The 288,358-nt window shown below is 40.1% G+C and overlaps 1 protein-coding gene and 1 non-coding gene across 2 annotated transcripts; both read left to right on the plus strand.

Annotated features, from left to right (window-relative positions):
* The first annotated feature begins 37,379 nt into the window (after positions 1-37,379).
* Positions 37,380-173,918, plus strand: EYS (eyes shut homolog). The gene is made up of 13 exons (XM_038745845.1): positions 37,380-38,136; positions 40,058-40,171; positions 84,324-84,517; positions 91,200-91,327; positions 109,527-109,641; positions 116,242-116,385; positions 140,365-140,524; positions 143,942-144,021; positions 145,050-145,177; positions 145,806-145,861; positions 159,853-159,992; positions 165,357-165,548; positions 173,871-173,918. The coding sequence occupies exons 1-13, from the start codon at positions 37,380-37,382 to the stop codon at positions 173,916-173,918; spliced, it is 2,256 nt and encodes a 751-aa protein (XP_038601773.1).
* Positions 140,714-140,851, plus strand: LOC119936908. Its single transcript, XR_005453876.1, has one exon. It is a non-coding gene; the product is annotated as a small nucleolar RNA SNORA7 (small nucleolar RNA).
* Positions 173,919-288,358: the final 114,440 nt, after the last annotated feature.

The following is a 288,358-nucleotide window of genomic DNA, read 5'->3' on the forward strand; positions in this document are numbered from 1 at the left end:
ACTGTGTCTAATTCACATCTGCCAGTCATATGACATAATCTGATATGGGCAATGTGGCAAGGAAGCCTCACATACCTTAGTCTCACAATGCTGTGTCCCTGTACCTTTGGCAGGGGGTGTGAGGGATGTCTTGTATGCCACCATACCGCTACCCTCCATAACCCCTACCCCTGCTTTGATTACTGCCTCAGTCTTTTTGTTGACCTTCCTGCCTCCTGTCTCTCCCCACTCTGGTCCATACTTCATTCTGCTGCCTGGATCATTTTTCCACAAAAATGTTCAGTCCATATTTCCCCACTCCTCAAGAACCTCCAGTGGTTGCTCATCCACCTCCACTTCAAACAGAAGCTCCATACCATCAGCTTTAAAATATTCAATCACCTTGTCTCTTCCTACCCCACTGTGCTGCTTTTCTACTACAACCCAGCCCACACACTTCTCTCCTCTAATGCCAACCAACTCACATTACCTCCATCTTCCTGTGACCTCTCGTCATCCTGCCTCTTGCCTGAAACACACTTCCTCTTCATATCTGACAGACAGTTATCTCCCCCACTTCGAAGCCTTCTGAAGGCACATTTCCTCCAAGAGGACTTCCCCAATTAAGTCCTCATTCCCTCTTCTCCAGCTCCCTTCTGCATCACCCTGAATTGCTCCTTTTACTTATCACTCCACCTTAACCCTACAGTCTTTATGTGCACATCTGCAATTTATTTATATTAATATCTGCTCTCCCTCTAGACTGTAAACTCGATGTGGACAGGGAATGTGTCTACCATCTGTTATATTACACTATCACAAGTACTTAGGAGAGTGCTCTGCACACAGTAGCTGCTTAATAAATATGATTGATTGATGTGATCACTGTCCACAAGGAGTTTACAGTTTTGGGGGAGGAGGGGCATTTGTTATGCAACTCACTACCAGCCCCACAGCTCCACCAGCTTTACAGCACATATACTAATAATAATAATGGCATTTATTAAGCGCTTACTATGTGCAAAGCACTGTTCTAAGCGCTGGGGAGGTTACAAGGTGATCAGGTTGTCCCAGGGGGGCTCACAGTCTTAATCCCCATTTTACAGATGAGGGAACTGAGGCCCAGAGAAGTTAAGTGACTTGCCCAAAGTCACACAGATGACAAGTGGCAGAGCAGGAATTGAACCCATGACCTCTGACTCCAAGGTCCTTGCTCTTTCCATTGAGCCACAGTTACCTCATCTGTAAAATGGGGGTTGACTGTGAGCCCCCCGTGGGACAACCTGATCACCTTGTATCCCCTTACCTGATCACCTTAGAACAGTGCTTTGCACATAGTAAGCACTTAATAAATGCCATCATTATTATTATTATTATTATTATTATTATTATTATTATTATTGGGAAAGGACAATAGAACAGGCACATCCCTTCTAGACTGTGAGCCCGTTGTTGGGTAGGGACCATCGCTATATGTTGCCAACTTGTACTTCCCAAGCGCTTAGTACAGTGCTCTGCACACAGTAAGCGCTCAATAAATACCATTGAATGAATGAGTGAATTCCCTGACCACAACTAATTTACAGTCTTGAGTGAAGGAAGACGAGGAGGAGGTGGAATAATAATGTTGGTACTTGCTGAAGAAGCAGCGTGGCCCAGTGGAAAGAACCCGGGCTTGGGAGTCAGAGGTCATGGGTTCTAATCCCAACTCTGCCACTTGTCAGCTGTGTGACTTTAGGCAAGCCACTTAACTTTTCTGGTCCTCAGTTACCTTATCTGGAAAATGGGGATTAAGACTGTGTGCCCCACGTGGGACAACCTGATTACCATGTATCTACCCCTGCACTTAGAACAGTGCTTGGCACATAGTAAGCGCTTAACAAATGCCATCATCATTATTATTATTAAGCACTTCCTATGTGCCAAGCACTGTTATAAGCGCTGGGGGGAAGACGAGGAGGGAGGGGGGAAAAGGATGAGGACAAGGAGGAGCACCGGAAGAAGGGCTGGGCCTGGGGAAAAGACCCCAGAGTCCTAGGATCGAGTCCCGGCTCCGCCACGCTGTCCCCGCTGTGTGGCCTTGGGCTGGTCGTTGCACCTCTCTGGGCCACCGCCCGCTCATCCGTGCAACGCTCTGCCCCTCGGAGAGCCAGGCCGGAGCGAGGATGGGGTTCTGGGTCCGACCTGACTTCCTCGTGTCTGATATTTTTCTTCATGTCCATCTCCCCCTCAAAAAAGAAAAAAGATGGCATTTGTTAATTAATCAATCAATCGTATTCATTGAGCGCTTACTGTGTGCAGAGCACTGTACTAAGCACTTGGGAAGTACAAGTTGGCAACATATACAGTCCCTACCTAACAGTGGGCTCAAGCGCTTACTATGTGAGAAGCACTGTTCTAAAGACCGTCACCTCAGCTCCTTCTAGACTGTGAGCCCACTGTGAGCCCATATAGACCGTCTCTATATGTTGCCAAATTCTACTTCCCAAACACTTAGTACAGTGCTCTGCACACAGTAAGCGCTCAATAAATATGATTGAATTAATGAATGAATGAATGAGGGCAGGGAACGTATCCACCAACTCTGTTGTCTTAGAATCGCCCAGGCGCCTTGTACAGTGTTCTGCGCTCAATCAGTACCACCGGTGGATCGCTATCCAACCGATCGTGGCGGGCAGGCCAACGATTCATTCATTCCTTCAATCGTATTTATTGAGCGCTTACTGTGTGCACAACACTGTACTAAGCGCTTGGGAAGTACAAATAGGCAACACATAGAGACGGTCCCTACCCAACAACGGGCTCACAGAGAATCCCCCCACCTTCCACCACGTTTCTTCGCCAGGCAGACCGAGGCCTGGGCCTTCCTGTGGGTGGATCCCTCTCGGGTGGATTCGAACTCGCAGCCGGCGGGGTGGGGGGGGAGGAGAGATCCTTAGCAGACAGTAAGTGCTCAGTAAATACCTGATCGACACCCTCTTCTGATTTATTCAGTAGAAGAGATTTTTCTGCTGTCATGAATTCACCAGATGTTTGCTGTACTTTATTGAGATCTATGAGTTGGAAATTCAGTAGAAGTTGCAAGCTGGTTATTATTAAAGTAATGGGTTGAGTGGCATCTTTGAAAATCCAATTTTTCACCCTGTCTTGCGTAGGAAATGGTCATGAGCCTGCCTCCTTTGAGAAAGGAATTGAAAATGGCAGCTCTGAGATGTTTTCTGTTCAGTAGACCATACATATAAGAGAACATTTGGCTTTCTATCAGCTTTGTCTTCTGGGTTTTGAATAACATCCCCAAAAGCAGAAGTCTTACTGAGTGGGTTTTTCTTGTATTCTTGTGCTACATGCTATCAAGCACAAGATAAATTTCAATTTTAGAGTATTACTTTAAAAATGCACTTCCTAGTAGTTACATAACAGATCCTTTTGCTACTCCAATTTCAAATTATGCATATATATATGTATAATTTTTTAAACAGAATTTTTGAAAGTGATCTTATCTGCAGAGCCCTATCAGTGATTCTGCATTAAATAACAGGCACATAAAAATATCAATTATAAAAAATCATTTTTCTGTTTGGAAAGCTTATATTAATATATGCATTGGTGACCACATTTTCACAGGATCGTTTCTATGCACTACTGAACATTCTTTTTCTATTATTTCTGCTATGCATAGGTAATTACACATTATTTCTGTTTTTCTTTGCTATTCAAGTTGTTGCCTCTCCATTATAGAAACGCAGTAGAAATAACGGCAAAGACAGTCCATTGGCTATATGAAAAATCGCCTGGGAACTTAAAAACAATAAAAGTAATTTTACCTAGTGATACCAGGGGAATATTGCTATACAGTTTACTTAAAGAGACTCAAACCTAAATGAGATAATATAAATAATAGTACAGTATGGACATGTTTAGCCAATGAAAAATTAATTTGTCTCATTTTGGTATGCAGATATCTCTGAGGTAAAGCACAATTGGTAAAATTATCTGATGAAATCGTATTATAGTTGTTTCATATTCAGAATTAACATCACTGATAGTGAAATTCCTCCATGAATGCCTGGGTAGCTGAAGAGCCAAAGCTGGACACACCATCCAAACCACACTTTGTAAAGTTGTTTATATATGAAAGCTGCAGTGCCTTGTACCATTTTCTCTATTGCCTTCTTGTCCCTTGTTCCTTACAAAGCTTTGCTCAAAAAAAAAAACAACACCCATTTTTTTGATAGCAGTTTTCCAAGCTGGTCAAACCTCAGAAATGACTCAGTTTTCAGCTGAGATACAGCATTATCTGGAGGTTTTTGCGATTACCTTAAAATGTTTCCTCTTCCCTCCTTGTCCTGTTTTCCAGGTTCAGTTGTTATTAGGATATCCTGCTGTCATTTATTCTCCTCACGTATCCCACCCATTGTTAAGTTCTGCTATGTTTCATAATTTAATTGTTTGTGGTCTTGTCCTGCCATTTGATTTTGATCAAGGTTTGATATTGCTGTGTGCCACAGTTGCAGAAGTGTAGGTGACCTGTGAGTGACTTTGGCCCCCAGGACCTGGAGTTTTATTGTCTGAGGAGCAGTAGAGACAAATCAGGGAGACACCCTTCCACCTTCTCCCCTGCCCTGGGGCAGAATGTTATTTCCTGGGGTGTCTCTCCTGCCCAGTTCCTTGCCATGCTTTGTTTGTTTTATGGTACTTGTGAAAGGCTTACTATGTGCCAAACACTGTTCTTAGCCAATAGGTAGGTGCAAGGTAATTAGGCCAAACACAGTCCCTGTTCTGCAAGGAGGCTCACAGTAGAATGGAGAGCAGGAATTGAATTCCTACTTTATAGTTGAAGAAACTAAGGCACAGAGAAGTTGCAACTTGCCCAAGGTCACACAGCAAGCAATTGGCGGAGCAATTGACAGAGCTGGAATTAGAACCCAGGTCCTCTGACTCCTCCCATGCTCCCAGTTGGCCACACTACTTATTCCTATATCCTGCTCTCCTTAAAGTGAAGGGGTGGGCAGATAGGGGAGAGACTCTAACTTTTCACCTAATCTCCCCAATTCCCTCTTAATCAAGCACAGTTTTAACCAACTAAATTATTCATTCAGTGAATATTGACCGCTCCCAACCAAAAAATCATTAAGATTTCTCTTGAAGGAACTGAGCTGAAGAACCAGGGTTGTGAAAAACTGGGTGGGGCAGCAATTAGCACCTATTTGTTTTGTAACTAACTGTCCTCCACTTGGGTGGGCTAATTGAGTAGAAGAGAGTGGAGACTGAGGCAATATACAAACTCTTATCTCATGTTGCCCCATTGATTGCCCTTTAAAGGATAGCATCCCTTGTAAGTGTCAGGCACACTGGAATTGGCCACTTTACCCCAACCTCAGTATGTCCCAAGTTTCAGTGAAGTTGGTGAAGACAAGGAGGGAATTGATTTAGGGGGTCAGTTAATAATAATAATAATGGTATTTAAGTACTTACTATGTGCCAAGCACTGTTCTAAGTGCTAGTAATAATCATGGTACTTGTTAAGCAGCGTGGCTCGGTGGCAAGAGCCCGGGATTGGGAGTCAGAGGTCGTGGGTCCTAATCCTGGCTCTGCCACTTGTCTGCTGTGTGACTTTGGACAAGTCATTTCACTTCTCTGTGCCTCAGTTATCTCATTTGTAAAAATGAGGATTAAGACTGTGAGCCCCACGTGGGGACAACCTGATGACCTTGTATCTCCCCCAGCTCTTAGAACAGTGCTTGGCACATAGTAAGTGCTTAATAAATACCATTATTATTATTATTAATGGTATTTATGGTATAATGGTCTGTCCTAATCCTCCTCGACCTCTCAGCTGCCTTTGACACTGTGGACCACCCCCTTCTCCTCAACATGCTATCTGACCTTGGCTTCATAGACTCCGTCCCCTCCTGGTTCTCCTCTTATCTCTCTGGTCGTTCTTTCTCAGTCTCTTTTGCAGGCTCTTCCTCCCCCTCCCATCCTCTTACTGTGTGGGTTCCCCAAGGTTCAGTGCTTGGTCCCCTTCTGTTCTCAATCTACACGCACTCCCTTGGTGACCTCATTCGCTCCCACGGCTTCAACTATCATCTCTACGCTGATGACACCTAGATCTACATCTCTGCCCCTGCTCTCTCCCCCTCTCTCCAGGCTCGCATCTCCTTCTGCCTTCAGGACATCTCCATCTGGATGTCCGCCCGCCACCTAAAGCTCAACATGTCGAAGACTGAACTCCTTGTCTTCCCTCCCAAACCTTGCCCTCTCCCTGACTTTCCCATCTTTGTTGACGGCACTTCCATGCTTCCCGTCTCACAAGCCCGCAACCTTGGTGTCATTCTCGACTCCGCTCTCTCATTCACCCCTCACATCCAAGCCGTCACCAAAACCTGCCGGTTTCAGCTCCGCAACATTGCCAAGATCTGCCCTTTCCTCTCCATCCATACCGCTACCCTGCTCGTTCAAGCTCTCATCCTATCCCGTCTGGACTACTGCATCAGCCTTCTCTCTGATCTCCCATCTTTGTGTCTCTCCCCACTTCAATCCATACTTCATGCTGCTGCCCGGATTGTCTTTGTCCAGAAATGCTCTGGGCATGTTACTCCCCTCCTCAAAAATCTCCAGTGGCTACCAATCAATCTGCACATCAGGCAGAAACTCCTCACCCTGGGCTTCAAAGCTGTCCATCACCTCACCCCCTCCTACCTCACCTCCCTTCTCTCCTTCTACAGCCCAGCCCGCACCCTCCGCTCCTCCGCCGCTAATCTCCTCACCGTACCTCGTTCTCGCCTGTCCCGCCATCAACCCCCGGCCCACGTCCTCCCCCGGGCCTGGAATGCCCTCCCTCTGCCCATCTGCCAAGCTAGCTCTCTTCCTCCCTTCAAGGCCCTACTGAGAGCTCACCTCCTCCAGGAGGCCTTCCCAGACTGAGCCCCTTCTTTCCTCTCCCCCTCATCCCCCTCTCCATCCCCCCCACCTTACCTCCTTCTCTTCCCCACAGCACCTGTATATATGTATATATGTTTGTACATATTTATTACTCTATTTATTTATTTTACTTGTGCATATCTATTCTATTTATTTTATTTTGTTAGTATGTTTGGTTTTGCTCTCTGTCTCGCCCTTTTAGACTGTGAGCCCACTGTTGGGTAGGGACTGTCTCTGTATGTTGCCAATTTGTACTTCCCAAGCGCTTAGTACAGTGCTCTGCACATAGTAAGCGCTCAATAAATACGATTGATGATGATGATGATGATTATTATTATTATTAAGCATTTACTATGTGCCAAACACTGTTCTAAGTGCTGGGGGAAATACAAGATTATCAGGTTGTCCCAGGTGGGGCTCACAGTCTTAATCCCCAATTTACAGATGCAGTAACTGAGGCACAGGGAAGTTAATTGACTTGCCCAAGGTCATACAGCCGACAAATGGCAGAGTCAGGATTAAAACCCACAACCTCTGGCTCTCAAACCCGGGCACTTTCCATTATTCATTCATTCATTCAATCGTATTTATTGAGCGCTTACTGTATGCAGAGCACTGTACTAAGGGCTTGGTAAGTACAAGTTGGCAACATATAGAGACAGTCACTACCCAACAACGGGCTCACAGTCTGCTCTTGTCTGCCAGTGCAAGCCACACTGCTTCAATTACTCCATAAAACCAAGGCCCTGGGATTAAACCGTTTCAGCCCTTGTGTTAATTTCATTCATTCATGTTTATTGAGAGCTTACTATGTGCAGAGCACTGTACTAAGAGCTTGAGAAGTACATTTCAGGTAGAGAGACAATCCCTGCCCACAGTGGGCTCACAGTCTAGAAGGGGGGAGACAGACATCAAAACAAGTAAACAGGCATCAGTAACATCATTATAAATAAAAAGAATTATAGCTGTATACACATCATTAATAAAAATAAGTAGAATTATAAATATGTATGCATATATACAAGTGCTATGGGGCAGGGAAGGGGTAGAGCAAAGGGAGCGAGTTGGGGTGATGGTGAAGGGAGGGGGAGCAGAGGAAAAGGGGGGGCTTAGTCTGGGAAGGCCTCCTGGAGGAGGTGAGCTTTCAGTAGGACTTGAAGGAGGGAAGTGTGCTAATTTGGTGGATTTGAGGAGGGAGGGCATTCCAGGCCAGAGGGAGGACGTGGGACAGGCGAAAAGAAGGCACAGTGAGGTCAGCACCAGATGAGCGGGGTGTGCAGGCTGGACTGTAGTGCTGTGGGGCTCGGGATGGCTTGACTATAAAATGCTGAAAGGTGGTAAGAGGACATCCCAGTGGAGATGTCCTGAAGGCAGGAGGAGATGTGAGCCTGGAGGGAGGGAGAGAGAACAAGGGAGGAGATGTAGATTTGGGTACCATCTGCATATAAATGGTAGTTGGAGCCATGGGAGCAAATTCATCAAGGGAGTGAGTATAGATGGAGAACAAAAGGGGATCAAGAACTGACCTTTGAGGAACCCCTACAGTTAGGGGATAGAAGGGGGAGGAGCCCGCAAAAGAGACTGAGAATGAACAGCCAGAGAGATGAGGAGAACCAGGTTTGGATGGAGTGAGTGAGTGAGATGGAGTGAGTCAGTCATTTGGCTTCAGTCATCACAGTATAGTCATGGCTAGCTTAGAAACAGGCCACCCTGAGGTAGGGAGGAATTTGTTTCCCCTTCATGTTCTAATAATAATAATAATTATTATTATTATGTTATTTGTTTAACGCTTACTATGTGCAAGGCACTGTACTAAGTGCTGAAGAGGGTACAAGCAAATCAGGTTGGACACAGTCCATGTCCCACATGGGGCTCACAGTCTTAATCCCCATTTTACAGAGGAGGTAATTGAGGCACAGGGAAGCTAAGTGACCTGCCCAAGGCCACACTATAGACAAGGGCTGAGGCAGGATTAGAACCCATAACCTTCTGACTCCCAGGCCCTTGCTTTATCAACAACACCATGCTGCTTCCCAATGATAATTGTAATAATAATAATAACAATAATGGTATTAAGCGCTTACTATGTGCCATGACTGTTCTAAGCGCTGGGGTAGATACAAGGTAATCAGGTTGTCCCACATGGGGCTCACAGTCTTAATCCCCATTTTACAGATGAGGGAACTGAGGCCCAGAGAAGTTAAGTGACTTGCCCAAAGTAAGCACTTACTATGTGCCGGGCACAATACTAAGTACTGGGGTGGATACAAGCAAATCATATTGGACATAGTCCCCGCCCCATGTGGGGTTCACAGCTTCAATCCCCATTTTTCAGATGAGGTCACCGAGGTCTAGAGAAGTGAAGTGATTTGTCCAAGGTCACATAATAGATAAGTAGTGGAGCTGGGATTAGAACCCATGACTTTCTGACTCCCAAGCACATGCTCTACACAACGCTGCTTCACCATCTGAGTGCAATGCACTGTAATGAATGCTTAGAAAATAAGACAGAAACAAAATCCAGGTTTCATTCATTCATTCATTCATTCAATCATATTTATTGAGCGCTTACTGTGTGCAGAGCACTGTACTAAGTGCTTGGGAACATATAGAGACAGTCCCTACCCAACAGCGAGCTCACAGTCTAGGAGGGGGGCTCACAGTCTAGAAGGGGGCTTACCAACCCACAAGTACCTTACAGTTTAATGGAACAGTAGAAAAAGGCTTCATCTATACAGGAAACAAGATGTATTATGAAACATGCATCGCAGATTGTGTATAGTATCTGTATACTAAATAATCGATTTTAATTGCTCCGTTTGCAAATATTTTTATTCCTGTCTCCTCTCATCAAATCATAAACTCCTGGTGGGCAAGGTATGTGCTTGCTTGTGTTGTACTTCTCAACTGCTTTTGCATCCCATTTCACCTAATAGATGCTCAAATACTACTACTTCTCATACTACTGGATATTTGTACAGAAAATGTAGATTCATTTCTAGTAAGGGAAGTCATGGAAATCTGATGGCAAATTCATATTAAAATAAGGAAGAAGTAAATGAAAATATCCAGAAATAAATGGAAAAATGAATACAAAGGAAACTGTAGAAAAGAAATGGACGAAGTTTAAAATTTTAGCCTATGCAATACAGAGTGTCATAATATTGTACTTTGCTGGCTGATGAGTTTCAGCTTCTGTAGTACTGTGAAGTCTTTAGATGCATAGCATGATGAAACAAGTGACAGTTGTGATAATGCACTGCTTCTTGAACCAATGCTTCAGGGACTTAAACGGTAATACTTCAGGTTTTGATCTAATCTTCAAGAGAAGCTAAATCAGAAGAAGAAGAATTAGATTTAATTAAATCACTAGACCACTGCAAACTACTATGAATACTCCTAATGTACAAAAATATGGGTTTCACAGCAATTTTCTGTGAAAAAGATGTATTTTGATTTCAGAACAGTCAAGGTTTACAAGGAACATAATGGTCCCCAAATGAAAAAAAAATGATAAAGACTGTATTTACCACAGATTTACAACACAATTGGCTCCTAATAAATTATGAAGTGCAAAATGCAAGTCAGAACTAATATAAGAATAATGCCATGAATGGAGGATTGGTTTTTGAACCAAGATCAGATAACTCATTTTTTCAATAAAAATTACACAGGATTGTGTACTTAATCATAGATGAGTGATACTTTATAAAGTATTTATACATAAAACAGGTTCAAGACAGGATTACTGACTTTTATTTCAGTGGAAATCAATCCATCCATCAATGAATGGTATTTATTGAGCACTTATTCAATCGTATTTATTGAGCATTTACTGTGTGCAGAGCACTGTACTAAGGGCTTGGAAAGTACAAGTTGACAACATATAGAGACGGTCCCTACGCAACAGTGGGCTCACAGTATAGAAGAGGGAGACAGACAACAAAACAAAACATATTAACAAAACAAAATAAATAGAATAAATATGTACAAGAAAAATAAATAAATAAATAGGTTAATAAATATGTACAAACATATATACATATATACAGGTGCTATGGGGAGGGGAAGGAGGTAAGGTGGGAGGGTGGAGGGGGAGGAAGGGCAGAGGAAGGAGGGGGCTCAGTCTGGGAAGGCCTCCTGGAGGAGGTGAGCTCTCAGCAGGGCCTTGAAGGGAGGAAGAGAGCTAGCTTGGCGGATGTGGGGAGGGAGGGCATTCCAGGCCCGGGGGATGACGTGGGCCGGGGGTCGATGGCAGGAAAGGCGAGAACGAGGTACAGTGAGGAGATTAGTGGCGGAGGAGCAGAGGGTGTGGGCTGGGCTGGAGAAGGAGAGAGGGAGGTGAGGTAGGAGGGGGCGAGGTGATGGAGAGCCTTGAAGCCTAAAGTGAGGAGTTTTTGCCTGATGCGTAGGTTGATTGGTAGCCACTGGAGATTTTTGAGGAGGGGAGTAACATGCCCAGAGTGTTTCTGCACCAAGACGATCCGGGCAGCAGCATGAAGTATAGATTGAAATGGGGAGAGACAGGGGGATGGGAGACGAGAGAGGAGGCTGATGCAGTAGTACAAAACACTGTGCCATGCACTTGAGAGAGTGCAGTACAATAGAGTTGGTAAACACAATCCCTGTCCCAGTGGAGTTTGTGCAGTCTCCCTGATGACTCCATCTGGTGATCAGGTAAACCTCCCTGCTTTCCTGCCATCTTTGTTTCCTTGCTTATTCTTCTGCTCACTACTGTGGCTTTCTTCTGACTTCCTTATCCCTGGTTTCTACATCCTAAGTCCATTTGCCTCCCTCTCTAATGCCACCTTTCTTTTTTAACTTGTTTCCTTGTCAGGTCAGCAGCAGGTCCTCTCTGGGTCCAACAAATCTGGCACAGGATGCGGGGGGAGGCATATCCCTGGGAGAAGTCCTGTCCCATAATTGTGGTAGTTCCACACTGCCAGAAGGGAAGAGGTAAAGGGCAATATGATCCCTCCCAGACTTCCACTTCTGCCTAGAAAAATCTGGGCTCCATGGATGTTGTGATTCTCAATAGAAAGACTGTACCTGGGGACCCAATCATGGGAAAAAAGTTCGTAGTATAGTGGAAGAAGACCTCACTGATGGGAGATGGATTTGATGGTGAATAAGGGCCATGGGAGCCTCAAGGAAATGGTAAAGCAGTGTGGGAAGAAGAAGGGTGAGTTTTTAGAGAGATGTGTGTGGGAGAGGGGGAGGTGGGGATGAAGAGACAGAAAGGCTTAGGATCTAACCAGAAAAGCATTCAGTACCAGCAAGCATTCAGAGGTGTGGGAATGGTATGGGGTAATTTGACCGCAAGATGGAAAAACCGCAGAGGGAGTCAAAAAACCCCAATTAAATTCTTTAAGTACCATAGTGCTAGTGCCATGAAGGAAACTTCTAGACTGTGAGCCCACTGTTGGGTAGGGACCATCTCTATATGTTGCCTGCTTGTACTTCCCAAGCGCTGAGTACAGTGCTCTGCACACAGTAAGTGTTCAATAAATACAATTGAATGAATGAATGGTGTACTAAAATAGAACTAAAACTAAGTCAATTAATGGTATTTATTGAACATTTACTGTGTGCAGAGCACACAGTGTGCTGTAAGCACTTAATGTATTGTGAGTGCTTTACTGTATGTAGAAGCAGTATGGCCTAGTGGAAAGAGGAAGGGCCTGTGAGTCAGAGAACAAGGTTCCTAATCCCAGTTCTGGGTCCTAAACTTGGCTCTGCCTCTTGTCTATTATGTGACTTTAGGAAAGTCATTTAATTTATCTGTACCTCAGTTACATCTGTAAAAGGGGGATTAAGACTATGAGCCCCATGGTGGGGACAGGGACTGTGTCCCTCCTGATTCAATCAATCAATCAATCGTATTTATTGAGCGCTTACTGTGTGCAGAGCACTGTACTAAGCGCTTGGGAAGTACAAGTTGGCAACATATAGAGACGGTCCCTACCCAACAGTGGGCTCACAGTCTAGAAGGGGGAGACAGAGAACAAAACCAAACATATTAACAAAATAAAATAAATAGAATTGATATGTACAAGTAAAATAAATAGAGTAAGAAATATGTACAGACATATATACATATATACAGGTGCTGTGGGGAAGGGAAGGAGGTAAGGCAGGGGGGATGGAGAGGGGGAGTAGTATCTTGTATCTATCCCAAAACTTGGTACAGTGCCTAGCCCATAGTAAGCACTTAACAAATAGCATTTTTTTAGAAAGAGCACTCTACTAAGCACTTGGGAGTACACAAACACAATAAGGGTTTCTTGCCCATAAGGTGTTTAAATTGATTCATTCAATAGTATTTATTGAGCATTTACTGTGTGTAGAGCACTGTACTAAGTGCTTGGAAAATACAATTCGGCAACAGATAGGGACAGTCCCTACCAAACAACAGGTTCACAGCTTAGAAGGAGGAAGACAGACAACAAAACAAAACAAGTAGCCAGGTATCAATAGCATCAAAATAAATGGAATTATAGGTATATATATACATTATTAATAAAATAAATAGAATAATAAATATGTACATATATACATAAGTTGCTGTGGGGCAGGGAAGGGGATAGAGCAGGGGGAGGGGGAGCAGAAGAAAAGGGGGCTCAGTCTGGGAAGGCCTCCTGGAGGAGGTAAGCTTTCAGTAAGGCTTTGAAGGGGGAAGTGAGTTAGTTTGGCAGATGTGAGGAGGGAGGGCATTCCAGGCCAGAGGTAGCACTTATGTGCATATGTTATTCTTTCTCATTCTCCTACCAGTAATTTATTTTAATGATGTCTCTGTCTCTCAACTTTGAGCTCCTTGTGGGCACGGGGCGTATCTAATAACTCAGTCATTCGTATTTATTGAGCACTTACTGTGTTCAAAGCACTTTATTAAGTGCTTGGGAGAGTACAAGCAGCATGGCTCATTGGAAAGAGGCTTTGGAGTCAGAGGTCATGGGTTCAAATCCCGGCTCCCCCAATTGTCAGCTGTGTGACTTTGGGCAAGTCACAACTTCTCTGGGCCTCAGTTACCTCATCTGTAAAATGGGGCTCAGGTGAGCCCCCCGTGGGACAACCTGATCACCTGTAACCTCTCCAGTGCTTAGAACAGTGTTTTGCACATAATAAGCACTTAATAAGTGCCCTTATTATTATTATTATTATTATTATTATTACAATATAACAGACTAATTCCCTACCCAGCTCTAACTGTATTGTTCTCTACCAAGTGTCTTGTATACTGCTCAGTGCACAATAGAGCCCTCATTAAATATCTTGATTGATTGAACTGAGATTTTTTTCTTTAAATAAATGAAATAAATGCTGTTAATTTTTCCCCCTTGCTAAACTTGATAGTCTTTGCTTCATAAGCTTGAAATTGGGGCCATTTAACTATATTACAGCAGAGCAATTGAAGGAAATTACAGGATTAGAAACTTCAGTCAAGATCCAGTGGTTAGCTCTATGAAAACTCAAGCATGATAACCAGACTCTCAACAGAATAATGGCCAAAATCAAGATTTAATCAGTAGTACAAAATGGAAAGAATAGGAACAAAAGATTTTCAAAATGATATTTAGAGCAACCAAGGTTAAGAGCTGTAAATGCCAAGTTTCATGATTACCAGAACCTAATCAATCAAGGAGTGCTATTTATTGAGCACTTACTTTTTGCGGATTCATTCACTCAGTTGTATTTATTGAGCGCTTACTGTGTGCAGGGCACTGTACTAAGCGCTTGGGAAGTACAAGTTGGCAACATATAGAGACGATCCCTGCCCAACAGTGTCACAGTAATAAGCATTTAGAAAAGTGCAATACAACAGATTTGATAGACACGATCCCTGCTCTTATCATGTGTTCAGGTTCTTGGTTGCAGGAAGAGGGTGGAAAAAAGTTTTAACCAATCAAAGGAATTTAATGAGTGCTCCCTTTGTGCAGAGCACTCTGTGCATGGGAGAGGTAGAGTTGTAAACATGTTCCCTGCCTTTAACGAGCTTACAGTCTAGTGAGTGATGTAGACATTAATATAAATAAATTATTTCTAGATATGTACATAAGTGGTATGGGACTGAGGGTGGAGTGAATGCCAACTTCCTTAAGGGTACAGTGCCAAGTTTTAGACAAAAAGAATGTCAAGTTAGCTCATTTTAGCTTTCTTTTATCACAGCAATATCTTAAACATTAAGAAATATATTAGTATATGGAACTCTATTTTTGGGATAGTCCCAATTAGGAGCAGATCAGAAGCAGCACAGTACAACAGAGAAGACTAACTCAGACTTTTCCAGGATCCTTCTAAGGAAAATCTTCTTCTTCCACGTGGAGTTAGATTTCTTCCACTATTGACAGAGAAGCCAAATTCCTCCCCCCCCCCCCCCCGCCGCCCCCCGCCAGAATGTCCCAGTAACTTCTTGGAAGTGTAGAAAATATCAGTCCTTTTATGCTAAAGTTGGAATTTAATCAGTTGTAGTGTTTCCTTACCTACAATTCTCCTGTCAGGGTTGATTGGTAGTATTTTAAAGCACATCACTTCAGCTGTGATCTCTCCATCTAGCCACACCTATATGGAAACTAGCTAGCCTAATCCTTACCCAAGTATTGGGTTTCTTTTTGTTCATTTATTTTTACTTCTAAGAATTCAGGGGAAAAAAAATCCCAACTATGTTCACTAAACAAATTATGTTAATTATGTGATGGCCATCATTTGCTGAGCTAAAATGATAAACAAAATACACACAGTTAAAGTTTGTAGGATAGTGTTTATTGGAAAATGATGGCAGGTGACATTATCTTCTAAAGAGTTTCATGGGCAGGGAATATGTCTATTGTATTGTGTTCTTCCAAGCGCTTACTATAGTGCACTATATAAGTGCTCAATAAATCTGACAATGAATTCAATTAAAAAAAAGATGATATATAAGCAGAATCAAAATCCAAATGACAGTGCTTTTACAGTGATATGGAGGGCAATGTTATTTTTTTATCCTAAATTAACTGGAAAACTTTCTATGAAAGGAAACAGAGGAATTTCTTTGTGAGATTTGTACAGACTATTGATTAAACTCAATCAGCATTCATTCAAATCTCCATTTGCTTTTTACTATGTAGCCAAATTTTAAACAGACCTTAATAGTTGCAGTGAAAAAAATGTCAGTGAGAATAAAGGCTTTTCTAAAATTTGTTCATCACTTGTAAAAATAGTTTAAGAAAAATAAAAAATATAAAATAGGAAAATATACTGAAAGACTCGTGTAACACTTTTTATTGCTGTAGTGAAATCTCTCAAAATATAAAGCGTGGCAAAATGTTTTTTAAGGATTTGTATGATTTTCTGCACAGGGAAAAGCATGTACAAAAGATAACTTTGTAATTGAAAAATCCTAATATGAGCAGAAGCTGTCTAGCAAAATCACCATTTTTGCAGGGCAACATCAGTTTCAGATCAATATAGAACTATCCATTCTACAGGGGTTTTTAAAGTTCTCTTTAAGAAGGAGCTTCCTGCTCTACTTTGTAGGTAATTATTCATTTTTATTTTTCTTATAAATAGGTAAAATACTATAGGAAAGGAAAAAAAATACTATTTTCTTGAATATGTATTCCTTGATAGATAGGCATGTTCTGCACCATTAAAGAAAAGTTTATAACATGTCCTGATCAATTGTTTTCATTATTTAAATTGTCACCCGATCTCCTGACCAGGGTTGGTGGAGGGGAAGAGAGAGACAGGACTTTCCATGAAGCTTGGGAGGAAGGGAGCCAGGCCAATCATGCATACAAGGATTGGGTGAAGTGGATTGTCCACTGGGAACGCATGCACAGTTTCCTCCGCTGGAGGAGAGGTTGGTCACACACACCAAAATGACTCTGTTCTGGCTCTTCCACATTTCCCTCCATATCCCCAGTCCTCAAGGGGATAGATAGGAGACAACAAGGCTGTGTGGATGAAGTGGGATAGGGAGGTATGTTGTTCTTTTTTTTTTCCTGCAGGACTAAGGTGCAAGCACATCTGGAAGTAACTCTGTTCCAATTCATTAGGAGGGATAATAATAATAATAGTGTTGGTATTTGTTAAGCGCTTACTATTTGCAAAGCACTGTTCTAAGTGCTGGGGGGGATACAAGGTGATCAGGTTGTCCCACCTGGGGCTCACAGTCTTAATCCCCATTTTCCAGAAGAGGGAACTGAGGCCCAGAGAAGTGAAGTGACTTGCCCAAAGTCACACAGCTGACAATTGGTGGAGCTGGGATTCGAACCCACGACCTCTGACTCCAAAGCCCGTACTCTTTCCACTGAGCCATCCTGCTTCCCCTAGCGATGATGATGGAGAGATGATGGAGGGATGATGCTGGGGCAGGAGCAACCTCGTGCCTGGGAGCAATGTGACCACTGGCTGTCCTTGACTGCCCCCACTTCCAACCAGGGTTTACCCCATTGAGCGCTGCTTTGGGGGCCAGCAGCACTGGTACCCACGGAGATTCATTCATTCATTTAATCATATGCATTGAGGACTTACTGTGTGCAGAGCACTGTACTTAGTGTTTGGGAGAGTACAATATAAAAATAAGCAGACACATTCCCCACCCAAAATGAGCTAAAAGTCTAGAGGGGCAGACAGACATTAATCTAAATAAATACACTGCAGATATGTACATAATCAATCAATCAATCGTATTATTGAGCACTTACTGTGTGCAGAGCACCGTAGTAAACACTTGGGAAGTACAAGATTGCAACATATAGAGACAGTTCCTACCCAACAGTGGGCTCACAGTCTAAAAGGGGGAGACAGAGAACAAAACCAAACATACTAACAAAATAAAATAAATAGAATAGATATGTACAAGTAAAATAAATAGAGTAATAAATATGTACAGACATATATACACATATACAGGTGCTGTGGGGAAGGGAAGGAGGTAATATGGGGGGATGGAGAGGGGAATAAGGGGGAGAGGAAGGAAGGGGCTCAGTCTGGGAAGGCCTCCTGGAGGAGGTGAGCTCTCAGTAGGGCCCTGTGTTGTGGGGCTGTTGGCCCAGTGCCCATGACTCACTTGTGGCTGCATAGTTGTGCATGGTCTCCGGGCACCAGGCTGGTGTCTGACTGAATCAATCTCCTGGGAATTGTGAGATTTGTTAGGATGATCAGACACATAATCCAAACAAATGCCTCTTATGAAAATCATACTTGTGTTGCAAATTCCCTATGTGTTCTGGATGGACAATCAAGATATATTGAATAACATTTTAATCACTTTTACGTGAACATTTCCCTTGATGAATGAAAATGATTACAGGTAAAACCTTACTTCAGAAACACATTTTACTGTGTGTAAATATATCCTCTATTTTCACAGTTTTGCTTTTATGACCTCTCTGACTTTTTCCCAATATTTGGGAGAAAAAGAAGTTATACTTAGTGAGATATTTGTAGGAAAAGAATTAGAAGAAATTAAATTAATCATTTTACTAGAAATGAAGTATGCCTTTAGGTAGGCTTAGTATTCTGTGGAGTAAAATATGCCTTCATAATAATAATAATAATAATAATGGCATTTATTAAGCACTTACTATGTGCAAAGCACTGTTCTAAGCGCTGATGAAGCGCTTCATCAAGACTATTAACATATGCATAGGAAAAAAAGTGAGATAGGTAGAGGACAAACAATTAAATGGAGCTTTGAATAGTAACATAGTGGGAGAATAAGATTTTTTTTAATAATCAAAATGTACCAAACATCTGATAGAAGGAATCATAAAAGAAAAAGCCATAAATTTTGTTGAAGTACATTTGAAAAGACATATGGGGCTAATCCAATCCCAGCAACTAATTGACACTGTTAACTTTGGTTATCTTTTGAAAGGAGCAGGCAGACTTTTACAAGAAGTTTGAACTCTGGTGTTTGACATAAATTGTGATGAAAGAATCACGTTAGAAGACAAAAGGTATTATAATTGGAATGCAAAGCCATGTCATTACTCATAATGAAAAAGAGAAGCAGGTTGTAACTGAGACCTGTTAAGCAGATTGATTTGTTATGAAGAAATACAGCACTAATTGAATGATCATGACCATATACTGGAAAAGAGAGGTGGTTTGGGAGGAAAACAAAAATTTTGTTTGGACATTAGAGGGAAGAAAAAAAGGCCATCTTCTCTTTGCACATGTACTCTACAGTTGGACAAGAAATGTAAATTGCAAGTCTTGACAAAACCTTAGCAGATCAGAGCAAATACAATCAAAGCATAGGAGAGATACAGATTTTACTCAGAAAGACTCTTGTCAAACAGAATCCATACCCAGATATTCAATTTCATAGAGAAATCCACAAACCTTGAGTAATAACCTGAACTTGATGTGATGTTTTATCCATTCTATAACTTTTTTTAGCAAAAACTCAGTTGCAAATTTCCCTTGAAGTGTGTTGAAGACAAACCTGAAACTTTGAAGCAACAGGAAACATATAGATGAATTTATTTAAACAAATACAGGTTTTGACTCATGTGGATGTAGTCTACATCAGTAAACATCCTTTGTGACCTTCAGGAGAACACTGGAAAGGAAATAGCTTCTAAATACATTTACATGTTATAGGATCTCAACAAAAATATTCTCCACTTGTGATTAAATATATTTTGTTTTTCCGTAGAGGTAACTCCTGACTACTGGTTTTTAGGTACTCAATTACCTCTCCCTCCTCCTTATCCACCCTCTTCTACTGTATCCCAGTTGGCACACTTTGTTCCTTTCAAGCCAACCTACTGAAAGTGTTTCATTCTCTTCTGTCTCGGCCACTGATTGGAAAATTTGAAGGCAGTTTTGAAGAGGAACAGATAAAAGGATAGGATAATAATACTAATAATAATGATAGCATTTATTAAGTGCTTACTATGTGCAAAGCACTGTTCTAAGCACTGGGGAGGTTACAAGGTGATCAGGTTGTCCCACGGGGGGCTCACAGTCTTAATCCCCATTTTACAGATGAGGTAACTGAGGCCCAGTGAAGTGACTTGCCCAAAGTCACACAGCTGACAATTGGCAGAGCTGGGATTTGAACCCATGACCTCTGACTCCAAAACCTGTGCTCTTTCCACTGAGCCACACTGCTTCTCTTAATTATAGCAGTTTAATCAATCGCTCAATTAATAGTATTTATTGAGCACTTACTGTATGCAGAATACTGGTACTATATTAAGCACAATTGAAGATGCGGATAAGCATTTCAAAAAATGGAAAAGTTTGACGTAAGGATTAGCTTTCAAGAATAAACAAGAGACTAGTATGTGAGAGAAAACTATAAAGGAGTCATGGATGTTGCAACCATGTAATGATGTGCTTCCAGCACTTAAAAAGAGTGCTCCAGTTCTTAGAACACCACTAGACACATAGTAAATATTAACAAATTTCATAGAGAAACAACACTATGGAGAGAAATATGAATCATGGGGCTGCAGCTTGGTGACTTGGTGGTGAAATAGTTGTGAAATCATTGAGAGTAGAGAAGGAAAAAGAGGAACATTAGAGGGTTAGGACTGAGTTGAAGTGTTGGAATAATCCTTAGGGTCTATGCAAGGCAGTTGAAAAGGAAACGTAATATTGAATTATTATTTTTTTAATGAAAAGAAGAATGGTAACACTTAAGGATAAATTTGTAGTCACACAGGTCAGCATAATATTTGGATCACCAGCAGGATTTTTTAACAAAGGAATGAAGGAGCCAAAGAATCAGATTGTAGGGGAGATCCAAGGTTGGGAGTTGGCATAGTAGCTCGTTGTGGGCAGGGAATGTGTCTGCTTTATTGTTACATTGTACTCTCCCAAGAGATTATTATTCATTTGATCGTATTTATTCAATGGCATTTATTAAACACTGTATGCAGAACACTATACGAAGTGCATGGGAGAGTACAATACAACAATAACAGACACATTCCCTGCCCATTGCCGATTTGTACTTCCCAAGTGCTTAGTACAGTGGTCTGCACACAGTAAGCACTCAATAAATACGAGTGAATGAATGAATGAATGAATGAGTTTACAGTAGAGAATACAATGTTCCACACATAGTAAGTGCTCAATAGTTAAGGTTTTTAGACTGACTAGTTCTAGTAGTAGCATTTGTTGAGCACTCAGGTCATATGATGCATTGTGCTAGGCTTTTAGAAACTATGGAATAACAAAATGACATGTTCTATGTCCACAAGAATCTTATTTTCTAATGGGAGACAGAATGACTTGAACAAGATCATACAGCAAAGAATTGGTGGTCAGGATTAGAAACAAGGTTCTCTGACTCTCAGCCCTCTGCTCTTTCCATTAGGTTATGCCACTTCTCAAACCTTCAACTCTTGTTAGGATTAGGTACGGACCGTCTCTATATGTTGCCGACTTGTACTTCCCAAGCGCTTAGTTCAGTGCTCTGCACACAGTAAGTGCTCAATAAATACGATTGAATGAATTAATGAATATATAAAATGCCTAATTTGAGGCTGAGTTTCACTGTATCTTATACTGTTTCGTCTTGCCAGTTGGGTTGGCATCTTCTCTCCACAAATCAAACAGCTACTTATGTGTTCTTACTATTGTCCATGTATAGCAGTGACAGTTCATGATCTACATGTGTCTGATGAGTCCATTTTGTTTCCAAGCTTGTAGGGTGACTTTAGAGGAAAAATTCACTTTGTTCCTGTCATGCCATGTAATATTAAGTGTGGCATGTAAATGACAGCTGTTCAAGAAGCCAGTGGTTAATTTCATGGTAGATCCACGTCTTACAACAACAGAGAAAAATAGATATTGTCTAAACTTTTTAGATCTTTATTTGATTGATGTCACTTTGTGTCACCCCATATGTTTCTCAAGGGTCAGGCAAGTTGTCTTTGGTTTTCTACTTTTTTTCTTAAAAGACCATCACTGGAACACTGGAATAATGTTCTATCTGTCATGATAACATCTTTCAACACAGTATTGCCAGTAAATAGAGTTTGTTTTGCATAGTGTCCCTGAAGAAATGGATTCAAGACTTTTACAGTGGCTTACAAATGAATTTTAATTCAGTAAAGGACAACAAACAATATCCATTTTGGATTTCTTATTCTTGAATACAGTTCACTCATGAAATCACATTATATGTGATATTAGAATGAAATTTGATCATTATTTTCTAGGTGAGCTCTGTATAGTCACTAATCTCTTGGTGATTTGTCACTTTTTAATTTTAATTCCTGAATTATCCTGGGAATTGTGGAAGTGTAGGTTTATAAACATTATTAAATACTGAGTGGCAATTTTTGTTGTGAATTTTCCTAGCTAAAAGAAGACCTTTCAAGTGAATATATTTGAAATGTATGGGAAAACAAGTGCTTTATATGATTGAGAAGAATGGTTTAAAAATAGTGAATTGTATTATATTCACATTTCCTGGTGAACAGGATTATTTAAAGAGACTTCTGAAGGACAAGGATCATGTCTAATTCCCCCTAACTTGTGTATTCTCTCCCACTGGTTAGTAAGGTACATGCTCTGTACAGAGTAAATGCTGAATAAAAAACTACTACTACTATTTAAAGTACTTGAACCCACTGGAGCCAGGCAAATTATATGGATTTAGGAATTTTTACATTGAAATTTCCATAACCTTCTCATTAGTCCTTTCCATGCCCCTTAGTGAAACACTTGCTCCCAATAGCCTGGAGAACAGGTAGAGAGGTCAGAGCAGCAGATGAAAATTTTTCTTTAACCTCTTTCAATTCTTACTTTTTAATACCTTTTATTTCCATGGCTCTTATCTTCTTTCGGTAGTCTATTAGAGATGGTAGGGAGCAGAGTCAGGAGCTCCTAAAATGTGAGTCTGATATTTACTATATATTCCCTCAAGGAAATGTACAATCAGTCAATGGTACTTATGAGCACTTTGTGCAGATGACAGTTTTAAGCACTTTGGAGAGTACAATATAGCAGAATTAGCAGAACCGTTCCCTTGCAATCATAGATTCTTTTTGAAACATGAAATATTTTGTCATAGCAAAATCTCTTGTCTTATGCTGTCATGTCCGGACCATAGCAACTCCATCAGCACATCTCTCCAATAATGCCCCACTCTCCATCCGCAATTGTTCTGGTAGTTTATCCATAGAGTTTTCTTGGTAAAAATATGGTTTACCATTGCCTTCTTCTGTGTAGTAAACCTGAGTCTCTTCCCTCGACTCTCTCCCATGACGCTGCTACCCAGCACAGGTGAATTTTGACTTGTAGAGAGTGCCTTCCACTTGCTAGCCACTGCACAAGCTAGGAATGAAATGTGTATGCCAGTGCTTGACTCACCTTCCCATAGCCAAGACTGGTAGTGTACTCCCCCTTTTAGACTGTGAGCCCACTGTTGGGTAGGGACTGTCTCTATGTGATGCCAATTTGTACTTCCCAAGCGCTTAGTACAGTGCTCTGCACATAGTAAGCGCTCAATAAATACGATTGATTGATTGATTGATTGGAAGCTCTCCAGATACGATCCTGAGAGGGGATCAAAATCTCTACCCCTGATAAAAGTGAAATGGGAACATAGCATGGTTTATAAAGAAACTACTAAATTAAATGGGTATAAGGTTAAATGACCTGGAGTGTCATATAGGCAATATTACTCCAAAGGCACCCCCAATGGCAAAGTTTCCCATGAAATAAATTTTCCAGGAGGAAACCACAATCAAATGGCATATTTGTTCTACAGAAAAAAAATTTGCAGCATCCGATAAAAAGTGTTTATTCAAAAATCCACATTTGATGTGTTACATAAATGTATTCATATGTAGGTTGTCAGGACTGTAAAACTTTTAATTATGATGTTGAAAAATAATGGGATTCTAATGTTCTTTGCTAATTTCTCTTAGTGATTTCTATAAAGGACAAAAATTTCATACTTCATAAATGAACAGTGAAACTACATCTACACTAAGGAAGTAAACAGGAGAATTAAGTCAATTATCAGAATGATTCACAGTAAAAAGTGCTTCTGAGAGAAGCACATTTTTTTTTGTACAGAAAACTACAAATTGGCCTTCTAAATTGATTGGATTCAGCAGTTAATTGCCCAACCATTCACTTCACTTGTTCTGGGAAGACATAACTTCAGTTTCTATCTGATACATAATTTTCAACCAGATTATCAGTCCAGAGGTTGTTTGCACATTCAAAGGGAAGCAGAAAGCTTAAACAGTTATTAAAATAATGCAGAAAAAAGCTATCCAATAAAAGCAATTTATTTTACTCACATTATGCCATTTAGCCATTTACAGGGGTTCAAGTTCATTGGATAATTGCTCATCTTTAAGGTCACTTTGCTGGGGGAATACATGGTTAGTATCAAATAGAAAACCCAAACTAACGATGAAAATATTAATTTGTGGTTACTTCTGAAACTCTTAAGGCAGCCACATGAAGGGAGAATAATGTCATTAAATGCAACTAGAATTTTAATGAAATGAGAATATTCAAGGAAGCTTCAGATTAATCATTTACAATGCAGTCTACTGTGTGTTTTGTGATCCAAACTCTTGAGTGCCAGTCATCAGTTCTTGTTGTCAAATTTTCAAGGCAGTTGTTGCTTCTGAAATATTTCTATGTTAATATTACTACTGTTGCCCAAATGTGATTTAAGTATTCCATTGAGAAGCACACTGTGCAATCAAACAATATCTAGCAATAAACACTAGATTCTCATGTTTCATAGCCTTTCCATGTTGATCTTCTGAAGAGTTATTTGATGTTCTTATGCTTTCAGTTGAATGTTTATGTAATTTGTAAGCAAAAGTCTGTGTTCTGCAAATTTGGTTTTTATTTTAACTTAACCTCCAAGTTTACAATTTTAGACTGAAACCAGGGATTTAAATTGATCAATCAGTCATATTTTTTGAATGCTTGCTTTATACAGAGCAGTATACTAAGAGCTAGGGAGAGTGCAGTATAACAGAAGTAATAGGCATGTTCACTACCACAACAAGCTTACAGTCTAGAGGGAGAGACAGACATTAATATGAATGTGTAAATTATAGATATGTACATAGGTGTTTGGGGACTGAGGCAGGGATGGATAGAGGGTGCAAATGAAGGTGAAAAGACAACGCAAAAAGCAGTGGGAAAAAAGGAAATGAGCACTTAGAGAAGGCCGCTTGGAGAAGATGTGCCTTCAGTTCGGTTTGAAGATGGGGAGAGTGATCATCTGTTGTATATGAAGAAGTAAGGTGTTACCAGTAAGAGGCAGGATATGGACAAGAGGTTGAAAGTGATAAAGGTGAGATGGAGTTACATGAGGATGTTGACATCAGAGGAGTCAAGAATGTGGGCTGTTTCTTAGGAAACAATCTAGTTAAGGTAGGAGGGAGCAAGGTGATTGAATGCTTTCAAGCCAATGGCAAGGAGTTGTTATTCAATGCAGGATTAAATAGACAGTCACTGGAATTTCTTGTGGAGTGGGGGAAAGCATGGACTGAATGGATTTTTAGAAAAATGATCTGAACAGCAGAGTAAAATATGAACTGGGGTGGGGAGTGAAAGATGGCAGGACAGTCAGCAGTGGACTTACTCACTAATCAAGGTGGGCTAGGTTATGTTCTCGGATTAAGGTGGTAGCAGTATGGATGGAGATGAAAGGGCAGATTTTAGATGTTGTGAAGATTGAGCCGACAGAATTTGGAGACTGAATATGTGAGTTGAATGAGAGAAATGAGTTAAGGATAACACCAAGGTTACAGACTTGCGAGGCAGGGAAAATGGTGGTGCTGTCTACAATAATGAAAAAGTCAAGGGTAGAAAGATAAGGAGTTTAGTTTTGGATACTTTATGTTAGAGGTGTTGCTTAGACATCCAAGTAGAGATGTTCTGAAGACAGAAGGAAATGCAAAACTGAAGAGGAGGAGATAGATCAGGGCTCGAGATCTAGATTTGGAAATCATCCACATAGAGATGGTAGTTGAAGCTGTAGGAGAGAATGAATTATTCATGGGAGTAGGTGTAGATGGAGAAATAAAAGGATCCAGAACTGAGCTTTAAGACATTCCCACATTTAGGGGGTGGGAGGCAGAGGAGGAGCCTACACAGAGACTGAGAATGAATGGCCAGAGTGATAGCACTCCAAAGAACCAAGAGAGGAGAGTGTCAGTGAAGCCAATGTTGGATAATGTTTCCAGGAGAAGGGGGTGGTCAACAGTGATGAAGGGAGCTGAGAGGTCAAGGAGGATTAGGATGGAGTAGCTGTTGTTGGATTTGGCAAGAATGATATCATTGGTGACCTTTGAGAGAACAGCTTCTGTCGAGTAAAGGGCATGGACGGCTGCTCCTCATTATATTATTACTACTAATAATAATAATAATGGCATTTTTTAAGTGCTTACTATGTGCAAAGCACTGTTCTAAGCACTGGCGAGGATTTAAAGTGATCAGGTTGTCCCACGTGGGGCTCGCAGTCCTAATCCCCATTTTACAGATGAGATAACTGAGGTACAGAAAAGTTAAGTGATTTTCCCACAGCCACACAGCTGCCAAGCAGCAGAGTCAGGATTTGAACTCATGACCTCTGACTCCAAAGCCTGGGCTCTTTCCACTGAGCCATGCTGCTTCCTGTATCCCATATTATCAGCTGTATGGGAATGTATACCATGCCCAGAAAGAAGAGGTGCTTTTCTATGCAATCTGGGAACTACCCAGTGACTTTTTCTCAATTTGCACTGAGGAAAACAGCGGGTGCCTCAGCATCTATGTGATTCCAAAATCTGGCCAGAGAATTGGAGAGAATGAGATTAATAACTTCATTTCATCCAAAACCATAATTAATTTAAAACTGTAAGGTCCTTGGGGACAGGAGCATTTTCTTTGTGCAGTGCACTATTCAGTATAACCTCTCAAAAAATAAATACTGATTGCTGGACTCAAGACGTGACTTGTTCCCAGGCTCAGGTTTGCAGTTATGGGTGAGTCTGAGGAGGGCTGACATAAAGCCTAGACAATTTCCAGACGGGGTCCTAAGGCCTTGGTGCTGGATATGAAGAGATACACAGGAAGGCTCTTCGATACCACATGCATTTTGAGGCAGTTATCTTAATTATCAGGCAAAAACTCCTCACTCTTGGCTTCAAGTCTCTCCATCACCTCGTCCCTTCCTACCTCACCTCCCTTCTCTCCTTGTACAGCCCAGCCCACATCCTCTGCTCCTCTGCTGCTAATCTCCTCACTGTGCCTCATTCTCGCATGTCCCGCCATCGACCCCCGGCCCACGTCATTCCCCTGGCCTGGAATGCCCTCCCTCCGCACATCTGCCAAGCTAGCTCTCTTCCTCCCTTCAAAGCCCTACTGAGAGCTCACCTCCTCCAGGAGGCCTTCCCAGACTGAGCCCCCTCCTTCCTCTCCCCCCTCCTCCCCCTCCCTATCCCCCCACCTTACCTCCTTGCCCTCCCCACAACACCTGTATATATATATATATATATATATATATATATATATATATATACAGGTGTATATGTATATATGTTTGTACGTATTTATTACTCTATTTTATTTGTACATATTTATTCTATTTATTTTATTTTGTTAATATGTTTTGTTTTGTTCTCTGTCTCCCCCTTCTAGACTATGAGCCCACTGTTGAGTAGGGACCGTCTCTATATGTTGCCAACTTGTACTACCCAAGCACTTAGTACAGTGCTCTGCACATAGTAAGCACTCAATAAATACGATTGAATGAATGAATGAATGAATAATTGTGCCTGACAGGAAAACTGTGGTTCTGTGAATACATATGCCAGAAAAGGAGTCAATAGAAGTGGTGTGAAACCATCAACCTCAATGTAAACGCTAGAAGCCTATGACTACTGCTATTTTTGTCCTTTGATTGGGTAGTGAATCTTATGTCTCCTCTCCCCACCATTCATCCCACTTCCAAGTATACTATTATTTTCCCTGCTGAAGTAGAGGGATGATTCTGAACTCCATAAGGACAGGGATCATTTCTACTAACTTTATTGTAATCCTTAAAATTCTGAGTGCAGTATTCCGTATAGAGAAAACAGCTCTATAAATTCTACTGATTGACTGATATTTGAGGCATAAGCATCCTTACTCTCCTGACACACTGAGAGTAAAATAATTCACGCACACTGATTGAATTATGTTTGTGATATCCTTGCAGAGAAAAAAATAGGATTTGAAAAGGGAAGCAGAAGAGAAGGAAAAGGAATAAACTGGGACTCCAGACATAGAGAGAGTGCAAAAGGGAAAATGATGAGCCACATTGGTATTTAGAGTTTCTGGCTTCCTCTCATCAATCGTCTCTATCCCCATCTCAACCTTTTGTTACTACAGAGGCGAGTCATGTGTGACTGCCTAAAACTGAAAGGAAGTAAAAGGCATGTCTAAGTGCAGATTATCTTTTATCTACCCCACCACTTAGTACAGTGCCTGGTACATAATGAGCACTTTAACAAATACCGGATTCTGTCACTGCTATTTCTTGCTCTGCAATTTTGCCATTCTATCTCAAGAACCTTGGAGAATCTCTATGAGCACCATGACATGCCCAACACAAGCAGTAACCAAGCTATTAAAACTGTCTGATTGGTGAATACATAGACCAATTTCTTAGCTAAGGACCCCATAGACCCCAGCTTTTAGCAAAGCTTGGATACTTATTCATTTGTTCATTCTGGCAACTACATTGTGAAAAAGTCAACAGCTTTATAATGTGACAGTGATCAGTGCCAAGAACTCACAGATGGGTCCATGCAGTGTGGCTCAGTGGAAAAAGCCCAGGCTTGGGAGTCAGAGATCATGGGTTCTAATCCCGGCTCTGTCGTTTGTCAGCTGTGCGACTTTGGGCAAGTCACTTAACTTCTCTGGGCCTCAGTTACCTCATCTGTAAAATGGGGATGAAGACTGTGAGCCACACGTGGGACAACCTGATCACCTTGTATCCACCCCAGCGCTTAGATCAGTGTTTTGCAGATAGTAAGCACTTAACAAATGCCATCGTTATTATTATTATTATGCCAGGAAAGTGTTTTTAAATTATACTACATGATTTTAAGACAATATTTTCCCTCTTGAATATTGTAAGGCGTTTAAGATATGGGAAGGTGGAAATTTGACCCTCTAACCATAGCTATTTTTTAAAAATAGCAAAAGCCCACTTCTACTACATATGATCTTAAGTGTATAAGGAACATCTGGGAGTGTAGGATTGCAATATTAGGTTATTTGGCTTTTGATTAGTCCTTGAAGGGAACAGTCAACAGTAACTCTAAGGTCTATTTCTGAAAAGAGGTTTGATAGCTTAGATCCCTTCATATACTTGTAATTTAGATAGCATGTATTATCTTTCTTTGGCTTGTGTTGAACTTAACTGCTACTTTTTGGCCCATTCAGTGCTCTGCACACAGTAAGTGCTCAATAAATACGATTGAATGAATAAATGAATGAATTTCACCACTTGGAAGAGCTGGAAAGGTGTGACAGTGCAACTATGGATATGGATATGAATATAGCAACCTGTGAAAGTGTTTCAATTCTTAATATGTTTCATATTGTATCTTTGCTGATTATTTTTTAGCATGCACGTTAAGAAGTATGTGTAATTGCTCAACTAAAGACAACCCATGAAATTAAGACCCAAAGGTATAAAGTATGATTTGTAATAAGCCACAAAAGAACCAAACCCCCCAAAAGTACACACTCAACTGTTTCTATAACACCTCTTAACCACAGTGTAATGACAGCATTCCTGTCATCAAGGTTTAAGACAGGAAAATGTCAATGCCTTTGGGAATTCAGGACAAAAATAGAACCTCAGGAGATTTGAAAAAAGAAGCAGGTATCTCCATATTGCCATTCTTACAAATTTAAGAGAATGAGACCTTGAACAGTACTGTAATCCTGAATATGTCTGTTATATTATTATACTATCCTCTCCCAAGTACTTAGTACAGTGCTCTGTACTCCTAAGAATTGGAGTCACCCAGGCTTGGTGTTGTCTGACACTAGTGGCAAGCAGAGGGTTTTCAAACTCCCAGTATCAATGATGTAGTGAATAGGGAATCTCAGAAGCCATCCAAATTATTCTCTTTATCCACTGGTATTGATAGCAAGCCATTACACAAATGTGCACTAAAATAAAGACTAGGAATTTGATATAAAGAGAAATCTTTACGGGAAAGTGTTTTTGTAGTGGGTTGTTGAGAGGCTATAGGAGTGTTTAGGAGGTATTGGTAAGTATGACACATGTAAGTGTTTATTCTTTGAACTATGTTAAGTAAACGAAAATAAAATTTAGAAGATAGTATTTTACTGGGAACCTTAAATTAGGTCTAGAAAAGAAGAATCCTAAGAAATACTGTTAACTGTGTTAACTATATGTATAAAGTGCTGTTTAAGTTGGCTCAGAAAGACTATATATAGCCACATAAAGGGTTGAAGCGATTCTGGTAGTTGATTTCAAATAAAAGACACTAACTAACAAGCCCAAATTTTTATAGCACACTTGGATTTCACAGATGGAAAAGTTTCAGTACTACCATTGTTTGACCTAAAATTGCAGTTTTGACTCATTCAGCCAAATAAAAGTAATTGAGATCTCTTATGGGTATACTTAAACGCCATGGAATAACCCAAGCAAGTACTGTTGTGTATCATAAAAGGCAATCAATGGAATGTATTCAAGAAAGTGGATTCATGGATAAGAATAGTTCTAGGGAAAGCAATTTCACAAAAAATTATTTTAAAATATACTTGACATCTAAATAGAAGCGTAAGCCTTCATCAAGTAAGATATATTGATAGGCTGGGGAAACTAAATGGCTGAGTCTTCCCACAGAAGGCATATCTTTCAAATAGATATTTTACCTAGAATTAGACATTTCTGATTCACATATGCACAGAGCAAATTTAAACCCAAGGTATAGATCAGGGAAGTGAAAGGGACTGGGTTTGCAGCCATGTGCATTTACTTCTGCCTCAGACTATCGAGTAAAATATGACATCAGCATAGCTATCTCTTTGACAAATGGCATTTCAACATTTTCCACCAGTTCCAAGCCTTGTCCTCTTGATCTATTGTCATTTTTAAGTTTTTCCTTCCGCAGTGGACATACCTGCTGCTAATTTTATTAATGACAATTATTGAACTTTATGTGAAGCACCATACTAAGCAGTTAATTTCTAATTTCCCTAATTGCTACTGCAGCACATCTGCAACATCTCGTCATCTATGAATTGACAACCTTCCAAGACACTTATATTTTACATGACCTATTTTTAATCACTTAGCTCCCAAATATGTCCATGTCAAACACTATAATTTATTGAGTGTATACAATAGATGTGTTCCCTGTCCACAAGGAGCTCATATCTAGTGGGTGTTATGCACTTCAAAATGAAATACATATATGCACTTATGTGTTGTGGGGCTGTGGTTGAGGTGAATATCAAGTGCCTAAAAGGTACGATCCAAATAATAATAATGATGGTATTTGTTAAGTGCTTACTGTGTGCAAAGCACTGTTCTAAGCACTGGGGGGATACAAGGTGATCAGGTTATCCCACATGGAGCTCACAGTCTTAATCCCCATTTTACAGATGAGGGAACTGAGGCACAGAGAAGTTGTGACTTGCCCAAAGTCACACAGCTGACAAATGGCGGAGCCGGGATTTGAACCCACGACCTCTGACTCCAGAGCCCATGCTCATTCCATTGAGCCACGCTGTTTCTCTGTTAAGGTGATACAGAAGTACAGGGAATAGGGGAAATGAGGGCTTAGTGGGAGAAGGAATTGAGCAATCCGTGGTATTTATTCAATCAATTAATCAATCATATTTATTTAGCACTTACTGTGTGCAGAGTACTGTACTAAGCACTTGGGAGAATACAATGCAACAATAAATAGACATTCCCTGCCCACATTGAGCTTTCACTCTAGTGGTAGGGAAACAGATATTAGGAGAAATGAATAAATAAATTACAGATATGTACATAAGTAATGGGGGACTGGGAGGACGAAGAACAAAGGGAGCAAGTCAGGGAGACACAGAAGGGAGTGGGAGAAGAGGAAAGGGGGGCTTAGGGAAGGCCTCTTGGAGGAGATATGCCTTCTATAAGGCTTTAAAGGTGGAAAGAGTAATTGTCTTTCATATTTGAGGAGGGTGGGAGTTTCAGGCCAGAGGCAGGATGTGGGCAAGGAGTTGGTGGTAAGATAGACGAGATCAAGGCACGGTGAGAAGGTTAGCATTAGTGGAGCAAAGTGTGTGGGTTATTTTATAGGAGGGTAATGAGGTGAAGTAGGAGGGGGCAAGGAGACTAACTGCTTTAAAGCCAATGGTGAGGAGTTTTTGTTCGATATGGAGGTGAATGGGCAGCCACTTGAGTTTTTTGAGGAATGGAGTGTCATATCCTGAATGTTTTGTATAAAAATGATCCAGGCAGCGAGAGTGAAGTATGGATTGGAGTGGGGAGAGACAGGAGCGTGGGATATCAGCAAGAAGGCTGGCGCAGTAATCCAGGCAGGATAGGATGAGTGATTGCATTAATGTGGTAGCAGTTTGGTTGGACAGGGAAGTGTGGATTTTAGTGAGGTTATGAAGGTGGGACTGAGAATTAGTGGTGGACGGAATATGTGGGTTTGTAGACATATTCCCTGTCCACAACAAGCTTACAATCTATTTAATACATCATTTATTTACTGGATATTTATTTGGTTACATTTAAATAGTGCTGTAGGCCTGAAAGGGTGCACATAGATGAATAGATTATAAATGAGGGAGAGGGATAGCAGTTTTGTCAAGTGATGAGAAATACAGGTAAAGATCAGGATTTGAGTGGGAAGATGAGGAGCTCTGTTTTGAGCACCCTGGGATTTTATAAGAATGGAGCAGTCAGTACTTTTACCAGATGGAGGAGAGAACAGAGTTAAAACATGTTAGGATGAGTTTGAGATGGGGAGAATCAGCCTGGCATTTGGATCAATAAATCATATTTATTGAGTGCTTACTGTGTGCAGAGCACTGCACTAAGTGCTTGGGAGAGTACAATATAACAGAGTTCATAGACATGTCGTCTGCCCACAATGAGCCTACAGTCTGGAGGGAAATACAGACATTAATATAAATAAATTATGGTTATTTACAGAAGTGTTGTGGGGCTGAGAGGAGTGAATAAACGGGTGACTAAAGCATGTTCCAGAAGTGCCTCACAAGTTGTGCACAGTGTGCTGTGAAAATGATACAAGATCTCCTGATGATGATGGTATTTGTTAAGCGCTTACTATGTGCCAAGCACTGTTCTAAACTCTCGGGTAGACACAAGGTAACCAGGTTGTCCCAGGTTGGGCTCACAGTCTTAATCCCCTTTTTACAGATGAGGTAACTGAGGCACAGAGAAGTGAAGTGACTTGCCCAAAGTCACACAGCTGACAAATGGCGGAGCTGGGAATAGAACCCACTACCTCTGACTCCCAAGCCTGTGCTCTTTCCATAAAGCCATGCTGCTTCTCTGATGGACGGGGCAGTGAGGGAGTTGAGTTTAGTTGAGAGGGCAGTGTTAATCAATCATATTTATTGAGCATTTACTGTGGTGCAGAGCACTGTACTAAATTCTTGGGAGAGTACAAAATAATAGTGTTCTAAGAGTATAGCATTGTGGAGCATTGTGTACTAAGCACAGTTCCCTGCCCATAACAAGTTTTCAGGTCTAGTGTGGAGTTGAAGTAGTACTTCAACAAATGCTGAAACACCACCTTCTCCAGGAAGCTTGAGTTTTTCTCCTTCATATGTCATATCCTCCAAACTATGACTTCAGCACATATGTGCTTTAAAGCTATCTTTAGCACCACTGGATTTTATACCAACATGTGTTCTATTGGAGCACATATTCATTCATTCATTCAATCATATTTATTGAGTTCTGTGTGCAGACCACTGTACTAAGCACTTGGGAAGTACAAGTCGGCAACATATAGAGATGGTCCCTACCTAACAACAGGCTCACAGTCTAGAAGGGGGAGACAGACAACAAAACATGTGGACAGGTGTCAAAACCACCAGAATAAACAGAATTATAGCTATATGCACATCATTAATATAATACATAGATTAGTAAATATGTACAAGTAAAATAGAGTAATAAATCTGTACAAGTATATACAAGTGTTGTGGGGAGGAGAAGGAGGTAGGGCGGGGGGATGGGGAGGAGGAGAGGAAAAACGGGGCTCAGACTGGGAGGGCCTCCTGGAGGAGGTGAGCTCTCAGTAGAGCTTTGAAGGGATGAAGAGAGCTAGTTTAGCAGATGTATGGAGGGAGGGCATTCCAGGCCAGGGGAAGGATGTGGATCAGGGATAGGGACAGGGGAGAATGAGGCCAGAGAGGTGGTTAGCGGCAGAGGAGCAGAGGTTGCGGGCTGGGCTGGAGAAGGAGAGAAGGAAGGTGAGGTAAGAGGGGGCAAGGTGATGGACAGCCTTGAAGCCAAGAGTGAGGAGTTTTTCCTTGATTTGAAGGTTGATAGGCAACCACTGGAGATTTTTGAGGAGGGGAGTGACATGCTCAGAGCGTTTCTGTACAAAGATAATCCGGGCAGCAGAGTGAAATATAGACTGAAGTGGGGAGAGACAGGAGGATTGGAGATCATAGAGGAGGCTGATGCAGTAATCCAGTCATGATAAGATGAGAGATTGAACCAGCAAAGTAGCAGTTTGGATGGAGAGGATTGATTCACCTATCCATATTTTAATTCTTTTTTTTCCTCCTATCTGTGAATTATTTTATGTCTGTGTCCCTTTTATGTTGTATGATATTCAGGGAAGGAACCTCCCGGCTCCGCCACTTGTCAGCTGTGTGACTCTGGGCAAGTCACTTCACTTCTCTGGGCCTCAGTTCCCTCATCTGTAAAATGAGGATTAAGACTGTGAGCCCCCTTTGGGACAACCTGATCACCTTGTAACCTCCCCAGTGCTTAGAACAGTGCTTTGCACATAGTAAGCGCTTAATAAATGCTATCATTAATTGTTTTTCCCAAGTGTTTAGAAGAGTGCTCTGCACACAGCACAGTAGGTATTACTGATGGATTTTGGTTTGATCCATACAGTCCTAGAAGAACTGTTACCAGTAACCTAAATGGAAATAATTATTTGCCTATGGATATCTGTTTAAAATCATTCTTAAGGTCCAAAACACAATTTATATTTAATTTTACCCATATGCATTCTCTTCTCTTTCATATAAGTGAATTTCTATATACATAGTTTTCTTCTTTTCCTATTATATATACCCTTATTTTATAAGATTAAAACTTTATGTTCATCACATAACATTAAAAAAAGATTTATTCTGCTTCGTTTTCTTGTCATGAGTAAGCAACATTGCCTAGTGGATTGAGAATGGGCCTGGAGTCAGAAGGACCTGGTTTCTAATCCCAACAATCCCACTTGTCTGCTCTGTGATTTTAGGCAAATTTCTTAACTTTTCTATGCCTCAGTTCCTTCATCTGTAAAATGGGGATGAAGACTGTGAGCCCCATATGGGACAGGTGCTATGTCCAACCTGGTTTGCTTGTATTCACTCCAGTGATTAGCTCAGTGTCTGGCACATAGTAAGCCCTTAACAAACATAATAATAATATTTAGTAATTATTATTCATATTATTATCAATATTTTCATTCATCAGCACTCTCCCAAGAATATTACCATCACATAACTTTTGTAAAAAGATCTTCAATGCACAATAGTTATATCTGAACATTTGATTGATGCAAAATTAGTCATGCCTCAAAGACAGCTCACATCTGCAACCTGTCTCAAAGTGCCAGCCAGGCATATAAAACTCTTTTCTAGGATTCATGTAAATGCCTTTCATCTCCTGACACTTACATATGTTAATGCATCAGCTAAACAGCACTTTATGTATTTATGGTTTATGGATATAATCCTAAAACTTTTAAGTCTGAGGACAATTATGGTATTGCAAACATCTCTATCATATGTCGCCCTCAATTCCCATAGGTTTTCACCTTTCCCTGCAGAACTTCCTAGCAGTTTCTCCTTTAATATATCATGTTGGAATGGGTTTATGTGGAATAGTCCCCTCTTATAGGTAGTACCCGATAGGAGTCACAGATTAGAAAAATGATTCAAAAGCAATAAGTAGTCCCCATTACAAAAATGTCAGGTTGGTTTCTCTCCCAGACAATCAATCTATCAGTGAGATTACTTTACTATAGTCTACCCTTTTGATACAGAAGTAGAATCATTAATGATAACGGTAAGTTCCATTGTCTTATAGACACTTTTAAACCAAAATGAACATATAATTCTTAGAAGAAAAAATGTCCTAACACTACATTTAGGATGTCCTTACACTAATGTCCTAACAAAAATGTCCTAAGACTACACGAGAAGCAGCGTGGCTCAGTGGAAAGAGCACAGGCTTTGGAGTCAGAGGTCAGGGGTTCAAATCCTGGCTCCGCCACTTGTCAGCTGTGTGATTTTGGACAAGTCACTTCACTTATCTGTGACTCAGTTACCTCATCTGTAAAATGGGGATGAAGACTGTGAGGCCCCCTTGGGACAACCTGGTCACCTTGTAACCTTCCCAGGGTTTAGAGCAGTGCTTTGCACATAGTAAGTGCTTAATAAATGCCATTATTATTATTATTACATTTCTCAGTTCACATTAATATTTTATATATTTTTCTGTAGTGATATTTCTCTTAAAATACTTTGTTTTTTCATTATGTTATTTCCAGATATTATCTTTCTCTTAGATTTAGGAGGGTCAATCAAGAATTCAAATTTATAATCAGTGATAATAATAATAATAATTTATGGCATTTAAGCACACACTATGTGCCAGGCACTTGTTTAAATGCTGGGATAAATACAAGGAAATAGAGTTGGACATAGTCCCTGTCCCACAGAGAGCTCACCGTCTTAATTCCCTTTTACCAATAAGGGAACTGAGGACCAAAGTAGCTAAGTGACTTGTTCAAGGTCAAACGGCAGACACGTGGCAGAGCCAGGATTAGAATCCAGGATGTTCCCCCTTCCAGGTCTGGGCTCTATCCATTAGGCCATGCTTGTGTTTCTGAATTTCATTCATTTCACTCAATCGTATTTATTGAACGCTTACTTTGTGTAGAGCACTCTACTAAGCACTTGGGCAGTAAAAGTTGGCAACATATAGAGACAGTCCCTACCCAACATCAGGCTTCAAGTGCAATGCCACAATATGAGTTCAAATATTATGTAAAATAATCATAATTACCATATACATATTTTTATGTAAGGCCATTGCTCATGTTTTGTCTGATATCAATTACTTAATTCTTTATATATTTTGCAGGTGTTTTTTTCCAGTCAAGAAAATGCTTCCTCATCGTTGGAATGAAGACTAATTCTTAAAAGTAACAGGATATATTATTATAGTCTTGTTACAAACTGCAACAAATCTGTATGGAAAAATGAGAATCAAATTAATGATTTTTGTTCTTTGGGAATTTCTTAAAGTCCATGATACCAATGGACAGATGAGATGTAAACAACAAATGATTCTAGAATGGAATCCTGACCCCAAAACAGTAACACTAAAATGGATATTAACAGAAAATATCTGCACATATTTCTACAGAGATTGTTGGTGGATAGAGACCAGTTCTAAAGAGAGTACTTTGGGAAGTGAGGATTTCAGGGTCCCACAGATTTGTCCCTTGCAACTTCAACTGGGTGATTCCCTCTTCATTTCTTCTGAACCATCCTTTCAATCGCATGGAATAAATCTAATGAATGTTTCCAAAGAAGACTTCAGTAACTGTTCTCCAAATAGTAATTCTCACAATCAAATCCTTTTTGGTTGCAGCCTCAGGGGAACACACCAAGTTAACGCCCAGTGGCTTGGGGTTGGAACACATTATTTTGTCACTGTTCAGTCCAGTGGCCCCCCACTATGCAATTTTGGCCTTCGACTGAATGTAACTGTGAAAGCGCAGTCTTGCCAGGAGTCTCCAAATGGACTGTTTTGCTCAGGACATGGCAGATGCCTAAGTTGGCTTTGGGATGAGGATTATGCTTGCCATTGTCTATCACCCTACTCTGGGAAATTCTGCCAGGAATTTGATCCATGCTTTCATAAACCATGTCATAATCATGGTGTCTGCATGAAGAAAAGAGAAGAATTTAACAAGGATTCATATGAATGTAGTTGTCTTCCTCAATTTGCAGGTAAAATGTTTTTCCAAATAATCCCTTGTAACATTTGTAAAACAATTCAATTTTCCATTCTTAAAATCCTATTGAAAAACAACAGAAATATACGTTTCCAATAAGATGAACCAAGATAAAAATGTTTCACATGGAAGTGGCAATTTTAACTTTAATGTGATATATCCTGTGATTATTTTACTTCATGACACTTCATTTTTCCATTTGACTTTCATTGAATAAATGGTTGTTTTGCTTTTAATGTGTTAGCTATATTCCCCTATAAGCCTGGATGGAAACATTTGATATTGCTGAAAAGTAAATTAGTTGGCAAGGTGAGGATCTGAGTCTTCAGCCTTGAGTCCATTAGCTGACTCAGAAGTTAGAATTTATTTTCACCTGAAATTAAACTTTAAGAGACTTTTAAGCAGGAGCTGTGTTATTTAAAAGTAGATTAACCTAGCAAGGGTAAAGCATTTGGCTTTAACAACACCAGAGTGACTAATTGGCACCAATTCCCAATCTCTTCACTGTTTGTAGTTCATAGAATGAATAGCACTTTTTGAAATCATGAACAATTCTTTAGTTTAAGAAGCTGGAAAAAATGCTTAGAATGTACTATCTCTTTTAAGTTAGGAATAGGTCATTTAGTTGGTTTCTGAATGGAATAAAGCAAGTATTCATTTAAAAAAATTACTAAACATGCATTTCAATATAAGTATTTTCAGTCTTTTTAATGAAAAATATGGGCAATTTGTAGAATTTCTTATACAACAGCTGATGGACACTTTCTTCAGGTGAGAGGGTTTTTTTAAGCTATGTGCTGCTTGTTTATGCAAACTGTGACTCTTCAGTATGCAGAATGTGGAATACCACTACTTGATTCATATCGCCATCCAGGGCTGTTCTCCAGTTTTTGAATTTATGGCTCATCTGTGAAATATCTTGGAGATTCTCATTCAGAAGTGATCCAGGAAACTTGGGATCGAGTTACTTTTCCCAACCCTTAGTCCTAAGACCAGGGAAAGACTAAAGAGAGTACTCTGGCATTATACCTGCACTGTGCAGACTCAGCTATAAAAATAACCATGAAAATCAAGCAGAAATTGAGAAGGATGAGGATCAGAAAAATTAAACCTCACTTTGATTTCCCTTATGCACAGAGAACATGGATTTGAATTTATATTCATAGGATATGATGGAGCTGACTTTTTCAGCCTGACCATTCATTTAGGCTTTTTCCATTGATCAGATAGCTCTAAATTCAGTTATTGCAGCAGAGCAGACCCAGGAGAGAAGGGATGGGATAAAGGTCGAATGAATTCATGCAGAGGCTTAGAAACAGTTACTTCCAGGTTTAATACATGGAGGGCAGAATTATGCTAACAACTACTTTAAGTAAAACAAACCATTTTAATCTTTAAATAGTGAGTCTAAGGACCAGGTCAAACTGGAAGAAGCAGCGTAAATGGTAGTGGGAGATGGGAGGTACTATATCTAGGATGTCAGATGGGTGGTCTGAGACAACCAATTCCTAGGAGGAGGAAGTAAAAAGTAAACAAACCTTTAGGGAGAAACAGGATGTTGATTTGTAATAATCTCCTGATAGTTTCTGGTAGTCACCCAACATCCTAACAGCCTAAATAAAGTATATTTTCATTCATTCTGGGTAAGTTGCTAAAATAGATTTTTGAATTGGAAAAAAATGATGTATATATAATTCATGTTCCCTGGAACAGGCCTTTATTCATAACTAAAATGCATCACTAACTCATTTTATGAGGCAACTACCCTGATTTAATAAATTAAGAATGCTTCCCATGACAATTTAAATAAGTTTAGTAATTCAGAATCACATCTTGTTTTTAAAATTGGAAAAATGTAAATTTTTAATAATTATAAGCAAACTGCTTGTAAAATGCTATAATTTTATTTTCCATAGGCAAAGATTGTTCAGAAATAATTGGACAGTGTCAACCACACATCTGTTTCTATGGAAACTGCAGTAATGTTACACCAAATACCTTCATTTGTGAATGCAATGAACATTTTGCAGGTAAAAATGCATTTATTCTCATTGATCTATATTCAGGTGTTTCTTCTTTACCTGAAACTATTTGGGGAATTATTGTTCTATTTTTGTGGAAAAAAATTCACGTGTATATGGGTGAATATAACTGAACACCTGTTTCATTAAAAATGAAATATTTCAAGCCTTTACTTGACAGCTATGTTTTTCCAAGTATTGAAGTATAATTATTTTATGTGACTGAGTTACATGTGAAATATTTTTATCAGTTATAATTACATGGGAATTTTCAATTTAATGTGCTCAATGAATGCCTTTAGCAGATTTATCTTTTTAGGAAAGAATAAAGTAATTTTCATATCTCAAAAAGTGGAAACAAGGCCTTATTCAAAACATGTGCTATTAGAACTCTTACCTAGTAATGGTTGATTTGATCAAAGCAAAGATGCAACAAATCATCAATCAATTCTATTTCTTGAGCACTTACTGTATACAGAGAACAGCACTAAGCACTTGGTAGAATACAGTGTAACAATACTGTTACACAGTTGTAGAGATGTATATACAGTACTAAAAATAATAATTTGATATTTAGGCACTTTTTATAAAACACTGTACCAAACATGTCACAGATGCATTACAAATTGATCTTGTGCAGTCCTTGTCCCACACAGTCTGTGGGGAAGGTTGACTATTAAGGATGACTGAGGCAGAGAGAAGTTAAGTTACTTTTCCGGGGTCACAGAGTAGGAGACTAGTGGAGCTGGAGTTAGAATCCAAGTCTTGTGATGTGACTCCCAGTCCTGATATCATTCTAGTAGCAATCTTAGAAAAATTAGTGTCCTTGGAAATCATTTCTGAGCCCCTGAGTCAAAGGGAAAGATGAGGCCCTTAATGAGAATGATTGGTCAACAAAGTAAGGAGAGGACAGAGGAGAATATAATCTCAGGTAGGGCAAGGTTAGAAGATAATTTCAGAGAGAGCGGTGTCCCAGTATCCAAACCTGCTAAATGGCCAAGAAGCAGTAGAATCGTTGGTGAGAATCATCATTGGTGACCTTGAAGAGAGCTTGGAGAAACTCAGTGGCAAATAAAATTGAGTTCAGATTGTAGTAAAAGAAGAGATTGGCAGAGAAGAGGAATCATGGGTGCAAACCCATTCGAGGAGTTTGGACGGAAATGATAGGAGGGAAATGGAAGATGCCTGGATGTCACAATAGGGTCAAGAGAAAGTACTTAAGTGTAGGAAATACTTGGGGTGTTTGAAAGCACAACAGAAAGTGAATGTTTGAAAAGGGGGGTCATGGAGGGAAAAGTAATCGATGCAAATGTGAAGGGATGGGGTCAGAGGAGCAGGTAATGGTTATGGATTGCCAGCCAGGAATATAATGGATGATAATGTAAGAGAGAATGATTTTATTAATGATGTGTATAACTCTATAATTCTATTTATCTATTTTGATGGTTTTGATGCCTGTCTACTTGTTTTGTTGTTTCGAAGTCTAGGGGGCTTCTAGACTGTGAGCCCATTGTTGAGTAGGAATTGTCTCTATCTGTTGCCAAATTGTAATAATAATATTAATGATGGCATTTGTTAAGTGCTTACTGTGTGCAAAGCACTGTCCTAAGTACTGGGGGGATACAAGGTAACTAGGTTGTCCCATATGGGCCTCGCAGTCTTAATCCCAATTTTACAGATGAGGTAACTGCGGCACAGAGAAGTGAAGTGACTTTCCCAAAGTTACACAGCTGACAAGTGGTGGAGCTGGGATTAGAACCCAAGACCTCCGACTCCGAAGCCCAGGCACTTTCCACCGAGCCACTCTCTTTCTGTGTATTTTCAAATTGTACTTTCCAAGCACTTAGTACAGTGTTCTGCACACAGTAAGCACTAATAAATATAAATGAAAAAAGATCCCCCAAAATTTCTAATTCTTTCCCCTTTCCAGTCCACCTCCAGAGTTGATGAAGGAACAGGCAGATTCAATGAGAGCAGTAACATAATTTCTCAGATTCCTTACTACATTGTTTCTGATTAAACATTGTGTTGATTCTCAGGGATAGGCCCCAGTGGGGACAATATATTAAAACTCCTTCTCTCCAGTTACCTAAGCCTGTAGCTCTTATAACCAGAGAGTTGTCACCAGCAGGGAAAGTTCTGAGATAACTATGGGACTGCCAACTTTTTGAGGGAGGATATGGACCTTGGTAATATTTTTGATTTCTACCATGATCCTGAAGACATTTGCAGGAACACATACTTTTTACTAAAACTTGCAGAATTTTTTTGTACTTATTTTCTAGAATTAATACTGTACTTGCAGTTCACTTTTTCTTCTACTGTGGTTTTAATATACCACAGTGTTTCCTCTTGAGGAGTGTTGAATTGGCTATCAGTCAGTGTCAGATGTTCTATGTATAGCTATAATTCTGTTTAATAAAATGGAAATAATTTTCCCTGTTCTGATTTTTTTTTTGCATTGAGATTCTAAAATCACCTATGGATTGCTTGAGGAAAGGGACATTTTTCATCTTTAATGTATTCCTATTGGCTCTATGTGCATCTCTTGAAGAGTTCTTGAATTTTGTTCAAATCTGCATATTTCAATCCTTTGTCCAAATGAAACAGATGTGAAAATTTAACAGGCTTCATACTGCAGTGGTTTCATAATAATTACATTTTACATTTTCAAAGTCAATTCATACCCACTCTAGGCAGACAATAAATTAGGTGTTATAGTCTAACAAAGGAGTATAGATTGGTACAGTCCTTGCAGTAGAAATATATACTGGTGAATAAATAGGAAAAACATGAATTCAGAAGTATTCAAGTTGCAAAATATAAATCATAAAGACAAAAATACATACAAGTACCAGCAGCAGAAAACATACATATAAATTATAGGGGTACATGTGTTTTAGCACATGAAAGGTCAGAATGAATGGAATCTTATGTTAATTGATTTTATTCAGGATGAAAATGATGTTTTCACATTGTAGTGGGACTCTGGGGACTTCTTCAGACACATTACTTCAAATTTTATTTAGTGTGAACATATTAAAATTAAAAGTCCTTGACTGAATCATTACTCATAATTAGCTTATGGAGTTAGGTTATTAGCATGTTTAAATAGTGTAATTTAGACAGACATTCAAAAGATGGACACACTGAGAAGGTGGCAGTTCCAGAGGGAAAATAATGATATTGAAATTCTTGGAAAGGTGACACATCAGGATGTGAGGAATAATAATCATGATGATGATGATGATAATTATAATAAAATGTGGCACGTGCTAAGCGCTATATGCCAAGCACTGTTCTAAGTGCTTAGGAACAGATATGATAATCAGGTCAGAGTCAGTGTTTGTTTCACATGGGTCTCACAGTCTGAGTTGGAGGGAGAATAGGTACTGAATCCCCATTTTACAAAAGAGGAAACTGAAGTACCAATAAGTTAAATGACTTGTCCAAGATCACATGGCAGGAAAGTTGAACAGCCATGATTAATAAATAATAATAATAATAATGCTGGTATTTGTTAAGTGCTCACTATGTGCAAAGCACGTTTCTAAATGCTGGGGGGATATAAGGTGATCAGGTTGTCCCCCGTGGGCTCACAGTCTTAATCCCCATTTTTCAGATGAGGTAATTGAGGCACGGAGAAGTTAAGTGGCCCAAGGTCACACAGCTGACAAGTGGCCCTGGTTCTCCACCTGGCAGTATCACAAAAGTCTTTGCTATTTGTGAGTTTTCTACCCCATCATCTTCAGGATAAGTGTTCCTTGGACAAGGTGCTTTTAAGCTCATTAGCCTTATAGACTATTTTACACATTACTGCCTCCCTAAAGGTGGATGCTACTTTTACAGACATACCACAGAAAAAAAAAATGAAGTTACAGTGGAGAAAAACAGTTTTCTATTGAAGCATCAATATGGAAAGAACACAGGAATCCTGGATGAATAGGCAGCATGCTTTGTACACACACACACACACACACACACACACACACACTACATATATATATATATATATATATATATATATATATATATATATATATATATATATATATATATATATATATACATGCACCAAATGTGGAGAGAAAGAGAGAGACACAGACAGACAGTAAGTATATCAAAAGGAAAAAAACAATCTGGGATTTTTTTTCTTTTGGTACACACCTGAAACTTCACAGTGTCTTTCACTCAAGTTGTCTGTTGATTCTGTAGACTTCACTATATTTGGGCTACAAATCCCAGCAGTACTAATTCCCAACTGAATTCTTTTTCACAGATAAAGAATATACGCTCTTGCTATATCTGCAGTCACTTTGGGGAATGGCCTAAGGTGGTATCCAGAGGAAGGTCAGCTGAAATTGTAATAAGGCTATTCCTCTGAAAATTACAACAAACGTGAAGCTCTTTAATCCTTGCTGTTCATCCTCTACCAAATTTCCAAATATTCCAACATGATAATTTTACCTGAAGTGATTAGTTTTAGGATCTAGAAAATATCTTTTCCACTTTTTCAATGAAAAAGCTTTCCCAAGAAATAGGAGCACAGATCTCATGTCTGCTATACATAAATTGCCTCTGTATACACGACTTACTTTCCTTTTTTTGTCCCAAGACAATATTGCTTAATGGTGCCAGATGGAAACATGCCTTAGAAATCTATATTTTACCTTAGTGTTATCACACCTGTTCTTTTTATGAGTGCTATAACTGGACCCTGTTATGTTCTTTTTTTAATGATTACAGAAACCATAAAACAGTTTGGCTCACAATTAATCACAAGTGTAAATTGATTTGTGAAATGATTTTAGTGCCATAAATGTGTTCATTTTACTTAAAAAAATGGGTAATGAAAACTAAGATAGGACATATGGTGATTCAATTTCATCCCTAAAATTTTAAAATAAATTAAAAATCTCTTCTAGATTTAGAAGAGACTAAATCTAGGAATCACACATAATCCAAAAAAGCTGTGACTAACATATAGATTTATCCCTTGTTTATAGTCTTCAATTTTAAAAATTATAAAATAGATAAATATTTGGGAAAAAATGTATTTTACAGCATAGCGTATGAGACACTAGAATGTCCCTTAGTACAAGGGCAAGTGGTTAGCTCTGTAAATGGGAATTAAATACTTGTTTTTCCTCCTACTTAGACTGTGAGCCTTGTGTAGAACAGGGACTTGTGTCTATCCCAGTGCTTAGAATAGGCTTGACAAATAGAGATGCTTAAATAACATAAGAAAAAAATGTAGAATGAGAACATTTCCGGGTATAAAGGAAAGATAAGGCATTTGGCATCCCTAGCCAGGGATAGTTCTGGACAGCAAGGTATCCTAGTTGAATACCAAAAATCAAAGCCCACTATGCCTCTCCAGGTGACTTAACATGTTCTGCTAAGTCTGAAGGCTTCAGGAGTAATGAAAGCTTTGAGGAATGAAAGTTCCAATCTTTCCACCAACAATATGTTCCCCGCTGTGTGACCCTAGGCAGGCTTCTTGACTTCTTTGTGCCTTACTTCCTCATCTGTAAAATGGAGACCAAATTTCCATTCTTTCTCCCTTTTTCATTTTGAGCCACATGGGGGTCATGGACTGTGTCTGATTTGATTGTTTTTATCTACCCCAGAGTTTAGTTTAGTGTTTAGTGCTTGGCACTTAGTAAGTGCGTAATAAATACCCTAATTATTAATTATTATTATGAATAATAGTAATATTATCTCCAAACCTCAGCCAGAGATGTAGCTCTTTATGGAATTTAGCATATCATATCTCAAATTTGGCATTATGATGCCCTTCCAGTTTGTTCGTTACACCACCTAGCAAATACCAGCATCATCATCCTTTTGATAGCAAGGCTATCCCTCCTCTAGCTGCATCTCCAGTCTTTGTGGGTGGGAGAATCATTTTTCAGTTGTGGGATAATAGCCTGAACTCTCCTGTGAGGAAGTCGGCTAAATTCCTTTCCACCACAGCACCTCGTGGTTAGACCATTGTGGTGAGCCACAATTTTTGTTTATCCTTTCATGATGGGCGGGAATGAGGGTCAGGAGATCTGAGCCTCTTCCTCTCCATTCCTGATTCCTTAGCCTAAGTATACAGATTACTGAGAGACTGTGCATTTATCTGGAAGGGGAAGAAGAACAAGTAATGTAAGGCAGAACTTGTCTTTTATCACCCATTAAACCAACTGGTTCTGGAGCTCAAACATTGGCTGGAGCATCAAGAAGATCCTAGGACTTGGAGTAGGAAGGAATTTGACTAATGGATCCATGAGTGTGACTCTTGCTGCCTTGGACTCATAAATGCTGAGTTTCTTGATTCGGAGAATGTGTAAAAGCAGTACTTTTATTATATGTTCCCACGTGCTCAGTATAGGGACTTTGCACTTAGTGAGAGCTCAACGAACAATATGGAGATGGTTACCCAAGCAGCCCAGTAAAGTCTGTTCTGCTATAAACACATTATTTGATTACATGTTTTTAATAGAATGCTCTTAGAGACTGAGGGAACATTCTTCCCATAATGTCAGTTATAGGCATAACAAAATCTAAATTGGTGCAACTAGATTTGGCTTAGAAAAAAATAGTTGTGTGTAAATATGAAGTGATACTGATCAGGAATTCAGTATAGTAGCACAGTTTCTGGAACATGGGTTTTTCTAAGAACTCATCTGCAACGTTACAGGAGAACTGCCTGCACAGTGAATTGAAATGGTGCAATGATGAGTAAGGTGGACAGAAATGCTTTAATAATATGAAAACACAATGATGGGCCATAGTTGTAGAGTGCTGAAAGCATTCAGATGCAATAGTCAGCAATTCTGTGACTTTCTAAAGCCCACTCTACCTGGAAATATGAATGGAAAAGGTATGCTCATAAAAGACAATCTGTGCAAGATAAAACATTTTAAAAGTCATCTTTACTTATGCCAAAGTGTGGGTTAGAATGTGAATCAAAGGCAGATACTGCCTAAAGCAAGTTTAGATTTTAGAAAACATTTTCTCTTGCACCAAATCCACAAGAAGGAAATCCAACAGCTTGTACCAAATCCCTCTGGACTGTAAGGTCACTGTGGTCAAAAAATGTGATTGTTTATTGATTGTTGTGTTGTACTCGCCCAAGCACTTAGTACAGTGCTCTGCACACAGTAAACACTGAATAAATACTATTGAATGAATAAATGAACACGAGCAGGTGGAGTTCTCTGCAGATGCAGTGTTTGGAGAACCACTCCTCCAGTCACCCCCAAAACTAGATCCAGAAATCTTCCCTCAGCAGATGGACAGATAACATTTGGTTCTTTTCCAGTCTTTATCCTAATCCCTTCACCTTACTGCCATCCTGGGGAGTCCCAAACAAGTCAGGGGTTAGATAGGTTGGCAGTGGCTTAAGTGCTTATGAGAGCATCAGTGTTCTTGGGAGAAGGGAGGAATGAATATCCAATCCCAAGGTCTCAAATCCGTGATTGCTGGCGTACAGTCAGCAGATATTGACTGATCCAGAAACGCTGTTATAAATAAACTGTTAACTTTTGAGATGACGTCTTAACAGCTAATATGAATGGCCACTTAAAAACAAAGTCAATGAATCTGCATGAATTTTACTGTCAGATGAATCTTAATGCCCCTAACAGTTTTTACTGCCTTAACCAGCTAAAGATAGGAGAATTTGTTAAAGCACATTTTGTCCCATGTAGGATGGGAGGCCTCAGAAGCATCAGCTGCAGCCAGTACAGTCAATGTTTTTTCTTCCTAGTCTACCAATCAGTTGAACATACTGACATTTAGGTATCAAGGTCGGACTGGGGCGCATGCCTAGTAGTCTCAGGCTTTCAAATTTGGGCCTGTTTAGCCCAATCATCATGGATCCTGACTTCGAGGAAGGTCAGGTTTGTTCAAAGCTGACTGGAACCTAAAGTAGTTCTTTTTATATCCATGCTACACCAGAAAAATCTGGTCTGATTTAACAGAAGCTGGACTATCTACAGGAAACGTCCTATCAAAAATATGCCTGTCAGAGCTTTGATTTCTCAACTACCACTGCCTTTATGTGTAAATGTAATCTCTTGTGTCCATAATCCATCTCACCATCTTTTATTATTCAGTACTTACAGAGAAGATGACTGTGAATGTCTTCTCAGCTGAAGAAAAACTATAACTTACAATAAAAACAGCAACATTATGGAATATGTCTCAATATGGACTCAACATGTCCAAGACTGAACTCCTTGTCTTCCCTCCCAAACCCTGCCCTCTCCCTGACTTTCCCATCACTGTTGACAGCACTACCATCCTTCCCGTCTCACAAGCCCGCAATCTTGGTGTCATCCTCAACTCCACTCTCTCGTCCACCCCTCACATCCAATCCGTCACCAAAACCTGCCGGTCTCAGCTCCGCAACATTGCCAAGATCCGCCCTTTCCTCTCCATGCAAACTGCTACCCTGCTCGTTCAAGCTCTCATCCTGTCCTGTCTGGATTACTGCATCAGCCTCCTCTCCGATCTCCCATCCTCCTGTCTCTCCCCAATTCAATCCATACTTCATGCCGCTGCCCAGGTCGTCTTTGTCCAGAAATGCTCTGGGCATGTTACTCCCCTCCTCAAAATTCTCCAGTGGCTACCAATCAACCTACACATCAGACAAAAACTCCTCACCCTCGTCTTCAAGGCTGTCCATCACCTCACCCCCTCCTACCTCACCTCCCTTCACTCCTTCTACAGCCCAGCCCACACCCTCCGCTCCTCTGCCAACTTGTACTTCCCAAGCACTTAGTACAGTGCTCTGCACACAGTAAGCGCTCCATAAATACGATTGAATGAATGAATAATCTCCTCACCGTGCCTCATTCTCGCCTGTCCCACCATCGACCCCGGGCCCACGTCATCCCCCTGGCCTGGAATGCCCTTCTTCTGCACATCCACCAAGCTAGCTTTCTTCCTCCCTTCAAAGCCCTACTGAGAGCTCACCTCCTCCAGGAGGCCTTCCCAGGCTGAGCCCCCTCCTTCCTCTCCCCCTCCTCCCCCTCCCCCTCCCCATCCCCCTCGCCTTACCTCCTTCCCCTCCCCACAGCACCTCTATATATGTATATATGTTTGTACATATTTATTACTCTATTTTATTTGTACATATTTATTCTATTTATTTTATTTTGTTAATATGCTTTGTTTTGTTCTCTGTTTCCCCCTTCTAGACTGTGAGCCCGCTGTTAGGTAGGGATCGTCTCTATATGTTGCCAGCTTGTACTTCCCAAGAGCTTAGTACAGTGCTCTGCACACAGTAAGCACTCAATAAATATGATTGAATGAATGAATGAATGGAATTGCAGTATAAATCTGGCAGGAAGAACTAATTTTTGTGGAGAACATTCTTATTTAGCAATCCATTCCAAGACTAGATGTTCCCAGAAAGAATGGAAAATCCCACATAAACATAGTTATCTAAAATTTAACCTATCACAAGGGATAAAATGTATAGTTAATTACTTCATTAATAGATTGTTTCTTGTAATCTCAAATCAGATATATTTTCATGTAAAATAGCACCTTCGCTCTGATCTTGTTTTTTTAAAAAAATAGAAATGGAAAAGAACAAAATACCAAATAATTACTATCAAATGTGTATCCAATGATTCCTATGATAATAGGTATATGATTATTACCAGATAGCTTTAACGTCTTGACAGACTATATGGAAAACCAGAAGAAATTGTTCTTGGTTCAGATAATCTGGATTTACACTCACGATTGTTCTATTTATTTATTTATTTTTAGGCTTTTAGTTATCCTTGACTTCCAAGTGGTGATGCACATTTATTCAGTGGTGATCACTGAAATATTAAAACCCCCCAAAATTTTTATCTTATGTAGAGGAGGTTTGCACTATCATCCACTACAATACGTGCCTTGTTTCCCTGTCACTGCAATGCATGACACCACATGTAGGCCATTTGCTGTATCAAGGTTCCAATAACATGACCTAGTGGAAAGAACACAGGCCTGGAGTTAAAATACCAGGGTTCTAATCCCAGCTCTGGTATATTCCTGCTGTGTGACCTTGGGCACATGGTTAGAGGTGTGACCTTGGGCACGTTTAACTTTTCTGGGCCTTAGATTCCTCATCTGTAAAGTGGGGATGCAATACCTGTTCTCTCTTCTATTTAGATTTTGAACACTGTGTGGGGCAGGCAGTATGCTAGACACTATCTTCCATCTACCCCAACACTTAGTACACATTGCTTGGTACATAATAAGCACTTGACAAATATCACAGTTATCATTATTAGTGGAAAGAGTGCAAGATTGACAGTCAGAGAATATGGTTTCTAATCTCAATTTTGTCACTTGCCTACTACATGACCTTAGCTTCCTTGTGTCTCAGTGTCCTCATCTGTGTAATGGGGATACAATACCTTTTCTCCCCCTCCTCCTTAGAATATGGAATAGGGACTATCTGACCTGATTATCTTATATCTACCCCAGTGTTTAGTGTAATGACTTAAGTGCTTAACAAATTCTTATCATGATATAATTAATAAGATTATATAGCGTTGTAATTGTTATACTGCTGTTGCCACCATCGCCACATTAGGCAATTGTCACATTAGGTAGGGTGCCCTATTTCACTGGGCACGTACTTTTTATAAGATTATATAGCGTTGTAATTGTTATACTGCTGTTGCCACCATTGCCACATTAGGCATTGTCACATTAGGTAGGGTGCCCTATTTCACTGGGCACGTACTTTTTATAAGAATTCCCAATTGTATGGTGAAATATGGGAAGCAATATGATGTAGTGGATAGAGCATGGGCCTTAGAGTCAGAAGGCCATAGGTTCTAATCCCAGTTCCAATACTTGTTTGTTGTGTGGCCTTGGGCAAGTCATTTCACTTCTCTGTGCTTCAGATACCTCATCTGTGAAATGGAGATTAAGGCCGTGAGCCCTATGTGGGACAAATCCAACCCAATTTGCTTGTATCCACCCCAATGCCTAGTACACTGCCTGGCACATGGTAAGCACTTAAAAATACCATAATTATTATAATTATTATTGCTATTATTATCATTATTATTATTTGACAGAGCCTCTGAAAAGCATGCCAACATATCTAAAGACTGAGTATATAATAAAACATGCTTGCATGCATCTATTCTACAGGGACAAGTCGGGTACCATATTGTCAATGCATATTTTTTTAAATGTGTATTTGGCTACATTAGCAAAATGAATATTAAAAAAAATAGTAATATGACTGGTAATCATTAAATGCCTACTGGGACAATGCACTGCACTAAAAACTTGGGAAAGTGCAACAGAATTAAGAGACACATCCCCCGCCCATAAGGAGCTTACAATTTAATGGTGATTGTCATGTTTAAATGATTTGGATGTTGGAAATAAATCAAGGAAGGCCTGGTTCAGGTGACTACAATTTAAAAGTCTGTTGAATGTGAAAAGACCTGTTGTCCATAGGTCTCTATGTCCAACATGATTGCACTTTGAATAATAATAATAATGATGACATTTGTTAAGCACTTACTATGTGCAAAGCACTGTTCTAAGCGCTGGGGAGGATACAATGTGATCAAGTTGTCCCACGTGGGGCTCACAGTCTTAATCCTCATTTTTACAGATGAGGTAACTGAGGCTCAGAGAAGTTAAGTGACTTGCCCAAGGTCACATAGAGACTTGTGGTGGAGCCGGGATTTGAACCCATGGCCTCTGACTCCAAAGCCCATGCTCTTTCCACTGAGCACAGTGCTTCTAGTTCTCCTGTTACCATTTTCCTACTTGTACAAACATTAAAAACTTCCTAATTGATTTAATGATGATTTCATGGTATAAATAGATATCATTACAAAGATACCATTTTATTTTCCTTAGAGCTAGATTTGAAAGAACAGTGAAGTCCTTGTACTACAATATTCCCTATGTTCCAATGTAAGCCGCATATTTGTGAAGTGGTAGCATAAACAAAATGCTAGGAAATGTTAATTTCCTGTTAGAATAGAGATTAAAAATCTAAACCCTACCGTGCATATAGTAAAAATGAACATGTGAAGTTCAGCTGCTTTAATCTCTGCTACTGCATGAGCCATAATGCATTCTAAACTTAAGATCTGTAAACCTGGGCTAAAGCTGAAGATTTGAAGTCATTTGGAAATTTTCTTACATCATTTCCTCCCCAGATGCTTTGCATAGTAACTAACCATACATATAGATGAGAATGCAAGTGGTTTGAGAGATTGTTCAGACTTGAATTTAACAGTCTTATATCCAGTTTGATTTCCCTTTTTCAGGTCTTTGATTTCCATGGAAAAGTTTTTTCATCTTTTACAAAAAATACATAACCTAGCAGGAGGTTTTTTTTTTAAAAAAAAGAAAAACATGAATTTCCACATTTCCAGGATGCTCACATTGATTCCATAGGGATTTCTTCTCCCTCATTTATCTGGGTGATCTATATGAAAAAGGGAGAATAATTTCCCTACTTCTTCCTGGTTTTTGAGTGCTCCAATGAGGCTCTTTGACCAAGAGTGTAATTGAACTGGCTTAAAAATATAAAATCTCACATTGCTTCAGAACCAGACCAAACTTAGATTTAAAACAACTTCTTAAAAATCAAAGCTTGAGAATTGCAAAAAAATCCATTCCTTCATATTTTCCCTCTTTATGTGTTAATTTTTCAAATCTTTCACTTCTCTCCTTTTGTATAGTTTTTAAACTCACAATTTTTGATTATTTTATAATGAAATAGGAATCAGTTGGAGACATCAAGTGGCAAAACACTGCAGAGAAACAAGCTGATGAGAAAGATTAAGCAAGGTGAGACAAAGAAATGCCCACAGAAATAGAGGCAGAAGCCTATAAACACAGTGAAAAGCAAAAAAAGGTGAGAACATGAATTCATTTTGCCCTGGCATTTTCAGTATTGAATTCACTCTTGAATTACTTATTTTAGCATTAGAAAGAAGAAGTAGAACAAATGGATAAATAGGAAAATAGAGGATTTTTGCAGCAGGGGAGTTTTGGGGTCAGTTATTTAAATTTCTATTTTGACGAAGTTATTGCTGATACCATAAATGTTCATGAAGTCTTGGTTTTGGATCAATATGGTATTTTACCTAATGACCTTAATAATTGGTTTGAAAATACTTCCTTTAAAAGTATCAATCACTTTCTCCCTCTTTGTATATGACCGATCCTCTCCCCCTTCAAAGCCTATCTCCTCTTCAAAGGCTTATCTCCTCCAAGAGTCCTTCCCTGACTAAGCCCTCCTTTTGTCTTCTTCTCTCTTCTGCATCACCCTGACTTGCTCCCTTCATTCAATTCCCACTCCTAGCCCCACAGCATTTAAGTCCACATCTGAAATTTATATTAATGTCTGTCTCCCCCTCTGAACTGTGAGCTAGTTGTGGGCAGGGAATGTCTGTTTATTATTCTATTATACTCTCCCAAGTGCTTACTGCAGTGCTCTAAACACAGTTAATAATAATAATGATAGTAATGGTATTTTTAGATGCTTATGTGCCAAGCACTGGGGTAATCAGGTTGTCCCCATGTGGGGCTCACAGTTAATCCCAATTTTACAGATGAGATAAATGAAGCACAGAGAAGTTACGTGACTTGCCCAGATTCACACAGCTGACAAGTGGCAGAGCTGGGATTAGAACCCATGACCTCTGACTCCCAAGACCATGCTTTTTCCACTAAACCACGCTGCTTCTCAAGTGCTCAATAAAGTTGAGTGCTCAATAAATAAAATTGAATGCATTTTATATTCATATTGTCATGCCTTCCATTCAATACATTAATGCCAAATATGAAAATTAGTATTCTGGATTACATGTCTGGCACTCTTATGACCTATGACTAGTTCTAAATTCCTTAGAGCATCTTATTTATCATACCATTGCTTATATTCTTTGAAATCAGTGGGGTCACTAATTTAATTTTGGCAGATATCACATCGGGGCCATTTTAATCAATTTTCAGCAAATATGTTTGCAACTCAATATAGAGTGTTTCCTGAAGAATCTCTGATAATTACCCAAATATAAAAGTAATTTCTGGAAATGGATTCACTCAAATGACAGTTCTATGACAATTTTATAATTGTAGTTATGGAAGAAGGTGTGGATCTTCATATAAATTTTATGCAGGTACTTCATATAATAATCAATGAGTCCTGTGCATTGTATGTAACTGCCCTTAAGTGAATATGTGTGCATGTATTTCATTTTTTATCATGTAATCATGCCTTTAGCACTTCCTTCATTAACTTCTCTTATTCCTCCTAGAGTCCTTCAAGATTTGGTCTTGGATTTTTTCCTCTTTTCCTTTGGTTTTGTTTATAGAATAAAGTTAACTCTCAAATCCCTCACCTCAAAACTGAGCTCTCTCCCTCCAGTCTGTCCCAAATTTCAATTCAGAACATGTATAACTGCTTGTCCTTCATCCATTTCAAACATGCATCAAAGCCAGAACTTCGACATAGGGTAGGGTAGATATAGGTTGGTAGTAGTCCTTGTCCCACATGGAGGTCACCGTCTAAATAATATATATATTTTTTGCATTGTTCAGGAATTTTCGCTTCTGTGTCACTCAAGGTGGCCATGGGTAATGCCATGCTCCTTTGTGATATCTTTCTGGGCTTTATCTCCATAGACATCCAACTGCAAAATCCAGTCACTTTCTTTCCTCCAATTTATATAATGACCTCTACACTAAAAGGGCTTCATTTTTAGGTACAGAAAATGCAAAATAAGTATTCAAGTATGTTTCTAGATAAAAACAATTTGATAAGACTCCAAATATCTAAATCTGAATGGCTTCAAAAAGTTAAGCCCACTGCCACATGTTTAATATATACCTAGAACAGTTTTTCCAGGATTAACCTTTTTTTGAGTGCCTATAAGTTTTCTGAGTGTGTGAACCTGAATTTTTTGGAGGAAGAAAAATCTCCATTTTATCTTTCTAAATATTTGTTAATTTTGTGATGATGTCCACATTCAGTGGCAGACAAAAGCTATAGTTTTTCTTTCAATTCTATCCTTTACATATTTTGATCAGGAATATTTTCTTAACGGAAATGAACTCTAACATAGGTTTCTTTCACCCTTCAAAATTAGTTTTAAAATTGAAAGCAGTATTTATGTTTAGAGATCCTCTATTGAAGTAGAAGACTTTATTGATCTCTAGAGTACACACCTTAAGATTTACATCTAAGATAATGATTACAATTTTTTACACACAGCATAATGGATTAAGTTCAAAGAAAAGAATGCTATATCCTTAAAAATAAGAAATCAGCATTTCACCATTTCCTTTTATTTTCACTTTATTAATTTGCTTATTATTATCTTACATTATGACTACTGTTGGTATCCTTTTGAATTCAAATTTTCAATATAATGAAAATCCCTTGGGATAAGTGACTGCAGCATATACATAGTGATGTAAACTAAACCAGTAAGAAAAACCTAAAATCTAGTAAAAACAATATATCATCCTCAAAGTACCAGAAACTTTAAATTAATTTATCCATGATGGATCTTTACTGCTATTCAACTAGTGACCCACAGATTGGAAGTCATGTTCATGTTATAAAAATATATTATTTTACTTGTAACTTTCATGTTGGAATTTAATAGCAACATTTCCTGACCCCTGTGCTGGATTGGAAACTCTGTTATGCTTTGATGGAACACAGAAAGGAAGAAACTTGTGTCCTCTAGAAGTTTACCATCTAATAAGTAGCCCATTCACACTCACAGCTTCAGCTACCATTTCTTTGCTAATCTTGAACTCTCTGTAATCTCATGTCCCCTGTTGTCTCCAAGACATCGCCACAAAACATCCCACTGACAGCTCAAATCTGAAGTCATCATCTCACCTCCCAAATCTCACCCTCCACCTTTATCTACCCCAGTCAGTTACCAAATCCCACTGAACTTTTCTCTACAGTATTTTATAAATCCACCTTTTCCTTTCCATCCAAACTGCCACCCTCTTAATCCAGGCAGCTGTCATGTCATGGCTTGAATTTTTATTCGATCTCCTCTTTGACCCCTTTCTTTTAGTTTCTCCCTTCTTCAATTCAAATTCACTCTGACGCTCAAATAATTTTCGAAATCATCATTCTGTGCACATCCTTTCACTCCTTAAAGCTGCCCATTCATCTCTACATCAAGCAGAAAGTCCTGATCATCTGCTTTAAGACAATTAATCAACTCTTTCCCTCACTATTTAGGCTTTCCACACATTATCCCCCAGCTCATCACACTTGACTCCTTTCAAGTAAAATTATTTTCTCATTTATAATATATTTATTCCTTTTACTGAATTATGCTGTAATTTGTTCTATATAAAATTACTACATTTCAATTGAATTTTTTAAAAATGGGCTATAAACTCATTGGCATATTTAAAATGTATGTGATTACTTTCACACTTACAGTAATTTGTAGCATTGTGACACAAAAGATACTAAGGACACTACTATCTTGGCAGTGTGAAAAACAAGATAGGTGTCGAATTTACACTTATCTTCACAGTGAGTGAGGAAATCAAAATTTCTTATTCAGCTTGAGAACTAGAAGGTGTTTGCTGATTTGTTTTCCTACCTTATTAGTATCATTAACATTTTGGGCTGATGTCTAAACTTCTAATAAACATTATGCACATTAATTTTATTATTGTGATATGAGATTAGAGGAGGGATAAGGAATCAAGTGAGATGAGCTCTTTGAGAAAGTGGTGTAGGAGTGTCAGTTTGGTCATCAAGAGAAGAAAGACTGTAAATTCATTGTGGGCAGGGATGATCTGTCTTGCTGCATTGAACTTTCCCAAGTGTTTACTACAGTGCTCAGCACATAGTTTGCACTCGATAAATATGAATTAATGAATGAATGAAGATAGTTGGGATCTGAAGAAAAAATGGTGCATGATTATGTGAGAAAATTAGATGAGATGTAAAGATTGGCAGTGTCTGTGGAGAGAAGGCAGGAGTGTCTGAACTCCGGTAAATCTTCTGTCTAGCTTCCCATTATTACACAGGTTTTGGGGACCCTGATCAGTGCTCCACAGGTTCCTGCAACCTATCCATGACTGAAGCCCAGGTATCTTCCAGAAGATGTGGGAGTAATCAGGGCCTCACCTATACCTACATACAGCCAGCAGGAACTGGCTTCAAGAAGCTTGCTCCTCCCTGATCCCAGAGAGTCCCTGGTCCAGTGTCTTTCTAGTAAACGGAGCTTATTCTCCTGCTTCTACTGCAGGCAGACGCCACAATTTATGAACTAATCATCATTTAATGATTTCTTAACAAGGTAACAATGAAAACAAGTGTAGTTCAGACTGCATTTCACTGGATCTAGTAATTTTCCACCCAAAACCTTTCATTCTTCTGGTACGCATCCTGGGATTCACACCCTTCTGGTCCTTCCTTTTCACATGAGCTGCCCTATGTTGCAGTCTCACCCTTCTGAGTCATTCAGATGCAGGATTCTCTTTCTTTCTCCCAAGGGCAGGAACCTTGGTTCTTCAGAGTCTGAGACACTGGACCCGGTACTTCCAGGGTATCCCAACCCTCATCTTCGATCACCTCCGATTCCTCTTTGGGTCCTGTGTCCCATCCAGAGTCAAGTCATAAATCATTAGTGGTATTTATTAAGTGTTTATGTTTAGAGCATTGTACTAAGTGCTTGGGAAAGGACAATATAACAGAATTAGTAGACATGTTCTGTGCTTACAAAGAACTTAGTCTAGAGCACGAGCTTTCCCTATCTTGCTCTCCAGGCTCAAGATTACTACTGCTCATCTCCAAGATGGCTGAGGATTCTCTTCTCCAGTTTTCTGTCCTCTCTGCTTCTCTCTCTTTGGCTCAGCTACGTATTTACACTTCCCTAGAGAGGGTCACCATGGAGTGACTCTCCTGGCTTCCTCTCCCGCTCAAATGATCACAAACTGATAATAATAATAACTGTAGGATTTAAGAACTTAATGTGCCATACATTCTACTAAGCATTGAGGTAGATACAATACAATCAGATGCAACACACTCCCTGTTTCTCATGGGCTCTCTGTCTAATTTATGTCTATGTCTGGTTATTTTCATTTACCCCTTATAGGGCAAATTCAGTCCTAAAAAAGTCAACTAATATAAATATTACATAAATCTAAGATAGATTATCTCCAAAATTTTCTCCTCTTTGAGTTGATCATCTTCAGTTTCTACCAAAACTCCTATGGATGATTTAAAGGGGCAGCAGTATAGAAGACATGCCTGGGAGTCACAGGACCTCGTCTAATCTTGGCTATATTATTTAGGCAAGTAAATTACCTTCTTTGTGCCTCAGTTACCTCATCGATAAATGTAGGGATTTCATTCTACTCCCTCCTATTTAGAGTTCCATGTGGTTCAAGGACTGTGTCCAAACTAATTATCTTGTATTTACCCCAATGTTAGTGGCACATAGTAAATGCCTAAGATGTACCTTTAAAAAAAGCAGCTAATGTAGATGGCAGGCAATTGACTTCATCAGCTAATCGTTGAGAAAGTAAAAATCATTAGGAAAAAATATGTAAATGAGAAAATACCAGGGAATTTTTTTAAGAATGAAAAAGTTTCTTATTGGAAACACCACCATTAGATTTAAACTAGTGGTAGACAAACAAGTGTTTTGCTTCTGTTGTACTCCCCTGAGTTTTTAATAGTGTCCAACTCATAAGGGACTGATTAATTTAAGAACAAATTCATTTTATGAATATAAAATCTCTTAGATTGACTTAGGCTGCATCGCTGCGATAGCACTTTGGGACAAAACTGGGTATACCTGGGTATGGTCTTTAGGAACCTAAATATGGGACAAAAATTTGAAGTAAAATGTTTTTGGTGCCACAGTGAGAAGAAATTTATAGACATAAGCTTTGTGATGGCCTGTCGGGAAGGCAATATAAATGATGAATAAATCAAGTGCCAGGGTCAACGGAACAGAAGCAAGTGTTCATTTTTAAGACAAAAAAAATCTGACTTTCTAATTCATGGGGTAAAGTGGAAAGATATTAGTCCTCTGACACATTCTCCTGCAAATTTATGTGATAAAGAGGATATATGTAACTTCCTTCAATCAATCTGTTGTATTAAATGAGCACTTATATGCAGAACCCTGTACTAAGTGTTTGGGAGAGCATAATACAATAGGAATTAGCAGATATTTCCCTTGTACATAATGAGCTTAACGTCTAGAGAGGGAGGAAACACTGTGATAATTTTTTCCCACTTCGTAGTGTGGATATAATCAAACTTTTTCTGCTTTTTTATGGTATTTGTTTAGTGCTTAGAATGTGTCAAGCACTGTTCAGATTAGACACAGTCCCTGTTCCACATGGGGCTCACATGATATTAAATATCCATTTTATGTTTGAGGAAAACAGAGAAGTGAAGTTTCTTGTCAAAGGTCATGACAGTTGCTGCTATATGAACTGTTTCTGTCAGTAATTGAGCAAGGTTTCACCTGAGATCTTCCAGGCACTACCACTTCACAAACTAAATGGCCACAGGTTGGGTGCCTAATATTGCTGCTTCTCTTGATGTTCATTTGGTAAGGTTGAAAGTACATGTATTCATCAGTCATTTATTAAGTTCTTAGTACAGACCACTGTACTAAGAACTTGGGAGAATACAGTGGAGCCCATTGTTGGGTAGGGATTGTCTCTGTTGCCGAATTGTACTTTCCAAGCACTTAGTGCAGTGCTCTGCCCACAGTAAGCACTCAATAAAAAGAATTGAATAAATGAATGAATTGGTAGACATGATTCCTTCCCTCAAGAACTCTAGTCTAGTGAGGGAGATAAGCATTAAAATAAGCTACAGCTAGAGTGACTAGACCATGGTATATCATTTCATTTGGGAGAAAGGGACAAGAAAAGTTGCAGCATTAAGTTATATTCTTTCTGTGACCCTCAAACTCACATACTTCACCATCTTCAGAGAACAATCTTTTTGTGTAAGTTATGTAGCTCGTTTTTGTCTGATTCCACTAATTATTGCCTTCATTTTCTCAGTTTTAGCTCACCACAGAGCATCTGTTTGGGTGGCCTACTGTCGTCCTGTCTCCTCACTTGGCCTACTTGTGAGCATGTGGGTTGAGGTGAACCACGTTTCAATGATAAAAGACAGACTTTATTATAGGAAGTCATTACTGGGACCCTGCCATGTCATCTGATGTTGACTATAGCTTGTAAGGTGTGAAGCTCCAAACCACTGACTTTAAGGCACTCAATCAGCACTGTCTTTACCATTTCACAATGCTTTTCTCCCATACACCCCAATTTGCCCTTTTTATTCCCCCCAAACTAACCTACTCATTGAACTGTGTTCTCATCTCTCCTGCTGCTGGCACCTGAGTCTTCATATTCAGAATTTCATGATTAGAATGCCCCTCTTCACATTTAACAGCCTATCCTCAAAGTCGTTCTGAAGTTACATTTTTTCCAGGTACATTTTTTCTGTTCAATTTTTAATCTCCCTTCTTTTTTCATCAACTTCCATGTCAACACTTTCATGACACCTATATTTTTAAATTTTAAAATTCACAACACCCCATTGCTTTTAGGTATATATCTGCTATTCTCCATATCACTTTCCTTGTCTGTAATGTGTTTTTGAGGTTCCCCACTAGTTTGAAAGCTGTTTGATCGTGGAGATCATTTTTATTAATCCTACTGTATTCCTAGGACAGTGCACTGTAAACAGTGTGTACTGTATATTGATTGACTATTGCTAAACAAACTTTTCAAGGATGTGGTATCTGTGGGAGCTCAGGTGTCACAAACATAGAAAAGGATGGACACACTACACCTCTGAGAGCTTTAGTTTAGTCTGGAATCTAATACCGTACTGCCTCCCTACAATGTTTGATTGTCTCCCAGAGGTTATGTTGGCCCTCCCCATTTGATTTTTCTTTCTCTTTATTAACCTTTGGATCGCTGTACAATGCTCTGCCTAATTAACAGAAGTCTATGCAAGTACTCAGGCTCTGTGTTGCCATATAGATTATTGCTTCTTTGAAGGCTGCTCTGGTGTAGGAACTTAAACTTCCTTTTTTCACTTCAGTTTTCTTTAGCTTTTTTGTCAGTATGTAACACATGGCTGATTCTACCAGAGCAATTTACAGAAATTTGAATAGGTCCTTATGGGGACAGAACATCTCTAACCAACCTGTTGTACTCTACCAAGTACTCTGCACAAAGTGAGCACTTCCAAAATACCAATGCTACCTTGATTATGTAGTATATGTCCACCAGGACACAGCCAACTTTATTCAAGTAGTAGTGGTGGTGGTAGTAGTATTGGAATTGTATTATTAGAGAAGCAGCGTTATGGCAAGAGCACAGACTTGGGAGTCAGAGGATGTGGATTCCAACTCTAGCAGCATTTGTCTGCTGTGTGACTTTGGGCATCATTTCACTTTTCTGTGCCTCAGTTATCTCATCTGCAAAATGAGGATTAAGACTGAGAGCCCCATGAGGGATAGGGACTGTGTCCAACCTTACTATCTCATATTTATACCAGCAGTTAGAACAATGCTTGACACTTAGTGCTTAAGAAAATACCATAATTATTATTATGATTATTGGTAGCATATTTTGAGCATCCATTTGATGTTGGTCACTATACTAATTGTTGCAAAAGTATAAAATAAAGTGACACATTCCCTGTCCACGAGGAGCTATGTAACCTCTTTTGATTTTATTTTCTCTTCCTTTACCTTTGCATTTTGAATAGCATACTCCTTGGGGTAGTAGAACTTAATGACTATTCTATGTTCTGTTTTGACTTTGGTTGTGTATAGGTTTCCCAGATGTAGAGTAATGCACTTTCATTTGTATTCTGCAGATTTATTTTACAACCAAAATGCTGTACTAAATCTGCAAATGAATATGTAATTATTTAATCTCTAAGATCACACCATCGCTCTCCCCAATGCTGCTTTGCATCATCTCACCTCCTCTAGCCTTCTCTTTCCCTTCCTTTGAAACCTATATCATCAACCTCTAGCACTCACTCCAATCACTAGTCACAACAATCTACTGCTCCCTGGCCCTCTCCTCCAAGTTTCTGAACTATTTTGATACCTCTCTCACATTCCTTCTCTCTTTCTCCATCCCTACATTGATTCTTGGGGACTTCAATACCCATGTGGATGTTTCCAGTGACCTTTCCACTGTCCATCTCCTCTCACTCCTCAATGCCAATGAACTTCTGCTACACCCCTCCTCATACACTCACCAACTCAGGCACACACTTGACCCCATCATATCTAGTCACTGTTCCCCTTCTAGACTGCAAACTCATTATGGGCAATAAAACTCTGTTTTATTGAACTCTCCCAAGTGTATAGTACAGTTCTCTGCACAAAGTAGGTGGTCAGTAAATATGATCAATTGAATGTACAGTCTCCACCCTCAACACCTCAGAAATTCCTCTCATACCACAACATACCATAAGAGAACCCTTGTAAATCCACCCTGATACCCCCAAAATAACTCTGATCATATGACCCCTTCAAATATTCTAAAGCCATCAAAGCCAATACAATCTCCATACCCAAACTACCTCCTCTTGGCATACAAATCAGTGCTCTCAACACTACCCTCTCCACTGAACTCAACTTCCTCTCTCCCGTGTCACTCCATTGAGGGACATTCTAATCCACAACCACTAATCTGCATCCCTGGATCACCTCCACAGTACACTTCCTCTACTCCTGTAATTTCTGTTTGATGTGGAAGTGGATGGGCAACCATTGGAGGTCCTTGAATAGTGGGGATACATTTAGAAAAATGATCCAGACAGCAGAGTGAAGTATTGACTGCAGTGGGGAGGGGGTAGACATGAACATGTTTGAAAAAGCGGATAAAAAACCTTTGGAAAGTGAACAGTTGAGATGGCAGTCCTCTACCTGCCTCTCTGACTGCATACTTTCTTAAAAAAAATCCTTCCTTGACCTCAGTGTTCCCTCCAGTTATCATCACATCTCCCTCCTACCATTCCTCTCGAAACTTTTTGGAGGAGTGATGTCTTCCTGCTGTCTTCACGTCCTCTCTTTCAATTTTCTCCTTGATTCCCTTCTACCTTCACGACATTGCTAAAATCTGTTCTTTCCTCTTCTTCCTAACTGCTAACATACTTACTACAAACACGTATCCATCCCACGTATCCCATCTACCTTCTTGCTTACCTCCTGACCTCCTTTCTATGCCCATTCCAGACCATACTTCATTCTGATACCAGAATTATTTTTCAACAAGAATATCCAATCCATGTCTCTCCACTCCTCAAGGACCTCCAATCATCCACTTCCACATCAACAGAAACTCCTTACCATTGGCTTTCAAGTACTCATTCAGCTCATCCCATCCTCATCGATCTCCTACTACGGCCCAGCCCACATACTCCACTCTTCTAGTGCCAGCTTACTCACTGTGTTCTGATCTTGTGTATTTCTCTGAAGACCCCATTCCCCCACTCTCTCTCTAGCCTGGAACTCCCTCCCCTTCCATATATGCCAGACCACCACCGTTTCCACCTTCAAAGCATTATTAAAGTCACATCTCCTCCAATCCCTTCTTTCCTTGGCTCAGTCTCCCTTCTGTGTTGTCTATGCAATTGGATCTATGACCTTTGGACGTTTGATATTTGCCCTACCCCCAAACCCACAGCACTTATGTGGGTTTATATATACATATAATTTATATTTAAATTATATATGATAAATGTATCAATGTTTGCAATCCCCTCTAGACTGTAAGCTCGTTATGAGCAGAGGTTGTTTCTGCTAATCCTTTTGTATTGTACTTTCCCAAGCACTTAGTGCATAGCTCTTCACAAATTGCTCAATAAATACCACTGACTGATTGATATAATTTCTGCTCCCTTCACTGGACTTAAAAAACTCTCTTAATAGTAACCATTGACCTTCTTCTCACCAAATCAGACAACCTCTACTTCAACCTATTCTTTTAGACCTAGGGGCTGCCTTTGTCCACAACTTTCTCTTGAAACATTATCCATCCTAGGTATTACTGACACTGAAATCCACTTCTACTATTTATCTGATTGTTCCTTCTTGATCTCTTTCGCAGACTGCTCTTCTGCCTCCCACCCTCTGACAGTGGGTGTCCCTCAAGTCTCAGCTCTGGGGCCCCTTCTATTTTCAATCCGCACCCAATCCCTTAGATAACTCATTCATTCACATGCTTCAACTATCATGTCTATGTGTATGATTCCTATATCTAAATATCCAGTCCTGATTTCTTTCTCTGCCAGTCTCATATTTTCTCCTGCCATCTCTAGCTGGATATCCTTCTGACACATCAAATAAAACAAGCCCAAAGCAAACAAACTAAAAAAACCCCACACAAACCTCTTTATCTTCCTACCCAAACCCTATTCTCCTGCTATCTTTCATTGTAGACAGTACCACTATCTTCCCTATGTCATAGATCCACAGCCTTGATTCTCTGTATCACCAAATCCTGTCAGCTCTACTGTAATCTGACCATTTCCCTCCATTCAAGCTTTTACTATGCTGATCCAGTCACATACCGTGACTACTACATCTGCCTCATTCAGTATTCATTCAGTTATGAATACTGAGAGCTCACTTCCTCCAGGAGGCCTTCCCAGACTGAGCCCCCTTTTCCTCTCCTCCCCATCACCCCCGCCCTACCTCCTTCCCCTCCCCACAGCACCTGTATATATCTTTGTACAGATTTATTACCCTATTTATTTTACTTGTACATATTTACTATTCTATTTACTACTATGTTTTGTTAATGATGTACACCTAGCTTTACTTCTATTTATTCTGATGACTTGACACCTGTCCACATATTTTGTTTTGTTGTCTATCTAGCCCCTTCTAGACTGTGAGTTGGTTGTTGGGTAGGTACCATCTCTATATGTTGCCAACTTGTACTTCCCAAGAGCTTAGTACAGTGCTCTGCACACAGTAAGTGCTCAATAAATATGATTGAATGAATGAATTATATTTGAGTGCTTACTAGAGAAGCAGCATATCTCAGTGGAAAGAGCATGGGCTTGGGACTCAGAGGTCATGGGTTCTAATCCCAGCTCCACCACTTGTCAGTTGTGTGCCTTTGGGCAAGTCACTTAACTTCCCTATGCCTCAGTTACCTCATCTGTAAAATGGGGATGAATACTGTGAGCTCCACGTGGGACAACCTGATCACCTTGTATCACCCCAGTGCTTAGAAAAGTGCTTGGCCACATAGTAAGCACATAAAAATACCATAATAATAATAATAATAATTATTATTATTATTATTATTAATTTACAGAGCACTGTACTAAGCCCTTAGGAAAGTACAAAACAACAATGAACACAATCCTTGCTCACAAGGAGCTTACATTCTAGTTAGTAGGGGGGAGACAGACATGAATACAAATAAATAAAATTACAGATATGTACATAAGCTTCCTGGGGCTGGGAGATGGGAAGATCAAAGGGAACCAGTCAGGGCAGTGCAGAAGGGAGTGGGAGATGAGAAAAGTCTCAGTCTCATTCTCAGTCTCCTTCGTGGGCTCCTCCTCCCCCTCCCATCCCCTTATTGTAGGGGTTCCTCAAGGGTCAGTTCTTGGCCCCCTTCTGATCCCTATACTTACTCCCTTGGTGACCTCATTTGCTCCCATGGCTTCAACTACCATCTCTACGCTGATGACAACCAAATCTACATCTCTTCCCCTGTTCACTCTCCTTCCCCCCAGGCTCATATAATAATAATAATAATAATAATGGTATTTATTAAGCGCTTACTATGTGCAAATCACTGTTCTAAGCGCTGGGGAGGTTACAAGGTGATGAGGTTGTCCCACGGGGGGCTCACAGTCTTAATCCTCATTTTCCAGATGAGGTAACTGAGGCACAGAGAAGTTAAGTGACTTGCCCAAAGTCACACAGCTGACAATTGGTGGAGCTGGGATTTGAACCCATGACCTCTGACTCCCAAGCCCGGGTTCTTTCCACTGTGCCACGCTCATATCTCCTCCTGCCTTCAGGACATCTACATCTGGATGTCTGCCCACCATCTAGAACTCAGTATGTCCAAGACTGAGCTCCTTATCTTCCCTCCCAAATCCTGTCCTCTCCCTGACTTTCCCGTCAGTGTAGATGGCACTACCATCCTTCCCATCTCACAAGCCCACAACCTTGGTGTCATCCTACAAGCAGCATGGCTCAGTGGAAAGAGCACAGGCTTTGGAGTCAGAGATCATGGGTTCAAATGCTGACTCTGCCAACTGTCAGCTTTGTGACTTTGGGCTTTGTGACTTCTCTGTGCCTCAGTTACCTCATCTGTAAAATGGGGATGAAGACCATGAGTCCAGGGACAACCTGATCACCTTTTAACCTCCCCAGAACTTAGAACAGTGCACATAGTCAGTGCTTAATAAATGCCATTATTATTATTATTATTATCATCCTCAACTCTGCTCTCTCATTCACCCCACACATCCAGTCCATCAACAATACCTGCCAGTCTCACCTCCACAACAACGCCAAGATCTGCCCTTTCCTCTCCATCCAAATCCCTACCCTGCTGGTTCAATCTCTCATCCTATCCCAACTGATTACTGTATCAGCCTCCTCTCTGATCTCCCATCCTCCTATCTCTCCGTGCTTCAGTCTATACTTCACTCTGCTGCCTGGATTATCTTTGTACAGGAAACGCTGGGCATGTCACTTCCCTCCTCAAAAATCTCAAGTGGCTGCCTGTCAACCTATGAATCAAACAAAAACTCCTCACTCTCAGCTTCAAGGCTGTCCATCAACTCGCCCCCTCCTACCTCACCTCCCTTCTCTCCTTCTACAGCCCAGCCCACACCCTCCACTCCTCTGCCGCTAACATCCTCACTGTGCCTCGTTCTCGCCTGTCCTGCCGTCGACCCCCGGCCCACATCTTTCCCCTGGCCTGGAATGCCCTCCCTCCACACACCTGCCAAACCAGCTCTCTTCCTCCCTTCAAAGCCCTACTGAGAGCTCACCTCCTCCAGGAGGCCTTCCCAAACTGAGCCCCCTTTTTCTTCTCCTCCTCCTCCCCTCCCCATTGCCCCCCCGTCCTACCCCCTTCTCCTCCCCACAGCACTTGTATATATTTGTACATATTTATTACTTTATTTTACTTGTACGTATTTACTACTCTATTTTATTAGTGATGTGCATATAGCTGTGATTCTATTTATTCTGATGGTTTTGACACCTGTCTACTTGTTTTGTTTTGTTGTCTGGCTCCCACTTCTAGACTGTGAGCCGTTGTTGGGTAGGGACTGTCTCTAAACGTTGCCGACTTGTAGTTCCCACTGTACTTAGTACAGTGCTTTGCACACAGTAGGCTGTCAAATACGAATGAATGAATGAATGAATGAATGAAAGGTGGGGCTTAGTCTGGGAAGTCCTCTTGGAGGAGACGTGCCTTCAATAAGGTGTTGAAGCGGGGAAGAGTAATTGCTTGTCAGATTGAGGAGGGAGAGCATTCCAGGCCAGAGACAGGACTTGGGCTAGGGGGTCGATGATGAGATAGGTGAGGTTGAGGCACTGTGAGAAGATTAGCATTAGAAGAGTGAAGTGTGTGGGCTGGGTTATAGGAGAGAAGTGAGGTGAGGTAGGAGGGGCAAGGTGATGGAGTGCTTTATAACCAATGGTGAGGAGTTTTTGTTTGATGCACAGTTGTATGGGCAACCACTGAAATTTTCTGAACAGAGGGATGACATGTCCTGAACATTTCTGTAGAAAATGATCCCAGCAGGGAGTAATCTCCCTCCGAACATCTGCCAAGCTAGCTCTCTTCCTCCCTTCAAGGCCCTACTTAGAGCTCACCTCCTCCAGGAGGCCTTCCCAGACTGAGCCCCCTCCTTCCTCTCCCCCTCCTCCCCATCCCCATCCCCCCAGCCTTACCTCCTTCCCCTCCCAAAGCACCTGTATATATGTATACATGTTTGTACATATTTATTACTCTATTTTATTTGTACATATTTATTCTATTTAGTTTATTTTAATATGTTTTGTTTTGTTCTCTCTCTCCCCCTTCTAGACTGTGAGCCCACTGTTGGGTAGGGACCGTCTATATTTTGCCAACTTGTACTTCCCAAGCACTTAGTACAGTGCTCTGCACACAATAAGCACTCAATAAATACGATTGAATGAAGTATGGACTGGAGTGGGGAGAGACAGGAGGCCAGGAGGAGGTCAGCAAGGAGGCTGATTCAGTAATCCAGGTGGGATAGGATAGGACTGTATTAACGTGGCAGCAGTTTGGATGGAGAGGAAAGGGCAAATTTTAGTGATGGTTGTAATATAATAATACTGATGGAATTTATTAAGCACTTACTATGTGCAAAGCACTGTTCTAAGTGCAGGGGAGGTTACAAGGTGATCAGATTGTCCCACGGGTGGCTCACAGTCTTAATCCCCATTTTACAGATGAGGTAACTGAGGCACAGAGAAGTGAAGTGACTTGCCCAAAGTCACACAGCTGACAATTGGAACAGCCAGAATTTGAACCCATGACCTCTGACTCCAAAGCCCGTGCTTTTTACACTGAGCCACGCTGCTTCTGCAGAGGGGAGTCGAGGATAATGCCAAAGTTAGGGGCTTATCTGCCTCCTTTCTGACCTTCCTAACTCCCCATTCTAGACCATACTTCATTCTGCTGTCTAGATCATTAAAAAAAAATCTTCAGTCCACATTTCCCCACTCCTCAAGAACCTCCAGTCATTGCCCCTTCCCCTCCACATCAAAAACCCTTACTCTCTGCTTTGAAGCACTCAGTTGGCTTTTTGCCACCAACCTTATCACACTGATCTCCTATTACAGCTCAGCCAACTCACTATGCGCCCCATTCTCATCTAAATCATTGCCAAGACCTTTCCCATGTCCTCCTCTTGCATGGAGTCAGAGGTCATGGGTTCAAATCCCGGCTCCACCAATTGTCAGCTGTGTGACTTTGGGCAAGTCACTTAACTTCTCTGGGCCTCAGTTACCTCATCTGTAAAATGGGGATTAAGACTGTGAGCCCCAAGTGGGACAACCTGATCACCTTGCATCCTCCCCAGCGCTTAGAACAGTGCTTTGCACATAGTAAGCGCTTAACAAATGCTATTATTATTATTATTATTATTATTATTATTATTATTATTATTATGGAATGCTTTCCTCTCTAAATACACCAGACCCCTACTCTCCCCATCTTCAGAGCATTATTAAGGTCACATATTTCCAAAAGGCCTTCCCCAATTAAGTCCTGTTTTCCACAATTCCCTCTCCATTCTGCATTTGTACCCTATAGGCATTTGGCTATCAGGGCACCCCACAGCACTTATATACATAGCTTTAATTTATATTAATGTCTGTCTTTCCCACTAGATTGTAAGCCTATTGTGGGCAGGGACTGTGTCTACCAACTCTGTTGTATTATACTCTCCCAAGCTCGTAATATAGTGCTACGCACACAGTAAACACTTGATTAATACCATTGATTGATAGCCTAATGCATTTCCATTTGATTTATGCAGATCTATTTTAAAATCACAATGCTATGATGAATCTTCAAATAAATTTATAATTATATAATCTCTCAGAGCACCTAGCTGAGTTCTCTGCTGAACTCTGTATAACAGAAAAACAGGATGGCATTATGAAAAGGATCTGAGAATCAGAACCTAGGTTCTAATCCTGGCTCCACCACTTGTCCTCCTGAGTGAACTTGGGCAAACCATTTAATTTCTCTGTGCTTCTGTTACTTTATCTGTAAAAATGAAGATTAAGACTGTATAAGCCCCATGTGGTACATGAACTCTGTCCATGCTGATTAACTAGCTTCTTTCCCAGTGTTTAATACAGTGTCTGGCACATAGTAAACACTTAAATACCATTTTTAAAAAAGTAAAAAGCTGGAAGGAATCAGCAAGGAACATTCCTCAAAAGTAACTCATATGTTCTTATTGAACATTTTGGATATTCAGTAGTCCATAATCGTGCACATTCCTCTGTTTTTAACATATCCTCTATATAGTCCTCTAGACTAATCTCCTTATGGGCAGGGAACATATCTGCTGTTTCTGTTGTACTGTACTCTCCCAAGTACTTGGTACAATGCTTTGCAAATTGCAAGTGTGCAATGATTACCATTGATTAATGTTCAAAACCACTTAACAATATTAAAAATCTTCACATTTTATAACATTTATAAAATGAATTACTATAGCTACATTTTCAAAATCTTTATGCCCCTTTAATGACAACTCTTGTTTCTTATTTTTACTGTAATTGCTTACTCTTCTGCTTTCTTCATTCTTATTATAAGGCTATCAAGACACTTACCACAGTGAACAGTAATTTAAATAACTTTGACGTTTTAGCACGGTTTTAGGAACATATCTAACTATAATGGAAGAGCAGCAGCACATTTATTCCTTACATCCTTTTGTTGGTGTGACACTTTTTCCCTCTGGCTTTTTCAGTTTTCTCCTACGTTAATGGGTTCTCAACTCTTAGATGCTTGATACGTTGTCTTGCCATTAATCACTGTGAAGGTAACAGCCAGCACTCCTTTCAGTACTATCTTGACTTTAACTCTGTCCATCTAGTAATAAAACTCGTGATGTATAGGATAGTGTCTCTCCAAAGCCTATCCCTTTTTTATATTAAATCTTTTATGTACAGAAAATGATTGTTTTCTAATATTTCATTTTAAAATGATGAAAGCTAATTGACATTAATATGAGACTGCAACGTCACAATAAGCTATAAATATTCTGTCAAAATAGGTCTGAAAAAAATGCTGTTGGAAAGGAAGATGCTTTATAGGGACTAGTTGTGCCTTCCTTTCAAGGAATCCATTGGAACTTTCTGAAAGGAGACAGGACATAGTTTCAGATTTCTATTAATGGTATCACTTAACCTGACCCTAACAATTGTGAACCTACCTCAGTTTTAATGTTTCTGTTGTGAACCTTCCCAATTTGTGGTACTGATTAAATGTGACTTTGGTGATTATCTTATTTGTGAATCTGGTTTGGCTGTGGCCATTGCGGTTTTCACAGAACTGTTAGTGGCACCTGCCTTGAGTTTGTAATCTCACATTTTCCTTGGTTTCCCCAAATACAAAATTACTGATTTGGGTCCTAGTTAATAGCCTGAGGCTTGATCTCAGGGTTCAAAATCTTCTAAATCAAAAAGTTTATATTTTGAAAAAAAAACCCACCAAGTTGATTTAGCCTTAGACCACAGTTTTGTTGGCAAACAACTGAGAAAACAAAGGCACATAAACTGGAGTCAGAGAACATCTCTGTAGTATGTGGCAGAAATCGGAAGAGCTAGAAATAACAAACACCACCCACATTGCAGCATAGACTGGTAACCCAGATTGGAGTAACATCAGGGTAGCTTTAAGCTATATCCAAGTGTAACATGACAGCTTGGTGCTGAAATTCCTTAATTGAGTTGGTGTTTTATGTAGAGAAGTGTCTGCCAGTAGGAGCAGAAGTGGCCTAAAGGGTTTCCTGAAGTGTAACATATTATATACTTATACCCATTTTTTTTAATTTAAGTGCTTACTATATGCCAGACACTGCACTAAGTACTGCGGCATATACAAGTCCATGTCCCACATAGGTCTCACAGTCCTCATCCCCATTTTACAGATGACATAACTGAGGCATAGAAAATGGAAATTACTTCATTCATTCATTTATTCATTCAATTGTATTTATTGAGTGTTTACTGTGTGCAGAGCACTGTACTAAGCACTTGGGAAGTACAAGTTGGCAACATATAGAGACGGTCCCAATGGGCTCATAGTCTATAGAGGGGAGACAGACAACAAAACAAAACATATAGACAGGTGACAAAATCGTCAGAACAAATAGAATTAAAGCTATATGCACATTAACAAAATAGAATAGTAAATATGTACAAGTAAAATAAATAGAGTAATAAATCTGTACAAATATATACAAGTGCTGTGGGGAGGGGGAGGAGGAGAGGAAAAAGGGGGCTCAGTCTGGGAAGGCCTCCTGGAGGAGGTGAGCGTTCAGTAGGGCTTTGAAGGGAGGAAGAGAGCTAGCTTGGTGAATGTGTGGAGGGCAGGCATTCCAGGCCAAGGGAAGAACGTGGGCCTGGGTCGACGGTGGGACAGGCAAGAACAAGGTTCATTGAGGATGTTAGTTGCAGAGGAGCAGAGCGTGCCGGCTGAGCTGTAGAAGGAGAGAAAGGAGGTGAGGTAGGAGTGGGCGAGGTGATGGGGAGCCTTGAAGTCGAGAGTTGCACAAGGTCACACTGCAGACAAGTGGTGGAGCTGGGATTATACTTCCAGGCCCATGCTCTAAACAGCAGGCCATGCTGCTTCTCGGCATTAACAAGTATACATTTATTCAATCATTTATTTTGACTGCTCCGTTTGAAAGTATTTCTATGTCTGTCTCCCTTGTTATAATGGAATCTCCTTGTGAGCAGGGAATATGCCACTGACTTGAGTTCAAGCACTTAGTAAAATACATTGCAACAGGTGGGTGCTCAGAAAATGATACTATAACTACTATTACTACTGAGCATGTTAGTTATTTTATATCTATTATCTGAGAGACTATACGCTTAAACTCATATGTGATTATTGCACTGGCAGTAATAATGTACAGTATAAATACAAATTCACACTCATAGTATTATGCCCAGCACTTAATAGAGTATCTAACACACAGTAAGCACTTAATAAATAGCATTAAAAAAAATGTTGGGAGTGTAACCCCTTATGTGGTCTGACATTGTCTTATTCCTGGATTAGTCACAGAAGCTAATCTATCTTCATTATTAATGTTTAGGCAGTCATCGGAAGCCCATAACATATTTTAATAACAGCATATTTCAATCAATCATATCTATTGAGTGTTTACTGTGTGCAGAGAAATGCATTAAGTGCTTTGTAAAGTAATATATAACAGGCACATTCCCTGCCCACAACGAGTTTACAGACTACGTGAAGTGAGAGCTCACCTACTCCAGGAGGCCTTCCCAGACTGAGCCCCCCTTTCCTCTCCACCCCCCCCTTCCCATTGCCCCCCTCCTTCCCTCTACTTTACCTCCTTCCCCTCACCACAAGGGAATATTTGTATGTATATTTGTACATATTTATTACACTGTTTTATTAATGATGTTGTGCATATAGCTATAATTCTATTTATTCTGATCATACTGACACCTGTCTACATGTTTTGTTTTGTTGTTGTACATTTCTATCCTACTTTGTACATTTCTATCCTACTTATTTTATTTTGTTGGTATGTTTGGTTCTGTTCTCTGTCTCCCCCTTTTAGACTGTGAGCCCACTGTTGGGTAGGGACTGTCTCTATGTGATGCCAATTTGTACTTCCCAAGCGCTTAGTACAGTGCTCTGCACATAGTAAGCGCTCAATAAATACGATTGATTGATTGATTGATTGTTTGTCTCCCCTTTCTAGACTCTGAGCCCGTTGTTGGGTAGGGACCGTTGTTACTGATTTGTACTTCCCAAGTGCATGTAGTGAGTGTTCTGCACACAATAAGTGCTCAATAAATGCGACTGACTGAATGAATGAATAAAAAAGAAGGACAGCAAAGTGATAATTGGGGCACCAATATCTCCATATAGTGCTCCATGTCAATTAGGTAGACTGCTGAGGTTTATAAAATGGGGTGGAATTTATGGCATAACTAGTGCTAAGTGTCCCTATAAACAGAACACTGAAGACATTCTTCCTATAAAATTTGTAGTATTACATTTCCATCAAGTTTCTGATCAGAAATGGAAATTCCCAGTTTTAAACACTTCCCATTGATCAGAGATCAGAGAGCTGATCTTGAGACAAAGGTAAATCATAATTTATTTTGATCAACTTCAGAACTTCCCCAAATTTGTAAATACATAGACTTTTTGTCCAAAGACAAAATAGACTATTATATTTTCCATGCATTATATTTATAATTTTCTTGGCTATGCTTTAACTATTGAATTTTAGAAAAAACAAATATTCTTCAACATTGGGATAATTATTAGGTAACTGAATGTCATAAACCTGGCAGGGACCTTGATAAATTTACCACCTAAATGACCAATAGTAGTTTATTTTCTCAAAGGTCTCTAGAAGAGGGTGGAAAATTTCTTTAAATATCTTATCACCTGGTTTAACAATCCTTTTCTTTATATATATCTAACTGAGGTAATTCTTAAGCACATTTCTTCTTTGGTCATTTGAAGAAATAGAAAGCAAATAGTCTGCAATATTCTCCTAAAAATGTATGTATTTAAAGGTCATCACTGAATCAACACTTCGTTTAACTTCTCAATGTTAAACTCCAAAGTTCCCCCAGTAAATGTTACTTTGCTGCTAGTCTCTTACAGGCACACTTAGATCTCAGGAATTTGTTTATAATAACCCATTTCAAGTGATGACATTAATATGCAAATAGAGGGCAGAACAAATTACAACACAATCACAATGGGATTTAATTGAAGATGATGTTCAATTGTTTTATGATGAACCCTTTGGCTTATTTTAACTAGGCCTTAAACATTCAAATGGACTAGATATGATAATCCTTTAAACTGTCCCAGAACTTGTGAAAAATATAATTTGCATTTCAATCTCTCCAGGTAAATTTAACATTCTACATAGAGTACTTTAACAGAAAAATGCAAAGACATTCTTAGATGAGTATAAGAGGATAAAAGTGAATGGCATTCTTAATGTTAAAATTATTGAAATACTGTTTATGGAATTAACATTTAAAAACAAGATTTAATATTTCAGGTTAAAATGCATTTGGAAAAACAGGCTGATTCTCAAGTAGTGATTTTATTGACTTTTTATTTTTATTTTTTCATTTATCTACCAAGTGAACTTCTCTTCAACCTGTAACTTTGGCACAAAGGGGAACATTTCACTAACATGCTGTTATTAAATGACAAGAAAGGGATGGAGGCAGGAGAGAGATATGTACGTGAGATCAGATATATAGCTTTTAATGTGCTGAAATGGAGAGGGGATTGGAGAGATGCAGCATGAACAGATGTAAACAGGAGCATTCAGGGACAAGTCTAGGCAGAGTTTGGGTGACAAAGATAAGAAAATAATTTGTGGATGCAGAAGGTTGCAGTCTTATAGGCAAAGAATTGAATTACTTAAAAATTGGTATAAATTGCTAAAGGGAATAGGAAACAGATTTAAAGTTGAAAGGAATGGGTGAACGAACACAGGTTGGGATATTTAGCTTTAATTCTATTTGTTCTGACAACTTGACACCTGTCCACATGTTTTGTTTTGTTGTCTGTCTCCCCCTTCTAGACTGTGAGCCTGTTGTTGGGTAGGGACCATCTCTATATGTTGCCAACTTGTACTTCCCAAGCACTTAGTACAGTGCTCTGCACACAACGCTCAATAAATACGATTGAATGAATGAATGAACTTAGTCTAAAGTATGCTGAAAAGGAGATAATTAGAAAGAAGGCAAATAGGAAGGAGGAATTAAGGTTGATGATTACTTAATGTCTGGAAAAACAGATTTAGAAATATTTTACATGGTAAAAACATATAACTGTTGACAGTCTGATATCATTAGATAGCTCAAGGAATTCAAAGATATTCGGTGAGAAGTATACAATACAGGAAGGTCATTAAGAATATAAATAAGGCTTATATTTAACTTGAATGGTCGTTTCAATATAAAACTGTTATCTGCACTTAGAACAGTGCTTGGCACATAGTAAGCACTTAAATACCATCGTTATTATTATTATTATTATCATTATTATTATGAACTATCACAATTGACTATTATGTGATATTTAACACCACTGTGGACTTCAGCCAGACCTATTACTCTGGACAGGAACAATTGTCATTGTTGGATATCAACATATTGAAAAAAATACAGTCTAGGACCTTAGCAAAAATGGAGAATAACAAGAAAACTGCCATAAAATATCCTTTCTTATAGAATTGGTATCCTCGACAATTTTCCTACTGCAAGTACACTCATTAACATTGAAAAGCAGCCCCAACCAGTTTCTGAACCCTTTGACTCTTCATCTGCCAGATATTTGATATCGTTTCTCCTACAAACACTAAACACCTTTGTTTTTGTTTATTTTTGTGATAGACTACTCTTCTAGTTTCCATTCTTACCTTTCTAACCAATCCTTCTTACATCATTTGTCAGATCTTCCGATGCTTTCTACCTGCTAACATGGGTACCGCAGACTTTTTCTGGGTTCCTTTATCTTCTCAATCGACCCTGACCTGGAGAATCTTTCTCCTGTTCCCTATTCCAACTCTTTATAGGTGGATGACTCCCAAATCTACCTTGCTAGCCCTGCTCTCTTTCTCTGCATTTTCCTGCCTCCCAGAACACTTCTACATAGAAGTCCCACTGACATTTCAAGACATTTCAAAACTGAACTCCTCATCTTTCCTCCAAAATGTTCTTCACCTCTTAACTTTCCCATTACCATTGACACTACCACCATTCTCCCTGACTCTAAACTTGGCATTGTCTTTCCTCTGTCTCTCTCCATATGCAGTCTGTCACAAAATTGCTATTGGTTCTTTCTCCTCAGTATTTCCAAGATCCATCTTTTTTCCCTATCCAAATGCATTTCCACTAGTCTAGCTCACTTCACATTTCAGTTTGACTACTGAATCAGCCTCTTTCCCTCTCCAGTCCATCCTTTATTCTGCTTCCTGGATATTTTGTGTTGTCTGTCTGCATCTCTCCACTCTGAAAAATCTGTCCCAATTTGGTGTAATTATTCACTGCAGAACACTCATGTCATTTAGATAATCCTCAGATTCCAATCTCTTTAGTTATTCATCTGTGAGTGAAATTATGAATTATTATTGGCTATGCCAAGTTGGGAGATTCCACCCAGCCATTTTCAGGCCAAAATATCATTTGAAGTCAACAAAAGATAAATTATGGAACCCAGGAGCTATTCCTACAGTGTTCTAGACATATGGTGCATTCATAGAACCATTAAATAAGCTACCACCTAATAATAATGGCACCTGCTCAGTGCTTACTATGTGCAATGCAGTGTACTAAGCCCTGGGGTAGATACAAGATGACAATATTGAAGCCATCATCTGGCATAATGGATTGGCACCCAGCCAGGAGTTTCCCATAAACTCCCACTTACTTCTTCACCCCTCTCTTCTAGTGCAGCAGGGACTAATGTTTTGCAGAGCTTATGTTCGGTGAGAAGTTCATTAAGAATATAAATAAGGCTTATATTTAACTTGAATGGTCGTTTCAATATAAAACTGTTATCAGCACTTAGAACAGTGCTTGGCACATAGTAAGCACTTAAATACCATCGTTATTATTATTATTATTATTATGAACTATCACAGTTGACTACTATGTGATATTTCACACCACTGTGGACTTCAGCCAGACCTATTACTCTGGACAGGAACAATTGTCATTGTTGGATATCAACATATTGGAAAAAAATACAATCTAGGACTTTAGCAAAAATGGAGAGTAACAAAAAACTCCCACTTCTTCACCCCTCTCTTCTAGTGCAGCAGAGACTAATGTTTTTCAGAGCTTATGTTCTGGTGCAGTTCTGAACCAGATTTCACTCTGTCACATCAGTTTTCCCGGAAAAATAATTCTGAGCACATCTTCCCACTCAACAACCCCCAAAGTTTGCCTATCCATCTTTGCATTACAGATACTCTCTTTTTAAGTGTTTACTATGTGCCAAGCTCTGTACTAAGCATAGAGTACATATAAGGCAATCAGGTTTACTTGTACTGCATGAGGAAGTTATTTGGAAAGGAATTGTGCAATGGAAACCTCATTCTATGAACTAAATCATATTCGTGCTAAATTGTGTTATAAGACAGATACCATTAAGAAGCAGTGATGTTTGTGGAATCCTGTACCATGATCTCTTCCTCAAGACTTTCTTGAGAGTCTTGATTTGAACACAGTACACAACATGGATTTTCCAACTTGCATCCTTCCCTCCTCACCTCACTGCCTCTGAAATATTCTAGAATTTGGCCAGGCTGGCATTAGGTTCAGGTCATTCATTCAATTGTATTTATTGAGTGCATACTGTGTGCATAGTACTGTACTAAGCACATGGGAAGTACAAGTCAGCAACATATACAGATGGTCCCTACCCAACAACGGGCCCTTAGTCAGTGTTGCTTAAAAACAGGAATTGAGGCAGATCATTACCTTAATGATGCCTTTGTGATACCCTCCTGTAGAACTATGGAATCATTCTTACAAAATAGGGATAAAAATGAACTTATATGCATAAAATCTTTAATTTCTGAAGTGCATTATATTGTTAGCCTCTTCTCACTTCCAGTAGACTACTGACAAGAAGAATTTACTCAATTTGTAATTTCATTTCTTAGAGAATTTCATACCTTCTTAGTATACTGGATTTGGTTTGTCAGAGTTCCTACTGTGATTCCTATTAAAATACAGAATAGCTTCGATTTGCTCCAGAACTTCTAAGGTTGCCTTTTAAATTATGTTCTCTTTTGGTGTTTTTCATTTTAGGTTTTACTGGGTAGACATGTGATATAGCCACATGTATAGCACATTTATATGTGCTTTTGTTGCTGTTTCATCATAGACTCGGTTTGTAACCGTAGGAAAGGTTTATATATCAAATTACCCAGATTAAAATGCCTAAAAGTCATTGACAAAAATGAATGTTCCCATAACAGACAATTTGAAGTCAAATATAAAACTGTATTGTTAACACATCTAGCTTGCCACATCAACAAGAATCCAAAAAATGGAAAGCAAGTCATCTTCCCTTTACCCCAACCCAAGAAATTCCACTCAAAACTTTCTCCATAACAGACAATTTGAAGTCAAATATCAAACTGTATTGTTAACACATCTAGCTTGCCACATCAACAAGAATCCAAAAAATGGAAAGCAAGTCAACTTCCCTTTACCCCAACCCAAGAAATTTCATTCAAAACTTTCTCCATGTAATAATGGAAGTCCTGCAGGAGGGTAGAGTTTGAATATTTGTAGCCCAGAATACCTTAGGGTTTTTGCTTTTTTTTTTTTTTTAAAGCAAGAGCATTCTTTCTGCTGTTGTCATCGACATCACCACCACCACTGGAATCAGGGATACATGCCTACTGAGTATGGAGCGTTGTACTAAGCACTTGAGATTCCTGTAGTAACTGCATTTTGTATGCATTTTTACATGGTAGTATAATCTGTTGACTGTTAATACGACAGAGAACCAACATCCTTGCACTTATTCCTTAAATTTATATGGATATGTTGGCATTTTGAAAATCTGAAGTTCATTCCATACGGTAGCAGGTAGCTGAACGGTCATCTGACAGAAATAGGCATAGACAAATCACCAAGTGCAAAAAGATGTTTTTTTTTTTTTTTTTTACCAGGAAGTGTTTAGAAAGCCCATATGCATTGATTTTCTCTCAAGTGGGAAGTGTTCATGGGCAGGAGGTAGTTGCTTAGCCACCTGAAAGCAACTTCTAGACAGTGAGCCCGGTGTTGGGTAGGGAATGTCTCTATATGTTGCCGACTTGTACTTCCCAAGCACTTAGTACAGTTCTCTGCACACAGTAAGTGCTCAATAAATATGATTGAATGAATGAATGAATGCAAGTAATACATTTCCCTCTTGAGTGGGAAACATTTGTGGGTGAGAGCTAGGTGCTCCATCACATTTGAATAATGCATAAGTGTATGGAAAGAGTGCATGGGGTAGGATGTAGGCACTCCACCAAATGCAAGTAACTAAATAAGTGTATTCCTCCTGCGAGGCAATCCTTCAGTTTGAGTGGATGCAAGAAGTCATAAGGTGCAGGTCGCCAAACTAAAATAACTTCCGAGAGGGAAGTTCAATTCACTGTGTGTGAATAACTAAAAATAAGTGTATTCCTCCCAAAAGGGAAGGTAATTTCACCACATAGAATAAATTTTGCATGGCTCAACTTTTCTGACTCCTGTGCTCACACTTGCTGTATGGATCCTTGAATCCATGCCAGCGTGACAGGTGACACCTTCCCATTTCCTCCCTGGAGCCATGAGAAATGTGGTGAATGAGAAGTATGGGGTTTAAGGCCCCTTGTTATCATCCACACTACTTGTACCAGAATTCCTTGGGACCTTAATTAGGTACTGAGCACCTCCTAGCTAAAAGGTGGAAGTACAAGCATTTGAAATGAGCTGGAGCAGCTAAGACTGGACTGAAGTAATCAGACCACGTTAGCTAGGGCAGTCCTAAATCTAGGGCATTAAAATATTTATCTAAAAGTGCCTAGGGCATCCTAAAAATAATGCAACTATTCTGGTTACATTTAAATTACACAACATGAGAAAATAGCTGCAAGGAAAGTGGAGAAAAGTTGCAAAGAATAAAAATCATTATATGCCTTCCTTCAGAAAATAGCCTCACATTGATCAGTTTGAAGCACACATGTATGTATTCATTTTCCACTGATAATTAATTTTTAAGCTCTCATAGTTTCTTTCTTATTGAAATGAAACAAGAAGTATATGCTGTAGCAAATGACTGTGAAGAATCCAGCCTATTTATGCCTACTTCAACTTATTCTGTTTTCTATCATCAGTAAAATTCCTGGAGCTATTTAAGTTATTTTTACACATTCAGATTTCTTAATTGTTCTTATCTAATAAGGTATAATTTTCCATGTACTACATTGTTTCCTTGAGGTGTTTGAATGATCTATTGTTTCACTGGATGGCTAATTATATATAACACATAAAAAAAGGAAATATAAGGATGTTGTTACATTCTATTCATATTAACTAGCACTAATGTACTAAATAATGGCCTTGTTTTCCAACAGGTCCTTACGCATGATTATATACTTATAGGGTTTTGGTTTCCTAATACCTGACATATCCATGACTTTCACTTGAAATAGTGACTTGCCATATAAAGTAGGTTTCTACAGAAATATAAAAGAACAGGAATGCTACAGATATTCAAAGAACTCAGTATGTTTTCTTTTGTTTTTAAGTTAAGAATTCTACAAAAATATGAAGGTGTTTTATCTTATTTTGCAATTGTTTTTGTTTAATTCTATACAGAAATCTGTAATTTTTTACTGCTCTGTTAAGCCTATTTCTAAATTGCACTTAGTCCTAAGCATTATCTAAAGCTGAAAGCATATGTTATAATCAATCAATCAATCAGTGACATTTATTGAACTTCTGCAGTGTCTTCTGCTAGACACTGGACTAAGTGCTTGGGAGAGTACAACAATAAGAAGCCACTATTTCCCTGCCCATAATCTAATAGATTACAAAAAAAAAATCACAAATTTTAATGGGAAAAAATACCAAAAATAAAAATGGTTAACAGCTTATTAACAATCAATCTATGCAGCATAAAATCTTCAGGAACAATATCTCATTCAGCCGGTATTGACAAAACATTCATGTTGGTCACTGCAGGGATCTACTGTTTAGGAGGATCAGTGCTTAATAAATGCCATTATTATTATTATTATTAAGATACATTTTGTTCCATAATACTTGTCTTGTCTTTTGTTGTTGAGTCATCTCCAACCCATAATGACACCATGGACACATCTCTCCCAGAATGTCCCAACTCTATCTTCAATCATTCTGCTTTGCACATAGTAAGCGCTTAACAAATACTATTATTATTATTTTTATTATTATTATTATCATTATTATTATTATTATTATTATCCTATCCCTAGAGTTTCCTTGGTAAAAATACAGAAGTAGTTTATTATTGCCTCCTTCTGTGCAGTAAACTTGAGTATCCACCCTTGATTCTCGTCTCTGCTGCTGCTGCACAGCATAGGTGGGTTTTGACTTGTAGCAGATTGCCTTCCACTTTTTACATTCATAATAATATAAAAGCGGTGTGGATGAGTGAAAAGAGCCTGGCACTGTCACTTGATCTTAACTTCTCTGTGCCTCAGTTATCTGACCTGTAAATTGAGGATTAAGACTGTGAGTTCTATGTTTGATAGGGACTGTGTCCAACCTGATTATCTTGTGTCTACCCCAGCATTTAGTACATACAGTACATGGCACATAGAGAATATATAAGAAAAAAATAACAGTTTACCACTAGTATCAACATCTCCAAAATCAAAGGACCACTTATTTAAAGTTTGAATTGGCTTTATTCTAATATTCATTCATTCATTCCATCATATTTATTGAGCACTTACTGTGTGCAGAGCATTGTACTAAGCGATTGGGAAGAGAACATATACAGACGGTTCCTACCCAACAGCGGGTCATATCACTAATAATAATATACCACCATTATGTCTTTACCAATTTTAGGGTTTCATGCACATTTTAGTTTTCAGATAAAAACATTAAACATCTTCAAAGCCAATTTTTTGGCTTGCTTTATTTGCTAAGTGAATGCAACTTTTTGTAATTGTAATTCTTATAGCTGCTTTTCTGGGACTAACTGGAGTATTATTCCTCTTGTAAACCTATTCCAGCTTTGTGAATTGTGGATAACTAGGCACTTAAATAGGCTGTTTAATGAATATCACATCAGCAATAATGTAAAATTCCAAATGACCCTGTTGCAGTTCCCTGTCAGTAGTTTTGTAACCTCTTTTCAAGGACAGGGCAATTTTCATGCCACAAAATAAAGTCTGTATTTTGATCCTAAAATGAAGGATATTTTTCTGTGATATTCTCTCACAGTACAGAGCTTCAATCAATCAATCAATCAATCGTATTTATTGAGTGCTTACTGTGTGCAGAGCACTGTACTAAGCGCTTGGGAAGTACAAGTTGGCAACATATAGAGAAGGTCTCTACCCAACAGTGGGCTCACAGTCTAGAAGGGGGAGACAGAGAACAAAACCAAACATATTAACAAAATAAAATAAATAGAATAGATAGATATGTACAAGTAAAATAAAATAAATGAATAGAGTAATAAATATGTACAAACATATATATACATATATACAGGTGCTTTGGGGAAGGGAAGGAGGTAAGGTGGGGGGGATGGAGAGGGGGAGGAGGGGGAGAGAAAGGAGGGGCCTCAGTCTGGGAAGGCCTCCTGGAGGAGGTGAGCTCTCAGTAGGGCCTTGAAGGGAGGAAGAGAGCTAGCTTGGCGGATGGGCAGAGGGAGGGCATTCCAGGCCAGGGGGATGATGAGGGCCGGGGGTCGATGGCAGGACAGGCGAGAACGAGGTACGGTGAGGAGATTAGCGGCGGAGGAGCGGAGGGTGCGGGCTGGGCTGTAGAAGGAGAGAAGGCAGGTGAGGTAGGAGGGGGCGAGGTGATGGACAGCCTTGAAGCCCAGGGTGAGGAGTTTCTGCCTGATGTGTAGGTTGATTGGTAGCCACTGGAGATTTATGAAACTTCTATTTCATAAGTCCTAGGTTACTAGCTTCATACCCCCTTTAGTAAGAGAAAAAATAGAATTCTATCCACCAGTGGTATTTGTTGAATGCTTATTGTGTAGTTAATAGGCGAGGCATACTATTTCCAGTAGCTATGATACTAACTAGTACGGCTGCTTAAAATATATTTTTCCTACTCATTAAGGTGGGGATCACATATTTTGTTTTTGAGTCGTATAGGGCATTAGTTTTAGGAAGGGCTATGGGAAAAAATACAAGATTACAGAACTAGATGTATTCATTCATTTCATAACCAATTACCCTTTAGCATATTTTGTATGATATCAATCAATGATATCGAGTGCTCACTGTGTGTGGAGCACTGTACTAAGAACTTGGGTACTACAGACACAGTGCAAGCTATTTCATCTGTCGTGTCTCTTCCTTCATGAGCACATATATTTGGAAACAAATTCTGCTTTATTATGGGGATGCCTGGAGGGAAGCTCTTTTCTCATGACTTAAACAACAGACATGATCTCTGACCATCACGAGCCTACAGTCTTTTTGAAAAATAATAGTAATGAAAATTGTATTGATAAAAATGCTTATTGTAAATATTTAGTTTATTTTGAATAGTCATTTTGGGAGTTCAGCTGTTTAAATGCTAATATTTTGATATTGCTAGTCTTTTTATTTTAGGTCCTTTTTGTGAGGAATCTGCAGAGCCTTGTATTTCTCAGCCATGCTGGAATGGAGGAACATGCCAGAACAACCATTCAGAATATGTTTGTGAGTGCCCTGCTGGATTTCTTGGTTCAAACTGTGAAATCGATATTAATGAATGTTCTTCCACACCATGTCAGAATGGAGCTGAATGCCTTGATATGTCAAATGTAAGTATGAATTTAGGACAAATATGTGGAGCACCAAAACAAATACTTATTACTTTAAGAGTTAAAATATTTATTCTCAGTATTCCCTAACATTATCACTTCAAAACTGAGGTTAACCTTGTAGGAATACAATTTTAGAACTCAGGAAAACCTTGAAACATAATTCACATGTATTATTTCTGTTTTTTTCTATCCCCTGGTAGAACTTACCTAAAACGCAAACATCATTTAATTTCATTTGTTGGGTTCCCATGTGAATCATTCCTTCTTAAATGTAACTTTGCATATTTTTCTTTATTACTTTATTGATTGCTTCTCTGTGAAATTTTCTTGAGTTTTCTTTTAATTCATATGCAGTCTGATGAGGAAACTGAAATCGACTTATAGAAAGTTGTATTATCTTGCTATCTCATCAATGTTTTCATTTTTACGATATTTCTACTGGACAGACTTTCTCACAAGATATTTCATTACTCACACCTCTCTCCTTCTAACCACCATGAGCATGTACACTTGAAAATGAACCCTGCTTTATAATGAGGATACCTGGAGGGAAACCCTTATCTTATGAGTAAAAGTTGCATTACTGAAGTTTCAGGAAACCCTAAAAGTTAATATCCATGTAGGAGGCTTTCTTTGCTACATCATTTGTTAGTGCCCCAATAGACTTAGTCTGTCTGCCTAAACATTCCATGCAGTTTCTTTTGTATGAAATTTCTAGGCCAAGTAATCTAATACCCTCAAGGTTATCCTCAGAGATCTTATTTTCCAACCTTCTATTCTATATGTCTAAATAGCCTTTCACCTACTATCCCAGGACAAGTAACAGTTGATGCCAGAATATGAAAAAAGTCCAAGTTGCATTCATTTGTTTGTTAGTGTCCTTATAGGGACAATAGAGGCTAATAGAAAAGTGGTATACATTTTGGCATCTATTTAAAAGGCTGCAGTAATCTCGTTTGGTCGCTTAAGGATTTTCAAAGTTATGTATCTCCATTATTAGTAGTGGAATACAGAATTGGAACCTCTAAGAAAGGCTTAATGAGAACTGAGTATAATTTGAGTTTTGCGGAGATTAGTAGAATTAAATGGATCAGTCTTTTTATGTCTTTACATTTTTGTCTACTTTTTATCATTTGTATATATGCTTTTATTCTTGTTCCAACTGTATTTATGTAGCTTAACTCTCCAATGAGAATATACTTCCTTCAGGGCAAGGACTTTGTGTTTCAATTCACTGATATGCTCCCAAGTGCTCTGCAGACAGTTCGTGCTCAATGAATAGAACTGACTGATTCTATCTATTTCAGGCACTCATGAGGGTCTGATTCTGTCTGGATTATAAAGTAATGACATCAGACTACTAGACCCAGTAATATTTATTTAGAACAAATGTGGGATGCTTGCAAGTCTCCAAATAGGACATGTGGGAAGCCTCATTTAAAAAAAAAAATATGCGGTTTAAGTGCTTCCTGTATGTCAGGCACTGTACTAAGCACTGAGTAGATTCAAGATAATTGGATTAGACACAGTCCCTTTACCACAAAAGCCTCAGCCTTAATCCTCATTTTACAGATGGGGATTAATGGAGATCAATTTCAAGCAGTGTACCCCAAGATTATCTCTCATATTTGCCAGACCAACCAATGTATCCATCCTCAAAGTCATATTAATGTCATGGGTCTCCTCCAAGAGACCTTCCCTAGATAAGCCTTCTTTTCCTTGATTCCCTCTTCCCTTCTGTGCCATCTATGCACTTGTATCTATACTCTTTGGATACTTGATATTTACCCAACCTCAGCCCCACAGCATTTATGTATATATCTGAGGCACCCCGAAGGAGGGAGTTCATCCATGGGCACTTAGATCCAGGCACGGAAGAATGAAACAAATGGACTCATTGAATTTTGCATATAATACTATAGCTTTAATGTGCAAAATCTACAAAAAGGCTATAGCTTTAATGGATAAAATCTATAAACCCTATGGCTTTAAAATATGAATATATATACACATATACATACACACATATATATATATGTATATGTATATATGTATATTTATATATGTATAAACCTACGAAAAAGCTATAGATCTAATGCACAAAAAACATACCCAAACCTCAGACCCAAGGTATTACAGCCCCTAGAGACACAATTTCTTACTCCACCATAGAGCGGTTCTATGCATGCACCAACATCTATCCCAGAAGGACAGGTACTTGAAACCCTTTCCCTTTTTAGTACTCAGTGGGTTTCTTGAAGAGCCATGAACCAGGCATCCTCTGGTGAGACAAGCACACTCAAGGCTATCTTAACCTCCTTTCCACGTTGCAAGGAGCAGCAGTGTACTCAGGTGCACTTGGCTTTTACAGAGGGGGTGTGGATGTGGAAGCTGGGCGTCTGTATTCCGCTGACCAACTGGGTGAGCACTGCCATGTTTTGGAAAAGATTATCTGTCTGTAATGGGTAACATCGAGCTTCTACCATATGGAGCGTAATCTGCATATAAACAGTTCATGGAAATGACAGGTTGAGAAGGTTTCAGGGATTTTGGGTGAGATGATGCATCCCTGTTAAGTGCAACCTCGGGCTATGTCTGCAAGCTGTGGCCTCTAACTACAAGTCTTTTGTTACCAGTACATAAATAACTAAGAGCATGTAACAATTCCCGGATAACGGAGGAGATGGTAGGCCATTCCAAAATAGAGTCTGTTTGGCTCTCTCTGGTTGGGTGACTGTGGGTATATCTCAAGCCAGTCTCACAATATCCATAAAGCATTTATTTCTATTAATTCATGTCTCTTCCTCTAGACTGTAAGCTTGTTGTGGACAGGGAATGTATTCTACCAACTCTGGTGTTATTCCAAGTGTGTAGTATAGAACAGTGCTTGGCACATAGTAAGCACTTAACAAATACTATTATTATTATTATTATTACTCTGCACACAGTAAGCCCTCAATAAATACTTTGATTAATTGATTGTGAAGGATGAAGAGAGCTGATGAAGCATATTGAAGCCAATGGCCAAGAATTTCTGTCTGATGCAAAGAAAAGTGGTAATCAATAGATGATTTTGGGGAATGGAAAGACACATATAAAATGATGTTTTAGAAATGATTGTCTTGGAAGGAAAGTGATTCTTGATAAGAAAGGCTGGATGGTGGCAGAGAGACCATTGAGGAGGCAATAAATTAGTTTACCTCAGATATGGTGAGACTGGATCAAAGTAGCAGAAGATTGAATGGAGAAGAAGGGGAAGATCTAGATAATATTATAAAAGAAAAATCAGGAAGATTTAATTACTGAATGTGATAGTGAAGAAAGAGGTGTCAATCAGTGATATTTATTGAATGCTTTCTATATGTAGAACACTCTACTAAGCACTTAGCACTAAGGTTGCAGACTTTTAAGAGAAGCAGCATGGCGTAGTGGATAGAGCACAGGCCTGGGAGTTAGAAAGTCATGGGGTCTAATTCTGGCTTGGCCACTTGTCTGCTGTGTGACCTTGGACAAGTCACTTCGCTTCTCAGGGCCTCAGTTCCCATGTCTGTAAAATGGGGATTGAGACTGGGAACCCCATGTGGGACAGGGACTGTGTCCAACCCAATTTGCTTGTATCAACCCCAGCGCTTAGTACAGTTTCTGGCACATAGTTTAGTGCTTAACAAATACCATTATCATTATTATTATTATTATTAAGGCAGTTGTTAAGTGAGATAGGGAAATAAGGAATTAATGGAGTGGATTTGGGGAGGGAAAATTAGTTTAGCTAAGCTTAATATGCCAGTGGAATGTCAATGAGAAGCCTAGACACAAGGGGAAATGTAAGGTTGCAGAGCCCGTGATAGGTCAGGACTGGTGGGATATATTTGAGAGTCATTGGCTTAAATGTGAAAGCCAGCACCAGGTAAGTAGAAAAGATCCCTAAAAAAGTAATCGTAAAGGGAGAAAAGTAGAGATCCAGAACAGAACTTTGTGGGATAGCTTCACAGGCTGTGAAATGAGGAAGGACATAACATTAGACTCAAAATAAACAACCACATAGGAAGAGAGTCAGGTGGGAACTATGACTAAAGCCAGGAATGAAACAGAATTTCCAGAAGAAAGTGGCAGTATGATGAATTGGGATAGTGTAAAGACATCAGATCTGAAAAAGAGGAAGTCATTGGTGACTTTGAAGTGTGTATTATCAGTACAGGGGTCAATAAATAGGATTGCAATGGTTCAGGAAAGGGGTTGGTACAGAGAAAGTAAGTGCTGCATGTGTTTAACTGCTGGTTTAGGAGTTTAAACAAGAGGAAAAAAACAGAGGTGAGACAGGAGGTCTAAGGTCCATTGGAATCCAGGCATTAGCTCATCTCTACCTTAGTGTTTAGTACAGTGCTTGGCACATAGTAATCACTTAACAAATACTATAAAAAAGTAAGGAATACAAGAAATTGCAGGGGAGGGGAGCTCATGCCTGATTGGTTCTATTTTCTCAACAAATTAGTTCAGAAGATCATTACAAGCAAGGGATAGAAGAGATAGGAACACTGAGGGCGCAGGAGGGAGTTTAACAACTGGAATAATCGGTGATAACAACAGACAGGAAATTGATGAGAGTGGATAAATGCTGCTAATTAGAAGAGAAGGAAGCATGACAAGTGATGAAGAATGTGAGGAGGCAAAAGTCAGTTTGGAGAAGAGAATGTGAGCTAGCAGAATTCAGGTTGGAGTGTAAAGTTTTAGCGAATGTCGAACAATCATTTATTTAGTGCCTACTGTGTTCTGAATACTGTATTAAGTGCTTGAGAGAGTTCAATATAACAAAGTTGGTAAAAATATTATCTGCCAAACAGCCAGAAAACAGGGAAGGCAAACAGTATAATGTACACAATAATAATCCTGTACTTTAGCATTGTTCTAAACTCTGGGGTAGACACAAGTTAATCACGTTGGACCCAATCTCTGTCCCACATGGGGTGCACGCTCTTAATCCCCATTTTACAGATGAGGTAACAGGCCTAGTGAAGTCATTTTCCCATGGTCACACAGCAGGCAAGCAGTGTAGCCTGAATTAGAATCCAGGACCTTCTGACTCCTGGGTCCGTGCTCTGTCCACTAAGCCACATGCTTTGGGGCAGAGGGATGGATGCATCAATCAATCAATCAATCAATCAATCGTATTTATTGAGCGCTTACTGTGTGCAGAGCACTGTACTAAACCTCAACAAGGGTAACACACAAGGTAGTGGGAGAAGAGGAAATGAGAACTTAGGGAAGGCCTTTTGGAAGAGATGTGTCTTCAATAAGGTTTCAAAGGTGGGGAGAGTGATTGTGTGCTACATATGAAGACAAAGAATGTTCCAGGCCAGAGGCAGGGCAAGAGATCAGTGGTGAGATAGACACACTCAAGGTACAGTAAGTTAATTGGCATTAGAGGGGCTAAGTTTGTGAGCTGGGCTGTAGTAGGAAATCAAGGAGTGAGGTAGGAGGGAGCAAGGATTGAGTGCTTTAAAGCCTACAATAAGGAGTTTCTGTTTGATGCAAAGATGGATGGACAACCACTGAATGCTCATGAGGAATGAGGAAACATGGACTGAATAGTTTTGTAGAAAATGATCCAGGTAGCAGAATGAGGAATGGAGTAGAGTGGGGAAAGACAGGAGGCAGGGAGGTCAGCAAAGAGGCTGATGTGGTTATCAAGGGTAGAATAGGATAAGAGTCAGAATTTAAGTGGTAGCAGTTTGGATCGAGGGGAAAGGGCCTATTTTAACGATGTTGTAAAGGTTGAAATTAGAGAATTTGGTGACAGATTTAAAATGTGGGTTGAATGAAGAAGTTGAGTCAAGGATAATGCCAAGGTTACATGCTCATAATAATAATAATAATAAATAATAATGTTGGTATTTGTTAAGCGCTTACTATGTGCCAAGCACTGTTCTAAGTGATGGGGTAGATACAAGGTAATCAGGTTGTCCCCTGTGGAGCTTACAGTCTTCATCCCCATTTTACAGATGAAGTAACTGAGGCACAGAGAGGTGAAATGACTTTCCCAAGGTTACACAGCGGACAGGTGGTGGGGCCGGGATTAGAAACCATGACCTCTGACTCCCAAGCCCGTGCCCTTTCCACTAAGCCACACTGCTTCTCATGAGACAAGGAGGATGGTGGTGCTGTCTACACTGAAGGAAGAGCCAGATGGGGAGGACAGACAGGGTCTGAGTAGGAAGATAAGAAGTTCCATTTTGGATATATTAATAATAATAATAATAATGACATTTATTAAGCACTTACTATGTGCACAGCAATGGTCTAAGCCCTGGGGAGGTTACAAGGTGATCAGGTTGTCCTGCGGGTGGGGGGTGCTCACATTCTTAATTCCCATTTTACAGATGAGGTAACTGAGGCACAGAGAGGTTAAGTGACTTGCCCAAAGTCACACAGCTGACAGTTGGCGGAGCTGTGATTTCAACTGAGATGTTGGCAGTACATCCAAGTAGAGATGACCTGAAGTGAGGAGAAAATGCAAAACTACAGAGAAGGAGAGAAATCAGGGCTGGAGATGTAAATTTGGGAAGTATCTGCATAGGAATGGTAGATGAAGCCATCTAGTGCAAAGTTAGAGAATCAGTAACTTGTGTGCCAAGTAGAGGAAAAGTTATTCTCCTAATAAAAGCATTTTCATCTTTTATAGGATGTCATCTGTGTCTGCTCTGCAGCATTCACAGGCAAGTTTTGTGACAAACTTCTGATGCAGTGTGATTCATCACCCTGCAAAAATCATGCAACTTGTGAAGAACAACAGAGAGATTATTACTGCAGGTATGAACATTTATTTCAATGTCCCATTTTATTAAAAGTTCCCAAGGAGATCTAAAAGTCAGAGAATATAAAGACACTAACTACCACCTTTACTACCTAAAGTTTCACAATTCTTAAATGTAGTTCTTCCTTTGAGACAGTTCTAAGGGAAGATCCAAAGGAAGCAATGAGTTTTAAGCTATTTCATCATGAATTCTGTGAGATAAAAGGTATACCTTGACATGTTGGAGACAAGAAAGACAATGAAATTGCAAAGATGCTGCCCCCTATAAGTTCATATGATCATAATATTAGCTTAAAAGGGATAGAACAAGCATGTTGATACTTAATTCATAGTCCTATGTTGGCAATTTGAGCCCTTAAGCTGAATACTAAACAGCAGTGCTTCATTTAATAGAAAATGCTCAGAATTTCCCATTTACAAATGACAGGAGTGACCCAGATATATGTGCCTATGATTCCAGTCCATTTCCAAAAGTTTTGTAGATATCTTCTCACACTGTTAAGTACAATTTGTACTTTTCACACTTGCTTGATTTTTATCTGGCTCTTTTAAAGTAGGTTGTGTTGGGCATTATTCAAGTGCAGTAAACAACCTCACATTTTAGGTTATTCATAAAAGCAGAAAATTAAAATGTTTGGAATAAATAGAACCCTGAAAATACACTGAAAATAAACGGAGTGAGCATACACATCACAGATATACTGTGTACAGTATTTTCCTCATTTCAAAAAGACTGATGATTGCAAAGTTTGAAATATCATCTGGTATTGGATCTACAACTTTACCACCACAATTTGTATCTAATTTCTGAAGATCTGGTCAATTGAGTTAATATGGACATATGCAGTGTACCACATCAATTACCAACATTTAAACTCATGGTACTTCTTAGAATTTGCCAACTCTTTCATTTTCAGTGCTTGCACAGTAGGCCAGTTTTAGAATCATCTTGAAAGGGTGATTATAGGTTGAAGTAAATGAATGTAATTGTAAATATATACATAGTATTAAAATAAATTAGTCATTCATTCATTGATTTTTTTCAACCCTGTTTCCATTATTTCTTTGTCAGGCACTTTCTGCTATAACTCAGAGAAAAAAAATGCATGAAAGTGTCTAGTCAGATGGAAATACACTTATAAGTAAAATAATTACCTTGAGAAAAACCTGAGAATCAAAATGATCTCTCAATGTTCTTGTTTTTTCTCTGTGACTACAATACAGTAACTGCATCATCCTAGCATTTTTCTCTTAAGCTTGCTAAAGTGTTCTTCAATAAATACTAAGTGGTATTTATTGAGCACTTACTGTATGCAGAGTGCACAGAGGACACAGAAGAAAGGCTTCTTGGATGAGATTTGGATTTAGTAGGGCTTTGAAGATGGGGAGAGGGAAGAGGTGTTCAGTAGGAGGTTAAGTGTGAGAAAGAGGGAAAAAAATGAAAGACTAAATCAAAGTTCAGTGAGTAGGTTGCTGTTAGGTGGAGAAGTTGTGTAGAATAGATTCTATGGGGAGAAAAAGAAGGATAGGCAGATAGGAGAGAGCTTACTGCCTTAAAAAGACTGTGCAGGGAATTTATGCTATGTGGAGCTGGGTGGGCAACCATTGGAGGTTTTTTCTTAGGACTTTTTTATTTTTAAATGATATTTGTTTTGCACTTACTATGAGCCAGGCACTGTTCAAAGTGCTGGGGTAGATACAAGCCAAGGACCATACTTTGCACACAATAAGCACTCAATAAATACCATTGATTGATTGATTTACAAAATTGAAAGACATGCACAAAATGATTTTTACAAAGTTACTATGGGTAGCAGAGTGAAATATGGACTGAGAAGGGGAGAGACTGGAGGCAGGGAGGTCAGTGAGGTGGCTGATGAAGTAGTTAATACCTAATATGTGAAATTTCTGCCATTCTAAATTCATATTTTCTGCAAGAAGCCTTCCCTGACTAATATCTTAATTCCCCACCCTTCTCTCTCCCTTCTGTGACACTTTTACACTTAAGGCAATACCTTTAATCCCTTTGATAACCACACAACCACCACAGCACTTATACGCAAAGCCTTGTACTCTGTTGCATTCTGTACCTGTAATGTATTTTAATGTTCATTTCCCTCACTAGAATATAAGCTCCTTGAAAGCAGTGACTATTTCTTCCTACCTTCTTTAGTCTTTGCTTTGTCAATAACTAGTTGCTCAATTAAAAAAATCAATTGATTAATTGCTCAGCAGTAGCATTCATTCAATTATGTTTATTTAACGCTTACTTTGTGCAGAGCACTGTACTAAGTGCTTGGAAAGTACAGTTCGGCAACAGATAGAGACAATCCCTACCCAACAATGGGCTCACAGCCTAGAAGGGGGAGACAGACCACAAAACTAAACAAGTAGACAGGCATCAAAAGCTTCAAAATAGATAGAATCATAGATATATTACACAGTTTGGAGTAAAATTAAAGGGCTAATTCTAGAGATATTGTGAAGGTAGACCCAACAGAATTTTGTGACAAACTGAACAACTGGGGTGAAGGAGAGAAGTGAATAGAGGATAATGCCAACGTTGTGGGCTTGAAATGGGAAGGATGATGGTATGGTCTCTGGGGATGGGAAAGTCCACAGAAGTACAAGGTTTGGATGAGAAATTGAGTCCTGTTGTAGATGTGTAAATCTGTGATGTTTTGCAATGAGTTCTTATAATAATAATAAATAATAATATATAAATATATAATAATCTTAATAATAATAATCTTAATAATAATATAATAATCTTCTAGACTGTGAGCCCACCTTCTAGAATGTGAGCCCACTGTTGCGTAGGGACCATCTCTATATGTTGCCAACTTGTACTTCCCAAGTGCTTAGTACAGTGCTCTGCACACAGTAAGTGCTCAATAAATATGATTGATTGATTATAATAGTCTTATGGGTTTTTTTAAACAAAAAAGGTGTTTTTTTTTTTCAGAAAATTGAAGTCCCATTTTCATTATAACACTAAATTCATAATACACACAATGATGAGCCCAGATGGTGCTCTTTTACTTCACATAGGGAAGACACATTTCTGAATTTCTTCCCCATATTATGAGCGATTGATCCAGATCTCTTCATGGGGATTCCGAAAATGGGATCAGGCAAGGTTGGATACCCCTTAGGTTAATGCACATTGGGAACAAGCTTTCCAAGGCTTTTCCATTCCCCATGTCAGCTTCCCAACTTGAGAATAACAGGGTGCACAAAGAACAGCTGAATAGTTTAGCTGACAGCATATAGGAGCTCCTCTGCTTTCAACCCACACTGAAGTCTCAAGCACCTGCAATCATAACAATACTAGTGGTATTTGCTAAGTGCTTTCTATGTGTCAATCAATTCTAAGCACTATGGTCGGTACGAGCAGGTCAGAAAGAGTTCCCATCCCACATGGGATACGCAGTCTAAATAGGGGGAGAGAACATGGATCAAATTAACATCTTACAGTTGAGGAAACTGAAAAACAGAGAATTAGTCAAGTTATTGGAAATGTACTGTATGCATAACACTGTACTGAGAGCTTAGGAGAGTACAACATAAGAGAGTTTGGGCATAAGACTAAGGGATGGAGGTGAATTATTCCAATCATTCATTCACCCTGAAGTCCTTTGAGAGCACTTGTCAACCCAGTGTTGTCTTACACAGCAGGGGAATCAGACTAAGTGGAGAACAACAGCCTTATAATGTGGCCCTGAAGTAATAAGGCAAAGTGAATTTAAAATTATCTGCAGTAATTATTGATCCCATTCATCAAATATGTTTGTTCATACTAAATAGAAGACTGTGTACAGAAATAAATACTGTTTATGTCCATTTGGCAGTCTTGCATGAAAGAAAAGTAAGAAGATGCATAATCTGTGGAATATGATTTGGGTTTTTTAAATATATTTGGAGAATATGAAGCAGGTTTTATTTTACATTTCAGAAAATGTATAATAAGTATTCTGTTATATTTTCTGGTTTGGCAATCAAAGCAAATGGATAAACACATATTTGATTCATGAAATTTGTGTGTGTGTGTGTGAGAGGGGTGAAGTAAATACATCTATACACCAATTCTGTTATAGACCATAAGTTTATGGGAAGGGAACATGTCCACTAATTCTGTTTTGTTGTGTTCTTAATCAAGGGTATTTATTGAGCCCTTACTAGAACAATGCAACTGAATTAGTGGATGTGTTCCCTGTTGTAATGAGCTTACAGTCTGGGGGGCCGGCGGGGGGGGGGGTGGGGGGGGGAGGTGCTTAGTACAGTGCAGACCAGAGCACAAGGGAAAGTACAATACCACTGATTGTCACTCATTTAATTGAGTATATATGACCTCAGCTGAGTGTTTACTATGTGCAGAGCACTGTACTAAACTCTAGGAGAGAACATTTTAGTGGAATTGGTAGGCACATTATCTGCCCGCTGGAAGTTATAGTTTAGTGTGGAGACAGATGTTAAAATCAATTGCAGATACATACATAGGTTCTGTGAGCCTGAGGGTTGGGTGAATAAGTAGTACAAATCCAAGTACGAGGGCGAAGCAGAAGAGTGGAGGAGGGGAAGAAATAAGGGTTTAGTTGGGGAAGCACTATGGTAGGTATGAGCAGGTCAGAAAGAATTCCCATCCCACATGGGATACACAGTCTAAATAGGGGGTGAGAACATGCATCAAATTAACATTTTACAGTTGAGGAAACTGAAAAACAGAGAATTAGTCATGTTATTGGAAACTTACTGTATGCATAACACTGTACTGAGAGCTTGGGAAAGTACAACATAAGAGAGTTTGGGCATAAGACTAAGGGATGGAGGTGAATTATTCCAATCATTCATTCACTCTGAAGTATCTCACTTACAGGAGATATGATTTTAATAAGGCTTTGAAGATGGGAAAAGTGATATTCTGTCAGAGACTATTTGAAGGAGAGTTTCCAGACCACAGAGGTTAAGGGATGTGGGACAGCAGTTAGCAGCAATGTAAAAGAGATGGAAGTACAGTGAGTAGGTTGGTATTTGAGAAACAAAGTGTGCAGGCTGGGTTGTAGTAGGATATGGAGAAGCTACATGACCTAGTGGATAGACCTAGACCTAGTGGCCTGGGAGTCAGTAGGATCAGAACCCAGGTCCTTCTTTGACCCTTGTCTGCTTTGTGACCTTGGACAACTCATTTCACTTCTACCTGCCTGAGTTACCTCATCTGTAAAATGGGGATTAAGACTGTGAGCTCTATGTGGGACATGGACGGTTTCCAACCTTAATAGTTTGTATCTTTCTTCATTCATTAATTCATTCGTACTCATTGAGCACTTACTGTGTGCTGAGCATTGCACTGAGCACATGGAAAGTACAATTCGGCAACAAAGACAATCCCTACGCAATGGAATCACAGTCTAGAAGGAGGGAGACAGACAGCAAAATGAAACAAAGTGGATAGGCATTAATAGCATCATAGATTATAGCATAGGCAGGCATTAATAGCATCATATCATTATAGATATATACACATCATTAATAAAATAAATAGAATGTTAAATATGTACATATATACCCAAGTGCTGTGGGGTGGGGAGGGGAGTAGAGCAGAGGGAGGGAGTTGGGGTGAAAGGGAGGGGAGGAGAAGCACAGAAATAGGGGGTCTCAGTCTGGGAAGGCCTCCTGGAGGAGGCAAGCTTTCAGTAGGGCTTTGAAGTGGGGAAGTGTGCTAGTTTGGTGGATGTGGGGAGGGAGGGCTTTCCAGGCCAGAGGGTGAAGGTGGGACATGCGAAAACGAGGCACAGTGAGGAGGTTAGCTTCAGAGGAGTGGAGTGTGCAGGCTGGGCTGTAGAAGGAGAGAAGGGAGGTGAGGTAGGAGGGGACAACGTGATGGAAAGCTCTGAAGCCAGTAGTGAGGCCAATACCCTGTGACTGGTACAATATAAGCACTTAACAGATACCATAAAAAAATTAGTGAGGTAAGATAGGAGGGAGCAAGGTGATTGATGCTTTAAAGCATCATTGGTTAGGAGTTTTTGTTTGATGCAGAGGTGGATGGTGTCTTGAGGACTAGAGAAACATAGACTGAACTTTTTTTTGTTTTTGGAAAAACTGTACCAGAGTGATGTATGGCCTTGAGTATGGTAAAACAGGAAGCAGGAAAGTAAGAAAGGCAGGGTAAGATAAGTGCATGGATTAACATGATAGCAGCTTGGATGGAGAGTTGAAGCCTGATTTTAGCAATGTTTTGAAGGATTTGGTGCAGATTAAAAATGTAGGTTGAATGAGAGAGATGATCAAGAATAACCCAAGGGTATGGGATGTGGGACAGGTAGAATGGTGGTTGTCTGTAGGCATGGAAAATTCATGGGGAGGACAAGGTTTTAGTGGAAAGATGAGTTCAGTTTTGGACATGTTAAATTTGAGGTTTCAGGGAGATATCTAAGTTGATGTGTCCTGAAGGCAGGAGGAAATGTGAGACTACAGAGAAGGAGAGAGGTGAGGGGCTGGAGATGTAGATATGGGAATCATCCACATAGATATGATAGTTGAAGCTATGGGAATTCTACAAGTGACTTGGTATAAATGGAGAATAGAACCTTGAAGGACACTCACGGTCCTTGTGGATGGCAAGGAGGATCCTGTGAAAGATTGAGAATGAGCACCCAGAGAGATAGGAGAACAGGAGAGGACAATGTCAGTGAAGACAAGGTTAGATAATATTTCCAGGAGAAGGGGGTGGTCTACAATGTCAAATGAATATGGAGGTCAAGCAGGGTTAGGATGGAGTTAAGGCCATTGGATTTGGCAAGGAGGTCTTTGGTGATGTTTGGTAGGGCAGTTTTTGTGGAGTAAAGGGGACAAAATCCAAGGGGTCAAGGAGAGATTTGGAGAAGAAAATGAGGTGAAAGCAACAGGTGTAGAGAACTTGCTCATGGAGTTTGGAGAGGAATGATAAGAGGAAGATGGGTTGACAATGGAGGGAGCATGGGGTCAAGGGAGGATTTTTTTGGCTAGGGGACCCATGAGTATGTTTGAAAACAATGGGGAAGAAACTGTTGAAGAGTGAAGAGTTGCAGGTGACTGTCATAGAGGAATGAAGGGAGGGGACAAGTGTTCTGATAAGTGTCAGAAGAGAAGGTGGAGGGGTTAGATTTTAAAAGGAGAATGTAAGCTCTGTCTAGACTGTAAACTCATTATGGGCAGGTAACCCGTGTGCTAATTCTGTTGTATTGTACTCTCCCAAGTATTTAGTACAGTGCTCTGAACTAAGAGCTCAATAAATACCACTGATTAATTGGCTGATTGAGATGGGAGATCTTCGCTTGAGATCATCGGTCCCACAGTCACAACATCGCTACATTCTGCTCTTCCCCCTCCATCCAAACTGCTACCATGTTAGTACAATCACTCATCCTATCCCACCTGGATTACTGAATCAGCCTCCTTGGTGACCTCCAGGCCTCCTATCTCTCCCTATCTGTCCCCACTCCGGTCCATACATCATTCTGTTTCCCGGATCACTTTTCTGCAAAAAATGTTCAGGACATGTTACCCCGCTCCTCAAAAAACTCCTGTGGTCGCCCATCCACCTCCACATGAAACAAAAACTACTCACCATTAGCTTAAAGCACTCCAAAACCTTGCCCCTTTCCCACCTCACCTCGCTACTTGCCTATTATAACCCAGCCTGTACACTTTGTTCTGCTAATGCTAACCTTTTCACTGTGTCTCACTGCCGAACAGTAGCCCACATCTTGCTTCTGGCCTGGAACGCCCTCCCTCCTCAAATCCTCTCCCTCCCTTCAAAGCCTTATTGAAGACACAACTCCTCCGGAAGACTCCCCCTTTTCCGCTTCTCCCACTCCCTTTTGTGTTGCCCTGACTTGCTCCCTTCCCTCCCAGCCCCACAGCACTTAAGTACATATCTGTAATCCCAGACTGAGCCCCCTCCTTCCTCTCCCCCTCATCCCCCTTCCCATCACCCCGCCTTACCTCCTTCCCCTCCCCACAGCAGCTGTATATATGTATATATATTTGTACGTATTTATTACTCTATTTTATTTGTACATATTTATTCTATTTATTTTACTTTGTTAATATGTTTTGTTTTGTTGTCTGTCTCCCCCTTCTAGACTGTGAGCCCTCTGTTGGATAGGGACCGTCTCTATATGTTGCCTACTTGTACTTCCCAAGCTCTTAGTACAGTGCTCTGCACACAGTAAGTGCTCAATAAATATGATTGAATGAATGAATGAATGTAATATATTAATGTTTGTCTCTCCCACTCTAGACTGTAAGCTTGTTTTGGGCAGAGAATGAGTCTGTTTATTGTTGCATTGTACTTTCTCAAGCACTTAGTGCAGTGCTGTGCCCACAGTAACTGCTCAGTAAATATGAATAAATGAATGATATACTGCTGGGTAAGATGGGAGAAACAAATAAGGGGCAGGAGGAGGGAGGGACTAGAGAGGAGCAGGGGAGATGTTAGTGAGATTATGCTAGAAGAACGAGTATACCCTAATGACAAGAATATGGATCTAGGAGCCAGAGAACCGGAGTTCTTAACCCTGCTCCTCCACTTCGCTGTGTGACGTTGAATAAAATACTTAACTTCTCTGTTCCTCAGTTATATCATTTGTAAACTGTTGATTAAGACATGTACTGCATCCAACCTGATTAACTTGTATCTACCCCAGTGCTTAGTATAATGCCTAGTACATCATACATGCTTAACAAATACCATTTTAAAAAGAGAGAGAAATGCTGACGATCTATAATTAACATGTTCTAAATCAACTTGTTTATCAACGCAAAATCAAGTTAGAGTTCTAAATCAATGTATGTCAGTCCTGGAAGTAAAATGTCCAAAAAAAACATATTTTTTTAAAAAAATCCATTTTTTTGAAGTTTAAACACAATTAATAATTGAGGTAGTAGAACACCTTAAATCTTTGTCCAATATTGTCATTTGGAAAATCTTAAGGACTCTCAGGATTATAAAAAAATTCAATCTCTTCTTTCCTCTTATAGTGTGAGAGGTCTTTGAGGAACCCCACTGCCATATTTAATTTTTTAGTTCTTCTTCTTCCAAGAACTGTAATAATTATGGTTGACTCCCTGATGTGTGAATGCAGTATAATACTGTAAAATATTTTTAGCATTTCACTAGGTTCTGTGACAAATAACATCAGATAAGATATAGAGTTTTTGTTTTAAATTGGTGTCATAAGCAAATCTAATTAAGCATGCACACTGACACTAAAATAGAACATTGTTTCCATAGAAACACATTAGCTAATTTACTACTTTTCTACGTGTCAATCAGTGGAACATTTGATGAAATAACTTCCATATTTGTATATGATGGCAGCCTGGCCTAGTAGAAAAAGCACAGTGCTAGGAGACAGGAGTCAGAGGTCATGGGTTCTAATCCTAGCTCCACCATCCCAGCTCCACCACTTGTCTCCTGTGTGCTGTGTCACTTCTCTGTGCCTGTTATCTAATCTGTAAAATGGGGATTAAGACTGTGAGCCCCACATGGGACAATCTGATTACCTTGTATCTACCCCAGAGTTTAGAACAGTGGTTTGCACATAGTAAGCGCTTAACAAATACCATCATCACCATCATCTACTGGGTTTCAATACTGACCTATTAGGTGGTTTCAGACAAGTCACTTAGCCCTCCTGGACATCAATTTCCTCATTTATAAAATGTGGGATTGTGCCTGAGCTCATGGCATAGCTAAGTTTAACGCACAATAAACACTTGACATTATTATTGTCATTATTGTATTTGTTAAGAGCTTACTATGTGTCGAGCACTTATCAAAGTGCTGTCAAGCACTTAACAAAGTGCTGTAAATACCATAATCATCTTATATGTGATGTCAATAACGAAATTCAGACAAACACTTCTGTCCTATTAGTGGCTGTATTCTATCTCCTAAAATCAGTCATTAGCTTCTAAAAAATTTTCAGCCTCTTGGACTTAATAGGCATGGTGTCTTAGAGGGAATTAGTTTTATATATATTTATATATTCTTACACGCAGCCAATAATCACTTAAATTGGGTTACTTTTAGTTCAACATAATGTTATCCATAAAATAGACAATCAGGAGGGGGAAAATAAATGTTATAATAATTTTGCTGTGGCGCATCCATTACTTTTGTTGAGCCCAGGACTCTGATTTCCAGAAACGAGTGACATAAAGAGCAAATGTGTTCCATGATGGGCTGGCATATTTTGTTTTATGAGACGTTATTCCAGTAAAATCTTTCAACTTGATATGACAAGTGGATGCTTTTTAATTGATACTGGTCTATCCGTCTCAGTCTGGAATTCTAGGTCAACTGATACAGTGGGCAGGGGCCAGTGGCAGGGAAGAGGGAAACAGGACTTTCCTTAAAGCTAAGAAGGAAGGAACCAGAATGACTGTAGCGGCTCACATGGTTTCCTCCAAAACCGAAGCGTGTGTGGGTGGCTCTGGATATGCTAATAATAATAATTATGGTATTTCTTAAGGGCTTACCTTGTTCCAGGCACTGTATTAAGCGCTGAGTATATAAAAGCAAATAGGGTTGGACTTCGTCCCCTGTCTCACGTGGACTCAAACCCCATTTTACAGATGAGGGAACTGAGGCCCAGAGATGTGAAGTGGCTTGCCCAAGGTCACAGAGCAGACAAGTGGTAGATGTGGGATTAGAACCCATCACCTTTGATTCCCAGGCCCATGCTCTGTCCAGTACACCAGGCTGACCCCCACAGCAGGGAAGACCCCAGCCTGGGCCACCTTAGCCGAGGTCCCAACTCAGGTTTTTGGAAGGGTTAGTGCTGCCTGAAGTCCGTCTTCCCACTCGTCAGTTGGGAGCCTGAGAGCACTGCAGAAGGGAAGGGACCAAAGCTTATCATCGTCAATCGTATTTATTGAGCGCTTACTGTGTGCAGAGCACCGTACTAAGCGCTTGGGAAGTACAAATTGGCAACACATAGAGACAGTCCCTACCCAACAGTGGGCTCACAGTCTAAAAAGGGGAGACAAAACCAAACGAAATAGAATAGATATGTGCAAGTAAAATAAATAAATAAATAGAGTAATAAATATGTACAACATATATACAGGTGCTGTGGGGAAGGGAAGGAGGTAAGGTGGGGCTCATGGAATGCTGACTATGCTACATTTGCCATTGTCACTCTGTGTGGGAGAAGACAGACATTTGTGCGTAAAGTTTCCACCACTGGACCCGGGAATAGAAAAGCCACTCTGTCAGAGGCATGGGGGATGATCCTCGCCACCTCCCCGCCCTCCCGCCCCCCAAAAAAGCAGGAAATAGCCGAAACTGAAGAGGCTCTGGACTAGCTCCTCCCTAGGATTTGTGTTGCCTGAAGTCCAGCATGAAATCAGGCAGCACTAGTCCTCGTGAAGATTTTGTAAAGATCTGCTCTGGCTCAGCCTGATATCCAGCTTGATCTCAGGCAGAGCAAACTCTTCTGAACAGCTAGTATAGTTTCAGTTTGCCCTGCTTTCCTGCTTTGAGGAGAGAGACAAAGGCTCTCTCCTCCCATTTGTGCATATCTTCATCCACACACCTTCATCCACACAAACTGGGGGCCATAGCAGTATCAACAGCCATCAGCAGGACTTTGTGAGGGGGATGGTCACCTTGTTGGTGCCAGATTGCATATATAATTGGCCAGGAGAGGTGGCTCCATTAGTAGAGCAGGGGAGCAGGCATTAGCCTGGTGTCAGATTGCAGTTTATGATGGGGAGGGGGTTGCATTGCCATGCTGGAGTGTAGTTCACCTCTTTGTCTTGGGATTGGTGTAATTGATAGACCATCCAGATAACTTCATAAAGCCAACTAGATGCCTCTTGTGCAAATCATACTCTGGTTTTAGACTCAGCAAATGCTCTCTTCTACTTTTTTCTCTGCCGCCGCCTTTCCCTGTCTCTTTTCTTTTCTCCATTTCCCTCTCCATCTTCTCCCTCTTATTTCTTCTAATAGTTTTAGCACCCACTTGATTCAATGCACTGTACTTACCATGCGCCTGGAAAGCACGGAATAAGAAATAAAACTTTCCTTGCCCACAGGAAATGTAAAAACACCAAGGTCTAGTGGACAGAGCATGGGCCTGAGATTTACAAGGACCTGGAGGCAGAAACCACCTGTATGCTGTGTATCAGCATGGCAGCAGTGGCTCAGTGGAAAGAGCCTGGGCTTGGGAGTCAAAGGTTTTGGGTTATGGGTTTAGTGACTTGCCCAAGGTCATGCAGAATAATAACATTAATAATACTACTACTAATAATAGTATTTGTTAAGCAGCATGGCTTGGTGGAAAGAGCATGGGATTGGGAGCCAGAGGTTATGGGTTCTAATCCTGGCTCCGCTACTTCTCAGCTGTGTGACTGTGGGCAAGTCACTTAACTTCTCTGTGCCTCAGTTCCTTCTTTTGTAAAGTGGGGATTAAGACTGTGAGCCCCCCATGGGACAAGGACAACCTGATTACCTTGTATCCCCCCAGCACTTAGAGCAGTGCTTAGGACATAGTAAGTGCTTAATAATAATAATGATAGCATTTGTTAAGCACTTACTACGTGCAAAGCACTGATCTAAGCGCTGGGGGGGATACAAGGTGATCAAGTTGTCCCACGTGGGGCTCACAGCCTTAATCCCCATTTTCCAGAAGAGGTAACTGTGGCCCAGAGAAGTTAAGTGTTTTGCCCAAAGTCACACAGCTGACAAGTGGTGGAGCTGGGATTAGAACCCATGACTCTGGTTCCCAAGTCCATGCTCTTTCCACCAAGCCACACTGCTTAACAAATATTATTATTATTATTATTATTATTATTCTGCATGACCTTGGGCAAGTCATTAAATTTCTCTGTGCCTCAGTTACTGCATCAGTAAAATGGGGATTAGGAATGTGAGCCCTATGTGGGACATGGACTATGTCCACCTGGATTAGCTTGTATCTACTCCACAGTTTAGAACAGTGCCTCAGACATAGTTAGCACTTAGCAGCTACCGTTAAAAAAAATGACCGTGACTAAATTAAACTCAATTTAACTCACCTTAGTCTACCGTTGACCACAACCCTTTTCATGTTTCATTCCTTTTGTTTACACTGAACTTTCTCATCTGTCCTATGAAAAGGAGAAAAGGACAATTCACCCTGTCAGGGTCATATTAACTATTTGAATCATTCATTCATTCAGTCGTATTTATTGAGCACTTACTGTGTGCAGAGCACTGTTCTAAGCACTTGGGAAGTACAAGTACAAGTAGAGAAGCAGCGTGGCTCAGTGGAAAGAGCACGGGCTTTGGAGTCAGTAGCCATGGGTTCAAATCCTGGCCCCGCCAACTGTCAGCTGTGTGACCTTGGGCAAGTCACTTAACTTCTCTGGGCCTCAGTTACCTAATCTGTAAAATTGGGGTTGACTGTGAGCTCCCCGTGGGACAATCTGATCACCTTGTATCCCCCCGGTGCTTAGAACAGTGCTTTGCACATAGTAAGCACTTAATAAATGCCATGATTATTATTATTATTAAGTAAGAAACATATAGAAACAGTCCCTACCCAACAACGGGTTCACAGTCGAGAAACATTTAATGCCACAGCTTCAGAACTAGACGCTCCACATCCCCACTACAGGAGTATGTGTCTCTCCCTCTCCTACTCTACCCCTTCTCTGCTTCTGTAAGTCACTTCCTGACTCTCCTGTCTAAAACAACAGAGCAGTCTCAGTCTAGAGATTGTTATAATGATCTAGTGGCTTGCACAGTGCTGTTTTCACTTTTTTGGCCCCTGCCAGTTATTTATCTTACTGGAAGAGAGGGTGCATCCAGCAAGATGGTAGGCAGGAAAGCAGCATATGTGAAGTTGAATTTTACAGGAATTTCATGTATAAGTCCCATTTTATCACCAAAATGGAGGTCTTTGCAGCCCATGTCAGCCAGATGTTTCCATGATCCCTATTGTACCTGTTTATGTAATACTTTAGATACTAGTTCTGTCAGAGATTTTCAACACCAGTGGCACGGCCGCAGAAGATATTCCCCTACTTCTGGATATTTCAGCTCCCCCAACCAAGGTAATATGTGTATCAGACTATAAAATATATAACAAGGAGAAGACCATATACTCTGAGGCAGGGACATGTGTGAATAAAGCAGATAAAGGTGAAAACACTGGAAAGGGTGAGAGTGACCGACATGTCCTGACTTCTGGGAACATTTGAGCTTTATTTGGAGGATAATTCCACCTGGGAAGGGATTCTGCTTTAGATTGCCTCGTGCTTGTGATCCACCCCTTCTCTTGATCCCCTGTGAGGGAGGGATTTAGCCCTGTGCCATTAATTCATTTATTCAGTCACATATATTGAACACTTAGAGCTATGTACTAAGCGCTTGGGCGAGTATAATACAACAATAAACAGATATGAGCTAGCTGTCTAGAGGGAGGAGACAGACATCAGTACAAATAAATAAATTACAGATATATTTGTAAGTGCTTTGGGTCTGGGAATGAGGAAGAGCAAAAGGAGCAAGTCAAGGTGATGCAAAAGGGAGGAGGAGAAGAGGAAAGGTGGGGCTTAGTCTGGGAAGGCCTCTTGGAGGAGATGTGCCTTCAATAAGGCTTTGAAAAGTGGGAGAGTAATTGTCATATTGACGAGGGAGGATGTTCCAGGAAGAGACAGGACGTGGGCTAGGGGTCAGTGGTGAGATAGGCAAGATTGATAGCACTAACAATTAGAAGGTTAGCACTAGCGGAGCCGAGTTTGCCGGCTGGGTTGTAGAAGGAGAAAGTAGCAAGTTGAGGTAAAGGGGGCAAGGTGATTGAATGCTTTAAAGCCAATGGTGAGGTGTTTTTCTTTGATTTGGAAGTGGATGGGCAACCACTGGAATTTTCTGAAGAGCAGGCTGACAAGTCCTGAACACTTTTGTAGAAAGATGGGCAGCAGAGTGAAGTATGGCCTCGAGCAGAGACAAAGGAGGCTAAGAGGTCAGCAAAGAGGCTGATGTAGTAATCCAGGCAGGATAGGATGAGTGATTGTATTATTGTGGTGGCAGTTTGATGGAGTGGAAAGTATGGATTTTAGCTAGTTGTGAAGGTGGAACTGACATGATTTAGTGATGGTCGAACCTGTGGTTTGAATCAAGGATACCACGAAGGTGTCCATGAAATGATACCTAATAAAATCAATCATTGATATTTCTTTAGCACTTACTATGCCCAGAGCCCTGTACTGAGCAATGCAGTATATATGGAAAGTTATCTAGCCCCAGGATTCCAAGATGAGGCAGTGAGAAGTGAAATAATTGCTGCTTTTACCATATAAGCTTAGCAGTATAGATATATCCTCTGATCCTTCAGTTTTCTTTATCCAGAGTTGCCAGTAGGTGGCTATAGGAGTTGGGATAAATATGTTACTGTATTGTGGTAATAATAATTGTACTATTTGCTAAATGCTTACTATGTGCCAAGCACTGTTCTAAGTGCTGGAGTAGATACAAGGTAATCAGGTTGTCCTACGTGAGGTTTAAAGTCTTAATCCCCATTTTGCAGATGAGGTAACTGAGGCACAGAGAAGTTAAGGAGAAGCAGTGTGGCTCAGTAGCAAGAGCCTGGGCTTGGGAGTCAAAGGTCATGGGCTCTAATCCCAGGTGTGCCACTTATCAGCTGTGTGACTTTGGGCAAGTTACTTAACTTCTCTGTGCCTCAGTTACCTCATCTGTAAAAGGGGGATTAAGACTGTGAGCCCCACGTGGGACAACCTGATTCCCTGGTATCTACCCCAGCGTTTAGAACAGTGTTTGGTACATAGTAAGTGCTTAACAAATCCCATAATTAGTATTAATTATTATTATTAGGTGACTTTCCCAAGGCCATACAGCAGACAAGTGGCGGAGCCGGCATTAGAATACATTTCCTCTGATTCCCAGTACCGTAATCTTGCCACGAGGCCATGCTGTTTCCCTACTCACCACCGCATTTTATATAATACCAATCTACTCATTGTCCCTTGCACACACCTCAATAACCCTAACCCTTTGTTCAAACCCACCCCCTTTCAGAAACTCCCTCCCCTTTCGTATCTGAAAGACCATCACTTTCCCCATTGTCCAAGTCCTAGTGAAATAATATCTCCCCCAGGAAATCTATCCAGATTAAGATCTCATCCACCCATCCTTTTTCCCTCCCTAACCGCCTCTCCCATTCCTTTAGTTCCACCCCAAAGCACTTAGGTATTTACCCTCTCATATCCATTCCTACAGCATTCATGTACATGTCCTTATACTCAATTGTTGCCTTACCTGCAATTTATTTTAATATGTATCCCCCATTAGACTGTAAGTTCCTTGAAGATGGGGATCATATTCGCAAACTCTATATACTCTTTTTGATTATTCAGTGACATTCATTGACCACTTACTATGTGCAGAACTCTCTACTAAGCTCTTGGAGAGTACAACACAATAGAGTAGGTAGATGGGTTCCCTGCACATGAGGAGCTGCCAGTTTTGTAATAATAATAATAATAATAATAGCATTTATTAAGCGCTTACTATCTGCAAAGCATTGGAGAGGTTACAAGGTGATCAGGTTGTCCCACCGGGGTCTCACAGTTTTAATCCCCATTTTACAGATGAGGTAACTGAGGCACAGAGAAGTTAAGTGATTTGCCCAAAGTCACACAGCTGACAATTGGCAAAGCCGGCATTTGAACCCATGACCTCTGACTCCAAAACCTGTGCTCTTTCCACTGAGCCACGCTGCTTCTCTACACTGCTAAGTGCTACACTGCTAAGTGCTCAATACATTACTAAAGACAGAGTAAGTTCCCAATAAATACCATTGACTGATTGATGCCAATGAAATCACGGTGCCGAAGCAAGCTGATTAAACTTCCAGCCTGCAGCACCTACACTCCCTCTATAGACAGAGACCATAATAATGGAGTTTCTGGCAATACAGAGTGTTGTTGCCTTGTGTCTAAAGATATGACAGCAGAATTCAAAACCCAAACCCAGTCAATAGTAGCATGAAACTTCCTGTGGCCCGAAGGCAAAGTTGTTCTGGACATTATACCATTTTGGAGTATCAGTGTATTTTATCTTGATTTCCTGCATTTTGGGCTCCAGGGAAATGCAGTGTTCCACTGGGATCCCTATCCTGGGCCAGCACACTTGAATCAAAGGACTCCCCATGTCATGACAATCTCCTTCATTAATAAAGGGCTGTGCTTAGTTTAAAATTATCCTGTTCATTCCCAACTTCCCTCCAGCCCTGCCTTTACCAGAATAGTTGTATTCCTTATTCACTGTACAGCCAATAATATAAAAGTGTGGTTACTGCTGAAATCTATATTCTATTGTCATAACTAAAATGCTAAAAATGTTAGAAATGAGCTTCACACCTGTTTTGTGTTTAGAAACATTTGTGTTCATCCCTTAATAGACTTGTTTACTTGTCATAAGAAAGGGGCTTTAATAAGGCACCAAAAATAAAATAAGCCATTTTAAGTAACTGAAAGAGAATTGGGATAGAGAAGCTAGAGTTAGTGTCCGTGTTCATAGCCTCCATAGTATTTTAGGGCACCATATAGAGTGGAGCTAATGGACTGTCATAGAACAGAATGTTAGGCTTTATCTTGAGAGGAAATTTATAATTAAACCAACCCAATTGCAGTCCTACCATTATCATCAATAGTGGATCCCTATATTGTTTCTTCAAACTCAAGTGTGTCATTATTATCTCCTGCCAGCTAATCATCAGTGTATAATGACTCTACTAACTGTTCTAAAACCCATTTGTCATCATTTTTTCATTTCTCTCTAATAGACTCATCCATTCTAATGGGTTTCCAAAACTATAGTTTACTGTTAAATATCAGTTTAACTCAAGGTTGATTTTAGTCATGGATTCCCAAAAGAAGATAGAAAGCCATCTGGCTGGGGAAAAAAAAAAATATCTGCACCTTGCTGAATCAATAGAGATTTCTTGTGTGCCAAAATGGAAATGTGCAGAGTCAAAGCAACCCACTTTAATAGCTCATATTAGTATAATATTTTATAGATTTTAACTAAGACAAGATTTTATGCTATTGAAGATACATTATTTGCTAGATCTAGGAAGCCCAATTAAGGGCAGTTGCCTTTTAAATGTTGCCTTCTAAAGTTTGTTGCTCTCTTTTTAGTTGCATGCCAGGATTTACTGGAAAAAACTGTGAGGAAACAATTGACTACTGCCGGCTGCTCAGTATCAACTGTCTGAATGAAGGATTGTGTTTCAATATAATTGGAGGATTCCAAGTAAGTAATTTAATACATGGTAAACGAATTCTGCTCCTCAAAGTACAAAAGCTCCAGTCAGCCAGAGCTGCAGAAACATTTATTAATCTAGGAGAAGAGAAGAACATATATTCATGCATATGTTATTTATTTAAATCAATAATGCAAGACACATAAAGTCTAGTAATAGGGTTTTTTGACTGCTTTCCTACAAGATTTATTATTTCTCAATCAAGCAAGTAAATAGATTGTGTTAGTATAAAAAAAGCTAATTATATCCTGATGTTATAAACTCACATAGATAAAAATAGTAGACCTTTTCCCTAGCTTTTTTTTAGAAAAGGATAAGACCTTATAAACAAACAAATCCAGAAAATTACCTTATTATGACAAGATAGAATGGGTCAATTGTTGTTAATATTTCAGAGAAGTGCTGAGGCATTGTGCAATTACATTGAGGAGAGAACAAGAATTAATGGAAGCTGGAGTTATAGGGAAATGTATGCTGTTTTCCCCAAATTAAGGTATTGATTATCATGAATATCAATTACCTACATTATTAATAGTATATACATATATATATATATGTATATATATATATATATATATCCCATCATATACCTCACACTGAGAAGCAGTGTAACCTAGTCGATAAAGCACAGGCCGGAGAGTCAGAAAGATCTGGGTTCTAATTTCGACTCTGCCACTTGTCTGTTGTGTGATCTTGGGCAAGTCACTTCACTTCTCTGTGCCTTAGTTACCTCATCTGTGAAATGGGGATTAAGACTATGAACCCTATGCGGGACAGGACTAAGTCTGACCTGATTACCTTTTATCTGTCCCAATGCTTAGAACAGCATTTGGCACTTAGTAAGAGCTTAATAAATACCACAATTATTATTATTATCCAGTTCTCCTAAAATAGAAGAGTTGCATTCTTGTAAAACCAGGTCTTAAGAAACACTTGCATTGGAGTACTTACCCATTTTAAAGCAATGTGAACCAGTGTAAAAAGCAGAGGACTAGAGGTTAGGAGGGTTTATACAATACAGGTCTGCATTGCCAAAGGAACGTTGGATTGAATTATGACTATCTCTGGGTGTCCATGTTTGCTTATACTCCACCCAATTGCTCATTATGGAGTACTTGGCCTCAAAAAATGGTTGTAGTTTAAAATCATTACTGCTACCATTATGGTATTTGTTAAATACTTATTGTGTATCAAGCATCAACCTTTTGCATCACTCTGATTTACTCCTTTTATTCATCCCTCCCTCAACCCCACAGCACTTATTCATAATTTATTAATTTATATTAATGTCTAACCTTATAGACTGCGAGCTGCTGCGGGCAAGGAATGTGTCTACCGACTCTGTTATATTGTGCTCTCCCAGGCACTTAGTACAGTACTCTGCATGCAGTGTTACGTCCCAGTAGACTAAAGTAGGGATGGGGCGGTGGGGAGAAGTTTGTGACAGTTACAGATGCAACAAACCATGATATTCAGTATCACAGAAAGAAAACATGTATTCATTTACAGAAAAACAAGTGCAACAAATCCTGCTTCTGTTAAATCCTTAATCCAGGGCCAGTGAGAGCTCTGACACTATTTAAACCCTCAACCCAGGGGCACTGAGAACTTCCTCCCGTGGGTCATCAGTCCTGTTCCGTGTTCAGATCCTTAACGGGCCTGACCGGCACTGGCATCCCCCCTCCAAAAGGTCCCACAGCCCGGGCTGTCCCTCTGCCTCCCATCCTCTCCCTGCCCCAGAGCTCTTATGCACATAAAATAATAATAATAATGACATTTATTAAGCACTTACTATGTACAAAGCACCGTTCTAAGCGCTGGGGAGGTAACAAGGTGATCAGGTTGTCCCACTGGGGGCTCACAGTCTTAATCCCCATTTTACAGATGAGGTAACTGAGGCACAAAGAAGTTAAGTGTCTTGCCCGAAGTCACACAGCTGACAATTTGGGGAGCCAGGATTTGAACCCATGACCTCTGACTCCAAAGCCCGGGCTCTTTCCACTGAGCCACGCTGCTTCTCATAGCCATGCTGCTTCTCATCTGTAATTATGTATGTAACTGTAATTTTATTTATTTATATTGATGTCTCTCTCCCCGCCTCGCCTACCCCAGACTGTTGGCGGGGATTGTCAATCTTTATTGCTGTATTGCACTTTCCCAAGCGCTTAGTACACTGCCCTGCACACAGTAAGCACTTAATACTAATTAATATTTAACTGTGTATGTATGTATACATATATAATTTTATTTATGCATATTAATACCTGTTTACTCGTTTCTGTCTCCCCTGTCTCCCCCCTTCTAGACTGTAAGCCCGTTGTGGGCAGGGATTGTCTCTCTACATTGCTGACTTGTACTTTCCAAGCGCTTAGTACAGTGCTCTGCACACAGCACTGAATGAATACGATTGAATGAATGAATAAGTACAGTTGAATGAATGAGGACAGAGAGCAACCAAGGGCTGAGCCCAACGCTAGCATCCCCTCATTCATTCATTCATTCAATCATATTTATTGAGCGCTTACTGTGTGCAGAGGACTGTACTCAGCGCTTTCGGATGGTCCCCTCGGCTCGGGATAACGCATGGCTTAGTGGCAAGAGTATGGGTTTGGGCTTATTTATTTTGTTAATGATGTGCATATAGCTATAATTCTATTTGTTCTGACAATTTTGATACCTCTCTACATGTTTTGTTTTGTTGTCTGTCTCCCCTTTCTAAACTGTAAGCCCATTGTTGGGTAGGGACCATATCTATATGTTGCCGTCTTGTACTTCCCAAGCGCTTAGTACAGTGCTCTGCACACAGTAAGCGCTCAATAAATACGATTGAATGAATGAATGAATGAGTCAGAGGTCATGGGTTCTAATCCCGGCTCCGTCATTTGTTTGCTGTGACCTTGGGCATGCCACTTAACTTCTCTGGGCCTCAGTTACCTCATCTGTAAAATGGGGATGAAGACTGTGAGACCCATGTGGGACAATCTGTTTACCTTGTATCTACCCCAGCACTTAGAACAGTGCTTGGCATATAGTAAGCGCTTAACAGGTACCATCATTATTATTATCATTATAACGCGGTTGTCCTTTTGAATAATAGCAAGCAGCAGCGACAGTCGTTTCTCCCTCAGCCTTTATACCATATTGCCTCTAGTGCTGTACTTAGAAACTCTGCTGATATTTTAGTTTTCAGTCGTGCTAAAGGAAAATTGTCTGGAATTTAGCTCACTATTTCTCTCCTGAAGAACATTTGCAGTGAGAGTAGGGAAAAACCACTAAACTACACTTCCATTTTACTAGGAAACATGAACCTCATCTTTCTTCCGTTATAGGAATATCAGGTAGAAGGGAAGAGGAAAGAAAACTAGCTGTTCAATTGTTTTGATACTCATGGTCTTGTTTTTAGTGTCCCAAGTTGCCAAGAAGTGTTCTAGGATAGATTGGGGTGCCTAGGAAATGTCACTGATCCCATTAATATATTCAGTTTTCTGCTAAGTAGTCAAGCCATCTCATCTCAACACTTGTAGTGGCTGCCACATATTTAAGGGTTTTACATAACGCAAAGATACTCAAGCTCATCCAGCGTTTAGAACAGTGTTTGGCACAGAGTAAGTGCTCAACAAATGCTAACATTTTTAATATAGGCAGGGAATGCAGCTACCTAACCAGGGTAGCCTGTTATATTGTACTCTCCCAAGCGCTTAGTACAGTGCTCTGCACACAGTAAGCACTCCATAAATATGACTGATTGAAGGAGGATCCTGATAGCTGTAACCCGAGGAGTGGAATTCTGGCCACTGAATAGCCAATTTTCCTCTGCTTTCTCCTTGGGGCTATTGGTTTGGGGGAGGAAAAAGTTCCCAGCAGGGGATGGGCAGGCAACACCTTATCAAACTGGTCCACACCCAACTCTTAGAACAGTGTTATTCATACTTGATTGCAAGGATGAATAGTTTTATCATAAGGTTGTGACCTGAACTGTTTGTGTCATTAGATCTGCCACAGCCAGAACTATCTCAGTAGCTTAAAATGTCACTTTCTTGCAGCAAAACCTAATTGTCCTTTCGAATAATACCAAGCAGCAGCGACAGTCGTTTAGTCGTTTCCATTTTACTAGGAAACATGAACCTCATCTTTCTTCTGTTATAGGAATATCAGGTAGAAGGGAAGAGGAAAGAAAACTAGCTATTCAATTGTTTTGATACTCATGGTCTTGTTTTTAGTGCTTGTTAGGTGCCTGTAGATTTAGGAAACCAAAGTAAGTCCATCTTGCTCTGGAGTTTAAAATCAGTTTAAACTAATTCAGAAAAACTAATCTTCAGTTTATTTAGCAAAGCATGACGTTGTTCTGTACCAATCCCCGAGCAATTGAAATATATGGCTTATGCTCATGCAGAACATTTTCAGTCAACCAGTCAATGGTATTGGAGCATTGAGGGTGTCCTGAGCACAGTTCCTTCTTTGTTTCTTATCAAAACCTTCGGATATATATATTTCCTGTGATCATGGAATCTCTGTTAATTGTATTCCACTTCCCTATCTTTGGAGCTGATTATTTTGTTGTCTGCCTCCCCCTTCTAGACTGTGATCCCGTTGTTGGGTAGGGGCCGTCTGTATATGTTGCTGACTTGTACTTCATTCATTCATTCAATCGTATTTATTGAGCGCTTACTGTGTGCAGAGCACTGTATTAAGCGCTTGGGAAGTACAAGTTTGCAACATATAGAGACGGTCCCTACCCAACAGCGGGCTCACAGTCTAGAAGGGGGAGACAGACAACAAAACGTATAAACCAAATAGAATAAATATGTACAAGTAAAATAAATAGAGTAATAAATATGTACAAACATATATACAGGTGCTGTGGGGAGGGGAAGGGGGAGTAGGGGGAGAGGAAGAAGGGGGCTCCGTCTGGGAAGGCCTCCTGGAGGAGGTGAGCTCTCAGTAGGGCTTTGAAGGGAGGAAGAGAGCTAGCTTGGCGGATGTGCGGAGGGAGGATGTGGGAGGGGGTCGACAGCGGAACAGGCAAGAACGAGGCACTCTTCCCAAGCGCTTAGTACAGTGCTCTGCACACAGCGCTCAATAAATACGATTGAATGAATGAACTACTACTATATTTATTTTGTTAATGATGTGCGTATAACTATAATTCTAACTCGCCCCCTCCTACCTCACCTCCCTTCTCTTCTTCTACAGCCCAGCCCGCACCCTCCGCTCCTCCACCGCTGATCTCCTCCCCGTACCTCGCTCTCGCCTGTCCCGCCATCGACCCCCGGCCCACGTCATCCCCCGGGCCTGGAATGCCCTGCTCCCTCTGCCCATCCGCCAAGCTAGCTCTCTTCCTCCCTTCAAGGCCCTGCTGAGAGCTCACCTCCTCCAGGAGGCCTTCCCAGACTGAGCCCCTTCCTTCCTTTCCCCCTCGTCCCCCTCTCCATCCCCCCATCTTACCTGCTTCCCTTCCCCACAGCACCTGTATATATGTATATATGTTTGTACATATTTTTTTTACTTTATTTATTTATTTATTTATTTATTTATTTTATTTGTACATATCTATTCTATTTATTTTATTTTGTTAGTATGTTTGGTTTTGTTCTCTGTCTCCCCCTTTTAGACTGTGAGCCCACTGTTGGGTAGGGACTGTCTCTATATGTTGCCAATTTGTACTTCCCAAGCGCTTAGTACAGTGCTCTGCACATAGTAAGCGCTCAATAAATACGATTGATGATGATGATGATGATGATGATAATTCTATTTATTCTGACGGTCTCCATAGTTTGTTTTGTTGTCTGCCTCCCCCTTCTAGACTGTGAGCCCGTTGTTGGGTGGGGACCGTCTCTATATGTTGCCGACTTGTACTTCCCAAGGGCTTAGTACAGTGCTCTGCACACAGTAAGCGCAATATATACGATTGAATTAATGAATGAATATATTGGTTGCCCGTTACACTGAGCTTCTCCCGCATAATACTGGCCCTTATCTACCAACTAGAGTCCCATTGTCTTCGGCCTGTATATATGTATATATGGTTGTACATATTTCTTACTCTATTTATTTTACTTGTACATATCTATTCTATTTTATTTTGTTAGTATGTTTGGTTTTGTTCTCTGTCTCCCCCTTTTAGACTGTGAGCCCACTGTTGGGTAGGGACTGTATAGGTTGCCAACTTGTACTTCCCAAGCGCTTAATACAGTGCTCTGCATACAGTAAGCGCTCAATAAATACGATTGATTGATTGATTCGGCCCTTAAAAAAGTAAACATCTCACCCACACTCCTGCGGATGTGTCAACATTTAGATCTTCGCTTGGAGCCACTAGGTCTGACTCACCTGTGATCACAGGAAGCGATAGGCCTAAAGGCATTTAATTCAACAAGGTGTTCAGCGAGGTGCAAATTACATGCTTCACTCCACCCGTGCCCATAGGCATACCGATTTCTGAGGATTAGTACCAGTTTGGGGGCTCTGTGGTCACTCATTCATCTCAAGCAGCCCCTGCATAGAGACAGGCAGCGGGAAGTTTAGCAGATTATACAAAACAAGGAAAACAACAGCAGAAACACATATAGGATTAACTGTGATGTGGGTAGCAGTCTGTGCTGCTCGGGAAATCGGAGGTGGTGGAGAAAATGAGCATCGGAAAAACAGACCCAGCAAGGGATGCTGTTCTGCTCCTGCTCGGAAACCGGAGGTGGGGGAGAAAAAGAGCATCGGAAAAATACACCCAGACAAAGGTGGGGATCCTTTCTGGGCGGATTTCCATTTCGCCCATCCAAATTGAATCGGGGTTTTCTCTTGTCATAGGCCATTCTGCCTTCTCGAGTTTGGAAGGAAAAAGGCTGGCCTCTGTGGACCGGTTCCTTGGCTTGGAATTGAGATAACTGCACCAAAAGATGCTCCCCTTTTTCAGTGGGCTCAAAGAGTGTCTCTCTCTTTCAATGGGCTCTTTTCCGAAGATGATCACATAGTGGTCGTCTCACGATGAAAAACCCGGGAACGTGGTTTCCTCCAAAAAAAAAAAAAAAAAAAACCCGAAAATCAAGGGACCGGAATCGACCAGAGTTATTTCAAATTTTGTGGGTCGGACACAGTCTTCTGTTCCCTCAGTAGATCCGGGGGAATCATTTCCCTACCGCCTTCCCTTTTCACCCCGAAGAAGGTAACTACTTGGGCAGGGATCTGAATTTTCTTCGGGGCTACTGTTATCCCTAACAGCCTAAAATAATCACTTTCCTATAACTCATCTCATAGGTCTCTTTTTCTACAGATCTATAGATCTTTGAGGGAAAGGATCAGGCCTGCTACCTCAATTCTCCTAAGCACATTAGTACTATACCATACACAGAGACAGTAAGTACTATTCACTGATTGATTTTAGATTGTGGTGAACTAAACAAGGCACAGCAAGCAGGGTTGTGCCCCAGTATTTAATGTCGTATTCTTGATAATATATCCCAGATGATATGTTTACACTTTTTAATGATGGTGTTTTACTGTTTACTCATTCATTTGATTATCTGTTATCTGCTAGTATTTTTCTGCCTTAGCACAATTCAGACTGGTTTTGAGGGATCAATTTGTCTGTGATGCCTTGAATTTCGTTCCTGAATTCTGAAATGTTAGCAAGTTTTCCCAATTTAGTGTCCCCTGAAAATATAAGCAAATGTGCAGTTCCTTCAGTTAGATATCAACGAAGATGTTGAATGGAGTCCTTCCTTAGTCTGATCCCTACGAGGCATCCCTCAGCACTAGTTTCAAATTGAACTGTGTGACCACCCACCCATAATTTACAAATTTATCAGTAAAGACAACACATAGAATGGAATCAAAACCCTGATTTGAGGCAAAGGGCACTAGGTATCATCTATGGGGCCTGCCCCACTCCTAGAGCAATTGTGGTGGCACTTAGTTAATAATAATGATGGTATTTGTTCATTCAATCGTATTTATTGAGCACTTACTGTGTGCAGAGCAGCGTGGCTCAGTGGAAAGAGCATAGGCTTGGGAGTCAGAGGTCACGGGTTCTAATCCCGCTTCTGCCACTGGTCAGCTGTATGACTTTGAGCAAGTCATTTAACTTCTCTGTGCCTCAGTTACCTCATCTGTAAAATGGGGATTAAGACTGTGAGCCCCACGTGACTTTGAGCTAATCATTTAACTTCTCTGTGCCTCAGTTACCTCATCTGTAAAATGGGGATTAAGACTGTGAGCCCCACGTAGGACAACCTGATTATCTTATCTTTCCCCCAGCACTTAGAACAGTGCTTGGCACATAGTAAGCGCTTAATGAAAGTCATCATTTTCTAGACTGTGAGCCCGTTGTTGGGTAGGGACCGTCTCTATATGTTGCCGACTTGTACTTCCCAAGCGCTTAGTACACTGCTCTGCACACAGTAAGCGCTTAATAAATACGATTGAATGAATGAATGAATCATTATTATTATTATTACAATTCGGCAACAGATAGAGACAATCCCAACGCAACAACGGGCTCACAGTCTAGAAGGGGGAGACAGACAACAACGAAAAAGTAAGTAGACAGGCATCGATAGCATCAAAATAGATAAATAAAATTAGAAATATATACACATAATTAATAAAATAAATAGAATAATACATATGTACAAATATACACAGGTGCTGTGGGGTGGGGAAGGGGGTAGAGCAGAGGGAGGGAGTAGGGGTGGGGAAGGGAGGAGGAGCATCATCATCAATCGTATTTATTGAGCGCTTACTATGTGCAGAGCACTGTACTAAGCGCTTGGGAAGTACAAATTGGCAACATATAGAGACAGTCCCTACCCAACAGTGGGCTCACAGTCTAAAAGGGGGAGACAGAGAACAAAACCAAACATACTAACAAAATAAAATAAATAGAATAGATATGTACAAATAAAATAAATAAATAAAAAAATAGAGTAAAAAAAATATGTACAAACATATATACATATATACAGGTGATATACATATATACAGGTGATATACATACATACAGGAGCAGAAGAAAAGGGCGGCTCAGTCTGGGAAGGCCTCCTGGAGGAGTTGAGCTCTCAGTAGGGCTTTGAAGGGGAGAAGAGAGCTAGTTTGGCGTTTACTGTGTGCCAAGCACTGTTCTAAGTGCTAGGGGAGATATAAGATAATCAGGTTGTCCCACATGAGGCTCACAGTCTTAGTCCCCATTTTACAGATAAGGTAACTGAGGCACAGAGAAGTTAAGTGGCTGGCCCAAAGTCACACAGCTGACAAGCAAGTGGCAGAAGTGGGATTAGAACCTACGACCTCTGACTCCCAAGCCGGTGCTCTTGCCACTAAACCATGCCGTTTCCCAAATGCGAGCGCATTTAGGTGGGAACTCTAGACTATGAGCTGTTTGTGGGCAGGGAACATGTCTACCAAATCTGTTATAATAATAATGATATTCGTTAAGCGCTTACTATGTGTCAGGCACTGTACTAAGCGCTGGAATGATGGTATTTGTCAAGTTCTTACTATGTGCCAAGCACTGTTCTAAGGGCTGGGGTAATATATTTTGCTCTCTCAAGTGCTTAGGATAATGGTCTGTACACAGTAAGGACTATGTAAGTACAACTGGTGAATTGATTGATTGAGTTACAATGTGACTATCCCAGCACAGATTTAAGTCATTTTCATTCCCTCCTCCTAAAAGGACTATTTTGGTTCTAATGGAGGTTTCCTTTTCCCTCAACTCTTTCTTTTTAGAGAAGCAGCGTGGCTCAGTGGAAAGAGCACGGGCTTGGGAGTCAGAGGTTTTGGGTTCAAATCTCAGCTCCGCCACTTGTCAGCTGTGTGATTTTGGGCAAATCACTTCAGTTCTCTGTGCCTCAGTTACCTCATCTGTAAAATGGGGACTAAGACTGTGAGCCCCACCTGGGACAACCTGATTACCTTGTATCCTCCTCAGCGTTGAGAACAGTGCTTTGCTCATAGTAAGCACTTAACAAATATCAAAAATGTTATTATTATTATTCTTTCTCTGTCTTTTTTGTGAGTTCTGCTTGTGTTTTCTTTTCTCCTCAAACTATTCTTCACTTACATTATCGATAGGGTTTCCTGGAAGAAAGGAGGTATATAATAATCTTATTTCTATATCCCTTATTACATCATCAAGCACAGCTATATAGATTGAATCAAATGAGACTGGGTTAATGACAGTTTTACTTAATGGTATTAAGTGCTTATGGGCAGGGCACTGTACTATGTGCTTGAGGGGGGTACAATGTAACAGTTGGTAGACACAAATTCACTGATGATGGGGAAGTGTCAACTCTGACATATCTTTTTGTTTGTTTGAGGGATAATGGGGATGGAGAACAAATTTGCTTTGTAGTCTCCAGAGTTCAGGTTGAATAATGCAAAGTACTCCTTTGCTTTGTAGTCTCCAGAGTTCAGGTTGAATAATGCAAAATACTCCTGTTAGGAGTGAAATTTTCAACTTGTCATGATGCAATAGAGAAGCAGCATGGCTCAGTGGCAGGATCCCGGGCTTGGGAGTCAGAGGTCATGGGTTCCAATCCTGGCTCTGCCACTTGTCAGCTCTGTGGCCTTGGGCAAGTCACTTAACTTCTCTGAGCCTCAGTTACCTCATCTGTAAAATGGGGATTAATAATAATAATAATAATGGCATTTGTTAAGCGCTTACTATGTGCAAAGCACTGTTCTAAGCGCTGGGGGAATACAAGGTGATCAGGTTGTCCCATGGTGGGCTCGCAGTCTTAACCCCCATTTTACAGATGAGGGAACTGAGGCCCAGAGAAACGAAGTGACTTGCCCAAAGTCACCCAGCTGACAAGTGGTGGAGCTGGGATTTGAACCCATGACCTCTGACTCCCAAGCCCGTGCTCTTTCCACTGAGCCACGCTGCTTCTCTTAAGACTGTTAGCCCCAAGGGGGACGCCCTGATCACCTTGTATCCTCCCCAGCACTTAGAACAGTGCTTCGCACATAGTAAGCACTTAAGAAATGCCATTATTATTATTATTATTGTTAGCCTTCTCTTGCCCCTGATATGCAACAAAGATCAATTGCACTCTGATGGACCTTACGGAAGATCCAAGAAAGGCAGGAAGGTAGAGTGGACAGTGTTCTAGTTTACTTCTCTCCCTACCAGTATGGATTCAGCACCAGAGTCCTTTGTATCTTGTATTTCCATTTTCACTGCCAAAGTTCCTTCTGCCTCTGTTCTACCATTGGGTTTGGAACCTAAAAGCAGTGTCTGTGTTCAAAAGAATCTGGGAGGGGAAAAAATGTCTCTGGAACAATTGAGAAGGGTTAGAGTATTTTGGAAGAATACCCAAGGTCCAGGAATATATGGACAGCATTCAGAGACCTCCAAATGGTGACATCACATTACATTAGGTAATGGCATAATAGATGTAAAGTCAGGTGTCTCAGGCTGGATTTCTTTATGAGAAGCAGCGTGGCTTAGTGGAAAGATCACGGGCTTGGGAGTCATTCACTGAGTCATATGAGTCAGAGGTCATGGGTTCTAATCCCTACCCTGCCACTTATCAGCTGTGTGACTTTGGGCAAGTCACTTAACTTCTCTGTGCCTCAGTTCCCTCATCTGTAAAATGGGAATTAAGACTGTAAGCCTCATGTGGGACAATCTGATAACCTTGTAGATACAAGCACTTAGATCAGTGCATGGCACATAGTAAGTGCTTAACAAATACCATTATTTTTTTTATGCCATACTTTGACACCCTACAGAGATGCATCTTGCAACTCTTACCTGGGTGCATTAGTCTGTAAAGGAAATGTTTCTGTAACCAGTATTTTCAAGTGTTCCATAAAAGTTCACAGGACTTTCTTTCAAAAAATATCCTGAAAGGCTTGTGGGTGTAGCTTGTCTCAAAGCTGCTGAAGCTACCATTTGTAATGGTTATCAGTGATGTTCCATGGAGGAGGCAAAGGGTCTAAGACAAGAGAGGTGAGATTTGAGGCACAATGAGTAGTTGGTGTTATAGGAATGAGGTCTGTAGGCTGAATTGTAGTGGGGGAGAAGTTAAGTGTAGGATAGGGAGACCTGACTGAGTGCTTTTAAGTATATAGTAAGGAATTTATTTTAATGTGGAAATGGATGGGCAACCATGGAAGGTTTTTGAGGAGTGAGGGGACATCTACAGAATGATTTTTTTAAATAAACATAATCTGGGTAGCAGAGGGAATTATAGATAGAAGAGGGGAGAGGAGGGAGGCAAGGATGTCATTGAGGAGACTGATGCATTGGTCAAAGTGGGATATGATAAATGCTTGAATCACCATGGTAGCATTCTGGATGGAAAGAAGCAGATTCTAAGGCGCTAAAGTAGAATTGTTAGAATTTGGTGACAGACTAAATATGCAGTTTGAATGAGAAAGATGGGTCTAGGATAATGCCAAGGTTACAGACTTGTGATACAGGAAGAATGGTGGTGTTGTCTACAGGGGTGGGAAAATCAAGGGGATGATAGCTTGGTTTGGAAAATCAGAAGTTCTGTTTTGGACGTATTAACTTTGACGAGTCTGTGGAACATCCAAGCAGAGATGATCCGAAGGAAGGTGGAAATGCAAGACTTTCTCCTGTAAAGTCAAGACTGGAGGGACAGATTTGATAGTCATCCATGTAGAGTTGACACTGTGGGTGAATGAATTATCTAATAGAGTAGGTGTAAATGGAGAATAGAACGGGACCCAGAACTAAGTCTTGAGGGGCCCACATAGCTAGGGAGTCAGAGAAATAACTGGCAAAAGAGACTAAGAAGGAATTTCCAGAAAGAGAGAAAAAAACAGGAGAGTACAGTGTTAGTGAAGCAAGGGCAGATGTTTCCAGGAGAAGGAGGTAGTCCTCAAGGTTGAAAGAAGCCGAGAGGTCTAGGAGGATTAGGATAGAGCAGTGTTCATTAGATTTGGCAAGAAGGTGGTCATCTCAATTTACTCTTTGAGGCAGGACAATAAGCACTAGTAATGGAAGAATGACAGCACAACTAATCCCTAGACCAGAGTATGTTTTTTATCCATCCTTCCAAAATATCTCTTGCATAGAGAAGCAGTGTGGCTCAGTGAAAAGAGCATGGGTTTGAGAGTCAGAGACATGGGTTCTAATCCCAGCTCTGCCACATGTCTGCTGTGTGACCTTGGGCAAGTCACTTAACTTCTCTGAGTCTGTTACCTCATCTGTATAATGGGGAGCCCCCCATGGGACAAGCTGATCACCATGTATACCCCCCAGTGCTTAGAACTGTGCTTTGCACATAGTAAGTGCTTAACAAATGCCATCATTATTGTCTTCTTTCAACCAGACAAATTATTTTGCTTTAGACTTTGCCCAAAGACTATTTTTTGCAAATCTCAATTTAGGCTTCATATTAGATTTTATCTTCAAAAGACAATAATTATTTTGCCCATGTTTTGAGTTAAGTAAATTGCACTGAAGATTTAAACATATTTGGGATTCATCAATAATAATGATTTGGTTTCAGAAGTTTCATTTTATTATCTCCTATGTTACCAGGAAAATGAGCATGTAAAACTTTATCCATCGCTTGCAATTATTTCATTGAAAGAAAAAAATGTATAGCATGCATTAACATGGCAAAAAAGTTTATGTTCCTCAGTGTTTGTTAAAGGCTATATAAAAATCTTAAATCCATCTCTTTTCTGTGTAGTGTTTGTTTCTACTCTAAATTTGAGTAGTCTAATCTTTTATAATATTACAAGTACTTATTCCTCCTGAAGGCATAGGCATAGCTCAAGTAAACTGGTAACATTTAGAATTTTTTCCTGAATATTATCTACCAGTCATCTCTCCATATAGACTGTGTTTACATGAGCAGTATAAGTGGTGTCCATATATTTACATTCTGTACTCTGAATTATTAAGGAACTTGATGAAAATATTCTGCAAATAGGGCCCAGGCTCTCAGTTTCTTCTTGGGTTCAATTTTTTTCTTCATACAATTTTTCTGTGCAAGTACTCTATTGAAAAGCAGACATAAAGGGGATTGAAAACTCTTATCTTCCTCTTGTTTACTTTCAGTATCTTTATTTCAAGCAATAAAGTGGATTTTTTTTAAAAAAGGTGACAGGTTAATTTATTAATAGAAGTAAATATTAATAATCATAATAATATGTCATTATTTTCTAAGTACTGTTCTAAGCTTTGGGGTAGATACAAGGTAATCAGGTTGTCCCACTTGGGGCTTACAGTCTCTATCCTCATTTTACAGATGAGGGAACTGAGGCACATAGATCATCAATCGTATTTATTGAGCGCTTACTGTGTGCAGAGCACTGTACTAAACGCTTGAATGTGAAGATGTGAAGTTCTAGATGTAAAGTGACTTGCCCAAGGTCACACAGCAGACAAGTGGCAGAGCTGGGATTAGAGCTCGTGACCTTCTGACTCCTAAGTTTTTGTACCATCCACTACACCATGCTGCTTTTCATGAGTAAAATTCATGGGGCAGAATTGAAATGTTAGCATTCATTCGTTCATTCATTCTATTATTTAATGAGCGCTTACTGTGCGCAGAGCACTGTACTAAGCGTTTGGGAAGTACAAATCGGCAACATATAGAGATGGTCCCTACCCAACAACGGGCTCACAGTCTAGAAGGGGGAGACAGACGACAAAACAAAACAAGTATACAGGTGTCAATAACATCAGAATACATAGAATTATAGCTATGTACACATCATTAATAAAGTAAATAGAGTAATAAATATGGACAAATATACACAAGTATTGTGGGGAGGGGAAGGGGGTAGGGCAGAGGGAGGGAGTGGGGGCGATGGGGAGAGGAGCAAAAGTAAACTCTGAGTACTGTTCCTTCCCCCAAAACATTCTACTGAACAGTAAGTCAGCTTGAAGGAATGTGAGGTAAATAAATTTTAAGGTAACTGGGGTTGGGGAGGCGGGGGGAAGGAGGCAAGACTTTTTGTCAAGGTCCCAAGATTTTAATGAACAGGTAATAGAAAGGAAGTGGAGAAGGGAGGAAGGCAACTTGATGAGAGGAACACTGTGTATGTCATCCACATGACAAACTCTGCTAAAAGGTTGTTAAAACTGTTCAAGTAGCAACCATAAGCCCACATTGAAAATGTAAAACTTTAATAGTTTTAAATAATGAAATATGAGATATGAGTTTGATATATTTCTTAGGACATCCTGTCTTTGGACTCTTCATAAATATTCCAGGCAACCGACTCTAGACTGTAAATTCATTGCGGGCAGGGAATGTTTCTGTTTATTATGATACCGTACTCTCCTATGCACTTAATACAGTGCTCTGCACAGAGTAAACATTCAGTTAATATGATTGAATGAATGAATAACTCAATCTCCAATTGTTAGCATTCTTTCATTCATTCAATTATATTTATTGAGCGCTTTCTGTGCTCAGAGCACTGTACTAAGTACTTGGGAGAGTACAATAAACTGACACATTTCCTGCCCACAATGAGCTTACAGTCTAGAGAGGGGAGGCAGACATCAATTCATATTACAGATAGGTACATAAGTGCTGTTGGGGTGGGAGGGGGGAGAGAAAAGGGAGAAAATCATGGCGACGCATAAAGGAGTGGGAGATGAGGAAAGGTGGGATTTAGTCTGGGAAGGCCTCTTGAGGAGATGTTCCTTCAATAAGGCTTTGAAGGGGAGGGAGAGTAATTGTCTGTCAGATTCAAGGAGGGAAGGTGTTCCAGGCCAGTTAATAGTAATAATCATGGTACTTCTTAAGAGTTTATTATGTTCCAGGCACTGTTCTAAGCACTGGAGTAGACAAAAAATCACCAGGTTGGACACAGTCCATGTCCCGCGTGGGGCTCACAGCCTTAATCCCTATTTTACAGATGAGGTAACTAAGACAGAGAAGTGAAGTGACTTGCCAAAGGTCACACAGCAGACAAGTAGCAGAGCCGGGATTAGAGCCCATGAATTTCTGACTGCCAGGCCCAGGAGACTGAGAATGAATGGCCAGAGAAATAAAGAGGAGAACCAGGAGAGGACAGAGTCACTAAAGTCAAGGTTAAATAACATTTCCAGGAGAAGGGAGTGGTCCACAGTGTTGAAGGCAGCTGAGAGTTCGAGGAGAGTTAGGATGGAGTAGAGGCTGTTGGATTTGGCAAGAAGGAGATCATTAATGACCTTTGAGAGGTGTTTCTGTGTAGTGAAGGGGACAGAAGCCAGATTGAAGAGGTCAAGGAGAGAATTGGAGGAGAGGAATTTGAGACAGCAGGTGTAGTCAGTTTACTTAAGAAGTTTGGAAAGAAATGGTAGGAGGGAGATTGGGGGTCAAAGAGAGGCTTTTTTTAGTATAGGGGAGACATGGGTTAATTTGAAAGCAGTAGGGAAGAAGCCATTGGAGAGCAAAAGGTTGAAGATCTCTGTTAGGGAAGGAAGAAGAGAGGGGGCTAGAGTTTTGATAAGGTGCAAAGGAATGGGGTCAGATGCACTGGTGGAGATGGTGGCTTTTGAGAGGAGGTAGGAGATGTCCTCAGAGATAAGGCTGGGAAGGATGAGAGAGTTGAAGAGGGGCCAGAAGAGGGAGGGAGTGATGAGGCAGGGGCGATTTTGGGGAGCTCACACCTAATGATGTCAAATTTCTTAATAAAATTTGAAGTGGGACCCGGGGGATTGGTAGATGATAGTTACTAGAATCTGGAGTGGGTGGCAGAGGTGGACATTATGGACTTCAAAGGAAGGGAAAGAAAGCCAGGTTATTTGGAGTTGACTGGGTTCAAGAAAAACACATTCAGGAAAGTTCTATGTTCTTTCATTAAAAACCCAAATTACAATTGCACAGTTTAATTGGAGTATTTGAAAGATTATTTTAGTTTCCAAGTTGTAGTTAACTTTCTTTATGGACCTGATCTTAAAGCAAACTTAAATTGACTGAATGAATGTCCACACCCAGAATTTCATCCGGAATACTACTTCCCAGGAGGTGGTCAAAAAAACAACAACAAAAAACCAAACTCCTTATGCCTCACCCATGAGGCAGTTTGCATTTTCTATCAGATGTGTTATGGTGGTTGCAAATGCTAATGTGTAATATCCATTGTGTAAATATGGCTCTCAAAAGAGTCTTAAATATGATCAGTCTGGTAAATGTCCATTTCTCCCTAGCTAATTCAGATTGAGTGAATTTGAATTATTATTCTAGTCAAAATGTGTTCAGTGCCAAATAAACTCAGTGTGCATTAAATATGTTAGGTTATGTTATAGGGATGAGGATTGAGCAGAGATATTCACATGGTTTGTTGATTCGCAATACTGACAGAAGAGTTGAGATTTCAATATAGAATTGAAGTAACTAGAGACTGTAAGAAAATATAGTATAGAAGCCAAATACATCGTATTTAAATTGTTTTACTACTCATAAACAATGATACTGGCACTTTCCCACTGAAAGGTATTTTCATTTCCAAAGAAAAAAAAAAGAAGTAACTGTGGGCTCTGACATTCTGGAGAACCATTTTTTGAATAATGCAATTTTTCGTCTGCTACAGACACCAAAGGCATGCACACTCGATCTATATGCAAGGTATTTTGAAGGGGTTTTCTTTGTTTCTTGGTATGTGAAATATAGACAGGGAAATTTTATTCAAGCTCTTTTTCTTTGCCATTTGTTTGGCCACATTATAAGAAAAGGCTGTGCTATATCCAAATTAGGATACAAATATGAAAATATGCACTTCAAGAAAGAGAAGATATATATCTTTATCGCAAATGGACAATCAAGTCCATTGTTGTGGAATATTAATTATAGATCCAGCACCATAAAATCCATTTCTGAAATAGAATGAGATTTAGAATTCAAGACCATGTAAAGTGCAAAAGTTGCAATAATGTCCAAATTTTGCAGTATAAGATTTTTTGCTTTTTAAACTAGGAAGCTGAATGTTGATTTCTGCCAAAAAGATAATCAATCAATTCATTTTCATAGTTCTTTGGGTCGAAAGGGAAAGCAAGAAAGACTTTTTTTCCTATCATGGTCAAATGCTGCTCTAAGCTCTGGGGTAGATTAAAGGCAATCATGTTGGACACAGTCTCTGTTCCCCATGTGGTGCCCAGTCTAAGTAGGTAGGAAAGAAAACAGTTATTGAATTGCCATTGTACAGCTGAGGAAACAGAGACAGCAAGAAGACAAGTCACTTGCCAATATCACTCAGCAGGCCTAGGTTCTTGCCACTTAGACCATGCTCCTTTCCTCAGGTCTACCCTCAATGTTCTATTATACTCTCCCAAGTGTTTAGTTTATTTCTTGGCACACAGCATTCAATAAATACCACTAATTGACTGATTCACAATTTTAAGCATTGTCCTTCTTTCTTCCGTGCTGTGATTCAGGTATGGTTCGCAACCATTATAGATTTTTGAGGAGTGGGGAGACAGGGGTTAAACCTTTCTTAGAAAAGTGATGCAGGCAGCAGAATGAAGTATGAACTGGAGTAAGGAGAGACAGGAGACAGGTCATTGAGGAAGCTGCAGCAATAGTCAAAGTGAGATAAGTGCTTGGATTAGTGTGAAAGGGTGGATAATTTAGTGACAGATGGAATCTGTGGGTTGAATAAGAGAGATCAGTTGAGAGTAATGCAAGTTAATGGTCTGGTGAGGCAAGGAGGAGGGTGATGTTGTCTACAGTGGTGGAAAAGTCATGGGGAGGACAGGGTTTGAGTGGGAAGGTGAGAAGTTTTTTTGGACATTTAAGTTTGAGTTATTGGTGGAACATCTAAGTAGAGATTTCTTGAAGTGAGAAGGAAGTGAGAAGGAAATGTGAGCCTGGAGGAGAGGGGTCAGGTCAGAGGGATATTACTTTGGGAATCATCTGTGTAGAGATGGTAGTTGAAGCTGTGGGAGTTAGTAAGGTGTCCAAGGGAGTAGTTATAGATGGGTAATGGAAAGGGATTCAGGACTGTGTCTTTAGGAACACCTACAGTTAGAGGGTGGGAGGCAGAGGACAAGCCTGCAGGTGGACAAGGATTGTAAAGAGGAAGTGAAAAGCCTAAAACAAGCTGAGCAGGCATCAGGTATGAAAGCCAAAAAGGGTGGAGAAATGTTGCCAGGCAGAAAGGATAAAGCAGGCGACAAATAGATTGGCCTGAAATCTGTATTTCTGCAACTTGTGTAGAAGAGTTGGGGAAATGTATTTTGGAGGTGATCAAGGGCTTTGCATTGGTGTACAAGATGAGAGGGAATAGGGGAGTTAGGGAGCTGAGTTCAGTAGGGAAGGTGATTTTGAAGCTTGGATTTCAACATCAAGAGAAGGTAAGGTATGGAGACCAAATGGAGCATGATGACTTTAGAAATTGGAGGGGATCAAAGGATAGGAGATCTCTGTTCAGGACAGAGCAGATTCATAGGGAAAGGATTTATGGAGGAGAACACAGATCAGGAGCCTGTGGTTGAAGAGTGGAATTTCAGATTTGGGAGATTTGAGATAGTAGAGATGTGATCTAATGTATTTTCAAGTTGCTAAGTGGGTGACATGGGACAGAAAGGGAGGTCAGTGGTGTTGAGGAATGAGAGGAAGCAGGCAGTGGAAAGGTCAGTGTGAAAACTGAACCTCCAAGGATCAGAGTAGGGATGGAGAAAGAGAGACTAAAAGTGGGAAAGGGAGCAAAGTGATTCAGACAGTTGGATGTGGGGTCTGGGAGGTGATAGATGACAACAACTAGTAATTAGAGTGGGCTGATGGATGATAAGGACTTCAAAGGAAGGGAAAGAGAAACGCAGGGCAGATGGGAAAGTGCAAAAGCAGGATTGGGGAGTAAGAAGGGAGCAGATTTCTCTCCCTTTCCCAGTGAGTTTTGGGGAGTGGTAAAAGATGAAGCTCCCTTGGGAGACAGCAGCAGGAGAGACAGTTTCATCAGTGATGGCAAAGAGGAACAGGTCAAGAATGCAGGGAAGCCTTCCCATGATGGAGCAGAGGTACCACAGGCCATTTTGAGCTGGAGTTGTGGAGTGGGGAGGAAGGGATAATGCTAGGGATTGGATAGGAGTGACCTGAGGGGGGCTGGGACAGCGGAAAGGGGCGAAAGGGATGAGGTGAAGCACTGGAAAGGAACATCAGGAATGGAGTAATTAGTGGAAAAGGAATGAGAGGACATTGTGAAGCCTGAAAGGTTTAAGAGTTTTAAGAGAGAATATCTTCTACAATCTTAGTTCTTCCATTTGACTGATATGTGGCCTTGGGAAAGACACTCAACTTCTCTATGCCTCAGATTCCTCCAGTGTAAAATGGAGATTCAATTCTGTTCTCCCTCCTACTTAGGCTAAAGCCCCATTTGGGACAGGTACTGTGTCTGACCTAATCAATTTATGTCTATCTCAGCAATAAGATGGTGCTTGACACATTGTAACTGCTTAGTAAATATCATAGCTATAATTTTTATTATGGCAGTTTAATCTGCTAGTTTTAGTGATTCCTAAAAACTGCTGGACTGAATGTGTGTCCCTGGGTCCCTAAGAATAAGTGGGTGAATGTTTAAAAATTAACAGGTGTCTGTGTTGATGTGTAAACAAGCAGCCATTGATATTTATTAAAATGCCAGGGTTTGTCTCTGTAATAATTTTTTTTTTTAATTTCAATTATGCCTTTTTTTAACTGTTTCTTTCCAGACTGTGTCCTAAGATTTTCAGTATTTTCTCATGTGGAAGTTACTCTATCTTACTGAACCTGCTTGTGGTTCTTTATTGAATCATCTTCGGCACTATTACATCTTCATGAATACTGCCCATACTTCATGAACCAATGTTTTGCAATCAGTCAATCAATCAATTGTATTTATTGAGTGCTTACTGTGTGCAGAGCACTGTACTAAGCGCTTGGGAAGTCAGACTACTTTTTTTTTTGTTTGGTTTCTATCTCATTCTTGCCTGATGCCCAGTATAAATTGGCCTTTTCCTCTGATTCTACAAATCACTACAAAATTATTCTGCCTAGATTGTAATAGTTTCTTCAAATTCTTCAAAAAATGGATTCAACTTTTGACAGATTGAATTCCACTTCCTGTAGTTTAGCATCCTGGGGTGACTAGTGAAATCTCAATGGCTAGTCCTTGGGGTCTTTTGGGATGTTCAGACCCCATCTATTTCCATGAGTGGTAGAACAAGGAAGCCTGGGAGAGAAGATGGGGGTAAAAAGTCTATACCGTTTTTTTTTTAATAGTATTTGTTAAGTGTTTACTGCATGCCAGGCACTGTACTAAGTGCTGAGGTAGATACAGGTTAATCAGGTTGGATAAAGGCCCTGTTCCACCTAGGGCTTATACTCTTAATCTGCATTTTACACATGAGGTTTCCGACTACAACTCAACCTGCATACTGTGCTCCTCTAATGCTAACCTACTCACTGTACCTCAACCTCGTCTATTTTGCTGCCGACCTCTCACCTGTGTCCTGGAACCTGGCCTGGAACATCCTGCATCTTCATATCTGACAGAAGATCATTCTCCCCACCGTAAAAGCCTTAATGAAGGCACATCTCTTCTGAGGCCTTCCCCAACTAGGCCCTCATTTCCTCTTCTCCGACTCCCTTCTGCATTACCCTTGCACTTGGATTCTTACCTTTGCACTTGGATTCTCACCCTTGATTTACCCTTCCCTCAGCCCCACAGCATTAATGTACATACCTATAATTTATTCATATTAATGTGTGTATTCCTCGCTAGACTGTAAGCTCACTGTGGGTAGGTAACATGTCTACTAACTCTGTCATATTGTACTCTCCCAAGTGTTTAGTCCCAAGACTGAGCCCCCTTTTTCCTCTCCTCCTCCCCAACCCCCACGCCCTACCTCCTTCCCCTCCCCACAGCACTTGTGTGTATCTATTACTCTATTTTACTTGTACATATTTACTATTCTATTTATTTGGTTAATGATGTGCATATAGCTTTAATTCTATTTGTTCTGACGATTTTGACCCCTGTCTACATGTTTTGTTTTGTTGTCTGTCTCCCCCTTTTAGACTGTGAGCCTGTTGTTGGGTAGGGACCATCTCTATATGTTACCAACTTGTACTTATCTTCCCTCCCAAACCCTGCCCTCTCCCTGCCTTTCCCGTCACTGTAGATGGCACTACCATTCTTCCCATCACACAAGCTCGCAAACTTGGTGTCATCCTCCACTCCACTCTCTCGTTCACCCCTCACATCCAATCCATCACCAAAACCTGCCAGTCTCACCTCCGCAACATCGCTAAGATCCGTTCTTTCCTCTCCATCCAAACTGTTACCTTGCTGGTTCAATCTCTCATCCTATCCTGACTGGACTACTGCATCAGCCTCCTCTCTGATCTCCCATCCTCCTGTCTCGCCCCACTTCAGTCTATAATTCACTCTGCTTCCCGGATCATCTTTGTGCAGAAACATTCTGGGCATGTTACTCCCCTCCTCAAAACTCTCCGGTGGCTGCCAGTTAACCTACGCATCAAGCAAAAACTCATCACTCTCGGCTTCAAGGCTGTCCATCACTTCGCCCCCTCCTACCTCACCTCCCTTCTCTCCTTCTACAGCCCAGCCCACACCCCCCGCTCCTCTGCCTCTAACCTCCTCACTGTACCTTGTTCTCCCCTGTCCCACTGGTTGACCCCTGGCCCACGTCCTCCCCCTGGCCTGGAATGCCCTCCCTCTAAACATCTGCCAAGCTAACTCTCTTCCTCCCTTCAAAGCCCTACTGAGAGCTCACCTCCTCCAGGAGGCCTTCCCAGACTGAGCCCCCTTTTTCTCTCCTCTTCTCCATCCCCCCGTCCTACCTCCTTCTCCTCCCCACAGCACCTGTGTATATGTTTGTACAGATTTATTACTCTATTTTACTTGTACATATTTACTATTCTATTTATTTTGTTAATAATGTGCATCTAGCTTTATTTTTATTTATTCTGATGACCTAACACCTGTCCACATGTTTTGTTTTGTTGTCTGTCTCCCTCTTCTAGACTATGAACCCGTTGTTGTGTAGGGACCATCTCTATATGTTGCCAACTTGTAATAATAATAATAATGATGGCATTTATTAAGCTCTTACTATGTGCAAAGCACTGTTCTAAGTGCTGTGGAGGTTACAAGGTAATCAGGTTGTCCCACAGGGGGCTCACAGTCTTAATCCCCATTTTACAGATGATGTAACAGGCACAGAGAAGCTAAGTGACTTGCCCAGAGTCACACAGCTGACAATTGGCGGAGCTGGGATTTGAACCCATGACCTGTGACTCCAAAGCCCATGCTTTTTCCACTGCACCACACTGCTGCTCTACTTCCCAAGCGCTTAGTACAGTGCTCTGAAAACAGTAAGCACTCAATAAATATGACTGAATGAATGAAAGTAGGGACCGTCTCTATATCAATCAATCAATCAATCGTATTTATTGAGCGCTTACTGTGTGCAGAGCACTGTACTAAGCGCTTGGGAAGTACAAGTTGGCAACGTACAGAGACGGTCCCTACCCACCAGTGGGCTCACAGTCTAAAAGGGGGAGACAGAGAACAAAACCAAACATATTAACAAAATAAAATAAATAGAATAGATATGTACAAGTAAAATAAATAGAGTAATAAATATGTACAAACATATATACATATATACAGGTGCTGTGGGGAAGGGAAGGAGGTAGGACGGGGGAATGGAGAGGGGGATGAAGGGGAGAGGAAGGAGGAGGCTCAGTCTTGGAAGGCCTCCTGGAGGAGGTTGCTGACTATATGTTGCTATATGTTGCTGACTTGTACTTCCCAAGCGCTTAGTACAGTGCTCTGCACACAGTAAGTGCTCAATAAATGCGATTGAATGAATGAATGAATGTTTAATATAGTTCTCTGCACATAATAAATGCTCAATAAAAATGAATGATTGATGAGATAACTAAAGCACAGAGAAGTTAAGTGACTTGGGCAAGGTCATGAGAGAGACAAGTGGTGGAGGTCGGTTTAAGACCCAGGTTCTCCGACACCTTTGTACATAGTCTTTCCACAAGACCATGCTGTTTCTTGTGCTTCTTGTCTTAATTTTGAAATCTTAATTCTATGAAACCTAAACATAACCATGTTCTTGGCATAGTCTTATCTAAATAGAGAAGTCTAACCTTTCTGTTTTAATGGTATTTGTTAAGCACTTACTATGTAAGTGTTCTAAGTACTGGGGTAGATATGAGGTAATCAGGTTGGACATAATCCATGTCCTACATGGAGCTCAGAGTCTTAATCCCTATTTTACAGATGAGGTGACTGAGGCACAGAGAAGTTAAGTGACTTGCCGAAGGTCACTCAGCAGACGTGCTAAAGGTCTGTGCAAAAAAAGTTTAATAAATTTAGTTGGGAAAGCTCCAACCAAATCCAGAACATATGTAGAATTTTGTAAAAATTACTGGAATTGTCTAAAAACATCCAGGATTGTGTTAAGACACAGGATCAATCTGTATAGTGGAACCCTTTGATTGATGTGGGGCAATACCTAGGCAATGACACAAGCAGTTAGTGATATGGCTCCAAATATCTCATATTTTAAGCCAAGTCAGAGTTCAGATAATGGAAATTCCGCTGTCCAATGCTACAGTCCAGATGGAATTGCCCAACACCACTGCCTCAAGGCAATAAGGCTTATCATTCATGTTCCAGTCCAAATAGGAACAGCTGGAGCCAAGCTTTTGCCTTTCTATCTGATTCAGTCAAGTAGACACAGCTCCCCTGTGCCACTGAAACTGAGTCTACTGAAAATGATGTCTACTTATCAGTTGAGACAACACATTTTCTATTGATTGTTCAAGACAAGTTTTCCACAAACAGACTCTGAACGGAGACTGGAAATTGAAAATTGTCATTCATTCCACATCTGTGGGAGTAATAGCACCTTATCAGTGATCACTAAAAATCATCACCGTCTGGGTGCTCCTCTTATAGCAGAGCAGGAGGTGGATGTACTATTAAAATAATAATAGCCTTTAAGGCCCATAAATTCTGTCATAAACATAAAGTGGCTGAGGAGAGGGAACCATTTAAAAGGTTAAAAAAATCATGACAAAAAGGAGTTTAGAAAGTCATGAATTTGGCTTTTGGGGAACTGCTAAATGATCTAGAGTATATGATAATTACATATTTACCTCAGATACCAATTCATCACTTTTCAGATTCCTCAATCCATCATCACTTCACCACTTGATAACTGGCAAGTTTGTAAGTTGATTACGAATGACAAATAGCAGAATTAAAATATGACATGCTGTACAGAAGATACCACTTTAGAAAGGTCCTAGATGATTCCATAAATTTCATCCATGGTCGCTCTGTCCAGTTGTCTAGTTAAACCTGAAATCGTGTGTAACCTATAAAATTGCCGTGTTTTACCTGCTTCGTATCTGGCACTCTCATTTCATTATTCACAATCATCTTGACCAGAAATAATTGCATCTTGGTGAAGATACTTTGCAACCACTAGTTTATTTGACTGTTTTTCTCCTGAGTCTGTCCCTCCATCCAAGCTGGGCTCAAAGTTAACTCTAATTTAATTAGTTCCTAGGCATCTGTTTGTAATTATTTCACATCGCTCCAAAAGTATATTTTGGCAAGGATTCCACAGTAAAGTGACATATTGAAGTTCATTGTCAGGCAACTTCTGCTTTTCCAGATTTTCTAGATTACTGCCAAAATTGTTTTTTGATCACTTTGGTTTGGGTATCCAAAATTCCCAATATTCCCATTCCTTGAAAAAAGGTGCATCATTTTCAGGAACACAAGGAAAATGCCTTACAATTTGGCAAGGATCACCTCCTTTTAAATAAGCTTCCACATTTGATTTTTTTTTCACTCCCCACCCTGAAACCACTTGTGCTGAAATGGCACATGCCTTGCCCTGCATTTCCACTCCAAAGAAAATAGGAAGCATGGTTAGCTTCTACCTTTTGTTCACCTTTTTCAACTTGGTTGCCATTGGTTGCCAATATTTCCTACAAAAGCCCACTGATTATCCATTTATGCATCATATTCACACAATGCCATCTATTCTAAATCTTCCCTACTAACAAATGCACAAAGGAAAAGAGGAGTCAAATAATACAGAAAATATTTGCCTCTATAGAAATATTGCATTTCTGGGCATATTTTCCATTTGTGACTCTTTTCACTGTTATCATGTGCTTTTGTTTCATCTTGTTTATATTAGTTGAATTTCTGTTGCTTGTTTTAGCATATATGCAAATGATGACTCAGCTGTTCTTGAATACACTTTCATTTTAACTGTTTATCAACTTTGAAATTTATAGCCAGGAAATCAACTACACCAAAATATAACAAATACTTTGAGAAACAAGCCAACAAGCTATAAAGAAATTCATTCAATGCCATGATTACAGAAGTGTACATGAGAACAAGGATTACATCTTCTCCATTGAATTTGGTATTGACTAAATTGCATAATCACATATATACAATACAATAATCACATAGATAATACATTAGTTCTATTTACCAGGGAAGCTATGGCATCAGAAAATATTTAGTTTATTGTTATATCAATGGAATTGTTATTTGTTCATTGCAATCACCTTCAGAAAACTAATAAAATTACCTTCATGTTTTCAGTAATTATGTTTTAATATAAAATTTACTAAAGAAAGGGGTAAAAGAATCTTCATTTTCACCACCAATAGTCATTATTAGAACTTCACATAGCATATTTTACCTTGTTCTGGTTATGCTGGGTATATAATAAGAAGAATAATATTAATTCCAGTATTTGTCAGTGCTTACTATGTGCCAAGCACTGTTTTAAGTGCTGGGGTTGATATGTTAGGTCAGATACAGTCCCTGTCCCAAATAAGGCTCACAGTCTTATCCCTATTTTACAGATGAGGTAACTGAGGAACAGAGAAGTTAACTGACTTTCCCAGGATCACACAGCAGACATGTGGTGGAGCTGAAATTAGAGCCCAGCTGCTTCTGACTCCCAAGCCTTTGTCATGCTACTTCTCTGATATAAAATTATCTCTACAAAAATGAGGAAAACCTTAGACTCATTATTTGCATCCTCTTCTTTTCTCAGTGTACACAAGTACAGCATCAGAAGGGCAAAATAGGACTAGCTCTGACAAAAAGTTCCCTCACCCACTCCCTCTGATGCTGCACATGCCTGGTAATAAGAATACTACTATTGATACCTACTACAAATAAAAGTGAGTTTATTAAGCACTTGCTATGTGCCAATCATTGTATTAAGCATTAGCCCATAGAAAAAATAATCAGGTCAGACAATCTCCCTCACTGGGCTCCCAGTTTATGACAGAGGAAGTACATCTTTTAGACTGTGAGCCCACTGTTGGGTAGGGACTGTCTCTATATGTTGCCAATTTGTACTTCCCAAGCGCTTAGTACAGTGCTCTGCACATAGTAAGCGCTCAATAAATACGATTGATGATTTTGAAGAAAATCCCCATTTTGTTTATGAGGAAACAGGGGTACGGAGTTTAGTAACTTGCCCAGAGTGAGCAAGTGGTAGAGCTGGGATTAAAATCCAGGCCCTCTGATCACAGAACCCATGTACTTTACATCAATCAATCAATCAATCGATCATATTTATCGTATCAATCGTATCAATCAGGCCATGCTCCTTCCCCATCTACAAGTACCTGCTCCGCAGGGAAGAAGGGAATGGCAAGAGAAACATAACTCAGTCCTGGAAGAAAGATGGCAGTATGAAGAAGCAGAGAGGGAACCTGTGGGACTGCACACTAGGGTTTGGATTTGGACCCTAGATGCTGGCCTGCTTTCAACACTGTCCTGCTGTGGCATAGCTAACTCATCTTTAGTTTATTTTTTTTAATGGAATTTATAAAATGCTGACAATGTGCCAAGCCCTTAGCTAAGGGCTGAGAATAGACTCACAGGGATGAGTGATGCTGCCCCCTTGAATGGCTTCATGATGGATGGACCAGGGGATAAATATACAAAGGAAAACAGAAGTAAAAGCTGAGCCAAGATAGATATTTTCACTGTCTTTATCTGTATCTTCCCCTGAGCCAGGAGCTCCTTCTGACCAGCCTTGCTTGAGCACGGATTGTGGAAAAGCACTTAAGGAATAGCAACCAATGTGATTTGTGCCCCTCAAGAAGAAACTTTATGTCCCATGGGTTACTGGGGCATGCCCTCTTTCTCCTGAGCCCAGAACTCGGGGTAATATGTTGTAGGGAAAAGGAATAGTACTAAAGATCCTGGAGAGTTCCACTTCATAAGATGGAGGGGGACTGGGGTAGGAGTGGAGGATTTACATTCACTTCTCCCTCTTTCTTGTACATTTTCTTTCTCTGGGGTGTGTGACATTATTTAGCAGGGGAAGGAGCAGAATAACTAGCTCTGGCTCCAATGAGAAACATTGCTCGGCCACGGGGAGGAAGCAGAGAAAGAAGCTCAAGAGAGTAATCATCCGTGAGGGAGACATACATACACAAATGGGGAGCCACTGCTGGGATAAAGCAATATTGATTATTACATTCCAATAGAGTCAATTAGGAATAAGGGGGTTTGTGACAGCTTTACCAATGGAATAAACCATGATATTCAATATCACAGTAAGAAAATATTTATTAGCATACAGAAAAACATTAATAGTAAATAATCCTCCTTCAGTTAAGCTCTTAAATCAGGGGCATGAGATCTCTGACACTATTTAAGCCCTCAGCCCAGGGGCATTGAGAATTTCCTGTCGGGGGTGATCAGTACCATTCAGTGTTCAGGTCCTTAACAGGCTGAACTGGCGCAGGTGTCCCCGGCTAAGAGGTCTCACAACCAGGGCTGCCTTTAGAGGACAGTGAGCAGCCAAGTATGGTTTGGGATGAGCATGGGCATCCCCAAAGAAAGTCCCCAACCCGAGCTGTCTGGGTTGTCCTTTTAGATAACAATGAACAGTAGCGACAGGCATATCCCCCCAGCCTTTATACTATACTTGTTGTCCGTTACATCAAAGTTCTTTGGCGTAATAGTCCTATTCTACCAATTACAGTAATTGACTTAAAACAGAATTTCATATCAAACTATGCTTTATATCTGCTTGATCTTTTTGAACAGTGTTAAATCCTGCATAGACTTTTAAACCTTGTCTAAACTGATGACATACCCTAGAACCTTGGTTGCTCTATTTATTTTATTTTGTTAATGGGTTTGGTTTTGTTCTCTGTCTCCCCCTTCTAGACTGTGAGCCCACTGTTGGGTAGGGACTGTGTCTATATGTTGCCAACTTGTACTTCCCAAGCGCTTAGTACAGTGCTCTGCACACAGTAAGTGCTCAATAAATACGATTGATTGATTGATTGAGAATAGAATCATAAATATACTTGAAAATGACTGCAAAGTTTCAGTAGTTGATTTCCTGCTTCTAGACTGCTCCTTAAAGAAAACGTGCCTTGCTTTATTTGTTTGTTTCAAAGTCCATAATTTTCCTTAAAACAATTCCACCTTGGCCCATCCTCCTACCCGCTCTTCACTAGGAGTACCAAAATTAAGTCTTAGAAGACTTGAGAAAGAGCATAATTGCTTTGTAAAGCCATCCCTAAAATGACCCCTGGAGTTCTCCAAACATGAAGATATTCATCTGTAAATTTAGATTAATTTTATAGAATTGTCAGAAGACACAGGTTCTAATAAAATCTATGGAATTTAGCCATGTGCCAAGTCTGCAAACATACCTGTAAAATGTGGATTAAATACCTGTACTCCTTCATTCATTCAATGGTATTTATTGAGTGCTTACCATATACAGAGCACTGTACTAAGCACTTGAAAAGTAAAATACAACAATAAAGAAAGACAATCCCTGGCCACAATGGGCTTAGAGTACCCAGGAAGACCAATGTGGGAAAGGTTCTGTACCTGACAATCATATTTACCCCAGTGCTTAGCACATACTTGAAACATAGTGAACGTTCAACAAATATCACTACTATTATTATTATTATAAAGAATAATCATAGCACTCAAGCAAGATGTACCCTGTCTCTTCATAAGTCCTAGATTCTAAAATTGTCTCTGTTTCTCTTAGCCAAATTCAGTTTTGTTAGCATTTCCTCATAGGATCTATTAATCAACCATTGAATCATTTTCATTGCTTTCCTTACAACATTATTTAACCTCTTACAATTTGCTTAAACTGAAGTCAGAAAACAGGACACTGTGCCCTACATTGCAATTATCTCTTTGCCATGACCTTGGGAAAGTTTGCTACAAGGTAGGTACAATTTGTACTCCTGGTATCTCACTAAGAATCTTCACAATTGATCAAATCCACAAAACCTTACCATTTTTTTTTCCTGGGTTTGTTGAGTCTGATTATTTTTACTCATCAAAACCTAGAAATTTGCCGGCAAAGAGAGTCCTTAAATAGATGAGCCATTGGTCTAGTCCAGAAACGACATTTGAGATGTTTTTTCATGTTATAATTCACTATATATGTAAACTATTATTTTAAATAAATTATTAAATTGCCTATGATAGGATTGAACAAGAGAGTTGTAGGGGATTGAAGAACACTAATCCACGGAAGTCTTGATAGAATTGGAGAGAGTACAATGCAAAGTGACTTATGAGGGTTTTAAAGCAGTTTTCCTGGGAAGAAGAAATAAGCATAGGAAGGAAGATAACAATTGCAAAATAAGTGGTATTTCATGTTTTGTCATCTCCTTTATGCAAGTGAGAGTTTTAATCATTTTATCCCTTCCTCTTTTTTTTTTTTTCAGTGTCTCTGTGCTCCAGGCTGGACGGGGGATTTCTGTCAGACTGCAGAAAATTCCTGTTTAATTTATCCAGACAAATGCATCAATGGTGGAACTTGCGTTGATGTCAGTAAATTCAAACAAAGTCTGCCATTTGAATGTGTGTGCCCATTGGATTTCACAGGTAATCACAGCTCTCATTGTGCAAGATATATATATATATATATATATATACACACACATATGTTTTCAAGCAGCAGTACATTTTTTCATCATTCATTCATTCAATGAGTTCTACCAACTGTGCTATGTTGTGTCTTGTAAGCACTTGGTACAGTGTTCTACACACAATGAGCACTCAGTAAGTATGATTCCCCTCTCAGGATTGCATCTGGAGCATTTCCAGTACTCTACCAGTCTCAGCTATGGGAGGGAGAGTCAAGCAGAGGCATACCCATTCCATTCCTAGCTTGACCAGTGGCTAGCGAATAGAAGGCAATCTGCTACAAGTCAAAACTCACCTGTGCTGGGCAGAAGCAGCAGGGGAGAGAGTCGAGGGTGGAGACTCAAGTTTACTGTACGGAAGGAGACGATGGTAAATGACTTCCATATTTTTACCAAGAAAACTATGGATATACTACCAGAATGATTGCAGATGGAGAGCAGGATGTTCTGGGAAAGATGTGTCCCTCGTGTTGCTATGGGTAGGAAATGACTTGACAGCATAAGACAAGACAAGAAATATGATTGATTGACAGGAAATATTTTGGCTGTTAAATGGAGCTTTCCTAAACATGAACATGATTGTCAAGGAAGACAGTTTTCCCACTTTTGCTCCAAACAGTAGTTGCCACTGTTGAGAGACAGGATTTGGGTGGGACGATAATGAGTGAAGATAAAATATGGGATTTTCTTCAATTTCACATCAGGTTGTCTTTGATCTCTGTTAGATTATAATGCAACATTTACGTCCACCAGAAATGTGTAAACCACATTTTCTCTGACTTGCTCCCTTTGCTCTTCCCCCGGCTCCCTTCTCAGGCCCACAGCACTTTTGCATTTATCTGTAATTTTATTTATTTGTGTTGATGTCTGTTTCTCCCACTCTATACTGTGAGCTTGTTATAGGCAGGGAATGTCATTGTTTATTGTTGTACTTTCCCAAGCACTTAGTACAGAGAATAATATATACGATTGAATGTATGAAATCCAGTTTTCCAATTGAGAGGAGAAAAGGGGGCACAGTGCCAAGTGTAGCTTGACTGTGTCTCCTTCTCTGATTCCTGTCCCTGAAGTAGGTTTGGGTATGGCCAATTTCTACTTCAAGCAGGGTAAGAAGGAAATGATTCAATCTCCCAAAGAGGTCCCTTTTGCATTGAGGGTGACCTAAGATCTTGGCCAAGGGTTCCAAGGACTCGGTGGTTTAAATATCCTAGTAATGTGTCCCAGAGGACATAATAATAGTAATTATGATGATGATGGCATTTGTTAAGTGCTTACTATGTGCAAAGCACTGTTCTAAGCGCTGGGGAAGGTTACAAGGTGATCAAGTTGTCCCACGGGGGCTCACAGTTTTAATCCCCATTTCACAGATGAGGTAACTGAGGCACAGAGAAGTGAAGTGACTTGCCCAAAGTCACACAGCTGACAGTTGGCAGAGCCAGGATTTGAACCCATGATCTCTGACTCCAAAGCCCGTGCTCTTTCCACTGAGCCACGCTGCTTCTCCGATATAATATATGATATATTATATTCTATGATATAATTATCATATTTATTAAGTGCTTACTATGCGCCAAGAACTGTTCTAAGCACTGGAGTAGATACAAAGTAATCAGATTATCCCACGTGGGGCTCACAGTCTTAATCCCCATTTTACAGAGGAGGTAACTGAGGCACAGAGAAGTGAAAATATTTGCCCAAGGTCAAACAGCAGACAAGTGGTGGAACTGGGATTAGAACCTATGACTTTTGACTGCCAAACCCATGCTCTTTCCAAAAAGCCACAGTGCTTCTCTGACATGAAGGATATGCAGTTGGGATCCTACTTGCACCTGCAAACAAAATTTGCCAACTACCACTGTAAACCCCAACTAAAGCACACACCATAATAAATCTCCAAAGGCTTCTAAATATAGATCTCAACAGCATTCAAATTCAGAGAACAAGGATCAGCACTTCTGAATATCTCAGTACTTCCCCTGAGAGACTGCAGCTCATAATCTTAATCATAATAAACCAAAGTTAGTCCATTAAAATAATTCAAATGCAATTCATTTCCATTTCCATTAAAATTTTGTATGACCTAAATCATTCATCAGAAGCAATGTATAAGGGACCTCTTTGTTTGTGAGTCCCCTGAGGGACAGGAATCACGTCTAATTCCTATCTGCGTATTTTCTCCCTGCTTTTAGTAGTGTTCTTTATACAATGAGCACTTAAATACTATTATTACTCTCTGACTAACGTATGCTTTTAGGGTACTCTCTTTCATAAGACTAATGCTTTGGTTCCTTAGATGGTCTTTGACAGAGTTAATAGATTAATGCACAATAACGTTAAGTGGATGATATTAAGCATAACTGCAATCACTTTTGTCCAACTTAGTTTACTTGAATTCACTTTTCCTGAGACAGTCATGTGTTCACCAGTTCCATAGTATGATTCTATTTTTGATGTTGTTTTTCATGTTTCAGTAAAGTTTGCAATATAATGTAATTATATTGGCCTTCAAGTCTCCATGTTCAAATACAATATCTTCTCTTTCATTTCTTCTTGCTCTTCTATTCTGATGAAGCAGTTACAGAGGATAGAACTTTGTGGGTTTAGGGTTTAGGATATTCAGTAGAACAAAGTCCTTACTAAGAGTTAGATTCTGAAGCATTGGTATTGAAAGTTTCAGTTCAGGACTACTTAGCTATGCAACACCAAACTACGATCAGTTAGTCATTCTGAATGTAGAATTATTCAAAAGAAGATAAACCTCAACCAGGATATAGTTGAGAACTCTGTAAAGGCTGAAGCTGTTGCACTAGAATAATAACCAAAGGAGAGATTTAACCAATACTGCAAATTGGGAAGAATAGGACTAAATGCAAAGTCATATGGTTTACAGAATATTTTAAGAAATTAAAGTTGTCAATGCCTAGGTTGATTTCCTGATTACCAAAAATCAGTCACTCTTTGCCTGCACAACCACCTGAGGCTTTGCTTATGGAAATGGCTAGAAAAGAATTTATGTTAGCAGAGCTCCCTAAAATATCTCACCCAGACTTCCTTTTTCCACAAAGTGTAACAGTGGCACAGTACAAGAAGCTAAAAATGAACATCCTTTCTAAACTCTCTCTGAGGAGAATCTGGTCTTGGGAAGGCTTTCCTACTATTGGCATAGTCTTATATTCCGATAGCTTCTGGAATGTGTAGGCACCTTTGAACTATGCATATTTTAACTTTATGCTTCCACTGCCTTTCCTGCTACTACTGTTTTCTTGTAAGGTTTATTTTCAAAGGATTTTAGAACATACTGCTACAGGAAATACTTGATGTTTAGTATTAAGTGGAGTACATCCTCCTGACTGCAACTGCTTATGTTTTCTTGTAGAACACCTCGGTATCTCTTATTGGACTATGGGGCAATGTGTCAGCCAGAATGCCAGCAGTCCCTCCCCTAGTTGCCTGAAAGTACGGGAGGCCTGAAGTTCAGTTTCAAGCGTGACACAATCGAGTTAATTAAGGCTTCCTGTATAATTTGGCAGCAGGAGGAAGACTGCATTTGAACTGCATTTATTACCACATTGAACCTATCTGCAGACTGTCTTTACTAGCAGCTGACATCTTCATCTTATTATCCATGGTTTGTGTGAGTGTGCTACAGAGGGTGGAGTGATGTTGGTCACTTTCCTTCTCACCCACATGGGAGTTAGAGGAACTGAGTTCTAATACTGACTCTGTCACTTGTCTGCCCTGGAACCTTTGGCAAGTCACTTGACCTCTCTGTGACTGTTACTTCATCAGTAAAAGGAAATGAAGACTGTGAGCCCCATTTGGGGCAGGGATTGTGTCCAACCTGATTAACTTGGGTGTGCCCTAGCACTTAGCATAGTGTTTGGCACTTAGTAAGTGCTTACCAATACCATTTTAAAAAATTGAGACTATAAACCCTATACGAGACAGGGACTGTATCTTACCCCAGTGCTTAGTACTGGGACTGGCACATAATGTATTTAATGAATTCCATGAGCAGCATGGTGTAGTGGGTAGAGCATGGGCCTGGAAATCAGAAGGTTCTAATCCTGGCTCCACAACGTTTCTGCTTTGTGACCTTGAGGCAGTCACTTCAGTTCTCTGTGCCTCAGTTAACTCATCTGTAAAATGGGGATTAAAACTGTGAGCCCCACATGGGACAGGAACTGTGTCCAACCTGATTTGCTTATATCCACCCCAGCACTTAGTACAGTTCTTGACATATAGTAATGCACTTACCAGATACCACAGTTAATATTATTATAACTATTATTACAAATAAATTAATGAGCTCTTTCATCTCCCAAATTACCCTACTTTGTACTGATGTTGATATAACAATTTCTCTATTACCCTAAAGCACATTACATTCATTCCAGGGGCAGAGGGTTGCTGGTGAGTGGAGTACCTTAGGAATGTAAGCGCCCTCATTCTTCAAAATATTGGTGTATGATTGTTATTGTTAGGGCTATAGAATTGTGAAAGGCCAATGTATTGAGTACTCTCTGGATGCTAAGAATTACCAGTCTTCCAAATTTGGATTTTATGGGTTCCAATGTGGACCAGAACAGCCCATCCTGGATCAGTCCTTATCGTGCTGGTCTAGAAGGCCCTGGTCATGTTAAGATCTTGGCAGTTTAGAACAACTCAAATAAAGTTAGATCCCTGGTGGTAGGGGTAAAATGCAATTTCGTACTATAACAATGAATTCATAAAATGTTCCTCTCTGTTGTAAGGCTTTTCAAAAATGATAATGAAATCTACTATGATAGCATGTATTTTATATCAATGCATGATAAACATGAAGTAATTCTAAAAACTTTTCAGTGAAAGAGAATAAGTACTATTTTTAGAGAAAGAGCTTGGCCTAGTGGATAGAGCACAGGCTTGGGAGTCAGAAGGACCTGGGTTCTAATCTCATCTCTTCCACTTGTCTGCTGTGTGTCCTTGGGCAAGTCACTTCATGATTGAATATGATTGAATTTCACTTAACTGTGCCTCATTTACCTCATCTGTAAAATGGGGAATAAGACCGTGAGCCCCATGTGAGACAGGGACTGTGTCCAACCTGACCAACTTGTATCTACACTAATGGCTTATTAATATGTTGCCTGGCACATAGTAAGTGTTTAACAGATACCATTAAAAATAAAATATTTCACATATTCAAATGTTGATTGAGAAAGAGATTGGTTCTTTTTTTTTAATTTCCTTATTATCAGCATGGCAAAGTCAAGAATGCAGTCTATGCTTCCTTTCAAATTTAAAGTTGTGGCTGGTAATAATTAATAAAAATTTCTTCATCAGGTCTTGTTTTGTTTTACTTTGAAGGGTGGGAAGAGACTCAAAGGTTGAAGGCAGCAGTTTGGGAAAAACACTTCAAACTACCATTGTTTTAAATAATGTTTGGACATGATTTATGTAGCTGTTGATTCATTTTACTATCTTCATTGTATTGCTCTTTTATTGATAACTGTTCAAGGGAATTAAAACATCTTCAAAAGATTTCAACATTTACTGTTTAATGAGTCATAGTTAATCGTGGACATTTCTTTGAGTCAGTAATCCTTTGTTAGACCTCCTTTTTAGAAAATTTTATATAAACATCAATATATTTTAGAATGTTGACAAAGATTTCCCCACCAAACTCTGGAAAATATAATTCCAAAAGAAGTTAATAAAAGAGGAATTAAATGAACAGCAACAAAATAATTATGATGTTGGAGAATTTGAGAGAAGATTAGAGGAATTAACTATGCAGAGATAATCTAAAAAAGCAGGGCAAGAACAGGGGTTTTATATATGTGATTTTATTGTGTATAGAAATTACTAGGGATGAGTTATTTAATGAAATAAATAGCATTCATTCTGTTTACTATGAAGTACATTGTATTAAAGGCCATGTAGTACATCCAAACAAAGATACTTGAATCTAGAAAAGCAGCCTGATTCCCTAGATTCCCTAGAATCTAGGGAAGCAGCGTGGCTCAGTGGAAAGAGCCCGGGCTTTGGAGTTAGAGGTCATGGGTTTAAATCACGGCTCTGCCAATTGTCAGCTGTGTGACTTTGGGCAAGTCACTTAACTTCTCTGGGCCTTAGTTACCTCAACTGTAAAATGGGGATTGACTGTGAGCCCCCTGTGGGACAACCTAATCACCTTGTAAGCTCCCCAGCGCTTAGAACAGTGCTTTGCACATAGCAAGCGCTTAATAAATGCCATTATTATTATTATTATTATTAGAAAACCAGAGTGTGCAGCACACATTACCTAGCCACATCAAACTTAATTATTATTATATTTTATTACCTTGGTCAATGTGTGATATTCTGAAATTTAATAGTAAGTATAACTATTTACTAGAGCCTTGAAACTACTAATTTAGCTTGTTTTTGCAAATCTACTATAGCATTCTGTTTAAAACATAAATATTGAAAAGCATATCTACTTTTTATTTTGTTTGTGAGGATGTGGCTTTGCATAGGAGGACTTGGTGTGGGGAAGCCAAAGGGAAAAGGAGAAATAAGACAGGGGTTAAAAGGAGGAAGAGGATGTGGAAGCATCTTATAACCTCAGCTGCTTTTTCATTAGAGCACAGAGACATTGTATTTCTGAAAGATACCACCCACCCCAATCCATTTGGACCTCCTGTCTTGCCTCCTTCTGTAAGGCATTGAGAAGCTCATCTCATCCGCCTGATGCCATGCCACTGACACTGACCCCAGAACTTAATACAGTGCCTGACACATAGTACGTTCTTAACCAATACTACATTAAAAAAAAAAAAAATCAATGCAATCAGTGGTATTGTATTCACAACACTGTACTAAGTGCTTGGGAGAATACATAAAGCAGAATTGGTAGACTCATTCCCTGCCCACAATTAGCTCTCATAGTCTAGAGGGGGAGACAAGCAGTAAAATGAATAATTTATAGATGTATATATGTGCTGTGGGGCTGAGGGAGGGGTGAGGGATCCTAAGTATTAATTCTGCTGTAGTCTTCCAAGCATTCAGACTCCTGCAAATATTAGGTGATCAATATATATTTGATTGAGAAGCTGAAGCAGGGTTGTGATATGCCTTTCCAATTTACAGGACAGTAGCAATACTATGTGACTGTAGAGCCTGGACAACTTAATCTGAACACAGCTGAAAACAGCTCTTGCAGAGTGTGTTGAAACTTTTTTATTGTTTTTGTTTTTGTATAGCCTTCTTTGTCATTTAAATCTTTCTACATGTTACCATCACCAACTTCCTCTTTTTCGTAAAGTTGGAGTATCTGGGGCCTGTGTCTACTTATTTACTCCTAACAGTGCATATGCACATAATAATGATATTAAAAGTAATAATGGTATTTGTTAAGCAATATGTACTTAGTAGAGTGCACTGCACATAATTAGTACTATCAATATTATCATTATTATGGTACTTTTAAGTATTTGCTATGTGTTTATGGGTAGATACGAGATTGATTCATTCAGTTATATTTATTGAGTGCTTACTATGTGCAGAGCACTGATTGTACTAAGCACCTGGAAGAGTACAGTACAATAAACAGATACATTCTCTGCTCACAATGAGCTTACCATCTAGAGGGAGGGGAGACAGGCGGTGATATAAATAAATATATTACAGATGTGTAGATATGTGCTGTGGGGCTGGGAGAGGGTAAAAGTAAAAGAAACAAGTTAGAGTGATGCACAAGGGAGTGGGAGAAGAGGAAAAGGGATCTTAGTTGAGGAAGGCCTCTTGGAGGAGGTGTGCCTTCATTAAGGTTTTGAAGTGGGAGAAAGTAATTGTCAGATTTGAAGAGGGAAGACAGGATGTGGGCGAGGGGTCAGCGATGAGACCGAGGAATTCAAGGCACGGTAAGAAGGTTAGCCTTAGAGGACCAAAGTGTGCAGGCTGGTTTGGAGCAGGAAAGTAGCAAGGTTAGGTAGAAAGGGGCAAGGCGATTGAGTGCTTTGAAGCCAGTGGTGAGGAGTTTTTGTTTGCAGATATGGATGGACAAGTACTAGAGTTTTTTGAGGAGTGGGAAAACGTGTCCTGAATGTTTCTGTAGAAAAATTATCTAGGCAGCAGAGTGACATATGGACTGGAGTGGTGAGAGACAGAAGGCTGGGAAGTCAACCAAGAGGCTGATGCAGTAATCCAGGTGGAATAGGATGAGTGATTGTATTAATGTGGTAGTTTGAATGGAGAGGAAAGGGCAGATTTTAGCAATGTTGTGAAGGTGGGACTGACAGAATTTAGCAGTGTATTGAATATGTAGGTTGAATGAGAGAGGAGTCAAGGATAATGCCAGGGATATGGGCTTGAGAGACATTAAGGGTGGTGGTGCCATCTACAGTGATGGGAAAATCATGGGAGGGACACGGTTTGGTTGGGAAGATGTGGTGTTCTCTTTTGGACATGTTAAGTTTGAAGTGAAGGGAGGACATCAAAATAGAGTCTTGACGGCAGGAGGAAATGTGAGGCTGCAGAGAGGGAGACATATCAGGGCTGGAAATGTAGACTTGGGTATCATCTGCATAGAGGTGGTAGGTGAAACTGTGGGAGTGAATGAGCTCTTCGAGACAGTGGGTCTAGATGGAGAATAGAAAGAGACTAAGAGCCGAACCTTGTGGGAACCCCACAGTTAGGGGGTGGGAGGCAGAGGAGGAGCCCGTGAAGGAGACTGAGAATGAATGGCCAGAGAGATGAGGAGAATCAGAAGAAGACAGTGTCAGTGAAGCCGAGTTTGGATAATGTTCCCAGGAGAAGGGGGTGGTCGACAATTTTGAAGGCAGCTGAACCGTCGAGAAGGATTAGGATTGAATAGATAATCATGTTGGATGTAGCCCATCATGGTCAACAGTGGAGGGAGAACAGATATGAAATCCCCATTTTACAGGTGAGAAAACTGAGGCACAGAAAAGTTAAGTCACTTCTTAAGTGACTTGCTCAAGGTTGCACAGCATACAAATGGCGGAGATGGGATTAGAATCTAGGTCCTCTTGCCTTCCTAGCCTGTGCAAACTCCTCACCCTGGGCTTCAAGGCTGTCCATCACCTCGCCCACTTCTACCTCACCTCCCTTCTCTCCTTCTACAGCCCAGCCCGCACCCTCCGCTCCTCCACCTCTAATCTCCTCACCGTGCCTCGTTCTCGCCCGTCCCGCCATCAACCCCCGGCCCACGTCCTCCCCCTGGCCTGGAATGCCCTCCCTCTGCCCATCCGCCAAGCTAGCTCTCTTCCTCCCTTCAAGCCCCTACTGAGAGCTCACCTCCTCCAGGAGGCCTTCCCAGACTGAGCCCCTTCCTTCCTCTCCCCCTTGTCCCCCTCTCCATCCCCCCATCTTACCTCCTTCCCTTCCCCACAGCACCTGCATATATGTATATATGTTTGTACATATTTATTACTCTATGTATTTATTTATTTTACTTGTACATATCTATTCTATTTATTTTATTTTGTTAGTATGTTTGGTTTTGTTCTCTGTCTCCCCCTTTTAGACTGTGAGCCCACTGTTGGGCAGGGACTGTCTCTATATGTTGCCAATTTGTACTTCCCAAGCGCTTAGTACAGTGCTCTGCACATAGTAAGCGCTCAATAAATACGATTGATGATGATGATGATGATGATACTAGGCCATGATAATAATAGCTGCTCAATAAATACTAAATGCTCAATAAATACCACTGAGTGAATGAAGGAGGGGGAAAGGGAGAAAAGGAGATTGTAAGACTGAGGAAGGGAGAGAGAACTACCATTCTCACCTGCCCTGCTACACTAATTCTTGCATACCCATATACCTACACAAATTTACACCACCACAACAAGGAACATGTTTTTGTGTGCCCTTTGTAGCTAGGATTATGGATCCCACAATGGTCTTTTCAACCACACATGCCTACATATGTGAACTTCACCATCAGTGCTGTCTTCCATTGTGAAGGATAGCTGTATTTTGTGAAAAATAGAGGTTTTTCACAATACATAACACAGACCAGAGTGGAGTACATAAATGGGAAATGGGATGACAAAGTAGGAGGACAGGACTTTAGAGAATTATAATGATGAGGGGAAAATAAAAATGGTGCTGGGAATTGAAGATAGAAAATGCTTCCACATAGCCTGGGCCAATTATTAAGTGAACACAGCATGGACAGGGTTGTAGTTCATCAGTCATTCTCAAGAGACACCTCACAATGCTGTAACCAAATCCAACTGTCAGTTACATCATATATGTACTCCAAAGAACAATTATGAAACTGCATGATGAGATTATATTATATATAACATTTTCTGATGTTTGGTGTCCAGAGTCAAAGCACAGTTGAGAATGGAGGAAATGATTTGAATTAATGAGTTTAAAAAAATATCTTTGGAGTGAAATATTGCAGATTTGCTTCCATCATTTGCTTCTCCAGCTGTAAAGTTGAGTAGAAGAAATGCTTTGATACCTATTCTTCGTGCTGTTATTTAAATGCTAACCTTTAAGTTATGAAATGATTTTCAAAATTGGGAAAATTCAGTCCTAAAAAAAGGAATATGGAAAGCTTTAGAGCTTTTCACTGATAAATTGCTTTCTTTTTCCCTAGTTTTATCTGCTGAGAACTAGATTCCTCGTCTTCTTCCTAATAAAAATATAATTGAAGATGAACTATGAAATCAGGCTGGTGGAGTTTTCATTGGGTGTCATTAATTTTACCAGCTGTAAAATTGTTTTAATTAAGCGATTTTTTGACCAAGTGAAGTGTCTTACATGCCCAATCAATTCCTGCCAATATGATTGCTCTACACAAAAAGAAGGGTGATAATTAATTAGAAGAACCTCCTTCAAGGACAATTGGTTTACTATGCACAACTTGAGAAAGAGCTGACATGCACTGTTTCTTTTCAATGTCATCATCCATGTTCATTATATGTATTATTAGGTTTGAGAAAAGGATTCACTGCCAGAGTGGATAATGGGTGAAATAAAGTGAAATAAAACAATATAAATCATATGATGAAATGAAAAGGAGATGGCATGTTAAGATGTTAGCCAACAACTATCTGCCTCTTTTTCTTATACATATAATTAGTAGTGCTTAACACTATCAGATTGAAGCTTGTTTTCATAGAATAGGAAACTTGTATTAATACGTTATCCAAATTCCATTTTTATTAACTCTTTAGTAAAGGCACATTTTGGTTAACAGATTTTTCTGGTTTCTAGATAAAGCAAGAATTCAAAAGGCAGATTTGACCACCAATTTGTTCTTACCTGAGGTAACCAGTGGAAGGGACAGGAGAGATGATTTAGTTGGAGGAATCCAAACAAAGGTTTCCTTGAAGCCTGTCATTTTCCATGGGAGTGATTGATTAGCAATCCACCAACCTGTTGTGTGTCTTCTCTAGTAGAGTGTTCTGCACATAGTAGATTCTGGAAAAATTGATCGATTAGTGTCAAACTTGCCCTAGTTCTGTGGCCAATTACTAGTTAATGGATTTATTTGATATCTATACAAAAACACATACATTTATCTATGTTACGTTTCTATTTAGGGATAGCTCAGTACAACTGTCCTTTGTTTTTGAAGGTGGCTTTTCTGATGGTGAGATCCTATCTATGCATGTTTGGCACTATACTAGATGTTGGGAAATACTTAAAAATAAGTTAATTGGAGACAGTCCCTACCTGTAAGGAAATTGCAATCTAATGTGGAAGGCAAACACCAAAACTGAAATTAAACTTCAAAACACATCATTTATGTCCCTCTCTTATTCTAGTCCCATACCCCTACTGGTTCTAAATACTTAAAGAGGGTAGAGTGTGGGCATTACAGCACTCCTCTGGATGGAAATGAAGACATGGGGACAGGTAAATATCCAGGAATCAATGAACTGCTTATATTTACCACTCTCTTCTGTAATATTATCGTTTTTAATTCACTTTTTAATCAATCAGTCATATTTATTGAGGACTTACTGTGTGCAGAGCACTCTACTAAGTGCTTGAGTAAAATGAAACACTGTTATTCATATTCTCTGCCCACAATTCGTTTGCCTTCTAATCTTAGACTAACTAAAGCAGTGTGACTTAGTGGATAGAGCATGGATTTGGGAGTCAGAAGGACCTGGATTCCAATCCCGGCTCTGTCACTTGTCTGCAGTTTGACTTCTCTTCTATGGGCCTCAGTTACCTCATTGGTCAAATGGGGATGAAGATTGGGAGCCCCATGTGGAACACTGTCTGTGTCCAACCTGATTAACTTGCATCTAGCCCAGTGTTTGTAACAGTGCTTGGCACACAGTAAGCACTTAAATGCCGTAATAATTATTATTATTAAAGGAAATTCCTTAAATTTTACCTGAAGGCCTTATTAGGGTTCAAAGCCCTACCTAAGTTTAACAATGTACCTTGTGTAGACTGATGTTCAGAATGATGAACAAGTAAGCAGTTCGATAGGATTTAGTGGAAAGGAACTCTGTCATTTTTGACTCTCAGCTATGTATGGTACGTTGATTTTTATTTTAAAACAGATTTGTAAATGTAACTAGAACACTGAACTAAAGAAAGTATGAAATGTTTTTTTTTTAAACGGCGGAAACAACCATTTTAAAAACTAATAGTACACTGTATTTAGTTCAATGTTCTAGTTAATCCTAGTTCAACAAACAATAGTTACTTTTAAAAATCAATTTCACTCTCATTTTAAGCACCTTGAGCACTAGAACTGTATCTCTTTTCACGTAATAGTGTAGTATGTAGTGTTGTCTAATATTCAGACAACAAATATTTCTAAACCTTCTGAAAGGGAAATAGTGTGGCATAGTGGATAGAGCACTAGCCTGGGAATCAATAGGATTTGGGTTCTAATTCTGGCTCCACTACTTGTCTGCTGTGTGACCTTGGGCAAGTAACTTCACTTCTCTGTGCCTTAGTTACCTCATCTGTAAAAATGGGGGTTAAGACTGTGATCCTTCCCAAGCGCTTAGTACAGTGCTCTGCACATAGTAAGCGCTCAATAAATACGATTGATGATGATGATGATGAGCCCCATATGGGACAGGGACTGTCCAATCCGATTACCTTGAATCTACCCCAGAGCTTAGAACAGTGCTTGGCATTCAGTAAGTGTTTAACAAATACCTTAAAAAAGATTGAAAATGTTAATGTTCTCAAAAGCCTCACTGAAAACTTATTTTCAAACCAACATCATGGAAAATCACATAGATTATAGTGGTCTACATTTCTCATATTGAAAATGTTTGTGCGCAAAGCTTTATTTACGAAGGAATCCCCTTGAGCAGAAAGTACCTAAGTACCTAAGTAAGTAAGAGAGGGAAATATGTAAATGTGTCAAACATTAACGATACTAATGTGTTTGTTGTTCTGGTCAGTAGGTCCTTTTTCACTTTTTACTTCTCTGTAGCCTTTGAAATAACTACAGTATAAATAATACTGGCTGCTCGCCTCCAACAAATTATTGTATTTGCCAGCAAGCTTATTTTTTTTAGAAGGGTTTAAATTAAACTGTTTTGGTATCGTTTAAAATTTAGTAGAGTGGCTGCATCATTATCTTGATGGGAAGTATAGTGGCTTGGAACACCATGGTTAGAGCATGGCCAAGGGAGTCAGAGGACCCAGAATCAAATCCCGGCTTCACCACTTTGTTGTGTGACCTTGGGCAAATCATTTAACTTCTCTTAGCCTGTTACCTCATCTGTAAAATGGAGATTAAAACTGTGAGCCCCGTGTGGGACATGTACTTAGTACAGTGCCCTGCAAACAGTAAGTGCTCAATAAATATAACTGATTGGTTGACGTGGACACTGTCCAACTTGATTACCTTACCTCTACTCCAGCATTCATTCATTCAATCGTATTTCTTGAGCACTTATTGTGTGCAGATCACTGTACTAAGTGCTTGGAAAGTACAATTCAACAACAAATAGAGACAATCCCTGCCCAGTATGGACTCACAGTCTAGAATGGGGGAGAAGAACAATTGCCGGCATATATTAAGTCCTTAACAAATACCATAAAATCATTACTACAAGTGAGAGTATCTTTCAGAACCTGCCTTTATGGTCTGAATTTTCTCTAGAGAGGATGTTTATACCATTCTCAACCCTACCCACAAACTAGCTACCCATACGCAACCATTTCTGCGAAGGACAAATTTTCTGACACCAGACTTTGCTATGGGTTCCTGCAGGTCAAGGCCAATAAATTGCCAGAATGAAAGTCTTCATGATAGTGCAGGCAGCCCTGACCAGTGGCTTCTCCCTTCGAAACTCAGTCCAAAATGTGTTTGTGTCTCATAGGGAAAATATAAGGAAGTACTTGAGTGGCAAACAAGTCTCCCTTGCTGCCCTCTCCACAGGACAGAGTGGTGAAGCCTAGGAATCTTCATGACATAGAGTGGGGAAAGGAGAAAATAATGGATAGAAGGAACAGCATGACCTTAAGACTGGCCATAGCATTGTCTTGGTCAAGGTATACACAAGACGGAGTCTGGCCCTTGAGGTGGAGTTATATGCCTGGTTCTACCATATACTGGTATCCAAAATGGACATACATGCAAACATTAATAATCTCTGAATTGGCGTGCAATTAGGTCAGAGTTGTGGTTCTGCAAGTCTCCATTTCCTACTTGTTAAAATTTCTGACCTTTTCCCTGTTCCTTTTCCTATTTCTAATCTTCAGTTGCTCATTTTTCTGTGAATTCTTTCCTGAGGCATTCATACACATCCAAATCTTTCAAGGAACCATCATTTTAGTATGTATATGCCCACTTGTGCTTTTGCTCCATTTTATTTCCCCACTTCCATCCAAGATCTTAGAGCATGCAACTTAGTCTCATCTTCCAATTCTTATTATGAGTTTTCTCATCTAGATTCTTCCTATTCATTCAGAAGAGACTATCTTAAAATGAGGTTTCTGATAGTCTCTTCACTAACAAAGGAAAAAGGCTACTTCACCATATGTCTGCCACCAGTAAACCTGTGATATTTATCTACTAATTATGAAGCACTATGCCAAACATGTAGGAGGCACTATAAAAGCAAGATATGTTTTCCAGATTAAAACTCACAATGTAATCACCTTCGATACCATTTCAATTTCCAGTACAGTACATATCCATAATCATGAATATGCCTAACTCACTGACCAAGATAATATTCAACTTTTCTTGTCGATCTTAAAATCATCTTTATTAATTTTGCTCTGCCTTCAAACATCTACAATTGGATGGCTCATCAGCAACTCATACTGAATATTAACACCATCAGGTCTGAGCTCCCCAAAGTCCCCCCTCCCCCTTCTCCATTAACCCCTCTCTCAACCCTCTCCTCTACTTTCCCATCCTTCCCAGCAGCATCTTCAGATGAGATCTCCCCCCTCAAGTGCCACCCCATCCACTGTGCTTCAGACCCCATTCCTTCTCATCTTATGAAAATTGTTGCCCCCTCCCTCCTCCCCTCTTTAGCGTCCATCTTCAACCACTCACTCTCCACTGGTTCCTTCTCCTCTGCATTCAAACATGCCTGTGTTTTCCCCATCCTAAAAAAACCCTCTCTTGACCTCGGTGCTCCTTCTAGACATCACCCTATCTCCTTCCTTCCCTTCCTTTCCAAACTCCTAGAATGAGTCATCTACAATCGCTGCCTCGAGTTCCTCAACTCCAACTCTCTCTTAGACCCCTTCCAATCTGGCTTCCATCCCCTGCACTCCACTGAAACTGCCCTCTCAAAGGTCACCAGTGACCTACTTCTTGCCAAATCCAATGTCTCCTACTCTATCCAAATCTTCCTCAACCTCTCAGCTGCCTTCGACAATGTGGACCATCACCTTCTCCTCAACATGCTATCCAACCTTGACTTCACAGACTCCATCCTCTCTGGGCCATTCATTCTCAGTCTCCTTCACGGGCTCCTCCTCCCCCTCCCATACCCTTACTGTAGGGGTTCCTCAAGGGTCAATTCTTGATCCCCTTCTGTTCTCCATCTATACTCACTCCCTTGGTGAACTTATTCATTCCTACAACTTCAACTATCATCTCTACGCTGATGACACCCAAATCTACATCTCCATCCCTGTTCTCCCTCCCTCCCTCCAGGCTTGTATCTCTTCCTGCCTTCAAGACATCTCCATCTGGGTGTCTGTGCACCATCTAAAACTAAACATGTCCAAGACTGAGCTCCTTATCTTCCCTCCCAAACTGTGTCCTCTCCTGACTTTCCCATCACTGTGGACATCACTACCATCCTTCCTGTCTCACAAGCCCACAACCTTGGTGTCATCCTTGGTTCCACTTTCTCATTCACCCCACACATCCAACCTGTCACCAAAATCTGCTGGTCTCACCTCAGTTACATCACAAAGATCCCCCCTTTCCTCTCAATCCAAACTGCTATCTTGCCGGTTCAATCTCTCATCCTATCCCAACTGGATTACTGCATCAGCCTCCTTTCTGATCTCCCATCCTCCTGTCTCTCCCCGCTTCTGTCTATACTTCACTCTGCTGCCTGGATTGTCTTTCTGCAGAAGTGCTCTGGGTATGTCACTCCCTTCCTCAAAAATCTCCAGTGGTTGCCTATCAACCTTCAAATCAAGGAAAAACGCCTCACTCTCAGCTTCAAAGCTGTCCATCACCTTGCCCCCTCCTATCTTATCTCCCTTCTCTCCTTTTACACCCCAGCCCGCACACTCCACTCCTCTGCTGCTAAGCTCCTCACTGTGCCTCATTTTCACCTGTGTTGCCGTCAACCCCTGGCCCACATCCTGCCTCTGGCCTGGAATGCCCTCCCTCCACACATCCGCCAACTAGCTCTCTTCCTCCCTCCAAAGCCCTACTGAGAGCTCACCTCTTCCAGGAGGCTATCCCAGACTGAGCCCCTCTTTTCCTCTCCTCCTCCTCCTCTCCCCATCACCCTCCTCCCTTTCTCTGTCCTCCCCCTCCCCCCCACACAGCACTTGTGTATATTTGTACCTATTTGCTACTCTATTTTATTAATGATTATATATATAGCTATAATTCTATTTATTCTGATGTTATTTGTCATCTGTCTCTCCCTTCTAGACTGTGAGCCTGTTGTTGGATAGGGACCATCTCTATATGTTGATGATTTGTACTACCCAAATGCTTAGTACAGTGCTCAGCACACAGTAAGCACTCAATACAATTGAATGAATGAGTGAATGAATATGGTGAGAATGTTCCACCTATAAAGCACTTCACCTCCATCCACCGTAACCTTACAACATGAAAACACACTTGTCTTAAATCTTACCTTAATCCTGAGTATTCCATCAAATTGAGTTAATTACCAATGATTGCTTGATCGGGTAATCCAGGCAAGTATTTTGTTTTCTCTAAAATGTATGTAATTATTTTAGTTCATTTAACTTCGGAAGACCTTGAAGGTTAATATGAGAGCAATTTTCCTTTATCAAATTGTTACTAATCCTGGTTTCATCAAACCTTCAACTGCATGAGTTCACTGTTCCAAAGCATTCTTGTTTCCATACAGAGATATTTGCTGGTAGGAAATTTGGGAAATCAATTAAAACCTGGACTTTTTTTTTTTTAACAACAACAACGAAAAAATGGCACATACTTCCAGAAAAAATAGGAAGAGGATAAATAATTATGCAGAAAATACCTCGTTTCAAATTCAACCTTTGTTATTAGACATATTCCATGTTCAATTACTTTTCATTTGCCCTGTAAAATCACATCTCTACTCTTTCATTTTATGTAAATTAAATCCAACTATCAAACAGTGTCCATTAAGATTAAATCCATTATGGAAATTTTGTCATAACATTTATGTACAAGCATCTCTTCAGGCATGAGGCAAATTATAGCCTGAATCAGTGGTATTTATTGAGCATGCAGAGTTCAGTGCTTGGGAGAGTACAGTAAAACTGAGTTGGCAGATCCATTCCCTACACTCAGCGAGCAGTTAGAGGAAGCATAGTCAATATGTTTACAAGGCAATGGTAAATATAAAGAGTTGTGAGCCCGTTGTTGGGTAGGAATTGTCTCTATCTGCTGCCGAATTGTACTTTCCAAGTGCTTAATATGGTGCTCTGCACACAGTAAGCGCTCAATAAAAATGATTGAATGAATGAAGATAATGAACATGCACAGCTCAATTAAAAAAATCTTATTGATTTATTACTTGTGCTAGAAAAATTATCATGTGATTTGTATAAACAAATGAACAAGTAACGTTCCTACATGTTGTTCTCCACCTCCACACCAAGACAAAATGTTCCCCCAATTTATTGACTAAGTTATTGTATGATAAGTGTGACAAAAAGTCCATAAAAATAGTATGGCAGTTCAGGGGAAAACAGAAAACGGGACAGGATGATTAGGAGTTAAAACAACTTGCAAATGTTGCTAAAGGTAAAAAGAAAAGATTCTCAAATATATCCAGAACCAGAATCCAACTGGGAAACGATGAGGGCTGGTTTTTTAATGACATTTTTAAACTGCTTACTGTACGTCAAACACTGTTCTAAGGGCTGGTGTAGATAAAAGTTAATTAGGTCGGATACAGTTCCTGTCCTGCATGGGATTCATGGAAGGATTATAAATTCATTCAGGATGAAAAGGAGATTGATGAGAGGTTCAATAAATCATGTAGTTAGGTTTGTATTGAAGAGGATATTATACAACCAACTTGTTTATTGTGGCAGGTGGATCTCAGGAAGAGCTCTGAAATATATGGTGGGAAGGTTGTGGCATTTCTAGAGAGAGAAAGCATGATGATTATTGCAAATAGCCACTGTAATGAAAGACTGATAGATCATCAGTAGTATCCCTATTTGTAAAAAGGGTTCCAAAAGTGATCCTGGGAATATTTCAAATGCACATCTCTTTACTATCTTAGGTGAACGCTGTGAGACAGAAATTAATACTTGCAATTCACACCCATGCCAACATGGAGGAACCTGTAAGGATTTGATGGGACAATATAAATGCACTTGCCCTACTGGTAAGTAGAAGTAAACGGATTCCATTCTCTGGAGCAGAGAAAATAGATTCATATCTTTGATTATTATTTCAAGAATGGATTTTATAAAACATAGATCTGTAGTCTGCATTATCTTTATTCAGTTCTGAAAAAGGACTTTGTTAGTGGACTGTTGAAGTGATTGCTTGGTGGGTAGAGGTAAATATTAACTTGATTTTTTAAAATGATTACCTACTATTATTAATATTTGTATATCAGATCACTCTTTTGAATGGCTATTTCTCCTTTTCTCTCTTTTTGCTGGAAGGGTTTGAGGGTGAACAGTGTGAGCTGGACATTGATGCCTGCTTATTTTCTGGTGGTAAATGTACCTCTGGAGCCTTGTGTGTGGACAAACCTAGTGGGTTGGATTACGCTTGTTGGTTACCATGTACAGACAGCATAGAGGTAAACTTGAACAAAAACTCATTACAATGACTCTTACCAAGAATAGCTTTAATTGAAAATTGCATAAAATCAGAGAATGCACATTAAACCTCCTCAACAAAATATCCCTTTACAGAGATCAAAAATAAAATCTTAAAGAATCTCCAGGAATAGGACTTCAATAAAAAAAAGTACTGCAGAATTTAAATTACTGTCAAATAGTTACATATGTCTAGTAAATAAGAATGAAGCCAAGCAGGAGCATATAGAATATTTAGAAGTGTTTTAGTGTCTTCTTAATATTATTATTGAATTATTAGGAAAGGAGAATAAACAGTAAAATTAGATATAGTAAATGCAGTGTTGGTATGTCAGTGGCTATTTACACCAGGTCAAATTGAAGTTTAATATGTTAGTTTATGTTATAAATCAGTTGTATTTATTGAGTGCTTACTGTATTCTGGACACTACTACTACAAAATACATAGCGTGGTTGGACATGCAGACTGTCTTCAAAGAGTTAACAGGTTAAAGGCGTAAACTGACATTAAAATAAGTTACAGATAGATCTATACATATGTGGTATGGGGTTGGGGAGGGGCTAATATCAAAATGTTTAAGGGACACACACCCAAGTGTGTGACACAAAGATCGGATGAAAGGGTAAAGGAGACCTTAGAATAGTTCTTAAAGGATTAGGGGCTATTATTTACTGAGATTTAGTTTTATATATGTTGTTCCTCTTACGAGTTTTCAAGAGCATGTTTCTACTCCAGGGAGGATATTGCACTGAAAACAATTTTATTTGCTTATCAGTTTTGCTTGCTCTAGGAAATTCTACTCTGAGAATTATTTGATAGTTTGGAATGGGGAAAATGGCTTTAATATAAGATTTTTTAATCCTCTCAATCATTTTCTCTTGGTATTTGTAGGTAAGTCCTATGATATTACCGACACAGTGTAGCTAAAATCTGCCCTTTCCTGTCCATCCAGACTGCTACCACATTAATGAAAGCACTTATAATATCCCACCTTGATTAATGTATCAGCTTCCTTGCTTACCTCCCTGTCTCCTGTGTCTCCCCACCCCAGTCCATACTCCGCTCTGCTGCTGGATCATTTTCCTTCAAAAACATACAGATTGTGTTTCTCCACTCCTCAATAAACTCCAGTGGTTGCGCATCCATTTTCACATCACATTGCACATAGAGAAGCAGCGTGGCTCAGTGGGAAGAGCACGGGCTTTGGAGTCAGAGGTCATGGGTTCGAATCCCACCTCCGCCACATGTCTGCTGTGTGATCTTGGGCAAATCACTTCACTTCTCTGAGCCTCAGTTGCCTAATCTGCAAAATGGGGATTAAGACTGTGAACCCCATGTGGGACAAATTGATCACCTTGTATCCCCCACTCCAGTGCTTAGAACAGTGCTCGGCACATAGTAAGCACTTAACAAATGCCATCATTATTATTTTACCATACTTCATGCTGCTGCCCAGATAATCTTTGTTCAGAAACGCTCTGGGCATATTACTCCCCTCCTCAAAAATCTCCAGTGGCTACCAATCAATCTGCGCATCAGGCAGAAACTCCTCACCCTGGGATTCAAGGCTGTCCATCACCTCGCCCCCTCCTACCTCACCTCCCTTCTCTCCTTCTACTGCCCAGCCCGCACCCTCCGCTCCTCCGCCGCTAATCTCCTCACCGTACCTCGTTCTCGCCTGTCCCGCCATCGAACCCCGGCCCATGTCATCCCCCGGGCCTGGAATGCCCTCCCTCTGCCCATCCGCCAAGCTAACTCTCTTCATCCCTTCAAGGCCCTACTGAGAGCTCACCTCCTCCAGGAGGCCTTCCCAGACTGAGCCCCTTCCCTCCTCTCCCCCTTGTCCCCCTCCTCCAAGAAGCCTTCATTGACTGGGCCCTCCTCTCTCTCCCACTCCCTTCTGTGTCGCACAGACTTGCTCCCTTCATTCACTCTCCCTCCCATCCCAGCAGCATATATGTAGATACCGGCAATTTATTTTTTTATGTATATCAATGTTTGTCTGCCCCTCTAAACTATGAGCTCATTGTGGGCAGGGAATGCGTCTGTTGTTGTATTGTACTCTCCCAAGTGCTCAGTACAGTGCTTTGCACACAATAAGCGCTCAATAAATATAATTGAATTAATGGATGAATGAAATACTTTCTATGTAAGCCACATGGACACAAATTATGTTTTTTTAATTATTTTTTAAAGACTCATATACTCCATAAAGTGGGCAGTACAATCTTAAAATAATCAATATTTTACCTTGAAATCAATTCATACACCATTCTGCAATGAATATGAGGTATGCTTTGCAAATACTGCCTCAAATGTTGAAGCTTGTTCAGCATCTGGCAAATTTTATCATTTTTATGATCTGAAATACCATACTGAATGCAAATATACTATACATGGCATAGCACTATAATGATGCAGTAATCATTATGGCTAGTTAAGATGGAAAATGATGATGTGCTAAGGATGTTGATAGCAGCTACTCAAATATTTTATTATAATATTTTCTTAAAAGCCCTCAGACGTATCTAATTTATTCATATAAATGTTATACTGCTATCATAAATGTGTGTGCCTGCTTATAGAATTCCTGAATAGATGTTCCCAAAGGATTTGCAATGTCTTCTTTCCCGAAGTTCTTTAGGGAGAGAGATGATCTGAAATAGCTCAGTCAAAGCTAGCCAAAACCCCAAGAGGATAAGATAGATGGAGGATTCACCTAAAACTTTGATATTCTATTCATAATGTGACATTTTCTTATTCACAACTGTCTGATTTTTTGTTGTCTTCCATCTGTATATTATTCATGTTAATGAAAATGTTGTTTTAGAATTCTCAGTAAATATTACTACTAGAAATTATAATTACTACTAGCTTCATAATACTAAAATCTATACAGAATTCACCACAGCATTGGAAAATATTTAGCGTGATGCCGTGTGATTTTTTTTCTTGTCTGACCTTTCAGTTTGTATCTTCTATAGTATAAATTGTGATGGGATTTCCCTAGTCTGTGTGTGTAGAACACCTGCAGGACAGTTCCATTCAAGACGTTATTCATTATGCATTATGTACAAAGCAAACTATGCCTTTTCAAAGAACACTGATGTACTGTTGTAGTGCCCTTTCAAATATTCTCGTTCATGTAGAAAATAATTTGATTTTTTTTTATTATCACCAGGGCTTGAGTGTGAAATGGCATTAGTGAACATTACTTTTCATTCTTTTTTGTTTAACAGTATCAATTGTTTAAATACATTTTTTAAAACTCTTTAAAATAACCAGAGTACAAATGAATGTAAAAAAAAAAATGCTATCAAAGTCCCATTTGGGTTCTAGTTAACAAAGAACAATCTGCTGGGAATATCTTATTAGCTGTGTTTTCAAACTCTGTCTAGAATTTTCCCAAACCAAATTACCTTCTTTTTTTTTGGTCTTTCTGTTACATTTTGCCTTAATGAATATTTTTGCTGGCCATTAGCTATATCATATTTCTGACAGGAGCAGACTGTACATTGTCTTACTGCCACTATGAGGTAAAGTCATTAAGTACTATGAAACTCTATGAATAAAGCAAAATAATTTTCAGAAATATGAATAGGCCTCTGAATACGTCAGTGTTATTGGTGAAGAACTCTCCCTTCACCAGATAAATTGCTGCTTGGTTGACTATAATTTTAGAGATGTGGCTGATGTTTGCATTAAAGATTCACTCTTTCCACAATTCCCCTCAAAATGTTGAAATTAAGTATTTTAAAATATAGTTTCAAGTCAAAGTTATTAGAAATATGAAGAGTTCCAAATGTGAATAGGTTTTGTTTTGTTAGGATAGCAATAAGGAAGTCTAAAGTATACTTTTAGGTTTTAAATTCATGCTGTTTGCTACTGTTTTAGGGATTCATGCCCATTTTTCAAGGTAATTATTTTAAGGTAATAATAAAAAATAACAGGTAATGCTACAGAAAAGTTAGTTTTCCATTATGAATTTTCATCTATTTGAGTCCATCTAAAACACTGCTTCAGAACCTCCGACTGCCCATTTCTCTCCACATCAAACAAAAACTCCTTAGAATTGACTTGGAAGCTCTCCACTGTATTTATCATACAGATTAGATTTTAATAATCTGTTTACAAGAAATGTCTTTAGTCTCTATGTCAAGTGTTATTGTGAGTTTCTTTGTATTATTAGATTATAATCACTTAAATCCAGCAGTTGTCACAACTGCATTTATATCCTCCCTAGCATTTGTGTATATGGGTGTACTTCCATTATTTATTTTGACAATTCTAGTTAAGGTTGGTCTCCTCTGTTAAAGCCTTATGGACAAGGAAAGGATCAGTTTGTTAAATCCTTTCAAATGCCTAAAATAGTGCACTACACCAAGCAAGTGGCATCCAATAAATGCTGCTATTGCTATTCCTACTACTTACCTGACAAGAGAACTGGTTTTATTTGTGCACTACCCTTCATACCAAATCTAAAATCCGCCTATATGTAAGTCAGTGCTTATTCAATCTGATAAAGAATCAGAACACCACTAAATTCATAAAGATCCCCAGAGGAGACACCTTATCTTCTATGGCAATCCTTCCAGGGTTAAACATACTTTCTGTTTCATGAGAAAGCTTTCACACATATGTCTATGTAAAACATCAGTCATCTCTAGCATTTATGAAGCTATCTAGATCCTTAGCACTTAAACTAATTATCTATTTTAATTACTTCATTTGTAAGCCCTTTTATGTCTCTCCTCCACTTTAGAAGAGGGATTTTCTCTTTTTTCACTTCCCACATGCTTAATAAAATGCCTAGTATTGAGTGGGTGCTCAATATCTGGTAACAATACTACTAACCACTACTACTACACTACAATAACTACAACTTTAAGTAAGTTCCTTATGAGCAGAAATGAGTCTGCCAATTCTGTACTCTTTCAATTGCTTAGTGCAGTGCTCTGCAAACAGTAAGCGTTCAATAAATGATGATTTATGGATAGTTATATTGTATTCTCCCAAGTGCTTAGTAAAGTACTCTACACAAAGTGCTAAGTAAATTATTTATTTAAGTACTTTTGTACAACAATAGGTCATTTTTTCATTCAACTAATGTCAAAATGTCACTACCAGTACTTACTTGTAAACCTAAACCTACTTATTACGGAGCAAATATCCCTGCTATTGTTCCAATACGGATATGGAAATTGAGAATTATTTGGGAGGGTTCACTGTCACAGTTTCTTGAATTGAGGCTTTACTGTATTTGATAGCTAAAATATATACACTGTAGCAAACAAAACACCCATACTCAAAAATGTACTTATCTGTGAAAATCTTACTTTCATAGCCATGTGCAAATGGAGGCAGCTGCTTTTGGGATGAAGAGCACCAAAGCAACAAATGCATTTGTGCTCCTGGATGGACTGGACAATCGTGCTTGGAAAATGTGAATGACTGTGAAGAAAGTGAATGCCAACATGGTGCTACTTGTGAAGATGGAATCAATGGATACAGGTATTATGCTATTGTTCATTCAGTTGTATTTATTGAGTCCTTACTGTGTGCAGAGCACTGTACTAAGTGCTTGGGAAGTACAAGTTGACAACATTTAGAGACAGTCTCTACCCAACAGTGGGCTCAAAGTCTAGAAGACTATTGTTGAAACAAATGAAATACCTTAATTGGATCAAAAAACAAATTGTTGGATCATCTTAACTACTTTAAAAAGGATCTGCTATTGAATACTTACCAACCTATTCATTTTGATTTAGATGCAAATATTTTGAGGTATGACATACTGTCACTATCTGTCTAAGACTATTTGTATTCATTCATTCATTCATTCAATCATATCTATTGAGCCTTACTGTGTGCAAAGCACTGTACTAAGCATTCAGGAGAGTGCAATATAACAATAAACAGACTCATTCCCTGCCCATAACATGCTTACATGTAAACTCCCTCTACTATGTAAGCTCACTGTGGGCAAGGGAATGTATCTACCAACTGTTACATTGTACTCTTCCGAGCACTGAGTACAGTGCTCTGTAACCAATAAGTGCTCAATAGATACAAATGATGATAACCTTAACTATTCCAGTCACTATCATCCAGGCTAGAATACAACTGCTTTTTTGGAATCCTTAGTAGTGTAAGTGGAAAGAGCAAGGTCCTGGGTTCTAATTTTGACTCTGTCACTTGTGTGACCTTGGGCAGGTCATTTAATTTATTGATGCCTTGGTTTTCTCATCTGTTAAATGGGGATTAAATATCTATTCTCCCTCTTAGAAGCAGCATAGCTAAGTGGAAGGAGCTCAGGCTTGGAGTCAGAGAAGATGTCATGGGTTCAAATCCCGACCCCGCCACTTGTCAGCTGTGTGACTTTGAGTAAGTCACTTCACTTCTCTGGGCCTCAGTTCCCTCATCTGTAAAATGGGGATTGAGAATGTGAGCCCCCCATGGGAAAACAGGATCACCTCGTAACCTCCCCAGCGCTTAGAACAGTGTTTCTTTTAGACTGTGAGCCCACCTTTTAGACTGTGAGCCCACTGCTGGGTAGGGACTGTCTCTATATGTTGCCAACTTATACTTCCCAAGCGCTTAGTACAGTGCTCTGCACACAGAAAGCGCTCAATAAATACAATTGATGATGATGATGATTGCGAGCTCCACTTGGGACAGGGACTGTGACCAATATGATTGTAATATATCAACTCCAGCACTTAGTATAGTGCCCGGCTTTTAGTAAGCCCTTATCAAAATACCATCATTATTATGTTAATTATTATTATCTATTATTAGTAGTAGTAAATATTTTTACAGGTAACCAGGGGAAACTATTCTTCAGCCTTAGTAGTGCTTAGTACAGTGCTCTGCATACAGTAAGCACTCAATAAATACAGTTGATTGATTCAGTCTCCCCCTATCATTGTCCCCCATAAGGGTTCTTTTCCTGTGGCTTAAATGAGAGCTTGTCTACTTTTCTCCTTATCACCAGCTTTAAAGCATTCAATCGCCTTTCCCTTCTTGTCTTACCTCCCTGATTTCCTATTACAACCCAGCTCGCACGCTTTGCTCCTCTAAAGCCAACCTACTCACATTACCTTGATCTTGTCTATTTGGCCCCCAACTTCTCATCCATATACTGTCTTTAGCCTGGAATGCCTTCACGCTTCATATCCAACAGCTAATCACTCTTCCCACCTTCAAAACATATTGAAGACACATTTCCTTCAAGAAGTCTCCCCAATTAGGCCTTCATTTCTTCTTCTCCCATTCCCGTCTGCATTGTCTTTGCATTTGGATCTATAACCTTCATTCATCCCTCCCTCAGCCCCATAGCACTTATATGTACGTATCAGTAATTTATTCATTTATATTAATGTCTGTCCCCCACTCTACCCTGTAAGCTCTTTGTGGGAAGGGAACATGCCTACCAGCTCTGTTATGGTGAACTCTCTTGAGAGCTTGGTACAGAGCGCTGCACAAAGTAAGCACTCATAGAATTGATTCTGTCAACAGTTTACCTCTATGATTTTTTTTATTTAACTTTGCCAACACTTGAAAATAAAGAAGCTTCTTGCATTAGATTTTTTCAAAAGCAAATTTACAATTTAAAGCTGAAATGGGAACTGGGAATATTTAGATTTATAATGAATGCTTTAAAATACGATTTATCATATTAAGCTATGATAAGGTGTTCTCTAATGTTTGGCATGCTATAAAGACAAATTAGTAGAAAATCAGAATTATTTTACTCATTAAGAATACACAATGCAATTCTTAATTTCTTCACGAAAGGGAAGCTGTTCCTAAAATGCTGGTTAAATTAGAATTTGAAAATTTAGCTTTTAGCCTTATCTTCTGGCCAAAATAATAGTCTCATGACAGAGATACATTTTTTGATCTCATATTTCTGGGGATTAATAAAAATATGCATGTTCTTATTGAGCCCTTACTGTGTACAGAGCACTGTAGTAAGTACTTAGGAGAGTACAACAATATAACAGATACATTCTTTGCCCACAATGAGTTTATTCTACAGTTATTAAATATTTTCAGTAAGCCAAAATGCATCATGTCATCAATCATTGAATTTATTGCATGTCCACTATGTGAAGAGCACACAGTGCTTGGGAGAGTACCATACAATAGAGTTGGTAAAAGTGATCTCTGCACCTAAAGAGAATTGGTCAACAATCATATAATCAATCAATCAATCGTATTTATTGAGCGCTTACTGTGTGCACAGCACTGTACTAAGCGCTTGGGAAGTACAAGTTGGCAACATATAGAGACAGTCCCTACTCAACAGTGGGCTCACAGTCTAAAAAGGGGAGACAGAGAACAAAACCAAACATACTAACAAAATAAAATAAATAGAATAGATATGTACAAGTAAAATAAATAAATAGAGTAATAAATATGTACAAACATATATACATATATACAGGTGCTGTGGGGAAGGGAAGGAGGTAAGATGGGGGAATGGAGAGGGGGACGAGGGGGAGAGGAAGGAAGGAGCTCAGTCTGGGAAGGCCTCCTGGAGGAGGTGAGCTCTCAGTAGGGCCGTGAAGGGAGGAAGAGAGCTAGCTTGGCGGATGGGCAGAGCGAGGGCATTCCCGGCCCGGGGGATGACGTGGGTCGGGGGTCGATGGCGGGACAGGCGAGAATGAGGTACGGTGAGGAGATTAGCGGCAGAGGAGCGGAGGGTGTGGGGTGGGCTGTAAAAGGAGAGAAGGGAGGTGAGGTAGGAGGGGGCAAGGTGATGGACAGCCTTGAAGCCCAGGGTGAAGAGTTTCTGCCTGATGCATAGATTGATTGGTAGCCATTGGAGATTTTTGAGGAGGGGAGTAACATGCCCAGAGCGTTTCTGGACAAAGACAATCTGGGTAGCAGCATGAAGTATGGATTGAAGTGGGGAGAGACACGAGGATGGGAGATCAGAGAGAAGGCTGATGCAGTAGTCCAGACGGGATAGGATGAGAGCTTGAACGAGCAGGGTAGCGGTATGGATGGAGAGGAAAGGGCGGATCTTGGCAATGTTGCAGAGCTGAGACCGGCAGGTTTTGGTGACGGCTTGGATGTGAGGGGTGAATGAGAGAGCGGAGTCGAGGATGACACCAAGGTTGCGGGCTTGTGAGACGGGAAGGATGGTAGTGCTGTCAACAGAGATGGGAAAGTCAGGGAGAGGGCAGGGTTTGGGAGGGAAGACAAGGAGTTCAGTCTTGGACATGTAACTAAAAGCGTGTGTAGTCTGTTGTATAATTGGAAGACAATTTTAGTGAATTTAGCAGGATTTAGGAGTTTTCTTCAATGATATTTAATTTAATTTAAAAAGTAGTTCTATCATGATCTCTATGGGTCCTTGAGTGATTGCTCTATCAATTCACCAGATGCCTAGGGATTATAGGAAGATAATGAGAACTAGAAAGGTTTAAAATAATTTGCTTAAATTTACTGTCAGTAGCAGAGCAGGAACCTGGATCCCAGAGTTTTGATTCCCGCTATGGTGGTCTGTCATTAGACCATGAGTGTTTATAGATGAAAAGAGATTCAGCTCTGCCTAGTATAGACACAAATATTAAAATTTTCTGTGTTTTGAAATGTCCTTTAGCTTCACAATACCACTGTATTGTACCACTGTGACATGAACTGAGACAGCTCAAGCTGAGCTAAACCACTCCTCATAGGATCTCCAGCTCCATGGAAACAACTGGCTCCCCAAGTTGGGCCCCTCCTGGAGCCAGACTTTACAGCATCACCTCAGAGCCTGAACCTGACTCAGTGTCCTATAGTGGGTAAATAATGCAGGTGCAGATTACTAAACTACATTTGATCGAATTATGGTCAATTCTGGGGCCCATGTTTTCAGGTGGATCATCCTCCACCCCCTAAGAGGGGTTTACTTTTGGCAGTTTTATGAGACACATCCTCCGATTGGTTCCTGCAGATGAAATCTGATTGATTGGAAGTTCTGCCAATCTTCTGAAGCAGTGAAATCATAGTGGGGCAGAAAGATTGTTTGTGAAAAATCTAAATCAATGTCCTTCATTGTCCCCACTGCTCTGCCATACTTATACAATTCTGGCTGGGCACAGAATCAATAAATCAGTCATATTTATTGAATGCTTATTCCGTGCCTACTGTGTGCAGAGCACTGTGCTAAGCACTTGGGAGACTAAAATATAGTGGAGTTGAATAGACGTTCCCCACCCACAGTAAACTTACAGGCTAGAGGAGGAACCTGACATTATTGTAAATAAATGAATTATAGATATGCTCATAAGTGCTGTGGTGGTGAATAAAGGGTGTAAATCCAAGTGCGAGGGCAATAAAGAAGAGAGTGGGAGAAGAGGCAATGAAGGACGATAAAATGAGGGCCTAGTCCAGGAAGGCTTCTTGTAGAAGATGTGCCTTCAGAGAGGCTCTGGAGGAAAGAAGAGTGATTGGCTTCAAAGCTCTCCATCACCTTGCCCCCACCTACATCATCTCCCTTCTCTCCTTCTATAGCCCAACCCACACACTCTGCTCCTCTGCCACTAACCTCCTCACAGTGCCTTGTTCTCACCTGTTCCACTGTCAACCTCTGGCCCACATCCTACCTCTGGCCTGGAAGGCCCTCTCCCTACACATCTGCCAAACTAGCTGTCTTCCTCCCTTCAAAGCCCTACTGAGATCTCACCTCCTCCAGGAGGCCTTCCTAGAGTAAGACCCTCTTTTTCCTCTGCTCCTCCTCCACTCCCCACTGCCCCCACTCTGTCCCTCTACCCTACCCTTTTCCCCTCCCACAGCACTTGTGTATATTTGTTACTCTATTTTATTAATGTTGTGTATATATCTACAATTCTATTTATTCTGATGGTATTGAGACCTGTCTACTTGCTTTGTCATCTGTCTCCCCCATCTAGACTGTGAGCCTGTTGTTGGGTAGGGACTGTTTCTATCTGTTGCCGAATTGCACTTTCCAAGCGCTTAGTAAAGTGCTTTGCACACAAGGGCTCAATAAATATGATTGAATAACTGACTGACTGAATGAATTGCCTGTTGGCTATGAAGAGGGTGGGTTTTCCAGGCCAGATGCAGGATGCGGGCAAAAGGTCATTGGAGGGATAGACAACATAGAGGTGTGTGAGCAGGTTGTCACAGTAGTGGAGTGAAGTGTACAGACTGAATTGTAGTAGGAAAGCAGTGAGGTAAGGTGCTCAAAGGGGCAGGTGATTGAGTGATTTTAAGCAAATGGTAAGGTGTTTGTTTGATACAGAAGCAGATAGGCAACCATTGGAGTTTCTTGAGGAATGGGGAAAACATGGCCTGAACATTTTTTGTAGAAAAATGGGCCAGACAGCAGAGTGAAGTATGAACTGAAGTAAGGATAGATGGGAGACAGGGAGGTTAGCAAATAGGCTGATGCAGTAATCATTATGGGAAAGGATAAGTGCTTGGATTAACATGTTAGAATTTTAGATAGAGAGGAAAGGGTTTATTTTATTGATGTTATAAAGGTTAAACCAAAATGATTTATAGATTGAATATCTGGGTTGAATGAGAAGGGTGAGTTAAAGATAATGCCAAGGTTATGAGCTTGTGATGCAAGGAGGATGGTGGTGCTGTCTCCAGTGGCAAGAAAGTCATGGGGAGGTCAGGGTTTGGGTGTGAAGATAAGGAGTCCTGTTTTTGAAATTTAAAGATTGGTAATGGGACATTCATCCAAGTAGAGAAATCCTGAAGGCAAAAGAAAAAGTGAGAGGAGGAGACAGATCAAGGCAGGAGATATAGATTTGGGAATCATCTTTATAGAGATTGTAGTTGAAGCCTTGGGAATGAGTGATTTCTCCAAAGGAGAATGAAGAATAGAAGAGGACCCAGAACTGAACCTCAAGGGACTCCCGCAGTTAGGGGAAGGGAGGCAGAAGAGGAGCCCATGAAGGAAACACAGAATGAGCAGCCAAAGAGCTAGGAGGAGAACCAGGAGAAGACACTGTCAATGAATCCAATTTGGATAATGTTTCCAGAAGAAGTGGGTGGTGGACAGTGTTGAAGGCAGGGATCAAGGAGGATTAGGATGGTATAGAGGCTGTAGGATTCGGGAAGAAGGAAGTCATTAGTGACCTTTGTTAGGGCAGTTTTTTGTGGAATGAAGGGAGAAAAGCCAAATTGGAAGGAATCAAGGAGAACTGGAGACAGTGGTATCGCAAGCCTCCGGTTGTTCCAACCAGGACCTTCCTGGACCAGAGGAGCCTTGGTGACACATAGTAGAAGTCAAACCACACCTGATCACCATAGTTACTGTGGAAAGTTTTTTAACAAGTTTTACCAACATGCAAGGAAGTGATACATACACACACTCACTCCACTGAGGGTCCAACACCAACTAGTCTGTGATCAAAGGGGCCCGTTCTGCCAATGTTTCTTCTTTCTGCCCCCAAGTGCTGCTACCTTCTGCTACTCCAATGCTTGCTTCTCTGTGCTGCTTTCTTCTTGCTTCTCTGCATGCTTCTGCCCCTTTTCTTCTTCTGTATGCCTCCAGGTGCCCTGCCATAAATCAAAACAAGCACACTTTATCTGCCTTAGGCATCTCAGCTGTTGCTCTATGTAGCCCTCATTGATTGACCCAGGCCTGTTACTGGGTAGAACAGGAAGAGAAAGCCACTCCTCCCTCCATGCTGCACCCCCACAGGCAATCTTCTCTCATCAGTGCCTTCACGAAGTCTCTCCCTTGTTGTTAATAATTATCATAGTTATTAATAATTATCATATTTGTTAAGTGCTTACTATGTGCCAAGAACTATTCTAAGCGCTGGGGAGCGCTCGGGAGGATACAAGGTGATCAGGTTGTCCCACGTGGGGCTCACAGTTTTCATCCCCATTTTACAGATGAGGTAACTGAGGCACAGAGAAGCTTAGTGACTTGCCCAAAGTCACACAGCTGACAAGCGGTGGAGTCGGCATTAGAACCCATGACCTCTGACTCTCAAGCCCGTGCTCTTTCCACTGAGCCAATCTGCTTCCCGCTGCTTGTAATTCATGGGATCACAAACAGTTACTAATAAGACAGCTTGTTGTGGGCTCACCACGTTGGTTTTAAACAATTCACTCAGGTAGTTTGGAGGGGTATGGTAGGAATCAACCAGCCTTGCTCCTTTTATTCATTCCCCCTTCTCAACTCAGCTTCACAGCATTTATGTACATATCTGTAATTTATTTATTTATTTGTATGAATGTTCTTTTCCCCCTCTAGACTGTAAGCTCTTTGTGGCAGGGAATGTGTCTGTTTATTGTTATATTGTACTCTCCTGAGCACTTAGTATAGTGCTTGACACACATTAAGCACTCAATAAATACAATTAAATGGATGAATGAATGAATGAATGGTAGAAACAGGGAGATAACTGGGGGGAGCCATGGGATCAAGGGAGGGTGTTTTTTGGAAATGGCAGACATGAAAACAGAAAGCCACTGTTAATACTATTATTATTATTATTGTGGTGTTTGTTAAGTGCTTACTCTGTGCCAGGCACTGTTCTAAACACTGGGGTAGATACAAGATAGTCAGGTTGGACACAGACTCGGTCCCACAAAAGGTTCACAGTCTTCATCCCCATTTTACAGAATAGGGAACTGAGGCCCAGGTAAGTTAAGTTGATTTGCCCAGGGTCACACAGAACACAAGTGGCTGAGCCAGGATTAGAGCCTATGACCTTCTGACACCCAGGCCCATCCTCTAGCCACTAGGCCATGCGGCTTCTTTAGCCAAGAGAAAGGAGGCTGGGTCCTTGCAGTCCAGGAAGCAGGTGACAGGGGGCTGTGTGAAGTCTCGGTAATTTTCTTACCGAGAAAATTTTCTTCTTATTTTCTTCAGGCTCCTACTGACAAACACGTTAATGTGTTCCAATTACGAAAGGTCTAGGGACTTGAAAAATCCCAAAAGACTAATGCTAAATGCTAAATACAGAAAGCCTTTCCTATAAGGACCAAATCCCACTTGAGGATCTAAAGAATGTACATCTGATAAAGATAGTCTCCATTCTGCCTCATAAGGCCGAATCTCCTGCCAGGCTTATGAGATATGAAATATTCACCACAGTGAAGTCCCCTATCCTGCCTGCCGTTCTTGATGGTAGGCTTAAAGAAACCATTTTCTGCAAGCTCCGCTACTCACAGCAGTTATCTCAATAAATCTCAAACTTGACAGCCACACTGATATTGGAATTACATAACAAAGGTACCAGGTCAGTTTCTGATAGTAGGAAATGGGTGAACAGCTAGAGTAACAACAGGAATTTTTGAGAAAGCGGAATCTGTTACCTTTGAAAGAAAGTTAATACATGAATGCTGAGGTGTATCAATCTGATTTGAAGGGATCCTCCTCTCACCTGGAACTTTTACACTGTGAGCATCTGGTCTAAAGTTTAGGGACAGTGCGCACATGCCTTTTATTCTGTCTGTGCTGAGATGTTTAGGTGAATCGATTGATCCTCTCAAGATGGTTGAACTGAAAAATACCATCTCAGAAAGTTGCAGGTCAGCCTGATCTGTGTGTTAGCTGGACTTAGTCATTATAGGTGACAAACGGCATGGTGTGAGTCCATGGTCAGCTTCCAAGGTTCTGGATTAGCTCGCTGCCGACCTCGGCTCCTGGCCTGGAATGCTCTCCCTCCTCAAATTCAACAGACAGTTGCTCTCCCCCACTTCAAAGTATTATTGAAGACACACCTCCTCCAAGACACTTTCCCAGACTAAGCCCCACTTTTCCCCATATCCCACTCCCTTCTCCGTCGCCCTGACTTGTTCCCTGTTCTCTCCCCCGCAAACCCATCCCCTATACCATCCCAGCCCCACAGCACTTATGTATATAGCTGTATTTTTATTAATTTTTATTGATGTCTGTCCCCCCTGTCACCGCCAGACTGTGAGCTCATTGTGGGCAGGGATTGTCACTGTTTATTGCGTTATACTTTCTCAAGTGCTTAGTACAGCACTCTGCATACAGTATGCACTTAATAAATATGATTGAATGAATTTAATGAATGAAAAGGAATAAGGGATAACTGTTCAGCCACATGGGGTACAGAGTAACAACATTCAAAGCCCAGAAGCCTTGCCTATTCTGCACTCCGAAGTTCAGTGGTCCAGTAACTCTGGGGATACAGAAAGGTTTAATACAGTGAGAGGCATAGAGTGTAAAGAGTTCAGTATCAAAGATGACGTGGCAAGAATGACAAATAAGCACTTTATTGCTTAGGCAAGTACAGTTCAATTTTCTTAAATTTCAGACCCAAATAATTTGATTTTTTTCCCACACTACAAAACAATTTTGATTTGCAATTATGATATATGATTCAATTTTATTCACCTAGTGGGGCTGTCATGGTGATTAATATTCACTATGGAGATACTTTATATGATTTTGATAAAGCAAAATTCAAGAAGAACCAGTAGAAAAAAAAATGAAATGTGAACGAACGACTCGTATCTCATCATTAGGTCAATGAATCTGCATTTTAAACTCTATTTCAAGTCATTAGGTACCTTATGATTTTATATGAGTAAGCAATCTTAAGAATGTATTTTAATGTATTTTAATTGGTTATTAATATGGTCATAACTTTACTCCTCACAGCTTATCTCCTATAGACTGATTTTATAAATGAGAGTGGATAAAAGCACACTGCCAAAGTGCTACCTGTGCATTGAACTGCAGGTCGATAGCTAAACAGACAGGCCAAGAAACATTGAAGTAACACAGTATCAACATTAGGTAGTTGGAGATTTGACAGCAGTAGATAAATTTCACTACTGTCAAGCAATCAGAGATGGTGTGGCTCAGTTTAAAATGGAAGTTGTGGTAAAGAGCCAGGGCAGTGCAAAGTGTCAAGTTCTATAAGCAGTGAATACTTTCCTGGCCTAAAAAAATCGATTTTTCTGTGGAATCTGTGTGGAAAGGGTTATTTGTCAACTGTTGTTTTCTTCAGTCATATCTACATGCAAAGAAAATGAGATTGTAGTTCATCAGCAGCTTCTTGTTTAGAACAAGGAAGAACAAGCATTTCCACAGAGCTAAACAGGATAGAGAAACAGATTGATGCAGCTTTAACCACTGTTAAGAAAAGAAGCAAACATTCTAAGTTTAACCCTATACTATAATTAGGTCAGTATTCGATAATGACAAATGTACAAAGTACAATTGAAGAAGAAATTTTATGACAGAAAAGAGATAAGAAAGGGGAGGGATTGAGTTACCTATTTTTGAGTGTGAACAATTAATAAAACATTTAATTATTAACATTCTGAAATTAAATTCCTTAATAAAAAATGTATCAAATGATTTGTTTATTGGAAGAAAGAAAAAGGGATGGTGATATCATTTTACAAAATCATCAACATGCACCTGTACAAAATGTAAAAGCAGAGTCTTTAGCCGTGTGTTTCAATCGACCTTAGGTGTCCTTTAATAATAATGATGGCATTTATTAAGCACTTACTATGTGCAAAGCACTGTTCTAAGCACTGAGGAGGTTACAAGGTGATCAGGTTGTCCCCCGGGGGGGTCACAGTCTTAATCCCCATTTTACAGATGAGGTAACTGAGGCCCAGAGAAGTTAAGTGATTTGCCCAAAGTCACACAGCTGACAATTGGCGGAGCTGGGATTTGAACCCATGACCACTGACTCCAAAGCCCATGCTCTTTCCACTGAGCCACGCTGCTTCTCCTTCTTTACCATCATATATGCAAATAATATGGATAAAAGCATTCATATTGAAATATATAAATTATCCTGTTAATACTGAAATTCTTTTAATGTGCATATGTGTGCCTGAGGGAATAATTTGGGCATAATATCAATGTAGTGATAGGAGATCACTTTTTCTAACCCTGGACCTTTTGGAGTCAGCACTGTCTCCTTCAGACACTAAGGGACTAGAATAAGGCTATCTATGTTCCATGTGTAGGAAAGGGAAATAAACTGGCCACTGTCAGCAATACCTGAACATAATTTAGTTTTCTGAGGTAGAAATAGATTGTTCAGTGACATCAACCCTCTTACTCCTATCTCCCCTTTAGCTTTCAGTCGCCCAGTTTTGAAATATCTTGTCACAAGAGAGTGTGGTTCAGTTCATTATCCAGAAGATAGCCTTTTAACGGCACATGAATAAAACATTTTGTTTGCTGTTTTCTTCCTGCTGATAGCATGCACAGCCCCTTAATGTTTTGTTCTGATTTTCCACTAGCTTACAAATATGCTTAGAATGAAATGGTAAATGGACTCCACAAAATAATTTTTAATTATCAAAAGTTTATATCCTCCCTACAAGACTGTAAAGCAATGGTCAGGTAAAATGCCTACCCACTCACATTGTATTCTCCTAAGTGCTTAATACAGTGCTCTGCACAAAGTGTTCAATAAACTTGATTGATTCAACTTTCTTCTGTATATAAACTCAGTATACTTTTTATTTTAAACCTGTATTCCTTTCCCTTCAGATTAAACAGGAAATATTTCACATTTTCTTTTCCATTGTTAAAAAAGAGAGTAGTGTTAGAAGAAAGTCCAGTGAATGTTACTAATAGGGCAAACTACTATTAAATAATGTTTTTCCAAGGTTTAAATCAGTGATGTGCAATTGTTGCAATAATTAATTCACCTAATATTTTATTATAGCAATAACTATAGATATAGTTATATGAATCAAGAAATACATTTAAAAATCTAGATAATCTTTCTATATATAGAGAGAGAGAGATAGATAGATATACACACCACACACACAGTCCATCAAGACTAGTAAGATTTCACATCCTTCATAAATGCCACAAGCCAATGGATGTCTAAAATCTCATAAAAACTAAAATTGTGTTATCCTAAGGTGGATGATTTGTTTTTGAACGAAAATGGCCTATTGTCTATTCATTTTAATTTCTGTTTTCTATCATACTGTTGTAAATATTGAACTAGTAACTCACAAAATATAGGACAACTAGAACATTTCTCACAATTTGAACCTTTTACCTTTAGTTATAGTCTTGTTGAATGAGACTAGAAAATGCCACTGCTTCACAATACTTTATAAACAGTTAATAAAACAGTGACCCTAATTTTATTTTTCTTTTCTGATATACTTTAGATGCACATGTCCCCTTGGTTACACTGGCAACTTTTGTGAACTTGACATTGATTACTGCTTGGGACACCAGTGCACAGATCATGGCATTTGCTTAGATCACCTGCACAATTACAGTTGCAGTTGTATGCAAGGATACGAGGGAACTTTCTGTGAAGTAGAGACGGACATATGTGCAACTTCACCCTGCAAAAATGGAGCCACTTGTGTGGTAGCATTAAGTCATCACTTCTCCTGCCTCTGTGGCCCTGGATTCACAGGTAAGTGATAATAATAATAATTATGGTACGTGTTAAGCACTCACTATGTGCCTAGGGGAAGTAGTGTGGCCTAGTGGAGAGACCAGAGTCCTAGAAGACAGACAAACCGGGTTCTAATCCCTGCTCTCTCACCAGCCTGTTGTTTGATGTATATATGTATGTATATATATATATATGTGTGTGTGTGTGTGTATATATATATATATGTATATATGTATATACAAACATGTATATATGTTTGTATATATGTATATATATGTGTATATATATATGTATATATGTATATACAAACATGTATATATGTTTGTACATATTTATTACTCTATTTATTTATTTATTTATTTTACTTGTACATATCTATTCTATTTATTTTATTTTGTTAGTATGTTTGGTTTTTTTTTTTCTCTGTCTCCCCCTTTTAGACTGTGAGCCCACTGTTGGGTAGGGACTGTCTCTATATGTTGCCAATTTGTACTTCCCAAGCGCTTAGTACAGTGCTCTGCACATAGTAAGTGCTCAATAAATATGATTGATTGATTGATTGATTGACCTTGTGCAATCAACTCAAAGGTCCCTGTGACTCAGTTTCCTCATATAGATGTTGATCTATCATCTGTCTATCCATCTATAGATAATGTGCACTTTTATCTGTATACACATATACATATATATTATAATGCAATATAGTATGGTACTACATGAATATTATGTATATATGCTATATATCTGTATCCATATATACATGCATGTATATATAGATATATATATTTATTTATTATAAATATAGCATATCATATTTATAGTATAGCATATTATATTGAATAGTATATAGGTATAGATATATTTATTATAACATATTTATATGCATAGATCTATATTTTGCATCTATACACATATATATATAGATAGGTAATGGGGGTTAAGTACCTGTACTCCTTCAACCTTAGATCATGAGCCTTATGTGGGCTAGGGAATGAGTTTGATCTGATGTGATCCCAAACACACAGCACAGTGCTTCGCACCCAGAAATTCAGAAATATCAAAATTATTATTGTTATCATTAATTCTAGACTGTGAGCCCGCTGTTGGGTAGGGACCATCACTACATGTTGCCAACTTGTACTTCCCAAGCACTTAGAACAGTGCTCTGCACACAGTAAGCGCTCAATAAATACGACAATGAATGAATGAATGAATCACTGTATTATTAAAGTACTGTACTGAGTGCTGAGGTAAATACAATATAAGCAGACCTGTTCTACCAGACCATGACCTGACTCTCTACATTGAGACCACACTGCTCATAAATGCATGCTTTCTCATAGAAATGACAGTTGAATATTTCATGTTTAATCAACTCAAATGAATCCTGTAGCTCTACTGTTCTTTCATTTGTTTACAAAACAAAAGCAAATGAAGAGAACATCATTTGATTGCTTCTCAGATAAGCAATTACAATGCTGATGATCCAGGTACAAATATCTTGTACATATTTACTATTCTTGTACATATTTACTACTCTTTTTTATTTTGTTAATATGTTTTGTTTTGTTATCTGTCTCCTCCTTCTAGGCTGTGAGCCCGCTGTTAGGTAGGGACCATCTCTGTTGCCAACTTGTACTTCCCAAGTGCTTAGTACAATGCTCTGCACACAGTAAGCGCTCAATAAACATGATTGAATGAATGAATGAACAAAACTCTTAAGTATTGAAGACTAGATAGGTAAGAAGATAGTCATAAGCTCTTAAACACCTCTCCCAAGGTGCTTTGGATGTAATTGTATCTTCCTAAGCAAATTTTCTCTAATTGTGTTTCCTTCATTAAAAAAAAAAACCTTGACTTTTGAGTATTTTTGTTTTTTTGTTTTATTTTTCTAGTTCAGTGTGTAGTTCTGCAGCTGACAAACAGGATAGAGACCGGGCTTGGGAGTCAGCAGGTCATGGGTTCTAATCCCAATTTGCCCCACTTGTCTGCTATGTGACCTTAGTCCCTTCTAGACTGCGAGCCTGTTGTGGGCAGGAATTGAGTCTATTTGCCATTGAATTGTACTTCCCAAGCACTTAGTACAGTGCTCTGCACACAGTAAGTGCTCAATAAATATGATTGAATGAATTGAATGAATGAATGAGTGAAGTTCTCTGGGCCTCAGTTACCTTATCTGTAAAATGCAGATTGAGACTGAGCCCCACATGGGACAGGGACTGTGTCCAACCCAATTTGCTTGTATCCACCCCAACACTTTGTACAGTTCCTGGAACATAGTAAGCGCTTAACATTTTTTTTGGAGAAGCAGCTTAGTGAAAAGAGCACAGGTTTGTGAATCAGAGGTCATGGGTTCTAATCCCGGCTCTGCCATTCATCAGCTGTGTGACTTTGGGCAACACGCTTAACTTCTCTGTGCCTCAGTTACCTCATCTGTAAAATGGGGATGAAGACTGAGCACCTCGTGGGACAACCTGGTTACCTTTTTTCTACCCCAGCACTTAGAACAGTGCTTGGCACAAAGTCAGTGCTTAACGAATACTATTATTATTATTACTAATAATAATAATAATAAAATGGACAGTATTGGGCTGTAGGAGTTGCCGACTATATAAATCTGAACTGCTCTTTTTATCTAATTGCTTTTGGTCATAATGTATTAACTCCTAGGGAACTTTATGGGAAGTGCATTTGCTCTTAATTGGAGAGTTTTTAAGAAAGGTGAAAAGAAATACAAATACTAACATTTGAAGAGAAAATGGGGGTAGAATGAATTTATCACCAGGGAAGGAAAAAAAAGAAATGGATATTGAGTCACCTACCCTGCTGCAAACATGGTGGGAATGATTGTACACCCTCTAAGGCAAAAATAAATGAAAATACTATGCTATTGAAAACACTTGTACTTCCACATTAAAGTACGTGCTTGAAGAGAAAAATGTTCCACAAATCTAAAAATAATGGTGAATTACGTCCCAAATGATGCACTGTAGTAGATCATATATTTTGAAATGCGAGAGTTTTTTTTTTTTAAAGGAGAAGAAAGTAGAGATCCAGTGTCCTGATAACTGGAAACATTTATGGATATTTTGCAGAGCTCAAAATGATACGGGGTGTCCATGTGTGAGGGTTAATGGCACGAGCATGGACTACTTAGATTATGACCTCAGTATAAGACAGGAGGTCTGAATCTGGTCTGAATGCTTTGTTCCTACAACAGTCCTGTGTGTAGTGTTTAGCACATAATAAGAACTTTACAAGTACTTCAATTATTATGCACATAGGTGAAGGACAGTGCTTGGATCAGCATGGTAGGAGGTTGGTTGGAAGGAAAGGACATATTTTAAAAATGTTGTAAAGGTAAAACTGACAGAATTTGGTGACAGATTTAATAAGTATGTGAAGTCAGATGAGTCGAGGATAATGCAAAGGTTATGGGGTTTTGAGATAGGGAGGGCAGTAGTATTGTCAACATTTATATAAAAGACAAGGACAGGACAGGGTTTGGTGGAAAAAATAAGGAGTTCCATTTTGGATATGTTTAATTTGAGGTGTCTGTAGGACATCCAGGTAGATATGTCTTGAAGGCAGGAGAACATGTAAGATTGCAGGAAAGGAGATAGACAGTGCTGGAGATATAGGTTTGGATATCATCTGCTTAGAGATGAAAATTGAAGACAAGGGAGTGAATGAGTTCTCCAAGGCAATGGGTGTAGATGGAGAATAGAAAGGGACCTAGAATTATGGTATTTGTTAAGTGCTCATGTGATCCTGTTGTTGGGTAGGGGTCATCTCTATATGTTGCCGACTTGTATTTCCCAAGCGCTTAGTACAGTGCTCTGCACACAGTCGGCGCTCAATAAATACAATTGAATGAATGTGCCGGGCACAGTACTAAGCACTGGGTGGATACAAGCAAATTAGGTTGGAAACATTCCCTGTCCCATGAGGGGCTCACAGTCCTAATCCTGATTTTACAGGTGAGGTAACTGAGGCTCAGAGAAGTGAAGTGACTTGTCCAAGGTCACACAGCAGACACGTGGCTGAGCCTGGATTAGAACCCACAATCTTCTGACTCGCAATATTAACAAATTTGTTTCCTGCTAAAAACCTGAGTGCATTATTTCGAGGAGATGTTTTATGTTTCCAAAATTTTGAAATATTTACCCAAACATTCTCCATTGCAAGAATGCAGATATACTTCCCTCATATAAATTGTACGTGAATGTTAACACTGCTATATATATCTTCCTTCCACAGTATGCATTAGGGTCGATACTTATATATTCAGACACATCTATGCTACATGTGTAGCAAGTGAGTCATGATATGTATGAAACACTTGCTGAATGCAAAGCATTGCATTAAAGACTGGGTTAGTAAGGTGAAATATGTTCATATTTCATAGCAGTGTGTAAATCAGTATGGAAAAAAATATTTTTAACTCTAATACAATTCTATTAGATGTGGTTGACTTGAAACCCACTGAAATGTAAAGAATAATCTAAAATAATTTGCTAAATATTATGTCTGAGGGCAGCTTTTAGAATGGTAGCTTGTGTCTCATGGATTTTTCTTCAGTGGATTGGACAAGGAGCCACTTTGCTGTATGCCCCTAAATAATAAGTAAAATTATCCATCCTGTTTTGCAGGTTATTAAAGGAACACACAGAATTAGAAACTCCACCTAAGTGAACCTTCTGTATAGGCCTGAGCAGCCATAATGGAACAAAAATCCCTCATCAGACAAACTCAAACTGGAGATTTAGTTAGCGATACCCATAGGAGAAGATCACAACAGAAATGCTAAAGAGGAAGTTTTTAAAGTGATATTCACAGTCACTGGTGTTTAAAACTCTCAGGTCCAAGCAGTTAAGCCATGTGCTACCTGAAAGCTTTTACTGGGCAAAAGTTGGAAATCAGGGTTTCCAAAATAACCCTTGGAATAAGCTCTTAACTAGAATAAACCACACTAAATCCTTGATTACACCAGGTGTAGCTTGGACAGAGTGAAAGATACCCACCAAATGCACATTTCCAAGTGGATCTCCAAGGGAAAAGGCAGGTATGCCTCCCAGACACAGTTAGCTCCATGACTCAGAACAACCTGTCTCTTCCCCAAGGACTCAAGCTTTTTACCACTTTTGATCAAGAAATCAATCCCCTCCATATCATCTCAAATAACCAGAAGAAGGAGGGAGGGAGAGAGGAACAGCCCCGAGACCAGCTAAGAACTTATCAGGATGGATTTAGTAGTTTAGCAATATAAAATAGTGAGTGTTGTTGGCTAATGGTTGAATATCTGGGACATTTTCCAAAGGAAACCAGATTTTAAAGGTCATGCATAACTACATATTATATACCAGTGTAAAATACTATATTCAGTCTAGAAAGTTCAAATTTTCATCACAGGATAAGCAACCTCAACCCCTTCTCACATGAGGACTTCTTAAGGATTCAATTTTTATTGCTGAAACTGGATATACTTACAAAGTCACCAAGTCTTTGGAAATGAAAGCACCCTTTAGTCACACCTCCCTCAGCCCCATAGATTTTATTTACATATCCAAAATTGAATTTATTTATATTAATGTCTATCTCCCACTCTAGACTTTATAAGCTTGTCTACCAAATCTGTTATATTGTACTTTCCCAAGTGCTTACTACAGTGCTCTGCACACAGTAGCACTCAGTAACTATGATAGATTGATTAATTATCACATTTTATGGCTAAATAAAGCAGGATTTAGAGGGAAGACACCTAGTTGCTATTCCTGTCTCAGCTATTGACTTTCATCTTCATTAAAGCACTTAGCCTAATAAAGCATGAGAAGCAGCATGGTTCAGTGGAAAGAGCCTGGGCTTTGGAGTCAAAGGTCATGGGTTCAAATCTCGACTCTGCCAATTGTCAGCTGTGTGATTTGGGGCAAGTCACTTAACTTCTCTGTGCCTCAGTTACCTCATCTGCAAAATGGGGATTAAGACTGTGAGGCCCCTGGGGGACAACCTGATCACCTTGTAACCTCCTCAGCACATAGAACAGTGCTTTGCACATAGTAAGTGCTTAATAAATGCCATCATTATTATTACATAGAAATGTTGAGAAAATTAGAATAAAAGATAATATTTGATCTCTCTGAGAATTACAAAGTATTATTGTTGTTGCAATTGAAGACTTAGTCCATTTATTTACTACCTTCTCCTCCTTCTCCTTATTCTTCTACTTCTTTTCCCTCTTCTACCTCTACATTCTTCCTCCTCCTCCTCTTCTTTCTCCTACTTTCTCCTCTTTCTCCCCCCTTACTCCTCCTCCTCCTCCTTCTCCTTCCTTTATTTAAGCACTTACCTGTTAAGCACTTTTCTAAATGCTGTTGTAGATACAATTTAATCAGTTCTGACACATCCATTGGTCAACATTGGGCTCACAGTCTAAATAAGAAAGGATCTTGAATCTTCATTTTACAGATGAGTAAACTGAGGCATAGTGTCTTTCTCATGTTTATATAGCAGGCAAGAGTAGATCCATGAATAGAACTCACATTCTCTGACTCCCATACCTGAGTCCTTTCCATTAGGCCATACTGCTCCCCAGGACTTGCTTCCCAAAACTCAAGCCTCATTCACTAATCCTGAATTCTACAAAAAGTTCCACTATGAATTGGCACATTTTGAGCTGCTACCCATTTATTAAGCAAAATCCTTCTTAGCTATAGAATGGCTACCGATCGATTATCTTTGTAGTTTAAATTACTTGATTGCCTCATCTTCTAACCAAGGAAGCAGCACCAGGGAGGCTTTCCATGAAGCTCCCTAGGAGGAAGGAACTCAGGCCAACCATGGACACGAGAACTGGGGAAGGGCTGTGAGAGCAGAGATCAGATTGTCCTACAGGTACACATATGCACACATTCCTCAAATACTAAAGCATCTCTGTCCCGGCTTTCTCTCTGTATCCCCAGCTCCCAGTGCTTTTATTCCTACTGGAGATGGAGGGGAGGCAGAGGGGATGTGTGGGTAAAGGGGGACAGAAGCACAGTTTCTACTGCTGGACCAGAAGACATAGAGGCCACTCTGGCAGGAGCCGGGAGCACCAACATCCATCTCCTCAGCCTGGGCCCCAGAGTGGAGACTAGAGCAGAGAAGGCCTTTTCCCTTCCCTCAAAGCAAGAAAAGCAGTACAAACCCAAGCAGTTTCTCCAGTTCTTCAGGAGAGTTTGTGCCACCACAATTCCCCCCATGCCAATGAGTCCATCTTCCCACTCATTATCCTGGCATTGGGAGCAGTTGCTGGAGTAGGGAAAGTGGTATAGCATTCATTCATTCAATCGTATTGAGTGAGCGCTTACTGTGTGCAGAGCACTGTACTAAGCACTTGGGAAGTACAAGTTGGCAACATATAGAGACAGTCCCTACCCAACAGCAGGCTAACAGTCTAGAAGGGGGAGACAGACAACATAACAAAACATATTAACAAAATAAAATAAATAGAATAAGTATGAACAAGTAAAATAAATACCTGCAGCTCCTTGCTAGTCATTTCTTGGCCAGTCCCTGGATTCTCTGGCTCTGACGAAACAAGAAGCTTCACATTTGTTTTATCTTTAGTTAAAAAAAATTACAAGAAACAAATCACCCGGGACCCACAGTGGTCTGATTCCCAGACCAGGGAGAGCCGTGACCACTGTCCAGACTATCAGGGCCACACCCATACCTCCATCATGGCTGCCTGCACATGTTCAGGGGACAGCATCGGATTATGTTATATGACTGTCTGGGGGACATGTCACCATATTGGGTCGTAGTTGAATATCTTCTGCTAAGATTCGATAGGGCTCCCTTATACATTTTATAATCAAATCAAATGCCTCATTCAAATCACACCCACATAATGAGCACACTGTGGGGTCACACTGTGGAACCCTCCAATAAAACTGATGGGGCAAAAATCTTCACTGTGAAGACAGTCATCCAAATTACAACTATAATGACATAGAATCACAGTTTAGAAAATATATCTTATATTTGATCTTTCTTTCAAACCATTTGTTTGGTATGAAACAACAGTGTTTCAGCAAAAGTGGGTAGAAAACAAGACAAAAAACAAGGAATTGGCACTGAAGAAAACATCTCCTTGGATTATTGCCTTAGTTCTGGTCACCACATTTTAGAAAGGACATAATAAAGTCAGGTAAGATTCAGAGAAGGCAAGCCAGGATGACCAGTGGAAAGGGAAATTTCCTGATGAAGGTAGACTGAGGGATGTTTCATTGAAACCTGAATATTCTTGGGGACAGGGCTTTCCAAAGCATGTGAATGTCCTCCACCAAATCTCACAACATTCAGATGAGAGGATATACATTGAACCTTGCAGAGTTTCAGTTCAAAACGAACAGATTCATTTCACACAGCATGCAATAAATATATTGAATTCATTACTAAAGGAAGTTGTGCAAGCAGAAAATATCAACAGGGTCAAAAGGGGACTAGATCAATTCATGCATGAGTAATTCATAATTTCTGGATCTAAACCTGGGACGTATAGTAAACGCTTAGCAAATCCCATAATTATGGAACGCCAATGCAGAGTCATTCACCTAACTAGTGGAGATGATGAGCTCAATGATCTCTTAAGGTCCTTCTAGTTATGACAAAGAAGTGGTGCTGAGAGTGGATCAGGGGTCATATATATCCCATATAGTTTTCTTGTAAATCTGAGCCTAACATTAAAATGCAGGATCTTCATGTGACACATATGTCTTAACCCTTCATTTTGCAATCAAGCCAGGATTATGTTCTCAACCCTCATTTCCCCTATCCACCCATCGCTCTGTGAAAACTGTTCACTTAGCTGTGTACCTCTTAAGCACTTTGATGTCATGCTAGCCCTCATACTCGAATTCCCTCACCTCTAATTTATTTTAATGTCTGCTCCTCTGTAAACTCCTCTTGGGCAGAGATTACATCTACCAATTTTACTTCCCCAAGTGTATAGTTTGGTGATCTTTTAACAGTAAACTCTAAATAATGCCATTGATTGATGAATTTCAGGAGAAACATGTGCTGTGAGAGCTGTGAAATGTCTGGACAGACCATGTCAGAATGAAGGATTGTGTGTGGATCTCATCGATGGGTTTGCATGCAGCTGCCCACTTGGTATGTGCCCAATTTATAATATTATTAATGTTGTTAATATCAATATCTTAAAATTACTATTCATATCTTGAAGTGAATTCCTTTTCCCAATTTTTACATCAAAAACATTTCAAGGCATATCTCTGGAAAGAAGAATGTTATTTAGTCGAGTAGGGCTCACTTCTTACTATGCCTGAAATTACAACCTGACACAGTTTTTTGAGAAGAATATTGTGGCAGTCCATAGAAATAATCTCTGAGAGTATGAAAGTTAAGTTTCATGCTAGATAGATCATTAATCTTCAAAGGCAACTAATCTTCAATTTTCCAATATTTCTGGCAGTGAGAGAAAAAGTGATACATGGCCTGATATAGCTGGATATTATTTTTTCCAAATGTATTTTTAGGGTGTGGTTATTCTATCTTGATAATTTTAATTAATTTGGATTATTTCATCCAATATTTTTTCTTTTTTTTTAAAGTTGCTATATAGAGCTAGCATGATAATCAGAACAGATTTGCTCAAAACATCAATCCCTGCAGAAACTAACCAGCTCTATAAATCCAATATAAAACAGATAATCTAATACTGGCGACTACCTAAACTGTACAGAGCACTGTGTGAAGCGTTATAGGAAGTTTCAAAGGAAACAGAACTCTAATGAAGAAGTTTAAAATGAGATCATTTTTCTCAAGTGAAAAATTGCACATAGAACTAAATAAAAGAATTATTCATAAAAGTAGTGAATATCAAAGTGTATATTTAGCTTCAAGTGAAAATATGATCATTTGGCTAATTTTTTCTGTTTCTTTTAATTATAAAACCCATTCCCAAATATGGATGTTCATGTTATGTGGATGCAATATATGTATATTTGTATTGAGGCTTTGGATGTTACATTGATTAGATTTAGAAGTTTTGATGGTGACAGTTGGTTGTTTAAAAATAATATTTACACTAGATATTTTTCTTAAGAAATATCTAGATTATTATTTAATGACATCTCATTCTACCATTTTTTATATGCTGAATCTTCTCTGGGATTCATTCTCAGTGCTCACATCTAAAGCAGTTTCTTTATCCCACCGCTAGAATCTTTATGATGTTGTGTTTTGTTGTCTGTCCCCCACTTCTAGACTCTGAGCCCGTTGTTGGGTAGGGGGCCATCTCTATATGTTGCCTACTTGTATTTCCCAAGCGCTTAGTACAGTGCTCTGCACACAGTAAGTGCTCAATAAACAGTATTGAATGAATGAATGAATGATATTTTTTGACCAAAGCTTGTCACTATTATTTTTCCAGAATGAAACTTATATTGTCTTATTTAATAAGCACTTACCGTATGCAAAACAATGTACTGAGCACTTGGGAGAGTACACTATAACAATAAATGGACACATTCCCTGTCCACAAAGAGCTTACAGTCTAGTGGTGGAGACAGACAATCTGATTAAATAAATAAATAAATGAATGAATGAATAAATAAATAAATAAATTGTAGCTATGTACACAAGTCCTCTGGGACTGGGATGGGGGATTAATAAATGGAGAAAGTCATGGAGACACAGAAGGGAGTGGGAGAAGAGGAAAGGAGGGCTTAGTCAATACATGTGAGTATTGCTCAATACATGTGAGTATTGCTCAATACATGTGAGTATTGTATGCATATACACAATTAGTAGAGAAATGTATTGATGTGAAAAATTTTAACCATACTAATCAAAGTAAAATGTGTGAATTAATTGTCCAAGAGTAACACACTCACATAGTGTTATCCTTTACTTTTTATTTAGTGAAAGAGATTTATTTTGCTACTCTCCTTCTTAACGGAGTCATGTCGAAATTAATTTGTTGTATGACAGATTTCCACACATGCTTTATTCTCTGTGGATGAATTATACAGTATAATAATTCATAGTAATTATGCTTTTTTAAAAAAATATATACCTATTATGGTATTTGTGTGCAAAATTAAAAACATAAATAACAAGAAGCAGGTAGATATGATGTACAAGTGGTGATATGGAAAAAGTGAATTCTTGTTGTGTTTGGTTCTCTTCACTCTGTATTATGCTCCGACCCATAGAGACACGTTGGACACATCTCTCCCAGAACACCCCACCTCCATCTGCAATCGTTCTGGTAGTGTATCCATAGAGTTTCCTTGGCAAAATGCAGAAGTGATTTACCATTACCTCCTTCTGCACAGTAGACTCGAGTTTCCACCTTCGATTCTCTCCTTTGCCACTGCTGCCCAGCATAGGGCAGTTTTGACTTGTAGCAGATTGCCTTCCATTCACTAGCCACTGCCCAAGCTAGGAATGGAATGGGTACAAGTGCCTAAAGGGTTGAGGATCCTGAGGTTTTTCTAGGAGACACACATTCATTAAACAATTCTGGGCTACCTGAAACACATTAGCTGTATTTTCTGAATGGGCCTATACTGTATTAGATCAACAAAACCTTGTCCTTTCTCCTCCTTTGCAAATTAAAACAGGTGCACTAGCCTATCCAAGAGTGATATACATGTATTTCAAATACCAGCTGCTAGCATTCAGGGCTCCATTGAAATTAAGATTTCTTAAGTACAAAATGTTATCAAATGTTCCAAATTCTAATATCCCAAAATTTGTTTCAAAATTCACATTTGGCAGTTTGAAAGAGATATTAATTGTGTCTTAAATCAAACAGCATGCATGCCAAGTTATAAAAAGAAGACATTTTGATTGAAATGAAAAAAAAATACTAGAAGCCATAAAATAACTTAAAATATGCGAAACTCCTTTTTGAAATGGAAACAAATATAGAAGGTAAACATCCTGAGCTGAACAGTCCAGAGAATCATAAACTTCTACAAACAGAAGTCAATGTGAAAAGGGTTATTTACTCCTTAAATTTTATATTACTGTTTTAGTCCTTTACTGTGGCCATATTTCAGACTTTTGTTTGTCACAGAAAAAAACAGCATCCCAGTTAAAAAACTGGTTGACAAAACCTTCCCTATAAGAGACAAGATTTACAGGTTTAGCAAAATATATAGTCAATAAAATCAGAGATAATTTCATAAATACACATTCTTATGAAATAGGACCATTCTGCAGAAGGCCTTATAATAAAAATAACTAGCAGGAAATATTCAAGTAGGCTTCTAAATAAATAATTAGTAAACAAAAGGAAATGCATAATTAAAAAATGTACTAGAATGAATTTCAGTAACTCGGTTTCCAATATTAGTTCATCATCATGCCATAGAAGACAGTATCATGTTTGACCGGTCTACAATTCACTTGTTTTGGAGAAATGGCTTGATAATTTCATGTTGCCCTGGTCAGTAATTTATGATGTCCTTCAAAATTTGTGGAATCAGACATTAATTTAAACAAATAAATTGCAGATATGTACATAAGTGCTGTGGGATAGACAGGGGGAATGAATAAAGGGAACAAGTCAGAGCATCACAGAAGTGAGTGGGAGAAGAGGAAAAGAGGGCTTAATCAGTGAAGACCCCTTGGAGAAGATGGCCCTTCATTATAGCTTTGAAAAGAGGGAAAGTAATTGTTAGACGTAGTGCCATGTCACTTCCTGATCACTTACTGTCACATATAACATCAGCCTTCTCTTACTGCATCAGCCTTCTCTCTGATCTCCCATCCTCGTGTCTCTCCCCACTTCAATCCATACTTCATGCTGCTGCCCGGATTGTCTTTGTCCAGAAAAGCTCTGGGCATGTTACTCCCCTTCTCAAAAATCTCCAGTGACTGCCAGTTAACCTACGCATCAAGCAAAAACTCCTCACTCTCGGCTTCAATCAATCAATCAATTGCATTTATTGAGCGCTTACTGTGTGCAGAGCACTGTACTAAGCGCTTGGGAAGGACAAGTTGGCAACATATAGAGACGGTCCCTACCCAACAGTGGGCTTACAGTCTAGAAGGGGGAGACAGAGAACAAAACCAAACATCTTGACAAAATAAAATAAATACAATAGATAAGTACAAGTAAAATAAATAAATAAATAATCAATCAATCGTATTTATTGAGCACTTACTGGGTGCAGAGGACTGTACTAAGTGCTTGGGAAGGACAGGTTGGCAATGTACTAACAGTGCCAGGCACTGTACTAAGCGCCGGAGGAGATACAAACTAATCAGGTTGGACACTGCCCCTGCCCCACATGGGGCTCGCATTCATTCATTCATTCAATCGTCTTTATTGAGTGCAGAGCACTGGACTATGTGCTTGGGAAGTCCAAGTTGGCAACGTATAGAGACGGTCCCTCCCCAACAGTGGGCTCACAGTCTGAGCTCCACCCGGACCTCGTCCGCTGGGAAAACGGGCCCCGTGATCCGCTCTCCATCACCTCGCCACCTCCTACCTCACCTCCCTTCTCTACTTCTACAGCTCAGCCCACACCCTCTGCTCCTCTGCCGCTAATCTCCTCACCGTGCCTCGTTCTCTCCTGTCCCACCGTCGACCCCCAGCCCACGTCATCCCCCTGGCCTGGAATGCCCTCCCTGTGCCCATCCACCAAGCTAGCTCTCTTCCTGCCTTCAAGGCCCTACTGAGAGCTCACCTCCTCCAGGAGGCCTTCCCAGACTGAACCCCCTCCTTCCTCTCCCCCTCGTTCCCTTCTCCATCCCCCCCATCTTACCTCCTTCCCTTCCCCACAGCACCTGTATATATGTATATATGGTTGTACATATTCATTACTCTATTTTACTTGTACTTCTCTATTGTATTTATTTTATTTTGTTAATATGTTTGGCTTTGTTCTCTGACTCCCCCTTCTAGACTGTGAGCCCACTGTTGGGTAGGGACTGTCTCTATATGTTGCCAACTTGTACTTCCCAAGTGCTTACTACAGTGCTCTGCACACAGTAAGTGCTCAATAAATATGATTGATTGATTGATTGATAGCAGATATCCATCAGACTGTAGTTTAATGAAGTTGCCAACTAATACATAGATTCATCATTGCCCAAGTGCTGATGCTGGAAGATGTACCAAAGAGTTCTCTTTTGCTAAAGAAATAGTTCTTGTAGTGTTGCAGACCTCTTAGGATCTTTCATATTTGGAAATAAATGGGTCATAAGTTTGTTGTTCTTGCCATTTTTAAAGGAAAAGTTTTGGAAAAGGAAATATTGTAGAATAGGATCAAAATCAATCACATTTATATATTTCCAGGGTTTTTTTTATTTGGATTGCCCAACCAGCTTGCCATCCTTTGGAGGTGTGCTTTAAATTAAGGCTTCATAAGTAAAGTCCTTGGGCTTTCTATGCCTTATTACATTTTCCAAGGAATATTATTTATACTTTCGCTCTGAATATCAATGACCACAGTCGTCTGTTGTTGGCTCACACACTATCGTGTCATAAAGGAGCAAGAAGGACTCAATATGGCTGGAAGGTACTTGGGAGAAGTACAGGTGGCAATGGAATGGATAGTGGAGCCAATTAAAGTTTTGTAGCTGAATGAAAATTTTCCAGGGTAGGAAACTGAAAAAAGATTTACAGTAATAGCCTCTTTTTTACATTAGAAAGCATCAGTGATCTTGCTTCCCCAAGGTCACACAGCAGACAAACAGTAGAGTTGGGATTAGAACTCTAGGTCAGAGATAAGAACTATTGGACAAATCTAACCTGCTTGGAAAATGTCATATTTAGATTTTCCCCAGAATATATTGATTTTGTATATCTGACACATGTCCCGGCCTAAACAATACCACTGCAACCCAGCTGACACTTTTCATTCTTCCCAAGACAACTTATTTGCTGTGCTTCATTCTTGTTTTTTGTCTCTTTAGCCTTTGATATCTTGCTCATGTCATTCTTCCAACTGTACTCTCTTCCCTTCACATCTGGCAACCGTTCACCCCAACTTCAAGCCAATCTGAAGTCATATTTCTTCCAAGACTCCTTCCCCAATTAATCTCTCATTTCCCCAACCAATTTCCCACCCTATTCACACTCCAGCAATTCTATATAATCTAAACCCTTGATACTTCATCTCCCCAACTCAGTTAATTAATGGAATTTATTGAGTAGTTAATGTGTGCAAAGGACTTTCCTAAATTCTTGGTAAAGTGCAGTACAGTAGAGTTGGTAGAAATGATTCCTGTCAACAAGAAGTTTCAACCTTAAGGGGGAGACAGGCATTTAAATAAATTATAAATTGGGGAAATAGTAGAGTGTAAAGATATGAGCATAAGTGCTATAGGACTGGAATGAGTATCAAAGTGCTTAAGGGGTACACGGCCAAATGCATAATGATCACATATGTAAGAATGAGTGGTAAAATAAAGGGTTTATTCTGGGAAAACCTTTTTGGAGGAGATGTGATTTTAAGAAGGTTTGGAAGATGGGGAGAGTGATAGCCTATTGGATGCAATGGGTATGGAGTTCCAGGGCCTAGGGAGGGTGAGATTAAGAGATTGGCAGTGGGATAGTTGAGATTAAGATACAGAGAGTAGGCTGGCATTAGATACATGAAGTGTGGGGATTGTGTTGTTTTAGGAAATTAATGAGATAAGGTAGGAGGGGAAGATCTGATTGAGCATTTCTTAAAGCCAAAGGTAAGAAGTTTCTGTTTAGTGCAAAGGAGGCTAGATAACCACTGGAGGTTTTGAAGAGTAGAGAGACATGGACTTAATGATTTATTTGTTTATGTTTTAAGAAAACTGAGGCAGGCAACAGAGTGAAGTATGTATTGGAGTGGGTAGAAACAGGCAGCAGGAAGATCACCAAGTAGATTGATGTTGAGTCTAGGCAGGACATTAATGCTTCTTAAATCATGATGGAAGCAGTTTGGATGGAGGAAAGGGAATATTCTGAGTTGTTTTGAGGTAGAATTGACAGGAATCAGTGGCAAATTGAAAATGTGGGTTGAAGGAAAGGAATGTGTCGAGGATAACACCAAGGTTACAGACTTCTGAAATAGGGAGGGCAGTGGTGTTGTTTACAATGATAGAAATATCAGGGGATGACAGTGTTTGGATGGAAAGATAAAGATTTCTGTTTTGGACATGTTAAATTTGAAGTGTCATCTGGTCATTCAAGTAGAGATGTCTTGAAGGCAGGAGGAAATGCAAGGCTGCAGAAAAGGAGAGAGGTCACAGCTGGAGAGTTTGATTTAAGAATCATCCATATAGAGATTGTATTGAAGCTTTGGAGCAAATGAATTCTCCAAATGAGTGTGTGTAGATGGAGAATAGAAGGGGATCCAGAATTGAGCCTTGTGGCAACCCCACAGTTAGACAGTGGAAGAAAGGGAGAAACCAGCAACAGAAACTGAAAAAGAACAGAGGTATAAGGAAGAAAACTAAGATAGGACAGTGTTAGTGAAGCTATCAGCATTTATGTGCACAATTTTAGACTCCTGTTACTCTTCACTTCCTATAATTTATTTCACATGTATCTTCCCTTGTAAAGTATATGTACTCTGAGGACAGAAATCATCTTATGTGACCTTGGACAAGTTGCCCAACTTCTGTGGGCCTCAGTTTCCTCATCTGTAAAACAGTAATAAGCTATGTTACCCGCCTTGGTAGAATATAAGCCATTTATGGAACAGGGACTGTTTGATCTGATTACCTTTTCCCTATCCTAACACTTAACAAAGGGCTTTGCATATAGAAAACACCTGATAGATACCATTTTTATCGTTACTACCTCAATTGTATCTTTCTAAACACTCTGTACAGAGTAAGCACTAAATAATGAATATTTGATTGAGGTCTGGACACTTGAGTAGGCAAAACAATGAAGTTTCTAGGGAAATATGCTAGTAGGTTAGGTGCCCAGGTTAACCTCCCAAACTTATAGTTGCTGTCCATAATTGATAATAATATTAGAAGAACACATTGCCTTAGCTTTCATTGGTTGGTTTCTTAAAAATGGTGTTGGAACAAGTTGATTCAGATCTACTTACTGTTTATTTTCTTTCAATTTTATATTTGATAAGTAAGATATTCCAAAGCATTCCTAATGACAATTTCAATGGAGCAGCATGGCCTATTGTAAAGTGCATGGGAATTAGAGGACCTGGGTTCTAATTCCAGCTCTGCCACTTGCCTGCTGTGTGAACTTGGGCAAGTCAACCTGCCTGTGTCTCAGTTTCATCCCCTGAAAAATGGGATCAACCTGCCTGTGTCTCAGTTTCGTCCCCTGAAAAATGGGAATCCTATACCTGTTTTCCCTCCTACTTAAACTATGATCCCCATGTTGGACCTGATGATTTTGTATCTACTCTATGGGCTAGTGGAAAGATTAATGGCCTGGAAATCAGATGAAATAGGTGGCTCTGGCTCTGCCAATTGTACATCTCTGTGCCTCAGTGTCCTTACCTGTAAAATTTCTGTGACTTCCCATCCACATCCACTTTTTATCCACTAATGTAGACAAAAAGATGATAGTTGTCTTTTACCAATCATTTCCTAGGGGAAAAAACCCCCAACAAAATACATGCTTCAGTGTCTGTGGGCTTCCCTTGAAGTCTGTTTCATTTCATGTTCTCGCCCTATCTCCCTCCTACCTTTCCTTTCCAAACTCCTAGAACGAGTCGTCTACACTCGCTGCCTCAAATTCCTCAACTCCAACTCTCTACTAGACCCCCTCCAATCTGACTTCTGTCCCTTACACTTAACCGAAACTGCTTTCTCAAAGGTCACCAATGACCTCCTTCCTGCCAAATCCAATGGCTCCTACTATATCCTAATTCTCTTCAGCCTCTCAGCTGCCTTCAACACTGTGGACCACCTCCTTCTCCTCAAAACGCTATCCAACTTTGGCTTCACAGACTCCATCTTCTCTTGGTTCTCCTCTTACCTCTCTAGCCATTCATTCTCAGTCTCCTTCATGGGCTCCTCCTCCCCCTTCCATCCCCTTACTGTAGGAGTTCTTCAAGGGTCAGTTCTTGGACTCCTTCTGTTTTTTATCTATACTTACTCCCTTGGTGAACTCATTCTCTCCCATGGCTTCAACTATCATCTCTACGCTGATGACACCCAAATCTACATCTCCACCCCTGTTCTGTCTCCCTTCCTCCAAGCTTGTATCTCCTCCTGCCTTCAGGACATCTCCATCTGGTTGTCTGCGTGCCATCTAAAACTCAACATGCCCAAGACTGAGCTCCTTATCTTTCCTCTCAAATCCTGTCCTCTTCTGACTTTCCCGTCACTGTGGACACCACTACCATCCTTACCGTCTCACAAGCCCGCAACCTTGGCGTCATCCTTGACTTCGCTCTCTCATTCACCCCACACCTCCAATCTGTCACCAAAACCTGCCAGTCTCACTTCCACAACATCGCCAAGATCCTCCATTTCCTCTCCATCCAAACCGCTACCTTGCTGGTTCAATCTCATCCTATCCCGACTGGATTACTACATCAGCCTCCTTTCTGATCTCCTATCCTCCTTTCTCTCCCCACTTCAGTCTATACTTCAGGCTGCTGCCCAGATTATCTCTGTACAGAAAGGCTCTGGGCATGTCACTCCTCTCCTCAAAAATCTCTAGTTGTTGCCTGTCAACCTTCGAATCAAGCAAAAACTCCTCACTCGGCTTCAAGGCTCTCCATCACCTCACCCCTTCCTACCTCACCCCCCTTTTCTCCTTCTACAGCCCAGCCTGCACACTCCACGCCTCTGCTGCTAACCTCCTCACTGTGCCTCATTCTCTCCTGTCCCACCGCCAACCTCTGGTACACATCCTTCCTCTGGCCTGGAATGCCCTCCCTCCACACATCCACCAAACTAGCTCTCTTCCTCCATTCAAAGCCCTACTGAGAGCTCACTTCCTCCAGGAGGCCTTCCCAGACTGAGCCCCCCTTTTTCCTCTCCTCCTCCTCCTCCCCTCCCTATCGCCTCACTCCCTCCCTCTGCCATACCCCCTTCCCCTCCCCATAGCACTTGTATATATTTGTACATATTTATTACTCTATTTTATGTGTACATATTCACTATATTTATTCTGATGGTATTGACACCTGTCTACTTGTCTTGTTTTGTTGTCTTCCTCCCCTCCTAGACTGTGAGTCTGTTGTTAGGTAGGGATCATCTCTATATGTTGCCAATTTGTACTCCCAAGCACTTAGTACAGTGCTCTGCACACAGTAAATGCTCAATAAATACAATTGAATGAATGAATGAATATTCTCATTACAATCTTGTTTTTTCTTTCCCTTCCCTCCTCTGGTATTTAAGTGTTTGCTATATGCTAGGCACTGTCCTAAGCGCTGGGGTAGATACAAGATAATCTGGATGGACACAATTCCTGTAAAGCATAAGACTCACAGTCTTAATCCCCATTTTACAGATGACGAAACTGAGGCACAGGAAAGTTAAATGGCTTGTCCAAGATCACTCAGGATGTAGGGTAGCCAGATTAAAACCCTGGTCCTTCTGATTCCCAGGCCCATGTTCTAGCCATTGGGTCACACTGCTTCTCTTTAATTTCTGAATTCTGTAGATTGTCTTCATGTGTCAATTAGTTGAATTTGTTAATGAATCTTTATGTCAGTATCTGTGTTTTCATTCAAGGTCAACATTGCATAAGCTCCATTACTCATTTTTGCTTTTTGATTTTATTTTAACCAAAAAGTCAATATTATTTTACTTCACTCATGAGTCTGGAGTAGTAGCAAATATTACTGTAGTTCTGAGAAATATATACTTTTTTTCCTTTTTGTTTTTTCTTCACTGCAGCACTCTGAATATACCACATTTTTTCCTCTCCTATTTCTATCAACATTAACTCAAACTGAAAAAAATATTCTCCCTGAAAATATCTGTAATTTCAGAAATGTTATGGCAATTTAAGCTTCACTCAGGTTATTCAAAAACGGATAAAAGAGGTTCCCCAGTCTCACTTTCATTGGCATTGTCCATTTAAACGTATCACCTTCTGAGGTCTGCATTGCAAATAATCACGTACAGAAGGATTTGTTCCATTTCCTTACAGAAATTCTCTTCATCTTAGGCAAGAAACCCATTGCGTTACTATAGAAAGACTTGGTGGGAGCTGCACCTGCTATTTCAGAAATAGTTTACTTTCTCTTCCCCACTGCATATATTTCTTCTTTGATCAATATTAGAACAATTATAATATCCTAGACCCTCAAACAACTAATGGTCAAAAACTAACATATCCAGTTAATGATTAGTTATCTACATTCCACCCATTAAAGGAATCTAGTCTTTAATAAGGGAAGCTATACCTCAGCCTAGGTAACTCTGATTATTTTTTCTTCTGTCAGTTTGAGACATAGGGTTTCACTGGAGTGAGGATGATCTCACCTTCCAGGAAGTGGAGACAAGTGGGCTCCCTATTCTAAAAGTGAGGAGAAGACTCAGCTTTCCAGCCACAGGGAGGATCCCATTCAGGGTCATGATAGGAGTATATCCTACAGGAGATAGATTTTTTTCATTTAAAAGAGAAAAAAATACATTCAGTTATTTATTTCACCATTTTGTCTTATGAGATCAATTATGAAGCCTAATCTTTTATTTTTTAAAAAATGTATTTGTTATTATGTGCCAGGCACTGAACTAAGTGCTGAGGTAGGTACAAGCTACTCAGATTGGACACAATCCCAGTCCCACATGGGGCTCACAGTCTTAATCCCCATTTTACAGATGTGAAAACTGAGACACAGAGAAGTGACGTTACTTGCCCTAGGTCACATAGCAGACAGGTTCTAGGTCCTTAGGACTCACAGGTCCGTGCTTTATGCACTAATCCATGCAGCTTCTCACTTTTCATGCTGCTAATCATTCTTATATCCTTTGTCTCTTACTAATTAACTAAGAAATAGGGAGCACATTTAGTATAGCATTTCTTTCGTAGGAAAATATAGATTATAAAAGAGTTATTCTTATAGAGAAATTATATAAAATCTATTTGAAAAGAAAAAAACATTTTTCCTTAGCACATTGCCATTTTGGTTTATTCCTGAAGATAGTCTTGTGTAAAATCTAAGAAGATAGACTGTGTGAAGGAAAGAGAGCCAACAGAGAAAATTGGCCAATAAGCACTGCCTTGCTCTTAATCTTGTTCTTTAAATTATCTTGTCACACAAAATGTCACTATTTCCCGAATGAGCTGCTTCTGGAAGCTACATCCTTTGCATTGGGGAGAATCAAACATATTTTCATGTTGCATTAGCACTAGAATAAAGCTTCTAAAACTGTTCAAAAGAAAAAGGAAAGTCTACTGATTAAGGCATTTTTCAAGGGCTTATTATTATTGGAATATTAGAAATGTGTTTCTTAAAGGCCTAAATAACCAAGCAATTACTTCTAGTGTCCCCGAAGACTACTCCTAAACTCAACCGATCATCCAAATTCCATCTTAGTCTGTTATTTACAATGAAGCAATCAAAGGCATTTACTGGGCATTTACTGGGCATTTACTGTGTTGTGCAGATTGCTAAGCACTTGGAAGAGTACAGTAGAATAAGTAGACATGATCTCTTACCACACAGATCTTACAATATAGCAGGAAAGACAAACATTAAAATAAATTACAGGGAGGGGAAACAACTAGTTAATGATATGTCCACATTGGCTGTGGGGACTGGGAAGTGTAGTGAGACATACTAAGGGGTATGTGAGCCTTTTAGACTGTGAGCCCACTGTTGGGTAGGAACTGTCTCTATATGCAACTTGTATTTCCCAAGCACTTAGTACAGTGCTCTGCACACAGTAAGCGCTCAATAAATACGATTGATGATGATGATAAGGGGTATTGATTTAAGGGTATGAGTGATGCAGTAGGGAAGGAAAATAGAATGGGGAGATGAGAGAATAGTAGTCAGGCAAGGTTTCCCAAGGGAGATATAATTTTATAGTGCTCTGAAGATGAAGAGAGTGGTGGACTGTCACCATGAAGAAGGGAGTTATTTCAATCAATCATATTTATTGAGTGTTTACTATGTGCAGAGAACTGTACTGAACTCTTGAGTAGATGAGTACCTCAAGGAAGTGTCTAAATGGAGAATAGAAGGAGACCCCAAACTGAACCTTTAAAATTAGGGTTAAAGAAGCAGAAGAGAGGCCAGGGAAAGAGACTGAGAAGGGATGTGTCAGAGAAATTAAGGTTTATTAGTGTTTCTGGATAAGAGGTTGGTACACGGTATTAGAGACTGGGTGGGGTACGTAAATTTTCACACTGACTAAAATGTGTTTGATTGGATTACAGGCATCCTTGGTCACCTTCACTGATCTTACTCTGTACTCATCCCAGTAGAAGGGTTTGATTTATGACACACTCATGAGGGACAGCCTCTAATTGGTTCTTTCAGATAGAATCTGACTTTTTGGAATATCTTCCAATCTTCTGACACAGGACATATTTGGGTCTGTATTCTCCTGTGTCACCTAAACACTTGGGTTCATACTCCCCAGCACTTTGACATTCACTCTACCCTGAACCACAGAACACATATCCTCTATTGTTTCCAACATCTATAATTTATTTAGCCTGTGTTTCTGTCTAGATTATTAACTCCTTGTGGTCAGGGATCATGTCTAACAACTGTGCTTTTCTTTCCTATGTCTTTAGTGTTCTGTACACAATAACTGCTTAATAAATGTCACTGTTTTATTGATTGATTCATCTATTTGGCCAATGACCTTACTAGCTAGTGAGGCAGTTCTAAATCCATTCTTTATACGGAAAATAGTTCTAAAAATTGTTATTTGTTAATTTTGGTTGAGGACAGAGAAGTGATGAATAAAGGAAAGAAGGAAGGGGAATTTATTCTGGACCTGAGAAAAAGGTAGGGTGCTATACTGTGGTGTGACCTGGCTTGACATTCCACCCTGTCAAAACCACAAATTGACAGGGGCATCCTTATCTGCATACTTGAAGTTCTCAACCAACCAAAAACACTCTAAGTCATTGAAAAAAATTTATAAGAATTTAACACAAAAGCTAGATGTCCCCTAAAACCTAAATTATCAGAGAGTCAGTGAAAGATAGAACACTATTTCAGTCAAAAGTAGCACAATCAAATAAAAACAAGTGAATGCATAAGGAATACATCTCTCCAGAACCCAAAAAATTTCCTTTCCAAACGTTATTACCTTGCGCAGAAGTATCCTTCTCCACCTCCACCTCTGCCCTTTGTCCTGGCTCTCATGTTTAGTATTTCACAGTGAAGGATACTCTGTCCAGATATCCAAAAATAATAATAATAATGATGACATCTGTTAAGCACTTACTATGTGTGGAGCACTGTTCTAAGTGTTGGGGGGGGGCGGGTACAAGGAGATTCAACAATGTTCTGTCTCAGTTTTATGTTTTCCTGATTTTCCCCTACTATTACACTCCTTTTCTACACTACCTATGTCAAATGCCTCCTGAAAAAGGCAGCTGATTTAAGAACCATAATGGAGTTATTAGTCAATCCATCTTTATTGCAAAAATTGCTATAACTGGGACTTTAAAGATATTTTTAATATGCTTCTTCCAGAAGTTTTGGCACACAGTTGGCTTTACAGATTTAAAGAACATTTTCTAAGCTTCCCAGCTTCAGCTTTTTTTAAAAAAAAATCAATTTAATCTCTTCTATGAATTTAGGCATTGAAAAACCTGGGCATGAACCAAGATCACTGTGCTATGGGCAAGATGACTTGTTCTGAAATAGACAGCTGAATGTTCAGCAATAACAACTTAGGACAGAGAAATGGAAATACCATTGTGAAAATGGGGCAGGTTGGTCTCTGAAAAATAGGGCACTAAATGTAGGAGAAACTTCCCAGACCTCTGATCCAGAACTCTTTTACCATAGTTTTTCTGTTGGTCTAGTGGAAAATAGCTCTTGATCTGGGAATCAGGAGATTTGGGTTCTGCCTGGAGCTAACATCTGTGAAGGTCACACATGCACTTTGCAATGTACTGCATCCCTGTATGCCTTTTAGCTCGCTGCATTCCATGTCCCAGAGGGAACATGAATAAAATGGGAGAGTAGTGCAAATAGCATTGGGCAAGCCACTAGCACTATGACCACTTCTTCTGTACAGATTTTTAGTTCAGAATCTTAGAACTGAGACTCATCTGTTGTTCCTGATACAAGTTGCCACAATAATAATAATGATAATGAAAATACTAATGATACTTGTTAAGCACTTACTAATCAGGTGAAACACAGTCCATGTTCCTTCATTCAGTCAATCTTATTTATTGAGCGCTTACTGTGTTCAGAGCATTGTACTTACCACTTGGGAAACTACAATACAACAATAAGTAGTGACATTCCCTACCCACATCGAGCTCACAGTCTAGGTGGGGGGAGACAGACATCAATACAAATAAATAAAATTACAATAAGTGTTCTATGGCTGGTGGAGGGATGGGGAGAGCAAAGGAAGCAAGTCAGGGTGACACAGAAGGCAGTGGGAGATGAGGTAAAATGGGGCTTAGTCTGGGAAGACCTCTTGGAGAAGATGTGCCTTCAATAAGGCTTTGAAGGGGAGAGAGTAATTGTCTGGCAGATTTGAGGAGGAAGGGTGTTCCAGGACAGAGGTAGGATAATAATGATGGCATTTATTAAGCGCTTATTATGTGCGAAGCACTGTTCTAAGCACTGAGGGGAATACAAGGTTATCAGGTTGTCCCACATGGGGCTCACAGTCTTAATCCCAATTTTACAAATGAGGGAACTGAGGCTCAGAGAAGTTAAGTGACTTGCCCAAGGTCACACAGATGACAAATGGCGGAGCCAGGATTAGATGTTGGCCAGGGGTTGGTAGTGAGACAGGTGAGATCGAAGATACAGTGAGAAAGTAAGTGCCAAAGGAACGAAGTGGACTGGGTTCTCGAAGGCGAGACGCGAGGTGAGGTAGATGGAGGCAAGGTGATGAAGTGTTTTAAAGCCAAAGGTGAGGAGTTTTTGTTTGATACGGAACTGGATAGGCAACCAGTGGAGATTTTGGAGGAAGGGGGTGACATGTGCTGAACGTTTTTGTAGAAAGATTATCGAGGTCCCACAAAGGGCTCACATGGGATTCACCTGCACTTCTGATCCCATCCCTTAGAACCTTATGAAAACATTTGCCATCTTCCTCCCTAACTGCCATCTTCAACTGTTCACTCTCCAATGGCTCTTCCCTATTGCTTTCAACGTGATCAAGTCTCCCCTACCCTAGAAAAAAGGAAAACAAACTCTTCCTTGACCCTATTATCTCTCTCCAATGATCACACCATATCCCTCCTTTCATTGCTCTCCAAATTCCTTGATGGAGTTGTCTACAAACTCTGCCTCCAGTTCCTCTCCAGAGTTCTCACTTTGAACTCTCCAATTAAGCTTCTGCCCCCTTCAATCCACCAAAAGTGCCCTCTCAAATGTCGCCAGTCATCTCATTCTTAACAAATCAAAAAGCCTCTACTCCATCTTAATCCTCCTCAACCTCTCAGCTGCCTTCAACACTGTGGACCACCCACCCCTCCTGGAAATATAATCCAACCTTTGTTTCACTGACACTGCCTTCTCCTGGTTCTCCTCCTATTTTTCTGGCTATTCATTCTCAGTCTTTTTCTCAGGCTCCATCTCTGCCTCCTACCCCATTATTGTGTGAGAAGCAACAGAGCTCAGTGGAAAGAGCCCGAGCTTGAGAGTCATAGGTCATGGGTTCTAATCCCAGCTCCACCATTTATCAGCTGTGTGACTTTGGGCAAGTCACTTAACTTCTTTGTGCCTCAGTTACCTCATCTGTAAAATGGGTATGAAGACTGTGAGCCCCACGTGGGACAACTTGATCACCTTGATTCCCCCAGTGCTTAGAACAGTGCTTGGCACATAGTAAATGCTTAACAAATACCATTATTATTATCATTATTACTGTTGTGGGAGTCCCTCAAGCCTCATTTCTGGGTCAACTTCTATTCTCCATCTACATTCACTCTCTTGGAAAACTCATTCACTCACATGTATTCAATTACCATCTCTTTGTGGATGATTCCCAAATTTACATCTTTAGCACTGATCTCTCTCTTTATCTGCAGTCTCACATTTCCTCCTGGCTTTAGGACAGATGTCCTGCCAACACCTCAAACTTAACATTCCCAAAACAGAACTCCTCACCTTCCCACACAAATCCTGTCCTCCCTCTGACTTTTCCATTGCTCTAGACAGAACCGTCACCCTCCCTGTCTCACAAGCCCATAACTTTGGCTTTATGCTCACCTCATCTCTCTCATTCAATCTGTCACCAAATCCCATAGGTTCAGCTTTCACAACAATGCTAAAATACACTCTTTCTTCTCCAGCCAAACTGCTACCACATTGATTCAAGCACTCGTATCCCTCCTCAACTACTGCTTTAGTCTCCTTTTTGTTCTGCCTGTTTCCTGTCACTCTCCACTTCAGTCCATACCTCACTCTGCTGCCGGGATCACTTTTCTACAGAATCATTCATTACATGTTTCCCAACTACTCAAGAACCTCCAGTGATTGCCCATCCACTTCTGCATCAAACAGAACTTCCTTACCACTGGCTTTAAGACACTTAATCACTTGACCTCTTCCAACCTGTCCTCTCTGATTTTTTACTCCATCCCAGCCTTCACACTTTGCTCCTGTAGTGCCAACATACTCACTGTACCTCAATCTTATCTTTCTCGCCACCAACCCTTTGTCCACGTCCCATCTCTGCTCTGTAACTCCCTCCCTCCTGCATATTGGGAAGATGACCATTCTCCCTAACTTTGAAGGCTTATTTAATCACATCCCCTCAAAGAGGCCTTCTCCAACTAAGCCATCATTTCCTCTTATCCCACTCCCTTCTACATCACTCTTTCATTTCTATTTGCACCCTTAATTCACCCCACCCTCAGTCCCACAGCACAGAAACAGCATGGCTTAGAGGAAAAAGCATGGGCTTGGGAGTCAGAGGTCATGTGTTCAAATCCCATCTCTGCCACTTGTCAGCTGTGTGACTTTGGGCAAGTCACTTCACTTCTCTGTGCCTCAGTTATCTCATCTGTATAGTGGAGATTAAGACTGTGAGCCCCACGTGGGGCAACCTAATTACTTTGTATTTACCCCAGCACTTAGAACAGTGCTTGGCCCATAGTAAGCGCTTAACAAATACCATCATCATCATCATCATGTACATATCTGTCTCTATTTCTACATTATAAGGTCCTTGTGGGCAGGGAATATGCCTACCAACTCTGTTCCATTGTTTCCAAGTGCTTAATGCAAATAAACTAAGGAAACTGAGGAAGCTGAGACACAGATATGTGCGGTGACTTACCCAAGGTCACACAGCAGGCAAGTGGTAGAGCTGGGATTAGAACTCAGGTCCTCCAACTCCCAGGCTCACGTTCTTTCCACCATAGGCCATGCTGCTTCCCATCCTAGAGGGAATCTTTATTAAGGAATGTCAAAAAAACAGAAGGGAAATTCAACCAAAGACAACCCCCATCTTCCATTCTTTCAGTAGGTCACAGTAGGTAATTACTGTCTTCATTTAATCAAGCATTTTGACTTTTAGTGTTGTATAAAAATTAGAATGTTTTCAAGAAAGCACTCCTAAAATAGAGTAGGGCAAAACCAAACCTGGGTGTAATCTGCTAAATTTGGACACCTCTCTGCCACACTATGGTCACCCCCACTTTGGGACCCTGTTGAGCTAAAGGCAACATTCATGAGGCAGCGTTCTTTCAGGGATCTAGGAGTTTAGGGTCTATAGAGAGAAGGGTACATGAGGTTGAAGACAGACAATCTAAGGATCCCATAAATCTTTTTAAGAGATGTCGAGCTAAAACAGATGAGCTATTTTGAATCAAACTGGAACATATGTGCTAAAAGCAGGTCTGTTTTTGCTCCCCGTAAATTCCCTCCCTATAACTGAATGCATCACACCTGTTTTCCTTTTTTCTTTTTTTGTTAGAAAAAAAATAATGAATGCTGTCATTAAATTGGGTTTTCTTCTTAATCATTTAATGCTATGGTCACATCATCTGTGCTTTTTAATATTATGTTTATTTTTTGCCTCATATCAAATTGATCAGAAAGTCTTTGTTTCCTTAGTTGTCTGAAGGCCACCTTCACAATGAATTGTTTACTCAATATGTGGGGAAGCATTTGTTGGTCGTTGACAGGAGGTTGAGAGATACGCAATTATTCAAGTCCTTTTTGTCATCTTTATTGTCTAGAAGAATGACAAGATTTATATATCAAACCTGATTTGTTGTTAAACATAAACTACCAGTTAGTTTCTTGTAAAACTGTGCCTTTGATGGGTTCTGTTAACAGCTTTTTAGTTTAACCTCAACTTAAGCCTCATATTCAAGCGTTACCTCTAATGGAGCATTATTCTTGGAATGCAAGTAAATTCTAATATATAATTCAGATTAATTTAGAAATAGACCTTAGATTTAGCAGAAGACTGTATTTTCCTAAATGGCCCAGGAAGTGTACACTTCCTGAGAGCAGGGGAAGCAGATTCTTCTCTTCTGTGACTTCCCATCCATATCTTCCCTTTTTTCTTGGCTTGTGGTGAGAGTAAGGAAAACTATGTTGGCCACCATTTGGAGCCTCACTCTGAAGTATGTGTGAGCCAGTGACCAACAATGGATCTCTTTCTATACATAAAAGCTGTCTGTATGGGAAAATCACTGAATCCAGAGAGAAGCAAGCAGATAGTATCCCCTAGAGAGCTGTTGGGATTTGGCCATAGTCCACCAGTTAAGAGCATTGCTTTATGGGATGTTTACCCATCACTTCCTCTGATTGATTCCCCCAGACATGCTCCGATTGGGGGTGGGTGGGAAGAAACTGGTGGTGGCAGAGGTTGAAGTGAATTTGTCAGGAATGTTTCTTAATTTAAAATGTCCTACGAATCCCTGAAGAAAACAGAATAATATGTGCAACAGGGTCTGTGCAGGGAACGGGGGAGGCAGGGGGCTAGGGTAAGACATTCATTCATTCATTCAATCATATTTATTGAGTGCTTACTGTGTGCAGAGGATTGTACTAAGTGCTTGGGAAGTACAAGTTGGCAACATATAGAGATGGTCCCTACCCAACAACGGGCTCACAGTCTAGAAGGGGGAGACAGACAACCAAACAAAACATGTAGACAGGTGTCAAAGTTGTCAGAACAAATAGAATTAAAGCTAAATGCACATCACTAACAAAATAAATAGAATAGTGAATATGTACAGGTAAAATAAATAGAGTAATAAATCTGTATAAACATATATACAGGTGCTGTGGAGAGGGGAAGGAGTTGGAGGGGATGGGGAGGGGGAGAGGAAAAAGGGGGCTCAGTCTGGGCAGTCCTCCTGGAGGAGGTGAGCTCTCAGTATGGCTTTGAAGGGGTGAAGAGAGCTAGCTTGGTGGATGTGCAGAGGGATCACATTCAAGGCCAGGGGGAGGATGTGGGCCGAGGGTCGACGGCAGGACAGGGGAGAATGAGGTACAGTGAGGAGGTTAGCGGCAGAGGAATGGAGGGTGTGGGCTGAGCTGTAGAAGGAGAGAAGGGAGGTGAGGTAGGAGGGTGGTGAGGTGATGGAGAGTCTTGAAGCCAAGAGTGAGGAGTTTTTGCTTGATGCGTATGTTGACAGGCAGCCACTGAAGATTTTTGAGGAGGGGAGTAACATGCCCAGAGAGTTTCTGCACAATGAAAGTTGGGAGGGCATTGTAGAATCCTGGGGAACCCTGCTTATATGCCCTTTACCACCGCATTTCACTAGTACTGGCAATGCCTAGGGGACTTGAAAAAGCATTGAGTCAGTCTATTAACTCTGGCCTCGTGACCACCAACCTTTAAGGGATTCTCCAAATAGCAGATACTCTGTCTATAAAGGTTCAACTTCTTTAAGAAACCTATTACACAACATGATTCCATGCCCCTATGTCCCTCTACTCCTCCAAAAATTCTCCCTCTAAAGGAGGTGGGAATTCCAGGAAGTGTGGAGAGCATGAGCAAAGTATTGGCAGCAGAAGAGGTGAGAATAAGGCACATTGAGTGGATTATTTTAAGAGACGTGAAGATTGCAAGATGGGGTATAGTGGGAAAAGATAAGGGATAATATGAAAGAAAAGAAAAAGCAAAATGAGATTTTTAAAGCCAGTGGGCAGAAGTTCATTTCATGTGGAGAGGAATGGGTAATGATTGAAGTTTTGAATGGAGAGATGTGTGCAGTGTGATATTAAAAAAATAATCCAGGGCATCAGTGTGAAATATGGGTTGGAGAGGGCAGAGACTGGAAGTAGGGTGTTCAGTGAAGTGATTAGGGTAGTAGTTAAGCCAGCATATGACATGTGCTGTATGAATTTGAATGAACAAGAAAGGGTACAAATTAAAAATGTTTCAGAAGAAGGACTGACAAGATCCAAACTGGATGTGGGGTTTAATGCCTAGGTTATGGGCTCAAAGGACAGAGAGGATGGTGAGGTTGTAAACTCTGATTGTCTTTCAAACCCATCTGGTATGCTGGGACAGATCTCAGGAAGGATAGTTAGTAGCCTCAGATGTATCCAGCTAAAGACCTAGAAATCCATTCCTGGCCTCATTGAGGAAAGCACCAAAGCCCAAACCAGGGGAAGTACACAGGCAACCTGCCTGAGCTTGAAATGTAAAACTTCAATCATGTTTGTTTTGTACTTTCATGATTCAGAAGGAACGATTTTGTTTTTGTTATGATAACTCCCATTCCCCATGGCCAGGAAACCCTGGTCCCTAACATCCCTCCACAGTTCTGTAGGTCATCCATAAAACTAGGACCACACTGTTTGATCAAAATAGACTTCATTGTTGTGGCCGCCCAACTTGACGTGCCCTTTGAAGGAAGCCTGTCAATCTGAGCCCCAACAAGTAAGAAGACTTGATGTAGGCGGAATAATTTCATTATTCATATACTCCTAACCCTCGGCCAACCCGTACCATGACAGGGTGGATTGACATAGATTTTTATGAGATGTTTTCTGTGCTTCCCAAAGAAATAGCATATGGAAAGGCAAGTAGCTTCAAAGGTGGTTGGGTAGGCTCTCCTCATTGCTCTTTGTCCTCCTATGGACCCCCTTTTCCTCATCTCAATCAGTTTCAACTAGAAGGTAATGTTGCACCCTCATGTCTGGGTTCCCGACTCAGTAACTTGCTTTCTTCAGGTGTGGGTCTCCTTTTTTTCACATCAGTTGACCTTTTGCCTATTTTGCAAGCCTGGCTATTCACTTTTAATTCATCTTTGCAAATTTGCCTGGTCCTCTATCTTACATCCTTAAATAAGCCCAGTATTCTGCCTTTTGTACTATAGTCCTATTGGGGTCATGCAGAACTAGCCTCTTCTTTTGAACCCACCCCCCTTTTCTACCAAGGTCATACTTCCTCAGTTAACATTTAGTTTTCTGTGGTCAAAGAACATTTAGAAGATGAGCTCTGCTGTCCCTCCATTGGAAAGATCACTGATCTGGGAATCAGGGGACCCGGGTTCTCAGCTCATCTCTGTCAGTTGGGACTACTAGGAAATTTTGGATATGGAGTTCCAGGACCTCAGCAGCTACCAAGGCATCAGCCTTACAGGTCAGGATGCCACAATCAAACCATCTATCCATCAGTGGTATTTATGGAGTACTTACTGTGTGTTGAGCACTGTACTAAGCACTTGGGTTAGTACGATACAACAGAGTTGGTAGACGTGTTATTTTCCCACAGTGAGATTAGAGTCCAGATGGGGTGACAAACATTAATGTGAATAATAATTTATAAATTATAATTTATAGATATGTACATAAGTGCTTTGGGGCTGCTGATGGGGTGAATACCAAATGCCTATAGGGCACAGATCCAGTATGTAGATGATTCAGAAGGGAGAGGAATCCAGGGAAATGAGGGCTTAATCTGGGAAACCCTTTGGAGAAGATGTGAGCTTATTAAAGCTTTGAAGGTTGGGAGAGCTGTGATAGGAGTATATGGAGCAGGAGGGAGGATGTGGGAAAGGGGTTGGTGGGAGGATAGGTGAGATCAGGTGACAGTGAATAACTTCGTGCTAGACTGAAGTGTGTGGTCTTGGCTGTAGTAGGAGATGTCAGGTAATGTAAGGGACAAATTGATTGAGTTATTTCAATCCAATGGTAAGAGTTTCCAGCTGATGCAGACATGGATATGCAACCACTGGAGGTTCTTGAGGACTGGGGAGACATGGAGTGAACTTTTTTTTAGAAAAAATGGTCTGGGCAGCAGAGCAAAGTATGAACAGGAGCGGGAAGAGATAGGTGGCAGAGGAGAGATAGGAGACTGTGACCCCGCTGTTGGGTAGGGACCATCTCTATATGTTGCCAACTTGTACTTCCCAAGTGCTTAGTACAGTGCTCTGCACACAGTAAGGACTCAATAAATATGACTGACTGAATGAATGAATAAGGGTTTGGATTAATGTGGTAGCAGTTTGGATGAAGAGGAAAGGGCATGTTTTCGATATTGTGAAGGTAGAGCCGACAGGATTTGGGGGCACTGAATATGTGGGTTGAATGAAAGAGATGAGTCTAGGACAATACCAAGGCTATAGGTTTGTGCCATAGGGAGAATAATGGTATTGTCTACAGTGATGGGAAAGTCATGGGGAGGGCAGGGTTTGGGTGGGAAAATGATTAGTCCCATTTTGGCCATGTTAGGTTTGAGGTGTAGGGGAGTCATCCAGGTAGAGGTGTTCCGATACCAGAAGGAAATGAGAGACTACAGAAAAGGAGAGAACTGCAGAGCAGGAGAGCACAGCACCAGCACTATGCTGATGGGTCCTACATGTAAAAACAAACAAACAAAAAACCACCTTTAGTTGCACTTTGCAACCTTGCCTGCAGACAATATTCACTTTTGAAATTTATGACCTGCAGGACCTGAAAATTGTTAGCTTCTTAGTCCAATTTTTTGTGCAGGTCCTTGACCCTGAAGTCTCAGTACTGAAACCTATCTGTCCTCTCAGTGGAAAATTCCATCATCATTAAAAGGTATTAAGCTCACACATTGCAGACAAACAACAATTAGTCTTTTTTGTATTAGAAAAGAGTGGTAATCTCCTGTCTCTTAAGAATGTGCAATCTACGTTCCTAGTTAACTATGTTAACTAGAACATCCATGGATTAGTGCATCAGCCTCCTCTCTGATCTCCCATCCTCCTGTCTCTCCCCTACTTCACGCTGCTGCCCGGATCATCTTTGTGCAGAAACACTCTGGGCATGTTACTCCCCACCTCAAAAATCTCCAGTGGCTACCAGTCAACCTACGCATCAGGCAAAAACTCCTCACTTCAAGGCTCTCCATCACCTCACCCTCTCCTACCTCACCTCCCTTCTTTCCTGATACAGCCCCGCCTGCACCCTCCGCTCCTCTGCCGCTAACCTCCTTACTGGGCCTCGTTCTCACCTGTCCCTCCATCGACCACCCGGCTCACGTCCTCCCCCTTGCCTGGAATGCCCTCCCTCCACACATCCTCCAAGCTAGCTCTCTTCCTCCCTTCAAAGCCCTACTGAGAGCTCACCTCCTCCAGGAGGCCTTCCCAGACTGAGCCCCCTCCTTCCTCTCTCCCTCCTCCCCCTCCCCATCCCCCCTGCCCTACCTCCTTCCCCTCCCCACAGCACCTGTATATATGTTTGTACATATTTATTACTCTATTTTACTTGTACATATTTACTATTCTATTTATTTTCTTTTGTTAATATGTTTTGTTTTGTTGTCTGTCTCCCCCTTCTAGACCATGAGCCCACTGTTGGGTAGGGACCGTCTCTATATGTTGCCAGCTTGTACTTCCCAAGCGCTTAGTACAGTGCTCTGCACACAGTAAGCTCTCAATAAATACGATTGAATGAATGAATGAATGTTCCTAGTTAACTATGGCATTTTGTAAGCAGAGGAGTAGAGCTAGAAATAACAGGTCAGACACTTTCCCTGTATGAACTAATCATAATCTAGGTGGGGATAGGTAAAGAGAAAACAGTAACAGTGGGTTGCACCAGCACAAGCAACAGAGTAAAAAAAAAAGCCAAAGACAGTCACAAGACAAGTAAAATAATAATAATAATAGCACTTACTTAGTGCTTACTATGTGCAAAGCACTGTTCTAAGTGCTGGGGAAGTTACAAGGTAATCAGGTTGTCCCACGGGAGGCTCACAGTCAATCCCCATTTTACAGATGAGGTAACTGAGGCACAGTGAAATTAAGTGACGGCACTTAAGTCACTGTTGACGGCACTACCATCCTTCCTGTCTCACAAACCCGCAAACTTGGTGTCATCCTCGACTCCGCTCTCTCGTTCACCCCTCACATCCAAGCCGTCACCAAAACCTGCCAGTCTCAGCTCCACAACATTGCCAAGATCTGCCCTTTCCTCTCCATACAAACTGCTACCCTGCTCATTCAAGCTCTCATCCTATGCCATCTGGATTACTGTACCAGCCTCCTCTCCGATCTCCCAACCACCTGTCTCTCCCCACTTCAATCCATACTTCACTCCGCTGCCCGGATTGTCTTTGTCCAGAAACAGTCTGGGCATGTTACTCCCCTCCTCAAAAATCTCCAGTGGCTACCAATCAACCTACGCATCAGGCAGAAACTCCTCACCCTGGGCTTCAAGGCTCTCCATCACCTCGCCCCCTCCTACCTCACCTCCCTTCTCTCCTTCTACAGCCCAGCCCGCACCCTCTGCTCCTCTGCCGCTAATCTCACCGTGCCTCGTTCTCACCTGTCCCGCCATTGACCCCCGGCCCACGTCATCCCCCGGGCCTAGAATGTCCTCCCTCCCCACATCTGCCAAGCTAGCTATTTTCCTCCCTTCAAGGTCCTACTGAAAGCTCACCTCCTCCAGGAGGCCTTCCCAGACTGAGCCCCCTCCTTCCTCTCCCCCTCACCCCCCTCTCCATCCCCCCGCCTTACCTCCTTCCCTTCCCCACAGCACCTGTATACATGTCTATGTGTTTGTACGTATTTATTACTGTATTTATTTATTTAGTTTACTTGTACAAATTTATCATATTTATTTTATTTTGTTAATATGTTTTGTTTTGTTCTCTGTCTCCCCCTTCTAGACTGTGAGCCCACTGTTGGGTAGGGACCGTCTCTATATGTTGCCAACTTGTACTTCCCAAGTGCTTAGTACAGTGCTCTGCACACAGTAAGCACTCAATAAATATGATTGAATGAATGAATGAAAGTAACTTGCCCAAAGTCAAACAGCTGACAATTGGTGGAGCTGGGATTTGAGCCTATGACCTCTGACTCCAAAGCCCGTGCTCTTTCCACTTAGCCACGCTGCTTCTCTAGAATGGATCTTGGCAGTCAGGGCCACAGACCTTCACTATCCCAGGTAAAGAAAAGTTCTTAATTACAGATATCACATCCTCCTCAAGGTTCTAGAATTAGAAGTCTAATCTTCGGGCATTCAGTATCCCAAATTACTGAGGGAAGCTGATTCACTGTCTGAGACATATGGCATTTAGTCCTGTCTACCTTCTTCCCATATAGAGAAGCAATTACTATTTTTATTTTTTTGGAGGGGGGTTGTTTTCCTTGGGGTAAATGTATTTTACCCTGGATATTTAATATTTTTCAAGGCCTATTTTATGCCTTCCCTGCATGCTACATATTGTCTCCTTCCCTACAAAAATGTTTATTTTTACCGTATCCTTCAGGTTCATCCTTTTCTTTATTTTAGGCTTCCAAAGCTCTGGTAAAATGCCAACTAATTGACTGCAAAAGTACATAAGAGATAAAAGAAAAGGTTTTGACAGCTTAAAGGGGAGAAAAAGAAACCAACAGGATTCAGTAAAACTGTCAATCAGTGGTATTTATGGAGCATGTACCGTCTGCAGAGCATTATACTAAAGACTCACGAGAGTGCAGTGCAGTTGGTAGACATGAACCCTGACCACAAGTATTTGGGGAGACAGACAGTGAAGTAAATTGCAAATAAGGGGAGCAGCAAAGTGTAAGGATATGTATAAAAGTGCTCTGTGGGTAGGGGTGGAATGAGTGTCAAAGTGCTAAGGAGCAAGAGAATAGGCAACACAGAAGGGAAAATGTCTAGGGATAATGAGATGTTAATCAGGAAAAACTTCCTGGAGAAGATAAGATTTGCAGGGCTTTAATGATAGAGTTGAGGTCTGTAATATATGAAGGGGGAAGGAATTTCAGGCAGGAGGGAAGGTGTGTGAATATAGGGTTAACATCAAAAGAGACAAGAATGTGGCACAAGTGAGTAGGTTGGTGTTAGAGGAGTCAAGTGTGTGGACTGCGTTATAGTGCGAGAGAGCTGGTTGAATTATTTTAAGCCAATGATGAGGAGTTTTTATTTGATGCAGAAATAGATCAATCAATCATATTTATTGAGCTCTTACTGTGTGCAGAACACTGTACTAAGCACTTGGGAAGTACAAGTTGGCAACATATAGAGACAGTCCCTACCCAACAGTGGGCTCACAGTCTAGAAGGGGGAAACAATAGATGGACAATGATTGGAAGTTTTTGAGGAGTGAAGAGATATATGCAGAATTATATTTTAGAAATATGCTATCGGCAGCAGCAGAATAAAGCATGAACATGAAAGAAGAAAGATTTCATACAGAAAAGTCAGTAAGGAGACTGATGCAGGAGTCAAAGTGAGATATGACAAATGACAAAATCACCATGGTAGCAGTTTGGTTGGAGAGGTAAAGGCAGATATCAGAGATGTTTAAAGGTAAGTCTGATAGGATTTAGTGACTGACTGGATATGCAGTGACAAAGGGAAATGAGTCAAGGACAATGCCAGGGTTGTGAGTTTGTGAGACAGAGAGGATGGTCTGGTTGTCAGGAGCAGTGGGAGAGGTGGGGGAAGGAGAAGGTTTGGGTGGGAAAATGAGGAGTTCTGTTTTGTACCTATTTAGTTTGAAACATCACTGGGACATCTAAGTAGAGATTTCCTGGAAGCAACTTTTGCAATGTGAGTTTTTGCAAATGTGAGTTTTGCAGAGGAGGACAGATGTCGAAGCTGGAGATTTATAGTTAATATAGTGTCAATCAGCTTGCTAGAAATATAGCAACAGTATACTTCACAAATAATCTCCTTGTCTGCACAAGGTCGTTTTTACCAAATATATACAAAGTTTCTGCTGAAAAATCCTATATTAAAGCTACATGGCACATGGTACATATTTGAGAGCTATGTACTGGCCAAGTATGGCTAGGTTAAAAATGTGCTTCCCACTCACTGCAGTCCTCAGTAGCTTCCAGATTAACTCTCCACAAGCCAGGAATTAGCAAGCAGCCCTCTCACTCCTTAAGTTTTAACAAGAGGCTACCTCCTAATTTGATTAGCAAACAGATCCTTTAAAGGTAAGTGACCAGGGTTCTCTACTGGCTCCTCAAAGGTCCTTGGGGATTTCAGATTGACTTCATTTAAGATTATAAAATAATTTACGGCCCCTGGCTGGTCAGTTCTGACTCTTAGATTACGGGTTTTTTTTTTTTTTGTTTAGCCTTAACACATTCTCTAAACATTCTGGATAACAAAGTTTTTTTTATATGCAAACTTTTGTACATATCCATCTGTAATTTATGTTAATGTCTGTCTCTACCTCTAGTATGTAATCTTTTCTGGGAAGGGATTGTGTATACCTACTGCATTGAAATCTAAACTCCCAAGCAGGAAGACAGGGGAAGGGAAGGGGCTAGGTCTGCCTGGGATTCACAAGGCATCTGAAAAATACATGTCAGAACATGTCATGTCATGGTAGAGGTACACATATTTCTATATGGAATCAATATTTATGGTCCTGGCTATCCGTCTTCTAGTATTCAGCTCACCTGCTGTGTTTACTGGTGTCCAGCCAATTTCATGGGACCTTTCAGGAACAGGAAACAGAATAGCCAAGTGCAAAAACCATAGGTGTGGAAGTCAAGAGTGCTGGAATCTAAACCCATTTCTACCACTTGCCTGCTATGTGACCTTGGACTAGTCTTTTCAACTAATTTCCAGATCACCTTGAGAAGAAGCATGGTCTAGTGGATAGAGCACAGGCTTGGGAGTCAAAAGGACCTGGATCCTAATCCCAGCTCCACCACTTGTCTGCTGTGTGACCTTGGACAAGTCACTTAACTTCTCTGTGCCTCAGTTACCTCATCCATAAAATGGGGATTAAGACTGTGAGCCCCATGTGGGACAAGGATTGTGTCCAACCTGATTACCTTATATCTACCCCAGCACTTAGAACAATGCTTTGTACATAGTAAGCGCTTAACAAACACTATTATTATTATTACTATTCCCATGGAAGAGGGACTTTGTCTAATCTGATTATTTTGCATTTATCCCAGTGCTTAGTACAGTGTTGGACACAGAGGAAATGCTTAACAAATATCACTATCATTTTCATGGCAGAAATCTCTCTGGACATTGGAGAGGCCTAGCTGGGCCATTTTTCTAACAAGTGAAGGTGAAACATTCTAGTTAGCCTCCTTTATTCCTGGATTATTCCAATTAGGGAAAGCTGTTGTGCAGATTTGTGAACCTCATGTTAGATAGGGCCTGTGTCCAATCTGATTATCTTGTATCTATCCCAGCACTTAACAGTGCTTGGCACATAATAACTTCTTAATAGATACCACCTTTATGATATTCCAAAAGTATGGGGAGGAGTGGGTTGATGTGTGGCTAACTATGAAAGGATGATGAATGCGTAGTCACCAGTCTAGAGGATGGGATCTTGTTCAAGGGCACCATTGAAATGGGATTTCCATGGCTCTGTTTCCAAAAAGTGTTAGTTTAGTCAAAAGTTAAGATAGGAGCAGAGATGGATTTCACATTACTCCTTCACTAAGGTGACTTCTATCCTGCAACAATGTTATCCCTCTGTATTTCAAAGCTACAAGGAAAGAGAGAGAAAGGAAGAGATCCAAAGAACTCATAAATATTCACTCATTAAATCACTGTGTGCAAGAAAACTTATGGGAGCTAAGCGTCTGTGATTTAAATTAAGGATTCGGGAAAATGCTTTAACCATTAAACCATTTAGCGTGAATTTAACCAATTCTATGCATGGCAAAGCATATTTTGAATGCCTTCCTCCGCTGTATTGCTGACCTGAATGTCTGAATGTGACAAGGATTAGAGCAAGGCTTGCCTTATTAGACAAGGTTAATGTCTAAGGAGCTTTAGATCAATAGCTAACACCTTGCTTCCTGACAGACATATATCCAATAGGCATTTGGGTTTTTCTCTGCTTTCTGACACCCAGAGGTGTCACCAATGGCAGTTTTTAAAGCCCAGGCAGTCTGGCAGCAGAGAGAGGGAGAGATGCTGAATCACTACCACTTCTGAAAGGATCTGTCAGTCAGATGGAATCCTAAGCCACCAGGAAGCCAGCAGAAAAATACATCTCTTTGCCCCAAATCCCAGTTTGTGCAAGTAAAGCAAGTTGTTCCAAGAATCCCCTTTAGGAAGAAAATCATCAATCGTATTTATTGAGTGCTTACTGTGTGCAGAGCACTGTACTAAGCGCTTGGGAAGTACAAGTTGGCAACATATAGAGACAGTCCCTACCCAACAGTGGGCTCATGTACCAAACTCCAGTCTCCTGCATGACATGTGAGGATACCACTATTCTAACAAGAAGTGCCTAGCACTAGGGCTAATGTAAGATGATTAGTTCAGATCTAGTTCATGTCCCACTTGAAGGCTCATAATATAGGTGGGACAGACAGACACCTAGAGGGAAGAGAACAAAATGAATTGCTGACGTTTCTGAAAATCAAGCAACCAAATTTAACTCTCTGATCCTGAGCTAAGCAAAATTATCTCAGATAGATTTTCTTAACTTCAAATTTATCAGGATTATTTAATGTCTTCAAGAACTAGAACCTAACTTCCACATTAAAAATAACATGTTGAGGGTCTCAAGTCTAACCAAGCACACGGTCCCTGCAGTGAATACCAAGAACATCTAAATCCAGGGACTTTTTCATGGGATAAATTTGAGAAGAAAAACAGAAGGCAATCAGAATTTTTCAATGAGAATGCTGGTCAACTGACCATATAACATTAAGATCCAGTTCATAAAACTCTAGACTGATAGATTTGGGGGAAAAAACAATTTATCAGAGGATGTAGACTGAAATTAACAACTATTGTCCACACAAGTGGCCAACCATCTTTCCCTTCTTTTGTAAACTACCTCAAGAAAATGTCACTGACACTCCAGACCCATTATTTATGTTCAGCAACCATTTTTAAGAATATATTCTTTAATAGATCTGCATTTACTACAGACTTCCAGTCTGTATACACTTGGCATCCTACCTAGCCTTTCATTGTAGTTTTTGGTTAAAGGATTAAAATAAAAGAAAAAAAGAAAAAAATGCATATATTTGAATAGAATTGATAGGGACTGATTAAAATTAGCAAATTGATTATCTCTAGGTATCTGTAAAAATACATAGAGATATGAAACAATATGGTCATGGAAATCTACCGATCTTAAAATGTCCTCACTTTCCAGCACTATTTTCTAAAAAAGCAATTACTTTTTTATTTCCCTTATGTACTTAAGGTTTTGAATCCTTGACCCTGCTATTTAATATACTTTTAAAAATAAATTTCCCTGTGAATTAATTGTCAATTTTTCATTTTGTTATATTATCGTGTTCTGATCTAATACTGCAAGTAACAGTACAATACCTGGAAATAATTAGGATGCAATTTTGAGATCTAAATTGCTATTCATTTTAAAATTTATCTTTGTTTACCTTTCCAATTTACTATTTTACCACATTAGGAATGTATTTGGAAATAATTTGTACACAAGGTCAATATGAATAAATGGGCAGGAAGCTTTTCAAAGTGCCATCAAATCAGGCTTCTTGATATTTGTCCTTTGCACTCTGGAAAGGGTGCTGGCTGTAGTCATTCCTTGACAGAAGCAAAGCTAGAAGCAATTACTGCTGCTGCATTTTACCCTCCCTTGTGATTCCCCAAATGGCATGCCTAACAAGATGGTGGACTAAAGATCAGTTAAGTGCCAGGAAGAGTATTATTTTAAGAGATGGAATATTCTAGAGAGTAACAGAAATTTTCCTGTTGAAGAAGGCAGGGTGAAGGAAATCATCTATAAGCAGAAGAAAATCAGGGCTGTAAGCAGGTACATGTGTACACTGGAGTATCTGATTTCCTGTACATCTCATTCAATCAATAGTCAAATGGACTATTTCAAAGTAGGATCACCAGATTTGAACTGTTTTCCAAAGATTAAAGGGAGAAACCCTAATTGGAATTATTAAATAACTGAACCACTCCTAAGGTAATGAGATCACCAGTCCAAGGCTTGATAATCACATAAGACTCTAAGAGACCTCCAAATACTTCGGAGTATTCAAGGGATTAGGCTTTCAACCAGTGAGCTGCCACTGCCTTGAGAATCCCGTATTCCTGCTCCAGATCCCCCACAACACCCTTAAATGGAGTTTCATAGAGCACGTGTTCCTCCCAAAATACTTTCCCTCCCTAATCATAGCTCCAACCCCTTTCTGCAGCCCGGCCTATTCCCCAGGACAGCACTCAGTAGCCAAGTGGGAGATGCTGCTCCAGCCAACAAGCTCATGAGAGTCCAAGCTAAACCTGGGTAAATCAGGAAGGGAGAGAGCCCCAGACCCGCATGAAGAGAAGTGAGGACAGAAGATCATCCCCTTTCCTGTCTTCTTTACCCTTTATGAGAAGAAGTGGCTTAGTGGAAAGAGCACGGGCTTGGGAAGTCAGAGGTCGTGGGTTCTAATCCTGGATCCCCCACTTATCAGCCATATGACTTCACTTCTCTGTGCCTCAGTTGCCTCATCTGTAAAATGGAGATTAAGACTGTGAGCCCCACCTGGGACAACCTGATTACCTTGTATCTACCCCCACATTTAGAACGGTGCTTGGCACATAGTAAGTGCTTAACAAATACTATCATTATCATAGTGCTTAAACTGAGAGAAATACATTATCACATGAAGCTTTTCTGCTGATGCATTTCAGGATAGCAGGCAGTAATAGCCACCACAGCCATAAGCAAGTTCCAACTTCCTGTTTGCCCTTTGCTCTGCCCTTCCCACTGGGGGGTTGCAAGACTCTTCACAGTGTGATTCCTGGGGTGGGATGGCAAGGATGTCAGTCCTTCTGCCAGGCATGTGAAGAGCATTGCTATCTAGCAATTATGAGGCATGATTTTCACTTTATGAAACCATGTCACCTTTGCCCAATCTGATCATCCATTTTTAAAGTACTTCTATACCCTAATAAGAAATTTCTGAAGTTCATGTGTTCTAGTTCTGTCTCTAGGGAAGTTAATCACAAAGCCATTCAGAATCAAGAAATGTCTACTTCTTAAACGTTTTCTAAAATTGAGATTCCATAATCCTTCTTTGTATAGTCCAGTGTTCTGATATCCTAAAATTTATTTTATTTTAAATATAAACACATTTCCATTTGTTCTGTTCCCTCTAAACATGAAGAGCAATTGGTCTGGCACCTGCCATAAAAATGTAAATAATACATGATAGAATTATCTTATCTCTTCTCAGACATGTTTTAATGGTATTTGTTAAGCACTTCCTACATGTCAAGAACTTTTCTAAGTTCTGGGGTAGATCGAAGGTTATCAGACATTTCTGTCTCCAATGCTAAAATCTTCAATTCTTTCACTTCACTTATTCATTCAATCATATTTATTGGGCATTTTCTGCGTGCAGTGAACTGTACTAAACACTTGGGAGAGTACTGTACAACAACGAACAAACACATTCCCTGCCCACAACGAGCTTACTCATTTGGATCTGTTTCCAATCCCTTCAGATATTTTTCTTTCTATCAATTGATAATCAGTGCTGCTTAGACAAAGCAACGTTTAGTCTTTGGAGAAGGTAATTCAACAATCTCGGAGTATTTCATTGTCTCATCACTGTTCTAGGCAACGTTTTGTAATGTCTATTTTGAACTAGCAAATAAAAATATTATGGCCAAATGTTTTAACTTTCCTCCTTACCCCCAGGTGGTATAAGGTTACAAAAATAATCCTCTTTGATTGAGAAAGACAATACCAGTCCAGCTTCTCTAATCTAAAGCCCTCTTTGTCACCTGTGTCTCTTGGTAATCATTTATTGATCACTTACTGGGTGCACAGCACTGTATTAAGTACTTAGGAGAGCACAATTTTTAAATATACCTCTGTTAGTAAACATATTCTCTGCCCTCAATGAGCTTACAGTCTAGAGGGGGAGATAGACATTAATATAAATAAATACATTATGGATATGTGCATAAATGTTGTGGGACTGAGGGAGGGATGAATAAAGGGAACAAATTCAACTTCAGAAGACAGTGGGAGAAGAAGAAATGAGGACTTAGACAAGGAAGGCCTCTGAAGGTTATGTATGGATTGTAGGTCATGAAGCAGCCAGCCTAGTGGATAGAGCATGGGCCTGGGAATCAGAAGGATCTGGGTTCTAATCCCAGCTCTGCCACTTGTGTGCTGTGTGACCTTGGGCAAGTCACTTCTCTTCTCTGGGCTTAAGGTATTTCATCTGTAAAGTGGAGGTTAAGACTGCGAGCCCAATATGGGACAAGTACTGTGTGCAACCTGATTACCTTGTTTCCACTGCAGTGCTTAGAATCAATAAATCAATCATATTTATTGGGCACTTATTGTGTCTGAGACACTGTACTAAGCACTTGGGAGAGTAGAGCACAACAATATAACAGACAGATTCCATGCCAACCTTGAGCTTACAGTCTAGACGTAGAGATAGACATTAATACATAAATGAAATAAAGCAGTGACTGGTATTAGGAAACACTTAACGAATACCATAAAAAAGTGGTGTGCTTTCAATAAGGCTTTGAAGGTGGGGAGAGTAATTGTCTGTCAGTCAATAGTCGGTCAGTCATATTTATTGAGAGCTTACTGTGTGCAGAGCACTGTACTAAGTGCTTGGGAAGTCCAAGTTGGCAACATAAAGAGATGGTCCCTACCCAACAGCAGACTCACAGTCTAGAAAGGGGGGACAGACAACAAAACAAACCATATTAACAAAATACAATAAATAGAATGGTAAATTTTTCAAGTAAAATAGAGTAATAAATATTCATTCATTCAACCATATTTATTGAGTGCTTACTGTGTGTAGAGCACTGTACTAAGCGCTTGGGAAGTACAAGTTGGCAACAGATAGAGATGGTCCATACCCAACAGCGGGCTCACAGTCTAGAAGGGGGAGACAGACAACAAAACAGAACATATTAACAAAATAAAATAGAATATATACAAATAAAATAGAGTGATAAATATGTACAAACATATATACATATACACAGGTGCTGTGGGGAGGGGAAGGAGGTAAGGCGGGGGGATGGGGAGGGGGAGGAGGGAGAGAGGAAGGAGGGGGCTCAGTTTGGGAAGGCCTCCTGGGATGGGATGAGCTGGGAGTTGAGAGCCACCCCAGTGCCTAGTACAGTGCCTGGCACGTAGGAAGCGCTTCAGAAAGTCCTTGGAAACCAAGAGGGAGGCTGGGAAGAGCGTGGCGTTACATGGAAAGGAAAAGAGGGCTTAGTCAGGGAAGACCTCTTGGAGGAAATGTGCCTTCAATAAGGCTTTGAATGTGGGGGGAGTAATTGTCTGTCAGATATGAGGAGAGAGAGTGCTCCAGGCCAGAGGCAGGATGTGCACTAGAAGTCGGCAGCGAGACAGATGAAATGGAGGTACAGGTTTGCGTTAGAGGAGTGAAGTTTGTGGGCTGGGTTATTGTAGCAGAGCAACGAAGTGAGGTAATAGGAGGCAAGGTAATTGAGTGCTTTAAAGCCAATGATGAAGAGTTTCTCTTTGATGCAGAGGTTTGATGGACAACTCTGTTTCTGTTTGATTGACAACCACTTGACAACTACTTGAATGTCTTGGGGAATGGGGAAACATGGCCAGAAAGTTTTTTTGTAGAAAAATGATCCAGGCAGCAGAGTGAAGTGTGGACTAGGGTGGAGAGAGACATGAGGAAGGAGGCTGATACAGTATTCAACGTGGTCTAGAATAAGTGATTGGATTAACATAGTAGCAGAGGGGAGTCAAGGATAATGCCAAGATTATGGGCTTGTGAGAAAGGGAGGATGGTGGTGATATCTACAGTGATGGGAAAGTCATGGGGAGAACAGGGTCTGGGTGGGAAGATAAGAAATTCATCTATAGACATGTTATGTTTGAGGTGACAGGAGGACATCCAAGAAGAGATGTCTTGAAGTCAGGAGGAAATGCAAGAGTGCAGAGGGGGAATGGAGATTTAGATTTGGGTATCAGCTGCATAGCAGTGGCAGTTGAAGCCATGTGAGCAAATGAGTTCTCCAAGGGAGTGGGTGTAGATGGAAATTAGAAGGGGACCCAGAACTGAACTTGGAAGGACACCCAAAGTTTGGGGTTGGGAGGCAGAAAATGAGCCCACAAAAGAGACTGAGAATGAGCAGCCAGAGAGGTAAAAGGATAACCAGGAGAGGACAATGTCAGTGAATCCTACGTTGGATAATGTTTCCAGGAGTAGGGGATGATCAATAGGTCAAAGGCAGCTGAGAGGTTAAGGAGGATTAGGATGGAATAAAGGCCATTGGTTCCGGCAAGAAGGATATAATTTGTGACTGGAAAGAGTGGTTTCTGTGGAGGAAAGGTGATGGAAGCCAGATAGGAGGGGCTAAAGGAGAGAAGTAGACATGAACTGGAGAATTGAATATGAAGAGGAAGGACATTCCTGGCCTGAGGCAGGGCATGGGCAACAGGTGGGCGGCAAGATCAAGATGCAGTGAGTAGGTTGACATTAGAGGAGTGAAGGGTTTGGGCTGAGTTATAGTCAGAGAGCAGCGAGGTTAGGTTGGAGGGGCAAGGTGATTTAGTGCTTCAAAGCCAATGGTAAGGAGTTTCAGTTTGATACATAGGTGGATGGGCAACCACTGGAGGTTCTTGAGGATTGAACATTTTTGTAGAAAAATGATCTGGGAAGAGAGTGAAGTATGGACTGGAGTGGGGAGAGATAGAAGGCAAGGGGTCAGAAATTAAGCTGATTCAGTAATCAATTTGGATAGGTAAGTGCTTGGATTAATGTGGTAATAGTTTATATGGACTGGTAATATGACATTCAAATAGAAAAAGGATTTAAATATCTGACACCAATTAAATTTTGAATCTCCTTGCTTGTGACTTTTCTTATGACTTTTTCCTTTGCAATATCTTATCATGCATGCTTTCTGAATGCTCTCCCCAAACAGTCATACCACCTAATTTTAAGACTGTCATTTAACCAGCCCAAATTAAATTGAAATACCTAGGATATACATTCAATAATTTCTGAACTATAAACTGTTTGTGGGCAGGGAAAATATTCATTGTTGTACTCTCCCAAGAACTTAGCAGTGCTCTGCATTCAGTAAGTGCTCAATAAATATGATTGGATGAATAAATATGTATCCCAATTTTTTCAATTTAATTTGGGCAGATTAAATGTAGCACCATCATACTGCTGTAGATGACAGAACATCTGCACATTTGAAAGAAACTTGAACAATGCAAATTGGTTATGCCAGCTTCCTTGTTACTGAAAGCAACCTTGACAACTTGTGTAAAACTTTAAGGCAGAGTTCTGCTGTTGATTAATACAGAATAGAACACTTCTAGTTTTATTACTCTGAGGTTCTTAATAACTTCTTGCAATGTTTTCTGCAGCTCCTTTGGCTTGCAGAACAATTAAGTCATGGTCGCGTGATCCAGACTTCTTGTGTCCTACTGCTAGAGGCCAAGTTCATTGTTCCAGGGATGATCAATGACTTGTGATTTTTAATAGCTATTTATTCACAGAGTATTTTTCAGAGTCCTTAAAGTTTTATTGACTTTATTATTTAGAGGTTTCTTGATCTCCAGTGTTCATTGTTTTTACATCAGCCAGAAATATGAAAAAGCTTTCTGGGAACAGAAGAACAGGATGAGTAGGATTAGATTCATTAGTAGGAATGCTTAGAATTCAATAGACTCCATGCTACCCTGAGGCTTAATCAGGAGTGGAGGAGTCATGGGAGCACTATTGCTGCCAACTGGCTCCATCTGTTCTCCTATTTCTGCCATCTATTTTCTCATTCCTTGGGGCTCCTACCTCAGACCAATTTTCTCTCCACCCCTTTCAACTTGACCCAACACATTCTTCCTTGCACCCATCCTCTGTTCCCAAATGTATTCGAACCTAATTTTCTCCTTCCAGGATGTTTCATCTTACTTTTGACTACCTCTTCATTTCCTTCCCCTTACCCAACCTGTCTTCTCTTTCATCAATTGCTTTAGAAAGATAACTTCAGAATAGACAGGGATTTTTTAAAAAACTGTAAATACTGGCAAAGCATAAACAGCCCGCTAACGTTTTCTCTGTTACTGTTTGAATTGTTTAACTTGGGAAAATCAGATAATGGATTGTGTGCCTAAGCAATTGTGTGAAACCTCACCCAAAAATTAAGCATAATTAAGAACTTATAGGGAATCAATTTCTTAACAGTACTTACTTTTCTTAGTACCGTACTCAGTGCTTGGGAGAGTACAAGATAACAGAGGCGGGAGATATGACCTCTGCCGACAAGGAGCTCACAGTCTAGATAGGAGATCAAAGTCTAGCAACAGGCATTTGGAAGTGGAACATTTTCTTTATTATACCAGCAAAAATGTTGATTATCAAAAATTCCTGAATTTGCGACAGAAAATGGTGACCCAAGCCAGAGTATAATGCCACATTTGTGAGGAAGAATGTCAGAAACCCTGTTTCTCCATGACTTTGTATGTCCTGCTTGGCAAAGAGTCCGAGAAGACAGATTTACTTACCCACCACCTCCCACCCAATATCTCTCCCTCAGAGATGAGTGCCTCATAAACCAATCTGCCCTGTCCCACAAGCTCTCATACAGTGACTTTCTCTCTGAATACCTCTCCCGCTGTGCCCAGAACAGTTGCTGTTCTTGCTCTGCAGACCTGGCTCGCAAAGCAGCTAGCCTCTGTCATTTAAGGAGTCACTGAATTTGGTAATTTATTGAAATGAATGAAACTTTGAACTCTTAATATTTAGAAAGGATTGATTTATGGCAGCATGGGTCCCATAAGTACTGCCTAGGATAAAAATAATATGCAAAGACAATATCTCACCTTACAAAATTCTTTAAACATTTAAATTTTAAAATGCCGTATGCTGCATTGTTCATCAGTATGGATGTAAGGTACGACTGACAAGGAAGGAAACATAATAAAGAGAAAATATATTCTCCTTAGGAACTCTGAAAAGGTTGATCTATGAACCTTATTGCTTATTTCTGGCTCTTAAGCACAATGGTTAAGGGTGAATAATGGTTGTGACCCATTCTCATAATACCCAGTTGTCAGAATGAATTAAAGCCATCTATTTTTACTAAAACAAAGGGGAAAAAGAATGAAAGTATTTCCCTCCTAATGTGACTGCATGTAGAAGACTTCAAGATGATTAGATATGCCTGGGAATAAATGCATTTATTTAATAACACCTTTGATATATTAAGAAAGGACACATCAATTTAAAGTATCATATTCATTTTAAAAAATACTAGTCAAAAGAAAATGTGTTTTGAATAATATACATTTGTATCTCAATGCAGTGGATTTGCAAGCCTGGGTGTTGCTTAAAATGTGTGTAGCTAAGCAATGCATCAAGAAATTTACTTGAATGTCAAATATGCAAAAACTTGTAAAACGGAAACTTTAAGAAAATAGTGTGCAATAAATATTTTGGTAACACCCAGCTCCAATAAAACATAAATCTTTTTGTGTTTCAGTGATTCAGTAAAGCACCCAAACAATTCAAGTAACTTCACTACACCAAAAATACCTCCATCCTACCAATTGTTCACATTCCAGATTAACATATTAAATAAAGAATGTAAAAATCTCAACTGAATTCAGAAGAATGTTACAACATTTGGAAATAGTTGATTTCCTGTGAAAATTCAACTAAAAGATGCTGTTATTTTTTTATATGCAGTGCACTAGAGAACTGTAAAATAGCTGCAATGTAAATGGTCCCTGAATATTATGCTAATGACCAATTATTTTACATTTTCTCCACATCTTTTGGCTGAATACTCAGTGTCCATTGGCAGTAAATGTTGTAGTTAAATAACCGGATTAAATTATATGAAAACAAAATAGAGGCAAGAACTGTGACATCCCATTCAAGATCTGAACATTCAATTCACCTTTAGATTTTTATGTATTGGGAGAAGAGGACAATTTCAAAATACAAATGCAGGCATAATTCCAGACTATCACCCCCCAGTGATACAACCTGCATTGCTTGATAACTTAATAAGTTAATAATAGTGTCCAATTGAAGTTCCTTTGGGGTAAGCAATCCACAACTAAGGAAGATCTGCCCAACTGGGTTCAGATTTTCAAGGATTTTAAAAGAGCCCTTAACATTAATGTTAATGATGTGCATTTCACTTTAATTCTATTTGTTCTGATGACTTTGACACTTGTCTACATGTTTTGTTTTGTTGTCTGTCTCCCCCTTCTAGACTGTGAGCCCATTGTGGGTAGGGACCGTCTCTATATGTTGCCAACTTTTACTTCCCAAGTGCTTAGTACAGTGCTCTGCACACAGTAAGAGCTCAATAAATACGATTGAATGAATGAATGAATGAATGAATTCAATGAATCAATTAATGGTACTGAGCATTTACTGTGTACAGAGCACTGTATTAAGCACTTGAGAGACTACAGCAGAGTTGGTAAACGTTCCCTGCTTACAGGGATCTTACATTCAAGAGAAGGAGTTTACAGTCTAGAAAGTCAAGGATATTTTTGAACTGGGGAGAAAATTACATTAAAAATGGATGTTGGAAAATCCTAATTCAGAGGAATTGTCATTTTATGAGGACTTCATTACCATTCAAAATTCCAGTGTTTAATTGTATATTTCTGAACCAGATAAACAAGTCATAATTTGTCCACTATCACTTAAAATTTGAGGATTAAAACGTCTTGCATCAATTTTCAAAATGACAAATGCATAGCTAAGTAGGTAAGCACCTGGTAAAGTGCTCTGCACACAGTAAGCAGCATGAGAACAAGTGTGACTTTGTGGATAGAGCCTGCATCTCAGAATCAGAAGGACATGGATTCTCATCTGAGTCTGTCATGTGTCTTCTGTGTAACCTTGGGTAAATCACTTAATTTCTATGAGCCTCAGTTAACCTCATCTGTAAAATGGGGATTAAGACTGTGAGCCTTATGTGGGAAATAGATTGTGTCCAACTTGATTAGCTTGTATCTATCCCAGTATTTAGTTCAGTGCCTGGCACATAGTAAGTTCTTAACAAATATCATAAAAAAACAAGCTTTCAATAAATGCCATTGATGGAATGATTTAAGCCCTTATAAGAGATAATAGTTCAAAAGTTGCACAAAAGAGTTTAAGTACCTAGGTAGCTGGATCTACAGCTACCTGCAAAGATTCCCTTTATGTAATATTGTGATGTTATGCCTCAGATTACTTTAATAAAGATTTAAAATGTTTTGTGATGTTTATCATTAAAATATATAACATATATGTGACTCTCCCCAAGTTATATACAGTGCTCTGCATACAGTAAGCAGTCAATAAATATTAGTCAGTAAGTAATTGAGTGATTCTGTATTATTTCCCCAATGGTCCTAGAGTGGATCCTAAATTATGACATGTTATTCTATGGAAAAACATAACTCATAATACAACCGCATACCCAAAAAGCAGGACTTGGTGGTATTATAGGCTGTGACTGTAGTCAGTAGTGTCTCTTGCCACTGTCTTCATGACCTGTTATCCAATCAATATAATAATAATAATAATAATGTATTATTATTGTGATACTTGTTTAGCACAGCCAAGCACTGTTCTAAGCACTGGGGTAGATACATGTTAATCAAGTTGGACACAGTCTCTGTCCTGCACTCTTAATCCCCATTTTACTGATGAGGTAACTTAGGCACAGAGAAGTGACTTGACTTGCCCAAGGTCACACAGCAGACACGTGGCGAAGCAGAGATTAGAACCTAGGTCCTTCTGATGCTCAGGTCCATGCTCTCTCCATTAAGCCATGCTGCTTCTATTTGCTTCTAAACCAATCAATGATATTGACTGATCACTCATAGTGTATTGGGCACATGGAAGAGTATAACACAGTAGAGTTAGTATTCATGATTCCTTCCCACAAGGAGTTTACAGTCTAGAAGAGGATACAGACACTGAAATAAATTGAAGAAAGGGGAAATGAACAAGTGCAAAAATGCTGAAGCTGGGAGTTGGGTGAATAGGTGAATATCCAGTGCTTAAAGGGTTCAAATCTAACTGTATGAGTGAATAGGACAAATAAGGGTTTAGGGAAGACATTTTGAAGGAAGTGTGGTTTTAGTAGGGTTATCAAAGTGGAGAAGGAGGTGTATGTCAGGCATCACTGGAGAGGAAGAGTGTTTTAGGCCAAGGGAGACATATATGAGTGCTGGTAGTGAGACAATTGAGATCAGGGTACAGTGAATGGGTTGGTGTTAGAGGAGTGAAATGTGCAGGTTGTCTGTAGTAGGAGATGGTTAAGATAAGGTAGAAGGAAGAGAGCTTATTGATAGCCTTAAACTAGATGGTAAGGACTTTGTTTCATACAAAAGTGAGTGGGCAACCATTGAGTGGGGAGATATGGACTGAACATCCTTTCAGAAACAAATGGTCATTGCAGCAGAGTGATGTAAGGAGTGGAGATGGGAGAAACAGTTGTCAGGCCGGTCAGCAAGGAGACTGATGCAACAGTCAGGGTAGAATATGTTAAATGCTTGGATCAGTGAGGTAGCAAGTAGTCTTAATGGAGAGGAAGGGTTGAATTCTAAACTTGTAAAAGTTGAACCAACAGGATTTGGTGGGTTGAATGAGAGAGATGAGTCAAAAATAATGCCAAGGTTATGGTCACGTGAAACAGTGAGGATAGTGCCGTTGTTACAATATTGGGAAAGTCTCAGGAAGGACAGGGTTTGGGTTGAAAGATGAATGCTCCCCAGATGTGACAATGATTCAAGGGGATGCTTGGGTTTGATTCAGATCATTCCTGGAATGCAGGCAATGGCCACAGCATTGAGGAACCCCAGGGACTTAGAGTACAAAAAGGCTGATCAGGTGATAATGATGATGGCATTTGTTAAACACTTACTATGTGCCAAGCACTGTTTTAAGCAATGGGGAGGATACAAGGTGATCAGGTTGTCAGCGATGTTTGAGGCCATGGACATGGACCAGAGCCAGGCGAGTGCAGGCAACTCGACCTCATCCAACAGGAACTGTACAAGGATGTGATGCTGGAGACTCTTGGGCACATAGTTTTGCTGGAAACTCCGGTTTCCAAGCCAGCCATGATCTCCCTGCTACAATGAGAACTGAAGCTATGGGGGGACCTGGGGCTGTAGAGTTCAGAGAACAGGAAATGCGGCCAAAAACAGAAGCAGGGGATCAAGTCCAAAGCAGGAACTTTCTGAAGAAGCCGAATCCCTTGAGAAGCACAGACAAGACTTCAGGTGGTTGTTCCCCAGAGTCTAGAATTCGAAGGAGCTGTGAATAGGAAGACACATTCCTTGGGAAGTGAGGAACAGAGGAGAGCCAAGACTGAGGAAAGATTCACATAACAGACAATCACTGCTAAGTAAACCTGCCCAGCATTGAGAGGCAAGGATAGCAACCCATGTAGGAAGAGTTCTCCCAATTACCTCCTTTGCAGTTAGATATATTCCCATTTAACACATGCTATTCACTATTCCTTCAGCATAAAGCACTTACGTTACATTTATGAAATTTATTAAATATTGAAATCTGTATCCTCCTCCTGACTGCAAGCTCCTTGTAGGCAGGGAACAGGACTACCAGCTTTATTGTATAGGATTCTTCCAAATGCTTAGTACAGTGCTCTGCACATAGTAAGTGCTCAATAAGTACCATTGATTGATAATAAATAGCATAATTACCATTAACAAATGGGTTTTTACTGTGGAGTTGCTCAAAGGTTTTTGGAGGGTTTGTTCTGATCCATAGGAAGTGTTCTGAGGTCCTTTTTTTTAGGTCTAAAGCTATCACTTGGCCTGAAATAGCCTGCGTGAGGAAAGAGGGATATTCTTGACTACACTAGAAGTATTTTTTTGTAGAAATGATGACTATAACCATACTGAATTCATGTAACACACATTTATATCTCATTTCTCAGTTCTAAACCTCACTACTGAAAATAATCAATTATGAGGTGACTGTGATTAATGTGCTAAAGTGTTAAATTTGAAAGGCAGAGAGTAAAGCTTCCACAGTATTACTTGCACAATAGTAAAATTTTGGGGAGGATAGATAGATGTTGATGGGTGAACTGGTGAATGTAAAAGGAAATGGCCTTGTATCTTGGAGTGGGTCAAAAGATTGGATGCCTCTGTGGGGAGAAAGGACAGATTTGCAGGGAGTGTAAATGTGGGATGGGAGGCAGATGAGGATATTGTGGTCAGATAGATTTTGGAGATGTGAAATTAAGGGAATCGTGAGCTCCTGCAGTTATATTTATGGTAGAAATGTGTTATAAAGATATCTATTTTAGAAGACATTTCTGTAGGAGTCATCAGTATTAATCTTATCAAGATAAGTTTTGGAGAAAGTTGTAAAAAGCATGTGAAACTGAAGTGCAGTCAATCACTGGAAGGTAATCACTTTAAAGTTAAGGTAATCACTTTAAAGTTATAAAATAAACTCTCTGAAACTGAAAGAATGAAGATGTAGCCCAAATTTGCAACACCATTCTAAAAACAGCATCTCATTTTTAAGATTAGAAACTTAAAAATGAAGCATTTTACCTCTAAAACACTGGGCACAAGGAAAGCTGAATTCAACTAGTAGCTGCTGAAGTCACACCTCTTCTCTGTTTCCCTCACTTTAAAATGTAAAATGCATTTCTGACAACCTGATGTATTTTTAATGACTTTCACACTTGGTGGAGGTGCCATATTGGCAGTTTTTATGTATATGTGAAAGTGCCTCAGGCATAAAAATGAGATCCTACACCCAAATCCATGAATATGTCTCATGGGTTTTTAAAGTATATTTTGTTATCCAAACAGTTAATTCCTCATATTCTCAAGATGTCCCACTTATTTTGCTGGATAAACAAGAATAGGAATAGAATTGGCAGGATCATGTTACTGCAAATTTTCTTTCAAATTATAAATGACTAATTATAAGCTAACCAAATTTTAGCTTCATTAGTAGATGATCTGTGTCAGAAGCCAAATACAGATAAGCAAACCATGAAGATTTTCAGGATAATATAATGGTAGAGGAAATGAAGAAGTAGCCTTAGTTTTTCCATAACAGTGTGCTCTAGTGGAATGAACTAAATCCTAATCCTGGTTCTACTACTTGTCCACTGGATGACTTGGAACAAGTCACTTAATTTATCTGTGGTTCAATTTTGTCATCTGTAAAACAGGTTAAAAAAGCTTGTTCTCTCTCCCCCTTAGACTGGGTGCCCCATATGAGACAGGGACTGTGTCCAACATGATCATCTTGCATATATCTCAGCACTTAGTACAGTGCCTGGCACATAGTAAACACTTAACCAGTCAATCAATCCATCATATTTATTGATTGCCTACTGTGTACAGAACACTGTACACAGGCACTTGGGAGAGTATGCTAAAAAAGAGCTGGTATACACATTTCCTGTTATATTGTTATAACACGGTTTTCACAGTGCATTTTGGATACAATGTATTACATTAGTAGTAATAATGATATTGCTTAATTTCCTACACTGTGCAGAGCATTGTACCAAGTGCGGGGAAAGGATACACAAGTCATCCCATTTTTCCAACAATTTATGTGTACCTGGGTAGATCACAATTAGATGTTGGAAGAAATGGTGGTTCTCACATGGGCAAAACCGGTCATCCTGTGTGTGATGTACAGTGAGTTACTCTTAATGTGGGTTTCATCTAGGTTGTGAACTTCTCTTATAGGAGAGTTCAGTGCACTTCCAACCTTATCTGAAAGCTCAAGATCTACAGCTGAGTCACTAAAATTACTCTATTCATGGTTATTCCTTGGATATTTTAGTGATCTCTTCCACTAAAGACCCCTCAAAAGCAAAGCTATAGAAGAAGTGTAATGCAATAAGTTACTATTTGGAGAAAATCCTATGGGGAAAGCTGTAAGTAAGCAATGTAAAAATAAAGATCCTCTGCTCTGTCCAGGAACTAATAAGAAACCATAACCAGTGGCCCAATATTTTATGCTGTTAATTCATGGAATATAAAAGCATTATAAAGAGAATACAAGAGTCAGATGAATGATTGTTTTTAAACATATTTTATAATGGAAATTGAACATCCTCCCATTTAAGTGGAAGTGGATTTTTTTTTCCTACTGCACTAAAACTATCCTGATTGCAACATGACATGAATTACAAAGATAAAAAGCAGGGACAACAAGCAGGTTTTGTCAGTTAGGGAATTGGTCACATTGGGAGAATTAATCTCACATGATCTTTAAATTGTTTGTGCCTATGTTTGCTTCATACTGGTAAATAAATGGCCTCAAGGAGAAATAAAAGAGGAGAAAAAATGTAATCACTGCATTTTCTTTCATTGGATTTCTTTCTGGATTAGGAATTTGGAATCATATTTCTTTAGTAATAAAAACCAAAAGTAATGTTCATATACTTGAGTGGAATGTGTCTCTGAGAAGTGTGCCATGAATGACTACTTTAGAAGAAAACAAGCTGAAGGCATAACCCCCCAAAAAAATGTATTTGGAAATCTCTTTATAGCAGTGCCTGATTAAATAGTATACTTAGAAGATAAGGTTTGTTGAGCAGCTTTAAAATCAGCTCATGAATTAAATTCAAGGTATTACTCAGCTCTATAGGAAAATTGACTTTTTTCCATGATGAAAAGTTTGTTTAAAAGAAAACCTTATAAATTTACCTTATAAATCTATCAATTTTATTTATTGAGCACTTACTGTGTGCAGAACACTGTTCTAAGAGCTTGGAAAAGTACAATATTACAGAGTTGATAAACCCATTCACTATCCTCAAGGGGTTTACAGATTAGAGGCAAGATATATCAAAATAAATTACAGATATGTACATATGTTCTATGGGGCTGAGAGTCAGTGATTAAAGCATACAAACTAAGTACAGGGGGAGCACAGAAAGGGAGATGGATTAGCAGGAATGAGATCATAGTCAAGGAGTGCTTCTTAGAAGAGATGTGATTTTGCCAAGGTTTTGAAGCGGGAGAGAGTTCCAGGACAGAGGCAGGTGAGGGTGAGGGATTGGCAGTGAGATAGATGAGAATGGAGAACAGTAGGTTTGTTGGCAATAGAAGAGCAAAGCCTGCGCGCTGGTTTGCAGTAGAAAATCAATGATGTAAGAGGAGGGGACAAGTTGATTGAGGGTTTTAAAGTGAATACTAAGGAGCTTCTGTTTGATAACAACAACAATGATTTTGGTATTTGTTAAGCACTTACTATGTGCCAAGTACTGTATTAAGCACTGGGGTGGATACAAGCAAATAGGGTTGGACACAGTTCCTGTTCAACATGGGGCTCCCAGTCTCAATACCCATTTTACAGATGAGGTAACTGAGGCCTAGAGAAGTGAAGTGACTTGCCCAGTGTTATACAGCAGACACGTTTGATGTGGAGGTTCTTGAGGACTGTGGAATATGGACTGAATTTATTTTTTTTAGAAAAATGATCTGGACTGCAGAGTGATGTGGGGAGAGACAGTAGTTAGAGCTAAAAGAAGACTGATGCAGTTGTCAAGGCTGGATATAAATGGATACAATCAATGTGGTAGCAGTTAGTGTGGAGAAGAAACGGTGGATTTTAGTGATGTTGTGAAGATTGAACTAATGGAACTTGGTGACATATTGAATATATGGGTTGATTAAGAGAGGTAAGTTGAGGATATTGCCCAGATAGAGGCTTTTGAGACAGGGAGGATGGTAGAGCTGTTTACATTGATGGAAATGTCAGGGGAAGGACAGGGTTTGAGCACAAAGACAAGGAATTCTGTTTTGGACATGTTAAGTTTGAGAAGTCATCTGGTCATCCAAGTAGAGATATCCTGAAGGCAGGAGGAAATGTGAGACTGCAGAGACGGAGAAAGATCTGGACAGCTTCAGTGAAGCCAAGGTTAGATAATGTTTCTGGGAGAATGGGATGGTTGACAGTATTGAGGCTTGTAGACTGTAAGCCCATTGTGGGCAGGTATTGTCTCTCTATATTGCTGTATTGTACTTTCTTAATACAGTGCCCTGCACACAGTAAGAGCTAAATAAATATGACTGAATGAAGGCAACTGAGAGGTCAAGGAATTTTATAATGGAGTAGAGACTACTGTATTTGTCAAGAAGGAAATTATTTTTGTTCTCTTAGAGGGTGGAGTGAAGTGGATAGAAGCCAGATTGGAGAGGGTAAGGAGAGAATTGAAGAAGAGAAAGTAGAGGCAGTGGGTGTAGATATCTTGCTCGAGAAGTTTGTGGAGGAATGCTTGTAGAGAGATGGAGCAATAATGGGAGGAAGCCCTAAAGTTGAGAGAGTTTTGTCAGGATAGGTCCATACTTCATGCTGCTGTCCAGATTTTCTTTGTCCAGAAACGCTATGGGCATGTTACTCCCCTCCTCAAAAATCTCCAGTGGCTACCAATCAATCTGCGCATCAGGCAGAAACTCCTCAACCTGGGTTTCAAGGCTGTCCATCACCTCGCCCCCTCCTACCTCACCTCCCTTCTCTCCTTCTACAGCCCACCCCACATCCTTCGCTCCTCTGCTGCTAATCTCCTCACCGAACCTCGTTCTCGCCTGTCCCGCCATCGACCCCCAGCCCACGGCATCCCCCGGGCCTGGAATGCCCTCCCTCTGCCCATCCACCAAGCTAGCTCTCTTCCTCCGTTTAAGGCCCTACTGAGAGCTCACCTCCTCCAGGAGGCCTTCCCAGACTGAGCCCTTCCTTCCTCTTCCCCTCGTCCCCCTCTCCATCGCCCTCATCTTACCTCCTTCCCTTCCCCACAACACCTGTATATACGTATATATGTTTGTACATATTCATTACTCTATTTATTTATTTATTTATTTTACTTGTACATATCTATTCTATTTATTTTATTTTGTTAGTATGTTTGGTTTTGTTCTCTGTCTCCCCCTTTTAGAATGTGAGCCCACTGTTGGGTAGGGACTGTCTCTATATGTTGCCAACTTGTACTTCCCAAGAGCTTAGTACAGTGCTCTGCACACAGTAAGCGCTCAATAAATATGATTGATGATGATGATGATGATACATGAGCATGTTTGAAAGCAGGAGGGAAGATGAACAGCTAAAGATGGCAGGGAGTGAAGAAGGAAAGGGAAAGAGTGAAGGAATGAGGATGAGGTGGATTTTGAGAAAAAGACAGGAGTTCTCCTCTTGAGATACTGCTGGGAAAGATGGGATAGTTGAAAAGGGAGCAGGAGGAGGGAGGGACTGGAGAGGAGCAGGGGAGATTTTGGGGAAATCACTCCTGATCATTTCAATTTTATCAATAAATTACTTAGCTGGGTCAGTAGGGACAAAGGTAGGGATATTAGGGTGGATAAGGGGGTTTGAGAAGCAAATTAAATTAAATATCTGAAATAATTGATGAGAGCACTAGGCATGGGAGTCAGTAAGGAGGTGGAATAATGTTGCCAGGTGGATGTGAAGGCGGAGCTAAAGCAGGCAAAGTTGAAGTTGAGATGGATAAATATCTGGATTTCTGCCAGCAGCCATTCACAGCATGTGCACAGTAGTGAACATAATCAATCAATCAATCAATCGTATTTATTGAGCGCTTACTATGTGCAGAGCACTGTACTAAGTGCTTGGGAAGTACAAATTGGCATCACATAGAGACAGTCCCTACCCAACAGTGGGTTCACAGTCTAAAAGGGGGAGATCTAAAAGGGGGAGATTCTAAAAGGGGGAGAGTGTACCAGTGTACCATGGTGGTGATCCAGGGCTATAGGTTAGTGGCTCAAAATCCTCAAAGGGATAGGAGAGCAATTTCACTACAGAGAGGCAGTGGACATCAATTTGGTCATTAAAGGAAGATATTTGGGTATGGAGTCTAAATGGGGTCTGATGACACAAGAAAATTGATGTGGATCAAAGGATTGGAGATCTCTGTGAGGGAATAGGATAGATTTGTTAGGAGGAAGTGTGTGGGAGGGAACCCAGGTGAAGAGGTCGTGGTTTTAGAGAGGGATTTCAGAGCTAGCCAGGGTAGAGATTGTATAGTGACTAGGGATAAAGAATTTGAGTGTATGTACCAAGCGCTTAGTACAGTGATCTGCACACAGTAAGCACTTAATAAATATGACTGAATGAATGAATGTATATGACTGAATGAATGAATGTCCAAGCTGGTGAGTGGGTGAGTTGGGGTAGACCAGTTGAGTTGAGGAGTCATAGGAAGCAGGCAGCAGAAGGTCATTAGGAACATTTATGTGGATATTGGAGGGATGGAGAACGATGAAAGATGCTGATGAAAAATAACCTTCGCTGTAATGGGCCCAAGCTTATTTATACATTTGAATGCCAGTTATAGTACATTCCTACAATGTAATGTAATCTGCTGTATAAATGGGAGGTAAAAGCTGTCATTAAGATATTTGGATTTGTGAAGAAAATACTTCAAGACCCAGTGGCAGTCTTCATGAAAATAACAACGCAGTGGGTGGAAAAAAGTGATAACAAATTGACATTAAGGATAGCAAAAATGTGCCAGTGGAATGACAGATTTAGTTTGATTGGCTTCGCGTGCAGTCTGTATAGGAAATTGTGCATCTAATTATCTTTCAAAATGGGTTGTGTTATAGCATGCAGTATTCAATGTAGCTTGAAATGATGTCCTTTCCGCTGCAGCCGAGGTGGATGATTTGCTAGTTGATGTTGCTAAGAGCTGGTCTCTAGTTTGGTAATTTTTATTCTACTGTGTCTGCAGATATTCATGTTGCATGATTTATCATTTCACAGTCTCTTTAGATACAGAGACAGAGTACCTTTCCAGATGAGACAGTAATTTTGCTCTACGATGAAAATAAATCTATATAGCTATGTAGCTATGAATAGCTGATATACGTATTTTATTCAGTTGTTTCTTGATTCTGCTACACTCTAAAGGTATTCCTCTGCCTCAGCCAACTGGGATATGAGACAGTGCTATGGTTGTTCAGCTCCCACACCATGTAGAAATTATGCATAGGTGCTCACATTAGCTCTGCCTGAGTTCCTTCTCAGTCCACTCTATTCATCCACCTGCCTCTGACCACTTTTGTCTGCCTAGCCCTGAACCTAGGGATGAAGCAAGATCCTGAGTGCAGGCAGAAGCAAGCTATGAAGTTGACTTCAACTGCAAGCCATGTAGGACAGGGACTGTGCTGACTTAGTTAACTTGTATCTACCCCAGTTCTAAGAACACATAGTAAGTGCTTAATAAAACTGATATAAACAAACTGAAGCTCTCAGCCTAACAGTACATTGTTAAAGGAGACCTTTTAACCCACTAATTTTCTTCTTCCTGGGCCATATCATTTCAACTATCACCTCTGAACTTCTGCAATCACAAGCCCATAGCACTTCTTTCCATATTGTTTTACATATAAATTCTACTGTTTAAGCACTTATACACATAACCCTATTTCCATTCATTTCCCCACCTCCGTCTGTAATTATTTGTGTCTATCTCCTCCACTTGATTGTAAACTCCTTGAGATATTCCTTCCAACTTTCTCTCCAGATGACAAAAACCATCATTCTTGTTGCAGAGGCCCATAACCTTGGTGTCATCCTCTCACTCCCTTTCAACTCTCAATTCATCCTTTTGCTAAATTCTGCTGGTTCTTTCTACACAGCATTTCTAGTATCTACTCAATCCTCTCTACACACTTTGGGACAAAAAGTTGTAATATTGTGGCTAGGCTATTGTATCCATCTCCTCACTGGTTTCTCTGCTTCAGCCTTTATCCTCAATAATCTAGACTTCAAACTGCTGCACAGATGATCTCTTGAAGCATCTCACATATCTCCTCAAAACTCTCCAATGGCTTCCTATTGCCCTCAATGTCAGGAACTCCTCATGACCAGCTTCAAAGCTCTCCATTGAATTCTCCCCATTAAACATCTCATCTCTCTTCACTCAGCCTTGTTCACTTTATTTCACTCTTCTCATTCCTCCCAAATTCACTTTCTATCCATTCATTCATTACTATTTATTCATTCCATCATATTTATTGAGTGCTTACTGTGTGCAGAGCACTGTACTAAGTGCTTGGACAGTGCGATTCAGCAATAAAGAGAGACAATCCCTGCACACATCGGGCTTACAGTCTAGAAGGGAGGAGACAGACATCAAAGCAAGTAAACAGGCATCAATAGCATTAATATAAATAAGTAGAATTTTAGATATATACACATCAAAACAAGTAAACAGGCATTAATATAAATAAAATTATAGATATGTACATATAAGCACAGGTGCTGAGGGGCAGGGAGGGGGGTAGAGCAAAGGGAGTGAGTGGGGGGCAATGGGGAGAAAGGGGGAGTTGAGGAAAAGGGCGACTTAGTCTGGAAAAGCCTCTTGGAGAAGGTGAGCTTTCAGTGGGCTTTGAATGGGAGGAAGTGTGATTGGCAGATTTGAGAAGGGAGGGTGGGCCAAGGGTCGATGGCGGGATAGGAGAGAACATGGCACAGTGAGAAAACTAGGACCAGAGGAGTGGAGTGTGCAGGCTGGGATGTAGAAGGAGAGAAGGGATGTGATATAGGAGAGGGAAAGGTGATGGAGAGCTTTGAAGCCAGTAGTGAGGAGTTGTTGCCTATCAACTTCCTTATCAAGCAAAAACTGGAGATTTTTGAGGAGGTGGGGTGATATGTCCATAGCTGCACAGTGCTCCTCAGCTCTTCTGACTCCATCCTCTTGAATATGTTGTTTGTCCCATAAGCCTGGAACGTCCTCCCCAGCTTAGTGTAAAGACCATAGTGCTCTCAAAATCATTGTAAAATCTCACCTCTTCCAGATAGTCTTCCTTGATTAATCAAGTTGGACATAGTCCCTGTCCTAAATAGGGTTCCCAGTCTAAAGTGTGGAAGACCATATTTATTCTCCATTTGTGGATGAGAAAACTGAGGCAGAGTGAAATTAAGGGACTTTACCAAGGTCATACAGCAGGCAGGTGTATGAGCTGGAATTCAAACCCAGGTCCTCTGATATCTAAGCTTGTGTTCTTAGTCTTTACACATTTATAATATCCCTGACCACTTATTTTTACTTGTATAACTGAATGTTCAGTCACTGAATTTATTTAACCCTCTCATTTGTAAATATTATTTACAACTGTTGCTCCTTCCAAATTATAAACTCTCATGCCTGTGTTATTCTTTTTTAAGCACTGGGACTCTGAAATTCTACTCTCCAACCAGAACCTTCTGACAAGCCTTATTTTGCCACCCTCTCCTACAAATTTGTCGTATTCCTCCATAGAGATATCTGATCTTTTGAACTCCTCCAATTTTCCAAAGTCACTATGCCACATTTTGTTTCCATACCCAAACTTTCTTCCCTAGATACCCAAACCCTTCTCCTCAACAACTGCCTTCTCAATCAACCATTAATATTTATTGACTTTTTTCGGGGTTAGTACTCTCCCAATTTCTTAGTATAGTGTTCTGCATGCAGTAAGTGCTCAATAAATACTATTGATGATGATCATGCAGGGTACTGTGCTAAATACTTGAGCGAGTACAATGCAACAGAGTTTGATAGACATGTTTCTTGCTAACAAGGAGTTTACAGTCTAGAGGAGCATTCATTGTCTAGAAGGGAGATTTCATACTTGATTCCCTCACTCCCCCATTCTTCTGTCGATCTTATACCATGAACCCACAATCCTGGGTCACCTCCACTGAATGCTCTCTCCCAGTCTTCTGCATGAGCTGCAGAGGACTGCTGGCAGAAATCCAAATACCAGGCCAACCTTGTCCATCTCAACCTTATCCCCCCTCTGCTTTAACTTTGTGTGTCCTTGCCTCTGCCCAACAACAATATTACTCTATCCTTTTTGACTTCCATGAGCTTTGTCTTTTCAAAACTATTTCAGATTTTTAGTCCTCTCCTTAAACCCCCTGTTTCACTGTGCCCCCAATTCCAAGATTGTGGGCTTAAGAAATGAAATTGTGATCAACTATACTGGGAAAGTAAGCTTGAGAAGAGTATTTGAGAGAGACTATAAGGATTTCAATTTAGATAATTTCAAAATTACTCAAATACACTCATTAATTTTCCATCCACATTGGCAATTTGATAAAATCCAGGGCAAATTACCTGAATATTTGTGGTGGCCTTCCATAAGCCAGCCTCTCCCCCAAAGTATTATGCACACTGATACTTAAATCACTTCCACATGTGCTTCACAACTCACTCCAGATCAAATACCAGCTTCTAACAGAAGGTTTCAAAGTTGCCTTCTGGCTGTCCCACCTATATTCTTTCCTTTTATCTACCATTAGACCTCAGCCAACCCTTTGTACTCCACCCTTCTTCTCATCCTCCTGTACTCACCTCTCCTCCTCTATGCCATCAAACACTTGCTCCTGCTCCCTCTCATATGTGGAAAGATCTTCCACCTCTAATTGTCATACCACACCTCTCAGTTCTTGAAACCTATAGTTCAAGATCCAACTCTAAGGAACTTTATCCTAACTCACCCTTCTTACTCTCTAATTTCCCACCGCAATCCAGAATCCAGTCCTTTCTCCCCATTCATTCTTTGATTGATATCCTGATTGTATGTTTACCTTGTGTCACCTATGAAACAGAGAGTTTTTGAGACCAAGTACTATGCATTTGTCTTTCCTAAAGGACCTCTGCAGAGCTAATCCCCCGCAAAAAATTTGACTGACAGATTGCTTAATTCACCATAGTACAGACCTCAGTGAAAAAAAGAATGGCTGTGAATTACTGATCAAAGTTTATATTTTTAATCCTTTCAGCACATTGCTGAATACTAAGGAAAAACCAATAGCAAAATAATTGAAATGAACAGAGCTAAGGGAGTATTACTTTGAAAGAATCAGAAAATGCATTAAACATCAAGGGTCATGCAAGTTAGAGAGAGAAAATACCTAGTAGATCAGCACAGAAAATGTCCATAGAGAGGTTGTATTAAATATTAATTCACTTAGAGCAAAAATGTCAAACTTTACTAACCTGCTATAAGATTTATATAATATCTTCTGATCTTATGAACATGGGAATAAAAAGAGTACAATTTTTTTGTAAATGATTGCTCTTTTATAAATTAGTAACTTAAGTAAATCATCTATATTATAATTTGGAATTCAGAGGATTTATTAAAAGCGCTTTTTACTAAAAATGAGTTCAAATGAACCAGCCTCTTTCTTTAGCAGCAGAGAGGCTTCATTCCTTCTAAAGATGGATTTTTATAAGCAGAACTGCTGAAAGATTGAGATTATTTTCAACAGGAAAAGAGAAAGAAGAGAAAGGTTTTCCATAGAAACTTTGTTTACCATCTCGCCCTTCACCCTCCTACAGTTGATGAGCAGTCAGGGTCATTTACAGATTTTTGACCCAACCTCAAAGCGAGCAAAGAAATTCCTGTGCTCATGGCTTACAAAACCAGCTACTTCCTTTGCATTTTAAAATCCCTAGTTCTATGTATAAATCATATTATAGAGAATTTAAAATCCCATCTAGTTGCTACTGAATTTGAAGTAGGTAATATATTCATTTGAAATAACTCAACATGTGATTTACCAGATTATACTATAGTAATGCTTTAAGTATATATGATGCCTATCTTTAAAACTATTCAGTACATTTCTTGTGGGAAGCAATAAACCAGCTAAAATCAACAAACTATAATCTAGGCATCAATAAATTTTAATTAGCAATATTTCCCATAATGAAATAACTCATTTACAATTTTATCATTGAAAAAACCTCATTAGAACTGAGATTATGGTTGGATATTTATATCAGGGAGTAGAAAGTAGGGTTAGCAACTACACTTTTAATGTTTAGCTTTTTCCATGATTGGACTGCTCTGCATACAGTAAGCGCTCAATAAATACGATTGAGTGAGTGCTAATTGAATTGTTGATTATGGAATTATTGATGATTGACTTTTAGTTTGTTTTTTATCAATTTATTATTAAGTTTACTTCTCATAGATATCAATAATAATATCAATAGTAGTAACAGTGTTAGTGAAGCACTTACTAAGTGTCACACACTATATTAAGACCTGGGGAAGATAAAAAATAATTAGGTTGGATGGACACAGTACCTCTTCCATGATCAGTCTAAGTAGAAGGGTGTGATAGCAAAATCCAGTGGCCCCCACAATTAGGAGAGGGAGGAGGAAACTAGAGTATTCAGTCTGTGGTGCCCTCCCTGAGGGAAGTGTAATACTTAGCTGAGTCAATCCAGAGAAGTATTGGGATGGAAGTTGGGAGCCCAGGTAATTCGAGAAAAAAGCCCTGGGCCAACATGAAAATGAGCGGTTGTTAGTAATATGCCAGGGTGATCGCAACAGAAGGAAGATTTGGCCTGTGACCCTGGGTGGACACAGGGAAAAGGAGGAGTCAGAGATGATCCTCAGAGAAGGTTAGGATGTTCTGAAGTCTTGGGGTTCAGCAGCTAGGATTTCAGAAGAGTCAGGTTCCTGAGCCCGTTGTTGGGTAGGGACCATCTCTATATGTTGCCTATTTGTACTTCCCAAGTGCTTGGTCCAGTGCTCTGCACACAGTAAGCGCTCAATAAATACAATTGAATGAATGAATGAATGAAGAAATAACACCAAGAGAACCTGTGTCCAAACAACTCGAAAAAGGTGAGACTGGAACCTGGGATGCCCTGAGAAAAGAGGGAGAAGGTCCAGAGGAATGTTAGGCTGGGACACCATCAGGGAAATACAAATGACTCTGAGGGATGGGAAAGTATTATACCAGAGAAAAGCAGTTTGAGCCGTAATTCTGTTTGATAGGTACTGGGTTGAGAAACTATCCAGTATTGTTAAGAACTCAGATCTTGGTGTCTCTAGTGGTTTGAGTAGAAGCCTCAGATGCCAGGAAGACACACTGACGTGGGGAGTAACAGGAGTGGGAGGGAGCAGTTTCTCCAGGAGCTTCTTTCAGCCAATCCGTTCTGGGCAGGGGAAGGCGAGTCTCCATGACCTCTTTGTCTTTGAGGAGAGATGCCTGGGCTTCAGTCAAAAAGTGGAGGCAGCAGTAGGGCTGTTGAGATCTCATATTTTAGCATCAGGCTACAGTAAGTCCTGGAGGAAAAGCTCTGTATGCCAAGGAAACATATGGACTTGGGAGTACTGAATAGGATATCACTAAGGCTGCATTTCAAGAATGGAAAAACTGGAGGACTTAAGGGCCCAGTGGTGATCAACTAGGGTCCAGAAGCTTCTAAAATGATTCTGGGTGGCCTAATTTAGGGCTGATAGCCCCCAGTAATGTGGAGGGAGAAGAGGAATTTAATGACCATTTTACAGATGAGGTAACTGAGACAACGAGAAGTTTGATGACTTACTCCAGGTCACATAGGAGGCTAGTGGCAGAGCTGGATTTAGAAACCAGCTCCTCTTACTCCCAAGCCTTTGTTCTCTTAACTAGTCTTGCTGTGCTTCTCCTTTGTTTGCACAATAATTCTTTGTAAGTTCTTTGGTAACAGAATTTCCATCCTCAGGTTAGAAAGGAAGATTAAATAACTATAAAAGATCTCAGGTCAGAATTTCTGAACATTTCCTTTTTTGTATGTGCTTGAAAGAGCTGGAGACAAGGAAGGAATCAGTAGAGCCTCCAATGGTGGCATAACATGACATGCCCTCCTGACTTGAGGAAGTAATGAGGTTGCTCAGGAGGGCTGTTGGGTGAGTGATGAAGGAGTGGAAAGTTGAAGACAGCAGGGCCTCATGGAGAGAGCACAGGCCTGGGAGCCAGGAGATCCTGAACTCTAATCCCATCTCTATCACTTTACTGTGTGACCTTGGGCAAGTCACTTAACTTGTTGTGTCTCAACTACCTCATCTGTAGCAGGGTGATCTCGCAAGCCCCCAACTCATGTCAACCAGAACCTTCCTAGACTGCGGGAGTCTCAGTGAAACGTAGTAGAAGTCAAACCCCACCTCTTATCACCAAGGTTAATCTGTAAAGTTTTTTACTTAGTTTTTCCAATGTGCAAGGGAGTGACACACACACACACTCACTCCACGCTACGAAGAGTCCAAAACCAATCTGTTGGTCAAGGAAGCCCATTCAGCCAATGCATCTTTCTGCTTGCCTCAGTGCTGCTGCTGTCTGCTGCTTTTTCTTGCTTTCTGTGAGCTTCCTCACGATACAAAGTGACTGCCTTTATCTGCCTTAGGGGGTCGTAGCTGTGGCTCTATGTAGCACTCATTAATAGCTCCAGGCCCATTACTGGGTGGAGCAGGGAGAGAAAGCCCCGCCTCTCTCCATGCCCCACCCCTACAGGCCCATCATCATCATCAATCATATTTATTGAGCGCTTACTGTGTGCAGAGCACTGTACTAAGCGCTTGGGTAGTACAAGTTGGCAACATATAGAGACAGTCCCTACCCAACAGTGGGCTCACAGTCTAAAAGCAATAAAGCCCATCAGTGCCTTTGCCAGTCTCTTCCTTGTTATTGTTCGTGGGATCACAAACAGTCACTATTCATTCATTAATCATATTTATTGAGCATTTACTGTGCAGAACACTGTACTAAGGACTTAGGAAAATACAATTTGGCTAAAAATAGAGACAATCCCTACCCAACAAATGACTCACAGCCTAGAAAGGGGAGACAGAAAATAAAACAAAACAAAACAAAACATGTAGACAGTCATCAATAGGGTCAATGTAAAAAATAGAATTATAGATATACACATCATTAATAAAATAAATATAATAATAAATATGTACAAATATATACAAGTGCCATGGGCTGGGGAAAAGGGTAGAGCAGAGGGAGGGAATAAGGGCAATGGGGAAGGGAAGAGCAGCAGAGAAAAAGGGGGACTAAATCTGGGAAGGCCTCCTGGAGGAGGTGAGATTTCAGTAGGGCTTTGAAGTGCGGCAAGTGTACTATTTTGATGGATTTGGGGAGGGTGGGCATTCCAGGCCAGAGGTAGGACATGGGCCGGGGGATGGTAGCTGGATGTTATGTTGGAATTGGAAAGATAGCTTTCCTCTGTATGGGGGATACTGGACTTGTCTGAAAGGAAAGAAGGAGCCAGAGGATTGTGAGAGGTTCAATCAATTAATCCATGGTATTTAATGATCACTTACAGTTTGCAGAGCTCTTCACTAAAAGTTTGAGCACTGTACAGTAATAAAAATGATAATGGTAATAATAACGATAATAAATAATGCTATTTAAGTGCTTACAATGTGCCAAGCTCTGTCTTAAGTGCTGGGATAAATGCAGTGCATTTAGATCAGACATAGTCCCTTTAGTCTTACACGGGTCTCAGAGACAGAGGGAGGGAGAACAGGTGTTTTATCCCTATTTTAAAGATGAGAAAACTGAAACACAGAGAATTTAAGTATTTACCCAAGGTCACACAGCAGGCAAGTAGCAGAGTGGGGATTTGAACTCTCCCAGACCAGTGCTCTTTCCATTAGGACACAGTGCATCTCCATTTTTACTGAGGATTGTCTTTGGAGAGGCAGCCTGGCGAGTCTCATGGAATGGTGTGTACGTGGAGTTCATGTTTTAGAAGAGAATGGAAATAAGTTTAATGTCAGAAAGTGTTTTGTTTGGGGTGTTTTTTCCTCAGAACTGGAGGTAGAGAGGATAGAATTTGTGATATCAGAGATGGTTCAGCTTATGAGGTGATAGTTCAACTTTTGATGTCTCATAATAATAATAATAATAATAATAATGGTATTTGTAAGCGCTTCCTATGTGTCAAGCACTGTTCTAAGCACTGGAGTAGAAACAAGATCCTCAAGTTGGACACAGTCCCTATCCCACATTTTACAGGTGAGGTAACTGAGGCACAGAGATGTTAAGTGATGTTAAGCGACCCCCTGCTCACAAAGCAGACAAGTGATGGAGCCAAGATAAGAACCCATGTCCTTCTGATTCCCAGGCCTTTGCTCTTATCCCCTAGGCCATCAACTTTGTTTTCTCCAAGCACTTATCCTATTCCACCTTTATTGCTGCATCAGCATCTTTGCTGAATTCCCTACCTCCTGTCTCTCTCCACACAAGTTGATACTTCACTCCATCCTTTAGATCATTTTTCCAAGTTAGTCCACGGTTCCTCCCTCCTCAAGTACATCCACTGTTTGCTCATCCACCTCAAACAGAAACTACTTACCAATAACCTTTCCTCCTCCTCCCTTACCTCCCTGATTTTTTACTGCATTTCACTCCTCTAACCTATTCACTGTACCTCGATTTTGTCTATCTCACTGCAGACCGCTCACCTACATACTCCTGTGACCTCTTAATATTGACAGAAGATCACTCTCCTCACCTTCAAAGTCTTATTGAAAGTACATCTCCTCCAAGAAGCCTTCCCCAAATAATGTGTTCTTCTCCCACTCCCTTCTTTCTCACCTTTGTCCCTGGATTTTCACCCTGAATTTACCCTTCTCTCAGGCCCACAGCATTTATGTACATATCTATAATTCATTTATTTATATTTATTAATAAATGTATGTATTGAGCACTTACTACACTTAGAGCATTGCACTAAGCACATGGGAGAGTACAAAACAACAGAATTAGCAGAAAAATAACCTGACCATAACAAACTTACAATCTGTCTCCCTCTCTAGTTTGTAAACTCATCAGCTGGAAACGTTTCTACCAACTCTGTTTTATCGTACTCCTAAATTCTATTTATCGTACTCCTAGTACACTGCTCTTTTCACAGTAAGCAACAATAAATATGATTGATTGCTCATCATCTTGGATAGTGAAATCTCCAAGAATCAGTGCAGATAGGATGGTGGTGAAAGGTGAAAAAAAATGCAGCATACTCACTACCAGGAAGGATTGGGTAGTAAGGAAGGTAGTAAGAGAAGCAGTGTGGCTTAGTGGAAAGAGCACGGGCTTGGGAGTCAGATGTTGTGGGTTCTAATCCTGGCTCCACCACTTGTCAGCTGTGTGACTTTGGGCAAGTCACTTAACTTCTCTATGCCTCAGTGACCTCATCTGTAAAATGGAGATGAAGACTGTGATCCCCACATGGGACAACTAGATTACCTTGTATCTACCTTAGTGCTTAGAACGGTGCTAGGCACGCAGTAAGTGCTTAACAAATACCATTATTATTATTAAGGAGTTTAGGGGCTCGGATGCTGAGGAAGAGCCTGTGAAACATCTTAAGAAGGACTGGGCCAGGGAAGAATAGGAGAGCTAAAAGAAAACTATCAGAGAAAAACAAGGTTAGAGTATGTTTCTAGTATAAAAGAGGGGCCCAGTGTTGAAGGCAGTCAAAGGTCTGAGAGGACAGCCAGAAGGCAGACCCTTTTTTTCCAGTGTTTGTTAAACAATTACTCTGTGCCTGGCACTGTACTAAGCACTGAAATTGATACAAAATAATCAGGTTGGACACAGTCCATGCCCCACATGGGACTCAGTATTAATAATAATAATAATTATTATTATTATGGTATTTGTTAAGTGCTTACTATGTTCCAGTCAGTGTTCTAAGCATTGGGGTAGATGCACAATGGTCGGATTAGACACAGGTCTGTCCCACATAGGGCTCACAATCTTAATTTTCATTTTACAGATGAGAGAACTGTGGCACAGAGAAGTTAAGTGACTCACCCAAGGTCACACAGTGGCAGGACTGGGATCAGAACCCATGATGCTCTGACTCTCAGGCCCATGCTCTATCCATTAAGCCATGCTGCTTCCCCAAACCCCACTTTACAGATGAGGTCACTGAGGCACAGAGAAGTTAAGTGATTGGTCCAAGGTTACACAACAGACAAGTTGCAGGACAAGGATTAGAACACAGGTCCTTCTGACACCCAGATCCTTACTCTATTCACTAGGCCACTCTGATCCTTCTCCCATTATGTAGGGAAATCCAATCTGATGGTAATACATTGTAATCTAATGATAAAAATTAGCACTAGAGAAAGATCGAGATTATTAGGATGTAGAATTTTGCAGCTGTCTACTCTCAGCCTATGACTTCCCTCCAAATATAAACACCACCCCAATAATCTTAAATGATGATAATGATGATAATAATAATAATAATAATAGTAATAATGGCATTTATTAAGCGCTTACTGTGTGCAAAGCACTGTTCTAAGCGCTGGGGACTTTACAAGGTGATCAGGTTGTCCCACGTGGGGCTCACAGGCTTAATCCCCATTTGACAGATGAGGTAACTGAGGCCCAGAGAAGTGAAGTGACTTGCCCAAAGTTACACAGCTGACAAGTGGCAGAGCCGGGATTTGAACCCATGACCTCTGACTCCAAAGCCCGGGCTCTTTCCACTGAGCCACGCTGCTTGTAATCTCTTCATAATTAATAGAAACTCACACTGATTCAGCTCAAGATAGTGATTCTGGGGACTTACAAAATACTAATAATAATTATGCTATTTGTTAAGCACAGTTCTGGAGTTGATGGAAGATTATTCAATCAGACACAGTCAATGTTCCAAATGTGAATCAAAATTACTCTTATTTCCACTGTACAAATAAAGAAACTGAGTCCCAGAAAGAATGTGACAAGTCACATTCACATTCAAGGTCACACAGCTGGGCAGTTCCCAAGCTGGGACTAACTGGGTCTTTGGATGCTCAATCCCATGTTTTTTCCATAAGGCCTTATTGCCTTAAGTAATTATGCTGCCTCATTTCTTATGTAATGCTTTTGATCTTTAATATACTTTGCAAATGTGAAATAATGTAACTAACCAACTGTGACTCAAGTAGACAAATACCCAAGCGTAAATAACTTCTGAGTCATCCTTTCTACTTGCATCTGTCATTTTTAAGCTTCCTTAATATAAAATTAAAAGTTTAATAGCTGAGACAAAATTAATGACTTGTATTTGCGCTGATTTTCATGTTATTTTACTTCCATGTATGCTTTAATGGGATAATATATTTTTAAAACATGAGAATGATTCCTGTTAAAGAGCCTGAAGGAATAATGATCCAGGAGAATCTTCTTAATAAGGCTTTCAGAGATATGTAAATGCTATAAGGACTGTTATTTCTTTTCATTGAGTAACGGAACAAGTGACATATAAATGTGAAATGTCAGCTTCGAAAAGTCACAAAGGGATTCATCACCAAAAGAAATTGTCAGAATCATCTTTCTTATTGCTCAAATGACCTTCAAAACATACCATTTTTGTTGTAATTATCATTTAGAATATGATTTTTTTAATTTCCTAAGAAATTAAAATTTGGTAGTCTTCTTTTATTTGATCCAGCAAATATTGCCCTGAATTGGAGGGATTTTCCATTATGCAATTAAATTATATAGGACAATTAAAGAAATTTGAAAAGTGAAATTTGAAAAGGAGTTAGTAGCAATTATATTTATAGAGAGACAACAGGATAATCCTACATTAAATGTTTTGGAAGGTATAATAGAAGCACTAAACACATTCCCTGCCCACAAAGAGTTTGAACTTCAATTAGAGACAAGCATTATGGATAAACAATCTTCAATGCAATTATATTTTGTAGAACATTTATAAATCAGTTAAGAACCCCGTTTGTGAAAAAATCCCTAGATAACGAAGATTTTTCATTGGTTATTTTATCCCCCATGAAGACATAACAAGTTGTAGTATGTACCTTCAATACATTTTATAGTTTTCATATTTAGTGAAATGATGATCAACATTTTTTATTTTAATGCTCATTTTATTTCATCTAAATTGAAGGAATAAGAGGTAATTTTAGGTTAATGACTGGCCCAAGGTCACACAACAGACAAGTGGCAGAGAAGGGATTAGAACCCCGGTCTCACTGACTGTCAGGCCCTTGCTCTATCAGGCCACCCTGATTCATCTCCCAGCATGTAGGGAACTCCAATTTGATGGTAATACCTATGTAGTAATCTACTGATAAAAATTAGCACAAGACAAAGAACTAGGATGACAGAAAATAGCACTGTGCAGCTGTCTGCTATCAGCCTATGATTTTCCTCCATATAAAAAACCCAATAATATTCTTAAATGATAATTGTTAATAGAAACTCACAACTGGTTATTTTAGGTTCATGAAAAACAAAAATGCTTCCTCTTTATTCCACATTAAATGACATCATTTTAGACATGCTTCCAGAGCAAGTGGTACCACTATCACACAAACAGAATCAAAGAGATTTGTTGAATTTTCATTTCCCAGAAGAATAATCCTTCCTAAATGGGGATTCTGTCCCACATTCAAACATTTCTTGATAGTGCTGACAATTGAACGTTTGCTACTTCAAATTTGTTCTTGACACTTCCAAGTCTGCTTCCATGCTTTGGGAGGTAGCATTCATCTAACTCACTGAACTGACAACATTGTATCAGATTAAATATAGTCCCACAAAGCAGAAAAGAGCCTCTGTACCCAGAGAAGGCTGAAAACAGAATAGAAAAGGAAGGGGAACAACAGATGTACTGACTTTTCAAGGAATGCCTGTCAATCTGGCTGAACTAACTGCCCTTCTTCTTTTGTTTTCCTTGAAAGCATTAAAAGGGTTTCTTCCACCTTGATTCGACTGAGGCAAGACTACTGCATTTTGCTAGATACATTGTTAAATTTTTGTCCTGATGTAGAAAATAATCACCCTATTTTGCAGTATTTTGCTAATTCTTTATTATTTCCTTCTTTCCCTAGTCTGCCAATCTTCATTTTAAATATTACACTTTAACACCTGTTAATGTAGCAAATATTCTCAATATTTTGTTATCCAGACTAGCAATCAGTATCTGGTTACTCAGGAGTACCAAAAAGTTTAATGAAAGTTTAAAACCAAAAGGACAAAGAAACTTTGAAACATGCTCGGGCCTTCTGAATGTCAGGGAACTTTTCTCTTTCAAAATTGAATGGCATACTCTGAATTCATCCCTAGATATTTTGATAGACTGCTCAATTTTTTTTTAATTCCTACAAACATCGATCCATCAATCACCTGAGCATGGTACTTAGCATTTTGGATAGTAAATTATGGTAAGTAGATATGATTCCTACCCTGAAAGGGTTTAATAATATTAAAAATTATGGTATTTGTTAAGCATTTACTACATGCCAAGCACTGTTCTAAGGACTGGGGTAGTTACAGGCTACCAGGTTGTCCCATGTGGGGCTCACAGTCTTAATCCCCCTTTTACAGATGAGGTAACTGAGGCACAAAGAATTGAAATGACTTGCCTAATGCCACACAACAACAAATGGCCGAGCCAGGATTAGAACCCAGTCCTCTCACTCCCAAGCCCGTGCCCTTTCCATTAAGCCATGCTGCTTCAGGAAGATAGAATAAATTATAAGTAGGTGAAGAAATTAACTGATACTAAAATAAATTATGAGTAGGTGAAGAAATTGAGCATAAAGGTATATACATATATGCTATTCTCATCTAAGGGTGGAATGAGTTCCCAGGTACACAAAGAGTACAGAATCCACTGGATAGGTGATATAATAATTTTCCCCCAGCTTCACATAATGAATGAAATTTGGAAAGAGGTAAAATGTTTCAGTGTATATCTAACCCTGCCTATGAGGTTTCAGGAATAAGTGGAAAAAATGAATGGTAGTGACTACTGGAATTTAAACTCACTTTAAGCCTCTGTGCTTCTGAGAGAGTCTTCAAAATAAAAGAGGCCTAAGTGGATCAAAGAAGGTTTTCAAATACTTTTTAAAGACAACTTAAAGCAAATGACCACATGGCACTGCTTGAGCCAGAAAGAGGGAGCTGCTAAGGGGAAAATGAGTAGATGGATAAATTTAGTCTGCTAATTGGGATTTCTTCAGGTTTCCCACAAATAAGATAAATTATTCATTGCTAAACAATGAAAAATATAAGAGAAATCAACACTCATAGCACTAGGGAGCCTTGAGTGAAAATGCAAAGAAAAGACTGAGTACTTTTATGGTTTGAAATCTAGGTTTATAAATTATAGATGCAAATAAAGCAGGAAAGATCTGGGAAGGGGCGATGTTATGACTGGGGAAATATTTCAATGAAAATAAATAATTCCAACACATTACCATTATGCTATTTGCAGGAACGGATACAATGTACTAAATAAAATACATCAAACTGGCAAGCAATGAGATTATTTTAGGTTTCTTCTCCCCTGCTAGTGCATTTGATATTCACCCCACCTTTGGCCCCACATACCCTACACTCTGCCCTTACACTCTGCCATTTCCCCTATGTGTAATTTATTGAAATATCTGTTCCCCCTATATACTGTAAACTCCTTGTGGTCAGGAATCATGTCTACCACCTTCACAGACAGTTTGTACTCTTGAAAATGTTTAGCACAGTGCTTGGACACTAGGTGCTTAATAATATTATTGAATGAATGAGTGAATGAATTAATTGATCAATCAATGATATTTATTGAGCACTTGCTGGGTGCAGAGCACTAAACGAATGATTGATTTTTCTAGTGGGATGGGGATTTTTTTGTCAAATTTCAGTATTAATTTTAGGGAATAGTAATATGTTTAAATCTCTACCTTTTTTCTGAACTGCACTAATAGAAGCAAAGGACAACTGTTAAAGGAACACAGTATGGAAGGATGTGTCAGTAACAAGTCAATCTTAGTAGACACCCTTGTGTACATATCAACAAAATCTCACCATTAATATCATCTGCAAACCCTGTTATTCACAGCTTTGCTACTTAACTTCAGAAGGCATTCCACCCATGGTTTGACACAACATATGGAAATAGGTTTTAAAGAAAAAGATCTATTTAAATCAAACTTATTTTGCTTGAGATTGAAAAATTAAAGTTATTCTGCCACCCAGGAAAGACATGATAAATTTAAGCAATGAACTACCACTATCTCAGTGTAGGTCTTAGGTGTTGCAAATGAAATCGTTTCAGTTTTTCATTGTTGTACTGCACTCTCCTTAGCACTTAGTAAAGTGTTGTACACACAGGAAATGCTCAATTAAATGTGAGGGATAAACCTTTAAGCCATGGGAGGGAGAGGGTGATTTACTTGACCATCCTGGAGTGTTAACTGAGAAACATTATGGGAAGAAGAGCAGAATGCCAAGAAGCGCAAATAGTAAAAACCCAGACGAATATGAGTTGGAGAATGTAGTGATTCCTAGAAGATATATTTCTCACAATGCATGTGAGCCTCCTGGGAAGCTTTAGCAGGAACACGGGAGAAGACTGACCTGAACAATTAGACCCTCCTTTCAATACCTCTGAAATTCAGCTTTCCATAAGTGATGGATTTTATTGTATTTGGCCGAAAAACTAATTAATCAATCAGTGGAATTTTACTGAGCACTTATACTGTATACTGAGCACTCTACTAAGAGCTATTTCTTTGCTTGTAGGAAGTGCTTGACAAATATCTCAATTACTTTTATTGGCTACTATTTGGGTACCCTGCTGAGGTCTAGTCTGCTAAGTGTCCCATCCCATGAAGGCCCGGTGTAGAAAAATGGCACTTATTCAATCGTATTTATTGAGCACTTACTAACTGCCCCATCCAAAGAAATATGAGGATATAAAGCTAATGACTTCTTTTCTCCTTGCATACATCATTAGGGCAATCATCCCCTTTTCTCCCCTGGAGTTGGCATCCTCTGTACAAGATATTAATCATTTAAAAATTTGGCTCCTTCAAATTAATCCGTTTATTCTTAGTTTATGTTTTATCACTTGTTCTCCCCAACAAGAGGAGCATTTTACAACTGTTAAATGTCTTCATTTCTTCTTTGTTCTCTATTACAACTGTGTGGAAAGTTTTTTGTTTTGCTTCTTTTTTTGCAGTTGCAGTTTTTGCCTTTTGGTCTGTAAAAAAGGAACCACAAATTATGATCTCTTAACTGAATAGATCATTCCCATTTCTCATTATTCTTAAATTCTTCTTTTAGTAATTCATTTAGAGAGTAGAGGATTGTCATTAAGGTTATAGTAATTTTTTAATTTTATGTATAGACATTTTTTATCTAGGACATCACAGTAAAATCAATTCGTATGCAGGAGAAAAAGTGCCCCAATTTAATTAGCCATGTAATGCTGTGTTAATTCAAAACTGTCCTAAGAGAATTTAGGATTAAGGCAGGTGGCCATTTTCCTTAGGTATTTTATGTGATGCTCTGAAGGAGGTATGGAAATGAACCAGGTCACCTCCAAAGGTCATTTTCCACTCTACCATTCTGTGATTGAATGGTGCAGCACGTGCTTACTTTAGGAAGATTTGTTACTGTACACTTTGGGCATCATTAATCACGATGGTCAAAACCACTATAAATACAAAATTTGCCTAGGGCATCTTCAGCCAAACCATGGATTTCCTACAAGATTTTTCTTTTCTTTTGAAGACCTGCCTTGTGCAAAACTGACTTTAGGAGATTTTTTCCTTTTCATCCTATTATTTGGAAGCAGGGACCATCTGCTCATAGATGGATATTGGAATTTCACTCAATTTGTAGGTGGCTTTATTCAATCGATTGATCAACAATAATTATTAAGTACTTTGTGTAGAGCAATGAACTAAACACTTGGGAGAGTGTAATTTGATCGAGCTGGTAGACACGATCCCTGCCCACAAGTAACAGAGTATACAGTAGTAGCTTTTTTACTTTGTGAGTTTCAAATTAAACCACTTAGATTTCCCAGATTCCCCACTAGACACTGGCATTTATTCAATAGCATAGTTAGAGAAGCAGCATGACATAGTGGAAAGGGCCCAGGCTTGGGAGTCAGAGTATATGGGTTCTAATTCCAGCTCTGCCATTTGTCTGCTGTATGATCTTGGAAAAACCCCTTCACTTCTCTGTGCCTCAGTTACCTCATCTGTAAAATGGGGAATCAGACTGTGAGCCCCAAGGACAACTTGATTACCTTGTATCTATCCCAGTGCTTAGAACAGTGTTTGGCACATAGTAAGCATTTAACAAATACCATTATTATTATTATTACTGCATTCCTACCATATCCTTATTTATCCAATAATTGCAGAGTTAACAAATGTTTCAATGCTCTAAAAGGAACTAACTTCATTCAAAAATAATTAAATTGCACATGACTTTTATCACAGTGTGTAAAGGGTCATAGTCCTGTTATTGACAAAAACTATTGTCCTACAGTTGATTCTCTGACATATCTCTAATAAATGCCTGGTCCATACCAGTAGTCATTAGCCCTTCCTAGCCTATATGCCCTGCTTAAAACCAGTTTCCAGGGAACAATGAATTGAACATGCATTTAATAGGTTCCCTTTGCAAAGTTAATGAAGGACTACTAATAACAAAGTTTCCTTATCACCTCGTATTACTAGAGAAGCAGCATTACAGAAAAGCAACATGGCCTAGTGGCAAATGTATAGGCTTCCGAGTCAGAGGACGTAGGTTCTAATCCCAGCTCTATCACTTGTTTGCTGTTTGAAGTCACTTAACTTCTCTTTGCCTCAGTTACCTTATCCATAAAATGGGGCTTAAGATTGTGAGCCCACGTGGGACAACCTGATTACCTTGTATCTGCCGGCACTTAGAAAAGTGCTTGGCACAATGTAAGCATTTAACAGATACCGTAATTATCATTAATTATTATTATTATTAGTTGAGCCCCACTCTAAGTACTTTAAAGCCGTATTGTCATCAGTATTACTATTATTGTCTTCAGTATCCACCTCTTCCTCTCCATTCAAACTGCTACCATGCTGCTCCACACATTTGTCAACCATTCATATTTATTGAGTGCTTACGGTATGCAGGGCACTGTACTGTGCACTTGAGAGTACAACTCAACGATATAATAGGCATTCCCTTCCCACAATGAGCTTACAGTCTAGGTGGGGAGACAGACATTAATATAAATAAATGAATTATGGATGTGTACATAAGTGTTGTTGGCCTGGGAGTTGTGGGGTGGTGAATAAAGGGAGTGAGTCAGGGTGACACAGATGGGAAAAGAGGAAATGAGGGCTTTGTTGTATTTTGTTTTACTAATGCATCAGCATTCTCACTGACCTCCCTGCTTCCAGCTTCTTCCCTCTCCAGGATGTATTTTACACTGTTACCTGGATCATTTTTCTCAAATATTATTCGGCACATCTCCCTACTCTTCCAAAACCTCCAATGATTTCCCAAACGTAACTTCATCAAGCAGAAATTTCCCACTACAATAATAATAACAATTATAATAATAAAGACAACCATAATAATAGCATTTATTAAGTACTTACCTAGTGTCAAAGACCTTACTAGCTACTGGGGTAGATAATCAGGTCAGACACAGCCCCTGTCCTATATGAGTCTCACAGTCTAAGTTGGAGTGACAGCAGGTACTGAATCCACATTTTATAGATGAGGAAACTGAGGCACAGAGAAGCTGACTAGTCCAAGGATGCATAGCTAGAACTCATAGATTCATTTTGAATTATCCACTGGCTGAACTATTTCTCTCCGCTCAGAACAACAGCTTTTGCTATATGAAATATTCTTTAGAAGAAAAACGATGGAAAAACACAAAGCACATCTCTGTCAATCGGATGAATGTATTTACAGCGGGGCTCCGGATACAGGATTTTAAGATGGACTGGTGAGATATGATCCCAGAACTGTAACTTTTCTGCATGAGATAATGCTAGGGAACATTTTTTGTTGAAGGTTATTTAATACTCCATATAGCCTCCCTTCCAGTGATTAATGCTTTATCTAATGATTCATAAGCCATGTTATCCTCTTAGTCACCCATACTAAATTTATCTTATGAAGTAAATTATTTCAATAAAACCATAAAAAAGAAAAGTCCAGCTGTTTCTTATGAAAATGTTGGTTCATTCATTCATTCAATTATATTTACTGAGTGCTTACTGTGTACAGAGCACTGTACTAAGCGCTTGGGAAGTGCAAGTTGGCAACATATAGAGATGGTTCCTACCCAACAACAGGCTCACAATCTTGCTAAGGCTCCCTGACACTATAAGAATGGATTCACTAGGGGCCCTAGAATGTAGCTCCTTGATAGCAGGAATCATGTTACCCACCCTATTGTATTACACTCTCGCAACTGCTTAGAGAGAACAGTACAGTGTTTAATAAATACCATTTATTGATTGACCGAGAACACAGTTCATTTAGTAGTAACAATAGCAGCAATACTTGACTTCATTTATTTTGTAAAACATGTCACTAAATCTAGTCGGTTCCACCTTCAAAGCATGGCTAAAATCTTCCCTTTCCTATCCATTCAAACTTCTACCCCGTTAATCGAAGCATTTACCCTATCCCACCATGATTACTGTGTCAGCTTCCTTGCTGACATCTCTGCCCCTGTCTCTTCCCACTCCAGTCCATACTTCACTCTGCTGTGTGGATCATTTGTTTATAAAAATATTCAGTCCATGCTTTCCCACTACTCAAGAATCTCCAGTGTTTGCCCATCAACCTTTATATCAAACAGAAACCTCTTACCATCAGCACTCAATCACTTTGCCCCCTTATTCTTTACCTCACTGCTCTCCTACCACAACCCAGACTGCACACTTCGCTCTTCTAATGCCAGTACTCATTGTACCTCAATGTCATCTATCTTACCACTGTTTTCTAGCCTACATCCTGCCTCTAGCTTGAATCCCTCTTCTTGTCTTATAGACGATTACTCTCTCTACCCTCAAAGCCTTACTGAAGGCCTTCCCTGATTTAACCTTCATTTTATCTTCTCCCACTTCCTGCTATAACATCCTTGCTCATAAATTTGCTCCCTTGATTCACCCTTCCTTCAATTCCACAGCACTTATGTGCATATCTGTAATTTATTTATATTAATCTCTGTATCCCCCTTTAGACTGAGGAGCAGCATGATGTAGTGGTTACAGCATGGGCCTGGGAGTTAGAAGGTCATGGGTTCTAGTCCTGGCTCTGCCACTTGACTGTTGTGTGGCCTTGGGCAAGTTGCTTAACTTCTCCAAGCCTCAGTTGCCTCATCTGTAAAATGGGGATTAAGACCATGAGCCCCATGTGGGACAAATACTGTTTATATCCAACCCAGCACTTAGTACAGTGCCTCGCACATAGTAAGCATTTAATAACATTATTATTATTATTATTATTATTATTATTATTATTATTATACTGTAAGCCCTTTCTGGGCAGGGAACATTTCTACCAATTTTGTTATATTGCACTGGCCCAAGTGCTTAGTACTTACTACAGTGCTCTGCACAGAATAAGTGTTCAATAAATATGATTGACTGCTACGAAGAAGCAATTGAGGGTAAATCAAGAGGTTGTTGTTCTCAAAAGGTTTATATTTTAATGGAGAAATAGAAGTATACAGGAAATAAACTATATTATTATTATTTTATTATTATAATTGTATTTATTAAGTATTTATTATGTGTCAAGCACTGTTCTAATCACTGGAGAAGATACAAGTTGATCAAGTTGCACACATTCCCTGTCTGACATGGGGCTTACAGTCTAAATAGGAGGGAGAACAGGTATTGAGTCCCCATTTTACATTTGAGGAAACTCAGGCACAGATAAGTGACTTTCCCAAGGTAACACAGCAACCAATTAGCAAAGCTGCAATTAAAATCCAGGTCCTCTAACTCCCAGGTTTTAACTCTTTCCCACTAGGCCATGTTGTTTATATATGCAAATTTACCGATATTTGCATAAATACTGGGAAGGATAATGGTGGTGACTGATCCGAAGTTGGAGAGTCAAGTGTTAATATGTTGAACAGGGAAACTTAAAAAGCATGAAAGGCACGATTTGGACTATTATGAAAGAAGAGTTAGCCATTAAAAGCCAATGGGTCCAGTTAGCATAAATGAGATCTGTTCAAAATACTCCCTCACTTCAACTAGTTTTTCCAGATGAAATATTCAGTCCCTTGCTCCTTCACTACCCAAATCATAAAAATGCAATCTTTGTATTTTCAGATTTGCTATGATAGTAAAAGTATAATCTTGATCACATTTGGAATCTTGTTTAATTTCTTCCTCTTAAATTTATCACTTTTATGTCCCTCATGCTCTTGCTGCCTTCACTTACGTTTTGTCATAAGCAGAAAAATTAAATCTATAACACATAGACTATTGCTGCAAAGTATGAATGCTGAAATTTTAGCTGGAAAAACTGCTTTCTATTAAAAAATGGAAAATGGTTAGATTGTGTATATACTTTGAATGAGGTTTAAAAAGCTATTTAAAAATCCACGGGGTTTTTTTTTTTGTATAATGCAAGGGTTTCTTTCCTTGTATAATCCCATGGACTATATGTCTTGTAAAAACGTAACTCAGACCACTTAATGAGTTCTAAAAAATGTAGACTATTAAACATCAAACAATGAATGGCATTTAAAAGTGCTTACTGTTTGCAGACCACTGTGTTAAGTACTTGGGAGATATGTTCCCTGCCCACAAGGAGCTTACATTCTAGAGGGGGAGACAGACATTAAACTAAATTACAGATGTAGGCTTTGAGTAATGTAGTGATGAAGGTGAGATGAATATCAAGTACTTCAAGTGTTCTTAGACAGAGACATGCCCCAGGGCACTTAAATCTCTCCCTGTCAAGCAGCCTCAGCAGGCAGGGATCATTGAACATCATCATTGAACAACATGATGACACTGAGATCTATCTGCTGAGTTACCTCAGTGTGCCCAGGTCATTGACCATTGGAATTACTGAATACCTTCCTCTGGCCAGGACACAGAGATTTCACTGTCTAACTGCAGCCCTTCCTGAATCCAAAGTAAAGAATACCGAACAGGTGTGGCTGTCACACCCTGGTGACAAGAACCTAGATTTATACATATCAACAACTGCCTACCTTTACATCAACCCAGCCCTCTGTTTACTCCTAAACATTTGCTTCTTCCATTCATTCATTCAATCTTATTTCTTGAGCTATTTCTGTTTGCAAAGCTGTACTGTACTGCACTAAGCTCTTGGAAGAATATAATATAACAAAAAACAGACACATCCCCTCCTCACAGTGTGCTTACAGTCTAGAGGGGGAGACAGACATTAATATAAATATCCCCTCCTGATGCACTATGACAACCTTACCTCTGTCTCCAACCCCATCTCTGTTACCGTATCCCAACCATTCCCCTTGCCCCTTCCCCCACACCTGCCCCCATAGGTTTACTCCCATCCAGCCTCTCCCCACCCTTTGTGTCAAGAACAGGAAATAATACAAGAACAAAGATGACCATAAAGGTAATAAAACTGTTATACATTATCCACACAGGAGTAATCTGCAGGGTTTTTGTCCCTCAGGAAGGCTGGTTAGAGTTCAACAATCAAAACATCCACAAGTTTCCTTACATTCTACAAATTAGGAATGTGCCCTGACATTGAGCCTGTTTCTGCCCTGTTTATGTGAAAGAGAAAATATCCTGAAATCTCAACTCTTCAGCAATCCTGAGCTACTCAGAAGCCTCTAGAGGACTTGGGGACACTCCTGCTGTATAGCATGATAATCTTTATAGAGCTTGAGCCTGGGAGTCGGAAGGTCATGGGTTCCAATCCTGCCTCTGCCACTTGTCCGCTGTTTGACCTTGGACTAGTCACTTCACTTCTCTGGACCTCAGTTACCTCATCTAGAAAATGGAGATTGAGACTGTGAGCACCACGTGGGACAGGGACTGTGTCCAACCCAATTTGCTTGTATATCCCTCAGTACTTAATATAGTGCTTGGCACATAGTTAATGCTTAGCAAATACCATTATTATTATTCTTATTTAGCATTGGGCTCTGAGGACTACACTGTTTCCCACTTGCCAGGGTCAAGCTTGGGTGATAAATTTTCATCAAAGCAGATACATTGAAGAAGCTTCCTCTTGACTGTAAGTTCCTTGTGGTCAGCGAAACACATTACGTTATATTGTACTCTTCCAAATACTAAGTACAGAGTTCTGCACACAGTCACCACTCAGTAAATATGATTGATTAATCGACTGAGAAAGTGGAGGGAGATCACTTTCCCCTCCTTGACTCTAGAACCAGCTTGAGATGAGAAGAGAGTGTCTCAAGGTGGGTGTGGCACCTAGGGGTGGTCATAGGTTTAGTGGTTTGGTGTTTGAACATGCCTAGATCTCCATGATGAGTGAGAAATAATGCCAATCATCATCATCATCAATCGTATTTATTGAGCGCTTACTATGTGCAGAGCACTGTACTAAGCACTTGGGAAGTACAAATTGGCAACATATAGAGACAGTCCCTACCCAACAGTGGGCTCACAGTCTAAAAGGGGAAGACAGAGAACAAAACCAAACATACTAACAAAATAAAATGCTAAGAGGCTCCCTGGGAGAGCAATGTTACGCCCTGGAGCAAGGGAGGGTTGTCTCAGTCTCCTGGAGATATGCTCTGGGTGGTCTTCCTGCTGACAATTATATTTTACTTCAGATCCATCAAAAAATCAATCAGTGACACTGAGTGCTAACTGTGTGCAGAGCACTGTGCCAAGTGCTTGAGAAAGTACAATAGAGTTGGTAGAGACGATCCCTGAACACAAGGAACTTACAGTCTACAGTCTAACACATGTCTGTGATCATAGGGTGTGATAATTATAATAATTATGACATTTGTTAAGCGCTTACTATGTGTCAGGCACTGTACTAAGCACAGTCTTAATTCCCAGTTTGCAGATAACTGAGATGCAGGGAAGTTAAGTGACTTGCCCAAGGTCACACAGCAGACAAGTGGCATAGCTGAGATTAGAACCCATGACCCTCTGATTCCCAGGCCTGGGAAGGGTAAGTGGAAGGGTCAGCGAGTGTTTTTCCTGAACCATAAAAGTGCACAAATGCACACACACCACATACACGTATATGCACAATTTGGTCTTATATTTCTCCAGATTCCATTGTGAGGAGGGGAAAAGTGAGTAAATCTTCAAAGCTTCTTTGCTGCTCTAATGCTCATAGCTTGGGGATAGAGCAGAATCTCTAATATTCCCCCCAAAACAGAAAATTAAACCATAGTCTCATAGCATATTTTTTTTGCTTTGACCAGGAACTAAGATTGTATATAGTAAACATAGACTTAGATGTAGAGCTGTGGGGCATAAGACAATTTCTAGCTCTGCAATTGATTTGCCATCTTTATACCTCTGTACCTCAGGTTGCTCACATGAAGGGGACTTGCAGCAATTGACTCAATCCTATCCTTCTCCCTCTCCCTAGACACTTCAAAAATAATTTTGTGGTTTAGATACATATTTAAAATGAACAATATAAGTTGAGGATTGATGATAAACAACATATAAATACAACCATTATAATTAGTGAACATATATATTGATATGATGTTATGGAAGTCACTGAACAAGCTTAATTAATTTCCAAACTCTTCATTGTAAAAAAAGACTATATTTGATCTTAGAAAACACTTCCACTCTCAATTGCAAAGGTAGTCGAGAGAGCTTCCATGCTCCTGAGGCAGTGGGAAATATTTAATAACTTTCTACTGTCAATCATAAAGCCTCTTTTTCTAAACCTGTTCCAATTTGGATGGACAACTGCATACACTGTTTCCTGAAACTTTGCCTTCTACTATTTCAGACGGTGATTTGGAGGAACAGCTAATTAGTGACACTGTCCTATATCTCTCACTGGCTCTGAGGCTCTAGCTCTATTTTTAATTAGGATTTTGACTAAATTATTCATTATTTCTGATAATTGCCCTGAGGAAATAAAGTAGCTGAAGCTTTCACATGACAAAGGTAGTACTGAAGAATTTGTTCCTTAAAATATTGGGAAAATCTCATGGAGAAAGATATCAAACTGAAACATCTTCCACTTTCTACTGTCATACTCATTGCAAATACCATTACTGAAATTTCCATATATCTCTATATTTTTGAAAAGGCAGTGATCATAGGTCTGGAACTATATCCTTTGATTTTACATTTTCTTCATTTAATGGCAGTGCATATTTCCATAAAAGTCACTCATTGGTAGCATTTTCTCTGGGATTTTTTTCTGATGTATTCTCCTTCCGCTATAAGCAATTTTTAAATGCTAAAGAGCAACCCATTACCCTTAATCCATATGCATTAAGTACTCTTGTGATAGTGTTGATCTTTTTTTGTCTATGTGGGGCTCCCAAATATGGTAGCCAGAAACAGGATTGAACCTCAATTTCCAGATCGCCTTGAGAAACAGTGTGGCCTAGTGGATAGAGCGTGTGCCTGGGAGTTAGAAGGAGCTGGGTGGTAATTCCAGCTTCACCACCTATCTGCTGTGTGACCTTGGGCATGTCACTTTTAGCTTCTCTGTGCCTCAGTTACCTCATATGTAAAATGGCAATTAAGACTGTGAGCCCCATATTGGACAGGTACTGTGTCCAACCCTATTTGCTTGTATCCACCTCAATGCTTAGTACAGTGCCTGGCACATAGTAAGCTCTTAACAAAAATACCACTTTTGTGGCTATGATTAGTTTGGGGGACATTCAGAGGTTTACATAATTGATGGAATACTGACATCTCATCAGCTCCTAGACCTTGTAACTTCTTAGAAGGTAGAGGGATATTTGACAGGGATTGGTTGCTGCACCCCAGCCTGAAAATTCTAGTGCCTTAAACTCTGAACCTGGCTTCCCAGCCTTTTTCAACCCATTAACACCTATGGAGGAAAGGAGGGTGAAGAATGAGAGGAATGCCCACAGTCTACACCCTATCCTGAAAGACTGAAGTATCTCAAATTTCCCTAAGTACCTCATTCCCTTTCCCTGCCTCACATCACCTCCAAGGGAGAGTTACAAAAATGGCATTGATTGAGTGGATGTGTATGCAATAATTATGGTATTTGAAAAATGCTCACTATGTGCTCAAGCCCTGACTAAAAGGCAACGTGGCGTGGCAAAAAGAACACAGGCCTGGAAATCAGAAGGTCATGGATTCTAATCCCAGCTCTGCCACTTGTCTGCTGTGTGACCTTGGCTAAGTCACTTCTCTGTGCCTCAGTTCCATCAGCTGTAAAAGGGGAATTGAGACTGTAAGCCTCATGTGGGACAGGGACTATGTCCAACCCAAATTGTTTGCAGTTACCCCAGCGCTAAGTACAGTGCTTGGCACATAGTAAGGCTTAACAAATACCACAATTATTATTATTGTTATTAAGCACCGGACTAGAAACAAAAGAAATAAGACACAGTCATTCTTCTATATGGGGCTCAAAGTCAGAGATGGAGGGAGAAAAGATATTTTATGTATGTTTTACAGATGAGATAACTAAGGTACAGAGGTTAAGAGACTTGCACAAAGTCACATGGCAGGCAAGTGGCAGAGCTGGGATTAAAATCCAGTTACTCTGACTTCAGGCCCATGCTCTTTCCACTAGGCCATGCTGCTTCTTCTGATAACATTTACAAATCATCCATAAACCAATAAATGCAATTAATTTATTGATTAAAGTTAGAAAGTTTAATTAAGCTATATGAAGAGGTAGAGCCACTCCGGAGCTTGATAAGGGAGTCTGGATACCATGGGTGACTTACTTGGGCCATATTATTATAAATAATATTCTATACCTTTAATACAACTTTTTAACAGAAATTAGATTTTTTAAAGTGTCTTAAATCACTTTCTTGCAGATATTTTCATTGAATCTTCCACTTCATTAAAGTTTATGCTCCCTTTTACATTCTAGAGAATTGTTGTATTTCAGTAATATATACATTCCCAGCTTTTGAAAATGTCAGATTTTTAAAAATCAGTTATTCTTTCTATTATTGTTCAGAGGAATGATTTCTTTCCACCCTACCATCCATTGTGTGTATGATTATATATGGCCAGTATTTCACATCTTATTACAATCTCACCCTTCTCAGTGAGGTCTTTAATTGATTCAATTAGCTGCTCTGTAAATTGAGCGATGTTTATTGGAAAACAACATTTCCATATTAAATATAAGTTTATTATTTCAAAACTGTTTTTACCTTTTTCTTGTTAAAGTGAAGCATATAGATAGATAAGGAACAAAGAGTAATTATATTGAGCCCATATTTGCTCCATGATCAGTAGGATAATACCTGCTTCAGTAGGATAATACCTATATGTTGCCAACTTGTACTTCCCAAGCACTTAGTATAGTGCTTTGCACAAAGTAAGCTCAATAAATACAATTGATTTATAATGAATTTCTACTTGCTTTCTGTGGTATCCTTAAGTGACCAATTTTTTTTTTACTCTTCTCTGTAGTAGAGCACTTTCCTTTAACCCAGAAGCACACTCACCTGTTAGTGGGAAGTACATCCGAAGACTACATCGCTTTAATGTTTACAAATAGGCATATTGTGAGCCCATCTTCTAGACTGTGAGCCCGTTGTTGGGTAGGGACCGTCTCTATATGTTGCCAACTTGTACTTCCCAAGTGCTTAGTACAGTGCTCTGCACACAGTAAGTGCTTAATAAATACGATTGAATGAATGAATATTTTAACAGTGTACAAAGGTTGGACCTTATATCATTTGCTTGATTCAAACCAAGTTCTTCCATTGATAAGGTTATTCTCAGGGGTAAATTAGACACGATTTCATTCCCCAGGGCACTGTTCAGTGGAAGAGTGTTTAATGTATATGTAACAAGTAGTCTAAACAGTAACTTAAAAGTATTGTATCTATTACAGTGCTTAATATATAGTAAACACTTAACATGCACCACAATTATGTTTATAATTTCCAGGAAATAACCTTGGATATGAAAGATAAGGATCATTTAAGTCATTCATTCAATCATATGTATTGAGAGCTTACTATGGGGAGAGCACTGTCCTAAGCACTTGGGAGAGTACACTGTAACAATAAACAGACAGACCCTGCCCACGATGAGCTTACAGTCTAGAGGGGAAGACACACATTAATGTAAGTAAATAAATTACGGATATGTACATAAGTACTTTGTGGATGGGAATTGTGTGTGCGGGGGAGATGAACAAAGGGAGCAAGTCAGGGCAACACAGAAGGGATTGGGAGGAGAGAAATGGAGGGCTTAGTCAGGGAAGGCCTCTTGTAGGAGACAAGCCTTCAGTAAAGCTTTGAAGGTGAGGGGAGTCATTGTCAGATTTGAGGAGGGAGGACATTCCAGGCCAGCTGCAGGGTGTGCACAAGGGGTTGGCAGCAAGAGGACACGAGTTCAAAGTACAGTGTAAAGGTTAGCATTAGAGGAGTGAAGTGTGCAGGCTGTGTTGCAGTAGGAAATAGCCAGGTGAGATAGGAGGGGGCAAGGTGATTAAGGGCTTTGAAGCCAATGCTGAGTAGTTTTTGTTTGATACAGAGGTGGATGGGTAGCCACTGGAGTCTTTTGAGGTGCGGAGAAATGTTTCCGGAACTTTTTTGTAAAAAATAATCCGGGAAGCAGAGTGAAGTATAGACTGGAGTGGGGAGAGGCAGGAGATTGGGAGGTCAGAAAGAAGGCTGCTATGGTAATCAATGCAGATTAGGATAAGTGATTGTATTAACGCGGGTGCAGTTTGGATGGAGAAGAAAGAGTGGATTTTAGTGTTGCTATGAAGGTAGAACTGGACTAGATTTAGTGATGGATTGAATGACAGAGCGGAGTCAAGGACAAAGTCAAGGTTATGGGCTTGTGAGACAGGAAGGATAGTGGTGCCATCAACAGTGATGGGAAAATTGGGAGTATTGTTTTGACATATTAAGCTTCAAGTGACAGCAGGAAATCCAAGTAGAGATGTCTTGAAGGCAGGAGGAAATGTGACACTGCAGAAAAAGAGAGAGAGAGAGAGAGAGAGAGAGAAAGAGAGAGAGAGAGAGCTCAGTCAAGGCTGAAGATGAAGATTTGGGTATCATCGGCAGGGAGGTGATAGTTTAAGCCATGTGAGAGAATGAGTTCTCCAAGGGAGTGTGTGTAGATAGAGGATAGAAGGAGACTCAGAACTGAATCTTGAGGGACCCCCACAGTTAGTGGGTGGGAGTCAGAGGAAGAGTCTGAAAAAGAAATGGAGAATGAGTGGCTGAGAGATAAGAGTTTGTCACAAACCCCTGGTTCATACTAGCCAGGACCTTCCTGGACCGGGGGAAACTCGGTGACGTATAGTATAAGTCAAACCACACCTCCGATCACCAGGGTTACTGTGAAAAGTTTTTACCAACGTTCAAGGGAGTGACACATACATACATTCTCTCACCCCACCACCCAAGGGTCCAATACCAGTCTGTGGTAAAAGGAGCCCAATCTGCCAATGTTTCTTCTTTTGCTTCCAAGTGCTGCTGCCGTCTGCTACGTTAGAGTGCTGCTCTCCTGCTGCTCCAATGCTTGCACCTCTCTGCATCTCAGCATGCCTCTGGGCTGCTTCTCTGCATCTGCCCCCCTGCATGCTGCCTCAGGCGTCGCAGCTTAGGCTTTAAGTGACAGTCATCGATTGGTCCAGGCCCGTTACCAGGTAGATTAGGGAGAGAAAGCCCCACTTCCCTCCATGGTCTGCCCCCACAGGTCCACAATTACCTGCTGCCAAGTAAATCCCACCGGTGCCTTGGCAAAGTCTCTTCCTTGTTGTTGTTCACGGGAATACATTCACTGGAAAGGCAGCTGGTTATGGGCTTACCACATTCCATCCCTTGACCCATAGACATTCACTCATTTGCATTGATCCAAGGGTACAGCTGATGGGGAGAATTTACATTAAGGTACACATATGAGTGGTGATCAGTAAGAATTGCCCCAGACCAGTAATGCAATAACAACCATATCACATTCATTCAACCGTATGTACTGAGTGCTTACTGTGTGCAGAGCACTGTACTAAGCTCTTGGAAAGTACAATTCATCAACAAATACATACAATCCCGGACACATTCTAGAAGGGGGGAAACAGACATCAATATAAATATGAATCACTGATAAATGGAATAATAAATATGTACATATATGCACAAGTGCTGTGGGGTGGGGAACGGGGAGATCAGAGGGAGCTAGTCGGGGCAATTGGGAGGGGAGGAGGAACAGAGGAAAAGTGGGGCTTAGTCTGGGAAGCCCTTCTAGAGGAGATGAGCTTTCAGTAGGGCTTTGAAAGGGGAAAGTGTGCTAGTTTGGCGGATGTGTGGAAGGAGAGCATTCCAGGCCTGAGGTAGGACGTGGGCCAGGGGTCGATGGTGGGACAGGCGAAAACAAGGCCCAGTGAGGAGGTTAGCAGCAGCAGAGGAGAGGAGTGTGCGGGCCGGGCTGTAGAAGGTGAGAAGAGAGGTGAGGTAGAAGGGGGCGAGGTGATGGAGAGCTTTGAAGCCAATAGTGAGGAGTTTGTTTGATACGGAGGTTGATAGACAAACACTGGAGATTTTTGAGGAGGGAGGCGATGACATGCCCAGAGCATTTCTGTAGAAAGATAATTTGGGCAGCAGAGTGAAGTATAGATTGAAGTGGGGAGAGACAGGAGATTGGGAGATAGGAAAGGATGGTGATGCGGTAGGTAACCTAGTAGGGATACGATGAGTGATTGTACTAACGTGGTAGTGATTTGGACCGAGAGGAAAAAGTGGATCTTGGCGATGTTGTGAAGGTGAGACCAGCAGGTTTTGGTGACATATTGGATATGTGGGGTGAATGAGAGAGCAGAGTCAAGGAAGACACCAAGGTTGCAGGCTTGTGAGACAGGAAGGGTGGTAGTGCCGTCCACAGTTACAAGAAAGTCAGGGAGAGGACAGGGTTTGGGAGGGAAGATAAGGGGCTCAGTCTTGGACATGTTGAGTTTTAGGTGGCAGGAAGACATCCAGGTGGAGAGGTCCTGAAGGCAGGAGTAGATGTGATCCTGGAGGGAGGGAGAGAGAACAGGGGAGGAGATGTAGATTTGAGTATCACATGAGTAGTGATCAATATAGAGAAGCAGTGTGGCTTAGTGGAAAGAGCACGGGCTTGGGAGTCATGGTCGGGGGTTCTAATCCTGGTTCAGCCACTTGTCAGCTGTGTGACTTTAGGCAAGTCACTTAATTTCTCTGTGCCTCAGTTACCTGATCTGTAAAATGTGGATTAAGACTGTGAATCCCATGTGGGACAACCTGATTACCTTATATCTACCCCAGCACTTAGAACAGTGCTCAGCACATAGTAAGAGCTTAACAAATACTATTATTATTATTGTTATTATTATCACCCTCAGTCCCTTAAATAGGGACTTTGCTACGCCGGCAAATGCAACAACTATATAATACAATCGTCAAACAAGAGGGAAAAATATTATCACATATGGTGATCAATATCACCATCAATCCCTTCAGTAGGGATTTTTCTACACTAGTACTATAACATTGGGATGTAGGTTTTTCTCCATTTCCTCCTTTTTCTGTGGTTCTCCAATTGGCTGAGCAACAGCAAGACCAATAGGAGGAAAAAAGGAGGGATCTGAGGAGATTCCTTGCATCCCCACAAAACAGCATGTGGGATTCTATTAGCAGGAGTAAGAGGTCATGTGTTCAAATCCTAGCTCTGCCAATTATCAGCTGTGTGGCTTTGGGCAAGTTACTTAACTTCTCTGTGCCTAAATTCCCTCATCTGTAAAAGGGGATTAAGACTGTGAGCCCCACATGGGACAACCTGATCACCTTATAACCTCCCCAGCGCTTAGAACAGTGTTTTGCACATAGTAATTGCTTAATAAATGTCATTATTATTATGATTAGATTCACAAATTATTTCTATTACCCACAGTTGTCAATGAACACAAATCCATCAATTATAACACTTTTTTCACCCACACATTTCTTATGGTTTGTGGCTCATCCCCACCAAGACACTGGTACCCAAATCCTTTCAGGACCAGGTCTTCTGATGGGAACATGTCCTTTCTTTTCATGGCTTGGACTCAAAACTCCTCCTTCTAGACTGTGAGCCCGTTGCTGGGTAGGGACCGTCTCCATATGTTGCCGACTTGTACTTCCCAAGCGCTTAGTACAGTGCTCTGCACACAGTTTGTGCTCAATGAATACGATTGAATGAATGAATGAAAGACGGGTGCTCTGCAAAGCAGCTGAGCTGTATGCCTTGTCTTCAGGCCTGTATTTCCTGCTGGGCTAAAATCTAGGGAGCTACAATTTCAACTATAGATTAAGAACCCACCAACATCATTCAGTAAATACCTTATTTTTGTACAATTAACTACTTTTTGTATTGGTATATAGGCATACTTTTTTTAACCACACATTGTCAACTCATTACTAAACCTCGCAAATCAGGGTTTTTTGCTCCTACTGTTCTGTACCTGGCCTGCAGTAAAGGTGACAGTTCCTAACCAGTTTACAGACCTCTTTGTTAGAGGCGCCGTCCCCTGCAGGCATTCCTGCCAGAGTGGGAAAAAGAGAAGTTGGGATCCTCCCCTCCTAATTACCTCTTTTACATTTTTGCACCTTAGCTAATGCTTCCAATCAGGAGATCCACATTTCACAATAGGGAAGTTTTCATTTGCTTGAGGGAGGTGCCTTCCCCCAAACAAACTCTTTTTTTTCCCCTAAGTGATAACTCCTGAACTGTGGAGTTACTCAGCTTCCTCCTTATGAATTTCACCATGCACAGTACACACTCTGAAACCATTCCCCCACCCTGGGCAATTAATCTAACCAAACTTGCTGCATGTACACTTTTACATAGACAAGTTAACACATTTACACAATTCTTTCGGTACTTAAACTGAAGGGAAATGGCTTCAGGAGACCATTGTTTATCAGGAGTGGCGGCAAGTTTCATTGCAAGAAGTCTGGTTCATACAGGCTGATTGGATGAGTGCAACTCCAACTTTTTAGTCATTAGTACAGATCTAAGCCAGAACATTTCATGTCCAGAATCTCAGGAAAACTATTTTTGGGCTTTGATTCATGACCAATGGTCTAGTGTGGCTCAGTGGAAAGAGCCAGGGTTTTGGAGTCAGAGGTCATGGGTTCTAACCCCGGCTCTGCCGCTTGTCAGCTGTGTGACCTTGGGCAAGTCACTTAACTTCTCTGTGCCTCAGTTACCTCATCTGTAAAATGGGGATTAAGACTGTGAGCGCCATGTGGGACAACCTGATCACCTTGTGATCAGAACAGTGCTTTGCACATAGTAAGCGCTTAATAAGTGTCATTATTATTATTATTATCTTGAGCACTTCCAGCTGATTGGGAGTTTTCCTCATGGTCTCCCTAATCCACTCTTTTTATCTTCCATGCTTCCAGGCTAGGGCAGGGGGGAGCAGGAGAGGGTGCCCTAGCTCCTGGCTGCTTGTTAACTGGGTTTTTTTTTTTCCTTTTCTGCCTCTCTTCCCCTGTGTTAGGGTCCGGAGGATTCCCTCTAAGACTGACGTAGATAGCCCTTCAATCTCTACCCTCTGAATTCCCAATTCCAGGTGTTGGCCCCACATGTATTGCATTAAAGTTCAGAGCCTGTACTTGGCCGGGGTCCAGTCAGCCTGCCAGAAAAGTGCCCAACCCTGTCTGTCTCCCCTTATTATGGCTACTGTTTAGACTTACATGAGAGAAGTCCTTCCCACCCACTCCCCACCTGCTGTGAACCAGAGCTGCATTTTGTCCAGCTCAACCAGGCGGTCTAATGCAGTGGCAACTGCGGCCTCCTTCCCGAGAGGAAGCAGGGGCGAGTTGAACTACAGTCCTTGGCATTGCCTTCTTAAGGAGGCTTTCTTCAGGCTCTAGGTCAAACTCCCCTCTGGATGCAAGTGGGCTCCAGATAGCCTATACTAAACCCAGGGCGTGCAATCCCTGTTGTGCCTCATCTAAGTCCTTCCATGGTCTACGGGTGTAAGGGACCTCAAAGGTTCCCTTTAATGTTGCCATCATCCTGTTCCATAGAGTTCCTTGGCTAGCACGAAAGGTCCTCATGGCCTTACCCATGAATCTGTCCCAATCATCTACAGCCTTAACTTCCTCTTCAGTAAGAGTAAGTACAGCCTCTCCGTGGTCATAGATCTGTAGAAGCCTTTCCGGTATGGACTCTCCAAAGCCCCTGCAGAATTGTTGCTCAAAATCAGCTAATTCCATCCCAAAATAATCCCTTGAAGTCTGAGTGGGGGGGCCCCCTCCCCGTGGTCTTGCTAACCACAATTGGGGCTACCCTTAAAGTGGGGTCAGCTTCATCTGGCTCCTCATCAGACCAGATGTTCCCATTAACATAATCAGGGTCACACCCACTTATAACAAAGGTGTTTAACTGGGCCTGGTTTATTTTCCCCAATTTAGGCTTCAGGAGAAGCTCAACTCCCTTAATAGCATCATTTGCAGCTTCTCTGGCTTCTTTAGCAATCACCATACTATTAAAAGTAGCTGCTCAAGCCATTAGTAGGTTTCTCCTCATATAGAAGGAGAACCCTGCACATAGTATTCATTCATGCAATCGTATTTATTGAGCACATTATGTCATTATAATGCAGTCATTGTATTTAAAGATCCCTGTGGCAGACTAGGGCCTTTCAGTCCTTTTCCCCAATGAAATAGCCTTAGAGTGATTGTAGGAGAGTTCAGATTCCCGACAGGGTGAAGCTTTTTCTTTTTAGGAAGGGCCAATAAATGGACTCTGGAAAGCAAACCCCAAGCTTCTGCCTCTCAGGAAACAACAACCATCCCCTTGGCTTTCAGATAAGTATCCCAAAGCACAATGGGATCATTTGGACTTCATCCTTCTATCTCTGTTGCCTGAGTTCAGAGGGGCCCAACCCCTACCCCTACCCTCTGCTTCCAAGGCCACCAAATATAGGCCCATAAGTTAGCTCTAACTGATTTTTAATAGAAAAATAGATATAACCATAATAAATAAATTAGAAAATGAAGACAAAATAATCCTGATCCAAACGTCTTTCTCAAACAAGTACATTCTCATCGGGGTAACTTTCTGCTGCCCCAAAAGACTCTCTATTTTCCTACAAGTATCTCATACTTGCAGGGTGCACATTCACCCTACATTCCTCTGTAGGGTGCACATTCCTCCCTACAGAGGTGCACATTCCTCTGGTCTCCTCCTTCAGCCTCTGTTGGGCCATTCTAGGTATCAGGTTGATCAATCAGTCAGTCAGATGTATTTATTGAGTGCTTTCTGTGTGTAGAGCACTGAACCAAGGTGAACCACTGATGCCAAGGTGAAACAACTGCCAGTTCATCCAGTGGCTTTCCTCCAACTCCAGTAAAGGAAACTTACTCCACAAGAATCCTGGCCTCTGAACCCAACCTGGAGCCTGAATTACCTGTGTCATGTTCCAAGGATTGCTAACTGTCAAATCTCACTTAAAATAGCAAGATACTTTTCCCCAAAAAATAACTACATCCCTCCTCTTTTCCCAGTCCTTTCCCTGTAATTGGCTGGTGAAGTCAATGAATTTTTGTCTGTTGTGGTAATTTCTGAGATCTGTTTCCCTACGAATGGCCTGGGAGTCAGAAGATCCGGGTTCTGATGACAGGTCTGCCACCTACTTACTTTGTGACCTTGGGTAAGACACAATTTCTAAGTGCCTTATTTTCCACATATATTGTGGGCAGTGATTGTGTCTACCAACTCTGTTATATTGTTAAACTGTACTCTCCCAAGCTCTTAGTAGAATGCTCTGCACATAGTAAACACTCAATAAACATGATTGACTGGTTTGCTTCACTTAGCAAGGAGTAGCAATAGAGGATCATAGACAATTAGATTTCTAGAATGTGTAACAAATATTATTCTTTGTGATTCTGTTTTGCCACTTCATGTTAAGTGGCCTGGATGTGCATAATAATAATAAAAATAATAATAATGGTATTTCTTAGGTGCTTACTGTGTGCCAAGCACTGTTCTAAATGCACGGGTAGATACAAGGTAATCAGGTTGTCCCATATGGGGCTCACAGTCTTAATCCCCATTTTATGGATGAACAGAGAAGCTAAGTGATTTGCCTAAGGTCGCACAACAGACAAGTGGCATAGGCGGGATTAGAACCCAAGACCTCTGACTCCCAAGCCTGGACTCTTGCCACTGAGCCACGCTGCTTCTCTACATATGCAGCCATCGTGGAGTCAGAGCTCATATTCATACAGAAGGTTGGACATTATTGCCTTGTATATAGTCGAGTTGTTCTGAATCTTGCTGCCGTGTTAGTAAGTACTGTATTTGGATCTCCCAAGGATATACTAACTTTTATGATTCCATTTTCTACTTCCTTGTTTATCCTTGCATAGTTGGATAGTTGGATGCCTCAGTAGGGTTCTATGGCAGGGTGACAGTTTTGCAATATAGCATGTTATTCAGGTGAAATCCTTCAAGATGATATTACAATCGTAATTTTGTTTTATGGCTGTTGAATGATTTGTCTCACAGTTTGTATTACTAGGTTGTCCGAACTGGTGAGCAGGAGATAGCAATGGGGAAGAGGAAAGCAGGACTTTCCCAGAAACTGGAGGTGAAGGAACTCAGATCAACTGTGGGTACACAGTTTCCTTCAAAACAAAAACATGCCTAAATGAATCTGGAGTTTACCTCCATAGTCTGGGCCGCCTCAGCTGGAGATGCCCTAACCAGTCACGGAGAGCTATTGCTCCTGACATTACCACTGGCACCTCTGCCACTCTCAGGGCTGTGGGAGTGGAGAGGAAAAGGCAGAGAGCTGCTGTACTGTTGCCCTAAAAAAATAAATGAATAAATCCTACAGTGCTGGAGCTCCTCAGGATGGGGTATGACTGGCTGGGAAAGGGGGCAACAGGAATTCTTTTTATTGAAAAATAAATAAAAAATAAATCCCATGGTCTATAGATATGACAACAGTATGTGGGAGGAGGTGCCAGGAGCAGGGCCTTGCATGAGGTGATGGTGGGAAGCAACTCAGACCAGTGTCAGATTGTATCAAATGCCTGGGAAGAGGAGGCAGATCATAGTTCAATCTCCATGCCTCCAGTTTTGACCTCTCTCCTCTGTAATCTCACATTTCTTCCTTCCTTCTGGACAGCTCTATCTGTTTTTTCCATAGTCACCTTAAACTCAACATGTCCAAAACAGAATTCCTCATCTTCACTACCAAACCTTCTCTTTACAACAACTTTCCCATCAATTTTGACAACATCATCATTCTACCTGACTCACAAGTTCTCAAATTTGGCATTACCCTTGACTCATCTTGCCTCTATCTTTCAACGAGCACAATCTGTCAGTCACCAAATCATATCAATTATATCTTCTAACTCCGCAATCTACCAACTCCTCTACATCCAAACTGTTATCACACCAGTCCAAGCACTTGACATATAACTTGGTCTCTCCCTTCTTCAATCCATTCTTCACTCATTTCATATCATTTTCTAAAAATGCTCTACGCTTGTCTCCCCATCTCACAAAATATCCAATGGTTGACCAAAGAAGTAACATGTAAGAAGCTTAAGAAAGATTTCTATAAATTCAAGGGAAAAATGTGTAAGTGTAAACTCCCTCAAGACTGTAAATTTGTTGTGGGCAGGGAATATGTCTATACATTCTGTTTTATTGTTGTTTTGTACTTAGTGTTGTGCAGTGTTCTGTACACTGTTCAGCACTACCACTACCTTGTTAGTACAATCTCTCATCATATACCAACTGGATTACTGCATCAGCATCCTTTCTGATCTCCCAACCTCCTGTCTCTCCCCACTTCAGTCTATACTTCACTCTGCTGCCTGGATTATCTTTCTACATAAATGCTCTGGGCATGTCACCCCTCTCCTAAAACATCTCCAGTGGTTGCCTGTCAACCTTTGTATCAAGCAAAAACTCCTCACTACTGGCTTCTAAGCTCTCCATCACCTTGCCCCCTCTTACCTCACCTCCCTTCTCTCTTTCTACAGCCCAGCCCACACATGCCATTCCTCTGATGCTAACTACCTCACTGTGTCTTGTTCTCATCTGTCCTCCCTTCGACCCCTGGCACATGTCCTACCTCTGGCCTGGAATGCCCTCCCTCCTTAACTCTGCCAAACTAGCAAACATTTCCCCCTTCAAAGCCCTACTGAGAGCTCATCTCCTCCTGGAGGCCTTCCCAGACTGAACCCCTCCCTTTCCTCTGTGGCCCATCCCCATACTCCCTCCCTCTGCTCTACCCCCTTCCCTGACCCACAGCACTTACGTATATTTGTACATATTTATTATTCTATTTATTTTATTAATGATGTCTATATACCTATAATTCTATTTATTTTCATTCTATTGATGCCTGTCTACTTGTTTTGTTTCATTGTCGATCTCCCTCTTCTAGACTGTGAGCCCGTTGTTGGGTAGGGATTGTCTCTATCCGTTGTCAAATTGTACTTTCCAAGTGCTTAGTACAGTGCACACAGTAAGCTCTCAATAAATACAATTGAATGAATGAATAAATGAATGAAATGCTATTGATGACTGTCTACTTGTTTTACTTTGTTTTGTTGTCTGTCTCCCCGCTTGTAGACTTTGAGCCCGTTGTTGGGTAGAGATGTCTCTATTTGTTGCTGAATTGTACTTTCCATGTGCTTAGTAAGTGCTCTGCACACAGTAAGCGCTCAATAAATATGATTGAATGAATAGGCACTCAATAAATATGATTTATTGATTGATATGGGGCATTGAAAAATAAAACTTCAGATTATTAAATGGCTTAAAAAAATTAAACACTTGTATGGATGAGAGGTCCGTGTTGGGTTGTTAGAAAAAATATGAGTGTTATCAGGTTCAACATTAAGCATACATTAAGAATGTCAAAAAAAAGGAATCTATCCTTCTGTGGTGTTCTTTGGTGTCACCAACAAGAGAAAGAAGACTAAACTAGGTTGGCTATTATTATGACCCAATTTGGCATTATGTTCTTATTTCTAAGGGCCTGTGAGATATATGACCTATTTTCTATACTAGTATTACTACTAAAATAGCAAGGTACACAATAAATGAGGAGAATTTGAACAGATTTGGCATTAGGTTCTTATTTCTAAGGGCCTGTGAGCTATATGACCTATCTTCTATACTAATATTACCATTAAAATAGCAAGGTACACAGTAAATGAGGATAAATAAGAATAATTTGAACAGATCATACCTGTTGTAAAAAGGCTATTGTAATAGGGCTGCCAATTGTTGTCTGTGTCTTTTTTATTTCAATTTAAGAACAAGTCGCAATTCCTTAAATTCTACAAAAAAAGCTAAATATAGCAAAAAGTTAAGTTTGATTAAGGATGAAGTAATGGTAGGTAACAATGGAAAACTGCTTAAATTCGGGAAAAATGTTCAGATCCCCCAAAAACTGAAGTGTGACACAAGCTGTTTCCCCCCAAAATTTACAATTAACTTTTAATGGCATTAGATTGCTGATTTCCTGAGTGTATTGTAAGAAAAGCAAGAAATTGCAAAAAAGTATGTTTTTCCAGAAATGAGACATCTCAAAAGCATTCCAAGTAGCAGTTAGTACCCTAAGAATCTGAACCTTTAAAAAGTGTGAGAAAAGAAAATGGAAGCAGAATTCAGAAAGCAATTATGATATAGTTGCTAAAGGGATTATCTATCCCATCTAGCAGTTCCTAGCTTTTGGCACTTGCAGAATGTAGATATTGATAGAACATCCTGTGAAAATAAATAAATGTTCGCATCCACGGTCCTCATGGCTTTATCTAAAATTATCCTGATGGCTTTATCTAAAATGAAGGAAATAGAATTAATAAGAATTTTTTTCTCCATTAACCCAGGATTCTATATAGCAGAAACCTTTATAGATAGCCATATTAAGAAATCTAAATTACCTACACTCTTCCAAGGCACTTATGATCACCTGTGACATTGAGAAATTTAGATATTGTAAATGACACTGTTGATGATGAGATATCAGTTTATGCAATGTGACAATTCAATCAATCAGTGACATTTATTGAGTGCCTATTGTATGCAGAGCATTGTACTAAGCACTTAGTACACTGAGTTGGCAGACACATTGCCTGTCCACCTAGAATATGAGCCTCATCTCAGATAGGGACTGTGTCCAACCTGATTAACTTATCTCTAGCCAGTACTTAGAACAGTGCTTGACATAGTGTTTAATTCATGTCATTAAAAAGTATTTAAAATAAAACCAATGTATTGCATCTATAAGCTATGTTAAGTATACTCTTTGCTCCACTGTTTTAGATATTGCACATAATGTACAGTGCCATTTTCTTTCTCTCCTTTGATGTTACCATTTTCCCAATGTCTCTACACCAGAGCAGTCATCATATTTCTGATTGGTCTGCCGTCCCCCAGATGTCCAGTGCTGTGTCATATTGTTTGATGTTTAGCATCATTGTGCATTTAAAACAATTTTCTGTCACCGCTGTTTGTAGTTGCTACATTTCAGCTCACAATAGAGAAGCTGTTGGGGTGCCCAGTGTAATGTATTCTTAACTGTTCTGCCCAGCAAAGTTAAAATACACTGAGAATTGTTCAGGTGCTAGTAGACTGATTATGCTTTAGGGTGGTCTTGTTTCTGTTTCTCACTTGTCACTTAGATGGTATCGGGGGAAAGAATCAAACAAAATGTTCTCAGTGAGTATAATTCTCTCTGCAGAGAAGCCAGTAAGTGGAAGAAGGTAGGAACTACTGCTTCCACATGTTTACTTAGACTGTGCATCCCATGTAGTACAGGGACTGTATACAACCTGAGAATAATAATAATAGCAATAATAATAATAATAATAATAGTGTTTTATAAGCACTTACTATATGCCACGCACTTACCAAGTGTTGGTGTGGCTACAAGCAAATTGGTTGGACACAGGACCTGTTTTGTGCAGGGCTTAAAGTCTCAATCCCCATTTTACAAATGAGGTAGCTAAGGCAGGATGAAGTGAAGTGACTTGCCCACGGTCACACAGCAGACAAGTAGTGGAGTCTAGATTCAAACCCATGACCTCCTGACTTCCAAGCTCATGTTCTATCTACTGCACCATGCTGCTTCTACATTATTATGCAAAGTTACGCAAAGGGCACAATAGCCTCCTTAATTTTGTCTTCTACTTCCTGGATTATCCTTGTATTATTGGAAAGTGACAAATTTTGGCTCCTGGTTTTAAGTAAGGCTTCCTAGGTTTGGGATGGTAGATAATCACAATCTTCTTCAGACTCATCAGTCTTCAGTGCTTAGCTGATTCTGGGAACTGATTCATAATCATCTGCCTATCTTAAGTGCACATATTATTCCAGAATACAGTCCTCAGCATAGAAGAACCTCTGTTAAGGTAATTTGACGACTTTTAATGATCTTTTAATTTTTAAAATGAAAACTATAAACATGGATGCATTACAGTGGTGAGTGGCACTATTGAAAATGAAAACATAAAGGAGTGGAGTACTTCGAATTCAGAGAAAACGTACAGTGAGTACTAGCATCCGAACAACTTCTTACCTTCTAATGGAATTAATGAGGAAAGAAGGAATCTTAAAGACATCAAAAGTGCAGAATTGATCATTTGGGCTATCAAATCAGAAAAATGGCTAATGAAAAGAGTAACAATAATAATAATATTAATAATAATGATAATAATGATATTTGTTAAGTGCTTACTATAGGCCAAACACTGTTCTAAGCGTTGGGATAGATAGAGGTAATAGAGGTAATCAGGTTGTCTCATGTGGGGCTCACAGTCTTAATCCCCATTTTACAGATGAGGTAACTGAGGCACAGAGAAGTTAAGTGATTTACTCAAAGTCACACAGCTGACTAGTGGCAGAGCTGGGGTTAGAACCCATGACCTCTGACTCCCAATCCTGTGCTCTTTCCACTAAACCACTCTGATTCTTGAAAGTTCATGTCCAGTGGAGGCTTAAAAAGAAATTAGTAGGCACACTTTGGAAGATAGGGTCTAGGAAACTGTGCTTTTCAATAAAGTCTTTTATAATGCCCACTCTCTTTCAAAATTTCAGTTTTAGGAAAGGTCCAAGGAGAAGATATTAGAGGAATTGAGGCAACTAATTTGAAATCTCTCTGTTGTGTATATTATCACAAGATTCTCCTTAAAGACCCCACTTTTCCATATCTGTTGGCAATCAAGTAGGAGCAATACTGTATTTGTTCTTTGGCATCCCTGCCATCTTGATGCTTCATCAAGTACTTTCTGGTGTGCCAAATCTTCCCCAGGTGCCAAAGAAAAATCTAAAAATTCTGACAAACAAATCCTGCCTTCAAAAAGATGATAGTCCAACTGGTTGGGGAGACTGATCATGCATTAAAAAAATCCAACATAAAAGCAAACAGATAAAATCCAGTATAACATAGTAAGCTTTCTATTTAAACTACCTTTCACTGCTAAACTACCTGTCTCGGGGATCTTTCGGAATGGATTATTTAGCATGCTCTGCTTCATTTTCCAAACAGCTGTAATAAAGTATTCCCCACTGGCTGGCAGTGTGAAGGTAGTGGTGGTGAGTAGACCAAAGGCTGATATCAACTCTAAGAATAAGATGAATATGACACCCCTGCCTTCTAGTCATTGAATTCAAAAACTCAAGTTATGCATCTGCATGTCAAGGAATCACCCTTGAAGAAAAGGGATGTGCCTAAGATTTAATATGGAAGAGACAACCTGCAACATAAACCATTCAGAGAGTTAACCAGAACTGACTGTTTCCTAAGGATATGTCTGCCCTTTGCAACCCTGAAGCACCAGGTGATTGAAAATTCATCAGTCTTACTCCTTATAGATTAGCTGTAGGTGGTTCACAACAACTCTGTGCTCCATCAGTTTGTTTATGCTTGGACGTATTGCTTCGGTGCTTATTTTGATTTATGGATCTTTAAAAATATAGACAGAAATGAAGCATTAGTTTGCTTTATTGGGAAAAGACCGGCAGTCTTTATGATTGCACGGTCTAATATTTTTAAAGACTACTGGTCTTCTCCCAGTATAGCAAGCCAATGTTTCATTTCTGCCAATATGATGTTTTATCTCCTGGATGAACCACTAATTTCAGGTGGGTGGTGTGTCTCATTTTAACAAGGAAAAAGTCTCCTTGAAAGATTTAATTACATTGACCAGTTATATTATATACCATGAATCTAGCTCACAGAATTTGATATTAGTTTTACACTATTTAAATTGAATGCCATTTTGGGCCCCAGTCATCATGCAGGGATATATTTAATAGATATAATTAAATAGTACTTAGGCAGGGGACAACTCAAAGATCATCCAATGTATTAAAAACCCTCCTACTTGTCTTCCTCCCTCTTCTGTTCCTATGCATATTAGTGCATGGAAAAATTCATTAATAGTTGTCAAATGACAGAGGTTGTTCTATGGATGGCCCTTGAAAGTATTAACCACTTGATTATTAAATTGCTCTATAGATAATCTCCTTGGGTATTATCTGTTCAGGGGAGTCATTTCTTCACAGATGACCTCCTCTGCCATCAGCTGTAATTAAGTATTTATTTCACTGCAGAAAACGAAGCAGTTCAGTAGCAAGCATATTCCTTGATAGGGTGTTTTAGTTGTTAATTTGTTCTATTTTTCATCAAAATTGTTTCAAAGCTCTAAAGTAGATTGGCACTTTAGTGAAAAATAAAAGAACATTCTGATGTAGAAATAATGATGATTTTTAAAGAATAAAATTTTTCCCTGAAGGGGTAAAAGAGCACCCTAATGCACGTAGGCATTTTACAGTCATATTTAAAGCTAGAGACTTTAGAGCCAGACATTTTGATTTGCTTTTAAAGGAACCCTCAAAATAAATGCACTCTGTGGTTTTTAAATGAATCAGGGGGCATGCTTCTCAATCTCTTTATTGGATTTTATACAAAACATGTCACTGAGGCTAACCCTTGTGTTCAGAAAGTGGATATGGAAGAATGGGATTAGAAATCACAGTAGAACTGATGATAAAAACACTCTTTTATTGTGTGAGCATCTGTGGGAAAACAGTCTTATAATGGAGCTACAGAATAATTTTTTATAAAGCCTAGAATGCATTTCTGAATAGATTTCTAACAAATGTTGTCAGATGAACTGCCCCATGACTCTTCATTTTACATGCAGAGAAGCAAGTCAGAGGTGTCTGCATAATGCAGCAAATAATCTACCTAGAATCACTGAAGCCTATTATTCATGGTCAGATCTAAGACTACTAAAAGCTGAGGGCTGCCCCTATTTTCATTAAGAAATTTTGGCCTAATCTCCTTGAGAGAAAAATTTTGAATCCCAAACAGTATACATAGAGGTGTTCTAAAACTCATCTACATCTCACAGTTTTATGTCAGTATTTCATTATTTCAAGCTTCTTGACATTTTGAATCGTCGTTACCAATATAAATGACTTTAATTGTGGTATTTGTTAAGGGCTTATTCTGTGCCAGGTATTGTACTATTTGCTCGGATAGGTACAAGATAATGGAGTTGGATATAGTCTCTGCCCCACATGGGGCTCACAGTCTTAATTCCCATTATACAGATGAAGAAACAGAGGCATAGAGAAGGTAAGTGACCTGCCTAAGGTCACACAACATACAAGTGACCGAGCAGGGATTAGAACTCAAATCGTTCTGAATTCCAGGCCCATTCTTTATCCACTAGGCAGTGTTACTTCTCAGCAACTGGACTTGAACATTTGTGTAGTGGATATAGGCTGACAGACACATATCTGCCGTGTGATCTTTGGCTAGTCACTTCACTTCTCTGTGCCTCAGTTACCTCATCTCTAAAATGGGAATTGAGACTTGTGAGCCCCTTGTGGGAAGAGACTGTGTCCCACCCGATTTGCTTGTGTCCAGTCCTGTGCTTAGTACACTGGTTGGCACATAGTAAATGCTTAACAAATACTACAATTATTATTATTACTTATTACCACTCGTTTCTTTCCTATGGGACTTTTTTCCCACTTCAGTATTCATTGGATTTTCTACAATACCTGACAGATAATACTATCAATAAATTATCTCATAGACTGACATAAATTTTTCAGCATTAAAATGAAGTAGTTCATTTTAAAACTTCACATTCAGTAAAATCCCGGTGTGCCACAATACATTGTTTTCCTTTTACACTGCATATTACATCAGTCAATCTTTCTAAGTCTGTGATTACTGAAATTTAACTGCTTTCCTTAAATATTCAATACAGAATTTCTCTTATTTCCATAATCATTAGTGATTCTGCTCATCACACCTTCCAAACTGCTCACGTTTTCCTGGAAATGAGATGTAGAAATCTGAACATATGCTAGCAAGACATTAGCACTTTTGAGTCATTAAATGAGTCTATATCATTTCAGAAGCAACATTTGAAATGTGCTAGAACATAGAGCACGGGCCTGAGACACAACTTCTAAAATCAGCTCTACTATTGCTCACTATGCTTCTTGGGCAGGTCACTTACCTTCACTGAACCGCAGTTTCCTCATCTGTAAAATAGGGATTAAATAACTGTCCTCGGTCCCCTCTTAATAATAATTATAGTAACAATAATAATATGCAAAGCACTGTTCTAAGCACTGGGGAGGTTGCAAGGTGATCAGGTTGTCCCACGTGGGGCTCACAGTCTTAATCCCCATTGGACAGATGAGGTAACTGAGGCACAGAGAAGTTAAGTACCTTGCCCAAAGTCACACAGCTTACAAGTGGCGGAGCTGGGATTAGAACCCATGACCTCTGACTCCCAAGCCCGTGCTCTTTCCACTGAGCCATGCTGCTTCCTAACGTGGGCCCCTTAAGCCTCTTAAACTGTGGGACCCATGTGACACTGGGGCTGTATCCAAACTGATTGCCTGGAACCTACCACAGCGCTAGTACAATGCCGTTCACATAATAAGCCCTAAACAAATACCAATATTATTATAACCATTGTAATTCAGCTCCCTGTCTAGGGAGACAGCTATCTATTTGTTAAGCACTTACAATGTTTCAGCCACTGCATTAAGTGCCGGAATGAATGCAAGCAAATTGGGTAGGCCACAGTCCCTGTGCTCACAGTCTCGATCCTCATTTTATATATGAGGTAACTGAGGCACAAAACAATGCTAAATATGCGTGGACTGACCAAAATATCTGGCCTATCCCAATGTTCCTGGCTGGGTTTCTTGCCACGTCTGTGGGCTTGCTACCCTCTATCCTTACTTCTACCTCTTTTTTCCTATCTCTGACCTTAGCAATACTTGTGACTTTCCCAGCAGTTCCTACTCTTGTGGCTCAGTGGAAAGAGCACGGGCTTTGGAGTCAGAGGTCATGGGTGCAAATCCCAACTCTGCCGCTTGTCAGCTTTGTGACTTTGGGCAAGTCACTTAACTTCTCTGTGCCTCAATGGAGATTAAGACTGTGAGCCCCCCGTGGGACAACCTGATCACCTTGTAACCTCCCCAGCACTTAGAACAGTGCTTTGCACATAGTAAGCACTTAACAAATGCCATTATTATTATTATTATTATTATTATTATTATTCTTGTTCCTTCCCTGTCAAACATTCCCACTAGAGTTTTCCCAGCTCCTCTTCTCTCTCTCCCCTAAATTACCAGTTGTGCTTAGGATCCAAAGATTTCGGACCCTAGGGCAGGTAACTGAAATCAACTCCCTCATCCTCTCCCATTTCTCCATTGTCCCTAGACAAACAGCAACACACCTGGATCACCTCCATGCTATACATCCTTTTATCCTGCTCTAATCCTGCAAAGTGCTCTTGCTGGAACTCCAACACAGACCAATTCTGGCCATATAAAATTTGTCTTTACCCGCTTTAACTCCACCCACTCCTGTGCTGTACAATGCTTTTTCTCCTGACAACAATAGTGAAGATATTGGGTGCCCATTTGGGAAAGTAAAAGGAGCATGAGATTCCCATTGTTGTTGGCTCCACCAATGATTAACACCTTCCTGAAAACCCCATTTTCTAAACTCCCCCTGAGAAGTACAGAGAAGTGAAGTGACATGCCCTAGGTTACACAGCAGACAAGTGGCAGAACTAGGATTAGAACCTAGGTCCTTCTGACTCTCAGGCCTGTGCTCTATTCACTAGGCCATAATGCTTCCCAGTATCATCATCATCAATCGTATTTATTGAGCGCTTACTATGTGCAGAGCACTGTACTAAGCGCTTGGGAAGTACAAATTGGCAACATATAGAGACAGTCCCTACCCAGCAGTGGGCTCACAGTCTAAATATGACCAAGAGCAAGGACCATGAAAGGAAAGGCAGATTGGGATGACACTGTAATGGAAGAATGGGCAGGATTTAGTGGTAGATTAACTGTCAGAGTTGAGAAACATTGAGGAATTGCTAATTGAAGGAGTCAAGGATGACTCCAAGTGAAATCACATCCACAGGTGTGCAATATCATTGACGGATGATCTCTTTCTCATGGCGCCGGTGCAAATATAGTCAGGCTCCTTGGTATGACCCTTTGGCATTCAGGATAAATATTGCAGTCCTTGGTAAGGTTGTTTGAATATCAAGCGTGCAGTAGCCTGGCACTTCAAAAACTTGATCTAGATTGAGGCTGTCTATATTGCATAGGGTTTTACTTTAGTGTTGGGCAGAAGGAAAGGTAAATACCACTACTAGCAAGAGTTGAACTTGATTTATTTGATAGTAGTGCTGATGCATATCATCGAGTAACCCACATTTCCTCTACTGGGTGCCCCAGGACCTAGAGCCTGCACTGGGTGAAAGTTGTAGCAGCATGGTTCAGTGGAAAGAGCGCGGGCTTGGGAGTCAGAGACCATGGGTTCTAATGGGTTCTAATCCCGCTTCTGCCACTTATCAGCTGTGTGACTTTGGGCAAGTCACTTAAATTCTCTGTGCCTCAGTTACCTCATCTGGAAAATGGGGATTAAGACTGCGAGCCCCATGTGGGACAACCTGATTACCTGGTATCTCCCCCAGCACTTAGAAAAGTGCTTGGCATATAGCAAGCACCTAACAAATACCAAAATTATTATTATTATCATTACTGGAGGAAGAGTGGAAACAGAATATTATGATTATTAGTATTAGTATCATTAGTATTATTGATGCTACTACTACTACTACTGCTACTACTACTACCACTACTACTACTACTACTAATAACAACAATACAAGCAATGATGATGGTTATTTGGGATCACTTACTATGTACCAAGCACTGTTTGAAGTGCTGAGATAGATGCAAGTTAATCAGGTTGGACACAATTCCTATCTCACATGAGGATTACAGTCCAAGAAAGAGAGAAGAATTTAACCCCCATTTTACAGATGAGATAGCTGGGTTATAGAGAAGTGAAGTGATTTGCCCAAGGTCACATAGCATCATCTCCTAAATTCTCCCTTGTTCCTTTCCAATCCTTCTTCTTACCACCTTCTTCACCTCCCCCATCTTTCCCAGCAATAGCTCGAGATCTCCTGATTTCTCTCAGAATCTACCCCCTCCACCTGTGCATTTGAACCCAACCCTTCATAACTTACTAAAGCACTTGTCCCCTCCCTTATTCCCTCCCTGACCACAATCTTCAACTGTTTGCTCTACAATGGCTTTTTCCCACTGCTTTCAAATATGTTCGTGACTCCCCTAACCTACAAAACACTCTCCTTTGACCCCACAGCTCCCTCCAGTTATTGCCTCATTTCACTCCTACCATTCCTCTCCAAATCCTTGAGTGAGTTGTCTGCACCCATTGCCTCCAGTTACTCTC

Source organism: Tachyglossus aculeatus, chromosome 1 (genome assembly GCF_015852505.1).
Source record: "Tachyglossus aculeatus isolate mTacAcu1 chromosome 1, mTacAcu1.pri, whole genome shotgun sequence".
NCBI lineage: Eukaryota > Metazoa > Chordata > Mammalia > Monotremata > Tachyglossidae > Tachyglossus > Tachyglossus aculeatus.

Bases quoted from the DNA above. Each gene is read 5' to 3' on its own strand.
- EYS (XM_038745845.1), top strand. From the start codon at position 37,380: ATGAGAATCAAATTAATGATTTTTGTTCTTTGGGAATTTCTTAAAGTC. The intron at 109,642-116,241 runs GTAAGTAATTTA...TGATGTGGGTAG, and splicing joins ATATAATTGGAGGATTCCAA to CAGTCTGTGCTGCTCGGGAA. The intron at 165,549-173,870 runs GTATTTATTGAG...TATTTTCTTCAG, and splicing joins ATGCTATTGTTCATTCAGTT to GCTCCTACTGACAAACACGT.